We start from the raw sequence: 210,303 nt of genomic DNA on the forward strand, positions 1-210,303 counted from the left end.
CTTGAGTTTTGATGTGCTCTTAATAGCCACAAATACAGATGACGATGTGATAGCTCTTCCTGTATCCTTATTTAATATGAGAAAGTTTAATTTAAGTTCATCCTTTTGCACAGTCTTCAATAATACTGTACATACTTTCACAGCAACTGTTGCACACTATTGGAAGGCTTTCAGACTGTAGGTATATTAAAATGTATTTGCATATTGTATGAGCTCAGATTTTTCCTACATTGTTGGCACAGCGCAATTCTCCTCCCCAAAGGCACACGAGTGTGTGACTTGCTGTCAAGAAAACTAAGGACCAATCGCCCCATCACTAGATATCAGCTCACAGCCTGATGACTGATTGGCATGAGCTAATGCAAATTTACAAGGAGGCGGAGAAAGGAAAAAGGACTTGTCTGTATGAGTGACAAGTGGCCACTGATAGAGCAGCAGACAGGATGGGGTGAGATTTAGATTTAACTGTCCTCCTGGCTCTAGAAATCTCTTTCCCCCCTTTTTCCTTTTCTACCCCACTTTTTCTCTGTCTGTGTCTGACATGCAAACCCCTTCCCTCCTGCTACTGAAGACATCTGGCAGCACACTGCTGTCTCACTTGAGCCAGAGGAGCTGAAAGGGGGGGGCGGGAGAGTGGCCCTTATTTCCGGGCCGGTCTTAGATGAGTAACATTTGTCACTCAGGGTTGTGCTGTAGTAATTAGCTTGTCAGTGGGCACCAGGCTGAGCTGGCTCTTTCTGCTAAGAAAGATGGACAGACTGACACAGGAGCTGACAGCCAGTCGATAATGTGGCAATTAATGTCATAAATAATTCCACTGCCAATTATATCAAAATGGACCCCGTTCTTTCAAAGGGCTTGGTACTCCCTTATCATTCCCTCTGATAAGGGGAACAACCATCCCCCCATAATTATGGGGCTTTTTATATGGAAATATAACATGGCCTTGCTCTCTCACATGTTTATAGCACAGGGGTGAAAAGCAGAACAAGGTGGACAGAGCAATAAATGTAATATGCTAATAAATGTGTTTTGTGCCCTTTAGCTTAGGTAACAGGTCGTGTGGCAGGACTGGTGAGGCATTTCAAATGTCACTGGCATGTACAAAACGGGGCGTGGGGGGTGGGAGACTTGATTTGAAAATGTAGGCAATTATGTGAGAGAGATCGATTGGAGTTGATATTTTAAAGGTTGCAAAAGCTTAACCAACAGTGAGAATATTGATCCTGACGCCCCATAGCTTGGTGGGAAAAATCATATCTATTCTGTCTTCAAGATGCAGGTCAATCAATCGCAGTAAGCGTGAATACTTGATGAGCTGGAATCCACATGGGTTCAGTGAATAGTAAATGTGCTGTATATTGGAGGGAAGTAAAAGTGGGAAAGCGGGAATTTGCTTTGAAATGCTTATTATCCAACGCCTCGGCCTGTTTCCGCGGGCTCATTTGTCTCGACAAGTGACTCAGTCACTGTGAACGGTCCCCATCAGCCTGACACTAAACTCTTCCTGTGAAATGTATGAGCAAATAAAGTGAGCTCAGCACATGTAAAGCCCTCCTAATGCATTGTAAAACAGCCTTAAACACATCAGATGTATCTTCGGGATGGGAAGGTCGCTCTGATGGTAATATATGGTCTGCGCTCAGAAGTCTCAAGGTCGTGTCAAATTCGCCTACATAATGCATGATTTCCCGTTACTCTTACAGACTCCAATCATGCCTCTCAAGCCTTGAGATGAAAATTTTAATAAGTAAATCAGCCACCTTGCTGGCATTTCTATTACCCCTCAATGTGCACTGACAGAGAAAATGAATAATTCCAAATAATAACACATAGTAACAAATCAAATTTACTACTCTGAGAGAGAAAGTGCTGCCGTGGATGTAAAACTGTTAGCCGGCTTTAGTTATTCTTTCATCTCGCCTGTATGGATTTTACTTCTGTTTTGTGTTTGTTTTGCGCTGCTGTGTAAATGTCTTCTTTGTACTTTATGAAGATGAGCGTGTCGCTCCTCCACTTGTCACTGTCCTCTCGTTAGATTGTGTGTAATTATTGTGTCACTTATTGCACGAGAATTGCTTTGCTTTGAATAAAGCAGTTAAATGACCCTGTTAGCATAATTAATTTAACTATCCTGAGGGTCTGCAAAGTCGCAGCCTCATGAATATTAATCGCTGTCAGTGTCGTGCTAAATATTGTACGACAACAACGCAACGTGTTTCTGTTTCGTGTTTGTTTTGAAGTGATTCATCGTTTGATGCAATTTTTGGAGCAAAATTTGGAGTCTTTGTTCCTCGTTCTTAGGCGCTCTATTTGTTTGGTTTTTTTGATTAACAATAACACATTTAATACAATCGGCCACATGTAATCAGATAAATATTTGATCAGACACTTTCACTTTTTTTTCTGCATCATTAAAACAAAAACAAAAAAAACACATTGATTTGGCAGAAAACATACAGTAATTATACACACTAGTATGGCAGAGGGGCATGTAAAGTTTGCATTTTAATGTTCACACCCCAGGGCTCTACAGCTGTACATTGTATGACACAAAGCATCATTGCCATTGATTTTACATGCTTGCAGGCTTGGTTCAATGCATTACATCCTCACTTGAAATTTGAATAATAAATGGGAGTTCCAAATTATTTGGAAACCAGAGTGTAATAACCTTGTTTTATATGGTTATTACAACCTAGTTTCCACAAACTGGCAGCCCAAATAAAGACATAAACAGATACTGTCTAACATCAAGAAATAAGTAGTACTACATATAGTATCCCCTATAGTTACATTATTGTCATTGATAATTATACTTTAGAAGAAAGATGCTTTTTGGTTTATTATATGCAATTACAAATAATATTAAAATGTCACAAAGACACATCTTTGCTATTATAACAGATGGGAATAAAAGTATTTTCCCCTACATGTTATGGCTGTTTGATTGAGATAAAATGAGTATGATATGCACATGAACTGGCCAATAACAATCTTTTTGGCAGACAACAATCACTTCAATGTGTCTAGAGTTCTGCGCCTATGCTCATTTGAGATGCTAGACCTTACATGCTTGAATAGAACAATCAAACATTGCAAAGGAAATTCCTGGAAATATTGGCATTTACTTCTTCTATCAGGTCCCGAGGGTGGAAGTGCTGATTGTGTTGAATCGCGTCTGTGTTTATCTAACAAGTGGACGTGAAAAGGAACCAGGAAAAAAAAAGCCCCCAGGAGAAATGGCTGGTTTTCTCACATGGCCAATTCTGTATGACTCCATTGAGGCACAAGAGAATACTTAAACAAGCAGTGTACTGTACAATGAAGTGATGTGTACCTACAGTATCCGTGGCATCATGCTCTTTCACTCAAATGGCTGCTTCGGATGGATGCAGGAATTATTCTCTCAGATTTTGATTTTTTGGGGGGAGGGTTATTTCCCATGAACGTGTTTTGAACTGTAAACAATGCTCATACATTACATATGAATACACATATTATGGGACCCACGGTGGTGTGACCTGAGGGACAAGTGTGCCGTGCTGTATGTCAGACTCTGTGGTATTTCCTGCGGCACTCTTAGCCTATCTCTGGGGTCCTCTGGAGGGCAGCCTCTAAAATGGCTCGACTTGGCCTTGGCCGATGACAGTGACATACAGAGGCAGTCGAATTTTGACACACGGCTGTGAGTAATTGTGAGGAAAAGGTGAGGGAAATCCGTTTGTGGGTGAGTCTTAAAGACATGGAGATCCAGCCAGCCTCCTTGGGGTATGGCGTAGCACAAATGAAATCCTTGAATCATGAATACTCTGGAGGTGAGGCACTATTTACTGCAGCCAGTCTTGCTTTTATGGAAACAATAATGGTGGTCAGTAGCTGGGAGCTCAGGTTTTAAGTAGCCCATGTTTTTCTTTTTCTTCTTTTTGGATTGCCAATATGTAGATTTCTATTTATTTATTTTGTTTTTATTAATGTTTTATTTCAACTAACCATTTCTAATAAGTTAATTTAATGATTTTTTTAATTATTTTTTAAAGGAAGCACATTTAAAGAACAGTGATAAAAATGCTAAAACGGTTGAATATACCAAACTACAAACTAACCAAATCCTAATCATACTGAGAGATTTAGTCAAATCAAATAAATCATTTAAGGAGGGGTTAAAGTTAATTTTGGTAATCATTTTTCATAAACATTTTTAAAATAAATCAAAAAGAATGTACAAAAACATATCCACACAATAACAGGCTAGCACCATTACAGCAACCAGAGATCAATCCATTTAACAAATTTTACCAATTAGATTAGATTAGATTAGATAGAACTTTATTAATCCCTCAGGTGGGTTCCTCTGGGAAATTCGACTTCCAAAAAAAAGCACAGCAGCGACCGAAGTTACAGTTACAGAATTGTTATATATATATATATATATATATATATATATATATATATAAATACAGAGACAAATATAAATAAAATATACGAAGGGGATAAATAGAATAAATAGGAATAAAAAATAAAAATACAAGTGAATTGCACATTTCAAGTATTGAGTCTATTGCACTGTTGACTATTTACAAAAAGTATTGCACAAGGTATTGTACAGTGAGGTGAAGAGGCACTACAGCTTAGAAACTATACCTGTACTAATGTGATGATTTGTTTTTTGTTGAGACCAATGTCTGCATGAAAAGACAGAAAACATTATGTCAATAATTCATGTGTAGTAATTATATTCTAGAATGAAAGCACAATGCCACAGCTACTTCTGATGGCTAACTACTGATAGCTAACTACTGCCCTTAGCTAGCTAGCTAGGGATGTTAATTCGCAGATAAGCTTACAAAACACACATAATTTAAATCGGTGAGATAGACATGACTTAGCTGCTATGTTAAAATAATGTGTCCACTATCATATTGTTAGTAAACATTAAGCCTACATGTTAAATATACTATTTTTGTTGTCCTAGTTTTGCATGTTAGCATGCTGACTTTTCTCAGTTAGCATCAACCATGTAGTAGGTTGAAATTATAGTTTGCAGGTATTTGGTCATTAAGTTAGCAATGCGAGATTAAAAGTCAAGTAACTGTAAAATTATGTTGGCCACACCAAATATAGTTTCATGATACTGTGATGCATCACATATCTATAGCCTCACATTCAAGAAGACAAGAACCAAAAAGGAAAAAGGCAGGAGTTGTATATTTATTTACTGCAGTGTCATTCTGTCATTCAGCTGTTCGTTTTTTTTCCTCCTACAAGTGCAGGTTGTTTAATTTATTTCTAGTTTGCTCTCATTTGTTTGAGCACAACTCCAAGGAGTTATGAAGCACTTACTACAGTTGATCAACTTGTTGGAGCAAATTCTTTGCAGTTCTTACACGGGCTTTTGTAAAGCTCAAGTTCACCTCCATCACTGCATGATCATGGATACCTGTAAAAAATGTAATGCTCTCCTGTCCTGGTTGCTGAGATTCTTATTTCTGGATCGCACACATTTTTGCCATGAAGGTGAAGTAAGAGTCAGGCAAAGTTGAGGTGTTCTCACAACAAACAATACAAATCCTACACTATTTGAGATATGCATATGGTGATTAAATGCCAATAGCACAAAACATTGATCCATTTACAAGAGCTGGTTCAAGTATCCTTGAGCTAAAGGTTTATTAGTTGTGATTCTCTTCTATGTCTGGGTAAACTTCAGCTGTGAACCTGTGCATTTGGGTATCAGCAATGCTTTCTCTCTGTGTGTCAAACTGGCTGATAGGCCTAACCTTGTCTGTCTTTCCAAACATATTGATTAGTCTGTGAGAAAAGATATGCTGAGTGCAGAGGCTAAACTTGAAGTAATTCACTTCCTACTAATATAATCCTCTTTTATTACAATGAGGGAAAAGTTTGGAACTACGAGTACACAGCTGAAGACAACAGTGCTCAAGTTTTCCACTTTTGCCTAATAAGAAAATAATCAAATGTATGCCAGTCTATTATTAATAATATCAAAATGCAAGTCTTTAACACTGAAAAACAAGCTGACTTGACAACACAGTCTTGATTTCATTGGACGTCATGTAATGACAGCCAACCACATATCTGAGTCTGTTATTGTTTGTGTGTCAGATAGAAAAACCAACCATCCATGACAGGCTTAGAGAGGAAGATTCGCCAAGTTTTCCAGAAGAGGACATTCAACACAAATTACAAATGGCAGTGGCAGCCGGGGAAAAAAGAAGAGAAACGCCAACCCCTGTGCCTTTGTTGTTCTCCTTTAATTCTGTTAATCGCCCCCAGGTAAAGATTAGCTGCTCTTGCCAATTTAATTCAGCCTCAAATGATGCCGCTACAAGGTCACTTTTTCTATTCCTCCTCTCTCTTCTGCGTTCCCTTCATTCACCCTTCCTTGCCCCACCCCCCCTCACTTTCCATCCCAACAAACTCTCTCCTCCATTTCTCTTTCCGTGAACAGGATTGAGTTGTCATGTAGTTCTAATAGGCAGCACAGGGAATCATTAGTCCACCTCGCCTCCCTGACTGATGGGTATTTCACTCCAATCATCTGAGTACTGTGCGTGTATTTGTGTAGGTGTGTGTGTGGAAGGAGAAAGCTGGAATATCCCCCACCTCACCAACCCCCCTTCCGCACATACACACTCTCTCCGCCATAGACTATCACCAACACCCCCAACCCCCTAACCCCCCTCCGTCACAGCATTGTGCGCCTGCTGCTATTGACGGAGTGTCAGAGCTGAGGGGAGATGTCTTAATCAACTTGGACACACTGGGCATTGATTTGACAAGCTGCTGTAATGACCTTCTTGTTTTTGTAAAGGATCACTGTTTATCTGGGCCACAAGTGATGTGCTGAGCATGCCTCATCGTCATGGAAACTGTTATCACAGTAGAATTGGGACAGGGCTCGGTCTTTGGATCTTTTCCTTTTCTTTCTCTGTCACACAAACAAACACACACACACACACACACACACACACACACACACACATGCAGCCACACTTATCGATATCGATATGTTTGAGGTGCCCTACTATAACCAGATGTTTGGATACTGTAAAACATTGACCGTGATGTTAAACGGTTCAGGGGTCAAAAGGTAGAAGCTCTAAATGGTGTTGACAGCCTTTGTGTCAATGTTATGGAAATTGTTACACAGTGGTTGGATTGACTGAGATGGCTCAATAATCCCACGACAACTGTTTCATGCACTTGCCTTCCAGCTCTTTTTAGAAAATTATTTTAAACCTGCAGGTCACTGATTTGCTAAACGGCTCATTATGACAAGGGGATAATGATATATATATCTAAAGATATATGAATATATCTTCTATTAGTCAATGAATGTTTAAAAGAAGTAGCTAAAAGAAGCATAAACAGCATCGGTGTGGTGCTCCATCGTCTGGTTCACGTTTAAAGGCACACCCTGCTTCCTTAAAAAGAAGAAGAAGGTGAAAAAAACGACACTGCTGAGTTTATTTGCAGGGATCTCAGGTTCAGGGTGCTGTCAGCTTCTGTCAGGGCAATCAGCAACACTCAACCTCCCTTGAATAGCCCGCACACCAGACGGTAAATATTATTGGCATTCTGACACCCTCTCGCTGCGACGAAGTGTGTAAAATTGTTAATAAGGAACATGATGGGGCCACCACACGTCGTCCTGAGAATTGAAAAGCTTGCTCTTGTTGGCAATTATCCAAATAACAGGATGAGGCGTGCGAGGACAGGTGATTTAAGTCCTTAGCTGGCTGGTGGAGAGGTTTGTTTTGGCAAAGAGGAAGTAAAGAAAAGTCACAGAGGTCACATGGTAAACATTGTCCTTGTGATTTATCCATCAGTAAAACTCCTTATAAAATGTACACGGAGACCCTTGTATGTGCCGTTTGGAAAAATTGCCATATACGAGGCACTTTAACACTTGAGGGCTGTCCTACATTATGTATGACAGGCATGTGAGTGTAGGTAGGCTAAAGGTTGCTGGTGTGTCAGCTTTAAGTATGGCTGAGAATGTGCTGCTTGTTTACTGAAATCCACTGTTATTAGTTATTTCTATGCCTCCCTCTGAAAGTCTCAATGTGACACTGAGATAAGGCAAACAGTATTCCCTCCCTTTGCATAGAGCAGGTAAGTCATTATTTTTAAAGGCATAGTATCTCCAAGTCACAGAAGGACACGTTGATAGGAGAATAAAGTACACAATCGTAAACGTTTATGCCAGTATTTCTCACTGTATGATTACATTTTTATGGTTCATATTCTGATAGGGCTTGTATTTGCTGCCACCTCCAGAGAAATGAGACAGGCCCAGAGGTGGCATTTCTCCTCTGCTTTAAGGAGAGTTGGGTGGGGGTGGAGAGGGGGGAGCTGGGAGGAGAGTCCTGCTCGTTTTTGTTCAGTAAACACACTGCCAACCTAAATGGCTGATCAATCAATTTCAGCGGGATCGATCTGCATCAGTTCTGCCTGCATGCACACACCCGGAGCCACTTTATTGTAAATCAATCATTTTGAAAACATCTCACAGAGGGGCCCGTCCTCACTAACAAGCCATCAATTCCAGCTGCCTGTGTAGCACCCTTATCAGGCCACAAATCAGCAGCCGCACAAACATCTGCTCCATTTCCATCGCTTTCCCTCCTGCCTCACTCTGTCTTTTATCCCCGCTCTGTCCGTACCGCTCGTCGTGTTTTGATGTCTGGGTGTCTGGCATGGAGAAGAGAGGAGAGAGGCCGGGATTCTTCACCACACCACTTAAGATAACCCAAGGGTAATAGTGTTTGCACATTTGAGAGAGAAATGAGGACAAATGCCAGGGTGGGTCATACGTTCTCTTTCTGACCGCCTGTTTGACGTTGGAGTGTGAAATTGCACACTTCAGCTGAGGAGGAGGAGGAGGAGGGGAAGGAGGGCAGGGCTCGGAGACTTATGAGATGTCCACTGATTTCTAGCTATGAGATAAGAGTGGCTCGTTGTCTGAGAAGTCATCCTGACACATCATAACACCTCAGAATTGGTGCTGCTCATGATGTTTGAAGGATTCTCGGGAGATATCTCCGTACCCTTGACACGGGCAGCACAGTGTTCACTGCAGTGTATATCTAAACAGATTATTGGAGTTGGAAAATTACTGCATTACAGAAAGGTTAAAAATCCTCCAACGTTAGCGCTGTTTAATGACATGCTCGTCAAGGTGCGGGCTTCGCTTTGACATGTCGTAGCTCTAACAGCGAGAAAGAGGATTACTCCCTCAATAAATCAGTCGCTTCTATAATAACTGTATCTGCAAGCCAAATCCACATTAAGATGCTACACATCCTGATGTGGCGCACATCCACAGCGCTGACATGACAGCACAGCGAGATACCTGGTATAATGTCCTTTACTCATCCACTGTCACTGTCCTGGCGGAGATATACGAGCTACTGTGGACAGAATGCTATTCCCACCCATCACTGTGTGGATCCTCATTGATTGACAGTGTGACAGGTGAAAGTGATGGAGCAGCTAATAGCGTGTCAGTAAACGTAAATCAAGACTAATGCCAGACTCAGAGGATACGCGATTGGTGGTGGGACTTGGACGGCAGGGTCACCGACCCCTCGGCAGGGTGAGGATTGGTAAAATACAGTTTGTATTCATCTCAGGTGTCTCCTGTTCATGGTCAAGGTCAGGGGCTGGGTCTTTTTCAACTGTACTGTACATGTTTAGAGAGATAATTTGGCATGTGGGTAGACTGATGGTGGTCATATTTGATGTTGTGCACGAACATGAACGCTCCATGTTGTTGGCTGGAGTGATGTTGGTTTGGTCTGAGCATTTTTTTTCATTTGCAAACAGAGTTGTGCAAACACTGCACAGAATGGGCACCTATCAGACAAATACGAGATTTCGGTGTATCTAATAGAAAGCACTTTCAATCACCTCCAGAAGCTTTATAATGTAAGGTAAAGACTCTGCAGTAACAGACAGAAAGCCCCAACAATCAGATGCTGATGAGCAAATGCTTAGTGACGGTGGTAACAGGAAGAAACTTCCAGCAGAACCAGACTAAAGGAGGAGAAGCAAAAGACACATTGTGGAAAAGAGCCAAAGATTAATTAATATATGGTAAAAAATTTGAGGGATGTTTGCTTATGTTATCTGTCGATTATTGCTTAAATCAGATCAAAACACCCCAACACAGACCCGATGAAGCAGGCTAGCTGAGTTTCTGAGCCTGCTACTAAAATAAACTCAGCAGCTCCTTTGTTAGGTACACCTGACAAACTGGTTTAACTGCTTGTTAACACAGAATTTAATCAGACAATCAAATTGAACCTGTGTATCTACACATGGTCAAGATGACTTGTTGAAGTTCAAACCGGGCATCAGAATGGGGACAAACAGGTGATTTAAGTGACTTTGAACACAATACGGTTGTTAGTGCTGGACAGACTATTTTGAATATTTCAGAAACTCTTGATCTACTGGGAATTTCCCAAATAACTACCTCTGAGAATGGTCCAAGCAGCAGTTCTCTGGAAGAAAATGCCTTGTCAGAGAAGGTCAGAGAAAAATGTCCGGACTGCTTCAAACTGATAGGAAGGCAACAGTATCTCAAATACCCACACACAGCAACCAAGCTATGGAGAAGAGTGTCTCCAAATGCTCAACATGTTGAACCCTGAAGCAGATGGGCTCCACTAGCAGAAGACAACAATGGGTACCACTCTTGTTAACTAAGAACAGGAAATTGAGGCTACAGTTCACATAGGATCTAAATCTATGCTATGAAGAGTTAAAACAGTACTGAAGGCAAAAGGTGGCCGAGCACTACCAAGGTGTACCTAATAAAGTGTTCGCAAGTGTATAACATTATTTAACGTATGGACATTGTTTACAAGTATAAACTACATGTAATAGTTGTGTATGTACTGTATCACTTTCTATTTATGGTCATTCCAAATATATAATTGTATAGTTCATAACTGAGAACTGCTGTTTGTAGCTGGAATTTTTCTAAACAATTAGGAGAATGTCCAGGTTTAGAACACAAATACATCCATTTTAATTTGAGAAAAAATACAAAAAGAAACCATGTACAATCTATGTACATTTTTTTTGTACAAGACAGTATATTTATCAGCAGATTATATTTGACAGAGTCAGGTAGATCAACTCAGCACCATCAAATAATCCATTTATCCATCACATCTTGAACGCATCCAAACTAATTAGACTGCTGTGTCAAACTTCCGTTTGCTGCAATGATGATGTACTAAGAAATCCTATCTGTGATAAACAAGAGCAATATCTTGAATTCTTCCTGAACTGATAGGCAGCCAAAAAAAGCAAGTTTTCTTTAAAAGAAAATGCTGAATGCAGTTTTCATGTATTATTAAGACTTGATACCCACCTCCTATCCCCATAAGTATTTTATGTTCTATTATATATCTAGTACATTTCCCAGCAAATAAGTTTCTATTTCCATCCTTTACAGCAAAAAAATAGATTAACAAAATTAATGCAACATACTGTAACAGTAACATATGACGCGTCAGTCTTTTGATTTGTTCAGTGGATAACAACACATCTGTGCATCTTTCAGTCATCCATATCTCATTACACTGTATGACACAACCTGCTAACCTTTAACAAAGCATGTGGCAGATAGGACATGTGTGATTTATTGACTGAAGCTTGTATCCATCTGCCCCATCAGCCCCTCGGGCCTCCTGTATGCCACTTTTCGCTTTAGTGGGACTTAATATGGGCCCTCCTCTTGACCTCCTGCACTGCCTGGCACTATACTGGCATGGAGGCATTGATGGCTTGGATGTTCTCCATGTCAGTACAAGACTTTATTCTCACAGTGGAAAACACGTGGACTCCCTTAAAGGAAGCCTGTGTCCCTGAATGACTGAAGGATGCCTGCTCAACTGAACTCTTCATGGCACTTAAAAAAAAAAACACTCCAAAAACTTTAGAGGTATACAATGCAAAGAACATCTGAAAAGATGTAGGAAGGAGAGACATCTCAGTCCAGTGTTGTGAGTAATGCCAGCCTGAATGAGTTGTGCAATGAGGGTTCAGGTCTAAAAAAAAAAAAAAAGCACAGTAATCAAGTATAATGAAAGTAAATGGTGCATTACTTTCCGAGTTTATGCCGGTTTGCAGCATGTACCACTTTGCTATGTTTAAGTGCCTCAAAAATATTCTGTAAACAAATAAGAAGCAGTTGTGACAGTTTGTGATAGATAATGATGAGCTGACAAAATGGAATGTAAACCCTGATACAAAGCAAAGTAATAGAAACAGGAAAACGAAGGATGTCCTGTCTTTCGATAATTGCTGAATTGGTGCTACCTTTCATCTTCGTGATGGCTGATCAAATTCTGCCTAACCTATCCATGTGCCACATACAGTACTTGAATAGTCTCCGCATTCCTACAATAAACCAAGATCTTTTATTTTTTTGAGATACATATTCATCTTTTTTTTTTTTCTCAACAGAACAATCAGTTTGTCGATTTTTATGTAGAGTGAGCGACCGATGTTACCAAATATTAATTCCTTAAAGTTCAGGCTAGAAAGTATGGCGTTAACAACCCAATTATACGTACATTTTACTCACATATTTTTCCAAAAAGAAACCTATTTGCTACAATGTGTGACAACGATGTAATCACAGTTCAAAAGTTCACTTCAGGACAATGTGTATGAGGCTTCAGCATAGTTGTACCACACCCAAAAGACGGACACTGAGGCTCAGATCATTTTGATTGAGAAAGAAATGTCATCTATATCATGGGTTGAGTTTACACAAACATATTTAGCACAGTATCATCTTTTCCATTTTCCAAAATTGTTTTCTATTTTCAGAATGACGTTCTCTTTACAATCTATAGAGCAGGATCGCTGCAATAAACAAACAGCGTCTCCCGGTCATATTCTGTGGAAAATACCAGCACACTTTGTGGTAGTGTACATACTCCTACTCCATGCTAGGGACCTAATTTAGGTCACAGTCATCTAATAAAGGTCGTTCGGTTCTGGTCTGCACACAGTGGGAGAAACTTTCTATTCATCCCGTCATTATTAACCATTCTAATCCACTGCTTAGTTAAGTACATTTACCCTCTCCCCCAAAACACAACTCCTTTACGCCTTTCTTCCCTTTATGCATGTTCTCAGCAAGGGACGCTTAGTAGTAGACACATTATTTAGTAGACACTGCATCTGTGCAACCAAAGGAGGCTTCCGATTAGCCTAAATTTATTTCTACAAGCACTCAACAGAGCTGAGCTGCCAAGCTGAAGATGTTTTCACAATGCAAGCTAGTCTAAGCTATGTTAGCTCCAGAGTGATGCAGTCTGTCAGAGAGGGGCTAGGGTGATTAAAAAAATAATCATTTGTTTTAGTATACGTGACAAAGTGACAGTCCAACATAAAATCTTTTGATATGTAGTTGTAATTAAATATATCAATTCAGTCTTCTCCTAAAGTACTTTTAACTTTGCTCTTGACTAGAAAAATAAGTACAAATTGATTATGTTTATGGATATAAAATAATTATGCTGAAATGTATAAATCCCACTACTTTTTTTTTTCTTGGACAAGGTTGACCATTAGGAGTACGAGGCTACCGGGTCAATCCTCCATCCATGCAGCAGCCTCATTTGGATATATAGGCGCGTTAGCATACAGAAAATACACTCATGTTGCACCCGAGCACGTCCCACTTCCTTGTCCTTATGCCTGTGGCATTTGTTGCATTTCCACCAACTATGCTTGAGCATTTCCTCGTGTTCGAGGACTGAACACAGCAGCTTGGCGTGCGACATCTGGGCTGGCAACAGAGAACATCCAAGCTCTTTACTGCCTCTGTGCCAACCCCGTGCCAGGCAGTTGCTCCGATCAAAGGAGGACCCACTGATGCCCACTATTACGCAATATGTGGCATTTCTTTCCTCATATATTAACTTTATGTTACAGGCAATACACCACTTTGCTGAGTGATACCAGTGCTGTTACAGTTATAACGCCATGCAGCTGCTGTTCATGTTAGATACGTTCAATCATAGTTGGCTATTTTGGTTTGGTTTTGGATGCAACTCAATGCCTTTGTTAGAATATCCAAGTGATTTATGATCTACTACTGTTTGTGTCTATTATGACTCTTTTTTTTTCTTTTCAAACATGCTGTTCCCTCAAAGGTGCTTCATCACATACAAATCAGTGTTGGTGGGGAGTGACAGTGCAGCATCAGAAGGACAAGTGGCTGTAATACGACACACACATACACACAGTTTATACATAAACCTGAATGCATGAAGGACAGAACAGGTTTTTGTTGTTGTTGTTGTTTTTTTTTATCCTTTTCATGTATTCAGGCTGATTAACCGCGATATCTACTGGGCTCAAGCACAGGTATCTGACATATCAGCAGAAGACTCGGGCTCTCCTTCCAGCCAGCATGCACCAACACTGCACCATTGTCTTGAGTTTTTAGATTACCAATTTGCAATATTTGATATCCTTTTTTTTTTGTTTTTTGTTTTCAGGCCTGGATTGATCTCACTCTACATGGCGAGTCAAGGTGAAACAGCAAAACCTTAAAGCAATGACACGATGAGTAACAAACTGAGAACAAAATTAGTATGCCTCCAAAGCCGAGCAGCCCTTCCTCCATCATCTCCTCAATGACTCTTTACTCAGAGGTGGCGTGGGGAGGTGGGGGGTGTTGATGTTTCCAGTTGTTCTGTGGAAAGAAACTTGTTCAGTTTTAGTGCAAATAGAACAGAAGCAGACGGGAGATATGACGGCGATGAACCCAGCCGGTTTGACGCAACTGAGTTAATCTTTGGGAGATGATATGATCAGTTTATCGCTGCAACCCTCATCCTCCAATAACCAGTCACTTCAGCCATGGAGTCTAGTCACATGAAGAGGTGAACTATTGCAAAGAATTACAGGAAGTACTCTTCTTTCTTTTTTTCCCATCAACTCTCAAAATAATTCCAAAAAGTGCTAGAGGGAAGGAGCTGTACAATCCTTATTTGATTGTCATTATGTACATTTCTATGGACGCATAAATAAATAAAACAAATGTCCAAGAGCATGGAAGTAACATTAAACATATACACATAGGAGGTCCCTTCCCAGTCTGGGTTCCTGTCCAACCCTCAATTAGAAGAATGAGTGAGGAGAAATGTGTCAATCTTCACCACCTCTGTCATCATCATCATCATCATCATCCCTCCTTTGGTGATCTCTTCCAATCTCTTTCGTAAAGAGCGTACAGATGTCTGGTGAGTCAGCAAGAAAGCCTGGTGTTCAGCATTCATCTTCAACTTCTCTGATTGGTGGAATCAGACTACTAGTGGATTTGTATTGGTTGACTTGGTTGGCCATGTGAGTGCTCATGGGCTTGATCTGAATGTTCCTTGGGTAGGCATTTTCTGGTTCATCTGTAAACCATTTCTTTTCTAAAGGGGAAAACGTGAGAGAGGAAGAAAACAAGGGTTTAGTTAGAAAAAGTATGCAATGCTGGTTTAGTTACAACCATACTGCCTCAGTTTAAGTGAGATTAAGATTTGCATGGCATTCTTTGTCGTACGCAAGGTCCACTTTCAGTTTGGTTTCTGGTGACCTGAGACAATCTGAAGTTGATATGGTGGCATTGTCCATAACTGACTTTGTATTTATGTGGGTATGTTATATCAGATTTCTAATTAATTGTGGGAAGACTGATAAGACAAAAGAAAAAAGAAGAACAGACTAGTATGCTATACAGTACATACTAAAGCATATTTCAGGATCTGCTCACCCAAATTACAAAACAGAAAACAATGTTTGTTTGTTTTTAAACCATTTCTCCTGTTTTTGGAAAGTTTTGGTTTTATTTCCAGATTTTGAGACATCCATTCCAGAGATTTCTGCTGTCACCACAATACAGAGTCAATGTCAGTTGACTCTGTGTTGTCAATTCTTAAAAATTAGTCTAAATAAAGACTATTTTTTTTAAGAATCTCTTTATAGCAAAGAAATAGTCTGTATAAAACCTCCAATGAGTGTATTCCTCTGACCAGCCAGACTCAAGATGTGGAACGGGTGGATTCAAATTCAACATAAATACCCTCAAATTGCCAAGGGCAGTGTGAGTGGAAGCAAATGTGGGACTTTTTTTTTTTTTTCAATTAAAGGAAAAAAAATCTAGGTGAATTTAAATATCAAGCCTTTACAATATTAAAGTATAGCAATAGATTTAGAAATCTTGGTATTATCATTAAAACTATGTAGATGCATTGCCATTTACAAGAATACACATTTGACACATTTTTACAGGGGCTCATTTACCATTCTAAGAAATATGGTGTGTAAAATATATACACACACTATAAATAATATATACATAAATTTGCAAGTCATTTAAACATTATTTACATAAAAGTAATAAAGACAAAATATTAAGTGCTGGTGCTAAGAAAAAAGTTCGGAAGGGAACAAAAAAGCATCTCTCCATCTGTACTAAACTGGCCTTCCTGTCGGCCTGTCCCATCACCCATTGAAAATATTTGATAATTTCCCTTAACAACAATAGTGGATTATGATGAATTATTTAAAAGCTGAAATTCAATATAAGCAAAAATGAGGAAACATTTTGCCTTGAAAGCAGCAGAATCTCCTCAGTTCACACCCAGAAAAATGAAGGATTAGAGTATTAAAAGAAGAGGGAATGCAACATAGCTTTTAGTAAGTCTGTGTCCCGATTTTTTTTAAGCGTGAAATCAAGTTTAGAAAACAAAAAGAAACCAAAGAAAATTATTTTTAAAATATTTAACCGGTTATTTGTTTTTTGCTTTTTTTAATTTTTGCATTCTGTTTTTCTGCTACACAGCTTGCTCATCAAAGATTGGCCACACTCATGATAATAGTATAAAAGATGATATAAAAGGTACCAACCCTAACCCTACTGATCATAGTTTAAAAGACAGATTTTAGCACTGAGATTTAACACAATGATTAAATTAGTCCCCTTATGAAACCTGTTCTTCATGTAGTGAAACTGAATGCAATGTGCAAGGACCTGACTGAGAAATGGGCTAACTTGTGAATGACAAGTTGCTAGCTGATGAGCATGTCCCCTTGAACTGGTTCATTGCTTTTTCATGTAAAAAGTGGCATAAGCACATGTGTGCACAAATGTGCTGGTATATAAGATGGAACCATCAAACATCAGTGAAGCAAACATCAGTGAAGCAAAAGCATCTCACCGAATCATAGATACAGTTTGCAGATTTTTCTTATTAATTCAATTTTCAATTCAATTCAGTTTAATTTTCTTTATACAGCGCCAAATCACAACAACAGTCACCTCAAGGCGCTTTATATTGTAAGGTAGACCCTACAATGATACATACAGAGAAAAATCCAACAATAATATGACCTCCTATGAGCAAGCACTTTGGCAACAGTGGGAAGGAAAAACTCCCTTTTTAACAGGAAGAAACCTCAGACAGAACCAGGCTCAGGGAGGGGCAGCCATCTATTAAAGCTTTTTTCAAATGGCTGTTACCCAAGCGTTTGCTACTTGAAGCTATGCCATGTTCTACCATTAAGCCACTTAAAAATTGAGCAGGATTTCAAAAGGTAAAGGAGAGGACTGGTTCTGCACCAGCACTACATTGGTGGAAAAGAGGTAAAAGGTCCTAGCTGTGAGCAGGGATGTATCATTTCTTGTTTGGTAAAACTGGGGTTCTGTTATTAAACTGTTATTATCCAGAGAGGTCCCACTGTCTGTGCTTTTCAGATGCAGCATCTGAACATTTTCAGCACACACAATAAACCTGAATTACTCCAACTAAACGAAAACCAAATAAATAGCTCATCTCCTCTGGAAAAACAAACAAATAATAGTGGATTAGGATTGACAGAATAACAGGTAACCAGAGGATGATCCACAACTGAACCAGTACTTTGTACTTGTGAACACTGAATTTAATTAATCTTTTCAAATATCGACAGGAAAATGTGCCTTTTGTGGTAAACTCTAAATTGTTAGTGCTGTGAAATTCTATTCACTTGTGTTGTATTTGGATGGTCGCAGAAATCAAAGAAATAGATACCATGCAATAAAACCAGAACTTTTTGTAGGACCATTTACCGATAGTGGAATTATAGAAAATGTGTCTTTTGCGATTTGGGTGATCTGGTTGTTTAGCTAATAATTTTAAAAAGTGCACCATACCCTAAACAGTCGCATTTCGGAGTGAGCTCTTAAAATCACTGTCAGCATGAGAGCAGGAAGGAGATTTGAGAGGGTTGGATGTGTCATCTAGGAGAGAATCTCTTCATGTTTAAGTAGGCTATGAGAGCAGTGTTTCTGAGGAAAGGGAAGTGTGTATGCCAGCTGTCAGAAGTTTGTAAACTCACTCCCAGCACTTCACAGGCGACTGCAACGCCATTCAAGATGTCACTTCCTTTTGGGTGAAGTTGTAATATCAAATTTTAACTTTGCGATGTGGAGCACACCCTGTGCACGCATCCGTGCGTGTGTGTGTGCGTGTGTGAAAGTGCTCGTCTACATGCAGGACTGCATGTGCAGAGATTCATTTGTGTGGGCTTGAGTGTGTGTGTGTGTCAGCAAGCTTGAGGCTGCAGGGCTGTGTGTTACAGCAAAGACATTTGATGTGTAGAATTGTGCCTGAGGTGAAGCAAGATGTCTGCCATCTCTCTCCGGAGTCTACTGCTGATACGGTGAACTTAGTGATGTAGCCTCAAACCACCATATCAGGCGTGCAGGGTTACAAGGAGGAGACTTACAGACTCATATTCCCCCTTCAATTTAAACTCTAAATTGGTCACACCTCCCACTTTTGCAGTGTGACCGATGGCACAGGGCTGGACACACTTTCTTAAAGTTCTGTGAAGAAGTAAGCAATTTGGCTGCATCAGGGGGATTTGAATCAGTCTGACCTACATGTGAGCTATGGTACATGTATGTACAGTATTACAACACGTAGTTGCTCTGCGGTACATGCTGATGCTGTTATAATAACATAGTTGCTGTGCTAAATGAGAGGATAAATTTTACATCTGAAAGTCTGCTACAGTCGTCTCATAGCATTCAATAGGAGGGAAGATGCGCAAACACACAGACCTCTCACACAATGCAAACCATCTCAAGTTCAAATAAACCGTAAGAAGGCATGATAGATAATGAGAAAAAAATGTGGAAGATGATTTTGTCTGTAGGAGAGAGGAAAAAAAATCATATCATGAAATAAATAACTGAGGTAGAGGCACAAAGGAGGGGGAGGGCAGGGTGGGGTGGGGTGGGGTGGTAGGGTGTAGGGGTTGTCTCAACCTCATGCAGTGTGGAAATGGTCCTGATCATGGCAGGGAGGCAGGAGCAGCAGCAGACATTTTGCTTTCCAGATGAAAGCAAAACTTAAACTGAGGCATGGTTTACTTAACGTCTGAAGAACGTAAGAAATAAAACAAACTCCCCTCATCATAACAATATCCACAGAGGACATAGTTATGATCAGAACCCCAGGTAAAAAGGTTGCTAAGTCATGCAGAATCGTTAACTTGCATACCTTGGCCCATTCTATTCATCCTTGTTGCACTTCAGAAAGAGAGGTAAGTAATCTACTGTAAGTGAGGCGTATTTACAGTTAATACACAACTAACAAATGGCTACCAGTCTATCTTATGCGTACATGTTGTCATTACAGCATTCGGTTGATATAATACATCTACGTTTCAAGATGTATTCAGGACTTTTCCTTTACTCCTTAACAGCTCTGGAGTACGATTGTAACAAATCTGCATGCTTTTAGAATATGTCACGCTTCAAAAATGACTTTATTCTCCCAAGTCAAAAGAAAATTACGCTCATTTTTGGGAGAAAATATGGAATAAACACCAAGTATTGTCAAAAATATTTCACCAAATTTGAAAATAATCTTATAAGTGAATAATAAAGTACAGGAAATAATAGCCTGCTCAAAAGGGCTACCAACATGGACATGCAATAAAGCAGTACAGATGCACCATGATTAACAAAATATCAACACTGCTAATGAGGGATGATCTTATGAGTATCTGTAATGTCAACTTAATAATAAATATCAGCTACAGTAGCCAAATCACAGTACGTTACATCCATGATCCAGGTGTGCTGATCATGTGCACAAATATCCAACACATAACAGTTACTTACTCCACAAATACTACAAGATAAACACAAAACAACTAACTATTAAGACAAATACAACAGGTAGACCAAACAACATATTGAAAGTGAGTTGTGGTTGGGGCTTTTTACTGTAATCTTCTTTCCAACCACAATGGCCGTTTAATCCAAACAAATGGCCTTACTGTTTACAAAAGAGGCTCGAGTCTTTGAGGCAAATAAATGAACCCAGTTCTCCACAAAGTGAGTTTACCATTTTGCTTATGCCATGTAATGACTGCAGTGATGTCAGAGTGAAGACCACATGCAGATGATTATGAACAAAACACACAAACACAGGGCATGGACGCAAAGCACAAACACATAATACACAGTAATCATCAGTGCATGTGTCATCACCGTCTACACACACAAACACACACACACGCACGCACACACCTATAGCATACTGTACAGGTTGGGTATAAAACACTAATCAGGCAGATTGCAGGACATGTGCGTATGCGTACTTCTGTTTTTCGCGGGACTCCCGGGTCTTGCTGCTGCGGTTCTGCCGGTTCGATGGGGGGATGGAGTGCACGGATGAGCTCTTTTTGCTGGAGGAATGGGAGGAGTGGGAAGAGTGGGACAAACTTGTCCGGGACTGGCCGGCATTGTGGTCGAACTGCATTAGGCAGAAGATCAGGTCGGTGGGCACCAGTTCAAATTCGTATGGAGGGTTTGTGATCACATACCTAGCCGGAAAACACATGTTACAGACGATAAGACTCAGATACATCAATGAAAGAGCGGCAAAGCATTTACTGCAACATTTAAAAATTAAACATAAAAGTCATGTTAAAAATAAAGTTTCCACAGGCCTCTAAGTACACCCTTACCTTTTCTAGAGGGATTAAATTAATAAGTAGCAGCCAGGCGCTTCTAATCAAATGCAACTGAAAATCAGCAAGCGTGATCAACTCTGTAAAAGCATGGGTTTTGGCAGTTTGCAGTCTGGAGCATTCAGGTAAATGTTAACACAATAGCACAATCTTCCCAGGAGTGGAGCTCCCAGCAAATTCACCCCAAGATCAGAGAAAACGATCAGAGAAACTCTGACATAAAATTGCATAAAACCCAAGAGCTACATCTCAGACTCTACAGGCTCTAGCTAGTGTTTTAAATGTTAAAGTTCATGACTGCACAATTAGAAAAAGACTGAATAAAAATGGCTCATTTGGAAGGGATGCAGGATACCAGAATATGAGCACAAAGACATCGACGAACTGTCAAGCACGGTGGTGGAGTGGTGATGATTTGGGCTTGCTATGCAGTCACAAGACCTGAACACCTTGTAGTCACTGAGTTTAATACAAATGCCTCTGTATACAGCAGTACTCTGGAGTCTACAAGCGTAATCATTCATTCTATTACATCAAGATATTCATTTTGTCAATGAGCAAAAGCTTGTATCATACCGTTTTGTACATTGGCTTGGTGCACCGAGATGTGCATCTCTTAATCTGTAGATTCCGAAACACAGCATGTTGTATGTCTTCAGTGCTTTGCAGAATAAATCTCCGTAGCAGCCGCCATCCTGGTGAACAACAGAACAAAGAAACCATGATTGTGTGTTAGGTCAGTCAGGTTAGGACAATAAATGGAATTGTTAAGTTGTGAGATTCATGCGCTCTGTACCAGTCTTTTGCTTGCCAGTAAACACCAACTTTTGGCAGAGGAGACTGCAATAAAAACTGGCAGTGTTGTAAAATTATGCCAGAGTTCATCCAAGAAAAAAACAAAACAAAAAAAACTTCATTACTCATAGTTCACAAGATTAAGAAAACCTGTTAAAAACAAGGTTGGAACCAATTAGAACCAACACCATGTTGGTTCATTGTTCTCTTCAAAGCGATCTTCCCTTTCCACCCACTAAGGCTTGCTTTGCACAATCACTGTTCTTCACATCAGATTAAGGCCCGGGAGCAGCAGAGGTGGGCAGATGTGTGCTGCTGGGTAGTGGCAAAATGTGTCATCTGCACTTAAACATCCACTTACCCCTAAGTCAGCAAATGGCCCGTCGTAGAGGGCTAGCTGGGCGACGCGACACCTGTCTCTGTTGGCCAGAGTTTGCGGTGTGCTGTAGCCTCCTCTGAGAGCATTCTCTTCAGCCAGCAGACCCTCCAGCTCTGGCGTGGCTCCCCCTGTTACCAGCGTTCGAATCAGCGTGAGGATATTATCATTAAAGTATGTCTGGACAGAGAAAAAAAGGTATATGTATAAGCAGATGTCATTAGAGTCACCAGTAGAGCTGTAGCAGACATAAGTAAAAAGTGCTTAGACCTTACTACCTCTCACTACTCATTAGTTATTGAAAACATATTTTCTTCCTTACCTCTTGTGATATTTCACTGTAGGTAGTTTGGACTTTATTTACTGAAGTTATTAATCTTTAGGTTTCTGATAATAAATGAATTTATTTGAAAAGTCAACAGAAACACATCTTTGTAGAAACCACTTTGCTGTTATGGTCAATAACCCACAGATCTCAACACTGACATTTTTCACTGTGCCCGTTTCTTATAAAATATAAATTTTTTAAAATGCTGATCTTTTTATGCAATAGTGAATATTTGCTTTAAAAAAAATGATATTTTAAAATCTTTCTTTTCATGCGCCATTCACCAAGATGAATACATTAAAATATTTTTTTAAAAACTGACTTTGAAAACAGAACCATATACATGAATAAATACAACTAGATATAAGTGCAAACATGCTTTTTTGGCTTTTTTGGGGGGGTTAGTTGGTGAACCAGCCCTTTAAGTATTCAGTATGAGAAATGTTGCATTAGGTTGCACTAAAATATACATAAAATTCAAGATACATAAATCTATCAAATTTTAGAGCTACATGGTCAAGGACATTTTGCTAACCATAGTACATGTGGGATCATTGCATTAAATAAAACACTAGTACTTCCACAAAACATAATTCTTTCCTCTACGCACCCCACAAGGTCTGCTTTGACTTCCGAAACAACAATTTGACTGCGATCTGCAAGTGTCAGGTTCTCCTGTCCTTCAAGCCGATCAGAACCTGCTTTTGCTAAGAGTGAAGACAGCTGATGTCACCAGGCAGACGGGCCGTAGTGGCAGCGCCCCTCACTGGGACCCTGACAGGCCTGCAGAGCCTCATGATGGATGAGCAGTGTCCATTAGCTGGCTTCACCTCTGACCAGTGCCAGACTACAGCTGACGCCCGCTATACTCCCTGCACAGCTCAGCTTTGCACGCTACTCTAACCCCTTATTCGCAGAGAGAACTGCTGGAATTAAGCCATCACAGCACCAAAGGGAAACAACACACTTGGTCATCGGGAGAGGGAGAATTTTTCTGTAGCTTGTTTTCTGCCCATTTCATCTTTTTTCTTATCTCCGGCTCAGTGATCACAAATGACAAAACAGCATTTCTTTGGCCCCTTTCTAGCTGCACATATATCACCACTACTACACTAACTTTTAGTTTACTTTGTTAAAATAAAACTCCTGAAAGTTAAACAGTCAACACTTAGGGTGAGTGATGCCAACTATTTCTCTTCTGATGTCAGTGGAGTTGGCAGGCATATGTGATCAATGTACTGTGCCATTTCATTTACCAACTTCTGCCTACTTGAAATGCCAAAACTGCGCATCTACTTAAATTTATGTCAACACATCATCTCAGGATGTGTTTTTTTTATTATATACACCAGCTGAGTTTGTAACTTATAGGTAAGTACAGGTACATCTGAAAATTTATTGTTCTAAAGCAATTTAATTGTAAATAAGGAAAATAAGGAAATGATCTGGGTTTATTAACATAATGCAATGTCTTAACTCTACCTTAATCTACAGTCTCTACCTGAGCAACAGCATGCAGTTAAGTCTTTATGTACTTTATTTGAAACTCTTCTCTAATGAATATAGCTATTAAAGCATGCAGATGGAGAATTTCAAAAATAAAAATTGTAAAATTTAAAACAAGCACAGTGGGTTTTCAGTCTGTTTAGGAACTCACCGCACTCATCAGGGAGTCGAGTACACTGACAGCGAAGGCGGTGCCGCAGGCGAAGGGCTGAGTGAGGTACAGCTCTGTGTCTGGGTCGTCATCATCATCTTGGTCCAGGAACTGAACGTTTGAGTCGTTCACTGAGAGAGGGGACACAGCCGAGTTAGAGACGGGCAGAGTGAAGTGCACACCTGAGAGTTTAATAGCATACGATACACTTCTTCTTCTTCTTTTTTTTAAATGCTGAGTTACATTTTAAAAGATTAGGACACATCTTAGTAATGGAAGAAGAAGGTCTCAGGCATATAGGTATTGCGGTATGGTTGGAGCTTCCAATATAATGCAACATCAGATGCACATTATATCTCACTGCATATATACACCACTGCACTTACTTTAAAACACAAGAAAAAAAAATAAAATTCATTTCTTCTCCAAACAATTGACATGTTTTCCACTGATCATGAAATCAAAAATTATTGTAAAATTGATGCCCAAGTTTAAAAATACTCTTCTTTTGTCCTCATATGTTTAATTGTTTGGAATGTGACAAATATGTGTTGCTGAATAAAATACCTTTTTCATTTTTTAATATGTATATTGTAATATATGTAATTCTATGTACTGTATATAACATGCAGGGTGCGTTTCATACATTTAGGCAAACCACAACTTTAGATAACCATTGAAGAAGTCCCCAATCTTAGCATCTCTGTAGCTACTATATACTCATTTTGGTTTTCCTTTTATTATTTATTATATTGCTATCCAAGGTACATAACTGCACAGAATTTCAAAATACAGTGACAGTAGCATACATAAAAACAAAAACAGATATGTATTTAAAAAAAAAGCATATATCTATATATTTATAAGGGTTCATTAAAAAGTAAAATTTGAGACTTCAACAATGGCTACTATCTCACATGAGAAAACCATGCACTTAATGACATGCTATGTTTTTTTTTTGTTTTTTTTTGTTTTTTAGGAAATTCCTTCTTGATGGATGTGTTTGTCACATCATCACCATTGTGGAGATACATCTCACATATTTACCTGCGCCCCGAAAGTCAAATTAAAACCAGATAACAACACACTTTTTATATTATGATGAAGAAAAACATGATCTGCACAGTCTAAATGAAACTAGCCTGATAATAAATGGATTTTTTAAAAAACCTCTTAAGTGTAATAAAAGAATGAGTTCTTGCTGCAAATCTTTTTCCCTATAATGTATTTCTAGCAGCAGTGGACAGCGATGAATCTATGAGCCAACATTACTCTAAAAGAGAGCATCACACAAGTTTTCTGTTTGACTTGTGCAGTATCTGTGCCTCAGAGTTATGGCATGAGGGAAAGAAAAAAAAGAAAAATACATTTTAAAAATAAACAAACAGCTTAAAAGATTTTGTTCGTTGTTGTTATTTTTGAAATTTGATTTCTTCCCTTGTTTCCTGTGAGCTGTGGAACAAAAATGTCAGTCAAAGAGAGAAGGGGGCTGATGCAAACGGGCCTGGGCCAACGGAGTGAAGGGGGGGAAAGCGGGAGTTAGTGTGTGTGTGGAGGTGGCAAGGAGGGGAGGTAGGGGTGGTGAGAGGCCGAGGGGGTGTTGCTATGAAAACAGCCACAAGGACAGACTGAACATGATCAAAGGCCTAGCGAAGCTCTGCAAAAACCCAACTGGAAGAAAGAAAACAAAAAAAAATGCCCCAAAATAAATAAGAAAAATAAAAAAATCAGTAAAAAGAGGGCCAAAACAAGACAGTCAATTTCAGCCAGAACGAAGGATAAAAATGTGTTCAAAGTGAAGCCATGGGAGCGGCGAGAGCCTTGACTGCAGCCAGATAAATCAAGACAAGCTGATGAGGAGCGGAGCGACGGAGCGAGGGGGAACGAACGGCAGCAGAGGACAAAGGCTCAGCTTACCCAGCTCTGTTATCATTTGTATGCTGGTTCCACTTTTTTTTTCCTGACTGAGTGAAACCAATGGCAGTAGTTTGCCAGGTTTAGCTAATGGTGATGAGACAGTGCAGAGAGAGGGAGAAATTGTGTCGTTATTGAAACAGTTTCAAAGACTGCAGTAAAGGCATTCGGGTGTCTCGAGACTGCTCGCGTCAACTTCGGAATTACTCTGAAATATTCACGGCTGTCCGGTGTCTAAAAGTGAAGCACCCCGGATTAGAGTGCACAGTAGATACGAAGCCCGAGCTGTCACAGCACCTTGCCGCTTCAACAACAATAAATAATTTCATGGTAAAGCAGTGAGACGGATAAAGAAAAGGATCTTATCCATAAACACACCTACTTCACACGCCATGCAAACAAAATTGATCACGAAACTCAGATGAAGCGTGTTTTTTAGGTTTGAAAGTGACTTTAATATGCTTCTGGCACTGTAACCTGAACATATGACAATGTAAGTACAGCATATATTTGGCGTAAGACATGCAGCCACTCTTCCCTTTGTATTCTCTTACTTCTTCCTTTCCTAAAAGACAATGTTATCACATCTAGTGATGCTGCAGCTTGAAAATTTTCTAAGCAAAGACCATGCAGAGAGGCAACTCCAGAGCCATGAGCATTAAGGTCCAGGACAGAAGCCTTTGGCTCTAACGTGGACTATCTAGTTTTGATGATTACATATGCGGTTAGGAGCGTAATGGGAGAGGCTCAATTCAGGTAATGGCTGTGCTGGTTACAAGTAATATTAGGCAGCTTCTTTCTCTTTCTGGCCTTTTCTTAGCTGGCCTCATGCTCCATTGCTCCCTAATTGGGTCAGAGGAGACAGAGTAGCTAGTCTCTAGTGCTTTAGAAGGCCCCTCGGAGATCTGAAAGTTTCATGAGTCCCCATCACCATTGGGAATACAACCAGTGGTATTGTGATTAATAAATGGACCCATTTTGCAACCAAGGCACTTTTCCTCTTCTACCTTTTCTCTTCCCTTTTCTCCCTCTCTCACTCTCTCCATCAGGCTGAGTTTCTCTTGTCCATTAGTGGACAAATGGCAGGAGATGTGGCTTTTGTCCCGAAAGTGCGTGTTTGATACCTTTAAGTTGAGTCACCACTTGACCAAAAAAAAAAAAAAAAAAAAAAAAAAAAAAAACCTTGCAGGATCCAGTAACCCACATCCGAATATGAAGTTGAGTTGGGCAAAGCTATCAACAACATGAAAGTGGACAAAAATTCCACACCGTGCATTCTTTAGTCTGTTTGACCTCGAATGAGTTGGAACTTTTGATAGCAGAATGATGCCTGAGATTATTAGCTCTGTGTGTCTACATCTGGAAATGAATAATGAGTTGACTGGTAGTTACTGGATGTAACATGCAATGTTTGCAACTGAGGTGGGTGGAAACAGTTTTACCTAGTTCTGTGATGATGGGGATGTTGGATCCGGTGGTGACAGATGCCTGACGCACGAAGCCATGTACTGGACTGCTGTCTGGAGATGACCTGTCCATTCCAGGAGGCGTGAAACCTTTACACATTCGGAAACAAAGACATAGGCTGAATACATCAGCAGATAAAACAGCGTTATGGATCAAGTATTCAGGCTGGTCAGCAAACTTTATAGCTGATGTAAAGGGTTTAAATCTTAATATCTACTTAATACAAATAAAGTCATGTGAAAAAGAAAGTTTTCAGTTCAATGCCACCCTCACTGCTTCCACAGGCATTAAAGCCAGCCGGGTGCTGCTAATCAAATGTACCTGATTAACTGACCATCAGCAAGTGTGAGCACCTCTATAAAAACACAATTTTTGACAGTGTGCTGGTCTGGAACATTTGGGTGTGCGTTAACACAATGCCACAATATTCCCAATAGTGGACATCCCAGCATCACCCCAAGTTTAGACCAGGCAAAGCTAAAAAAAAAAAACTGCATAAAACCCAAGAGCTACAGGTTTGACCCTATAGGCATCAATTAGCATGTTAAAGGTTAATGTTCATGACAATGTAAGTAGAAACAGACAGAATAAGTATGGCTTGTTTGGAGGTGCTGCCAGCAGAAAACCTCTTTTTACTATATAACAGCATAACTTCAGTTTAAGAAAGTTAAATTAAAAAAAAAAAAACAAAACCAATGCTTCTGGAAACTGTCCTCTGGAAGGACAAGACCAAAGATGAGAGGTTTGGCCATAGTGTATAGCACAGAGGCAAATCTACAACAGAATGGCTGAGAATAAAATGAATCGAGGTGCAGCGATGGCCAGTTAAAGCCCAAACTGATAATAAGGAATCTATGGCAGGACCTTAAGAGACATGTGCATAAATGAATGCCTGCAAACTTCAGTGAACTGAAGCAACATTGTAAAGAAGCCTGGGTCAAACTTTTCCCACAAAGATGTAAGAGATGGATAAAGTCATGCAGAAAAAAATTACTTTAAGTTATTGGAGTTAAGATGGTTCAATAAGCTACTGAATTCACACGACTGGGCATTTAAAGAAAAAACTGTTGCTTCAGCTTCAATTTATACTAAAAAATAACTACATGATTTTGATAGGTTTCTATTATTACTATTTACATTTGAATAAATAAAATATAATAAAACAATAAAAAATTATTAAAGTTATAGCAATATGTTACTTTTAACTAATGTTTTCCTACTAATTTACTAATTATTTATTCTTTGAGCCCTAACTTACATTTTGTGGTGTTTTTTGAATTTAATTTAATTTTGTTTCACCTCAAACATATAATGCTATTACCAATGCGACTACTCTTTATGAGGCATAATAATTTAATAAACATAAAAAATCAGATTCCAACTTAAATGTCGTCACTGTGTATCGGCTTAATGTGGGTCTTACTCTTTATGACAAATAGCAAAACAAAAATGTGCAGTCTGTATGTTTTATTGTAGAAGTATCACCGGCATGAGGGCATGACCTAAAACTCTGCATCAGTACAATTACAGATGCATTCTATCTTACCCAGCATGAAGTTTTTGATGTGCACTTTATGTGCGATTCAAATGTGTGGATTGAAGAACACACACGGACACAAAGAAGGCAGCTAAGTGAAGCAGGCGCCTGCCTAAAAACTGCAATAGTGATACTGTGCTTTTAGGGGTCAGCCAAGACATATTTAGCATTCACATCCCTCCATCAACTGGCAGACATAAATTTTATATGTTGTTCATTTTGTTACAATAAAATTGGTGAAGTGGATCCTGAAAACCTTTTATCGAAAATGGTGTGGCACAGAACCATGAAATACAAGTGCAAGTGACAGGAGTATGAATTCACATGACTTCACATTTTTGCATTTCCTCAAAGTGACAAGTAAACACCTTAAATCTGTAATGCTATATGCATAATGCATCAACTGTGTTTTGACATCCATCATTTAATGCTGACTACAGCAAAATGTCAGCTTATAGTGCCACCACCAAGGAAACATAATGCAGGGAATATATTCAGGTCACAAAGTTTTAAAAGGCTTGCAAATTCTCTCTGTGTGCGAGTGTGTGCGTGCCTTTCTGTCAAGAAACTCAATGAGCTGCTTACATTACAAAAGAGATCTTTCAGCCCTTTGCAACGGAAAAGGCACCAAATAGTTTAGTACACAGCGGGAAGCACACACTGAACTGAAGCATGGATAATCATAACTTTTGTTACACCAATTATTGAACTAGGAGATAGCAGCGGTTTGACACTTCAACCAGGGAGCACAGCTCAGATAGTGCAAGCATCATTTTGTCGATGTCCATAAAGGATGATGTTTACTCCACTGGAGAGTGACAGCAAGTTTTTTGGATTCTGCCTCTAAAACACCGCGCTTATTGTATCATAGTGAACATGAAGACTGTGGGAAGACGTAGGAGAGCGCCTTCCACTCTGCGCAGCGCAACCCCAGAAAGTGGCGTTGGTGAGAACAGGGATACATGAGGCCTGCTGTAGAGCTGCTTTCAAAACCTGTTAGGTTACAAACAGCTCAAAAGTCGTTATGCAGTGTGAGCTGGCAAAATCCAAACAGAGAGCTGAGCCTCTACTGAGCACTGAAAAACAGAAGAGCTCAAATGTGTTTTTCATATGACCCATATGAAAAACACTGTTTATCTCTAAAGAAAGACACTGTTTATCTTTATAGACTAGTCTTGTGTCCTTGTGATTGAAATAACAGTATGCTTCTTGAATTGCCTAATTATACTTAAAACAGTCAATTTTCCTCTTTTATATGTTTTATATTAATGCTAACTTTTTTTTTTTTTAATGAAAAATGAAAATGATGCCCCAAAGCAAAGACGCTGGCTTTTGCTTTTGTTAGACTGTAACTTAGTTTATTCAGCTACAATCTACAATAGATGAGTGAGATCTGGGTTACATGCCCCCTTATCCCTGTAGCCCTGCGGGCACAGCTATGCTCTGTGGTTGACTACATGCTACAGCAGCCGGGAGAAGCTCTCCCCCAGGAAAGCGCATGTTTACTTATTCATTTGCACCTCTAAATTCCACAGACAGCGTCTGAATGAGAGCATCGCTAGGAGGAAGGAATCCTCACAGCAATACCCATGATACAATAGCAGCGCCTGGTTATATGAGTGTATTTTCTTATGTATGCATGATTGCATGTCACTGTGTTTTCTTAAATGGGCCGTTAAAGTAAGACCCGGTTATTGATAACGCCAGTCTCAAACCATTGGTTTGGGTTAGAAGACATAAACCTGCGAGCTTCTGGATGGATGTGGCTTTCTGCAAGTAGTGCCCCCCAGAGTGGACGCGCTCTCAGATTTACTCCTGCCGATTGTTGCTTGCTGGCACTATTATCGACAGCGTATCGCTCACACAGGCTGGAGAAGTAACTGCATCGGCATTCTAATAAAAATGTGGATATGCCCTCCATTACGAAAAGAAAAGAAAAAAAAAGGCCTCTTGAACCTTCACTTTGATTTGTATTTACAACAGTCGCTGTGGTGGCACTAACTGCTTACCTCAAGGCATGTAGAACCTTTCAAGCTAATCATAAACTGAGGATCACCTGTTTGTGAATGTTTGTGGATAGGATGCCTTGGCATGAGTAACCGCAAACGCGTGCGCACGCTATGAAGCACTGAGGTGTGTGCGTGCATGTGTTGCTGTTTTGTTGTGACTAATGAGGAGCAGCTGAATTGGCCTGCCTGGTGATTTGTACTAGCTGCTTAATGATGATGAGGCCTGATGGGATGCCTGGTTCGTATGTTTGTCTGCAAACATCAACAATCTGTTCCAGACGATCTGCCAGACTCCAGATCAGGGGGAACAACATCAAATGACACAGTCATGTTGATTACATCATTAAAAAGTATTATCAAAGGTTTAGCAGCATCTAATTGCCAGGGACAAGACTGAAACCATCAGAAAATTGCGCGGAGTAAACACTCTTCAAAGGCTTGATGAAGGTATAAACACAATGTTTCTGTGTGTGCACATCTTCAGTTAGAGTTACAGTAATGTCAGTTTACAGACGAGACTCAAAGCAGACTTTCAGAGAATTTCAGTTATGAGCGCTTATCAGACTCTGTGCTTGACAAACTACATCTACCCTTCCTGTGTGGCCTTCTCACTGCCCTCCAGTCTTTTCCTCTTTTCCTTTTCCATTTTTTGACTACTCTCCTTTCCTCCCTCCCATAACCTGTCCCCTTTGGCCAGGAGTGTACATGGAGTCTAATGGGACACTTCTTACCTTGGGAATTAGCCTGTAAGACCCCAATGCTGTCATCAAACTGCATAGATTTGATGTTGAGTGTTGCCAAGATGCATTCCTTATCCTGCAGAGACGCATCTTCGATATTGTTCTGATTGGCTGACAGTATTACACACATGTCGCAGAGGTTGATGTTGACAGCCCTTAAATCTGCCCGACTTAATGGTGTACCCTTCAGGGCGAGGGGAACACAGAGAAAGAGCAAGACAGCGAGAGAGAGAAAGCAAAACACAGAGAACAGACAGACATGGGGGAGAGAAAAATAAATTTAAGAAGTGAGCAGAGTGGGGCTGTGGGAAATTAGTTAACAAGTATTCTTGTTTTGAGGCGATGACATTCCACTGATCTAACCGGGCGTTGGAGATTCAGAGACATGGACTAATCTAAAGGCTAGCCTGCGCTGAGGGCTGTGTTTGTGATTCTCCTCTGATCATCAGTCAAACCAGGCCTAACAAGCTCTAAGGCAGCAAGCCACACCATCTGTGATGGGCACTGCAGCTGCAACGCTCATAAACTCCACTTTGGATATGCAGGATGTGTCACTGCTAGGGATGAGGGAGGCTCACTGAGCTCTCATGAAGTAATCATTCAACTGAGAAATGCGCGATCAAACTCAACATGACAATCGCTTGAAAGATTTCAGCATGAGTGCAACTTAAAATGTCAGCGCCTTCTAGTTGGACAGATATTCAACATGCAGGTGAAGTAGTACACTCACAGGTAAGATGGAGACCTTGGGGAAGTTGTGTAAAGTTTCCCACTCTCTCCGAAGGTAATCCAGCGAGCCCACAAAAACTATAGGCTTTAGCTCGTGGTAATGGAAGTTGCTGGCTCTTAAAGGCATCACCAAGTTTCGCAGCCCCACTAAAGCGGACGTGACATCCCCAAATATACAGACCACTACATGGCCGCTTAGCACTGTCATGGAGGCTTCACTCCGGGTCTGTAGGGAAGAGAGGGACACGGGGAAGGGGGGGAGAGAAAAGCAGAGAATGAGGAAAAAAAGCGAAGGCAGAAAAGAGATGAGGAGGCACATAGAGACAAACACAGGTTTACAGAATAAAAATGAGTGCCGATAACAGAAAACTGGGTCAGGTGCATGAAGTTAAAACCCCCCCAACATATCTAGAGTTTAAATGTACTTAAAGGCATCACATAAACTGTTATATATCCACATGTAATCATTTATTAACCATGTGTTTGGTTTTATTATTAGCTCTTCATTAGACAAATTAAACACGCACGAATGTAAGCTGTAAACTGTTACATTCATAAAAAAGTACAGCTGCAAATTGTATCATATTTTCAGCTGGCGGCAAATGATGTTTATCTGTGTATCTGAAACATTTTGGTGAAGCAGCCTTCATATTCCCTTGAGTTGAGTGAAAACAGCACCTGGGTCACTCGAGTCTTAGACAAAGCAAAGATATGTCGTATCTTTACTATGCACAGTAGGTGACTGCGCCTCCTACTTGATCCTACACAAACAATTTATGCACTAACATAAATGCTTTAAACCGTCTCGTTAAAGCATCTGAGCAAAGTCATGCACCGAGTGTTGAAATGCTGCTCACTCATTCCTTGGTGGATATACACATATACTGTATATATAAATATAAAAACAAACTCACCTTGAAACAACAGAGAGGCAGTGAGAGAAATTTCAATACACATTAGTATGTGATTGTGTTACTGCAGTACTGAGGGGAAACATTTGCTCCTGAGCATACTTACTAGTACCTTCTTTTTTTATATACACTATTTTTCCCCTCACTGGGTAGCAGTTACAGAACTTTTGCCCCACTTACCAGGATGACTTTTTCGATGTCTTTTGAAGGGCACCAGTGAAACATCCCTGTCGAGTCATACCTCTTCACGTTCATGTCCATATTCTCAATTTGTTCATTTCCAGGAATTAGAAGGGGATCGTGTCGACTGGAAAAGAGAAAATATTTACGTTAGGCTGTTTTGTGGCAGAAGCCAGGCAGGGTTTCTTGATATCTGTGCTGTCTGATCGTTAAAAGTCCATCTCATTCTCAGAGTATGAAACTTTCTACTGCACTGCATAACTAGAATATCTTTCCCTCCAATCTGTCTCATCCCCTATGTAGAGGCATCAGAAAAGTCAATGACCCTTGTGCTCACTGTGGTACAGAGGAGAACAGCAAGATGTGAGTACTACTGACTGAATGGCATGACAGCACAAGGCCAATTACCAGCTTTTACCCTCTCTTCCAGTTCCTGACGCCATGTGGCGCAAACAGTAAAAGCTCCAACAGGCTCGCACTTTAAATATTTCAGGAATTTGCCCAATCACATTTTGCTTTCCCAGCTGATGGTCATTAATGTTTCAGCAGCATGTCACAACCAAACAGGCTAATCCACAGCAGTGGGCTGCTGAGTTTTATCTGCTGTAACACTGACCATGAAAGGGTTCCTGTCAGTGTTGTTACGCTGCCTCTCCTGTTCTTGAACTTATTCTACAAGACATGTTCTCACAGCCCCTCTGAACACGGTCCAGAAAATGTCATCAAAAACACAGAGTCAAGATAAACGGCGGAAGTGCTGTTTTCCCACAAAGGCCCCTTGTTTTGCAGCAATGTAAATGTAGTTTATTGAGAATTTAAGAAAAATTATGAAAATTCAATACTGCTGATACTCCTAAAAAAAGGGGGGGGGGGGGGGGGGGGGAAACTGCAGAGATAGACATGTGAGTAATATGGGAGAAAATATCTCAAGAATTTGACATACATCTCTCTCAGTATCACTCTCTCTATCCTCTATCAACACTGTCATTCACTGACAAGGCTTTGATGTTGTTTCTTCCTTCAACCTGCATTTGGATTGCATGCCATCGCAGGCAAAAGTTAAAGTTAAAGAAAAAAAAAAAGCTGTCAATTAGCCACCCTCTCTCTCTCCACCTCTCTTTCCCCCCCTCTCCCCTCTATCAGTTAGAGCAGGTGATAATAACACTGACAGCATTTAGTGTTTTTACACTCAGCCTGAATCTTTCATCCAGAGCCGCGTGTTGCGCCAATCAACTCCACGGAGCCCCCCGTCACTTCAATCTGCTCAGCTCTGCTCGCCTCCACACAGGGGCTGACTGGCGCATGCAGACGGGCTGCCGCTCCACCTCTCACTGCCAAGACAGCTATCTTTCACAGAGCTGTCAGCGGTGTGACTGGCAGCCTGTCACAGGCTCCGCACACCTCCTTCCTCTTCCTTCTCCGCGCCTCGGGTTGAACCTACCACAAGGCTCAGGCAGAGCAGACATGACGTCTGTGCTACGGGGCCACGCCCAAGGGATATCAGCTGCAGATGATACTGTGACATCTTCTGCAAATGGATGCGTGTTGTCAGTCATGACCCATCGTGAAGGTTTGTGTGGGTGTGGGGTGGGATGGGATGGTATTAGCGCCACGGCAGGAATGCGGTTCATTAGGAAATTTACAAGCTGGATTGGCTACTAATAAATTATTTAACACAGGGCTCCTAAATGTCACCCAAATAGCAAGCGAAGTGACAGATAAATGCAGATATTCTCTGCTGAGAATTTTCAGTCCTGAACAAGTAGATGCAGAATTACGTGAACTTTGCTTAATTTCTAGCATTGTACCAGAATGCAAACTAAATGTTGTGCTCGGTGAAATACAATATTTTATCAGATGCACTTTTATGGAGGACAAACAGTATTTCCCTTACAGCATGTCTCACTCCGGTGCCTCCCTCCCTCCCTCTCTGTCTCTTTCTTTCTCTCGTACCCTCTCCCTCAGTATATTTCAAACAGAGTTGAATTATTCCAGTGTATCACTCTGCAGTCACAAAGCTGGGGATGGGCGTGCTCCCCCAATCCCTCTCTGCCAGACTACGAAGGCAGCTTCTTGCTTTGAAAATTTTTCCCATCATGCAAACTGACAAAGGCATGCTTTTCAAAAGCCCACAGCCAATCTGTTGATCATTATTTATTTACAAAGGCCTTCAGGCTGCGAGTCCTGTAAAAACCATACTTGATACGTATGTTCGCTCTCTTGCTAGCTCTCCACTGTGTTTTCCCCCTTCTTGCTTGTTGAATAAAGTATCCCTAAGGCTACCTCAAACAATCACTTTTCATTCTGCATAAAATCCACCTCGCAAAGCACAACGGTTTATATAATATATATGGTCTTATATGTTGACAGGGGCAGCTGTGAAGGGGTGGAGGGAGGGACTGTGGACTGCGATGGGTAATTTGATGTTCTGCTAAAGGCTAATACTTGGAGGGAAAAAAAAGAAAAAGCTACACCTATAACAGAGGACCTGTCATCCCAGCACCCAAGAGCCAGCAGAATACAGAAGCAACCCTAAAGCAGAGAAAACTTTGACACCGCTTTGAAGCGTTTTCAAAACTGAGTAAATAACTCGCAAGGATTATTATCACTGCGAGATCAAAGCGCAGATGCATATATTACATGGCAAACGGGGACCGTCTTCTAAGCAGAAAAGGAAGAGAAGAAAAGGTTTTGTGCTTTAAGTTAGGCAAACTAAAGAACCTTTTAAAACAAGCAGTTATCTGGAAATGTGCCAGTGTCTCGTTGTTTTTGTAGCAGTTTGCTCCCTCTGAGCAAGGGCATCTGAGCTGATGCTCTGCTGCGAACTAGACTGAAGGGTATGACTCTGTGTTGGGCTAATGGTTTGGCAAGTGTGAAGGCTTATTAAGTGCTTGTTTTGTTGTGAGGGGGAGGCCGACAACTATACTGGACAAAAATCACATAGGCATGCCAGTGCAGTAGGAGGATTGCTGCCTGAGGGAAACTAGCAGGGCTAACGTACACGGCACTCAACCAGAATGGTACAGTAATAAGTGAAAACATTATGCAGTGTATGAAAGAGAACAAAACAGAACTACTTTGTATAATAGCTCATATTTATATTGACTTTATTTGGAAATGTTAACTATTCCACCTTAGAGTTTGCTTATTTTTTAAAGGGTTTAAATTCCATAAATAAGATTAAGATTATATATATTACGAGGTCTCTCTTTAGAGTTCCTTAATGTAAACCCTCGCTCTCATTAGGAGACGAGCAGTGTAGCTATGAGTGTTTCTGTCCTGTTAGATCTTCGCCACCGTGCCTTCATCCCGCCGTCCCAACCCGCACAGCTCGGCCTCCCTGCATTTTCCTCTCAGTCGTGCGTCTAACCCCGCCTTGCAGTCAGAGGAGCACAAAAACCTACCCTTTTTATCTTTCAAAATCAATTAACAGCAGTTTAATTCCAAAGGACAGGATAAAAGGAAGGTAATATTTGAATTCATATTTGATTGTGACGATACATCTCGCATATGGCCTTAAGTACCAGATACACTACTCACAGGGGTTCCCACAATAGACGAGTAGCCCGAGGGCAAAGTAACCATGCAGGTCTCTCTGATTGGTTGGTGGTGTCATTAGTGCCAGCATTGTTTAAGGAGTACATGTGGACCAGAACGGAGGAGGTGACAGCTGGGTCTTTAAAGCCAGAGGAGTTTTCAAACGGCTCCTCACAGCCGCTTTTCATGACAGAAATATTATTTCAGCTCTGTCATTAACAGCTGACAGCATGCCATCCTAAACAGCCAGCACCTAACAGGGCATTTCTCTTCTCTTTTTCCACTCACAGAGTTTCTTACCTCCCTCTTCTGCCACCCCTAATTTGCCCCCTCCCATCCATCCAAACTCCCACCATCTCACCATCAGCAGCATACGCCTCTGAAGTATCTCTCAGACACATACCCCCCCCCCTCCCCATGCTCCCTCCCATCTTCCTTATATCTGTCTTCCTCTCACTCCCAGTTTGAAGGCTGGAAGAAGAATAAAATCAGCATCTCTTACCTCATCATTTTGGGCGAGCAGTTGGGTGAGTTTCGCATCCCTCCGTTGCGCTGCTTTTTTTTGGGCGAGAGCGTTGACGGATGCTCGTCTTCGACTGAAAACACATGCGCACAATGTCAGAGCAGAGACAGACGGTTCAGAAAGAGAGCTGGACCTGACATGAAAATAGGCAACAATCAATCAATCATTCAATGCAAACCACAAAAAAAGAAACTGAACGCAAGAAAAGGAAAATTAATAATTCAATGTGTCAAAATGGAAGGGAAATAAAAATAGAGAGAGAAAATATTAGTAATGGACAAATGATTAAATCTGAAAAAAGCCGGAGGAAACCACGGAGAGAAAACAATTCCTGACCTAAAAGGAAGGTTTATTTAAAAAAATAAGAATTTTTTTTTTAAATGTCCCCCATGTTGTGGCTATACTAAGGTGCAATATTGCACATCCTCCACTGACACTTCACTGCGTCTGTTCACCCACCGAACTCTGCAGGCGGTTGGACCTCTAGCAGTTTACATCCAAGTGACCATGCTTACCTAAAGCATTAATTGCAATGTGATGCTACAGACTGTTATTGTCACTGGGGCATGGGCAAAAGCAATGACAATGATATAAATACAGGTTATGGAGATGAATTTTGAGTGCGTAGTTGACTTCCTAATGAAACTACTTGAACCCCAACACTTGTGAAAACTTGTGTCGGATTAAATATACAGCGTCTTTGTTTCATGTTTTGCTGAACAATACTGTGTTATTTTATAGTCCTCTTTTGTTTGTTTTTTTAAAGATTATTTGATCACATTTGAACTCGGTTTTCTGTCAGCCATGCTTCGCTAGGTTGAAAAAAAAAAAATCATCTAAAAACAAAAACACTGTTTCTGAAACTTTACTTGAGTCCCAGCCAGACAGAGAGAATGAGAAAGAGCAGCCGGAGTGAGTCCAGGCCCAGCTGTCTGAAGATTTCAGTCAAGCTAACAGTAGTCTGATCTTCTTCACTGTCTGTGAGTTTCAAGAGCTTTCAGACAGGCACCCAGATACTCTTATCCAATCTACGCTCTCCCAGCGCAAATGTCAAGTGCACCGTCACTTCAAACCCGCATTAGTCCTTTGGTTAGAAATCAATAACACAGCATGATATTAGTGCAAATCAATGTGCGCGCTGCAAGCCGCGGTTATTCCAAGCATGTTGAATTTCATTATTCTCTGAGCACCCATTCTATGCTGTCACCTAATTCTGCTAATAAAAGATAAGAAATATGGCTTTGCCTTCTAATAAAATGTCATTCTCTGACATTTCCTTTATGCAATTGGGCAATCAGAATAGCTAATATCACAAGCATTTTACACTTTACAAATAATTCTCTCTCTGATGTACTTTGAAAATACCACACAGCAGAAAGTATGCTTTCCTTGCTATACCATTTGACAAACTCCTCTTGGTTTAAACTTAATTTTTTAACATTAAAACAATTGAACTTTTTGCTTTCACGGACACCACGCTGCATTTCCCCACTACATAATGATATTAGTGCAAAATCCCTGAGCTCACAACACCTAGAGCCACTTCTGAAATAGCACGTTGTCTACAGTAAATTCACCTGTTTTATCCCGGCGCTTAAAAGTTATCTCATATAGACAGTAGCAGCCACTGCACTAGCAGCCAGATCTGTGCAAAGCAGCAGAAGAAACAACAGCAGCAGCTCCAGCAGAGTGAGCCGTCATGCAGCAAACAAGACAAAATGAAGAGACGGGACAGCATTACTGACTGATGCATCCCGCTAAGGGGCCAACCTACAGTGCCTACTGTGACTGAGCAGCATGGCATTACTGGGGTGGCAGCGGTATTTCACTGGCAGACTGCGGGCCCGGTTCAGTCGACTTTCAGCCAGGGATCTGGTCGCCACGTCTCCTGGACCCGAGATACTGAAGCGCAATTGCGAGGGGTCGTCCCCGGGCCCCAGCCGCATGTGGAGCAGGCATCCTTTACGGTTATTAACGAGAGGGATGTTGACTGTGCCAGGGCTGACCAGGGGGTCCTGGCTGGGGTGCAGGGCATTGGGAAGGAATACATTTGAGGTGATGGAGGTGGAGATGCAGCCGGTGGTTTTAAGTGTTCTGTTTTGAAAAGGCGGTCTAACTTCATCCGTTACTGTCAAATAGTGGAGAACAAAGAGTGTGAAAACGCCTGCTTTAAATGCTCAGAAATGACTGAGAAAAGAAGTGTTATTGTATTTCAAATTAGATTTTGTTAAATAGATATTTCAGGGTAAATTCCATAAAACAATCATTATTTCACAGTATGTTAAAATGAATATCTGATCACTATTTAAGAAAAAATGCAATTTAAGTTTTGACTGAACCAGCTTAAAGCAAAAATATATTAATAATAATGTTAATAAATAAAGGCAGGAACCATGTAGAATTTCCTAAAAATAGTTGAAGCCTTCTTAATTTGCTTTTCATTTGTGTTAAATTCATTAGAAGCCTCTTAACTTTACTTCTCATTTGTGCTGCGCTCGGGTAGAACAAAGCAGAGTCATGGCTTGGCTAAAGCCAGTCAAAACCAATTAGATATTGTCACTTCAAGTGAGCGTGGCACACCACAATAATGTCAACAAATAGAACTAAATATTTATAATATTATAAATTCAAAACATCTAATCATTAAACATGTATTGGATTCCTTTTGGATTATGTACACAAGTGTGATTTAATTCCGCATGAAAAATGTTGAAAAACAGAGCATTTGGAATTTTCACTATTACACTAAATCGCTTGAGTATGAGAATAAATACTCGCATATGTACCAAATATGTTCAGCAAGTCGTTTCACCAAACTCACAGAAACACACACTCACACACAGTCCATCTGTGGCTGCAGAGTCAACCCGCATGTTTGTATGTACTGAAAGGGTCATGGCACACTGTAGGAAGACAGCAGTGGGAGATGAGTAAAATATCTGGTTGCAAAGTTGACTTGGAGAGGCGGAGCCCTTTTCCTCCCTTTGGTTGAAGGGTGGTTGGTTGGTTGTTTGGAGGAGAGAGCATGCTTGGGTGGCCCTGGGCGATAAACAGACGTTTATCCCAGCCGTCAGCTGCCTCCTTGATTTACAGGGCGCCACCGATAGCTCCTGGATTCATCTGGCCCTTGTCAAACACGTGCAGCGTTACAGAGTGTTCACCCGCCCTGGCAGGTCCACTGTGCATCCTGAACAACCCAGACGGCAACTGTCCCTTCTTGAAATGATAATCACATGACGGTACTGTCCTGCATGCAAGCCTTATCAGATCGCCGTGACCCAATGTAAACTGGATGATGAGGCGGAGGAATAACAAGTAAAAATGTTTACTTTACTATGTGAGCTAAGCTGGCTTTGCCTTTACAGTGTTTGCTGCATGAGCGAGCTTTGTTCTTCAGCTGCATTGCAACTGCATGAAAGAGCTTTTTAAAGCCATGCATTGTGGTCTTTACAGTTAAAAAAGGGAAGAAAAAAAAACTTATGATTACTGCGCTTCCTTTTAGTTTGCTTAACAGGTGAGGCAGCCATTATTTAATAAAGGAAACCAAAAAAAAGCCTTTATTGTCAGTATGCCTAATAATAACAAATACATTTAAAATGTAGACACAAAGTGTTAGAGGTGACAAATAACATTTCAAAAGTGAAATGTATTCTTAACCAGTAAAATAAAGGAGGGGGGGGGGAAAGTCATTTAACAATTATTTACCAAAGATTTACCTATATTGCAATCAGCTTTGAATCGAACGCCAGCCTCTTTATGGCTTCCACTGTTTCCTGGTGTTGTAGCGCCATCTGCTGCTACATGCAGCACAATACAAAAAGAATATTTCATGGATCTACATAGTGTTATCAAACACAAAATGATCTCAGTACTTTAGTTTGCTGTCAAAATATGTTAAAATGATTTTATCATATTTAAGTTAAATATAAATAAACTGGATATTTTAAAAGAAACACTGAAAGTTTTTCAAAAGTTGGTTTCCTTTTTTTTTTTTTTTTTTTTTACAGTAAAAATACAAAAATACTTAAGCAAAGCATCGCTACTAAGAATGTTATATGACATGCTGAGGGAGCTATACTCTATACACAAAGCTATGGCAGAAGGACAGGGAAACACACTTACGTGATCTGACAAATCCGTTATACTTATATTTGGCTGGGGAGGATGCAAAGACAAGTGGCAGGTCACACACAAGGAGAGAGGGTGTAATGAAAGAGACACATTAGGAAAGACATCAACATAAGAGCCGTAGATGGAAATTAAATCAAATGTAAATCTGATGTTGTCTCACCAAAAGGTATGAGGGCACAAACCAAAAAATGAAAGTATAAATAATTAAAAATCACTGTAAAACCCTAATGGTGGCACTGATTACAGTATGATGTGATGGCACATAAAAGGCAGACAGATGAATGAAAGAACTGTCCATTCACAGAGTGAGCCATGCTTTTAGGAAAGTGTACTACACCTGTAATGAGATGTAATGACGGTCTAATGGCTGGTTTTAATACATTTGAAAAAAAAAAAGGAAAGAACTACATTACATGTCACATCATTTCCGTGTAGATTTAGCAATTCCATTTTTTCCCCATTTTATAATAGAGTTTCGTGGGGGGGTTTTATATCTAAAAATGATGGGAAGTGTGAGGCGGAACAAATAAAGCCACAATGGGAAATAAAGAAAACGAATACATACTTCAGTGCATGTATAAATCCAAAACAGACAACAGCTGCTCAAAACAGCTGCGCTAACAGAGCACTAATGCATAGATACCTGATTTTCGCATGCAGTCCAGAAGTCTTATACAAATAGAGATTTTAAAAATTAGGGGTTTTTTTTTCATAACTTGAGCTCAGTGCACGATCTTTGGGGTTGTACTTTTAAAGGGTTCACAAAGGTCTCCACTTTTGCCAGTGCAGTTAATTCTCTGGTAATTACAGTTTTTGACCTTGACCAAGAAGATATTAAAGACCGGTACCACTAGAACTACTAATGTAGTAAGCACTTGAACTCAGAGCTGCTGACACTCCCCACTCTCTCCCAGAGTATCTTCCAGCAGTAAAGGTCACAGTGAGGGCCCAGGGCTGGCCTATGACACAGATCCTCAAAAAGAGACCCACAGTGGCCCTGGCATCTGTCTCTAGCAATCTGCCCGCACCGCAAAGGCGGCAGACTAACTGGCTAGCATCTGGGGCATTGCGAGGCGGCGTAGGACAGGGTGGGTGGGGGAGGGTGGTCGAGGGGGTGGAGGTCTGCCTGGTGGACAGGAGCTGTCAGGGCAAGTTTGGTGATGAACCAGCAGGGCTGGGAAAATGCAAACATAATTTCTGTGTCAGGATGGATAAGGTCCCCAGCAATGAGATGCAGATTCACACACATGCATAGACACCGAGATACAAGTGCATGTTGTTGCGCACACAAGATGTGCACATGCGCACATATACACAGCCCAGAAGGTTGTGGACAAGCCGAAACCATCTCCCTAACCCCAGGCCCACATCCCTTGTCCAGAGCTTAGCAAACCAAGTTGAAACCTCTTAACTGACTAAAGATTTTCTAAAATAGTGAAAGTCAAGTCACAAAAAAGACTTGTTTCATTTACAGACAAAAAAAACTCTTGATGTAGCCAAAGAATTTAGAATAAAGTAATATGTTAACTGCCTATAATAAAAAAGAACAATGGAGAACTACATTTTTCTAACCACTTCATCTGCATACATATCATTACTCATTTAATGAGTTTGTGTTAAAAGTTGCCATAATAAATATTGTATTAGTCGTTAAAGCAGTTTACAGTTGTATACTTCTGCCATCCTAACTTGCTGATAGCTGTCTGTGCTACACACAGACATGTGGCCCTAATTTGGCACGTGTAGGAAAACAGCAGCTTAAACGAAGCAGTGCTATCCAAGAGATCAATAATCAAAGTGCAAGAAAAAAATTAGTTCAGAAGCGTATGAAGTCATCGTGGATAAAGATGTCTTATCCTCTCAGCCTGGTGGGAAAAAAAAAAAAAGAGGAAATAGGGAAAGGAAATCCAACAATCCCTGACTGACAAAGCCCAATGCGCTCCTTCACTAAACTCACTTTGTTCAGATGAAGTCAGGGTTAAAAAGAGAAAGAAATCTAAGACAGAGGAGGCTTTCCTGAAATCCTACAGGGGGTTGAGGGAGAAGTGAGATCAGTAACCATGTAATGGCCAGTAATTGGTACCGAGGGATATCAGCGCAGGCCCAACTACAAGAGGCCAAGCCAAACTCATCATGGCATGTTTGACACTAATCTAGGCTGAGTCGGCAGACGGTGGGAGAATGTTGAGAAGGAAATCAGATCTGTATGTCTGAACCCAAGGCTTTGATAGCTAGGCCTACTGCTGCCATGTCTAATTGACAAACAATTTAGTATTTCCCATCCACTCAAAAGGAAAACAGATTTAAGGCGATCTTCTAGGAGCCTCGGGCCTCTTACCTTTCCTTTATCAAGCCAGAAGCACTTTTTATAGTTTCCTTTTTGATTTTAATTTCTCCTTCTCTTTGCTGTTCCTTTATCTATTTTCTTGTACTCTTCCCAGCTACATAAAGCATTCTTTTTCTCTCATTTGATTTTTTCCTCCTTCCTATTTCACTGCCACGTTCCTACCGTATAAATGTGACAAACTATCAATGGCTGCAGGACAGATGAAGTGCAGGAAATACAAGTCTGAACAATACAATTAATGTGGGGGGGAAATGCATGTATGTTTTCTTAACCGTTGCATAAGTAAAATTTGATTTCAGTTCCATTATTATCTGTGCCCTGCTCATCATTTTTAAGACCTGGCAAGATGATAGAGGCTTAAACGGTATTTCATTTATGATTCATTTAAAATCCACATGAAAGCAAAGCCAAAATCTTAGTATAGTTTCTCATCAAGGTTAAAAGAAAATGCAGAAAAAAGCAAAACCTACGTCAACTGAAAAGTGTACAAACTTAAAAAAGGATTAACTCAGAGGTTTGAAAGAGTCTTCAAAGTAAATGTACAAAAGGCACAATTAACAAATGTTATCATTAAAATGCAGAATAAAATCTTTCATTTTTGTGTATTCAGACATCTTACCTGAAACAGTTAAAAAGAGACATAAAACACCACGCTCCAACAGTGACATTATCACACGACTGCATGACTGGTGCCGCATGCGGGAGCCACATGTCTAACATCTACAGTACTTACAGCACCACCACTGAGCCACGTCACCACTTATCAACCACACATACTATAAATCAAAGAAAATCTAACCAGATATAGAGAAAGAGAGAGATAGATACAGAAAAAAAAATAAGATCAATATAGAAAAAAAAATGTAAAACAACACAGAAACACATAGACCACGGGTACACAAACAATGGGGTCACAATAAACAAATTACACCTCACGCACGCACGCACACACGTACGGTATGGTACACGGTACGATACACAGAGCACACACCACAGACACGTAACAGCATGTGTTGGGCGGTGTAACTTACAGGCACGTAAAGTGGTTGCGCAATCATGAACAGAGACAGAGGAAAGTGGGTAGGCCCTCTGAAGGGTGTCCATGTTACTATGTACACTGCCTGACATGCAAGAGCAGTCTTGCTCTGAACGGCCGCAATCAAAACAACATGCCAGTTTCATTCGTTTGTAGACGGACATCTTGGCTACAGTCATGTTTTGGGATGAGAGGAGAGGAAAAGCAGCAGGTTAATGGCAAAAGGAGAAATATACATCTAGGGGAAGTCGGAAGGTAACTTCATCAGAAAGTGCAAGCCTTAGTCACCTGCTCCCACAGGCTTGAGCCCCAAGTTATATTAACAAACTCCAAGAGTTACATTTACCTTAACAAGTCAGCCGGCACATTTCATTTTGCCATTTTAAAAGTGTCTCTAAATTGGACACATTATCTATTATTATAATATTATCAATTAAAAATACAACAGTCATAATGCTGGTGATTCTCTTAGGAGTTCAAGCTGTGCGCTAAGGCTGTAACAAGTCAAAAAGGCAAAATTATAACAGTGGGAAAGAGAGGTGGGGAGAAAGGGAAGAGGGTAGGGAGGCATTCGGGGAAGAAAGGCATGAGCAATGTCTTCAGCAGCAAACCTCATACAATGTTTCATACATTTGTACATCCTCTATCCATTTGGCTAAAGGAGTGGATCACGTACCTGTATCCCATCATGCAGCTGTAGCGGTTCTGTCCAAGGCATCACACTAGTCTACTGGCTAGACTGGCTAAATCATGCTATATTCAAAACCTGCAATTTCACTGCTCCACTCCCCAAAGGGACTTCACTCTGATGTGCATGTGCTTAAACGGTATTATTACACGCTAAAGTGTTAGTTACACAGTTGTTGTTTTGATGTAATTTGAAGTCATGTTTGAAGATACAAATGGGAAGTATAATTCACAAGAAAATGAAGAAATAACCATTAATTTGATCCTCTACTTAATATCCCCAAATTATCAATTGTTTGCAGTGTGCCTGATTTTAAACACTAGTTTGTACCTGGGAAATTCTGAATTTCCGTTTAAAGAATTTATCTAATGTTCTCCGTATACCATAAATTTATAACCATTCACGGGCCATTATAATACATGTAATTTTGTCTTTCAACCAACCAGCAAAACTGGTTCCCAACTAGCGTTTCCAACATACAATATAAAAGCATTTGAGCATTTACATACACCTACGTTTTTGTTTTTTTCAAGCTCGCTGTTGTGTGCATCAATTCAGCACATACAGCCCAGTGAATCTTTCAAATGGTTCCAGTCCACTTATGTTTCTTTTCAATCATCGCCCAAGTAGAAAACAGGCAAGATGACGATCTGGTGTGCTAATTAAGTAAAAAAGGATGTAAAAGTAGTATTACGCCAGACAAAAGTTTTAGCTACAAAAGTCAGCCTACAGCCAAGTGTATGTGTGAGTGGTGTGTGAAGCCCTTGAACCCTGAGGGAAGCGGGAGTGAAAGTCCCCAGAGTAGCATCTCTAGATTGCTGTGACTCTGGACAGAAACAGTCCCTGGTCCCCATTCTCTCATTGCCAAGGTGTAAACAGACAGCAGACTAATACTGTCTGGCACCTTTCAGCATCTTTGACTCTGACTCACATTGGAAAATAAGACATTGAATGAAGTAATATGTTTTCAGCTCCTGGCCAAGGAAAGAATGGGAAACACAGATCATATCCCATAAGATGAATGCATCAGGGACTGCTGTATCCTGTGACATGCATATGTGCCTTACTAGCATGTGGAAAGCATGCAGGAAATGTAGCTTAAGTCCTGGCAACAAGGAGAAGTACACAGATAACTGTTCACAGTAATGAAACAGTTTTGGGAACATGGCGGACAAGTGCAGTGAGGCCGTCAGGTCATGCTGAAGTTTCTTTGCTTCGGTGTTTTTGTTTGGGCGCTTGGAACATATTATGTGGGCTCACTGGCAACTTTATTAGGTACACATGTGAAATCTAACATAACCTAATACAACAGCTCTGCTGTAAACTCTGCTTTTACGAGGCTTCTTTATTTTTTAAGTAAACGTGAGTTGTCACGTTCTGGCCTGTAAACATGTTCAGTCTTTAACCCTCTTTGCATGTAATCAAGTGGACAAATGGAGTAAGATGAAGAATTGAAATAAAAGTAGACTCTATGGCAGAGCTGTTGTATTGGTCTGCATTTAGCGTCACAGGTGTACCTAATAACAGCAGCCCATGAGTGTGTATACCACAATGTAGACTTCTGACAAATGGAAGGGGAGCAATGGAAGACAGAAGACACATACACGCACACACGCACACACACAAAGACAATGTATTTTACTTCTGACTTCACAAATACCTAGATTCTGGTTTAGGATGACAAGGTGTCCATTTCAGGGCATTCCTAACTGAAGATTCAACATAACAGCGACCCTGATCAACTGTCTGTGTGGGCTTGATTGGCTACTACTGCCTACAAACCACTAATATTCTGTAAACAGAAGCTATCAGGGTGCTACGTTGAATATGAAGGATGTCCCACAGAAAGCAACATTCTGATATCCACCTAAAGCCTCCTTATTCAGCAACAGTGCAAGGAAAAAGATTACTGCTGGCTCAAGAGGTGAACCTTTGAGCAATAACTAACAGAGAGTGCAGTATCCTGTCAGAGTGGGGCACATAAAAGTGGACAAAACAAATACTTTTTTGCTTGAAAAAGCCAACTTTGTACACAAGTGCACACCCCTCCCCATACCCTGCTTTATATTGTAACATATAGATATAAAAGCAATGTGAAATAACATGTTAAGGATGATAAATCTGTAAAGCCGTACAAACTGATTTATTATCCTAAAACAAAAAGGCACCCATCTGATCCTTGCAATTTTGTTGAACAGGTCTCAGGGGATTAGAGTTTCCTCTACAGACATCACCATTTAACTATGGATATCTATTACCGCACAAGACTCTGGCACGGCACTACCATCTAGTGGGAACTGAAAATTATGACAATGCCGCGTATTAATCCTAGACTTGTCTCCCAGTAAAGCGAGTTAAACAAAATGGCCCAACGACAGTCTGTGTTTGAAAGGCACAAGGCTCGTGCAGTTCTGAAAAGAACCAGTGATCTCTGAAACATCAGCCCAGGCTGGGCCAGGGCCCGGAGTTTATAAAGGGGCTGAGATCACAGCAAAGGGGGGTAAAAGGGGAGACCAGATTGTTTTGATTGTGTTTTGGCAACGTAGCTTAACAGGATTTGAAGAACATCCCAGAAGGACGTTTTCTGCTCTCTGCCACACAAAACTACCTTTGACAGAAAGCAGATCATTTTAAATAGCAGTAGATCTTTCCCCGTGTGTTAGTTCCTCTAAATCTGTTTTTAATGTACGACATCTCAGATTTTTATTCTTCTGTTCTTTCTCTGAGCAAATACACTATAAAGAGGTTAATCACATGTAATGACACAAGACTCGCAGCAGATTGGCTTTTAAATGCCAAATACGTGTTTGGTTTGATGATCAAAGAGTGAGCAAAAACTGCACACCTCATCGGCCGCATCCAATCGTGTAGCGCTTTATTTAATTGTCATCTCCAACAAATCAGATCATCAGCCGGCTGAGCCTCTGAGGAGCAGAGGCCTGATGCTGGTGTGAGTTCAATATCTGCTGTTTTGGATTCAGTTTGTTCTGAGCACGGTGTAGAAATGGGAGGCGAGGAGAGGGATGCAGAAGCTACACCGGTAACATGCAACATAGATACAATATACTATTTGCTGAAAAGGAAGAGAAATAAAAAAAAACAAAAAAAAAAACACTTGCACTGCACTCTGGGTAATTAGACACCCATTTTCATTTTACTCACAATAAATCACTACCAGTGAGTAGTTAAAATAAAGTGGTGTTTTCCAATGGCAGCAGGGAAGGAAATACATCAAAAGTGTGTCACTGGTCATAAAAAAACATGGGAAAAAACAACAGAAGAGAACAAAACATGACAGAACAGAACATACAGTTGGACAGAATCCCATTACAGTAATGGAACTGTCATCTTTTTAATGCAACTCTCTTGTCAGCAACAAATGTAATAAGATAAAACATAACGCCATCAGCTGAGTCTCAGACATGAAGATAGTAGGAAAGCAAACAGAGGTAAATAGTTGTGGTAAATAAAACTAGAGTGTGAAAAACCTGTTGATTCTATTGAGTTGACAGAGCAGAAAGCATCTGAATAATTGAAATGGCACAGACAAAAGAAGGAACTGGAGGGTACCTATTTTAAAACCAGGCTATGTCTGTAACGGACTGCTCACCGTAACAGCCTGTGACCTTTTATGGAAACATAGAATATTAACCTGAATTATTTATCCATCAGCTAACACATTCTGACAAGTGTCGCCTGCACATAGGTCAGGATGTATTTGCGTGCATTTCCTGCCTTAATGGTAATGTTGTATCTGCATAAAACATTCACTGATTTGATGTGGGTGTTTGCATAGCTAAATTAGAAAATTAACAGCTAGCAACCCTATCCATAACATTTGTGACCTATAAAACAATTGAGAAGAATGAAACAGCCTTAAAATATTTCACTGAGAGCATTCATATGTAAGTAAGAGGATATGTTTCCTAATTCCTCCACCAAGCTGAGGCTGAGGCACAGCATGTGATCAGTACTCAGAAACTACCAGGCTGAATTTCATTAAACTAGGTGAAGCAGGTAAAGCACTGGCAGAACCTGAACCCATCCTTTATAATTGCAACATAGGGCACTTGGTGGATCTGCTCTACTTTCTAATGTTTCAAATGCGATACAGAAACAAGCCTGGTTTAGACTCTTACGCTTTCTACTTACATGTTAGCACTTTGCATTTCATTCACTGCAATACAGTCTCAGTTTGTGCAAATAAAGTGGTGATTCAGTGGTTAAAGCAAGATGAATAGACATTTAAAGATGGCAACAGCTACATTTTGACAAAGAAACAAAAGTGCTTTGATTTATGATCATACTATAATGGAGGTTATGGAAGCTCAAATGGGACCAATAACAAACACTTTCCCTAAGAGTATAATGGCAATATAATGTTTAAAACACAGATTCAGAGTACAAGAAGAACAACAACACAATGAAAGGCATAATAACCATGTGCACACCTATGAATAAAGAGAAAGACGAGACCCATAGGTTGGTCTTTGGAGTGAGAAGGAAGGGAAGGAAGGGTGCCAGTGGGACAAAATAAAGGCACAGCTACTCACGTCGCTTGCAGCCGCACTTCTTGATCCGTTTGGGGTCTGTGATGTCATCATGACAAGCTTTGCAGTAGAAAAATGCTCTAAAAGTGACACAGTAAACATGTTTAGCGCTCCTATTCATTTGTCAACTGACACGGTTAGTGACCCCGCCGTTTGGCAGGATGGCCCAATTACCTTTTTACTTCTTTGGCATCACTAGCGATAAAAAATCCCAGTGTTCCCTCCTGCAGCTTGACATGGTTGCCCGGGTTGATGAGAATGCTGGGTAATCAAAGACATACAGACAAATAATGCTCATTAACATCTGGACATACACAAAATTCATGCACACAACATGCTAATCAAGAGGAATGGTACACACACTTGTTGAAGCCCTAAAATTGAATCTGGACTTTGCCGGGCTTCCTTTTTTGCATCATTTTAAACACATTATCCTTCCCTTTGTTACGTGTGTCTTGTAAGTTACCACAAACACACTTGCTCCTTCTGATTTGAGGCAATTTACTGATGCGATACTCACACGGATGGACAAAAATGTACAACAGTAATGATCGCACATTGAATTTTAATTCTTTTCTCTACGAAGTGGCATTGGATTGCCCCGGGGGTGGAAGAGAAGGACAGAGAGATACAAGTAGAGGGACGAGGGCAGAAAGAATTAAAATTATGGCCATGGAGTGGTTTTAGTCTCAGCACTCAAATGCAGTCATCTAGTCAGAACAGATGTTATGATGTCCACTGAGACACGGCTGTCGTACAGAGAATGTCCAGTAGGTGTATCTCAGTTAGTACTTGACAGTGGAATGCAAGGGAATGAACAGCTCTTTCTGTTTATTATACTGAGCTAATTCTTACAATTGAGTCTGCTCTAGACTCTGCTAGGGGAAAATAAGACTGGTCCAAATGTGTTGCTCCATTACAAATACTTGTAATGCATGTCTAGTTAAGTACAAACTGCTTTAATCATTTTCATTATATTTTGATTTAAAAGAAATGTGTTACTGTAATAAATAATAATTACTCGCTTCTTTTGTGATAAAGTGGGATTTGGTTTAATAGTCAAGGGTACTTTAAGTGATTGGCTGTATCATTCCCCATTAATTAGACTAAGACAAAAAGTAGACGCCACACACAAATATGCACACACGCACACACACCCCGGTCATTAATGGTTACCTGTGGGCAACAATCATCAATGAAGTGAGTGTGAAGTAAGATATCAAAACACTGTACCCACAAACCTTTAAGGGTCACTCTTTCAAAATACAAGCCCAGATGAAAGATGATCTTGATTCTTTTTTTTGTCTCATTCGCTGCTCTGTTTACATTTTAAGCTTTTGTAAATTTGCAACATTGATAAACGAGAAAAGCTCGACTGATTGTGTGTTACCAACTTGATTCACACTTACGCGTGTAATAACTATTCACGGCATTTTAGTCATTCATTTTGAAAGAGTATGTGAGGTCTAGATTCGGGGGAGAAGGGAACAAGTATATTATCGCACAACATCTTTCCTCTGAGCTCTGGAAAAAGGTTACATTAGGGAGGAAATTAAAAAAAAACTATTAAGGGAGCAATTGAATCCATATACATATTGGGATGTGATCAAATTGCACCAGTCATGCAGATCAGAATTTTCTTTCCATACTGCAAGAAGTAAAATAGCACCTAACATACGCTCAGATTGAATGGCCCCCAGAGAAGTTAACAGGCATTATACCTGGCATGCTTTTTTAGTCAAAAATAAAACAAAGAAACCAATCAAATCAAGACAGTTCCACAAACATTGCTGCCCAAATCTGAGATTTTACAGGTGTAACTATCCAAGACATTTTTCTTGAGTCGTGTGCAAACTGGTGAATAAAAGCCAAGAAGACGCATCAAAACCTCATATTGTGAGCAACAAGGCAAGCATCAAACACTTTATGTGATAGTGTCGTAGCATGCAGTTACCAAACAGTATGAGGAGGACAATAATAAAACAGAAAGGCATAGCCACTGCAGTACAGGTATAGGGACAGGTACGTAGATGCAGACGGTTGCAGTAACTTCTGTGCAGTTGGATTGTTTCTCAAACACCAAACTGACAGGAAGTGACCTCACTTAAGAACATCTACTCGAGAGACGCACGAGCATGACTGTACACGGTGGCTGAGACGCACAAAACTCCACACTCGCACACACACTCAAAACACAAACTCTCCCTTCCGAGGTGATTGCACATACGCAGACGCGCATACATGCACAGATGGATACACATTTGGGAATGAGGACATGAGAGGGTGATGGGATGCAAGAGTGAAATGTGGGCCACATAAATAAAACTTCAGTTTGGATAAACCCAATGCTATCCAAAATCAACAGCTCCATGCCTTTTCTAGTGTCTTAAAAAAATCATGAAAAAACAAAGATTGGTGAGGTGCTGCTGGTATAATAAAACCATGAAAAACAACAACAAAAAACATACTGCTATATCAATCACCGCCTACAGCAGTGGCGTGTAATCAGTCATTTTATTTAAAGATTATATCCAAAGTTGTAGGATATCAGTGCCTATCAACACCATATCTGATGTCTGAGATATGCATACAGAAACTCCTCACTGTACTGTTCTGGTGAAGACTTTTAAACACCGATGAGTGGAAAACGTGGCTCGTCAAAGCTAAGAAACAGTAGGGTAACGACTGAGCGACACTGAAAAAGAACTGAAAGTGTGAGAGAAAGAAACTAAAGGAGCAAAGGAGTTTGCTTGAGGACAAAAATGAAAAGATCAAATAACACTTAAACCCCCGCGAGCCATCATTTTAGGGATTCCTACCTATAAAACCCGGAGAGCAGTCAAATGGTGGAAGTGGAAGCTAAATTGGCTAGTCATTCATATGTATACAACAACAACAATCTTTATTTATAGAGCACATTTAAAAGCCTTGGGCATACCAAAGTGCTTTACATAAAACAATAAAAGGTTCAAACATTGATAACGGATAAAAAAAAAAATAAAAAATAACGAGTTATGTTCATAGATAAAAGCTACCAATAAGAATGACTACAGCACATGGGTAATAGCAAGATAAAAGCTGTACCACCATAATAAAAGACACCAATAGAAAGATAGGAGGGAATTAATACAAGAGGTCAATAGGTCACAGCAACCAAACAAACAAACAAACAAACAAACCAGCAATTAAAAGGTGGAGAAGGCAAGTTTAAAAAGATATGTTTTAAGCTGTGATTTAAAAGAATGAATAGAATCAGATGCCCGGATGCCAATCGGGAGATTGTTCCACAGCACAGGTGCAACAAGAGCAAACGATCGATCACCTCTAGTCTTAAGTCGAGATCTGGGCTGAGCCAGCAGTAACTGTGATGATGACCTTAAAGCCCTAGCAGGAGCATAAGGGTTTAAAAGGTCCTTAAGGTAGCTGGGTGCAGTGTTGTTAGTAATTTTAAAAGTAAACAACAAAATTTTAAATTGAATACGATATTAGGCTGTTAAGTAGGAATTCTGGAGGGAGGGGAGTGGGGGTGGGGGAGTGGAGTGTTTCAGTTTGCCATCTTGGGGAGAAATCAACACACATGGGTGTATGTCCTTTGTTGCTGACATTTATTGATAAAAACAGTACAAAAAACCAACCATTTGTACACATATTTACAAATAATTCAACATTGTCAGCAATCACTCACAATCCTGGCACTGCCATGGTACCTGTAGTCTGCATTTACCACATGTGTATCTTTTGCAGTGAACACATCGCACAGTGGCCTGATTTTTCTTGCATTTGTGTTTGACCTGACACGTGGCTCTTTTTCCAGGGCTAGGTGTGGAGGGTTCTGCCCGAAGCAACTGATCTTTTCTTGCCTTCTTCGCAGCTACATGAGAGTGAGCCAACTCTGTTGCAAGCGCCACCAGGAAGTCCACCCGTCTTTCCTTCGTCCCGGTGCATGCTTGATACAGCACATGTGCATTCAGTGCTGCCATGTCAATCATGTTATAAAACACGGCGACTGGCCAGCGCCGTGTTCCTTTGCGGACAGTGTACTCCCGAACCATCTGGTCCATCACATCCACGCCACACTTTGTTTTGTTGTAAAGGGTGACAGTGTTTGGCTTCCTTTTGGTGGTGTTATCAGTCTGAACCACGCTGTGCATGCTGCTAAGAATATAGACTGTCTTCTTCCGTTTGGCCGCATACGCCGTCAGCGTGGCAGCAGAGGTTGAAAACACCTAAGAAATAAGATAAATTGTTATTTTCATAGCCCTAACCTAACCCTAACCCACCAATCTGATTGGTGGGTTAGGGTTAGGGGTGTGACCGGCTAGGTGTGGAGGGTTGTGTGCGAAGGGTATATATACACTGCACTTAGCCTAATCCTTCATTGAAGAATCTTCATTGAAGAATCCTCTCCAAGGAAAGAAAATTCATCGCCCTGAAGAATCCTCTGGTGTACGGACCTCCTCTCCAAGGAAAGAAAATTCATCGCCCTGAAGAATCCTCTGGTGTACGGACCTCCTCTCCAAGGAAAGAAAATTCATCGCCCTGAAGAATCCTCTGGTGTACGGACCTCCTCTCCAAGGAAAGAAAATGCAGAGAAGACTCCCCACTCAGCAGGCCTTGGAAATGATCCTGACGGAAGTCGACCCTTGTGACTCGGATGGAGAAGACCTAGCAGTTCAGCCGGATTCGGACTCAGAGCTGTCTGATCAGTCTTCCGGTTAGTTTCATTTCATGTTATTTCCTTTTTCATTTCAAACAAGTAAGTGGATGTAGTTAGTAAGTAAGATATTTCAGACATTATTCTGATACAGAGGAGGAGATACTGGAATTATAATTAGTATCTATGCATGCATTTGTGATTTTGTTTGACCTTCCCATTTTGCTCACAATTTGAATTTGTTCACACTGCAGATGAGGAGACTGCTTCTCCACCGAAAAAGAGACCTTGTTTGGGGACTGAGACAGCGAAAGATGGCACAGTGTGGCGTGAAGAACAGGTGGGGACCTGTCTCCCTTTCACCCCAATAGAAGCGTACGCTGCAGATGGAGAGCCAACGGCTAAGGCCAGGAGAAGTATCTCGAGTCGCCTTCAGAGCTTCCTGTGTTTCGTCACTCTTGACATGCTTCGTAGCATTCAAGAATGGACTATTCAACATGCACAGCAAACGGAGCATGTTCATTGGTTCATGGACCTCCCTGAACTAATGGCATTTATTGCAATTGTGATCTTGCGGGGGGTTTGCAGGCTTCCATCTGTAAATGACTGCTGGTCAGCAAACCTGGGAAACCCACAGATAATTGGAATTATGGCACGAAACCGCTTCCAAAACATCATGCAACACCTACGCTTTGATGACAAGTCCACCCGCTGTGATCGAGCAAAGACTGACAAGTTTGCTGCAATTTCCAGTGTGTGGGGATCATTTGTCACCAACTGCATCACGTGCTACAACCCTGGTCTACATATCACCATTGATGAACAGCTTTTCCCATCAAAGACTCGGTGCTGTTTCCTGCAGTATATTGCAAGTAAACCTGACAAGTTTGGGATCAAGTTTTGGGTGGCTTGCGACCTAAAATCCAAGTACATTTGCAATGTCTTCCCATATCTTGGCAAGGACCCCAGTCATCCCACTGGGGAGAGACTTTCTGAAAATGTAGTAATGAGGCTGATGGAACCATTCCTAGACAAGGGCAGAAATGTTACCACGGACAATTTTTTCACATCGCTTTCACTGGCACAAAAACTTCTTAGACGGAAAACCACCATCCTCGGCACAGTCAACAAGATTCGCAGGGAAATTCCTCAATCCACTAGACAGACAGATCGCAATGTATTCACCACTCAGGTATGTTGCAGGTCTTTTGTGGTTCTATGTTTATGTGTTTCATTGTGTGTAAAAGGGCTATGGAAATAACAATTTATCTTATTTCTTAGGTGTTTTCAACCTCTGCTGCCACGCTGACGGCGTATGCGGCCAAACGGAAGAAGACAGTCTATATTCTTAGCAGCATGCACAGCGTGGTTCAGACTGATAACACCACCAAAAGGAAGCCAAACACTGTCACCCTTTACAACAAAACAAAGTGTGGCGTGGATGTGATGGACCAGATGGTTCGGGAGTACACTGTCCGCAAAGGAACACGGCGCTGGCCAGTCGCCGTGTTTTATAACATGATTGACATGGCAGCACTGAATGCACATGTGCTGTATCAAGCATGCACCGGGACGAAGGAAAGACGGGTGGACTTCCTGGTGGCGCTTGCAACAGAGTTGGCTCACTCTCATGTAGCTGCGAAGAAGGCAAGAAAAGATCAGTTGCTTCGGGCAGAACCCTCCACACCTAGCCCTGGAAAAAGAGCCACGTGTCAGGTCAAACACAAATGCAAGAAAAATCAGGCCACTGTGCGATGTGTTCACTGCAAAAGATACACATGTGGTAAATGCAGACTACAGGTACCATGGCAGTGCCAGGATTGTGAGTGATTGCTGACAATGTTGAATTATTTGTAAATATGTGTACAAATGGTTGGTTTTTTGTACTGTTTTTATCAATAAATGTCAGCAACAAAGGACATACACCCATGTGTGTTGATTTCTCCCCAAGATGGCAAACTGAAACACTCCACTCCCCCACCCCCACTCCCCTCCCTCCAGAATTCCTACTTAACAGCCTAATATACATATGAATGACTAGCCAATTTAGCTTCCACTTCCACCATTTGACTGCTCTCCGGGTTTTATAGGTAGAAAGGTAGAAGCCTGGGGATGCTAGTAACTTCTGTGCAGTTGGATTGTTTCTCAAACACCAAACTGACAGGAAGTGACCTCACTTAAGAACATCTACTCGAGAGACGCACGAGCATGACTGTACACGGTGGCTGAGACGCACAAAACTCCACACTCGCACACGCACACACACTCAAAACACAAACTCTCCCTTCCGAGGTGATTGCACATACGCAGACGCGCATACATGCACAGATGGATACACATTTGGGAATGAGGACATGAGAGGGTGATGGGATGCAAGAGTGAAATGTGGGCCACATAAATAAAACTTCAGTTTGGATAAACCCAATGCTATCCAAAATCAACAGCTCCATGCCTTTTCTAGTGTCTTAAAAAAATCATGAAAAAACAAAGATTGGTGAGGTGCTGCTAGTATAATAAAACCATGAAAAACAACAACAAAAAACATACTGCTATATCAATCACCGCCTACAGCAGTGGCGTGTAATCAGTCATTTTATTTAAAGATTATATCCAAAGTTGTAGGATATCAGTGCCTATCAACACCATATCTGATGTCTGAGATATGCATACAGAAACTCCTCACTGTACTGTTCTGGTGAAGACTTTTAAACACCGATGAGTGGAAAACGTGGCTCGTCAAAGCTAAGAAACAGTAGGGTAACGACTGAGCGACACTGAAAAAGAACTGAAAGTGTGAGAGAAAGAAACTAAAGGAGCAAAGGAGTTTGCTTGAGGACAAAAATGAAAAGATCAAATAAGAGGTAGATATGGAGAGGGTGAGTGTTTGGCCTTGGTACAGCGACAACAGCAAAGACAAAAAGAAAAAAGAAAAGAAAACAGCACTTCTACAAACATGTCCAATTTATCTATCCTCTCTCTGCCTGCAAAGAAGTTAGTGCATTAAGCACAAGGGACACCATAAAAAGGAGTTAGAAAAAGAGGCCTGTGAGATAGTGTTTGGAAAAATATCCTTGGGGAAACTCCCAAAGTCAGAAGCTTTAAAGTGGTGACGATTGGGTGGAACTTTGGAAGTAAGATAAGGTAGAGGGCATACCGCTTTCGGCTTCTGCAAACAACAAGAAAAAATCTCAAATCAAACAGTTATCATGAATATAAAAGAAGAGGAGAATATAGCTGTTGCTAATGCTTCTCTGCCCATTTACAAGCTATGCTTTCATTATATGGCAGCATGTGATGCAACTTTGTCTTTGTCTGAGGGCCTTGCAACTCAGAGTCATAAAAATGAAGAAAAAACAGTGTTTGAAGTTATTCATCTTTTACAAAAAGTACATAGAGGGCAGAGAATATGTTTAATAAAAGGTTTGAAAGTATAAATAAAATATTCTAGGGTGTCACTATAAAATGTACAAAAAGAAAAAACGTAAAAGAAAAAGCTCAACTACCTTGAAAGTGATTGGACCATGGACACAATTTAGCCCACTGGGTTATATAAAGTGTATTCAATTAGTATCAACTAGAATTTACATCATCTTTAATTAATATTAAATTAACCATGCAACCTCGTTAGTACACAAACATTTGACACAGGTGAATGGGGAAGGGTGAGTGGGATTTGGCAAATTGAGACTACTGAAAAAATGCATTTTGTGTCGTTATTGGTGATAAAACCAGCACTCATGTAGAGTTAGTGATAATCATAAAGACAGAGCAGGAGCACAGTAAAAAGTGCAGGAGACACATTATGTGAAATTTAAACGTGAAGCAAATTTGTTATTTAGGTGTGAAGTTTGTCTCTGAAAAAGGACCGTGAACATGAAGTTAATCCAGTGCAGTACCTAGTACTTCTCTGAAACCAATCACAGTTTAACCACATTTCAAGTTTTTTTTGTCCTGCATACCTGCAAGGTTTACCTAAAAGCTTGTGACCCGAATCCTTGGCCAATATCAATCCCATTTATTTGCTTTTTAAAGAGGGTAATAGCTCAGAAAAAAATAAATACTGAATTATTTATTATAGGGAGTACCTCATGGTGACACAATAATGCTCAAGTGTTCACCAAATTGATCTGAAAAATGAATATCAACTGCATAGATAACAAGCTGCAAAGAGGACTTGAGAGGAAAAGAAAAATCGAGATATCTTATTAGAAGATCTACTTTTAGCAAAGTACAGTGCAGTTCACTGTTATCACAGCTGTATCAGATGCTCCGGAAAGATCCGCTATACCAACCTGCTCTCTCTCTGCTCAGACTTGAATTCAATGGCAATAAGCAACAGCTTCAGTTTCACGTAACACAGCCTGTAAAACAAGTGCACTCATTAGAGAAGAGCAGGATATAAGCAGATGACTGATGTGTTCAAAAATCCACAGCCTTACATCCCAACACTCCTCTTTTTTGTCATTCTTACTTTGCATTATATATATTTTTAAGCTACCTACCATTGAGAGTGGTCGTGTTGATCAAAGAGTGATACTTACTCGCAGACCATGGGGAAGGAGAGGCCTACAAAGGCACTGGACAAATACTCTGTGTACATCTCATTAGCCACTCCTTCAAGGTAATACTTCTGCCATGTGTCCTCCTCGATCTGATAAAAAAAAAAAATGAAACAGGGAAATGTCACATGTGTTGGTTAAGAAAAAAAAGTAAGAAAAAAAAAAGAACAGTTTTCCTTCCAAAAGCAGCCTAATCTGGTCAGCAGATGTCCCACTGCACAACATCAGCCTGGTCATTATAAGCTGATCTATCATCTTTATGACATGAGAAAAGTTTTTTGATAGAAGCAAGCACCTCTTCAATTCTAAGCCGCAGAGAACACTGAACAGATTCCACATGACATGTCACACAATAAAATATGATGTGCCAGAATGACTGAAAACACACTAATGGAAGCCCGTCTCTGGACAGAGATGTCAATTTTTTTTTAGGGAATGCACTGTTTGACAGACCTAGTCCATGTGTCAGCAGAGAACCTTCTTATTTAGCCTATAATCCCTTAATAAATCACCTCATGTGCAAAAAATGCAATGTGAGAAATCATTCGTCAATAGTCCACTCTGTTACCTCAATAAAGGACCTCATGGAGAAGAGGTTGGCTAGCATTGTCGACAGACCCTGGGCCAGACAACTCTGCGCAATGAAGCCTGCCTTCAGCTCTGCCAAGCAGATAGCATCATCACCCTCCTTCCAGTTCCAGCTTGGAATATTCAGTAGATGGGCCTTCATCACATGAAAGTTAGAGAGGTCAGAAACACAGAAAACTGTATATATGAGTCACATTTCTTTTGGAACAGATAACATTAATACAACCCTCATATCTGCTTGAACTGGGAACTGGGTTAGCATAAAAACTGGAAACTGGGGTAAGCTAGCTTGGCTTTATGCGGTGGTATTGAAATCCAACATTCAGGATAACAAAAGTCCACTAATTAACATGATCTACCTCAATTAGTTCAAAGCTGAAATGCAAACATGTGAATGCAAATTAAATTAAACAGTTACAATAAACAGCCAGTTAGCTTAGCATACAATAAAATAAATAAAAACTAACTAGCTTATCCTAGAAATGTAGAGCTGTTCCTTTCCTAAAGTCAGCTAACTACTAGAAAAGTTAGCATCCTGGGTAAATCCCTTACAATGTACAAGTCTCAGTTAGTGTACCAGTTTCCATACATAAAGGGCATCATTCACAGCAATTTAAAAAAAATATATACATATTTGCATATCTCCTTGCCATGTCATATGACAGATGCAGTGATTCAGACACACAATTATTAAATATAAAAGACACATTTTCAAAAGCTCACATTTTCTCCTGTAATACTATTTACCATGCTAAGTGCTGCTCTATTAATTCTTCATTTAAAAAAGTGAGGTCCATTCTTCAGGAGCATGCACAGCATGTAAGCAGCTGAGCGAGTGGATGCTTTAAAAAGTCACTTATATGTCAAAGTTACCATGAATCCTTAAAAGCACCACATAGCTCTCAAGCTGACAGGATTGCCATTTTACTGCAGCCATAATCTTTCTGTGAGGAAAGGTTGGAGAGCGGCCAAGATGAAGTGAAGCAAACATACACTACACAATGCAGGGCACCGAGACGTCTCACCTTATTGTGATACTGCAGCATCTGTGTGATTATTCTGATCTTGGGGTGATAGTTCTTGATGGAAATGACCCTTTGAAAAACAGGCAGATAAAGTGAGCAAGGAAACATAACACCTCCGCAAGCCAGTTGTTACTGATTGTCCAGAAGAGAGAATACCTCATTATGTTGGAGGCATCTTCAGCATCAGGATCTGCACAATACTTGTTGGCTAGGATTAAGCAGGCATCTGCTGACTCGATCTATGTGTAGAGTACCAAAGAAACAAATATGACAACATTAAAGTGCACGTCTGTATTTAATAAAAAAGTATCCAATATACCAGATGGTTTAAATCTGCTCAACAACAACAAAAAAAGTATTTTCTTTCTTTCTTCTGCCCTGATATATTTTGGCTAAAAAATTGAAATGGATATCATTATATTATCATTCTTCTGCATTTTTTCTTTACTCTCTTTGTCAGCTGAATTTATACAGTAATACGTTTATAGCCTGCTAATCAGTGACGCACACAACTGCAGCTAATCTGTGAAAAATGTTTCTACTCTTAAGTTCAACAACAGCTGTCAAAAATGTTAAGGATTTTCATTGCTCCAGGAGTCTCGCCACCAGCCGGTACCTTCACTCGGGCCAGATCATGAGGGTTGAGAACCGATCCCTGGTAGAACTCTACTTGGGTAAAATGGCGTTTGAACAAGGCTTCCAGCTCAAGATTAGGGGAAATACTAAAAAAAAGAAGATGGGTTAGCACATAAATATAGCTCCTATGCAATAGTTCGTTTGTTGCTAAGCTACAAAGGGTGAGAAAGACAAAATTAACTTACTTATGGAGAAAAACAATTTCTACATTGACATCATCCCTGTCCTTGTGTAGGAAGTCTTTGAGGAAGTTGGAGACACTTTCGAGGGTAATATGACCACAGACCACAATGTGCCTGAAAGAGGGAGGGGGGTGAAGAAATCATCTTGAGTGGGCAACATAAATCACTGCAGACACTGGCATGTCTCCCAGAGATAATCAGTCAAACCAAAGCACTCTAACATCTAACTCAAATAAAGACTGAAAAAAATATATATACATGTCAAGAAATGTCTTTTCGAAGCAAACAACTAACCGAATTATCATTTTTGCCATAAAAGTGAATATTTTCCTCGATGCAATGAAAGTGGTTAAATTCTGCACGACAAGTACAATCAAACACTCAACTCGCGACCACTTGAAAAAAAAAAAAATCTAAGATATAATCACACAGCCCACAGTGGTTGGACTGTCATCCGTTCTCAATAAAAAAAAATTGTCCCTTCAGCCAAACCGCCCCTTTGTGAGCTGAATAGATGTTGACAAAGACATGTACATCAATATGCTTGTGCTTTTACACAGAGCATTACTAAAACTCTCAAAATGATTTGGAGGCCTGTGGTTGACAAGAATTGTAAACAGGGCCTCGGAGTTTTTGACAGGTCTCTGGCAAGATTCGGTAGTGCATTACAGCAGAGGGATCTGTCAGAAGCTGTACGGGGCTGATTACAGCCGTAAGGGAGTGAGAAAGGTTTGGAACGGTTTGAGGTTTGAGGTTGTGTCCCTGTTTATCTTCTGACGACAATATAAAGTGATCAAGTTCAGGTCAACTTCATATTTATGCCAACTTTATGGACACTCGGGGCAGTTTGGATGGACATTGTTCCAGCAAATAAACTTGTGGTGCTTCTGTAACTCGAATATTTTAACATCCTAAATCTAAGAATTCAAATATTGGTGTTAATAAAAAAAACATTGCCTTTATTTTACATATTTCCATTGCATTTTATCCTGTTATATTAGGTTATCTTACTACTTTATCTAGTTTTTTCTTCCTAATAAAGTCATAGTCATGGCTGTTGGTATTAAAGGGACTTTAAGCACGAGCATTCAATAATTCTGATTTAATTCAATCACGCTAATGTGGATTTAAAACCCTTCATAAGATTAATTTGCACTATGGTAAGCTGAGCTACTCTGCTGGACTTACTGCTAAATGTCATTTGTGAAGTCTTATTGCCAAGCCTTGCACAGTAAAACCCAGACCTAATACTGACATAGATTAGTGTGGACACTCGGCAGACACCCTAATTACCCTATGGAGACCTGTAAGGCAATCTGTGTAATGACAATGGCCTTATCCACCACTTGATGTGCAAAGAGACAATTGAACCACTTTAGTTTTTGAGTGCCTGGGTACTGGACAGCTTTGCACTTAACACAAGGTGTATTGAGTTACTTTTTCCAAAAATAAAGAAAAAAAATTGGTGGTCATATTTGTTTGAAGTCCAAGTTCTTATCGTGTACATTTGTAGGAGAGATTTCTATTATCAAGTGCTTACACAGAAGAAGGGAGTCGTGGTGAACAGACTGGCCTTTAAAGTTGATGTCTAAAGCTGTATAAAGCATTATTGAAACCTGAATCAGTTTGGCAGGTTTAAAGGGAACAAAGATATTTATTGATGTTAGATGAGAACCATAGTCCAGATCATTGAGTGTTCTTCTGCCCTGTACCTGAACTGATGTGGACTTGGCAAAGTAATGCGACGGGCATATTGAGGGAATGACAGTTTGTGGATGTTACAGGATATAATGTTCTTCGCAGATGTTGCGTCTGTCCTTTAAGAGAATCTAATGAGCGGTCGTGATTGCATGGTTGGCCAGAGCTGAGCAAAGGGCCGTGTGGTCTTACAAGCTGATGAGCTGGGATGTCTGTGGGCAGCCAGCAGTATCTGGCACAAGAAGTCTCTCATTTTATGAAATGTTAAAAAAAAAATTTTTTTAAAAACCCACACACACACAATCAGTCATGTTTTCCTATTCAAGTATCCCGATGCTCGTCCGAGGGTAGAGGAAGTTTAAAGATTTATAAGGCAAATTATTTGATTCATGTGGGTTCAATGGAGGTTGTGGATCTTAAGCACAAACTTGGAAGTGTAAATGCATCTCTGTGACATGTGCATTTTTCTAAATAGGTTTTTAATCAGGGAAGCAAACTTTTCTTCCACATCTTGAACACGCCACTAATTTAGGTCCTTATATTTAAGATGGAAATATTCACTTGATATCCTTAAAGGTTTCCTACTTCTACTTAGTTTCCCTCTCTATCTCTGTGCCAAAAAAGGCATCAAGCTGAATACCAAGATCATAAGCTAGTTAAACAGGACATGGGGGGAAGATATTAAAGATAATTCAACCATTTATAATTACCCAAAAACTAAATATCTCCCTTTTTAGTCAACCTGATTGTGCAGTACAGTTTTAGCTAGACATATACAGAAAGAATCAAAGGAAAACAAATAAACATAGCATTTAGAGGGAACAGGTTTCTTTCTTTTAACAAGAAACCATAGACAACAACTCAGAAACTAAAAAAAGGTGTGGCACAGAGTCACATTAATCAAATCCAATGGGTTTTACAGAGCATGCACACAAGAACATGCAGCCAGGAAACATCTCAGGATGTCACTGGGGATACACTTAATACAGCGAACAAACACAGAGCTCAAACGTCAGCAACAGAGGTCACTCACTTGGTACTGCTCTAATCCTTAGGGTGACGAAACTTACTGCAAGAATCATCTTTATGAAAATGTTGCAGTTTCAAAATCTGTGTTCCCTGTTTTGGTGTATCACCTTTCAGGGAACTTAAAGGAAGGGAGGAATAAACACCATCTCCTGTGTTTAATGCCAAGAATCAGCTAGGTGAAATGTTACCAACACTAGCCAATCAAATTAAGCTCACAGACATAACGTACTTAGTGCATTTTGTCATTGTGTAATTACATGAAATTGTGTTGGAACCTCAACTAGGTGCATGTTTTGTGAATATGCAAATACGTGTTAATTCCTGACACTGAAAGTCTCCGAGTCTGCACGCTTCAAGTTTGTAGCCTCGATGGAGGACTTTCAAAGTTGTGTGTCAGAGTTCAGCCAGGGTTGAAGCCAGTTTTCATGCCAAGTCCTCTCTTGAAGTTGGGGCTAATGGAAACCATAGAGTCATAATGGAAACCACAGAGCCCCGAGTGCAGTGGGCGCCAACAGAACGCAACACTTGTCATTATTATATCAGCGCACACAGGCTGAGAGCTGTCATTACGCTCACGGGTGTATGCTACACTACACAGAGTACTATAAGCAACGCTAGCATGAAACAGAAATCCAGTTCAGATCCAATCCAACCTTTCACTTCCAAATAAGTTTTGAAGGCCTGGTTCAAATGACAGCAGCCAGGCCCAGAGATGAAATGAGGGCTACATTTAATAAACTTCACTATGTATCATGACTTCATTGTTTGTGAGCTCTGTAATCAGGCAGATACGTGTAATCCCCTAATCTTATTTCCAAGATTTGGAGGATTGTGGGCTGATAGCTGCGAAGAGATAATGCACTGAAGCCCAATGAAAATCCTAAATCCACATGGCAAACCACTTTTTCATTTGCATTACATCCTATAAGCACATATCCAAATGAGAATGTAAAAGAATGTAGCTACTCTTGAGTCTTTGATGAATATCTTCCGATTGTTACAATATGTTTGCACTCTAACCAGAAGGAGACATGGAAGGGGGGTGTGGATGGAGAAAATAAAGTGTGTTGGAGAAACTATCCACGATTTTGACAAGGGCTTCTCTCAGCACCCATCTGTGAGCCTGGGTTGAGGTCACTGGCCAAACATAACATTTCATCAATCTTATCTCAATGACAGGCAAATGTTACTGCACAAAGGCTTTTTTTTCCCCCTAACGTCTTGTTCTACTGCTGACTCCTCAGAATCTGCTCCGCTGAACAGAATGACTGAAACTGGTGGGGGTGAGATTGGAAAGAGAAACAGAGTGAGAAAGAGTAGACAGCAGATAGTAGCAGATGCTGGCTGCCGTACAAAATTAGAAGAAAAGAGACGGAGGACAATGAAAAGAGCACTTTCCCTGTTCTGTATACGCTCCTTTTGGATTAATTTAAATCTGTGTGCTGAATATTTCAAGGTTTGAGCCACAAGGAGGGAAGAGGAGAAGAGAACTTCACAATAAGTATTGTGGCACGTTTGTACAAACACTATAATAACCACAGTGTCACATATACTTCACAGTGTACTGGAGCCTCGGCTGCGAGAGGGCAGTCGCACATTTACGTAAATATGAGAGCCTCCAGAGATAAAGTCCACCATCACCACCACCACACACACATAAGAGCCAGGCGGGCATCAACGAACCAAGCAGGCAAAGCAAGCCAAAAGCAATTGAAAGCCTCCAATGGGAACGAGGCATCCAGCATTCAGGGTGTGGGAGCTGACTGAAGATCAGGGCCAGAGTAATGTCAGGCATTGATGATGCGATGCGCTAGCAATGACAGACAACAGAAGGATGACTTTATCATCCATTTAGCAATTAATGACAAAGCCACAAGACTGCAGGTCATAGAGAACATGCCAGATATGATGCAGTTAAGGAAAAAAGTAATTCCACAAAGCATGCAAAACGAATTCAAGCAGGGAAAAAAATGCATATAATAATTTAAAAAAAAGCAAAAGTAAAGAGAAAAACAAAAAAACAAGAAAAGAAATTGTATCCTGCAATGCTCATTGAGATTGATGATTCTTAAAAAAAAAAGACCACCAATAATAATGCACTTGCAGATGTTTAAATCTTTCTATTTTCTTGTGAGAAAATGCTTTAAAAGCGGATAGTAGGGATTTCATGACTGTTTTGTTGCTTTTTGATTTGGATTCTAATTAATCCCTGTAGGCTAGCCTGTATTGATGAGACACACTGGGCACACGTTACATTAAATAGAAGCACCACAGGTTAGTTTCCTGTTAGGCTAAAGTGTAATAGTCATGAAAGCTCTATTTTCCAAATTAAATTAAAGCGCAACACAGGATGTTTCAAGGAGGACACAGAAAGAAAATGAAAAGCACACAAATGACTTTAGGAAAGCTTTGAATGGAGGATAGATAAAGGCAGACAGAGGAAGAAGACAGAAAGAGAAAGACTGAAAGAGAGAATTAAAGGGCATGGACATGTGTGTCCTATTGGCCAAGGTCTCCAGTCACGCAGTGTGACTTGACATAATGTACCTTTACTTTAACTGCGTTTAAACTTTACCATTCTAAAAAAGTCAAGTTAACTAACCCCCAGTAACTACCAACTTCTGGAGGTGTACCTTAGTCACACAACCACACCTTGTCTGGATTTCAACTTACTTTCTGCCTCGTGTCGAGTTATAACTCCCTCCGAATTTCTTCCGATTAAGGATGAGAGCAGCAATTTCTGGCACGTAGCGAGCAAACATGGCCTACATGCATGGAATAGAAAAAAAAAAGAAAAAAGCATGCAGAGAGGGTTCTACCGCACACAGAAAAACAGCAGAACCATCTGGAATACTTACTTTCTCCCATTAACCGCACTATAGGAACCACCATATTTCTTGCGGTTTCCTATTAACTCTATGATTTCAGGGACGTAGCTGGCAAACATGGCCTAAGGAGAAGATAGAAGACAGAAGAAGAGACTAAAAAAGAGACTAGTATGGCGCAGAGTGGGTTGTGGAGCGATTGGTGCGTGAATCCAGATTTCTGAGGATATAAAAAAAATATTAGCCTGTAAATCCCATCGCTCTCATTACCTGGAGAGACTCCCTAAAGTTCACAAAAATCAGTGGAGGGAAAAAAGAAGTAGCCCCAGTGTTTAAAAGTTCAGAACGGGTTTGGTTAGTGGGCAATAATTTTGTTACAGCTGACAGCTAGTCAGTCTGCAATTAACACCCAAAACCTTTCTTTGGAAAAAAGCTGAGGAAGAATAAAAACCTATGTGCCATGTTTTGTCCAACAAACACAGATGACCTGGCAGGTTGATTTGAATAGGCACACCTGATGGTCCACAGCTGCAAAACACATTAAGACTCATTTGTTGGGCTAGAAAATGAGCTGGATGCATTTTGCAAAGGTTGACAGCCTGTCGTCCCAGCACAGAGTTATGTTTAAGCTCACTGCTTACCAGTGGCGTATACTCGCTGGCGTTACTCGCGTAGGCTTGCATCTACAGTTAGCAACACAGAGATGCCCTTGCTCGGTAAAAGCATACTTCACTCGTGCCTGGAAAAAATGTACTGTTACATTACCAGGAATAGTGTGACATTATGTGAGTTTGATTTTATCCTTGGCTTTAGCATACCTTCACCCTGGAGTCATTGCTAATCCACTGCTGCTGAGAGGAAGCAGGCGGAGGTATTCGCCTAAAGACTTCCAGAACTCGCAGCACTAAGAAAACCTTGCAATCTATCACCATGGTCACAATATGGTACACATCCACACAGCTGTAGGTCATCAGTGCATACTGATAGCTGTCTTTGTACAGAATTTGGCTAAATCCTCCAGTCTTTGCGAGCGAAGACGAAGGGCGTGCGCGCTCTTCTGTATGCGACCGTGTGTTCGAGTGCTTACAGGTGTTTGCGTTCATGCGTGTTTACATGTGAGTTACTGTACTAGTGTCAGCCCAACGGGACGTTAGATCAGAGGAAGGTAAGAGGGCAGGTTGTGGGAAGCTGCCGTTGCTATGGTAACATTCAGGCTGGCCTAAGCTTCATCTCCCTGCCCCTGTGTTTGTTGGAATTGTGGGAAGAGACACGGAAGGAGGGGTGTCCTGAAACCGCAACTGCTTTTAAGAGAATAACAACATCATCAGACAAAAGCTTATAATCTAATCAAACAAATATAGGGAGGACACATAGGGGGAAGAAGACAAAGGAGCACAATGATCTGTGACTCCAGGAGACAAGATACAGTAGGCTAAACAGGAGGATACAACTACACTGTGACAAAGATATAGCATGTACTGTCTAGGCAATATAGTTCTAACAATATAAAAACACTACACTAACATGTTATACAGTATAGATCATTCTAAATATTAACATCACATTTTATTTATTTTATTTTTAGACATTTTAAACAGTTCTAAACAGTTTATTGATGGGGGCAGGCAGGAATTTATAGGGAAAATGGGATATAGGGAGAATAAAAAGTCTGATTTTACCAAACCGCCAAGGATGAAGAAGACCATAAAGAGGCGCCCCAAGGTGGTTCTTGCATAGACATCCCCGTAGCCCACTGTAGACATAGTCACCATCAGCAAGTAGACACATTCCCAATATGATAGTGACTGGGAATTTTGGAAGTTTTCCCAAGGATCCCCTGAGTTTTCCACCTAAAATTGACAAGGGAGTGATGCAGAAGGATCATTAGATACAATTCGCACAACCAATTTGTAAACAGAGTTTTTCTAAAAAGAAACAGTTTCCTGAGATTTGATTAAATCCAGCTGCAAGTGTGCCAGCATTCATCTCACTTTGTGACATCGTCTTGATTTAGTGAGCCTTGACTACCATCTAGTGGTAAAATCATTTAATACCTCACGAGTACGGATTTTCACTTTAAAAGCATCTGGCTTAACTGAAACCAACACTTTGATCAGAATAAAGGGAAGGTGAAGGAGGAGGCAGTTTTATGCTCCATTTTATGTGTTTGTAATATTAAATACCACATCCCTAATTTTGGTTCACAGGAAAGTTCCAAGGGTTAAAAACCCTATTTACAATTTACACGCATCCTACATGTGATCAGTATTAAAATGACATATATGCAGAAATCTAATTTAGTAGAAATGATCTCAGGCAGGAATAAAAGCAAGTCATGCAGCGTGATCACATGAAAAAAATCTGCTTTGTTCAACACAACTACTTTTTCCCGCCACTGGAAGTAAGCCTGATAATAACTACACGAAGTGCAAAAAAGAAAAGAGGAACGCTTCACTTGTCCTGGAATGTGACACGTGTCACCAATTTCTCCATTCAGATGGGATTCATGTGAGAGTTTAGCCGAGATAACAAGAGTAGATTTCAATAACAGGTCTAAATAATAAATCTGAATACAGATCACATGGAAATTCCAGGCATAAATTTAATATAAAAATCTGAGCTGATCTTTCAGAAAATACTGATGATTCACACACATAACATGCTGGTTATTTGCTTTGTGACAGTTAGTTAAAATTTGCCCTACAGAATAAACACAAGATATTTACACAGATAGGGCTTGGCTTTAAAATCCCTGATATATTTTATGTACATTAAAGTTAAAGTCACTAAAATGTCTTTAATTATGCTGCCTCCTAAGTTTTAGTGGCACAGCAGATAGTGCCCTATCCACATATGACATCACAGCAATGTTTTAAACTTGGAGAAATGTAATTTTTTTACTAGCAAATACCATTAATTTAGGCTCTTTATTCATACTATCAGACTCACTGAAAGTGCTAGGTGTCACACTTGTGTCAGTGAGGTAGTTACAGTTAGTTCACTACAGTATCATTCTTTCTGGAACATTTAACTCTGGATGCCACTGGCCGTCACATCTGTCCACTTACCAAATGTATGAATCCAGCAGCTGTGAGCCATGTGCTTATGAAGATGGAACACAGGTTCACCAGCTTGATGGAATTGCTGCACAGAGTGAAAAAAAAATAAAACTCATTTAAGGCGGCGAGACCAGTGACAGAAAAAAAGAGATATGTTTTATTCATATATATAACAAAGTTTTTTGTTTTTTTTTACATCTTACAATAGTTGAAAGGAAATCAGGTTGAATAAAAATGTCAGAATTTTGTTCCCTATTATCTATTGTTTCCTTTTGTTTACTCCAAATCAACCACAGTGTTCATCACACACTCATGGTAAAAAGAAAGTCCCCAATCTTTCAGTTCAAGGTTTAACATAATAAAAACAATCATTTAATCCCCACCAGGTTTTAAAATTAGGTCAATGCAACCTCAGATGAAGAACACTTATATTACACTGTGTCGTCATTTATTTCACAAACATCACTGTGCAGAAATTTTGGCCCACTCTTCTTTAAATATTGCTTCAGTTCATTGAGGTTTGGGGAATTTGTTTCTTTTTCAGCCATTCTGTTGCATGTTTGCCTCTGTGCTCTGGGATCACCGGCCTGTTGCATAAGCCAGTTTGGGCCAAGTTTTATATGCTGGATAGGTGGCCTCACATTATACTCCAGAATACTTGAGTATACAGATTGCTTAATGTGCCACTCGATGATTGCGAGGTGCCCGGGTCCTGTCCCTGCAACACAAGCCCGAAGCATCAGCTCTCCTCCACTGTGCTGACAGCTGATGTTTGGTTTTCAAATGTGGCACTGTGCATTATGCCCAAACATGTCCATCTTGCTTTCTGCCCAAAACAAGCCACTCTTGTTCAGTCAGTTGCACTGACATGAACCTCAACATTTAGCAGGCTGTAGAGTCTGAGGTGTAGCTTTTTTATTTATTTTTTTAATTTTTTGCTGAGATGTTCACTCCTGGGATGATTGCCAACTGTCTTGAAAGTCTAGCTGTGAATGACCTTCATCCCCCGTAGAATACTGGATTACTTCTTTAAGATCATTGCTGATGTCTTGGCATCGAATGCTCCAGACCAGCAAACTGCCAAAATACGTGCCTTTATAGAGGTCCTCACACTTGCTGATGATTAAGTTAATGAGTTAATCAAGTACATTTGATTAGCGGCAACTGGTCACCACTTACCTTCTTAATATATATATATATCGAAGTATTTACCTAATTGTTTATACACCGCTTCTGTATTTTGGCCTAATTTGTGTGAACTATGGTATGGCTATGTTATTATGTTATACATAATATATGACTTGTTGTTTATCTGAGAAGATATTTACTAAATTTTAAGAACTGATAAGGACCAGATGATTTGTATTATGTCCTGATAACCAAAGCATATTTATTTAAGACTCTAGGTGATAGGTTGGTCTTAATACTAAAAATTCTGTTGTCAGGGTATGTGTGTGTTTTGTAAATGAAAAAAAGAAAACACTTTTCTTACCTTGTTTTCAAGATATTTAAGAATTGCAAAATCTCTGAGAACTGTATCAATCTTAGTGCTCTCAGGAATCTTAAACCTGCGTGAACAGAGAAGAACAGAGAAACGTATCAACATGTAACATGCACTGACAGGAGGGAAATGTAGAGACAACACCTGTGCAGACATTGTCCTGAGTTCAAACAACATGAGGTTCTGCATGTTGGCAGATCAGCTAGTGATGCAGCCCACATGTTACCACAGCATTTAGGCACAGTACAGAGCAACATCATCCAAATCATCAAATGTAGCTTATAACATACAAGAAAACAAAACAAAAATAATACATCAATAAATAAATAAATAAATAGCACATTTTCTGAATAATTATGGTGTCAACCAAGTTAGAAGGAACATTTTAAGCCGTGAGTGTCAGTGCAAAGAGCAGGTCCCTCATGGATTATAGAGCAAAGTGGCAACTGTCTCATTGTCTTTTTATATAACAGGTCCAATCCCATAGAACAAGCATACATGGATTTATGTCAGTGATAAAAATTCCTACTGAAATTATACAATCAGACCCCACAACATATAAGGTTGTCACAGGCACATCAATGATTCTGATGAAGCAATCTCACGTATTACACTTAACCTAAGGCTCTTACCCCAGTTGGAGAGAATGTGTAAACAGGACCAAACAGAATAGTAAAGTCCTGTCTGGCTTCCCTTTTTCTCCTGTCCATGATGGCCCTGCCTCACCCTGTATCCATTCTGAAAAAGATCGCCACAAGACTTCTTTCGCCTCCATGTCTCTTGGAGGGTTTGCAAATTTACATCACTGTGTGTACGACGGTACACAAGCAGTTTAGGAGGAATCATTGTTTCTGGACCAAATCCAGTACTTGGGACTTGACTTCAGGTCAAGAAGTCTGTAATCCTCAAATATTTAGGGTCTTTAAGTATTCCTAGTAAAATAACCAAAGAAAAGGCTTTAAAAAGAAAGGCTTCCTTGATAGGACAATGTTGCTTCTGTTGGTGTTAAATCATTGGTCTCCGTGCATTCAGCTGCAGTTGTATAGGTTTTCCATGTCAGTCGCATCAGAGAGTGTCTCTGTGAGCAAAATGTCAGCTCTAATATAATTGTTTTTTTTTCCTCATTTTTTGTTACAGTGCCTTTAATCCCCACAACCCAGACAGATTTACCTTTCTCCTGCCCCTTTTAGTGATTTACTACTAACCCCTATAAAGCCACGTCTCCATCAACACAGCTGTGTCAAACCTTTCAAAAAAGTCTGAACCATGCCAGGGATTAACAGAGATGAAAATAAAGCAGAACAAAAACAATAATCCGTACATAAAATGAGAGACCTGTTTTCACAATGAAATTTCAAACAACTCTGTCTGACAGTAAAAAAAAAAAAAAGTAAAAAAACAAAAACAAAACCCATCTCTGTCAGATTAGGACTACAGATAAGGAATCTACACTTCCATGTAAACATGTATTTAGGGCATAAATTCCTGAAACTTTTTTTTTTTTTTTTTTAAACAGACACAAATGAATCCTCCAGCTCCAGGTATTTTAGCAGAATCAAAGGAAAGACTCCCTCTGGAGCTGGAAGCAACAAGACGACATAAAATCCAGATTATATTGTCATGACCCTCAGTAATCACTTTGTATCTAGGGCAACTGAAGCTGTGTTTTTCTCATGTTTATGGCCCAGAATGGGACTGAAATCTGAAAGAGAAATCTGATATTGTACTTTTGCAAAAACCTGTTTGTTTGTTTTTTTAAACCCAAACAACAACAACAAATTATAAGTACACTCACCAGCTCCTTTGTAAAGTACTCTGTGCTAGTACTGAGTTGGACTCGCTTTTCTCTTCATAACTGCCTTAATGCCTCTTGGCACAAATTTAGCAAGGTGCTGGAAAATATTCCTTTTTGAGCCATACAAACATGATAGCATCACACAGTTGAATTTACAGTCATCTGCACAAGATACACATCTTTATTTCCACTAAATCCCAAAGGTGGTCTATTAGACTGAGATCTGGTGACTGCAGAGGCTATTTGAGTACAGTGAACTCACTGCTGTGTTCAAGAAACCTTTGTGACATGGTGCGTTATTCTGCTGGAAGCAGATAAGCAAAAGATGGGTACACCGTGGTCATAAAGGAATGGCCATGTTCACCAACAATACTCAGATAGACTGTGGTGTTTAAATGATGATCAGTTGCTACTAGCAGGTTTTCTTGACCATGTCTAAATGCACCGAGTTACTGTCATGTCGTGTGGCTGATTAGATGTTTGTGATAAGCAGCTGAACGATTATATCAAACAAAATTGCGTTTCTCCTGTCCATGATGGCTCCGCCTCACCCTGTCATGTCGTGCGGCAACACAGATACATGTATATATAAATAATGCTTTTTAGTTTATTTTTAGTTTTCTTTAGTTGTAACAACGACCATCTATAAATAATGTCAATGAATAATAAAACAGTTGAACAAATGTACAATATTAAACTTAATATTAATTAAGGAAAATAAATTAGCAACATAAGTTTAAATTTCATATTTTTTAATGACCACAAATCATGTTTTCATAGACGCTGATATCCTATTGAAAAAATGTAATACTCCCCTTGGTGTTATGCTGCTTCCTGTTTTTACTCCACTACATGATGGATGCAATTATTGTAGTTTATTTATTTTAAAGCTTTAGATGTGTATTATTTCGCTGATATATCAAGAAATCTAGCCATATATGGTGTAACAACAGGTCAACAACAGCTGCAACATTAAATGTATGAATCAATAAATTCATAAGTATTATACTATGATATCATTTATACAGATGATTCTTGAAAGTTTTACTTCAACTACTTTAAATATGTTTTGTTTATATCATTGCTAGCCTACTTAAGTAGTATTCTAATTTTACTTTAGTATATAAAAAAAAATCCAACTGATGGTGTGGATCGTAATTCATACTGCACACATGTAATCCTAACTGACCTCACTGTGTTTTGCCTTTTCGCATTGGCTTTGGATGCAGTGATTCACACCTGTTTAACAATAACAAACAAAATTGTACATAAAAACAAATGACTACGCTCCACAAACTGAAACTGTATATTTGTTCGACTGGCAAACACAGAAATGCTGTGTTGCACTTACAACACAAAACATAGCAGCCAGCTTTTTGACATAAAACTGATGTGACAACATCAACAAATACTTCGCAAATTTGGCGTTCAGATTGCAAATATCAGACATGCCACCAAACACACAGTGATGCTGCGATGCAGGTGGCTGCAGAACACATTTTTCTCAATTAGTGTGAAGCATCTGTGTTTGTGTTATGCTGTACATCTGTGCGTGTGGTATTTTGTCTTGCGTTTAACACTTTGTGAGACTTTGTGGAGAAATATCTGTTCACGCTATCACATCTGAGACTTCACCTACACTGAGTGAGAGCAAGAAAAACAGCCCCACAAAGGCCTACAACAATTATAACACACAATAATTTCTTTTCTATAAAAAAAAAATGTGTATTATGTAAAAATCATGTTAAAAACAAACCAAAAAAGAAACCTCAATGAAATTCTCTTGCTGTGTTCATGTATGAGAAAATCTCTTTCCCGCACATGCTAAAGCCTCTTGCACACATGTGTCAGCTTGCCAGATGCTCATTCAAAAAAAAAAGGTTTTCTGTTCTGTGCCCGCTCTTACTTAATTGAGGCTTTGCAAGCCCAAGCACTGACTCTGTGTCACATGTCCTGGACGGGCAGCTTTCTGGGGCTTTTTATCAATCGGCAGGCTGGAGCAGTTCATCTGGGATAACACTGACAGTAAACCAAGCCAGGATTAGATTATATGATGCTACGCTAATCTAAACACACAGATCCTCAGCAAGTGTACACAGCACTGACTCTTCCTGCTCATTCATGGAGGATAAACAGTCCATATTTATCAATACATACAAAAAAAATGTTCAAACTGCAACACGCGAGAAGCCTGGCTATACCAAAGAGGCTTAAACTTCCCTCGAAACAGTTTCCCTTCCCTACCATGGGCTGAAGGGCCATATAAAGCGATCATGCCCATAGCAGGAGCCTCTTTCAGCAGGAAACCAACAAACTAACCCACCACTAGGAGGCAGTAGCATGTCAGAATATAAGGCACGTCTGAAGGCTACAAACTACTGCACATTCTTCAGGCCAGTGAAGCTTCAATAACATTAGATTGACACCATTTCTTACTGGCTATCCAAAAACAGCACACTTTAATCAAATACAATGAAATAGAAATAAAATAGACTTTGCAGTTGTCTTTAGGTATTTTCATGATGCCATTTGTCTTTAAAAAATTGTTTTATTCCTTAAATATTTAAAACTGGGAAGGTAGTCCTCTGTAATGGCTGTGGTGGAAAGGCATGGAGTTAACTTACAGAGTGTGAAAGCTAAGGCTCAGTAGCCACAAGATCTATGAGCATCTTTCAAACGGCAAATCCCACACTGTCAGGACTCTTGGGAGAAATGTTAAGTTCAAGTAGTTAAAGGAGATTAATTCCTTTTTCCAAGGAAGAACTCTACATGCACTCTTACATTAGCCTCACATCATTCTCCTCCCCTTAATCAATGTCCAATTTGCAAAGCCAAAGAGAACATGACTTAAAATGTGCACAGCGTATACAGGCACTGCCTTGTGTGCAAAGTGGGTGAATACTCTACCACAGAGCACAGGGCAGAGCCCTTATTAGTGGGCTTTTTATTAACCGGGCACACCTCCACTGAATTTCCACTGGTCTTCTCCAGGACTGAAACGAGAGGTAGTATAATTGTGATATATTATGCTGGCTGGTGTGTGGTGTGTATTCCCTACCAGCTAATTGAAGTGAAGATGAACCAATCCAAGGGGATTGAAGAGCACAATACGCACTCTTAACAGCCACCATGGCTTCTAACAAAGCCTGCGTTAAGGACACTTAACTAAATGAAAGTAACAGCAGTTGTGCATTAGCTCGTTTTGGCCCTGTTAAGCTGTCTGATGGAAGTGAACAACCACATACACAGCTAAAGCAAAACGGGCAATTTCATTTATTTAACAGTGAATTGCAAAGGTCACCATCAGAAAGCAGATCAGGTTCTGACTGATACCGTTTAATTGTGCTTATTTTCCTCCCACCACAGAGTTCCATATTAACTCCCTTATTAATACAGGATATAAGCAGTTAATAATGACTGCTATTCTCAGGTTCTCGACCTGAATATGAAGACACTTTCAGCACATGATTGGTATTCTAAAATCGACCGTCACATCCTACTGCAGATCGACGCTCTGTTAATTTTATAACATGGGCTTCGCAGCACTTTATGTTGCTATTAAACATAACGCCTGGTAAAAATAAACCCATCCCAACGCATGACAGAGGGTTTTCTGTTCTTTTACTGTGCTGCTGTTAGACAAGTCCAGCACTAAAATAAAAAATGTCTTCGTTTTTATGAGGTGGAGATGCCACCTCTCGTGTCACCACTGTGAAACTGAAACGCACTGAGTCTCCCCATTTAAAAATAATGAAGAGCCCTGGAATCTAGGGCATCTCTAAATAAAAAAAACATTATAGGCACATTTTGTTTAAGGATAACAGCTCACAGTGAAGCTGGATTATATGTTAAGGTGTTGTTCTTTCCTGCATCAGGTCTACATGCAGGATATTTAATAATCATTACAGAACATCAGCCAGCAGCCAGACCACTATTTCACAATCTTTCATCATCCTCATCAAGGGCCTAACGCCAACAGTCTTCTGGGGAGGGGATGAGGACACCTTGCATCATGAAACCAGACTACTTGGCTTGGCCACGTCTAATTCATTACACAGCTTGTTCCGTGTGAAATTCTCGAACCACTCTGCGCTTCTTAAGAAACCTTCATCAACTCAGAGATCAAACATTCACAGCCTCACATTACTTCACAGAGTCAGTGATTCTGGCGGGCATGTAAAAAAAAAAACCTGAGGAAAACCAGCATTATCGAGTGATTCCTCGTGTTTCTTCTCAAATTTAACAAAAACCTTGCCAATGGCAATATCGATTGCTCTACTCTTTTAAAACTCAGTGAAATCCTTAAAAATGTAGCAGTGAACACCAAGAGCACCCTGAAACGGTCACATTTAATTAATTGTAATATTTGAGCACTCCTACTGTTACTGATAAAGAGTGTTGGAGACAAACTCGACAAAAATGGCAATTTGAAGGAAGGCTAAATGTCATTATTAGTGTGACTACTGCATTAACATTGTCGCTCAGCAATTTTTGTATTCCAGTGACACAATAAGACCAACGCTGGAATAGTGTCGGCACGAACGAGCTTCTTTTTTGAGGTTTTTAAAAGCAGAGAGGCAGAGCATCCAAAAAAGAACACACCTACAAAGAACTGCAATGTAATTTAGGTCACATCATCTAAACACGGTGGGGAAAAAATAGGTCGTTATGTAATGCAGGTTAGGGTATTTTCCAGTCTGCTCATGCGAGAGTGTGTATAAGTGTGTATGGGGATATCACATGCTTTTACATGTGCATTTTTTTGTTCGCATGGATGTGAATGAGTCTAATAGATGGTACAGCACTGTGAGGTACCCCAGGTGCAACGCCTCGACGGACCAAGTACTAATGAATGTGAAGCACAAACATGGAGAGTCACCGAGCCACAGCCCTACTCTGAGTCACTTTCACTCCCATTAGTTGATCCACTCTGCTGTGTCTGTGTTCCCTGAAACATCAGAGGAACCCAGCCCTGTCACTTTCAATGACGAGGGAACATTGACTGTAGCCGCAAGCAAGAGAGCCTCCGAGATTTGCTCCCAGTGATGGGGAGACGGTGGGAGTGATAGGAGGAGATAAAAAGGAAGGGTGGCATTCAATGACAGAGGGCAAAAAGGAATAGAAAGACACAAATGTGAGGATGAAAATTATTAAAAATAAGCGGAAAGGAAAAGCAATAGGGTCGATAGAGTGAGAGCTATAAGTTTAAGTTTATGGATATGGAAACTTACCAAGCCAGCTTCTGTTTAAGTAGACAGAGACGAACACAGGAGGAACAGTGAAGAAGTCAACCACTGAGTTGACCTCCAGCCAGAACCACAGCTTGTCATTGGCTGCTATAAACTGTCAAAAAGAAAAAAGGTGACAACTGAAGGTTAATTTTGCACAAAACATCCTGACTTTGCCACAGCCCGCTCTTCAAACTGCTGTGTCTTCTTTTGACAATGCTGACTTATTATACACAATGACAAAAGCTTCACCCTACTTGCTGAGTCATGCAGTAATGGTTGTTGGTGTAAGCAGCTTATGAGTTTGTTTGTTTTTTTCATTCATTCAGGATGTCAAGCATCCGGATAGCATTTGCACCATCGGAATTCTGCTCTTGCATGACAGCCATGCTGGGAACATCGTTACAGCAATGTCAGCTTAAACTAAAGGTACGCTGTTTGAGTAATGGGTGACTAAGGTAAAAGTCTGCACATGCATGTCCAAAAGATTACTGTGTCTCAAAGTAACTGTTTTTTATGCCATCATAAAAATAAAATCAATAAAAAGCAGTAAATGAATGAAGTCAGATGCATTAAAGAGCCTTTTTGAAGATAAAACAACAGCTATATGGCTGTATTTTGTAGTACATTCATTGCACAGCAGATGCATGTAAAAAATGGGTGTGTGCATGCACCAGCTTACCCGCAGGCCAAAGTAAAGAAGGAAGAATACGTTGAAGGCCATATCAATCTGTAACGTGAAATCTTTGTAGAAGTTCTGGCAGGATTCTATAGGACTAGAGACAGAGAGAATTATCAGTTAACAGCAATTATCAGTCAGTAAATGTGAAATAATTTGATCAAAATATGGAGTTTTAACCACTGTAATAAAACTGAAATCTCCCGTAATACTGAGCTCAATGCAATGATGGTGTTTTACGTCGACTGAGTCCGAGGAGTGAGTGGGAGGGGCGGGTCATAGAGCAAGATGAAAGACTTATGGCTCTAGCTTAGCTGTAGAGTCAATCGCATCTAGATGAAACGGCCAAAAATATACTGAAAGTGGAGTTTGCTTTGATGTGACAGTACTTTCAACACGCATAAATTATTCCTCGTCTGTCACACACAAATGTTCCAAAAGATAGTCCCTCATTTGAAGAGAATGTGTGGAGACTGCAATCACTGGGCTGGTGATACTCTTCAAAAAGGCAGATGATGAAAAATGAGTTATTAACTGTCTGGTCTGTCATATGATCCATTTTCTTATTTACCGCGTGATGATTAACCATTAGCGAGTTGGTGCTCGCAACAAAAGCAATAACAGGCTCTGTGCCCACCCCATTCTTCACTTGGTCATGGGCCTATAGTATTTTGCTCTTGAGTAATGAGGAAATCCCACTGTGGGGATAAGCATGAATATGCATTACGGTGTGGCTGACTATAGGCGACCTTTTGGGAATGTATAGAGCGGTGAGGGAAGACACACTGGGCTATTACCACAGCACACAGTTCAAAGTCAAGTTAAATGTTTAAGTCTACATGTGTATGTAGGGGGCCCATGGGGATGCAGTGTATGAATCAGAATGGAGTTTACCACATAATGAGACCCCCAAAGGAAATGATTAGTGAAACTTAATCATCTTCCAGTTAACATCAGACCCTTGATCACATGATGCTTTTTTTATAATGGCTGACTAAGTAGAGAAGGAAGATTGCTCGAAGAGGATGATCCAACTTCTAATACGTGGCCTTGTTGGGCATATCCTAAAGACTGATGCGATCTTTTAGACACTGATGCTGAGAGCTAGGATGATATGGATTAGTCTAATTTATGCAGCAACTGTTTAAAAATCTAATCCTTAGAGCTAAAGTAATGGACCACCAGAAGTATCTCTACGCGATATCAGATCAAATTGAAGCAGCTCACAGATAATAAGTAAATAATAAGTATTTGGCATCCAAAATATTCATCCGCAAATCTTCTAACATCTACACAGTGAAACTCACACAATGATTTAGAAGTTCAACCTTAGCTAATGTTTGCAGACCTAAGCGCAAGTCAGTGTCTTAACAAAGCACATATGATCATAAGCACACATTTATACACATGCAGATGGTGCATACTGAAGACACCATTTGGAGCGGTCACTGTGGAGTTTTCCCTTGGGCCCAGCTCTGGCCTAATTCTGAATAACCACTAAAGTCATGTGACTGACTCTTGACAATACAGAGAAAGCATGGCAGCAGCAGCAGGGCTCGTGTGGTTCACTGAATCTGCCGTCTATTCGCTTTAGAAAAACAACACAATGGTTACACAGAGAGCTCGTGTTTAGTCATTTTATAATCATCATTGGAAAGCAAAGCTCATCATTAACTAAAGTAGGGGGAAGACACAGTGAGATGATTTCATCAGTACAACATGGGTACAGTCCAATTATAGAGCGGCTGAATTTTAAACTGCATATTACGGCAATGTGAACTACAAAGGAAGAAAAACAAGAACAGACAGGTGACTTTTTTCAAGTCCACTGTTTTTTCCACCTTCTCCCTGCATTAGATTTGCCAACCTTGGCTGTTCTTTTGTGGACATTTTTAAAAGCACAAATAAAAATGAAGCCACACTCCTAATACAGGTGTGCTAATAAATGGATTCGATGTACTGCAGTCATAGAGTTGAGTGCCATCACACGCGTACAAATTGTTATGTTTTGTCTGCTAACATTAAAGCAACATTTTTTCAAATAATGTATTCCTTTAATTTAATCTAAAGCTGCACTAAATGCAGCAGAAAGCAGTTCCCAGCCAAAAAAAAAAAAAAAAAAAGCTGACTGTGCACTACAGTACCTGAGCCTCACAGAAAGATACACAAAGCAGGAACTACTTGACAAACTAAGTGGAACATTTAGAAGCTAAAAGGCCAGAGAGACTGTTTTATATTGTGAGGCCAGGTTTAATATTCAGACGATGTTAAGTAGAAATATTTGTTCCAGAATTCTGCTAGAAAAATGTTATTTATTGAAACGTGCAAATATACATGCAAATATCTCTTTTATGACTGTCTGCTGCCTTTTGTTCTGCTTTCTGTCAAGATGATCCCACACTGCCTCAATAATGTTGGGGTCCAGACTCTAGGGAGGCCAATCCATGACTGACAGTGTTCAATTTTGTGTTTTTCTCTCCAACTATGCTTTTACTGGATTGGCAGTGTGTTTGGGATCATTGTCATGCTGAAAAATGAATTGGATGCTGTCTGCATTCATAATTACATGCATTTTGTCAACACCACTGGATGAAATCTTAATGTTTTTTTAGTTTTTTTTTTTAGGCCCGATATTTTGTCTTCCACTTTTCCAGTTTCCTCAGTTTTGTTGTAACCGCACACTGAGCACAATAGTGAGATAGCTGAGCTAATAGCTCTTTAGAAATCATCTTACTTGTACCAAAATACTATTGTACGCCTTTCAAACTGTGTTTTCTTTATACATTCAAGTAAAGAGATGGGAATATATTATGTGTTTTTGCGACTGGCTACTAGTAACAAAGCATGGAGACCATGTTAAAAATTACAAGAAAGTATGAAAGGAAATGGAAAGAAATTACGGCTGACCCAAGAATTTAGCACAGTATGTATTATACATAAACAAGCAATTCATTTGTATTACAATTCTCTGTCTATCCGTCAACCATAGAAAACAAGAATTTACACAAGACAGATTTTGCGAGAAAAAGATGGCATTACTATTCAGTTTACTCCTGCTAAACTTGGATTTAAGGAACTCAGTAGGTCCTTGGCACAGAAACAGATGCCAGGTCATTATATTCCTACTGGGTGTAGCTCAGGAGGTATAGAGCAGGTCAACTACTGATTAAAAGTTTAGCGGTTCGATCTCTGGCTCCCCTAGTCTGTATGCCAAGTATCCTTGGGTAAGATACTAACCCCAAGTTGCTCTCAGATGCATCCATCGGAGGATGAATGCATGTGAATGTTAGCTAAAAAGCACTGAAAAGCATAGAAAAAAGTGCTGGTGTGAATGGGTGAATGTGGCATGTCGTATAAAGTGCTTTGAGTGCTCCATGAGGGCAGAAAAACGCTATATAAGAGTCCATTTACCATTTACTGATTCTGATGAGTGAACTCTGAGACACCCCTCCTCAAACTGACCCCTTGCAACTCAACAAAAATTTCTTCAGACATGGCATTTTTAAGTTAGGGGATTTATAAAGGATAACCTAAGGCAAAATTCATTCATAGCATATAATCCTAAGTAAGAGAGCAGTGGGCGACACCTGAGAACAAGCTCCAAGTTACTGTGCCTTGATCAAGGAAAATTAACCCAGCAAGTTTCTTCCTGTGACAGAAGGAAACCAATGAAAGCCTGGAAACAACATGTAAACTTTAAAAGTTGACATTACTGTCACGTTAACACTTTTAGTCACACATACAATCAGAACTGCTCCCAACAAACAGATGTTTACATCTGCGCTGTAACTGCAATAATTTAATCAACCGATTTGCACTACAACCTGGTTTGCCTCTTATCTGTAGTTAATTTTATTTAATTTTAATAACTGTACAGTACTCTGTTTATAGTAACCATTGTCCTTAATGTAAATATGTAAGAAAAATTGTGTATGTTTCTGTTCTGTGTCCTGTTTACCGTTTGTTGTATATGTGTCTTTCTGGCTGCTGTTACAACCAAATTTCCCCTTGTGAGACAATTAAAGGATTATTCTATTCTATCTATTCTTCTATTCTACATCTCCAAAAGTTGATTCTGTTCATCTGGACGTAGCGTTTTGTGGGAGAAACGTTTCGTCACTCATCCAAGTGACTTCTTGGATGAGTGTTTTAGTCACACAGCTCAAAAGTAGTCATGAAATAGTTAATGAAGCCTTAAAGTTAAATGTTAAGGACAAAAGCAAATAATTAGCAACAACTGTGGCCTGACAAAATTCAATTCAAAATCCCTTAAAAATGGGTTCATACTTGAGAATTCTGCAGCCATGTCCAGGTGCCACTGCATATGCCTTCGTCAACGTCACATGTTATCAATTTGTCATGGGATAAAAGTGGGTTGCCCATGAATTCACTCATTATTGACCTGAACAACTATTCAAAAAGATGATAAGCCTTTTAATTCTGTTATGCATTGCCCAGCAATAGGATGGGCGCTTCTGTTATTGAACCCCACTATCTGTGTCACCTTCCCACACAAAGAGTGTGTAAGACAAGACAAAATCCAGATTCCTGCTTTCAATGTCATTTCACACTCTGCAATCACAAGGGATTCCTGGCCACATGCTGCCAGTGTCCTGCAGAAAATAGATCTGCCCACCACAGGTCTTATTACTCCTTAAGCTCTGCCACAGCCTGGGGTTACACCATCGTGCCTGACAGGAAGAGGAGACGAGAGAGAGACGGAGCAAGAGGAGGGAGCAGGGGTGGTGGGAGAGAAAGAAAGACAGCAGCAAGACATGTAGAGATTAGACAAGGAGAGAAGAAAGGTTGTGACATAAGAGGGAGAAGAGCCGAAGATGTAAAAGTGACAGCGGAAAAACTCTTCATCTCCAACCCCACTGTGCTTATTACCTAAACTAGGACTAGATATGCACATGTATACACACGCAGACACACGCAGAATAACAATTAGGGGCAAAATCTCGCAGGATATTAAAGGTAGAAGCATCAAAATCCTCTGATCCCCACCTAACCCACCGCAACATGGGCCAGACAGGCAAAAAGTCATTTGCGTCTCAAGGGCAACAGAGTATGTTGATGATGATGATCTAAAAATAGTCCCGAACACCTTCAGTCCGTCAGCAGGACCCAGTCATTCGTTAGCCTGCACATGACCTTGGCTAGCTGCAGGAGCAACAGCAAGGTTTCTCCCTGAGGAAACAACAACAACACGCTACTGCTGACATGACTAATGCTTACAATCACCGTGCAACACACACCAAATCTGAGTCACTCTTCATAGACGAGAAATGTCGCACTCTTTGTTTTAGATTATTGCATTTTCTGAGTCTCATTTTTTAAAAGTCATCAGGTGTTAATAAATGTGCTCGGGCTGAAAAATACGGATGTGTCGGGGATAATACCCAAACGTCTAATAGCTTAGGTGCAGCATTTCTCCAGAGGACAGCACATGGAAGCGGCACAGCAGGGAGGGGTCTGTGAAGCTGAAAGAAGGCCAGGTTGGTACTCTGATTGATTTAGGTCAAGGCACCATTACTAAAATAAGAAATACTTTAGCAACGACAAGGGCAACGGACAAATAAAATCCCTCCAGGGAAGCTAAAAATAGACAACTCAATTTTATAATGTGAGTGCAAATGACTTGCCTCCTGCTGCAGGCGTATCCTGTATTAAGACTTTATTTTAGTCTCAAGCTGCCTATGAATGAAAATAGCTCACCTTTAAAAGAAAGCACAATTTCATATAATGCAAGCAGCAAAAAGAAAAAGAAAATCAACAGGTGAGTGCATTTTTAATATACTGCAAAGCCACAAAAGCTAAAATACATGAAACAAGCAACTCTGCTTTTGAACACAAACTAATTAAGAAATAATAAACTGTGGTTATTCAGAAAGTGTAAGTCTTTATCAGCTCACTGATGAAAGTCGTCAAGCAATTAAGTCGGCTGTGCTGAGTCCTACTCCTATTTGGTCTCATTTCAGGTCATTTAATCAGGGCATTATCACCTATTCATGTAAAATAACCTTCTTTAAGGACACAATATTAACTCCTTAATGCCTAGTCAATTTTAATGCACGAGATTTTGCACGTTTTTGAGGCTTCTACATCACCAGTGTGATTTTCTTTCCCCCTGAAAGGGCTATATAAATTGCACAAAACATTTTGGAGCAATAAATTGTATTAAGAAAAGTGCCAGATATAGCAAATATCACAAAAAAAAAGAAAATTAATATTTAAAAAATTAATTTGTCACATGGTTATCAAGAATTGTCAGGGAATTATTTCACTGAGTTTATTATATAACACATATATAATATTTATTGCAATATTCTTATCAAAAAGACATTTCTCCTAAAACTCAGAAGTAAGATTCCTTTAAAATAGTTTATCCATTAGAGAGAAAAACTATTATTTTAATTCTATCATAGTTTAATTCAGTTTCAGATCATTCACAGTAAGTGATAGAAAACTTACTTTGTGTGTTCAGAGAGTTTTAATGGTCTGAAAAGGTAAGATTACAATTTTTCCAATTTCTTGTCTCTCCATGTTAGCCCTGTAATAGACTATAGACTATAGAATACCTTGGGTGTCACCAAAGGTCAACTGGGAGAAGCTCACGATCAATAGTCATGGGAACTGTTGAGAGCAATTCATGGTATGTGTAATTTTGTACCAGTTTGTTTTAAGTTTTTTCTAGATGAGGACCAATCAAGAAAAATGAACATTTTTTTCCGATATAGAGTAATCATTTTTGTCTTCTGGGGTATCTCCCATGCTGTGTCTAAAATCGCGCCCACTTATAGAACATCAGGAGAAGAAAAAAGAACATCTTTGTTTATTAGCATCAACATGGCAAGATGTAACCATTTGTAACAGCAGGTTTCCATGGTAACTTTAAGCCTCTTAAGCTCAAATTAAGTTTTTTGTTGCTAATGCACAACCAAGTCCTGCAGTGGTACTTCTGAGTAAAAAAAACTCATAAAATATGTATGTGGGGTAATCAGGTTGTTAGTTTCTAACTGTTGCAAATCAGCAACGTCTGCCTGGAGAGGGTTAACAATCAAACTGACAAAGTTTCAAGTGACCTGGCTAATCATGTGTCCAGTCATTTCTTTCATTAGACCTTGACCATGATGCAGTGCATGCACGGGATTCACAAGGTAACTGTCATTATAATAATGCTTTAGGACTGTTATGCTATATTGTCACATCTATAGCTTAATCGAAAGTGAACCAGGAATATTTTTCAGACTCTTTCTTAGGCCACACGCAGATGACAAAGGCAATTAAATAGCCTAATTTTAGCAGTGTAGGAGAGAGGCTCCATTGTGACCAAACAGTGCTGTTAAGTTCCACAACATTCACAAAAATGTTGTTGACATTTAATCATTTCTCATAGTTTTTCCTTTTCATTCAAGTGTTGATAATCGCTCAGTTATCGGGCAAGAGAAAATCCCCCTAAGAGTTTGGATAAAAATATTGAAATGCTATTTTTGTCTCAAGTGGGAGAGATTTTGGTAAATTGATGAAAATTGCATCTTGATGGGAGTCATTTTTCTTTTTACCCTGCAAGTTGTGGATTAAGTCTGAATCCACTTGGGAATGGTGTTAACTATGACTTAATCATACTCATAGTTACACAGTCCTCGCTGATCCATACAGAAACAAAGCTATTCCACCCAGACACAACAATCAGGTGTTGCAAACACCCAACGTCCTTTAATAGGCTACCCTTCATTGTGACAGTCTCCTGTGCTTGCCTCAGTGCTCAGCCATATTTCTCACCTTACCCTATTAATGAATAATCAGGCACTGCTTCTTTGCGATCACACACCAATGATAGAGTTACGGGCACCAGATGCTGCTTTTCAAGCCTCTTTGAGGCAAAATTGAGTCTGTATGCTTATACAGACGGGCACCTCTTCACATTAACGTGCCTGTGCAAGCATGCGCATGCAGAAGCATGCATGTGTGACATGGAGGGATCGAGAGAGGAGAGAATAGAAACAGAAGTGGAGCAGGAACAAGGGCATCCCTTTAAGAGCAGCCTGCAGAGACTTTGTCCTACATTCCTCTTTGTTTCATGGGAGCACAGAGGAAGGGGAGGGAAAAAAAGGGATGAAGAACGAGGGATGGGCCAAGGTATTAAAACAGATTCAGATGTGGGCGGGAGAGGACGCAGTATTCTCCCATTGAAAACATCCCCAAAATAGCATCAGTTTGGCAAGTGAAGTCTGCCGCAGAGGAAGAGAAAAGGCATTGCCTTATCATCCATTATTATGTGCACTGTGGTAAACAAGCAGTTTGAGAAAATAAACAGATGGACAATCTTTTTCATTAAAGTTACATTACCATTCATTCGGGGGGAAAAAATCATAAGAAGCAATCTGCTTAACAACAACAACATGGTTTCCAATATATTTGTTCAACTGGAAGGGCATCCAATTACCAATTCCCAGCTTTGAACTCTGTCTACCTGCTTCCACAGAAGACTTTGCTGTTTTTTTTATCTGTGGAGAATACTGGCCAGCATAACTCCTGCTAGGAAAAGTCCCATTTGCCGAAAGGTAGAAGCAACACGGCTCCTAGGAGACTGACCTGGGCCTCCAGAACGCTACATTTTCTTCAGTGTTTTACCCTTATGTGGCCTCACGGGGTTTCCCTACATCACTGAAGTAGATATAAAAGCCCATCGTGCAGCTCCAGCCTCACGAGGTCCAACCCACATGCACTTACTCCACCGCATGTCTCTTTTTGCCATCACCACAGGGAATGAACCATAATCCTTCCCATTACTGTTGCCTTTTTCACAGACAATTTCAGAAGGATGTTCAGTTCATCCCATGGCCAAAATAGCAGATTGGGAAAGCAAGGCACTGAGCCTGAATAGTCCATGAGTCTGGAGTAATTGCTGCCATTAAAAGAGTGACCTATAAATCTGCGCTCATTGATTTCTCAGTCATTAACATTTAGTGGCAGGGATGCTGGTGGGAGAGAAGGTCATATCTGGGGAGCTTTTTTAAACGCAAGCATTTGGAGGAGAAGAATGCGAGTGTCACCATTGCAATGTATGAATTTATTTTTTTATATCCGACATACATGCGTGTGTAACATAAAACAAAGGGTGATAATGAGAGAAAGAATGTGTGTCCACAACTGTGCCCTTGTGTAGAAGCTTGTTGGACTGCGTGGGCTAATCATAGCCAAAAACGGGGAGTAAAATGTAAAGCTTGCGACAGGTGCAAGTGACAGGTAGCGTAGATGCAACGTGTAATTTGCACAATGGCCAGCACGATACACGCCTTGGATTATTTTGAGATCAGCAGCTGCAACTTTCAGATATTGTTTGCAATTAGATGTTAGAGCAGATTGGTGCCGAGACAAAGATGTCTTTCTTAGAAGACAGTTGACAAAGAATTAGGATGTGGTCAGCTGACATGTAACAAATGGCGCAGAGCACGCAAGAGGCTTCAGCTGCTGTAGTGAAAGTATGGCCATAACACAAGGCTGGTCCTATTTACGATGTGAAATGCTAAAGCGTCAAGTGGAGCTCCTTGGGGTTGATTAGTAGCCCCCCTCCCTGAGTGGAAGTACACACGTGATAAATGACAAGCTTGAGCTAATGACGACAGTAAGGGTGGAGAAAGCCTCAGGTTAGTGCGAGCATAGAGACATCAGGTCAGTGCCTCTCAGAAGTTGAGTCACAAAGAAATACACTTAAAGTTTGCATTATGACATTCAAAGGTGAAATAGTCTAAAGAAAGCTACAGCTATACATTCTTTTTTAACCCTATAAGTTTGGTGTTCAGACATTAAGCACACTGAGTATAACCTATACTTTATTACTATGTGATAAGTATAATTGAGTGTAGTATCCAAACCTTACACCTACCAGTCACTTTATTATTTATAATTTACTAATAGGGGATTGGACCCCCATTAGCCTTCAGAACTGCCCTAATTCTCTGTGGCACAGATTCAACATGATCCTGGAAACATTTCTTAGAGATTTTGGTTTGACATCATATCATCACACAGTTGCTGCAGATTTGTTGGCTGCACATTTCCTGTTCCGCTACATCCTAAAGGTGCTCTGTTGGTTTGAGATCTGGTGACGGTTTAGGCTATTTGAGTACAGTGAACTCACTGTGACGTTCATGAAACCAGTTTTAAGATTGGTTAAGCTTGGCATGTTATTCCGCTAGAACTTGGGTAACACTGTGGTCATAAAGAAATAAATATGGACAGCAACAATACTCAGGCAGGCTGTGGTTTCAAGCGTTACTCAATTGGTACTCAGGAGTTCAAAGTGTGCCAAGGAACTGATACAGGCAGGATGGACGGATGCTGTCATTTTGTTTTAAGATCCTACATGTGAATGTCACAGCAGAAATCGGACCAGACAACATTTTCACCCAGATAACTGGCACTCGGTGGATATTTTCCCCTTTTGGAAAATTCTCTGCAAACCCTAGAGATGGTTGTGCGGGAAAATCCCAGGAGATAAGCAGCCAACAACTTCTTGAATCCCCCTTTTTTTGTCCAAATAAATGAATCATAATAATAATTCCAAAAACGTTGATTAGAAAGAATCCTGGGGTTGGGGTGGGGGGAACACAGAATATATATGAAAAGATGTGGAGGAAGAAGTAAAGGTTTTTATCCTGAGGTGCAAATGACTGAGTGGATTCAGCCCATGAATAATTTTCATCTGATGCTAAGAGATAAGACTGAATAAGTTGGATTGCATTTCAGATTTACTTCTTTTGAGAAATTTGCATCTCTATTCCTGTTTCAGACTCGGTTCCCTCAAGACACAATTTCACAGTTAACACCAGTAATAAAGCAAAAATAAACTACAGAAGCAAGGCATTACTACAAGAAATAAATATGGTGAAATAGTTGCACCCGGTTTCTTCCCTGTATGATCAGTAAGTTAGGATAACACTACAGTCAACATTCCCTTACCCGCAGCCACTGCAGATTTATTTTGGTTAATCACTAATGCATAAAAGTAAGTGCTGTCAAAGTCACTGTGTGTTTTTTTAGGGCACTGTCATGCATTCCTGATCTTGATTTTCAGCATCAACCTCTAACAAACAATTACATGGTTACAAGGATGCATATGGAAACTAGGAAGATACAAAAATATGTTCCCCGCCCCTCAAAATAACACTTCTGATACAGCATATAAACATACAGCGTATTACAGGTTTTGTTGAGCAGTAATAATATACACACTGGAACCCTTTATCACACCTCCTGACAAAGAGAATTAGGTTGATTAAATGTTTTCTGGCTCTCCATTTGAGCTGCTATATTTTTTTAGCCAATAATTTTGTATCTCGAGTGTAGTCTGGCTATGGGATGTGCTGCCAGAGCTAATAACACAATATCTTTTACTAGAGAGAACCAGAAAACTATCCCTTCAAAAGGTACAGTTAGACTGAATGGTGTGAAAGTAGCTGCAATAGATGTCGGAGAGATGCCAGGCCTGCAATCTGTCTCTGGGTGACTGCCAGCCAGGGATACACATAAACTGACAATACCCACACACCCGTACTCGCACACAGAACAAGCTCCCCAACACATACAGTATCTGCCTATCTCTGTTACCATGGAAACTGACAGGCCTCCCATTGACAAATCTTCCGATGGAGATGTGTGTATGTGCGTGTGTGTCCATACAGTACGTGTGAGCATCGCTGCTTCTTGAGTGCTTGTGGGGGTGTTGATATGTGCGTTTGCATTTCAGAGATTGCACTCTGTGAAGATGAGTAAGCACACATGTGCGCCCATCATTCAGATACAGCGCGCAGGCCAAAATAAATGCATGTAACAAAAAACTGTACTCGTTTAATTTAATCTAAAGTTGTCATCGGTAACGCTGGTGGAGCATGAGTGAAATTACACCCTAATGAGACTGACACTTACTCTGAGGAGTCTATAAAGTATATTCCAAGGGCCCCGATGCTGAGTGCAAAGACTAACACCACCTAAGGAGAGAGAAAAAAGACAAGGGAAAGAGAAATTACTTTCATGCACTTCCACTATGCTCATTAATACAATTTACAGTAAACAAAACACTGCACTCATCTGGGTTGGACACAATTTGCAACACTAGTTACAGCATCTGTAATTAAATAGTGGCTTGCCTCCTGCAGGTTGCAGAATGGGTAGACATTTTCAAATAGCACACACTGAATAATGAATGCCAACTCTCATGTCAGCAAATACCGCGTATTGAACACAGGCAGTGTACAAAAGGAGGCGGCACAATTACAGGGAGCAAAGGAAGGGTGCACATAGGCAAGCTGATGAGAAGAGCAACAACAGTGTGTGTTTTAGGGGGTTAAGAGGAAGCACTTAGAGAGGACCACAACTATCAAGTGTTGACATGTGCTTCCAAGCTACTGCACTGAAACAATGTATTATGCTAGACTGGGGTCTGTAATGTTACTGCGACTATCTATCACTTCCATTAATAACATCAATACCAGAACCCTGCAGTTATTCATGTTTTTTTATATCTTGCAAAGATTTGAGTCCCAAAACATTGCTATAAATGAGTTAAGTGGATACGGATCTTATAAACACGAAAATAGTATCATTTTCTTCCCGTCTCTTCAAATGTAGTATAAAAGAAATTCAGAAGCTGCTTGAAAACACCTTATTGTAAGCACATGCATGTCTCTTCTTGTTCCAGACCAGCAGTTAAAAAGTGCCACAATAACCCCCTGCAGCAACATCAGGGCTCAAATCATCATCATCCTCACTGTGATCATCACAATCATCGTCGCAACAGCTGACCAATGTAGCGTCGTATAATAGTTCCTCTCTGATGATCCCTTCTCCCATTCAGCCATCTCACAATAGAAGCTCAATATCCCTGCTGATTGGCCCATTTATTATTGATGATGGGAGCTTGATAACTTTCATGTGATGGGTCCTTTGTATTGATCCAGCGCATTGTGGCTGAGGTAAACACCTCCCACCCACCCACTCCTCATTGCATTTTTAATAGCTCCCTGCTTGAACAGGGGATGATGGCAATTCCGAACCCAGAGAGGTCAAGGGAAGGAATAACTAAACAAGCCAAAGACATCAATGAGGTTCCGCATAAAAGACACAAAGAGAAAGCTCAAGCTGAAACGCTACCATAATGTCAGCAATTTTGGGTTTGTTTTTTTTAATGAAAGGCACTCCACTACTCTAAATAGAAGAGGTAGTAGTCCATTATGGTGCATTATCTCATTCTAATGCTGCCTTGTTGTGTGTTTTTCCCCAAAAGATGGCCATAGATAGTCTTTGGCAGATGCTTGTTGAGTATCAAAGCCAAACTGAGTAATCTTACACAAGTTTTGTATTTTCTTAAGAGAATCTAATCAATGTTATACTTTAACCTGTTTGTTGGAATACTATTGCTTATGTAAAAGAAAATGCATTAAAATGACATTGATTTCTGTAATGATGCTCTGTAATTTCTGTAACAATAAATAGTCAGGACATCTTTTCTCACTACTTGTGAGAACTGATTCTTAAGCAATGTTCAGACTTTCAGGAGGTGATAGTAGACAAGGTGTTTATGTTGCATTAGCAGACACCTAATCATCTGTGGTCTGGTATGCCAACACTTCATAATAGTAGCATGGCTACTGGTCTAATACCACATCCACCTGTAAGTTTTAGAGAATGACAGAAATACAATGAATACAGGAGAATCTAATCTACTGTACATTCTAAATCTGACAATACTACGAGAGTGCAATGTTAGTTCTCCACAAACCACGAATGGATCTGTAAGTCTCAGGAAATGTGACTAGAATGAAAGTTAGTGTCAGTCGCTTTGGAAGTTTGATGGCTGTGATGGTGGAAAATCAACATTTCAAACATAGCAGAGACTGCATGTAAAATACTGATGTGCCCATCGAGATGGACTACCATTATATGAAGCATCGATTCTGGCACTTTGGCTAGGCACCAAAGGCACCATAACCAACTTCTCAGTTACAGTAGCCATACCCTGTAACATATACACCTTGACAGATATTGGATTTTTAAGACCAATTCTGATGCCGATAATTGGTATTATATATCAGCCACAAAAAACATAATTAGATTCTCCTACCATTTGTTATGTGTAATTATTCATGAGTTCTCACTAAGATAATATACTATATAATATGATACTCTGCCCAACTCTGTGCGGATTAGCTGGTTGTGTTTGTGACATTTTAAACGCACATATGTTGTCAGCACTTACAGAGTTTGTGCGTTGTGCTGCTTAGAGAGGGCACTTTGGTGGAAAAACTATGTAACACAAGTACTCATAACATGGTCAAAGAGTGTTTCTCCATTCTGTTCATCACTTTTTAAAATTTTCATTTATCGGCCGTTATAACGCGGATATTGATATAATGGCAAATCACTAATAATTTCCAAAACATCATCATGCTTTAATAAAACACCCTATTTTGTCAACTATTTTGCTCTAGATATAACCAAAATTACAAAAACAAACAAATAAATTGGTGGGCACTGCTTGCTGGCTCTGCAAGAATGAAAATTGAGTTAAGTCATTAATCTTATAATATCTCAGTTTTTCAGTAAAATGCATTAAAGAATTAAAGCAATAAAGAAAACACAAGAAAATACACAGAAAATGAAAACAAAGCAGTTAACAGTGAATACCCAGCTCTGAGCTGAAGAGATGAGAAACGTCATCATCTTAAAATGACCCAGTTATTCAACTGTGTTTTGCAGCCCACCCCTCCCCACACCCCATACACTACACTTTTCCTCACTCTCAGTGTCTCTCATCTATAAGGGCTAACTGTTGACCTCAAAACCATAATCTACCAAGGGCAACCAACTGAGCATCCGCCACTTCAAATCAAGGAAAATGCAATGACAAACTACAGCAGCAGTAATAGCAGAAGGGGCATTTCCTCCACTTCCAAAAAGAAATTTAATCAGAAACCTCAGCAGCAGTACAAAGATTACTAAGTATAGCTCCTGCATTTGTAATACCTCAAAATTATTTCGGGGGGCCATTTATGTAAACATTCAGTGATTCACATGTGATTAAATGACATCGGTGAGTCACATTTCTTATCAACTGGAATATGCCAGCATCATGTCTGAGGAACAGCTTTCGGACATGATGTCTAGGTTTTCATTGGTGTACCCCTTTCTACATTTAAAGTGCTAAGCTAAATCTGTCAAATGCTTTCCGAGGTGCACTTCAGCAGGCACACTAGAAGACTCCAAGTGTAAACAGGGCAGCAACAAATTGTGGATGTGTGTGTCTGTGTGTGTGGGTGTATGTGTTTGTGTGTGAACTTGAAAGCGTTAGGGTTTCAGGTTCTCTTACTGCAAGCAGGCTAAAGGCGGCGGCTCTCAAATGACACGATCAGAATTGTAAACACATAATAACACTAACTTACACATATAAACACACATGCAAGTCTGACACACTGAGCTGATTTGTAAGTCTAAAGAATTTTAAGAGCCCATCACAGCTCGCCATCGGAAGCGCCCTAAAACTGAGCCAAAATTTCACACATGACTTCCTTCCCCAACAAGGATCCTATCTAATGACTTCCTCTGTCCTGTAACTGCACTTTGTGACAAGAAGACAGCGGACTCCCGAAGGCAGGTGATGTAGGGTGGCAATATACAGAGAAATCACTTCACATTAAGGCCAAGTATGAGGTCAAGAGGTCAGTGAATCAAAGCTCCTCTGTTTCTACCATATTTCTTTTAAGTGATCAAGACAGAGTACAGTTATGCATTTCTCCATGGTAAACTGAGAAAGGGTTAAAGACATGCCTACACACATTTAGATTTCACTAAAATTAATTTTAAAAAGACATTCTGCCTATAATAACCAGAATGTGGGAATGTCTTCTTTACAGTGGACAAACCAACTAAAATTTGACAGAAGTAGTTTTTACTCATGTTGATTAAGACACAATATTTTAAAAGCCAGTCTGACCTATGCCTGTTTACAGATGCAGTTTACTAAGGCCTCAGTCACACAGGCCAAGAGACTGGTTAACAACCATCTAGCAGCCACTTGTTGCAAAGAAAAAAATTAGTACTCCCCAACTGCTTGAAAGTGTTTGCTGGAAACCACTGTGAAATCAATTGCTAAAGTCCTCTTTACACAAGCCCAGAGACCAGATAGTGATCCCTTAGCTACTGCCAGTTGCTACGGAAAAGCACTACCAGTCTCAAGGCTTGGGTGACAAAGCTCTAACCAAGCTAGCTATCATTAGCTGCTAAATTAGAAATCCACTTTGTCATCCATTTAAGGGAAGTTTTTCTCACGGGTTAAAGATGACTTTCATAGCCGCTGAAATGCTAATTCATTTATTAAAACCTTTTGCTATAGACATAATAGCAGCATGTGACAAAAGAGGCAGTCCTACTATGTATCTTGCTGCTGCTGGTACATACAAATGTGTGCATGCATGTATTTATGTATGCTAGTAAGCTTCTAGAGATAATTGAAACAATAAAGGGTGTCATGAAGGGTTTCTAGGAATCCTGATTTGTTTCCGAAGATTACATGAGTGGGAAACATCTTTGGGAAGTCAAGAATGCCCATCAGTACTGTATGGCATCAGGATAAGCTTGTTCATTAATCCAGCCTGGCTCGCTGGGTTAGCCAGAAAGAAGAGCTCCAAAATGTGTGATTGATGCCTCAGCCAGAAAGGATTTCAGAGGTCCACAGCCAAGAAAATCTCTGGCCAATCCAGTGTAGCGTTTCTGCTTTTCTATGGTTTTAATCCCCAAACACATACAATATATGGTTTGTATTTTTTCAACAGACTTCAAAACAATAAAGAACATTATGTGTTAATTCATATTCTATACAGATTTTCTCTGAATAATTGACCTGTCAGTGAAACAGAAAAGAGATGCAACACTATAGCTTTCCCTTTCTCATCAACTTGTCACAATGTTTGCACTGCAGAGCAAACATTTGCATCAATCCCAAGTGTTTGCTTTCATAACATCCACTCCTACATTATCAGTCACGGGTCTATGGTGTCAATGCAGATTGAGATGCACTAGGAAACAGAATCGTATGTCACCGTGAGGCAGAAGTGTGAGCCTCTCTCTGAGGGAATGTCAGCAAAGGAAACCTCCATTAAACTTTGATGACATACACCCATACATCAGCACACATTGTGATATCCCCTGTCAGAACGCCGCACTCTATATTCCAGCCACAGACTGCATAACTCAACCTAGACTACTGATTCGCTCCGTGAGACTGAACAGAGGTGCCACAAGCATACCAATTCACGCCAGCGTGTTCCTATCGAATACACCAGCAGCTTCGGAAAGTACGTGATTATTAACAACAGGAGCCAAACAAATTCTAAGGCTCAGATTATGACCAGCGGACTGGAAAGAGACCTAAGAGCCTCAATGCAATTAGCAGCACATTGCTGAAATCCAAATATAAACCAAAAGTCCAATTTTTTTTGGTTTGCTTTTGAGGCAACCTTGAATTAAAGCAATTTACTTCTAGGCTTTCAAGGGACTGAAAGTCCACTTCACACTGTCTGATGATCAGTCTGCTGATAGCTAACCTCTGAACAGACTTTCCCTTGGCCTGATTGCTAATTGCCACCTTCACTACAAAAGCATTTTACTGATTAAATGCGGTTTCAAAACTGTTCTTATTTTTCTAAAGCTGGAGCTCTGTTTGTTTTTTTATAATACTCTCTTCTCCACTGTATAAGTTTAAATTAAGAGAGGCATAGAGGACAAAAAGCAGGCAGCAAACGAGCTGAAGCTCGAGTGAGTTGTGCATCAGTGTGTCTGGTTTTTTTTTTTTCTTCCATTATTTGAATCCACTGTAGACGGAGTTTATTTTAGTCAAGTCTATTGGGGAAGGAGATGGAGGAGTTGAGTACTGAACTACATCTAGTCCCCTGTAATGAAATGTCTACCACTACTGTTAGAATATCTCGGTAATGTTTTATACTTCTCATCTGTCTAGTGTACATCTGTTTCTTTTTAACAGTTGTTATACGTCTTAGCTCCTTTTTAAAGAAAAGAATCTGAGGTTTTATGAGGTTGAATTGTCTGGTTGGAATCGAGTAGTGAAAATACTGCTGGCTCTAAATGTTGCGCTAGGCAACACAATCCTGTCTCCTTTCTTTCCACTCATATCTCGTCCTCGCTCTCACAGCTAGCTCAATTTGTGTTACCATCCAAGGTCACACAGTAGCTGTTCTCTGGGGTCTCTGGGGAACAGTTGAATAGAGACTTGGTTGGAGGACATTAACATGTCCTTCAAGAATAATCATTATCATTCATCCACCAAAAAACTTTGCTTTTAAAGCCATGAAAAGTAAAAAAGTTGGATTTTCAGCATTTACATGTTTATTCTGTTACATACACTATCACAAGCAATGTTGGAAAACTGTCAGAATGGACGTGAGGGAATGTACGAATAAGCAGAAAAAGTAGAGGTTCAATTTTATTTATATAGCGCCAAATCACAACAAGCTGACCACAAAAAAAGAGCATGTAAACCACCAGGGCACTTTGCATGGTAATCAACACATAATGCACTACACAGAGACACAAAATGCTGGCAACAACGTCGCCCACTAACGCAGATAACATCGTAGGGTCTGTAAAAACTCCTTGCAGAAGTCTCAAATATTGTGATTTTAGAGAAAAGCATGAGAAATGGGGATGACTCAGCCCATTTCCAATAAATCACTGGAAAGTTTGAAAACAATGCAGTGCGTGGTGAAATTACAGATTAGAATCTACATCTCACTCTCCTCACATCCCTGAATTTAACGATACTTTCTTCCCACTTCCTACTTTTTCTTCCATTATTGCTTTTGCCTGCTGCCAAAGCCATAATGTCTTCAGCTATAAAAAAAAAAATAATTTTAACATTGCAAAAGCTGGCAATGTGACACTGCCTGATTTTGACACATGAAAATACAAACACGGTGTGAAATGTAACACTTTCAGAGCGCCGACTCTGTTTAAAATGAACTCTGGCGATGTCAACAGAACAGGTGCAAGCCCGCAACAAGCCACAACAAGAAGAGTTAGATTTCTGCATTCCAAATTCTGCATAGTCACGCTTAATTTGTTGCTGGCATGTTTTGCAATACCCGATCACACAGATTTAGAGCCATCTAGAGCTGCAAGGATTGCACAAATAACGGCAGGTCAACCATTTTGATAATAAATGCGCACAAATCAAAGTTTAAAATTAGTATTAGCTGTATCTAAATATTCCGGTATTTTTATATTTCTATTTGGCCCAATTGTTTCAGTGAGGCACATGTAGGGGTTTGGAACACACAGAAATGCTTATATAATAATGCTTATAGCTACTGACTGCTAATTCTGAGAATTAACTACTAATGCTCTAATATGAAATCCTACCTATTCCTCAGACAGCATATGGTGTATTATTTCATCTTACATAACACCAAGAAATGACTAAATAAACTTGCTCACCCCCACAATGTTTTTTTTGTTTTGTTTTCAAATCCCGAAAACAAATGCGCTCTCATAAATCAGTATACAACCCTAGGAATTGGTTTCATTCAACCTTTGTGGCCTTTAAGAGACAGATGTCCACAAACTGTCGTACCTAGGCAACAGAAACAGTGATTGACAGGGGGAGAGAGTAGGAAGGGGGTCGTTATGGAGGAAAGCCTTTCAGGTCTGACAGGGTGACAGATCCTAAAATGAGCATCTGTCAGTGGGAGATGAAGAGGAGGCCCGTGGGGATCCGTTACAGATTTCACAGGACAACCTTTCTGAAAAATCTCCCTAAAAGCTTTTACAGCATCATTAATTCATAAAAAGAGATTTTTTGGGGGAGGTGTTACTTGTGTACTATGAGAGACAGACAACTGCAAAATTAAACGCCGCTAACAAAGATTAGCTTATGTGAGTTGTACAGTATGTTCTAGGTACTGGAAGGGCACCCCACCCTTCTTATGTCTAATCGCAGCCTTTTCGGGAGTGACCATGACCTTGTATGTTCTCGGAGAATATCAAAAGGACAAAAGAGAAAAGGAGAGAAGGAGAGAAAATAGATGGAGGTGATTATGACAGGAGATGGAAGGATGAGAAAATATTAGAGAGAGCTCCTCACCCCTGTGGGACATAAGGAACATTAAGAGGTGGCAGAAAATGGCTTGTGGCAAAGACAGAATGAGAGCAAGCGAGAGCAGCTGAAGAGAGATGGAGAATAATAGAGCATGTCCTCTAAGGCACAGCAAGAGCTTAAATGCCACAGCGTGTACGTGTCATTGCACGTCTTCACCTGTGTGGATGTGTGCGTGTGAGAGGGTGCATGTGTATCATGCGTTCAACCTTACCAAGCATTCAACCTTTGAGTATGTCTACGAGACAGAAGGTAGGAGCCCTACTGGGATTATGCCAGCACAGAGAAGATGAGCGCATGTGACCGGACTGCAAAGAGGTGCTGACAGTGTTCTTGTGGGGTTGGGGGATATTTTTCAATCAGCCATCATATGAGACAAGACTTATCTTATCTTATCTTATCATATCCTTTCTTAGTCTACGACATTAACCTATAGGTGGTTCCATCTGAACGCTTCACAGTGTGAGCGTTACCATAATCGTAACCATACATACGTATGGCAGCTAGAGGGCAATATTATTTTCAGCAAAATGTGACTGTTCAGCTCTTACAGCGGCGCTAACTGAGTGGCAGGTCATAGTTCAGCTGACACTACAAAAAAAATAACAAAACATAACAAACTGATATATTTTAGGTTAAGTTTGGCTTTTTGCTGCTAGGTATCACAGGTCCACAGACTTCTCCCCGAGCCCCTGGGAAATGTCGAGTGTCCGTAAATGTGCAACAGCCCACGAGTAAGCCAGAGCCTCAGGCATGGAGGGTAACACTGCAAGGACACGATCCAGAAACAAACTCAGTTTGTACACCTGAAGCACAAGATATTGCAAGTACAAAAAAAGCAGCTTTCACAATGTCAGCACTCAACAAGAAACTGTAGTTATTCTGGGTATATTGTGACAGGTAAAGTGGAAGAAACTTATTAAATTTTTTTCCCTCACTGAATTTTCAATTTTTCGTCATCATACAGTACTTCAGCCTGCAAAAAATGTAAAAAATACATACGTGAACGTTTAAATAACATGATAAAAAGGTTATTGAATGATCTGCCTCATTCTGAAATCATTGCAAACATAAACAGGCTTGTTTTTCTGTTTCAGGAGTGAATTATGGTGATAGACAGAGAGAGCACATTCAATAGATGCACAGACACATAGATGGATAGGTGGATGCTGCGACACTTTCTATTCTAGTAACACCTCCGAGCCTTTGAAGTTGTTACTTTTCTGTCTAATCAGCCAAGTTTTTTCTGAGTCAACACAGTGACAACACTCCCCCACTGTTGCTAGACTTATAACCGTTTAGGCTACACACATTATGTAAACAGGGCACTTAAACGTTCAGACTAATTTAACACACAATTGCAAGGTTAACAAGAATAGTTGTCATGACTATGTCTAAGGTGGCAAGTCTGACTCATTGCAACACAAGCAGGGAGGCTGAGTGCGCTACAGAAGACCTGATACTAGTAACGCAGGGAGGTTTGATAAGGAAGTTCTTTGTTTGATTTAAATGAGCCCAAATTCAAGTATGATGCCGTCAGCTCATGCACCTCTGGACCATTTTAATCAACACTGCGGTTATTTTTAGGGCTTTCAGCAGAATGTCTTTGCGAAGGGGAGGACAAAGTTGCAGCTAGTCAAATCTGACAAGTGGTGCAGGTGATGAGTGAAGACTGTGCTCATATTTTAAAAAATTCCTGCGTTGTTGATGTGCTCTAAGATGGCTCAAGATGGCACACATCACAGTTCACGTTAAGTCTTCCCCTGTGGAGCAATTAACTGTGCCTAAGCTGATGAATGATCAGAATAATGACAAGTATTCTCCCTGCCTCACTCTTTGGGGCCCAGTCACACGGCCCTACAGTAGATACTGGTTGGTGACTACCTACAACCAACCAGACCAGTCTCTTATGTTTGATCATTGTTTGTAATGTGGAAAAAAAGTACAAGTATCCACTCGCTGGGGCGACCAAGCTAAAAGAAGCATTTACCTAAGTAAACATTTACCAACATACTCAAGTAGCTAAACAGTGCAAAGCTTGTATAGTTAAAATATATTTAAAGTACCTAAAGTAAATGTACTTATCATGTAGAATGGCTATTTTATGAATCATATATGCAGGATATTATTGGATCATAATTACTGATTTATCTCTCGCTAATGTTGGAGCTGCTGGTGATTTTAATGTATGTATTGCTCTGTAGCTTGAGATATAATATTGCAATTTGTCAGCAAAAGAATTTAAGTTCAAATAAATAGGATAAACTACTGTGTAGTGGAGTAAAAGAAAGCAGCACCGCATGGAAATACTTATATTAAGTACAAGTATATCAGTAATCCTCAGTAAAGTTCAACCCCTTATTGGACATGCCCCTGAGCTGGAGTCACTGCGGTCATTGCTTTTTTTGGCTTTTGACTCTTATGGTCCTGTTCTCAGGACTTTTTGCTCACACCTCATATTTAAGATGTGCTATGTGAGATTAATGGGGAGTTGGAGTACAGACTTATCAATCAACTAGTCCGCTTGTCTGGGCTTGATCCTGGACCACTTACAATCCTTCTGATTTAATGTGTAATAAATTAGTTTTTAAGGTCGTTGCATTCATGAAAATGAAGACAAGTAAAGTTTTATGAATCACCACTGAATAAGATTTCTACTTCTGGTGACTCGTGCACCCCTGCTGGCCTCAGACTGAATCCTGTCAAAGTCATCTTCTTCCCCACTCCCTGCAGCTTCAATCAAAAGGAAACACTTAATATCCCGCAAGACCTCACTTCAGACTTCTTCCATACTGGGAATCCTTTCAAAGTGACAACATGACACAGAGTGGGTCTCTTCTTTTTCGGTGTTTGTTTCCAAACAATAACCAGAAAATGAGACACAAATCTGAGGGGATTTTCCCTGGTTTTGTACGGAGCAGTCGAGAAGCGCGGTGACATGTCACTGCTATTAATTCATCCCTTCGCAGATGTTCTATTCAAAGCCAGATTTACTGTCTGCATGGAGGTAGTTTACCAGTAGATCTGTAGCTTGATAGACAGCAGAAAAAAGGAAAATAAAGTCTGACAGAAAAGAGCAGGTGGTGTGACAAATTAAAATGCATCAGTAGTGTAGTGTTACCAGAATCTTAATTGGTGAAAGTGAAATGACTGATTTTGTTGAGCATAATCTCTGAGCAGAAATGTATGGGTATCCCTTAATTATTAATTTCAGCATTGTTAAGAGTCTAACTGTGCCCCGTATCCACTCATAGCTAATGTGGCATTTACATAACTGGTATGATTTCCCATCGTACCACTGAATAGATCGCTCTCAAATCACAAGAAATAAAGTTCCCTGTGTGAATACTAAAAGTCTTTTCCCTGTGGTCTCATCAAAATATATGCAGGTCACTAGACACTTGTCCAGGCACCACTTACAGCCACACAGTTCCATTATGTACCTTAAATTACAGCATAAATTATCCCTGTCACAGTTAATATTATCAAAACTTTATCACACCAATCCAATTTCTGTTACAATGCGTGCAGAGCAATTACTGTGTCTGATGTGTAATGCAGAATCCAGCAGAACCTTTTTATCCCCCTCCAAAAATGTCATACCACATTTCGCTGCCAGAGGGACAGTCAACTCCTGCCAAATGTGGAATTAAAAGTTTATGTTCCTTTCCTATAAAGCAAATGGAATAACTACCAACCAAATTATAAAACCATATAGATATATGCATACTCAATAACCTTTTTTTTTTTTCTTCCTTTTCTTAAATTCACCTTTTTATGACACCAACAACCCCCCGTCAGGTACATAGGTTTCAACTCAGAAGAAACGCGACAGTGACATGATCTTTATCTAATTTAAAAAAGGTTTTATTTAATTTCCTGAAGGTTAATGAGAAGTTTATCATCCGCGACAAAATCCACTTTTTCTTGCTAACAACGTAGCGGGTTGTGATAAGGCAGAATGCTCACGCTCAGCAAAAAGAAGATGAGACTAGGATCCACAGAGAAGGGAAAGCTGCATTAGTATTCTGTGTTTGCTGGCAGGTATAAAGTGCAGAGCAGCAGTCTCTGAGTTTATCCCACCCATGTTTGCTTTCTGCCACATAAGATCAAGGGTTACATACACCTGTCCAGCTAAGTAAATGAGGTGGGTGGATGCCTGGAACCATCATGTATGACCTTAACACATTTCTGATACCTTCACCCACCAGCAGGAGGGATAAAGGTGGCAGCTGTTTTAACAAACAGAGGTGTCTGGAGAGCCAAAACATCCTAAAACGTCATATAATATTTCAAATAGATTTGTAACATTAGAAACTGTTGAATTTTTGTACTACTCACACTTTTATATACACACTTAAGATATGTGGAGGGATGAACAGAAGGCTAATTTGCTAATGGTTTCTATTTCTTTCCCTTTTGGGGTATTTTTATTAATTGCACTCTAGTTAAATTGTGCTTATTCCTAAGATAAGTATTACTCTCTACAGAAAAGAGCTAATCCAACTAAGAAAACGAAAATCAATTTCAGAAACTTCAATTTAAATACAGTTTTTCACAGGAACTATCTAAAAATACTGAGAGCTTTTTTCCCCCCATAATCATAAGTAAACAAAGAAATACCATTAATTATTTAATTTAGAAAGTATATAATGTTTTTAACTTTTTGCCGTTTCTCTTGCAGCCCCAACATTAAGAATACACTTCAAGTCAAACTATACCTTAATATTCACTTGGTACAACTTTCACCTTTCACCTCTGAACATAGGCCACTGGTTACATTAACTATTAATTTGCATCATGACAATACTCATTATCCAACATGCTTCTCAGGGAAACAGTCAGCCGTGTGCTACCTGGAGAGCTGTCAGCGTTACGTTCAAAATACACAAGCACCGATCTACAGGCCAGCGAACATTTTCTGTGTTCGGCCAGTCAACCTCATGTATACAGCAGCTCAGCTAAACAGTTGCATGCACACTTGTCCTTAGTGTCGAAGCTCCTCAACATAAATGAGGACACAAAGTTTGCCAAAATAACAGCACAAGCATATTAATCTCAACAAGCCTAATCACAGATATTTTAAAGAAGCTAACAAAGGCAAACTGGCTAAAGCTAAAACTCAAAGCCAGCAGGCTCAGTATGAGCCTGAGTACAAGCAGAAGATCAGAGCAGCTACAAGGAAAATTATGGAGATGAGGGAAAAGAGGAAAGAGTTGATGTCCTGTAATCTGAAAAAAAAAAGAAAAAGAAAAAAGAAATACAACCAAAATATATTTCCATAAACAGTAAGAGGGGAAGAAAGAAATGACAGAAAAGACACTCAAACTATATTATGTGCCATTTTCTTATAAGGTACCTTTCTTTAATATCCTTACACAAAAAAACAACAACAACAAATTAAGAATGTTATCACTGTAGAGGTCATACTTCAAATAAATATCATCACAAATTAGGGAAAAAATTAAAAAGGTTTTGTCTCCCTTAACAAATCACAGATTTAATGCACTGCCTGGCAATCGCACAAAGTGACGCTAAAAATAGCATCCCAAAGAAAGATGGGTTTTCAGAAAAAAAGTGGAGAGGTGTTCCCAGCTTTCACAGCTCCATGAAAGGCTGTGTGGGTAAACTGTTCAATAATTTAAGAATGAAAGAGTCAGAGAATCCAGAGAAATGTCTAGAACTGAGCCACAAGCCCAAAGAATCTAATATTGAATAGCTGTGATCTTCAAGCTCTCATTCAGCACAGCATTGAAAACAGACATGTGTCTGCAGTGGAAATCGCCACATTGGCAGAGGAAAACTTAAAACCTACTGTCAGTGAACACAGTTTGTCCACGCATCCTCAAATACCAGCTCAAAAGTACAATAAATAAATAAATGAACGCACACATAACCAATCATCACCTTGTTTCTTTGGCCCACGTGCATATAAGAGAGATTGATGGAAAACTCGAACCTGAGAGAAATGAATGACTTTAATATAAATTATGGACACAGAGTCTTCTGGGCTAAAGAGGACAGAGACAATCCTGCTTATTTTTAGCAAAAACCCCACATTCAGTGTTGCATATGGAATCTACCAACTGAGCATTTGCGCTCCTGTTAATTGTATCATCCTGAATATTTTTTGAGTTTCTAATGATAAACTCAAAGGATGTACCCATTTGCAAAAAGGCAGAAATCACTTTCAGCAATTACACATAATTATTAATTTGCTTGAAATGCCCCTTCCAGCCCATTGAAAAAAATGGATACATAGAACAGAGGCACCGAGGGATGGTAAGGAGTGAGAGAGAGACAGAGAGAGAAATAAAAACAGAGACAGACGGAGGGCACAAAGCTCATTCTTGTGAATAAGAGATGTGAGATGTTGCCACGGTGATATGCCACTTGTGGGAATAACTGTGAATGCAATGTGCCAGAGAAATGCATGCAGCTGCAGCAAAGTAATAAAAAGGGATCACAAAACAAAGGCATTATTCAGTCTTCAGAGGCTAGGACAGTCTGCCCTTTTGGCCCCTTTTTCAGAGGGAGTTTTATGCTTTCATTACTTCATCTCAGTATACCAGTGATAGATCTCTCCCTAGCCTCTGGTTTGCAGTCAATTTATCAACAAGAATATTTCCAAAGAAACTGACGTAACTGGAGGAAAAAGAGGATGTAATTTCTAATTAATTGATCTTTTTGAGGAGAAATTTTCATTCTTTTTAATACAGGTATGAACAGAATTACATCAATTTAATACATTTAATAGAGTTTTAAATTAACATACCTATATAATTAGATAGATGTAAGAAAATGGTACATAATATGGTTTGATAGCTTTCACTGATAACAGCTTAGACCTGCTGCGTAATTTTTTTCTTCCTCTGTGTCTGCTTATTAAATTTTTTTGTTTGTTTGTTTTATTCCCACCTGCTTTTTTCATATGATTTTTACTACATGAATTCACAGAGGGGCAATCCCAGTTTACTTCTCTGTGAATCACTACCTTATCGTGGTGGAGGGCTTTGTGTGTCCCAGGGATCCCAGGGGAGTCCGGCTTTGTCTCAGTCTGAAGTTGCCCTTGAGAGGCGGCAGGCTCGGGTGGGTATTTAAATGTATTTATTTATTTATATTTATTTTGATAATCTCTAGTCCTGTGTTCAGTGTGTTTGTATTGCTTCCTCCCAGTCTCATTATGTCTGATTAGTTTCAGCTGTGTTTCCCATCCCCTTATCATCCTCTGTGCATTTAAGCCCTCAGTCTTCCTCTGCTCGTTGTCACGTCATCCACATTGGCTGTGCGTTCTCATGTTTGTTGCAGGTTCCCTCATTATGCCAAGTTGTGAGCTCTTCATTTCCAAAAGTCCAAGTTTCTAGTTTATCTTTTGTTTGTTTGTTTTGGTGTGTTTTCTGTATCTTTTTGGTTGTTGAATCACAGGAATAAAGCTGCCTCTGAGTTCTGCGTTTGGGCCCTACCCTCACCTGCCACACAGCCTTCTGAGACATGGAGGGGCCTTATTGAGAGGAACAGCCTGACAGATCTGAACTTGAGTGGTGTGTGTTACCGGACTTCTGTGCAAGTTTGTCCATATTAAACACAATGTTCTAATATAAGGTTGTCCATAAGTGACTCTGGATAAGCACAAGAGGAAGGATGGACGGAGATTGATCTACCTGAAGGATACTTTGTCCCCACATTCACTATGACTGTGCACATATCAGACAATCATAATAATAATAATAATGATAACAGAAAATATCTCCCTACATTATTCATGCATGCAGTCAATTACAAGTGTGTCTTTGCCAGGTGAGGAGGCGACAAATTAAATTAACACCTTGGTTCCTAAAGACGAAAAAAATACTAAGGAAAACAGTGGTTGGAGACCATTTGACCGAAATGACTGTGACTGTGCAACCTTTGCCTTTGAAATGGATGCATCAAAGACATGGTCTTAGACCACTCTTCAGTCAGTTGCTGTCTTCAAGTCAGCTTTAGTGAGTGAAGATGGCGGTAAAACAGGAAGAAAACGACAATAAGACAGAGTTAGTTTGCTGTCACTTTTCAACTGAAGTGGTTCATATTCAACCCACACAGTCTGTTTGTGAGATTCTCATGGTTAAATGTGATAAATTGCAAATTTAAATCAGAAGTGTCGACATGTATCAGAGGAGAAGGGCAAAATCCTAGGGCTAAGGGCCGACCTCTTCTCAAATAAAATGCAAGAGACTGAAGAAAAATCATGTTAACAATATTAGTTTTAACTCTTCTGGGGACAAATTATTCTATTACATTGTACAAACTATTTCCCCATAAAAACCTGAAATCTGTGTTTAACAACTATATGATTACTGCTGTGAAAAGACATGCAGAGATGTTTTCTTTGTGTACTGATTTTTATGTAGAAATGTGACTAAAAGCTTTAAACACTGGAACCTCTCTGCTCTTGAATTAAGCAGGAATGCAGGGCTCTGCACTAAACACCCAGGACCAAGTAAAGAGCAACAGGACAGAGCAACCAACTGGTCACCACAAGCACTTGCAATCAGTACTAGACACCAAAAAAAAAAAAAGTGAATGCAGTCTCTCACCAACCACTGCTTTTTACTCTGTTGCAAAGAGGCTGTCCTATATTTTTTTTAAATATAAATTCTCTATAAAAAGCCTAAAATAACACCTAAAAAAACATATAAATCATCCAAATAAAGCTTATGTAATATATGTGAAAGAATATTTTCTCCCTCTAAAAACTTTAGAGGGAGTCCCTTTCCCTGTATGTCTCATTTTCACCTGCCCCTTAACACTCCTCTCCCTCCCTTCTTTCCTGTGTTTGTTACATCAACTATGATCATCCCCTAATGATCTCATGGAAACTCTGAGCAGTAAGTGGCGGGCTCTGGAGGTGATGTCTTTTAGGGACACTCTGTGGCCGTCCCGTCCCAGGAAACAGAATCCCAGTGGGGGTAAACGGATCTGAAACCTGGCTTAGCAGATGGTCCCCACTGAGCTGACTCCTCTAATAAGCAATTAGAAGCACTAACATGACACGAGTGACAACAGCATATTCAGGATGAACCTGAAACCATATATATGACCAGGCCTTTTATGAGAATCAAAGGAGGGTCAGAAAGTTGCTGTTGTTTTTTAAAATAAACAAGGAAGCATGTCATACAGAGGCTACACATGGAAATCTCACACTTAATCCTGCACCTTCTAAAGCTCTGCACAGCACAAGAGGTGTTTTTCCCGCCAAAATAAACCCATTATGTGACGGCCTCTTTTTATGTAGGTCAGTTTTAGGAGGAGTACAACCATCATCATCCATCTTCCACCATGGATGTTGCTGCAATAATAACCTGTCCACCCTTTAAAGCAGAGGTTGGGAATCAGTCAGCCCCATCTCTACTGATCCTTCCACTCCCACACCAACTTTCTGTGTGACTCAGACCTGCTGATGTATAGATGAGACAGGCTGAGAAGAGGAGGCAGTTCCAGCTCCACAGAGCAATTGACATGCGGCATATAAGCCTGCACCAAGAAAATGTTGAATGTTAATAATGTGACACTTTATCAGTGCCCACTGGGAAATTCTCATAATGCTTAACCCACTCCAGGGAGACTGGGGCATGAAGCATGAAGTGATTTAGATGGCAACACAATTGGATCCATCTCCAGGTCAATTCCAAGTCACTGAGTGTACTTCTCAATTAAGGGTGATCTATATTTGTCTCTGCAGATATGCTGTTAAGTTGTTGACAATGCATCCTTCTGCTCTTCTTTCAGCTGTTCGTCCAGTAACAAGATAGTTTCCCCTCCCAGTCTCAAACCTCCTGGTCTTTTGCATGTTTAGCAAATGCTAACCTTAACCTATAAACTATGGAGCCGCTTTACAATATAGAGAAAATCCAAATTGTTTGGTTGAGCCTTTCTTTCCACTACACAGCCAAGATGGTGTCCATGAGAGCATTCAGCTAGCTCCAACTTCACTTTGTAGTTATAACTTGACCTTTTTCACTATATTGCTTTTTTTCACAATATAGAGAAAATCCAGGTTAGCTCTGTCACCTCACTGCAAGAAGGTCCTACTGTAGGTCCTTCCTTGTTGTGTTTTAACTTAAATATCTACAACTTAAAGATAACTTATTTGTATAACTGAAGGACTCTTAATACTTCACCGAAATAAGCTATAAATGATTTATTAAAAAGAACATTAAAATAGAGATCATTCACTCTTGTTCAATTTGTTTTATCAGTAGTATTGCAAGCAAAGGAATTTTCTTTCTTTGGTCATTTTGGCAACATCGTCTGTCCCTAATCTTGTTTTCAGAAAAAATTAATAAATGTGTCTGGCAGCAAGAGGGTTGTTTAAATTGGTCGGATCACTGTGATGCTGCAAGTTCTGATCCATTAGATATGCGTCATCCTGGAGGCACTGAGTCACTCAGCACTCCTCCCTGAGACCACACCAGGCAGCCACGACAAAGATGAGATGGGGAAAGCGCAGTCTTAGATCTGACAAGGGTCTCCAAATAACAAACACGAGAATGTCTGCATCTTCTCTGACTGCCTGCTTAGGTCTCTGTCCATAGCCACGTAATTTTCTGCCTGTCTGTTTTCCTCCCGTGTTGATTCTTTGCTGTGTGACTGTGTACTCCTGTCTGTCTCTCGCCTGCAGTCTAATCTGCTTGTGACTCTAAATGTAATCTCATTTCTGACTACCCTGTCACTCTTCAGCCCGAGGCTTCAGCAGAGCATAAATAATCATATTGTAAAAAGTAAACAGTCATTTGCTTGTGGCTTTAATTTTCTAATAGCATGGGCCACTTGTTTAAGAGCTAGAGTGGGTTTGCTGTAATTATCTAAGTGATTTTGGATTTCCTTATGACACACTTCAAGGGCAATGTCACCAGAGTGTTTAAAAAACAAAGACTAAAAATAACCAGAGACAAAATGAATGTGTGCTGTCGCCACAGTGTCTCAGACACTGTGGTCTGTAAGTCACAGACAAATTTGATCTAATAGGGAAAAGGTTGGGCACCCAGATAAATGAGACATTTAGTGTCTGCTCTCTTGACCTTTTCCTCTGCAAAACAGTTTGAAGGAAGGTGGGACAGACAAAGGTCGCAGGGACTGCAGCACAAAACGATGGGTGTAGGTCACCGACTCTTTAGCAACACAGGCGCAGGTGGCAAATGGATGGGTTAATAGATGAGAGAGGAAGAGAAAAAAAAAAAAAAAAAAAAGAGGGACGAGCAAGGATGAGTCATCGCACAAAGCCTTATGATAGGCCTAAAGGGGGGGCTGCAGGGAAAACCATTCATGAGGACAAATTGACACAAGCTAATGCAAAGTTGTAAAATTCTCCCTAGTGCTCTAGAAATGTAAAAGCCAAGGGAGAAATTGAGCAATTATAACTACACTACATACTCCAATTTGAATGGTATAAAAGAAATTTTACCCCGGTGTACATTTTAAACAATTTAATAAATGTATCCTCTGTAAATTTGCCATTTTAAGAAGTTCAACACAGATGAACAGCACTGTGTACACTTCTTAAATAAACCAATGTGTCTACTATCAGAAAATATAGAGCATGATAGCAGGGATCCTTGTTCTTTTCTTTCCTCCTATGACACGTTGCTTTCCCTCTCATCCCCCGTCCACCTCCTCCTCCTACACTCCTCTACTACTCAATACAAGGCTTATGTTTTTTATGTGGCGGCAGCCCAAAAGGAAAAAATAAGCCAGGAGGACCTGACTTCACACTGCTGACCAGTGGCAATGGTATGAACACAAATTCTGAACCACAGCTAAATCTCACCATTGTAAATCTAAATCAAATACAATAGTGTCTCTTATCTACAAAGGTACCTACAAAATAATTAATTTGTAATTGTTTGCTGCCTTAAACACTGTATGCATGAGAGGTAAAATAATCAAATGGTTCTTTGTCACCACTGGACATAATACTCTTTCAGCATACAGCTTAATTTCCCTGAAAGGGACCGAGTCTGCCACACATCCTCTGGGCACTTTAAGGATTTAAGCTGACTTTTGACTGTGGATAATTACAGGTTATTTCAAATCAGATGAGGTCAGTAATATAGAGAGCAAACGCATCCATAGATCTGGTGTTGCAATGGACTCTCACCAGGGATAATGGACTTCAACTTATTTATAGCACATATCAAGCAGGTGAATTTGCCTGTGTTTGCCTGGTGGGAGGGGTTTAGAACAGACAGGGGAGCTACAGAAGGAGCGCTGTCTATTTTCAAAATCTAGCAGGCTAAAATTATAACAAAGTGAAAACAAAAATAGATCACCTTTCATAATGAGTTTGTGTGTGAACACATTCTATGTTGCTGTATTTAGTCTTTGAGCTAAAGCCAACATCAGGATGCCAACACTGCTAAAAATGCTCATGTAAAGCCCCAGTCACAAAAGCCTAGAGAACAGTCTGACCTCCTGGTAATTAGTGGTTGCTAAGGAAAAAAAATGTGCATTCCCGAAGCAGTTGCCAAAGAGTTTGAAGTCACTGCTAGTCTAGGTGTAAATGCTTGCCTAGCTTTGGTCATGAGCAGATTGCCATGGTCGGCCATAGTTACAGTGGAAAATGGGACAAGTGCTTGGAGACAATTTGGCATCTTTGATGCGAACTACAGGCGGCTATGGCAGTCCACTGGTGCCTGGAGCAATAACAAGGAGGTTGTTGGTGCCTCTTGGTGACCAGTTTCACCTAGCAACAGCCAGCCAACTTCCAGCAACCACTCGCCAGCTAGCAAGAGAAAGGTGGCTGTTAGTCAACTGGTTTCTACGCTTGTGTGGCAGATGCCTTAAGCAAATGTTTTGAAGAGATGTATTAAAGTTTTGGCTAAATTAAAACTTTGAAATGAGATAAAGATGAAAAAACTTGAGGGAAGTTTAAAATGTTGCAATTCTTAGAGCAGGAAAATGAAACTCATTTTATGTGGGCGAAATGTGAGTGAAACTCCCCTTTTTAAGAAGTGAAGAAGTTTAACTACACACATACAGTAAAAAGGCGCTTCTACTGTAGTAAAATTGAAAATAAATGAAAGAAAGCACATCTTTGGGCTTCAAATGTAAGAAATACATCTGTAAAATTACAGAAAACTTCTGGTAGCTGTCTGTCCAGACTGTCCTGTAATTACAAAACAAACTTTTTGTTAATTCATAGAAAATGTCCATTATTTACATATGGATCCATTGTAAATAACACATTTCTTTAGTAGATAAGGTAATTCATAGGTTTATCTGTTGGCTATGGAGAAGGTCTTCATCGGTAGGAAAAGATGTGAAACAGTTAAAAGTCTAAAACTTATGCCATCTTTAATATTCTCCAAAGTCGGCCAGTGGACTAGATTTGAGTCTTTGCTGGGCCAATTCTGGTCCTCAGGCCTTATGTTTAACACTCCTGTTTTAGAGGATGACTTAATGTTTCATTCCAGTCCATTCAATACTTGATTTAAACTAAAAAATATCAGTCTTGTGGTGACACTAGGAGAAAAGTCAAGGAATCAGCAGTCAATATTCTTAAGACCATAAATTCCAGTATCACAGTCATACCATTTTCAGTCATTTATTCACCATGTAGCCATCTTATACATGTTTCTCTATACAGAGAACGCATTCATTACTTCTCCAGTGGCATAGTTGAGGATTTTTGTTTTCCTATGTACAGACCTTGTCTTGCACTAGACACATCACACTCCTTCTGCTCCCTCCACACCAATCTCTCTGCCACCGTGTTTATCCCCCGAGGTCGCTTTTGCCAAAAACAGTCATTCATCACTTTTCAGAGGATTTACGTCAATGCCAATTTGATTGCCATCAAACTGATAAATTGCGGCAAAAGACAAATTAATACACTGTGCAGCCTGATTAATCCAACAGCTGAGAGAAATGGAAGCAAGGCAAGGTGATAGCCTGGAGGTTTCAGAGGTCATGGAGTTTGAGTTAGGGGAATAGGAGCAGACTGGCTCAGAAATTGAGTTTCATTATGGTGGAACACACTGCTGAGGCAAAGTGTCATATCACCAAACTGGGGGAGTTAGGTGAAAAATGTGTCTGAGCCCACTGTTATTAATTTAGAAACAAACTAATTTGTTAAATGTGTTTGATTTCTGCAGAGATGGCCTCTCTGGATCTTCCAACATTGATGTAACTGATGATGTCTGACGGCCCCTTTTGGCACCCACTGAGGAAATTTACAAGTTTGTGAGCATTGTTGTTTTAAAGGCAGAGTTGGGTAATAAGTTTCAGTCATGTGCATTTGATTTTTAGTTATATTTGATAATGATGAATTAAAAAATACATAAAAATATGATGATTATGATAATGATTTGCAAAATACTGACTAGTCTTTCTGCATGCTGAGTATCTGTGTCTATATGTGGGCGGTTGTGTTTCTTGTAAAGATTTCTCATTGAGCTTTTACAGCAATGAAGTAAACTGCTCCCCCTGAACGGAAATAAAACATAATTTTGTAAAAACCATATGCTTGCATTTATGCAGGGAAGTGTAATTAGCAAGCACAAACAGCAACACATGGGAAACTGTCGCCACGAACATAAACACGCACATATAGCACAGAGAAACATACTGTGTCTACTCAGGCAAACACGTCTCTCATGCACACACATACATTCAGAGGCAAACAGTCTCTGGCAGTGCCCAACGTCTTCTGTAAACGAAAAAAAAGAAGTGCTTGCACAAGCCCAAGGACCTCTAGCACAAAAATGTACTTATACATGGGTGTAAACACAAACAGCGCCAGCATCATAAACAATCCCAGTCTGAAAAGTACTTTGTAGAGCACGGTGAATGACAGACGTTCTCTGCACAGGAATCATGGGGAGTGTGAGCGAACACTTATTTTCTCCCCAACAGGATGTTTGAGGACACATGGAAACGTGGTGAAACACACTTGCAGCAACCTTACACACTACGCACAATCTCACCTTGGTCTCTGCCAAGAAACGCACACAAGCACACACAAAGACACACTCACACAGTAAGAAATTGTTTGAAAAGAATGAGATAATAGAGGGGCAATCACGGGAAAAGCTACGTAGCAGGAAAGCAAGCATGTCAAAGAAATTTGTGCTTCCTGTCCTGTTGACTTCTATCATTTTACTGAAGTGTTTAAATAAAAGGAGCTGGCTAAAAAAGAAAAAAAGGTGTGGATTTGTCACAGCACTAGTTAAAATGAAAGTGTTATCACTTAGCTGTAAAGAGAAACAGATGTGTTGTATTTTCAGATGATAGGGGTCGATATGCAGAGTGCCATGCAGTGTGTGGGTGGATGGTAGGCAGAGGGATGACCATAGGGTTTAGGGAGCGTGCCATGTGAACAGATGGTCTCTGGTTGCCACCCAAGATCCCATTAAGAAAGATGGCAGGACTGACCTATTTCTGGACCCACCGTGTCAGGCAAATCCACTGCACCGGGAGATAGGGGGAATATCTACATTCAGTGGTTATAATCCTTCGCTGTTTTTGTTGAACATTATGGGATTACACACATTGTCACTGTAACAATAATGCAGGAATCTATTACATGATACGCTGGGCTCATGTAGCACAAGAAGTTAGCCAACTCATATTTCCAGCTGTCCGAGTAGTTGCTTCCTCAGACGTTGTGCCCTTGAGCGCTTAATTAGGTCTTTCAGGAAAAACAACTGGGATGATACGGTTGTCGAAGTAACTGATGAGCTATCCACAGCCTGACGGGAGGTGCGCTCTTTTTCCACCTATGTTCCCGTATGCTGTCCCTTTGCGTGGACAGCTGTCTCATAAGGGCTCAGGGAGACACATTCTTCTGAGTGCACAGTACAGTCAATTAGTTGCTGCTCTGCATAAGCCTTTTTCCACCTGTCGATTAATCAAAAAAAACTTCATCACAAACTGGAACCTGCTAAAAATGCTGTGATTTTCTTCTCTTCTAATTTCAATCACTGTGTTAAAAAAATACATGTTTTCCCTTGGACGCAAACTTAGTGTTTGTATTTGATAAAGCGGTATTACAAAGGTGTGGAGAAAAAAAAAAGAGCTAAACAACAATAACTACTAACCCATACAGCAGAACAACACTGGCTCACGCAGGCAACATTTCATCTCACTGGCATCTTTTTTTGTTGGTGACATGTTGGATATACTACGTGAGGGGTTGTTGGGGGTGGGGGGGGGGGGTCTTTTGGGTAAGTCACAAAAGCTATGGTGAGGAAAAAATGTATTATCAGCACCTTTGCCTTACACACACACACACACACACACACACACACACACTTTTTTGTTCTTCTGCAATTTTCTACTTGTGCAGCCTGTGGCTCACCAATGGGATTATTTTTCAAGACATGATCGCCAACAACCAGAATGATCAATTCCCATGCAGCATGTCCGGTCCTGATGGCCATGCAGCGTAGGCGAATGTGTGCTCATTAACATTTCTTTCTGATCAGAGCAAATTAGCTCGGTAAAGTCACTGCACATCATTTAAAAAAAAAACAAAAAAAAAAACACAGGCATTGCCTTACTCGTGCTGGCATTTCATCACAGTATGGAGCAGCATAGTTTCCTAAGCTCCAAAATACATTTTACAATTGCTTTCCCACTGGTCAGGTGCTCAGAGGTAACTTTTTCTTCTGAATGAAGGTAGCACCGTAAGTTGGCAGGAATTTGTTGGGGTGAACTCTGTTGTAAAAAACACATGAATAGTACAAAGGAGACAACCAGGCTCCCATCTGTGGTTAGGTTTAGGCAACGAATCTGAACATGAAAGTCAGTTTCTAACCTTAACGGAGGATTTGACTGAGACTTCCAAAATAATATATGCGACTCATTATTGCACAGCACATATAAATTTTTCTAGTAATTCAGTAAGCCTGGGGGTATAGCTGATTGTTCACAAACAGGGAAGTCATCAAGGCAGACAAATGAATGGGGGATGGAGGGCTCCGCCTACCAAAGACCATCCTTCCCAGTGTGCTTTTGTCCCTTTTCCATCTGGATAGAACCGAATGGGGTCTACATCAAGATGTAATCCCACCTGTCTGTGTGTGTGTGTGTGTGTGTGTGTGTGTGTGTGTGTGTGTGTGTGTGTGTGTGTAAGTGTAAAACACAGAGAGAAAGACTGAATGTGCATGGTATTTCTACTCTGCTCTGCCCAGGCAGACGGCCCCCTAATGTCAAATGACCGAGCGCCACTACACAGCAGTTGCTATGGTTACCAGCCAGGTTCTGTGTACACAGATACTCATCGCAATCTCGATCTGCAGTGAAGCACCGATGGCAGAGCAAGAGCCCCGCAAAAGAAAAACTAAATAATATTAATAACATAAGAATTCACCTACCCACCCACATGCACATACATACACACAAATCATGTTTATACTGTATGCAGTACATGTTGAGAAATACTTGCATACATGCACCCACGAATGTTAATTCCACCCACATGAGAAGATACTGTACTCACTTCACCTTCACGTAGCACTCACTTGAGTAAATACTCAGTTGTGCTGCATATCATTAGAGTGAGCAAGTAAGCAAACACAGCCTGCTGGGCAGAATTATCAGCCCCAGCACAAGTAGCACAAATCGCAGTAGGCGATACACTGGGATATCACTATGGCTAGAAACCCCTCTAAAGCAGCCGGTGCTTTATTTCTCCCTGACTGTCACAACCACTCTGTTTTACTCTCAATCTGCCCGTCTTTCTCTCTGTTGGCGTGTCTCCCTATATGTTTCTTTGATTTATCTCTCACTCTCTCTCATATACACACACACACACCAATGTACATACAGGGCAGATTGGGAGCACTCAGTCAGAGCAGGAGATGAAAGGGAAGAGGGAGCTGTGTCCATGCCAATGGAGCTGTGTGAGTGGGGAAGTGATGAAAGAGAGGCTCATTTAGTAAATTGACAGTTCCCTTCGGGATTCTTCATCTTCTTCCCCATGAAAGGCCTGAATCTTTCTCAACTGCGAGCTATTCTCACCAGGCATGAGGAAGATGTCATATTCCAGCAAACATTAACAATGTCAGTATTTTAGTTTGGATCCATCTCTCTCCTCACTCCCACTGCTGCTCCATTCAATCCACAGATGCACAGCAGATGTCTGTGCAAAACACACCTACTTTTCATACGCTGATGTAAAATGAGATGTAAAATGAGCACTAGATGCTCCCTGACTAGCATACAAATGCAATGTGTTTCATCATTATTATTATTATTATTATTATTATTATTATAGTTCTGTCGTAAAATTCTTGAGCTACCCATCAGTATTTTTAAATGGTCTTTAGCAATAGTTCTCCAGGCTTTGTGAAGGTCATTGAAAGTTTTTCTTTGTACATCTAGTCTAGTCCGTGTCTGTCCTTTTAGAAAAATGTGTTCTTTTTGGTAGTTAAGAAACTTAACATTGATGAATCATCCAGGCATAGAAAAGATATCTAACTTCAGGGATAATCCATCCAGTCTACACATGAAAGACAACTTAGCAAAGAATCAATTTTAAATTATATCTTTAGACATTTTGCTAGCAGTCTGTGCAAAAAACACATAATTTGCTCCTATTTCTGTAGCTGAATTTAATATATATATATATATATAATTGAAATTGATTTTTGGTCATAACCAGTACTGTTAATTTAGGGCAGCTGTGGCATAAACCTTACACCAGATGGTGGACTAATAAATAGTCTAAGCACCGTGTATACACTATGTTGCCCAACACTTAAATGGGCCTCAATTTTAATCAAGTGCTGTGAAGTCTTTCCATAACTCAGCCAGTCTAAAAGGTAACAGAGGTAGCATGCTGCTCATAGTTAACTCTCTGTGCTCAGACATTAGACTGTGTGTGGAGGACATATGGGTATGCTTATAGGGAGAACACATCAGCAACTGTGCTGGTGGAAAGACTTTTTTTTTTTCTTTTTAAAAATTAAAAGCTGTTTCTCTAAAGCTTTGTCATAGTAAAAATCAAACAACAGGAGAAACAGAAAGAGAATTTGACATCCTTTAGGATATGTATCCAACTTAACAGATACCTCACTACACAGACCAGCTAATTCTGTGCCAAACTATGGAAACTTGTAATATCTAAACAATGAAATTCTGAGGGTGAAAAAGGCGACTAAAAGCAACACAGGACAAGGAGTTTGTTTACTTCATAGTTCATTGTTAACAAACATTAACAAATCTTCCTCATATGCATCTAAGTATGTACATGCACACCCACACACAAAAATAAATGCAAACTCATATAGCAGAGTGAGCTGCAGTGGGCCACAGAAAGGACACTGTAGCACAAAAAAGGCCGGACAGTGCCAGCCAAATAGCCAACTGATGTTCAACTAGCCTCTGCTAGGATAAAATGAATTGCCCTACAGTATGTCTCCAGTGGGACTTGTATAAATAAGGTGAGGAAACGTGTACACGACAGTGGATTGTGCAGTGGATTTATCCAAAAGCCAACTTGATTGTGAACACTATGTGCAGTCCTTTTGCCAGAGGAAAGACCAAACTGTTGCACTTAGTTAACGGTGGCTGGGCCAAACGATTAATGTCAAAAAAGACCTGATGTATGTGTGTCTGGGTTTGGTATCTGACATGTTCATCCCCATCAGAAAAGCGAAAACTTACAAGAACTCTGCCAGTGAGTGTCTGAGCGGAGATCATGACACCGGCCCAGTCTTTGACTGAAGTCATCCATCCCACTTCATTGGCTGGCGCCTCCTCCTTCTCATCAGGGCCCTTTGGTGCTCTGTCGGCTGCCTGATTGTTGGCGGGGTTGTTCACCTTCTGAGCCTCCTAGAAAAAAAACGGAAACGAAATCTGAGTAGGCAAATTAAGGAAACCGACAGGAACACATTGTTGATTATAAGCAGATAAGTCAGTTTGTTTAACAACAACAAATTATACGTTATCCCCCACAGTAAGGCAATTTGTCATAATCCATTATTTCCACACTTCCCATTTAATGCCTATGCATCCTGGCAGCATCATGTTCATGTTCCTTCTGAGTGGCAGAACTTCGGGTTACTCACCGTATACCTGCATGAGCCTAAAATACTTCTGGGGATACTGCAACTTAACAGTTCTAAAAAAATAAAAATAAAAAATAAAAAAACCTGATAAAAACTTTCAAACTGGTTGTTGTGGATCTAAAATGATGGCACACTTAACAGCCCGCATGGCTTCCCACTTTTCAAACACATCTTGGTGAACTATTTCTATAATATATATCAAGGAAAGTTTGCAAAAGAGCAGCCATGTTAAAAGACTGTAGGAGATGGAGAGCATGTACTGTACGTAGTATAAGTTTCTGAACTTATGTATACCCTTAAAAAACTACACATTTCTTTAGGACAAAAAAAAAGGGTGTCACTGCACCCATCACGCCATCATAGCATCCATCTGCTACTATTAATGGTGAATATGTGTGTTCAAGTCAAATAACAAGATGTGTATGAGGCCACTCTAATTTTATTGCGCATATGGCATAATTGTTCCTCGGGGTAAACTGTTGTTCTCATGCAGCCCTTTTAATGTGCCTTCTCGTGTCTGGCTGAGTGAGCAGAGTTGCATGGCACTTCATTGACATGCTTTGTTTGGCACAGTCGCTGCATGCAGCTGTTCCTCTCTAGAAATTCGCTCATTCCTGATTTGATACAAGTAAGCACTCTGCTACCTTGTCCTTCTGCCAGAAAATGAAGCAAGTGGATTTCCTCCACTTTTGTCTTCCTCAAAGAAAAAAAAACCTATATTCAAGCATAATAAATGGAGTCCATAGAGAATGCCTGGAATTGAAATAACTTTAAAGCCCCTGGATTATGTGGCATCGGTCCACTCTGTGGGAACAGCCTCATAGTGCACATGTAGCACTAGGAAAACATTTTACATGTCCCTTCTCACAGTGACATCTGACAAGTAGCCATCAGAGCAGATTATGTGCTATGTCAACAAAGTAAAATTAGTGTCCCTGTTGTGTAAGTGTGGGACGTTTGTTGTGATGACCCCATGAAATTCAAAAATGGTGACGAGTGAAAACTATAAGTGTTTACAGTGAGTTTATTCTTGTTTTTAAAATCCAACACATCATAATTCCTAGAACTTTATGAAGCAATAAAGACATGCAACCAAAAGCCAGCTGACCACTGGGGTGACCGATGCACACCCACATGTGATACGAAAACAAACCAGACTGCAACTTGAGTATTTCTGCAGGGCTAAAGAGCAGATGAGCCCAAGAGAGTGCTCTGTCCATTTCAAGAGGATTGTCTGGTTAAATTGGATTATATTTGATAATGATATGGCATGGACACAGCTGCCATTTTCCTAATTTCATTCTAACCCATAACAATGCCAATAAACTGACCCTAAAAAAGCCTGCCTTAGTCATAAGATTATTATCCAGCTCTGCCGTTGGGCCTCGCAGTACTCCAGTGGGTAATTCGGTTAGTTATGGTTTGTATGCTCATTAAATGACTCAGCGTTTGGAGACTCACAAACTTTTGAAGTACCTATCGTGAAAGTGACGTGAAGCATTCAGCTTTGCTTTTGAGCACCACAAGAATTCAGTATTTCCGACAGGCTGCTATCAAGCACATTTAACATTTAGAAACTTTAGCTTAATATCATTTAAATAAATAACAGCCGGTTCAGGCATTTTATTTGGCAGAAAAAGTGAATGAGGCATTGACCTGAGACAGATATAGCCTGGTTCAAAGTTAAGTGCTGTGTTTGTTCTAATAGATAATTATCGTCCACTTCACCAGCCTGCGTTCAATATTTTTGTTCAACACAAGAGGTGCTATTGCTGTTTTGTTGTTCACTTTCTTAAAAGTAATTAAAATAAATTAATATTACAATGCATTCTTAAACACAGTGGTTCAACAAAACCCATTGCAACGGTTTCTTATTCACCCATTTGTTAGCATACCAGTGGTATTTAAGGTTACTGTAGCATGTGCAGGGGCTACTACCCCGTCTCATCCCATTCTCTTTCCTCCTTAAGTCCTCCACTAATCACACCGTAACCAAGATATCTGAAAAAGTTATCAACGTTTTATAAAGTTCAAGCTCCCACCATGAAACTTTATTGTATAAGAGCTTACCGGATATGTCACACTGCAAACAGTTAAATACTTACATCTAACTGAATTTCTCCCACTCCCACTCATCCACTCACTTTATTGCATTGCCAGCATGCGGCAAAGACCCAGGAAAATTTGTATACATGCACATACACATGTCACCATCCACAGGGATGTCTACGATTTCACTCTGACTGACACTTGATAGCACTCCAGACAGGGTGTGTGTTAGTCTATGCCCACCAGTTACTTCTCACCCAGAAGAACCCCAAAACCTCACATGCTGCACAATTATACCACAGCAGGAGCACAGCACATCACACCAGGACTACAGTGTGTCGTGCAAATGTCACATCGCTTGTTTCTGGCTCTCTTTGCCATTTGCAGTGTTGCTGTTTTTTTTTGTTTTATTTATTTTAAGCATGTTAAAAATCCCTGCAGTCATCTGTTTGGTCACAGTTGTGGCTTTATCTTCATGAATTACATTTCATACAAAATACAAACTGCACATTACATTTACTTTACAATGATTTCATTTCAAATGAAACAAGGATTTCCATCTTGTTACAAAATAACTGCTACTATTTTGTTTTTTCAATAATATATTATGTGAAGACCTCCATGGATGCCAGTTTAATCACAGGACAGTAGTTCTCATTACAGGGAGTGCAGAATTATTAGGCAAGTTGTATTTTTGAGGAATAATTTTATTATTGAACAACAACCATGTTCTCAATGAACCCAAAAAACTCATTAATATCAAAGCTGAATGTTTTTGGAAGTAGTTTTTAGTTTTAGCTATTTTAGGGGGATATCTGTGTGTGCAGGTGACTATTACTGTGCATAATTATTAGGCAACTTAACAAAAAACAAATATATACCCATTTCAATTACTTATTTTTACCAGTGACACCAATATAACATCTCCACATTCACAAATATACATTTCTGACATTCAAAAACAAAACAAAAACAAATCAGCGACCAATATAGCCACCTTTCTTTGCAAGGACACTCAAAAGCCTGCCATCCATGGATTCTGTCAGTGTTTTGATCTGTTCACCATCAACATTGCGTGCAGCAGCAACCACAGCCTCCCAGACACTGTTCAGAGAGGTGTACTGTTTTCCCTCCTTGTAAATCTCACATTTGATGATGGACCACAGGTTCTCAATGGGGTTCAGATCAGGTGAACAAGGGGGCCATGTCATTAGTTTTTCTTCTTTTATACCCTTTCTTGCCAGCCACGCTGTGGAGTACTTGGACGCGTGTGATGGAGCATTGTCCTGCATGAAAATCATGTTTTTCTTGAAGGATGCAGACTTCTTCCTGTACCACTGCTTGAAGAAGGTGTCTTCCAGAAACTGGCAGTAGGACTGGGAGTTGAGCTTGACTCCATCCTCAACCCGAAAAGGCCCCACAAGCTCATCTTTGATGATACCAGCCCAAACCAGTACTCCACATCCACCTTGCTGGCGTCTGAGTCGGACTGGAGCTCTCTGCCCTTTACCAATCCAGCCACGGGCCCATCCACCTGGCCCATCAAGACTCACTCTCATTTCATCAGTCCATAAAACCTTAGAAAAACCAGTCTTGAGATATTTCTTGGCCCAGTCTTGACGTTTCAGCTTGTGTGTCTTGTTCAGTGGTGGTCGTCTTTCAGCCTTTCTTACCTTGGCCATGTCTCTGAGTATTGCACACCTTGTGCTTTTGGGCACTCCAGTGATGTTGCAGCTCTGAAATATGGCCAAACTGGTGGCAAGTGGCATCTTGGCAGCTGCACGCTTGACTTTTCTCAGTTCATGGGCAGTTATTTTGCGCCTTGGTTTTTCCACACGCTTCTTGCGACCCTGTTGACTATTTTGAATGAAACGCTTGATTGTTCGATGATCACGCTTCAGAAGCTTTGCAATTTTGAGACTGCTGCATCCCTCTGCAAGATATCTCACTATTTTTGACTTTTCTGAGCCTGTCAAGTCCTTCTTTTGACCCATTTTGCCAAAGGAAAGGAAGTTGCCTAATAATTATGCACACCTGATATAGGGTGTTGATGTCATTAGACCACACCCCTTCTCATTACGGAGATGCACATCACCTAATATGCTTAATTGGTAGTAGGCTTTCGAGCCTATACAGCTTGGAGTAAGACAACATGCATGAAGAGGATGATGTGGACAAAATAGTCATTTGCCTAATAATTCTGCACTCCCTGTATTGCACACTGAACAGCGATAGCATATTGAGCAGCACTGACGTTTAGCATTCTCTCTATGCATACGAGTGCGTTTACGGTGAATGAGAATACATGAATAATGGATGTAGTCACGAACTAAAGGCTAGGCAGATCAGGAGACATAATGTAAACAAAGAATTTCTTCTAGCTTATTTGAGCGGCCGGCGGTGGGCTAAGCTCACGCACAGAAAGCCAGTGAAGCAGACTGTTATGGGAGAATCCATCTGCTGGCTATATATAAACACATCTGTGATGTCAAACAGGGCGAGACAGGCAGACAGAGAGAGAGAGAGAGAGAGAGGGATTCAGAGAGGGAGCCGCAGGAGTCAGTAAATGTGTTTACAACCAAAGTCCACAAAGGACAAAAAAAGTAAATATTATAATAATAATGAAAAAAGCAAAGACTTAAACAAAAAATATATGGTTGGATGCTAATGCTCACCTGGTGGTCAGAAACATGATGTATATAATATATATAATATATATATATATCATATTACATTTTATTGTTTTCAGTTCATCTTATTAACAGGTGTTATTATTCAGTTCCCCACAGGCATATATGAAATGTAATAATTCCCTCCTGGTGCAAATTAAACAATTCAAGCTTCTACAGTGAGCTGTCACATGACACATAGGCAACACACTGTAAACATCTGCTTAAACAGAGGTTGCTGGAGCATTAACCCTGTCCTTGCCATTACCACCCCTGACCATCGCTGTAACAAAAAAAACAAAAACACTTCTGGAACCACAAGTGTTGTAACTTATTGTAACATTTTTGCAACCCTGTGCAGAGCCTATGTGAACTTTAGCCTCAGTTTCCTGTTCTTAACTGACAGGAATGGCACCTAGTATGGTTTTCTGCTACTGTAGCCCAATCTGCTTCAAGGTTCGGTGAAGATGCTCTTCTGCATACTATTGTTATAAAAAGTATTCATTTGAGTTGCTGTCGTCTTCTTATCACCTCAAAGCAGTCCGACGTTCTCCTCTGACATCAACAAGGCATTACTGCCCAGAGAACCACCGCTCCCAGGATTTATTTCTTTTTTTAGGCTATTCTCTTTAAATCGCGGAGATGGTTGTGCGGGAAGATCCCAGCAGATCACCAATTTCTGAAACATTCAGACCAGCCTGGTCAACCACGCCATGTTCAAAGTCAGCATTTTGATTCTTGGTTTGAACTTGCGCAGATTATCTTGAGCATATCTAAATGCCTGAATGAACTCGTGCTGTTGCCAGACGATTGGATGTTTTGGCATTTCTGTTAACAAGCAGTCAAACAGGGGCACCTAACAAACTGGTCGGCGACTGTATATTGGAATCCCGGCATTATTTCACTCATTTTGAGTGGGTATTTCAATTTGGTGCCTCAAATTGATGATGGTGTGTCAGTGGTTACGGCATGCAGAAATAAACATAATTGGTATCGAATATGCCAACCAATCACATTACAGTTTGCGTTACAGTCTTTTAGATAAATCAACATTATTAATTTTAGTATTGCATCAGTGCATAAAAGCATTTGCAAATGAACTTCAGAAGCATTAGTATGAGTCACGTTAAGGCCTAAAATATATGTAGTTCACCTACTTCAAGAATCTTCTTTCCAAAAATAGATGAACATTGTTAATATTAGGACTGTACCAATTAACAGAGTACACAGGGGAGGGCTGGTAATAATGAGCAAGAGAGTGGCAGAACACGAAAAAAAATATGACACAGGAAGGAAGGAAGACAAAGAGAGGAACTGACAGTGAGAAGTCTACAGGACGGGGACAAAAACACAGGGACTGTGGGGTAAAAGAGGACACTGAGTCAAACAAAGACTCGGAGGGAGGCAGAGAGATAGAATGCCAGAACAATAAAGCGAGAGGAGCAGAGATAATGACAGAGACAGAAATTAAAAGACATCAAGAGAGACAGGAAAACTGAGCAAACACACGACTGACAGAGAAGGAGAGGACAGCGACAGAGAGACAAAGATACTGAAAGACAAGGGGGGTAAACAAGTAGCTGAAAGACAGACAGCGGCACAGATTAGGAGCAAGAGAAATGGTAAGTGAGAGTGAGAGAACAAGAGACAGAGGAAAAGACAGAAAGAATAGACAACGGAGAGAGAAAGAGAGAGAGGACCATGCCCGTCTGACTCGGCTGATCTAACCGGACTTGGCTTTAACGCAGCTGTTCCTCTGGCTTTCATTCGCATTGCTGGGGAAAACTCTATTCCACTGTGAGAGGCTATTTATAGCCTCACCCTGGGAGATGAGAAACTAGTGAATCTCATAACATGCTTCGTTCCCCCTGTTTGCTATTTAAATGCCGGTACAGTTACCCAGTGTCCCTGGGTTACAGCCCTACACTGGGTCATAGCAGAAGGGAACACGGAGGAAGAACACACACTCTCCTTAGAAACCAGTTTAAAAGCCCACATAGACAGGTGCAAGGCTGGATATGATAACACCGTGAGGAGAAAAGCTATTCCTGTGTAAAAACCACGCCTACTGAATCATATAGAACTATGGAGGCCAAATGTTACAGACTGGCTATTACCGAGTGATATGCAAATCTCTGCAACAAAGAAATGAGCTCAGTTATTGTCCCAGTTGGTTTTTATGATCAAATAAATGTATTTATTTCATAGTTGCCCCTTGAGAACCCAGATCCGTTATTGCAAAGCGCAGAGAAAGAAGTTCACAAAGTTCTGATTTTAAATGATAGGCTGAGGGCTTGTTATGCTAACGTGTTTAATTCAGGTACGGACTGGAATAAAATCTGGATGGTGCCCATATTTGTAGATTATGCCCCCAAAAAATTACAAATATGTATATGTTCTGTACTAAATCTGCCTGGAGGAAAGTGACTTTATGGGGCCTAACACAAGATGTATCAAGAGTATTATGAAAGAGAGTGGCACAATGGGTTTCTCAAGATCTTGCTTTTACAATCCCCGGAAGCAAAGATTGAAATTGAAAATAATATCTGATTAATTTCCCAGCCATGGGCAGCACAAATATCCTATCTGTTGTTGTCAAAAAGAAATTCCCACTCAGATACTAATCGATACTAAAAGTCACTATTGGATTAGATACTCATTTGCGACAATATGAATACCAGCAGTGCCTCGCTTTTCAGCTGACACACAGTCCCTGCTCTCACTAAGAGGATGCAGTAATATTTCACATTCATAGCGCTGAATTTCAAGAGGTCAGAAAAGCTCCTGTCTTAAAACCATTAAAGTAATAAGGAATTATCATGAATGTAAATCTGGCCAGAGCCACATTAACTTTAGGTGCTTAATTATTAGTAGTTAGCCTTAGCTGATAGCCACATTAGCTATCTGTTATCTTAAGGCAGGGGTGTCAAATTCAAATACACAGTGGGCCAAAATTCAAAATGGAACAAAGTCGCGGGCTAACATTAATATTTATCGAAAAAAAATAATCTTCCTCCAGATATAAGAATGAATCTTTTCTTATGGACTCAAACAAGTTTAGCTGAAAAACTGAATATGGAACAAGCAAAGCTTAATACTAAACAATATATATATTAGCTGTATAATACCAGTAGGCCAGCTCTAATAGTAATTTGGTATGGCTTCGCGGGCCAAATGTAATTAGGCTGCGGGCCAAATTTGGCCCACGGGCCAGAGTTTGACACCTATGTCTTAAGGTAACGGCTAGCGGTTATAGCTAATAATAAAATGATAACATTGATGTGGGTTATTTCAATCAATTTCAATCATTTGTTAGATTTTGTACATTTATAATTTAGTTAGTTTACTCAGCTACTGTTTTTACTGTCTTGGAGCAACTGTGACACATAATTTTCCTTATTACAGTATTTTGATTCTGATTTATTTGCATCTAAAAAGTGTCAAGTTCCAGATTCCAGCTGAGAAAAGTCTACTAGCAACTAGACAGAAACAGCAGAAGTGTACTTTAAAAGTGCCTTAGCAATGAAAACATGGGGCAAAGTCAAGAGAACCAAAGCACTAAATATAGGATAAATATTTATTCAGAGCTTAATACATTTATTAAACCACCTGTCATAAAAACAAGAAAATACTTTAGAAACTTCTAAACAAAAACAAAAAAACTTTTTTAAAACTAAAGTAAGACAAATTATATTATAATTTATTAGGCAAATAATCAGAATTCTCTTTTTTATGTCCAAATTTGAATCAACAAACTGAACTCAAAACTCACAACTTAATGAAGCAGGATGTTCAGACACTAAAATTCATTTTTCTGTTCAGGAATGGAAGAAAACAACTGTAATTCATCTTAATCAAAAAACAATAATATACATTATAATTTTTTCTACATTGTGTAAAGCATTAAATGTGAAAATTTATAGAAAAGAGCAATGTTTTTGTTGAAATTTGAAGCTCAAGGGTTTAGGTTCATAAAGAAAAAGAAAAAAAATCATAAGCTTTTCATAAATCAGGACAATGCTGTGAGTCAAAACTCCAAACTATGCAGACACTTTCAAATACGTCATCACAGTGTGATCAATCAACAAAATACCATCAGTGCCGCTGAGAAGTTTGTCCATCTCCAGAAGCACATTAGCCCTGTGCTGCCCCTCTGTGCCTGAGCACTGCAGGCCAGAGAAGGATTAGACGATTTGTAGACACTGAACTATATAAATAACATCCACAATATCGGCAAAACAGGAAGACAAGCCAAACGGTTTACATCTCTCTGCATCTCTGATGGACAGCATGCCCATCTGCACAACAGGGCATGAACTCAGTCCTACTAATGGCTGCTGTTCAAGTGCACATTTTCTTTGTCCCGATTGTAACGTCTCTTCAGCTAGCTAGAGAAAAATGATAAGACATGAATATATGATCTGATGGCAGCTGATGCTGACTAAAATGTCCCTCTGTTCATACAGCAGAAGACAGAATAAAGACACATTCACATTAGCGCTGCCTTATAACTGGAGGGAGGCTGACAGAAAGAAATATCTTGAATGTACAGTCCGGTCGATTCATAATACTGTACTGCACCTCTCCCATTGATACAACATTTTAAGCCCCAGTGGTCCAGGATAAAAATAGATGATGCAGTAAATTGCAAGACTGAAAGGTCAGCACTTGTCATCCGTAACATCTTTGAGTTTTATCATCTTAATGTCAGCGGATAATAGAAGGCCAGTGGCTTAAATGAGGGCATACTAAAGTTGTAGGGTATATAATAAAATACCCTGAATGAAAGTTGGGGATTTTTCCCCATTTGATCTGCTACAGAGCAGAGAAAATTAACAAATGCCTGCTGTGTCTCCTTAAGGTGAAGTTGTTTGGCAGTAACAAAAAAAAAAAAAAAGAGCCTTTTTCAGTCAGGACAACAAAACAAATACCACTAACTGCTGGTTTCATTTAGTTTTCGGTGTGTCTGGGCAATAAATGGTATTACAGCAGTTTCAGACCCTAAAAATCAATACAATAATTTTCTTTGCACTTTCCATTACTCTAAACCAAGTAGAAGGCTGAGATTACATCACTGGAATTTGCACCCATCAGTCACCTCTGCTCTCGTCTGCGAACCTTAATTCAACCTAAACAAGGCGAGAAACTGTCAATCAAGCTGTCAGCCTCCCACAAAAAGCTTGTCGCCTCATCTGCAGAGCTTTGCCTCCACTCCATTACCCCGCGACTTCAGATCATGTCAGAATGTGAGAAAGCATAATAACTTAGATCTAGACGGAGGTGTGCAAATTTAACAAATTACTGTGCAGGGAGAAAACACACCACAAATGTAAAATCATTACAGACAACCACAAATTCTCCTCCACATGCTGTGGCCTTGCAATAATTGGTCATTTGATTCTCAGCAGGCTCAGGCTATCATCTATATTTTCTTTCTTTTAAATCATCAATCTGATGATGGCTTGTTACTATGGCGATCCACACATGCTCACATTCTCGTTTTCAGTGCAAATTAGATCTGAATGGAAACACTTTTTTATTTCCTGGTCAATTTAACAATCCATTCAGTGTGAATGCTGAAAATTAAAAGACAGTGGTTACTGCAGAGTTACGCATCTGGATTTTTATTTTTATTTTCTTACATTGTGGACATGTAAGAAACACCACAACCAAAACATGTTTGTGGGCCAGACAGTAACCCACAATAATTTCCCAGATTTGGTTACATAGCATTTTAAGCTTAACCTAAAAGTAGGTGGAATAAAAATAAATAAATAAGAAAACATGCTTGAGTGACATCAGCTTTTATCATACTACAGCCATCAGTGAAGAAATGACCTGAGGCTAAATTCTGACATTTTGTACTGCAGCCCACGAGTGTGCCTGAATGAATTTACAAGCAGTGAATAGAAGAAAAGCCCAACAAAACATGGCCAAAAACAGGTCCTAAAAGCACTTAGACTGAGGTTATTATAGTTAACCAAAAAGAAATGTTAAATCGACCTGCTGTGCTCTTGTTTGGGATGCGGACTTGATTTTTCCAGGCTGTTTCAGATTAGTTTTTCCAGTAAGTGAAACACAAGAGGAATGAAGTGCACGGAATAAACTGGATGTGGAAAACAACCCAAAACATTGTAACAAAATAAAAGTAAAAAATATAAATAATATAAACTTTAAAAAAATGATACTGTTCAGGGAAAAACACAATGCACCTATTTTTAGTAAAAGGAAAAAGAAAAACCAACAACAAAATATTAAAAAAATCAAAACAAAACTCAGTGAGAAAAGCTGCTCTGGAAACTAAATTTAAAAAATGGTAACGAAAAACATAATGACAACTATAATAACTACTCTCATTTAGACATCTACATGTTCCCATATAGTCCACATTTTTGAAATAGAAACTTTCTGTCCTATGTAGAGTGTCAACATTCCTTAAATAATTACTTCATTAAATAATTAACTGTGTCATTAATTAATTACACTTGGAAATAATTAAATTAAATTTAAATTTATTTCATGTATAACATTTAATACATTTTTTTATCAATTTCAAATCTTCATTAATTATTGACAGATTTAATTAAATATTTAACAAAGTATTCATTTTGGCACTCGTGGCCCGCCGTAGTCTTATACTATATTCTCTGCATTAAACGCTACTGTGACCCTTACTTGAAATGACACTGTCCTTGTGATGCTCTTGCCGCTTAAAACCTCCAACCTATATCTGTGCTGCCACTCTGTGAAGGTTCACTCTGTTTTCTATTATTGCTCTCAGAATCTGGACTTTCGCTCGTTCAAGGGCGATGGACATTTTTGCTTGCCTATGTGTGTGTGTGTATGTATGCTCAGGCCAACGACTGATTTCTGTTTCATCTGGACCACAGTCTGTGTCGACGTCGCTTACCACACCTATGAATCAAGAGGTAATAGTGTTTCTCCTAGTTTGTAACCTGTGTCAGAGCCTGAAGTGAGCTCACAGCAAACTAAGGCGCACACCACACAATAACTGTGTCACACAACCGAGGCCAGTTTTTAATTTTATCATCATTAATAAAGGTATAAACCTACTAGTTAACGATTCCTAAAGACTATAACATTTTTTTACTGGGTCTGAAAAGCATTACATGCTGTACAGGCAATGTTTACTAAAAAAATGCAAGGAAAATGAATTTTCCTTCCTCGTTAAAAACAAGCAAACAAAATCAAAGACTCAGTAAAAACACTCTCCTGTCTAAACCTGTATTCTAGTCATTCAGCTTTAATGCATTTTATTGGTAGATTACCTCAAACTAATCACTTACCAAAGCAATTTAATTACAGTGATGTTGGAGGGTTTTTTCTTTAGTTTTTAGGCACACATGAATTACAGTATCCACACTGTGTTGTGTCTTTAATAGACTCACTAATTAGCAAGTCAGGCATGGCGTTTACAGAATAGTAAAAGACAGTTAAATTATTTTTTTATTTTTTTAAAGGAGGCTGTTTACTATTATCTATTGTATGTTATATCCATGTATTAATTACATGTACTAAACAGATTCAGACCGGCATTTTTTGCAGTATTTGATCATTTGAGAGTTTAAATTTGTACTTCCTTGTGTAACTTCAGCTTCAAAGTACTACGTAAATGTTTTCTGAAACCTGTTAAACTGAAAGTAAGAGTTGTGTTTCTTCCACACCTGTCAGACCTGAACTCAACAGTGCAGAGAACAACAACAGACACAGCAGTACAACAGCAGCCTTATCAAACAGCCACCACCTGTCGTAGCCCTGATCTCTTATTGCCCTCGGAACACTTTAACGAGCTTTCTCCCTAAATACAGACAGACGGCTCGCTCTCTGTCAATAAGTGACTCAGCGTTCAACAGACAGATGAAATCGGGGCCCCATTATCCCGAGCAGAACAGGCCGCTTAGGTGTTTCCCAGGAGCGGAAAACAATCAAAATGGTAGCTGTTGCCCTAATTGGCTCCCTGCTGTCTAACCTGCACTGATCAATGGCTCGGCTCTATAAAGACCAACATCCAGATATGACTGGCAGATTAATCTTTTAGCAGCAGATTGGTATGTAGTGCTAAGCAGTGACGTTCAGTGTTGAAAGCAAACAAGGCAGGAAACAACAGGCCGCCAACCTCTCACTCTTTTCTCTTTTTAACAGTTTGTAGTTGTAGTTTGTGATAAAGTAATTAAATCAAAATAAAATGTGATTTGAAAATCATTTAAACCAAATACTTAACAGTAAATAGCAAAAAGTTCTGATATTTTCTTTGCTTATTGAATTTCAACAAGAAACTTGTTTCATGGTGAAAGGAAAAAAAGTTAAATGTTTCACAACTAATTAGGTTAATTAGAAGCATGATTGGGTTTAAAGAGCATCCCAGAGGGCCTCCCTTAAGCAAGTAAGATCAGGATTTCTGTGAAAGATCGCATGGGTACATTTTCCAAAGAAATGTTTCTCAGCTGAAAAATACAAAGAAGTTTGGCATTTCGTCACTTTTGAAACATAATCTGATTTAAAAATCCAGAGAATCTGTTGAAATCTCCGTACACAAGGGGAAAGACTGAAAATATTACGAGGATCTTTGCTACATCCAGAAATTCAAGTTGAACCTCCACCAGGCAGGAACATAAACAAATGCCGTTACTTTCTCGATCAAAAGGTTTAAGATAGAACTGAGAGGAAATGGGAAAGTGTTCTTTGGTCTAACCAATCCATATCTGAAATTCTTCCTTTGAAATATGGGTGCCTGGTCCTCGGTACGTAAGAGGCGGGGAAACATCTGCCTTCTTATATTTGCACAGTTTAAAAGTCAGCATCCCTGATGGTATAAAGGATGCATTATTAGTGGAAGGACACATGCAAAGGCTTAGTTAAGGCTGACTCTGAATTAAGGCTGATGCCTATATTCGTTTTGGAGCAATGCAAGTTTGTGTATGACTTTCACTGATTTGACAAGGCAATGCTAAACATATTGTTTGTTTGTACTGCTGCAGAAGAGGACGAGTGCTAAACGGACCTGCCTGCAGTCCAAATGTGTCAGTATTCAAAGCATCCTTAAATGGAAACACACAGCGATCCAACCTTTTTGGACACCAACCTTCACTCACACACACACACATACACATTTTTTTAAATCAGCAAACAGGAACAGTGTACTTTTTGAATCAGCTGGATCAATCAATCACTGTTGACAAAGCATTAAACAGCTTCGGTGTTTATCTTGTCGTTTGTTTTTGGCTTAAGCCGACAAGAGATTAAAAAAAAACTCTGATATTTAAAGAACTAGTCATTCCAGAAAATGTGTAACTACAGAACAACAAGTGAGCAGGAAAGGCTGCATGGTGGGAGTCCTGCAGTCTATGCATACGATATGAATGACTAAGTACGAACACGGTCTCTCAGCACACCCAGCAAGCAGATTTGCATATATGCAACAGCATGTCCTCGATAAGCTATGATTCACTCGATTACAAAATCAACTTCAAACGTTAAAACAGGTTTTTGGATAGCACCCGCTCAAGTTATCCCTAATAATATGTTCCTCTCTGATGCATTATCACATTTAACATGTCAAGCCACCGCTTTTACTGCTCCCGTCAACATTTTCACACTCGTTACCCCCTATTTGTGCATTTTTGTCCTCTCCACTCTAACAGCCACGTAAAAAGACCCTTTAAAAGGTATAATCACATGTACCCATTTCTTTCTATTCCCCCCATATCTATTCTCAGTGTCATCTCTCCTTGTCTATCCTGTCTATTCACATTTCCTTCCAATTCCTCCTAATTTCTTTTCACTTTCTCATCTTCTATACTCACTTTTCCCCTCCACCAGCTTAAGAAAAGTCAGAATAAACCAAGAAGATTAGGCTCTCTTTACTTGAGAGACAGATCTCCGTATCTTTATCTTATCCTGATGCAATAATACCTTAAAATCTTTCACTAATGCCAGTGAGTGCACGCGTCTATATGATTTTTTTTGTTTGTTTTTTTAAAGATGAGGTGTAGGTATGCATCGGATGTGGAACAGCAGCAAAAGAAGTAAAGGTTTGAAATTTAATCTGTTTATTTACTTGTTTGATTCCTTGTCTAATGCGAAGCACTAAACAAAGATGAGCTTGTTTGTCTTCTGATTTCTAAAAGAAAAGTGTTTGATCAGGTCCATAAACTGTATTGCATAATATAGAGGTCAACAATGTTATCTGGGAAGTGTTCTTGTTGAAGGCAGTAAAAAAGGCAGTCATCTGAGCCTAATGATTCAGAGCCGTGACCTTGATTTGAGAACAGCTCAGAGGCTAACAAATGGAAGTGCAAATGATTTTCTTACTCTAGGCTCATTTAATCATTTTAAATTTAGATCTCACGCCTCCCACTGGGGAAAAGAAATCAGCTTCTTTCATACAGAATTTGCATGTTTTACGCCTGAAGTTAGGAAAAGGAATTGGGGAGAGGACATGGCGCAGATTGGTATGGCTTGTGCGCTCTTATCAGCCAACACCAAGGCCCCCCGATGTGTTCCACGGGGAAGATTGCGTTTCTTTACTGTGACCTCACACAGAGAGGACTTTGACCTTAGCTAACAAGATCCATTAAGGAGAGACGAAGCCTGGATGAAACACTGCATCAAGTTTGTGTACACATTCTTAAGCCTACAGAGAATCAGTGTAATTACGCAAGATGGCAGCACGGCAAACCAATCTGTGCGTTTATAAGAAAGGTCAGTGCCTTTGGAGGAACGCTGGAATGCATTGCACAGCATTAAGCCTCCATGTGATGTCAAGTGTAAAGCATGCTGCCGGGGAGGACTGAGGCACTCTTGCTCGGTCTAGCTCCGACTGCGTGGTGACCAACTTTACCAAATCAAAGGATTTTCGCAATCAAATCAAACATCCACAGACAAGGCACACAGAGCTTAGAGGAACCACTATGTGCCCAAGCCCAACTACATTTGTTTGTGCTCAGTGTAAGACGGGCATTGGGGTTTGGTTTCCACTGTGATCTGTCCGTTCCTGTTAGCGCCATTGTTGTTAGAACAGGTTTGCGATTTGAGTAGCTGACAGAAAGTGTTGCGGGATTGCCTTTCGCCTGAGGTCGACAGAGGCATTCCCTGTGATGGTGCTGCGATGTGGGGGTGGTTGGTGCATGTAGGGGTGGAGAGAACCACCTCCCCAGACTCAGCAATTTGACCCTTGCAGGCTTGGTACAGGCTGCACTGTTAAGCTCGAATAAACAACACGGAAAATTCAGCACAAAAATGAAAATGTGTCAGGGTGCGTTAGAAGGAGAGTTGGCAACAGCTTTCACAGGGGATGATGTGAAGACTGAATCAGCTCTCCTTCACTGTCCACACAGTCTGCACTTGATCACTGCAGCACTTTTAAAACCAAGGACAAGTCACTGAGAGTGACATAAAATGTGTTGCGGTTACATTTGCATGACAGGGGGTTTTAATTTATAGTGAAGCAACAATACGCCCAATAAGGGGGAATGAGAGAGTCAGTGTTTAATAAAGGTGGTCACTTTTAAAATAGAATGTCCAATACACATAGCAATTAAAGCACCTATAGTCTCTTCTAGCAAGTAGAGAACTATGCAAACAGTTTATGTGAAGGACACATTGTGCATTATGTTATAGAGAAGACAGCTTCAGGTTTTGATAACTTAGAGTGCCCGTCAAAGTGAAGTGACCTCAAGCCTGTGAGCTTCTCTTCAAACGCAGTAGTGAGTAAATCCGCATCGCTAATCTTCAGCCTTAGCGCATTTATTTAACCCGCTCTGGATATCATCTTATGGTTTACTGTAAGAACGTCTTTGTTTCCCCTTCCACTGGCTAATAGCCAGTGTTAATCAATACTGTTGTAAGTACTTTTTAGTCCTCAGCACTGGGCTCATTTGTCAACATAAAAGCCGCAAGGCCCCAAAGGACTAATCAAAAGGAATGAAGTAACAGAGAAATTCACAGCCTGGAAACATGAAAAGCAGCAAGGACGTGTAAGGAGGGGTGTAGCAGTGGTTGAAGCATGTTCAAAGACAGCTTTAGATTACAACATACAGTGTGGTGGCAACTGATAACCCAGAACAGAAGACTGACCAAAACGAGATTCAAAAAAAGGTTTAATTCAAAGCCAATGACTCATTACAGCCAAACAAGTCCAACATGGGAGAGTGAAGGCAATTACCTGAAGGCAGACTCACTGGGAAACTTCATGCAGAAGTATCACATTTCTTTGAGACTTCTCCACTTACACATGCTATTTTGATTTCACTGGTTTGCCTAATTCTGCTACACGCAGATTACTGTGAGTACTGAGATGATGCTGTCTAAAGCTGAGTATGAAATGCGGTATGGTTTTTTTTTTCATCTGCAGTGGCAAGTAATGGAAAGGAAGAGGCCACCAAGTAATTTTTAACAACTTGGTCGATATTATCAGTGCTAGCTAGCAAACTGACTGATATCAGGCATTTGCTTTGCACATTAATGCATTGTTTGGGGCTGTTGTAGAACAGTGTTGTATCACATGTGTCGTTAGAGACTCAACACTTTGATGATCACATATCAAAAATTGTATATATGTGCGGAGATTAGCCCCAGAGGAGAGACAAGGAGAGTGTTTCTCCAAAAACCATCTTGCGAGTGCTTTATGAGCTTGCCACGGTTGCCCATAATTTACATGGAAGACTCCAACTTGTCTGCAAACACTTGTCAACTGCTAACAAAGCAGAAGTACACAGACACAAGTCTGAAATGGAGAGCATTCACCTTAGAATTAAAAGCTGTACCTCGCTCATGCAAACAAACGGTATCATTTTCACTACGAAGGCAAAAGTTCTCAGTTTCTGGTTTGCTCTTTTTGCATTTTTTGCTCAGAAAGTAGAGGGCAAGTGTTTGCAGAAGTTCATATTTTACATGCAAAATATGTATGACAGCTGCTAGTGACCAAAGCAACTGCAAGGAGGTTTTTGGTACAGCAGTAGATGTCAGTAATACACCAATAAATTCAGTTACAACTTCCACTGTGTTTGGGAAACACTTGATTCAAATTGTTAATATTATGAGGAAATTACATAATTCAGATTTGATCTAGAGTACCACATGCTACAGTGAAAGTCTACAAAACTTAATAGCTGATATGGGAATAAGTTTGATTGCTGAATAAATACACTTAGTGATTTAATTTGTAAGTCACAATTTATCCCAACATCAGCTCCAACTGCAGTATTTTTTCATTATTGCCTCAATAAGTATCTCAGCCTCTTCCAAGCCACTGCATTCATTTTCCAATAAACTACGCAAATTTAATCAATGACATTTTAAAAGTCATTTTATCAATTGCTTCAGTACAAGCACAAAAACCTCAAACGCATGCTTAGATTTAAATGCACTTCTGCCACAGTTTTCTTTTCACCGAAAACCGCTTCAACTCTTTAAAGAAGGTCCGGCGTACGTGCGGCCGGCACAGGGAAGGATGAGATCATGATGGACAAACGTCGCTCTCATAAGAGCAGTCCAGCGCTCGCTGCTTGTCGCTAAGCAACAGAGACCTGGCAGGCAGACAGTAGGTGTGTGAGACAGAGTGCGTGGGAAGGGGAGGTTTGGAGCGGGGGGTAGAGAGAGGGACAGAAGCAGAGAACAGGGAGAAAAAGACACAGAGCCAGGCTGAGAGCGAAAGACAGATAGGAGGTGTGATGCAAGACGCCAGTGGGAGAGATTTGACCAGTGTCAATAAAGGATTGTGTGGCGTAATCAGAGAAGTGATAATTCAACTGTCTGAGAAGTAGATATAAACACTGGTGTGCATCTTAATCATAAGACAGGCAGTGGTGTTTATAATAAGCAGCTGATTCTTTTTTGAGTTCATTCATATTTCTTGGTTTCACCGTTGTGAAACATGTCAGCATTGATTTGCTGATCTGCAGAATTAGTTTCGATGTTCAAGGCTCAGTTAGTCCACCGTTTACATTATTTCTTTATTCACATTCGCTTGACGGTCAGAACTATTGCGTGTCATGAACAGTGGGAAGCGAAGGAAAATAAGGCACCTGTGTTGTTTGTGCATTTGCAGGCCACCTTAAGGCAAGATGTTTAGTTTTGTTGTTACAGGAATATATTAATTATTTTTACACTGCTGACCACGTTTCTGTTTATAGCTATTCAGTTCACGCCGTGATTTAGTTTGCTTTATGTGCTCTCAGAATCAAAGCACTGACAGAAATTAGATCTAACACTGCAATGCCATAAATGGAAAGGCTTATAAGTAATGCACCGTAGGGCCTTTTGATAAGATTATCTTTGCTCCAATTTTAGCCTTAAAGTAATCTGGTCAAGGAATTGACATGCAATAGTCGGAGAACAGCATTAATCCTGTTATTATCAAATTATGGTTTGCACAAAAATGCATAGCTTCGGTTGTATGGTCAACGTGTTCACAGTGTTTATCCAACAGTCCCTGGGTAATCCAATCTACAGTTTTATGATTTGGGACTGAAATCGAGAAATTAGCAGGTATGAAAGATACATGCTCATTTTAACTATACAAAAAGCCACTTATCATGTTTGAAACTGGACATCACAATCCAATGGAGATCTAACTGAGATCCTGTCTACATGTAAACTGGCAGTTTGGTAAACTTAGCTTTTTCTGTGTGTTTTGGCCTTTTGTCTGCAATTTAAATCACTGAAAGTTGGCGCTTTAGAAAAAACTGCTTCCAGGTGAAAATTTATCAGAAACTCTGCTTCTGCATTTGATGGAGACCAAAATAAGTCAGACTGTGCGCTGTGTCACTGTTTGGTGACTTCTGATCAGCCAGCACTTCTATACATTTGGGGTTAGGTTGCTACGTTGTTAGTTTGGTATGCTCTTGACTATGCTTGAGATTTTTATGTGTGTTTTCACGTGTATGGAGAAAAAAACCCACTGCCCACTCTTTTCAGTTTTGTCAGGCTAAGTTTAAAGTGTACCCTGCTTAACTATAATACTACTTTTTATTTGACTGTAATTTACAATAAAAGCCTAAGTGTTAATGGAGGTCATATATAAAATGTGAAAAATAATGTAACTGAAATTTGTTTATATACATTTATATATTTATAACAGTCACCCCAAGAGGCTTTGTATTATAATTTAACAAAATTAGAAAGAAAACCCCAGCATTTAGACAACATGGCAACAGTGGGAAGGAAAAACTCCATTTTAACAGGAAGGAACCTTTAGCAGAACCAGGCTGGGGGAGGGGCAGCCATATGCCACCACACCACGTGGTGACTGCAGCCATCTCCAGACTTTTTTTGGAAGACCTCCTTCTGGCTGTTCAAATGTCCAGCAGGGGGTTGCATTGGCTTCAGAGCCATCTTTTATATACAGTCTAACAGTTTTGGCAGAAAATTTCATTTCACAGTAACACAAAACCTGAGCCAAAAGTGGGACCAATAGCTTGACACTAATATTAGCACAGGAATATCGAACGTCTTTTTACAATATTTGTTAAAAAAGTCAAGATTCCAGGTGAAAAAAGCAACATTTCTTTCATAACATTTCATACTTTTAACCATAACTGAAAGAGTAAAGCTTACACATTTTAAATTCTTATTTCCACATTAAAAGGTGCAATGCAAAGGAAGCATGCTCTCTTAGTGCAGGTGGCAAAATACTAAAATACCATCACTTTATTTTTAGCTTGGTGAACAGTAAAAAATAGCCCAAGTGCAACCTTGGTAAACACTCAGTCCTCGCTGCCTAGGCTTTACAAGACATATATTCTCCTGTGTGGCCTAATGTCACAAACAGCAGCCAAGTCTCAAGGAAATGTCAATGACAACGAGAGTGCTGTGCTGGGGTAACATAAGGTTGCCCTAATTCATACTAAGCTTTAATGTGGTCATACGTGGTCATCGCAGCCAATATTAACCTATCACAGGCTTTGCATGCTCTGTCATTCACTCTTTCAGTGTTTCAGCAGCAGCTTTCATCCTGTCAGTCAAGTTAACTTCGCTAGCTTTTCCCACAGCATGATCAAGCAAATAATATTTTGTGCACTATTATGCCATATTTGCAATTCAACAAACCCATTAGTGGTAACATTTCCACTGAGATTTGTGGCCGCAAACTAAATAAACGTTTAGCGGTAGCATCTTCCCGTCGATCATCACGGGGCACCATAAATGCTCCAGGAAAAGCACCGTAACAAGAGAGACTCTTAGCAAAGACGCTGCACATCCCAGGGACCTCAATAATGGACCCAACTGACAGCACTCTAATTCAATCACGTGTTGCAGTTGCAGCTAAGCTGCCTTCAAATACCCGTATCTATTTTAAACCCTGTTCAACGATGATAGACCAAGAAGAGCCCAATATGCCTGTAAAAACATTACGCAAAAGGAAAGAAACATACACCGCCGGCTTTTCTCAGTTTGTCAAGTGTTAATGTGCATTTCAGAGTATGTGCATGGATAAATGCCTCTGCATAACCTCAATGTCCCATTATATTAGTATATAAGTAAAAGGCACACTTGATAGACCTTTTTTTCCTCCCTTTTTCAAACACAATTCTCATATCAGAATTATCTCTGGATCATCTCTGAAGGCTTAATTTATAAAAGGAGGACCTATTTGAAAGGATTTCCAGCAAGATTGAAGTCATTTCTTTTGCCTCTTAATCGGAGCATACTTGAGCCTTACAGCTGTTGTTTACTATTAAAGCAGGATTAGGGCCAAGTTTTGCTGGGTAGTTCCAGGAGATGTCACTGATCACATGGTCATTATCAGAACGCCTGGGTCTTTCAGATCATTTCCTGCAGCGTGTCAACCTAATGGCCTCAAGGCCATTTCCTCATCTGCACTCTAGCCACGAAGCTAGAAAGAAAATTAGTCACGTGACAAAGGAGAACACATACAACCGCAGACATTACAGGCTAGGCCTATGCTTCCTTCTTTTTCCTCTGTACAGCAAATGTGTTTTTTTTCCTCGTCATTCACAAAAGGCCAATGCTTTATTGTGAAAAACACCCTGAGGCCTTTTGTTGCTATTGATTTATGAATATCAGGGTAAAGAACGCTACCTCCAGGTAAGTCTCAGCCCCATCAATAATGCAGCAACACTACCTGTGTCCACACAAAAAATGCACAACACATCGGCGTCTCCATTATTCATGAGTGTTTCCACCTGTAGCACCTCAGCTGTATTATATGCGTCCCATAGGAAGGCGTGCAGGAGCTCAGTGGAAACCACTCGATGCAGTATTTGTAGTGGCACTACATAAACGTTATGTTGTAGGAGCTTACACACCATAGTGCTTTAGTAGAGATAACACATATTCTTTATATAACCTCTAACCAATAGGAAATGCCCTAATAATTAAGATCCATGTGGTAACACACATTATCCCATATTTATGTCATTTCTATTAAAAAAATAAAATAGAATACTACAACAGTATATCAACAAAATCAAAAAAAGATGCCATTTGGATTACTTTTTCTCATATTTAATGATTTCTGCTACAATAAACGAGAGCTACCTTTAAAAGAGGGAGTTCCCAGTGCTTCTGTTTTGTTTTGCTTTCCTAACACAGAGGACAGAAAGCATCAATCCACAGCAGTAATTGGAAAGATGAAACAAACAACAACAACAAATGAAAATGCAATTTGGCTAAGAACATTGCTGACGCAGAAAGGAGAAACTTTAAAGGACCAAATGGCTGGAAGAATTTAATTGCCTTGATTTTTCTTCCACTTTCAATTCCCAAAGCCCATTTAGCTGCTTTTAAGTGCCTGTAAAACTAAATCTGAATCTAGACTTCTGTTACTTTTTGGCATATGGAAACAATTCTAATAACTTTTCAAACTGGAAGGTCATTAGGCAGCCCTGTGGTTCACGTGGTAGAGCCCTCACTGCAAGTGGCCCAGGCTTGATCCTGCCCTGGTCCTTCTAATTCATTTCCATAACTCTGTGACTTTCCCTTTCTTCAGCTTGTACAGGTCATTCCTCACCAAGAACAATGTCCTGTCCCAGAAGACTAAATGAGGCAATCAGATCCATGGAAAGATTGTCTCCCTTGTGCCATTGAGTATCATGAATTCTTGGATTCTGTGTGGCAGTTTTTACATAATCCTGCTGACAAACAGCAAATACATCTTGCAGTACATGTAGTTTTATATTTATATCTATGAATGCTGTTCTGCTGTAAGGCCTATAACATAGCAGGGTTCTCACTTTCACTGTGTCACAGCAAATGGCCCATGCTCCTTATTGAACTTACAACCAAGAGGTCACAGCCAGGAGGTTAAAACTAGGTCAGACAACTGTACTGCCATAATTCAAGCAGACAGTATTTATATAAGATCACTGCCATGATGCCTACAAGTAGCCTGCCTGTATTTTGAAGCTATTGTTATCATTAATATTAAGATTACATTAAAAAAAAATTACATTTTATGTTCGATTTTTGGAGTAACAGCTTCCACATCTGGTGGATGAGCAACTTTATAGCAATTCAAGTTAGATTTTATCCTATTTGTTTTCTTTTTTTTTCCCCCACTGTGCCCTAACTGCTCTGCTATGACACAGAGGCTGCACGGAAAAACAAAACCACCACCTGCACGGCATACAGTGCTTAAATGTCAGATTCTCGATACTGCTAATGGCGTGCAAGCGCGCACGCTTGTGTGTTTTATATGTGTGTTTACTTTATGTGTGAGTAAAAACAGCAGGGCCAAGGCAGGCCTTGAGAGAGCAGTAAATCATATTATCCAGCACAGTCTCTATATATCACAGCTGCTGCCATTCTGCCCACTGGCTTCCGACTGCTGTTCCAAGTCCCCTCTCTATATTTCATGCCTCTGAACAGACTGCTAAAACTCGAGCTATCTCGGAATTACATTGATGACTTCATAATGTTTTAATGAAATTTTTTTTGTCATCGTTTGAAAGTGCAGAATGTCCTCATCTCAAGTATAACAAAGAAGCTCTTTTTCTTTATTGGACCAGTGCGTGGAAATGGACGTAATGACTAGACTCTGGAAGGTTGAACAAGGCTAAGACAGATCCTCTTTATCTATTTATAACAAGGAGATGTATTTCCCAACTCGTGTGTCTTTGTTCTTATCGCCTAGCATGCATTTTTAAATCGCATAAACCCTGTATTTCTCACACCCACACGCACACCTCGCCAAGAATGGGGTGCTTTGATCGACGGGGAGCGTGGCAGCGATGGTCAGAGGCTGCGTGTCAGAGTAATTACAGAGCAGCCATGTTAGCAGGCCAGAACTGGTCCCACGGGAGGAGGAAACAACTCGCATAGGTAGGGTTTCACCTTAAAAGTCAGCTCGCCTCTGTACCGTTCACTGCCTGGACTGACATGTGAGAACACTTAGGCTAATTTCTCCAGCGACCCTTGTCAACTTTGACTCTGACCCCTTTTGGGACAGGTGAAAAGCTCGTTCTCTAGTCGCACACAAACTGGAAACTGGTTTCCATTTCTAATCCCGGGAGCAAAGGTTAAGTCCTTAAGTTTGAATGCAAAATCACAATGAAATAAAAAGAAGGCAGAGGAGTTATTCTCACAAATTGTTAAAAACGGACAGCAGACGTCTGTTTTCTCCCTTCCTGCTGACTGTTTCTCCACTTCAACCCTCTCCTGTCATACTCTTTAATTGCAAGTGACTGGTGAAGGAAAGTCTTTCCTAATATTTTAACACTGGTATGTTTTCACGTGTCATCTGTGATTTGAGTTACGATCTGTTTATACCCCCCCAGGGCAGGGAACCAATTGAGCAACAACGGCTTCCCAGAGACCAGTCTTGCCTGGCTACAAAATTCACAAACCGTGGCTCCTTTGGGGAAACATCAGGGAGACCCGAAGGACAATGACCGATGACGATGCTTTAGGACAGGAGAAAGGGAGATGGCGGCCGACGCAAGGGGAGCAGAGAACATGCAAACAGAGGGAAAGCCCAACGTATGGAAACTAATAAGGATAAGCAAGAACAAGGTCAACAGCAGATCAAACTAAAGAGGACAGATGAATAAAGGGAAAGAAGGTGAAAGCCTGTGGCATTCTGAACACTTGCCAGAGTACTTCTGTTGCTCATGTTCACTTGAGACAATGTGCAGCAGAGCAGCTGCTAAGCTCAGCTGTCTCCTATTGCATCGCTTTGAAAAGCACAGGAAGGCAAAACCATTCATGGGTACCTGGGCTGTTCATCAGGAATGACCATCGCAGTCACTTAATTATCAGGACACAAAGCACAGGATAAGCTGTAGCATGCGTAACGACACATGGAAGATTATTGAAGATGAAAAATGGAAGTTAATGAATATGACAACAAGATGTTTTTATTACAATTTATGGTGCACAGTTTTATCCATTATTATTCATTATACTGTTTAACTACCTCTCTATATAGCAATTTGCATTGTAGTAGCATGAAGTGCTATTCACAAGCTGGATTTAAATGCTTCCGATTGTTCAAGGGATTCACACAAAACTAGGAGTGCATTTCATTCATTTTTATCTCACTGACATGAGCCTCACTGCGTGCTGCTCACTTGCTTATTCTTTCCACTAGTGTGCCTAGGGTCTAAAACTGTGCTTTCCATTATTGCTCATATTGCAAAGGTAGCTTTTATTGTGAGGTAGTCACATCAATTACTGCGTTTTGGTCATTAGAGTTCGGAGGTTAAAACCATCATTTAGCAAATGAGTTTAATTATTTACAAGCAGCTCCAAGCCTCCAAGTCTTCAGCCAGGTAGTTGGCTCTTGTCGGGAAAAATGAAATTACTGTGTGACGGAAAATAAAGATGCAAACAGTCTACTGTGTTTCCAAAAAAAAAGGAGCTCCTCAGGAAGTGTTTACTGTGCCCAGAATCCCTGAAACATGGATGGAAATCTGAAAACCAGAAGTGGCTGATGTAACTGCCATTACACACGGCTGTCTTGTACAGAGCGAAATCTTATAATGCATTAAATTTGTCAATATTCAGTCCTTGAGGAAAACTGCATATATTTGATTTATTTAAGGCTACTTTCAGCTGCTCCCTTATTCACAAGGGTGTCGCCACAGCGGGTAGCGCCGCATGTTTGATTTGGCAGATATTTATGCCGGATGCTCATCCTGATGCAACCCCAAAGGGATTTGTGTCTCCACATAGGATCGGACTGCGGTTAGGTGTAAACCAAGAGAGGAATTCAACCATCTCACAAAACTGCCAAAATGTACAAAACAGCAAAATGGCTTTCAGAGAATCTATAAACATAACCGCTTCTTAAAATGATCAAAACAACAATGGATGATTCCACTCAGAAGTGTGTGTGTGAGTCTTATGTGAGTCTAATGTCTAATTTAAAGGTTTGCCTTGGACTGTTTTCCCCAATCCCACACCTGCCCCTTCCACAGATTTCAGACCATTAGTGTCTGCTCCTGCAAATGCACTAAGTCACTCCTCCTGGCACAAATAAAAGCTCTCAGCCCTGCCATGTTAGCCCTCAAATCTTTTGCTGAAAATCCACTGTTTACCTGGAATGCACATTTCAGTAATAACTGTATGTTATTTACAGATCAGAAACATTTTGCAGATTATAGATAATGAATAAAAGAACCAATAAACAATCGTTTACTGGTTTATTCAAGGAGCAAAAGATTCTAGTTAACTCGAAGCAATGCAGTGATGTTCCTTCTAGATGAAAAAACAAAACAATAAACAGTTATAATGATGAAATATTAACATTTCTGTAGACAAAGTGTCAAGCGCCAGAATGGTATTTGGTATAATCAAAATTATCAGCTGAAATAAGCTTATCGAGCATTGTTATACAAAATACATTGACTGATCATCAACAAGACGTGTCAGTAGAGATATTTCCAACAGAGACTAAGATCAGCCAAAATAATTCAGAAATGCTGTTAGCACCATCTGTGCTTCGTGTATTCACCACAGAGCACCTATGAATTAAGGTGCACCTTAATAAAAAATGACATTTGAGAACCTTCCATCCATTTTTTAAACAACTCTAAAACTAACTGCATCATATCAACCTTAATATTTCTGCTTCTTGATTTCTGCAGGCTAGACACTGCGGTTGCACAACCGTTTGGAGATCCTTGACATTCACTGAGTGCATTTTTGTTCCCCAAAGAATGAACCGTGTCGATTCTGAACATTTGTGAGCTTCCTCCCAGTGGCACCCTCAGGCTAAAATGTCAGCTTTGCACATAATGCAATCTAATATGCATAATCTAATAAGCAGATTGCCGTGAAATTTGCTGACGAAATGCTCCCAGGGGAATAACCCCTTTTCTTTAGCCCCACTTTCATGACTTTCATGAACTTTAAATTTTTTAGCTGGTAAGCGTCTAAGAATAGCATTATCCCTGCGGCTAACGACTTGCAGAAATTTGGACCTCTTCTCTTATCATTTTGCTCTTATACACCAAATTTTAGCTTTAAAAACATGTGAATGCTGTGATGTTTTAAGGCACAATAACAAACTAGTTGTGCAATGCATGAAGAACCGTACTTTAAATGTTAACCAGTTGCACACCAGTTGTTTAATTAACTAAATGTTTGAATACTGAGTACTGTGTGCATTACTGTGAGACACTGAGTACAACCCATGACTCGGTAGCTTGTAGAACCACCTTTAGCACAATCTTCTAAAACACTTCACATCAATTCATTAAAGTTTGCACACAATTGTTTATGCACAGCTCTGACCCGCCCACCACAGAATTTCATTGTAGTTCAGGTCTGGTCTTTGACTGGCCCATTGCGCTTTGATTCTTCTCTTGATGGCCTCACGTTTGACTCTGGAATACTTTGCTATGAAGAGGAGTTCATGGTCGATTGAATGACTGCAAAGTGCCCAGGTCCTGTGCCTGCAAACAAGCTCAAATCATCACCCCTCCCCCACCGTGTTCTTTAGAGAGAAGCGGCTGTAGCGTCTAGATGCAGCTGAGATGCAGCATTCCATGGTCTGACCTTGGGCTGAATTTCCTGGGACATCCACTCCTGAGAAGATTGTGTGCATTAACACACACCTAAATTCTTCAGACCGGCAAACTCACAACATCTACTTTTACAGAAACAGATGCTCACTTACGTATGATCAGTTATTCACGTGCACTGATATGCAGTGTGATGGAGAGGCCAACACTCCTATATTAACAACCTATTCACACCCCTTTTTAGTTTCTGTGGAACCAATTAAACCTGCTTTTGGGCCATGAGCTTTCCAACTTCATTCTTTAGTAAAGAGCAGTGAGCAACAGAGAGTTGCTCCATAGACAACCGAGAGCTCATAACAGGTTATCAGTCTAAATTAAGTTAAAATTTTCATTAGCAATTAGCTGTATGCAAAATTGTCGAAGAATTTTCTTTCCATGTGTTGAGTGTGAAAAGGGAAACTTGATCAAACTGAAAGATGAGAAAATTTACTTCTGCATCTTTTCTAGACATAAATTTTAAGGCTAAGTGATGATTTAACATCAGCTCATTCATCTTCCCCAGCTCTATTTTTATATTACAAAACAACAAGGTTCTTGATTATTTAAACAAAAGACACAAAAATGTCTAACAACTACTTTTTAAGTGCTCACCAGCACTGACACCGTCAGGAATGTATGAGCACGAGAAGCCTCGCTCATGCTCCCTTCCTGCGCTCTCCATGGTGCTGAAAGTCTCTACTTGTGTAAAATAACTGAGACCGGTAACGATCATGCTTAATAAGCCCTGTCAACACACAACAGAGATGGAGCACAATTGCAGTGTGTCACTGTGGCCAATGGATGTCATGTCTTAGATGAGCAACACTGATAGAATTACGTAGTCTGAATATTAAAACTAGTCCCCGCTGCTCCCGTGGACAACATCATAACTGAAATAGAAATTTCAGAACAGACCACAAACGGCCCCTAAAGATTCAGGATGTTCATTCTAAATGATGCTAATAACGAGAAAAATATTGTGGTAGCACTACTAATTTACAACTTTGGCAATGCCATAGCCAACTTGATAGTGCATGTACAACATGGCCTCTAATACTCTAAGAAAGTCCATGGTTCGAATCCCAGTGAAGCAGTTTTTGCATGTCATTATTCTATCTTGTGAAATAAATAGTTAAATAAAAATGAAAATCATAGATGTATTACTTATCATACCTACATATGATTAACGGGGAGGCCAGGAAATGGCTGGATCTGTCCCATGGTGGTGAATGTACAGCCTGCCTTTCAGAATCTGTTGTGAATGATCAACAGCACTTTCTGTACAAGGCATTTATCTAGTCATTTGCTTCTCCTCATCAACAAATAATATTTCAAGTTGCTGGTTTGCCCACTGAGAGCAACTTAGTACTCTGCATCTTCCCCAAGGACACTTCAAATTGTAGACAGAAGAATCGAACCGCCAGCCCCCGCCAGCAGCGAACAAGCGGAGTGTCAATAATTACAGCAGAGCCACATTTCTTTAACTGTAAGTACCATACTGTTTCCTAAAGAAAACTGGCCCTGCCAACACATAAAACACTTTGTACAGACTCATCCACAATGTCACACATATGCATAATGTATAATGTATACCCCCAAGCAGCTTTTCCAAGTCTGTGTAAAACGATGGGAGTAAAGAGTGAGGCATTACATCTGACGCTGACGCCCTAACCAGCAGCTTCAGAGGAGACACCTACTAGAGATATACAACTCTGTGTATGGGCGTCAGCGTTTAAGGCACCTTACAGCAGGAGATATAGTGTATGCATTTTGTGTCATTAAAGTTTAAACCGATCCATGTTTAAAATGGCTTTAATTGATAGAAAACACACTGCTTAATGCAGATTAAAAGCTAACAGATGACTAACAATCATCATATACAATGCTGCTTAATCTCAATAGCAGAGGCTGTCAGGGAGAAGTATGGCAACTCTGCATTATCATCCATCTTTAATGAGAGCAGCAGCGAAGCCATGCACTCTGCGCATCATCTGTACATCATGTCTACACATGCTGTCATATGGAGCTCAACACTACGGGGATCATCTTACAAAGCTCATGTCACTCTGAAATTGGTCTGCATCGCTTGGTTCATGTCTAGATACATTTCACAGCATTCAGAGCAACGCTGGGCAACAGACGGAACCTGAGTGAGACAAGACCTTCTGGGATTTCACTTCTGCAAGCATCAAGCAACACTGTAATTGACAGCTGGGCTATTCATTCTGCGCAGCCATTCTGGAAAATGTCAGAAGAAGTCAAGAGGTAAAATCATTGTGAAGCAGGCCTGCATACTTTGTCTGAACAAGGTTCAGCTACTAGGCTGCCCTTTGCTGTCATTCATGTTTGCATTCACCCTTCAATAATATTCCCTTTAATCCGCGTCTACGCTTCTGTTTACTAATAGAAACGGACTGGGTTGCTGCCATATGAGGGGCAAGCTAAGCAATGTAGCATGCTGGCTATGAAGGCAGAGAAACCTGATCCTGCTGTTAGCCTGCAAGGAGAAAAACAATTAGCATATTAGCCTGGCTACCTAGGAGGTTAATCGAGACTGGTTGCTGAGGGCAGCGGCTGTGGTGGTGGTGGTGGTGGAGACGAGTAATCCTAACACTTTACCAACCTTCTCAGAAAATGGAAGTTTTGCTTCTGTGCTCACCCACAGATTCGGCCTCACAGAGTCATTTCTGTTGCTAAGAGAGAGAGCAAGAGAGAGCGAGAGAGAAAGATTGGATCTCTAAAGCAGAATCACCGCCTGCTGGGATCTGTGAAGGTCACTGCCATGTCCTCTGCGCACTCCCTCTCTCTATCGCTCTCTGTGCATCACCGCTCACAGCTCAAAGCACCAATTATAACGTTAACCATGTTTTGATGTCCATGTGTCAGTGCACCACTGGCATTGTTGATATCCGAGGTGGGTGGTGGGCTAAGGGGAGTGGAACGAAGATGAGGGGGAGGCTAGGAAATGGCTGGCTCTGCCTGATAATCAGCACCAGAAAATGCGAGTCCCATGGCGGTGAATGTGCTGGTCTGTCTGGCTGCTGTGATTCCATGCAACGACATGCAAGGTTAGGCTGTTTCTAGTACTTTAATAGCTCTGTATGGCAAACATAGAACATCCGAGTATATTTCATAGTTTAAACAGTCAAAAACATTCTGAGACAGTTCCTTTTTTACCACTGCTAAGAAACATACAAACATGTAAGTGACTTTTTAAATTAAGCTATAAAAGAAAAACTAAATCCAATACATGCTGCACGAGGGATGATTATATGCCGCTATCCCTCTATGAACGTCCAAATATAAAAACCAGCTCAACCTTTCAGGTGAAAAATTGTCAGGCATAAAAAAAGCTTTAAACGTTGACTTCTACGACTTGACTATAGGTCGTGCAGACCCAACCAATGCAAACTCTGACATTGAGCCGTTTGACTACAGCTGAAAAAGAGAAGTCGTTAAACACTAGAAACCATAAGCTGTAAACCAGCAGGACAGCCAGGTACTAGCTAGCTATCTCCCTCCTGCAGGCCTCCCATGCCAGCTTAGGTCTCAACCAGCAGAGATATATGCAAATGCGTTTCCACTGCCAGTTTGACTGGAGGAGGATAAGGTGGCTTAAGACAGTATCGCACACACTTTGAAAATGTTAGAAATATCATCCCAATGCTCTTCGCCCTTGTGGAGCCAGGTACGCATTGCCCCTCTAACCTTTCAACCTTTGAATGCTTCCTGGGGCACGGATGTCCTTTTAATAGTTCAGAGACTGGCCAAAGAAGACATAACAGCCTGACAGCAGGGTAGCATAGTGGCGGCCCTGGGTGTAGGGGGGCGGGGGACCTCTGTCTATCCCATGATATACATAGTCCAGCCTGATATATGGCCACTTCTTGTCTGTGGATTAACATATATCCCTGTGGCAAACTACAGTTGTCCCTAGATGGCCATCATTTCAGGCCCAGGGAGGATCTTCACTAGATAATAACTCATGAGTCACATGTTCCACATTAGAGGAGTATGAGAAAAGAAGGTTAATCAGTGATACCGAACATAGCCAGTTTGTAAAAGCTTGTTAAATCTAGTGTGTGCTGCTCAAGTACAACATCTATTTCTCCATCTGCTCAGAATCTAAAAGCACATTAAAATTGTGAGACATTTTTACTAAACTCCACACAGCTTATGTCTTTTTCTTTTTGGCTGGATCTTAAAAATAGATTAATGGGTTTTAAGTGAGCTATGAAGGAAAATTTCTGCTTTCCTTCTTAACATAGCTGACTGGATATTTTTTTGAAGAGGTCATCCTTGCTCTGGAAAATATTGCCAATTTGAAGCATTTTTCTGACTTCTTATAGACTGAACAAAGAATTCAAATTAAATAAGTAGCCAGCTAATGATTATGAAAAGAAGGGCTGGGAATAGGCATGTGAGCTGGAGTGGAAACTGGTCACGCTCTGCCCTGGGACAGCTGTGAGGCATGCTCTCTCTCCCGCAAGTGTCAACAACACATGACAAGACGCGTGCAATTCAGCTACTTGCCACAAGAACATAGTCCACCTACACGCATGCTTTCAGTGCACTTGTGCATGTGTGCAGATATACAGCTCTTTAGGAAAGGGTTTGTTTTTTTCATGTATTTTTTCAATTAGTTCTGGATTTTCATAAGCTTTGGGTTGAAGGGGACCAAGTTGGGCCAAGTTAGGCCGGGGTTAGTGAGAGCGACAGCTGATGGCAGGGTGTGTGCACTATGCTGTTCTGGCAAAATGCAGCTGGTCTGTTGCCAAGAGCAAGGGATACACAGGCTCACAACAGTTCCTCTCTGCAGGCACCTCAACAATCTATTCTGCTTAAAGGCGCACCGAAGAGTGCACCAGCAGAAGAGTGCATTTCCTCTGCCGTGGAATATTTTTTTCCTTGTGATACGGGGAAATGTTGCCAAAGACACGGAAACACTGAGGTGGGGTTCGGACTCATCTTTCATCAATTCCTTAGAATGAAAGCTAAGCCTTAGTGCATAAAAATCAATAACAATCTTCAATTATGGAAAATGCATTGGGATGATTTAAAATCCACCAGGGTTGCCATATTTCATTAGAGAGGCTCATTGGATTGATTTCTCCTCGCAGTTTGAAAGCAGATTTAAACAATACAGATTTGCCGTTCCACCGTTAAACAACCAAGTGTTAGTTATTAAGACTCTGATCATGTTTTTACCACGAAAACTTAAACCACACACTGACACGGGTCAGAGAAGATGGAGCCTCAGGACCAAATACGTTCTCAACCTTAACTTTATTAGTGAAAATGCACAAGCACAGTCTGGCCAACACATCAAACTCCCATTGAGGAAAACAAACCTTTAATAGCCTTGTGATTGCCCTGTTGACACTTGTCTGTTGCAAACATCAGAAACAGCACATGCTTAATTCAAGGTTTCAACGATAAATGGGCTATTTTAAATTAAATGTAATTATTTTAATTTATTACTCCTGCTGAAGGTTAGGATTTTGATATCAAGGAATTTAAAAAAAGAAACTACAATAGGCTAAAATTTGAATCATTGTACAGTCCTGTACAAGAGTCTTGAGCCATTCATTACAATTTGCTAGGAAAGTGGTGCAGTTATTTATTGAAACATGTAAACATACATGGAAGTACAATGCGGTATATGAGGCATAAACTGTTTGGGCAATTCTTATGAGCTTGAAAATCAATATATGCTATGACCACCTTTTTACTACAATACAGTCTAAACCAGGGATGGGCAATCTCAGTCCACGAGGGCCGGTGTCCTTGCAGGTTTTAGATGTGTCCTCGAACCAACACAGCTGATTTAAATGGCTAAATTAGCTCCTCAACATGTCCTGAAGTTCTCCAGAGGCCTGGTAACGAACTAATCATGTGATTCAGGTGTGTTGACCCAAGGTGAGATCTAAAACCTGCAGGGACACCAGCCCTCGTGGACTGAGATTGCCCACCCCTGGTCTAAACTCTTAAAGAAATTACAAGAAAGCTTCCCTAAGTAGTTTTCAGGAATAGTTCTTCAGGCTTCTTCACAGCTCTTCTTTGGCTGTTGTTGGCTACCTTTTGCTCCTTTCTCTCTCAAAATGGTCCTACACTGCTTCTATAATGTTGAAGTCTGGACCCTGGGGAGGCCAATCCATGACTGATAGAAAAAACACACAGTGGAGCACTTTTATTGTGATTCTGAAAAATAAAGTCATTGCCAATCATTGTCATTGACAATACTTTTTTGTCCTCCACTTATCTAGTTTCCTCACTTTTTTCAAGGACACACTGCACACCATGCCAACATATGCCAAGTTTTGGGTAATAGCACATAGCATCTCTTTGGGAATCATCTTGTTGGTTTAAAAATAAGTGGAAAGAAAAATGCTATTTTATGCCTCGCAAACTGTTTTATCTTTGGCTTTTTTAAGGTTCAACTAAAGTGTTTGTGTTACAGTGTGCTAGTTACAAAATGCATGAAAAGATTTGCATTTGGTTTTTTACAAAGTCGTCTGTTATGTGTAGACAACACTGGTCCATCGGTGCGTTGTTTTATGTGTGAACGATTCAGAGGTCAGTATTAAGAGGCTTAACAAATGAAAAAATACATTCCTCTGAAGATGGCCAGGTACATCGAGTGGACTAAAGATGACTGAAAAAGCAGCCAATGTCCAAACTTTGAAAGCGCTTCAGAAAGTCTGAAGAACTGCTCCTTGAAAACAAAATATAAAAATATATATAAATTAGGGCTGAACCCAACACTTGCACAGTATTTAACTTCAACACGTAATTCATCAGTATTACAATTTCCTATAATTGGGACGACCTTTAAAATAGCAGCATTACATATGAAAGATTTTGCAAGAAAATTTGACAAAATTTAAAGAAATAGCAGGTGACTCAAGATTTTTGCAAATGCCGTATCACATAAAGCAGAATTTATATTTATAGAGAAAAATGTAACACTGGTGACGGAGAGGGTCAAACAAATTTTATGTGTCAGACCGCAAATGTAAAACAGCTATATTTGCTGTGTAATTTAATGAGTAAACAATAGTGTTAGTTAGTTAGCGTATTGTCTGTCTTGTCTTAATGTTGGTTTAAAATGGAGCACTGTAACAAAAAATAATTTCCCCCAGGGATCAATAAAGTATTCTGATTCTGATTCTGATAGTGTATAATATTTGTCATCATTACTACAAAGACAAATATAGAGTGTAGACCCAGGACAAAAAAAGCATGCAAATATATCAGATTTGGATACAGCAAAGCAAATACAGAGTCGAGTGTACATGCAGAGCGAGGAGCACTGCTCCATCGCTGTTCTCGTTGGGCTGTTTAGACAGAAACAATTGCACAGTCCTGATGGCTGTTGGCTCTAAAGTGAACATAAAACTCTGCATGTTGCACCTTAGGGGGATGAGGGGGAGGCTGAAGGTAGCTGCATCAGCTGTTGTACTGAGGTGAGGTGGGAGGTGTATTTTTTTAGCCTCATTTGGTGTATATGTCTCATCAAAACACAGAGATACAATGGGTGGTGTGGTGCTTGGACTGAAGTACGTGACAGTTCACTCTTTTGTTGCTCGTACAGCAGCTGTGTACTGTCAGTTCATACCGGTGTGTAGCTGATGTGAAACCGCATTGTAACAGAAGCCTGTTTCTACATCTCAAAGTCCATCGCCAGGTTTCTTCTGAACATCTGTGGAGTCTTGTGTAAATGAAGTAGCAGTTTAACAGTAAAGTTGACCTCATGGGAAAAGATTTTTAAAAATTTTAAATGTTCTGATTGTGTAAACAGACCAACAGTGACAGTATATGCTTTGTGTCTGCACTTGTATGGTTACGAGACTCCTGCAGAGGTCATGGAGACAATCTACAAAAAAGAGCTTTGAAGCATTTGGTATCTGGACTTTAAGGCAAACACAGTTATTTTCAAAGTGTGACCAGGTCGATTTAGAGCCTCACTGTGCACCCTTACACTTAAATCTATCCAAACAGCAAATAAAAACATAACCCGAGTGTTAAAATAATAGCAAACAAAGTGCAAAATGCATTAGTCACAGATGGGGTTTTAAACTGTACTCTGTAAAAGAATGGCGAATGACTTATACTGCCCCCATGTTCTGCCTCTTAAATGCAGACCTAGGTTGCTGGAGCTGGAAAGAGTACACTATGATCGTAAATAAAAAGAGACACATTTGGAACCTGCCCTCAGACTGAAGCAACAATTGTTCAAAGACAGGAAAATTTATGCCCATAACCACAAAATCAATCGATAAATATTTTGATTATTTCATAAACTTCATTCGAATAATTTTATTTGCTTCTCACCTGTAGAACAGACCTGATCGAGGATTTCTCAGAGTTTTCACTGAGCCACTTTCTACAGAGGACAATGGCGCCATTCATGCTTGAATAGAAAGTGGTGCCACAAATGCAAAGCCTCTATACGCCTCCTCCTCCTCACACATTCAAAATAACACAGGCGTCATATAAGAACTCCTGGAGGTGGCATGATGCAGAGTAGATAACTAGACCATTAGATAACCATACTGCATTGAAGCATCACACCACAAAAAACGGTCCAGGACTCTACATGAGGAAAATAAAGAGCAGGCTTATATATTAACAAGCCTGTCAGCGTGGCCTTAGTGTACTCCACTTCAGTACCTCTGAGTGGGTATGCTTACATTTCCCCTCAGTCATACATATTCATTATAATTTTCTTGAGTGAGACTTTCCCTTCTTAGGAAACCCCTTATTTAGACTGTGTGAAGTCTTTACTGTAAAAAGGGAATTGAATAATCAAGCTCACCCAGGCAGCGAGAGAACGGCTGTTTACAGGATAACTTGAAGCAAATCAAATTAGAAATGTAGTAAATATGTGGTTTAAAAATGGCATTTGGGCAATCTGAAATGCCTGGCAGATAAATGATTCCATAAATATAGCCATTACAGCACAATGCCAGAAACAATGCCAGAAACATCAATAGCTTTTTTTTATTATTATTATCTTATGTTGGGCTTTTTTTTTTTCAGTCCACATAGGAGGAAGAACCAGACCTATAAAGTATTGTTCTGTAGTGTGGAATACAAGCGTATTGCCTTGTTTTAGAGAGGCAGAGGTAATGCTGTAAACATCGCTTGTTTACGGAGTTTTGATCATTTTTCCAACAACTCTTAGGTGCATCTATCAGCTTTGCCGTTTTAAGAACAGCACAGCGCAGGTTTGCAGACTTGAAATGGCCCCAATTCCAAAAATCCAAAATACTGCACTTGACGTTTTACTTCGCTACATCTTCTCATCTTTTTCCTACTTCCAGTACGATCCTTTGATCTTTCACTTCTATCTTATAAGCCTGACAGAGAAGAGTTAGGATACAGCTGTGTATCAACAGCAGAGCACACAAGGACACTACACAAGGTATGTAACACAACACCCCCTCTAAAACCCTTCGTCACCCTCAAACCCCCCGTTTCCATTTCCTCCTGTGTCTCTCTCAGAGTTTCCACCTCTGTTTCCTTGCCCGTGATTCCAGGTTCCCAGTACCGCCACAGAAAGCTGACCACCGCCACCACGCCAGCTATGCATCCTGTTTCTGACATATGCCAACTTAGCCTGCTGCACTAGTCAGCTGAACACAGATCCAGTTTCCCCTTCTTAATACCCCTAACAAGCCTTTTCCCTCAGCAGCCAAGTGTCAAGCCTATCAAAGTCACCTAACGGGATGACTCTGCCTTCCACACACAGCAACACAAAAACAAAGGGAAAGTACGAGCACTAACTAAGATACACGCTCTCATTTTTTGCTATTTCTCCTCATTTGCAAGATATAAGATGCAAACAGATACCGACTAACAGTCACAAGATGGATACCTAATTATATTTGCATGGTTTGTTTTCATCACTTTCTCAGCGGGATGATGAGAAGTATGAGGGAAGACATATGGTTTGATGCCATTTCTTACACCAGGATCCATGAGCACAACTAAATGACAGAATCCTGACAGCTAATACTGGTGTAGAAAATGTATTTCTATTAACAGGATACGAACCACAGGCTTTCAAGGTGGCTGTAATTAAACCGTCTCAGCTAACTATAGAACATTCTACAATCTTCCTCTTATTTCTAAAATCCTTGAAAGAGTGGAAACAGTAAACAGATTATTTGCAGAGGAATGGTATATTTGAAGAGTTTTAGTCAAGATTTAAAGTACATGGTAGCATAGAAACAGCACTAGTGAAGGTTATAAATGATCTGATTGCCTTTGACAGTGAACTCATCTCTATGCTCGTGTTGTTAAACCTCAGTGTAGGATTCAATACAGCTGATCATATCATTTTAATACAGAGACTAGAATGCATTATAGGTATTAAAGGAACTACACTATAATGGTTTGAATCATATCTATCTGGTAGACTCCAATTTGTTTATGTAAAAAACAAAAAGTTAGTCATGGAGTTCCACAGGGTTCTGTACTGGGACCAATACTATTTAAATTATAAAACACTGCTTTATTTATTTCTCTATAAAGCCAGTTGTTTTAACACCTGTTAAACAACAGGTGTGTCTTAAAGACAAACATCTGGATGAGCTCCAATTGTCTTCTCAAGTCAGACATAACTGGTTATTATATTTGGAACTAAACATCTTAGAAACATGGTGTTTCACGTATCGTGGATGGCAGTAACCTCCAGTAACAGTGTGAGGAATCTGAGTCATTTTTGATCAGAATATGTTATTCAATGTTCACATTAAACAAATATTTAAAAATGCTTCCTTTCACCATCGCAATAGCTCTAAAATTAGAAATATCCTGTCTTGAGGTGATGCTGAAAACCTATTTCATGCATTTGTTACTTCTAAGGTAAACTACTGTTATTCACTATTATCAGATTATTCTAAAAGTTGCCTGAAAAGCCTTCAGTTAATCCAAAGCACTGTAGTTAGAGTACTGACAGCAACTACAAAGAGAGCATATTTTTTCCACATATTGACTTCTCTTCATTGGCTCCCTGTTAAATGCAGAATCAAATTTAAACTCCTTCTCTCCACATACAAAATTTTTAAGAATCAGAACCCATCATATTTTAAAGACCTCATAGCAGTATATTATCCTAATGGAGCACACCGCTCTCAGACTGCTGGCTTGCTTGTGATTCCTAAAGTAGAATGGGAGGTAGAGCCGTCAGCTTTCAGGTCCCTCTTCTGCGGAACCAGCTCCAAGTTTGGACTTGGGAGACAGACACCTTTTAAGATTAGGATTAAAACTTTCCTTTTTGATAAAGCACATATTTAAGGCTGGATCGGTTGTCTTTGAGACATCCTATAGATATGCTGTAATAGGTTCCAACTCCTGTGAGACACTGAGCATTGATTTATTTACCACTGACGCATATCATTACATTTTTGTCCTCTCTCTCCCTTGGAGCAGATAGGAGTAAAACACACTTTTCTCTTCCTGAGCCTGGTTCCACAAGTGAGATCTTCCTGTTAAAAGGGAGTTCTTCCTTTCCACCCCCGTAAAGCCCTTGCTCATCAGACATTTGATTATTGGAATTTGCTTCCAAATAAATAGAAACCCAACAGTATTGTGATTGTGATTTGGCTCTATATTTAAAAAAAATAAATAAACATTAATTGAATTTAAGGGTGCAGCTCTTTATGTCCCATTTTATACCAGTCCTTATAAGAAAGAGATACAGGCAGGAAAGGGTCAAGTCCACCAAAAACACATGATAGCAGAGCAGTGGGAGTGAGAAGGGTCATTCATTTGAATATCAAGGACAAAGGATATCACTCTCACTCTCTGTTCTATCTGTCCATCAACACAAAAACATCCTCTTTCCCCCCAAATTCTATAAAACCGCTGAAGACAGATCGGCAGCATGACTGCACTTGCTTTCTTGTATTTGTTCTTTGGATTAATATTAACATATCTCCCATGGCAAGTAAGCATCGTAAAATAAAATACTGTAAGCCGTGTTTTGCACACTCTGAGAATTACTTTTAAAACACCCCTCTGTTCAGGGGACCACTTGGACTATACACAAGTGTGTGAGTCACGTATGAAGCTGCCTTTAATACAAATGTGAATCAGCCATGATTCATCTACCCCCAGCAAAGTAATGGGCAGTCACCCTTATTATACCGTTTCTATATTAGTCCTGCAGACAGGTTACCTTCATCATGCCACGAAAATATTTGATGTGCAGCACAAACACCTAGTGTAAACATTTAGGAGGATAAATGCAGGGGGGAAAGGATCCAAAATTGAAGAGGGCACGCTATCTCAATCTTAATGTCCATGAGAAGTCCCAGTGGACTTCATTAGGAGTGCAGGATCATATGCGTGGTTACATAAAACTAGTGCATGCCATGTGAAATCCACACTTTCACCTGAGAACTTAGCAGCTGACATGGCATGAGGATACTTTTGTGTTTTGCTAAAGCTAAATAAAATGAAGGAACTGCTCTCCTCTCATCCCACCCATAGCTGTCATGCAACATCACCCCCTTCATTCAGGAGTGGGAGGTAGTAAACAGCCAAAGGACAATAACAATCATGCTGAATTCATTCTAAAGGCGCTTCAATCGGCACAGCACTCCGGGGTGTGCAGAAGATGTACATAAAAAGGAAACCATCAGATTCAGCCAAGGGAAATGCAGCTTGCGTTATGAAAGCCATTATAGAACAAGAAGTCAGGTCAGTGCCATAGAAATACACAAGGATGTGTATAGCATGTGCATCAGTGATTATGTACGAGCAAATTCAGAAAGAAAGACTGTTGATGGGCCAGCAGACATACCTTGTTTTTAATGTTGCAGTGACAGCAAACAGTCCACAGATATTTGAGGGTCCTCCATAGCAGAATGATGAAGAGACCCCCAAAAAACGTCACCATGGAGGAGGCGAGGAATGCCCACCACATGCGCTGGCCATTATTGTCGCAGGGCACCTCGGACGAGTACGGGATGACAACGTCTGCCATCCTCGATATTAAGATCGAAGAGTCCGGATTTATGTTATTATTGATATTGCTTGTCCTCATAGAGCTGTCGCTTCCATGGGGAACCGTGCCATCTGCCTCAGCTAGCATTTAGGAGCCTTGGAGAGCCTGTGCCAGCGTCCCCAGCCCCACTCACCAGCCATATTGCTTGGGAAAAATAAAAACAAATCTCCCTCTTTGCTGTAGATTATGTTAACCCACCCGATAAAGTCTCTTTCCGTTTTTCACAAGCCTGTGAATTGTTTGTTCGTGACAGAAGGAGACACGGCACACGCGAACCTATCCAAAACAGCGGGTCGGTGGCCTTTGGCGAGAGGCATTTAAATCCGCAATAATGACGAATCTTAGGCGCTTCTCCTTCCGAGGGGGTTCTCTGGCTCTTTCACGCAATATGCCATGGCAGAGACGGCATCGTTTGCAGCCGTCGAGGCTGCCACTGATATTTCGGTTAATGTAAACACAGCGCCGGGGAAAATTGTTGCAGCCCAATCTCAGCGAGTCGACCTCTAGCCGTCTTCCATTCAGGTATCCTGTCGATTCACAGGCGGAGAATCGATTTCATTTTCTTGAAGCGTTAATCGAATGTGAGCGGACTGGAAAAGAAAAAAAAGGTTGGAAAAGCTGGGGAGAAAGTGCACATGAATCGAATTTAATTCTAGAGGTGTGTAGCTGTCACTGCAGAGAACAAGACTGTTTTCTTGCGGGCGTTTTCGTTGTCAATTCTGCGTAAAAGGGCTGGCGCTCGGGTGGTTATCGCTGTCTCCATTCGGTCCCCTGCAGCCCTGGCACGGAGCGGCCAGCTGAGAGCGCCTGTCAGATCCGCTCCAGAGGAGAGCGGGGAGATTTACAGGTAGGAGGGCGGAGCGAAGCGCTAATAATAAAGACGGACAGAGGGCAGAAATACCGTTTATTCCAAGTACCGACCGGAGTCCGCTGCTCGGACGTATAAAGAAGAAGTGGGCTACAGTTGCGCCTTTGCGTCTTTATTGCACGCCAGTGACGCACGTCGCAAAACAAGCAGGGATTTTAACAAAGGGACTGTGTTGATCAGCCACAAACTTCAGTATCCTGATTAACATAAAAAAAAAACGATAACCACTCCCACCCCATCCCCACTGGGTTCTTATACAAGGCAGCATAAAACAGCCTGTATGGATATTATTGTAATGAGTGTTCATTAAGGATAGTGCTCCTTTTTCAATTACTGAGTCTGTGGATTTTCATCTATGCATGGTTCCCATTTAAAAAACTGAACTTGGGCCACAGGATAAATGCCCCTCCCAATTACTGTAATATGCTTAGGCTTTTAGCTCACATATTGGGTCAAAAACAGGTGTGGATTGGTGATGACGGCAAGCTATGACTAGCAGTAGTTTATGGCTGCCCTCAAGTAACCAGCCAGAGCAAAGGATATGTGGATACAGCTGGTTTAGGGCCCTGAATAACCACTGACCTCTCTAATGAGCAGCAGACAGGCAGGTGCACACAGCCACCTGTGTCACAAGGCTCCAGACTTCTTAGAGATCGTTTGCAATGAAGTCCCATCAAAATGTCTTTCTTAATACTTAACTTTAGCTGACAGCTCAGCCAAAGGTTTCTTCTGGACTGCGATGATTGCAATGCCCGGATTAGCAAAGATCAAGGAAAGGAATATTAACAAGTGTTGCTCTAAGCCAGTCATTTTAGGGAATGAGTTTCACCATACAAATCCCCCATGAAGCCTGGTGGTATGAGACCTAATGTCAAGCACAGATTGTTTGAAAAGGTAAACATGCCGATGCATATGAAGAAGACGTGTGGTAAACTGGAAATATCAGTGTTTCAAAAACAAAAGCACCTGTAAATGCTACAAATCTGTTAAACTGGTGTAAAACACTGAAGACAAAGCTGTCTGTAAATGACAGCACTGCAGAGTTATGACTGTCTGCAGAAGCGCCTTGCAGAACAACACTCTACCCACCTTTGGTTCACATATTTAATAAGAGTAAAAGAAAAAGAGTAGCAACCTCCAAGTTTTTTTGTTGTTGTTGTTTTTTCTTAATCTTGTGATTTCCTATTTCCTTCCTTTATTTACACCAAGTTTGGTGAGAATCAGACAGGACAAATGTTAAAGCACACCTTTATTCAAGCAAGATTTGATCAGCAAGTCCTCAGCCTGGGACATAACTGTTCAAGTACAGGCATTAATCCACAGCTCTGAAGTCGTCCTCCTGCTGGTAAAACAGTGAACTGTCCCATTAAAGGCAAATGATGCTGCCCCACATTAGGTCTGCCATCATGATGCACTGCCAGGAAGCAAAAATGTTGCTTGAACTCAGGGTAGACTGGTGAAATGATAATAACTTTTAATAAGATTTCAAATGCCTTCAGATGAAAATATGTATTAATGCTCATTTTATAATACCTGGTTGTCAAATCTCATGAAAAAAAAGAAAGCACCCATAGCACATGTCCCATAATAAATAGTGCTGAGGGTTATACTGTTAGAGGGAGCTTCAACTGGTCTTTCCTGATGAAAGGCCAGCTGTTGGGTGAGTGGTTCCTGTGGGCCAGCAGAACTTTCACTCAAGGATGACGAGGCGGACAGACGATGGGATTGGCATTAAAGCAGTCAGGTGGTAATCTGCAGGACATTTTGGAGATGCTGAAGTCAACATGCCGGAGAACCAAAAGACGGCCAATCGAACAAATCCATCCCACCGAGCGTAAAACATGCCATCTCACTTCAACAACGAGATGTGACGTGAGCCTGGAAAGGCCACGGCTCACCAGTGCGGACTACAAAGATCCTTCGCTGTCAGACTTCAGACTTATCGTGTTCAGTTGAGCTGTCAGCAGCTGTCTTGAAACAGACACCCCAGCAGGAAGGTTGGAGACCATACTCCTTTCTAAAACAGGCACGAGGAGACTTGGAGGACATAAAGATCTTGGGCACTGCATAGTAGAGCTGCACATAAAAGTCTATCAGATTTAGGGAGTAATTTGAGGCCAACATCTCGAACAACATTCTCCGGAGAGCATTTTCACTGCCATGTTTATTCTCACCATTGTACAACTACAGCACATGGCCTGATATCAGAATCAGAATACTTTATTAATCCCTAGGGAAATTATATTGCTGATTATGCAGAATCAGTGCTGGATGTTTTTTGAGACACTGGGCGCTCTCTTGCCTCAAGGAATCCAACAGGCAGCTGTAGGGTGGTCACTCGCTGTGATATTATTGGTTAGAGGGCCACATGAACCCGGATGAAGAGCTCAGAGGTATCAGACTACAGTAGCTGCAGAATTCCAGCTGCATGGAACATGATTCTCATATCTTATATAGATCTGGACTATTTGTTCATTTTTGTAAGGAACACCTTGTTTTCCAAGCAAAACTCTTGTTTGTGTTAAAGAAATTATAGTGAAGTCTTGGTACTTGTCTTTAATGGAAATCTGATTGATTTTTTTAAAAATCCAACATGAAAGAAAAGATGCTGGTAGAATGTAAGAATTCAGTGCCAGATTGGCCAGCATAAACATCAAGATTACACGGGTCAGTCACAATCAGATGGCAACACTGGGCTTAACAGTGTAACACAATGATAATTACAATAAATAATATCATTTTATACTAGCTGGTGTTCATAATATACCCAGTGATAAAGTTCAATTCTATACAAATATCAGCGCTCCAAATTATGATGTAACACACTTATGTCCAAAAGAAGGTGAGATCTTTGTAGTAATCTAAGAAAAATCACTTTTAGCAGTTTGATTCATCGTGTAGTGATTTACACATTCCCAAAAGATCCACAGTTTGATCCCAGGGAGACACAAATCCCATTGGATTGTGTCAAAAAAGTGGCCTAGAAGTTTGATGTAGCTCTAAAGGTCTCTGAACAGTTTTAATCAGGTAGTCGTATTAAGTGCCTCATGTTTCTGTATTTGATAAACAACCAGTTTCTCAAAATTTAGGAGAAAAAAAAAATATTGGTGGATATAATGGAGCTGCCTTTACAAATGACCTGGATCAAACCAATTTGCATGACTTGTCTCATGCTGCTCATACTGCTGCTTTTATGCCACTGAAATGACGCTGAATTGTATACTTTTCTTAAGTTCCAGGCAGATATTTTCCAATTGCCTTTTCTCATCTCTGAAACCATTTCATCTGCTAATTTCAGTAAAACAAGATCCCTTTTGTCCTTAAACATCTCTGTAGGACATGGCTGCATTTTTAGTGGCGCATTTGCTCTCGGCTCTCCTTTAAACCATGATCCAAAACATGAAGATGAGACTGAGAAGCATGCTGAAAATCGTACATGTTGTACCAACATATTTTCTTTGATACTTCCCAAACATAAATAGTCATTTAACCAAAAAAAAAAAAAAAAAAAAAGACTCAATGAGCCCATGTTGTGATACAGAAAATGAGCTTTATTCTCATGTTAATGTCTTAACATACAAATCACATTCTTTTTAATAAAAGAAAAATTCAATCAGTACCTGGCATCTACACTCTTTCTCTACAAGTACAACCACTTCACGTTGTGTCCTGCTCTCTAAACATACGCTACCTACTCATAAAAATAGTAACATTACAGTTTGCTTCTGTTTACTCCTTTAGCCCAATAGTCAAACACGTGGACCTTTTTGTTTTGTTCGAAAAACTGTGCAAGAGTAGATCCCTTTTTAATATTTCAAATAAGAAGTGATCCTTTCCCCCTAATTACGAATAAAAAGGCCATCAATGAAATGTAAGGAACTGATGTGATACATAAAAACATGAATTAGCCACAACAAAAATTAGAGTACCTATTCATAATCTGCTGGAAACCTAAGAACAGTGACATGTTTAAGGTTCACAGAAAAAACAAGTGCAAAACAGAAATAAAGGATAAAGTTGACTTAGTGGATTTTGGCACAACAAGATACAGGATATGGTTTGATGGAAGGGCAGAATATCTGTAGTCAATATTTTTTGCTTCTTGAATAACAAAAAAAAAATAAAAAATTAAATAACAATGAAAAGTCAGTAACATTTAAACGGATCAGAGGAAACTCCAATAAGACATTACCCTGCAAATTTTGCTTCATAGTGTCTCTGAATGAGTACGTAAGTGACTGGCAACGAACCACAGAGAGAGAGAAAAAGTCTTTAAAAAGAAACATTAAAAAAGAAAAACACATGCTAATACCTGCAAAGACGTGACTTGACTGCCAGACGTTCCTAGGCATATGACCTAGTGAAAATACATGAACTATATATTTATATATATATACTTATATATATATTTTTGCTTGTTTTTTTTTCTGTATCTGCATACTGTATAAGGTATACTCTATAGTGTTGTTAAATATATGTTAAAGAGAGAATGATAGTTACACAGTGGTCTGTCTAGCCCTGGAGTGCATTCTGAGGAGTTGACCCGTTGGTCGCCGCTTCGACCTACCCTCCAAACCTCGCCATTGTCATGCGCTCTACATAGTACTGGTCTCAAATCAGCCTCTGAATCATCTAGTCCACCACGGGTGAAATGATACATCGGATCCAGATTAGAAACTCAGAGAAAAAAAAGAAAGAAAGAAAAGAAGAAAAAAAAATCCTCAGTTTTCTGGCTAAGTGATCAAGGGCTGGTTTCAGATCAGGCCTTTTCTCCGAAGGCACTTCCGAAAGGCCCGTAAGCTGTCCACACACCCAGCTACTACAGAAACACAATGCATAGAGCAAACATCAATGTGTTTAGAGTTTTGATGGCCATCACTGCTGAGATGGGCTCAGTAAGACCACAGCTACATACTTCAAGAGGTTTGATACTTCTTTTCTTTTTTTTTCCTTCTTTTTTTCCTGTTTTGTGATGAAACACCACGCGAATGTGATGTCTGATCCTGGCATTACATTTCTATAGCATAGTATCAATGTGATTCAACTCATTTGAAATTGTCATTACAATTGTGTACAACAGTCTCAATGTTGCTTTTTTTCCCCCTCTCCACACTCAAACTCACACGCACACACATACACACACACACAATACAATTAGTTGTCAGTCATCATCAAATGGGTGCATAATTTCAGGGAAACCACAAATGTCATCTGGTACACGGGCGGGTCAGAGGTGGCTGAACTTCATTAGTAAGGAGGTTTGCGTACATGGGGGCGGGGCACACGCATTCAAGCAAATATTGAACACCAATAGTCAGACTCGTCTTTTGACTGTAAACGGACGCTTACATTGCAGCATCACAAATACACCACCACAAACCCTTAGGGAAGACTGAAAGAACTCTAATGTTGATATCCAGTGCTACTAACCTGCTCCCGAGTACATCACAAAATAAACGAGGTTCTGATTAGGAATCATAACAAAAGACAACATTAAAAAAAATATAGCAATAATTTACACAACTAGCTCTATGTAGTGTACCTAATGGTGTAGTGTGAAAGGGTTAATTAGTGTGCGGGGAATGGGGATGAAAGCCGAAGCTTGCTGTAATAGCTGCTCGTCTCCTCTAGGGGCAGCCGAGTGGAGTCCACAGGACTTTACTTTGTTCTTGATCAACTATAGTCATGATCTGAGTGCAAATGTACGGGAGGGTGCCGCCTTGGACAATACCTGAAAAGACAAAAATACTTTATTAAAGCCAAGCGTTTTTTTTTCTGTTTGTGCGTTGTTGTTTTTTTTAAAGATAACTTGACTGAATACATACCTGTGAAGAATTTGCTGTATTCTTGTTCTATCTTCTGTGCACTTTCAAATTGCTCCTTGGAATGTTTTTGAGACACTTTGTCTCGCAGATAAATCGGATCTTTCTGTTCCCTGTGAGGGAAGGAAAAAAAAAAAAAAGTCATTCAGATCACAGTCACACTTAAATGTTTCAGAACACATTTAAAAAAAAAAAGAAAAAAAGAAAAAAGAAATCAGGAAGGGGGCAAACACGTATTCGTGGAAAAGTGTACAAAACCATCTTTTCTACTCTTCCATTGTGTCCAATTAAGCTTTTGATAACTCAAAACATTTAATACAAACTGACACTTTCAGGTATTAAAGTCCCAATTTTAAAAATACAACAACAATGTCCAACAAACACCTACAGATATTAAGTGATAAAAGGCATACAGCACTTCAACTTGGGGGGGCGGGAGCCAGGATGTTTCACCAGCTGTTTCGGATTATGCAAGTGTGTGTTGGAGCGTGGTGCTTTTACAGATGCGCCAAAGGGTTCATGGTGGGATAGAGAGTGTGAAGGCTTATCCTGCTCCATTTATCCATCCATCCATCCATCCATCCATCCATCCATCCATCAGCCACACAGACACACACACAAAAATACCGGGACATCCCCAAGTCATGCTGTCCAAATTTGTTATAAAACAGGTTGATACTTACTTGATCTGCTTGGCGTTTTTGTAGCGGACAAAGACAACAATTGGATAAATGTGAACACTGTGGAGCCTCTCAATGGCGTGCGGGGCGATGTCGAGCAAACAGTGACAGCCCTGCATCAAAAAGACATAAAAATAACGGCAATCATCGACGACCGTTTTCACCATCAGCGATCTTGCCTTTTATTGTCCACTGTCAGAGATCAAAGAGCCACAGCTGTGATAGCTTATCTTGACCAAATGCAGACAGTCGTTTCATCTTGTCCGATAAAATCTGAAGAGAAAGAAAAGCACAGAATAATACCTTATCTGTTATTTCTTTTATAGAAGCAACCGTGGTCACATCAAAATGTCCACTCCTGCGCTTGTAGTCGATGAAGAGGCAATCTTTGACGCCCCGCTCGATGGCTTGCTGGGACGCCTTCATCACCTCTGCAAACGAGACAGAAAAAGTACGAGAGTGAAGATTCCTGCTATGAAAGAAAGTAAACACTGAAATGAGAAACTAAATGCTTGCTAAATTACACCCTAAAGCTTTCCTCCTAAAACGTTAGTTGCAGTTCACTGATGTACATGAGGTATTCATTCTCCAGATTTACAGGTCTGAAACATCTGCACGACATCACCTTACCCAGTACACATCTGCAGAACTTTCCGGGGGATTCTTTCACCAGCATCTCCTTGACAGGGTCTGTGAGAGGCCCGAGGATGAGTACTGGTCGGGGAGAGGTGCACTCCACCTTCTGGACTCGCTGGTATGCCAAGCTCACACAGTCTGAATAAAACAGGACAAGCAGGCCAATCAAAAATGCTGTTCAACTACCACTACTACAACAACACATCTAAGCCTTTGATCGCACCATCAAGGAAGGGGATGGAGTCTGTGCTGATGGTGTCCAAAGCCACCATCTCTTTGCTGTCTTTGGAGCTGCTGCGTTTGTGTTTCTGTTTCCTCCTGAAAAAGGATCTGCGGGCTGCTGCAGAGAGAGTCTTACTGGAGTCTTCCTTCATTTCCGTCACGCTGTGTCTGCGGTAAAACTCTTGGTCCATCCTACACAACAGACACAAAACAAAGTTTTAATGTAAGAGAATCCAAACCAAAGGTCAGTTTGGATTCCTATTGTAGATATTAGACTGCAGTTGAGGAGTTGGTTTCCAAAACAGGATCACCTTTAATCAGAATTTAAATGTTATTGACTAATGTTCCTAATGCCAAGACAAACTAGAAGCATATTGTTTAGCACCACACCTCTGCAGTACGACAAAAATAAGATCTTGCAGTGCAATTTAAAAACAAATGTAAGTGATTTTAAATGTGCTTCCTAAATTGCAGCAGCATGGCAGGGATAATGGTCACAGCTGCTACAAGCTTAAAAATATGTGTAAGAAATGGGAAAAAACAAGCTCAGATACATGGAGAATTCAAATGGAAGGTTATAATCTGATTTTTCAGAACAATAGAAGTGATGGCAAAAATTTGCCCACATACACGCTACATTGCCAAAACTATTCACTCCTCTGCTTTTACACACATATGAACTCGAGTGATATCCATTCTTAATCCATAGGACTTAATATGATGTTGGGCCACTCTCTGCAGCTGTAACACAAGGCTCAGAAGCTTTTATGGGAGTTTTTAACCGTTCTTCCAGGAGCACATTTGTGAGGTCAGACACTGATGTTGGACGAGAAGGCTGGTTTGCAGTCTCCACCTTAATTCATACTAAAGAAGTTCTGTTGGGTTCCAGTGGCAGCGTGCTGTAATCCACTGCATCCAACACTTTGCATTGCGCTTGGTGATGTAATGCTTAGATGCAGCTGCTCAGCCATAGAAACCTATTCTATGAAGCTCTCTACACATATTTGTTCTTGACCTAATTTGATGGCCACACAAAGTTCTCAAGATGGTATTTCACCAAAATCACGCAAAAGAGCCCAAGGTCCCGGGTTAATTCCTGAGTATAAATATCTGTTATAATTACCACTGACAGCAGCAACTAAATTAAATGCATTGCAATTAGATGCTTGAAGCTCGACCTTCCAACATATGTGGTTGGATAGAATTTGGGAAATCTGATGGAATGAACGACATCATTTTTCTGGAGATAAAGACCTATTTTTATTTTTTAAACAACAGCGAGACGTTAATACTAAAGTCTGTTAGATTTTAAATATGTGTGTGCATTTTTCCTTCCCTTCATTTATTTTTTCTTTAGATTTTTATTATTATTGAAGAAAAAAGGAAAACTGTCAATATTGTACTCACAACTGTAAATGTGACGACAGCAATGTAAATATGAATGGTGATGTACAAATTGTTTATGAATGGTGATGATAGAAATATATTGTGTATTTGCAGTTTCCACCCACATGTACTTGCTGGGGATCTGCCCCCTCTGGATCTGCTGCGCGTTCTCATCTAGCTGCCAGGCCATCCAGGTCCCAAAGATGCCCTTTGGTAAAGACTCATCCACGTACAGGATGTCATCCTTCTTAAAACTGAGGTCCCCCTCGGCCTCCCCCACCCTGTCGTAAAGTGCTCTGGTGGGAGGAAGAGACAAAGATAGATGGGGAGTTATGAAGAACGGAGCAGAACGAAAGGAGCAGAGGAGCATGAAGTTGATAAAGTGAGAAAGGAGGTGAGGAATCACACAAGATAAGTGTGAAGAGAACAAAACGAAGAATCAGTAACACATGAGCAAAAGAAAGAAAGTGTCTATTTCATTTTCAATATAAGCCTTGCTTTCCTCATACTGGAGGTTTGTAAGTCACTCCCGAGCAGCCCGTCTATGACAGCCACAGAAGCTGAGTATATTTACTGCAGATGACATCACAAGCCCACTTGCCTATATGACAAGTGACTGCAGCAGCTGCGGCAACAACGCCCAGACTGACACCCAACAATAAAAGTGACTATTATAGAACTTAATTTTCCATTCATACACCGTGAATCTCTAATGCCCTGGCAAACACTGAGAACTAAAATGGATGTGGTGTTGCATCTGGTGTGTACTGAGATCAGATAACCTAAATCTGTAGCGTGATTAGCTTCGCTGCAGTGATACAGTGGATCTGGGACATAACTGGTTAGATGAGAAAGAGTCCAGCTTGTCCAAAGGCTCTCTCGTGATGGTTCTATATTTAGCAGAAGAAAAAGAGATGAGGCTGCTGTGGGAAAATTAGCGGTCTCTTTTTAGAAACCTGGATCACAAAACTCTTACGTGACCGTATGTTTAAGGCAAGTACAAGCACATACCTAATGTAAAAGCCATCTCCTGAAATATCTTTGACCACGTTGAAGTCATCAGGCCGATGCTGCACCTTTAATGTGACTGTCTCCGCAGGCTTTAACATCTCAACATAAACCTCTTCGGCTGTCTTATTCTTCATATTCACCGAGTTGTACTGAAAGAAAGGAGAATGCGAAAAAAGGGAGGCTTATTTCTCGTTACATCACGAAAATAAAAAGGGCGAAATCTGATGAATGTTTACACTCCTGTAATCATTTCATCGGCATGTGAATGGTGCACAAGCAAACAAGATTTCCTCCGAGCTTTCAGCTGTATTAAAGCGTCGCAGTATTGATTTGTGCCATGTATGGGGGAAGAAAACAAACGGGATGCGAGTGTGACGGACAGACTGATGCTGTGCCGCCTGATGACAAAGCCGCATGGCAATTCACAACTGCAGGCTTTTTGTGGCAGAGAGCTAAAAAACAGGAGAATGGCAGGAATTGTCTTGTATGAGTTTGTGATGTTCTGGAGAAATTGCCAAGTGGGAGAGAACACAGATGAAGACGAGATCAATGAAATCAATGAAAAACAAAGACAGGCAGGGGGGGGGAAATGCCAGCACTTTCTGGCACTCAAGTTGTAAGAAACATCCATCCATCCATCTTCATCCGCTTTATCCGGGGCCGGGTCGCGGGGGCAGCAGCCTAAGCAAAGAGGCCCAGACCTCCCTCTCCCCAGCCACCTCCTCCAGCTTATCCGGGGGAATACCAAGGCGTTCCCAGGCCAGCCGAGAGATATAATCTCTCCAGCGTGTCCTGGGTCTGCCCCGGGGCCTCCTCCCGGTGGGACATGCCTGGAACACCTCACCCAGGAGGCATCCTTATCAGATGCCCGAACCACCTCAGCTGGCTCCTTTCGATGTGGAGCAGCAGCTGCTCTACTCTGAGCCCCTCCCGGATGGCCGAACTTCTCACCCTATCTCTAAGGGAGAGGCCAGCCACCCTTCGGAGGAAGCTCATTTCTGCCGCTTGTATCCGCGATCTCGTTCTTTCGGTCACTACCCACAGCTCGTGGCCATAGGTGAGGGTAGGGACGTAGATCGACCGGTAAATTGAGAGCTTCGCTTTTACACTCAGCTCCCTCTTCACCACGACGGACCGGTGCAGCGTCCGCATTACTGCAGCTGCAGCCCCAATCCGTCTGTCGATCTCCGGCTCCCTTCTCCCATCACTCGCGAACAAGACCCCGAGATACTTGAACTCCTCCACTTGGGGCAGGAACTCATCCCCGACCCGGAGTGGGCACTCCACCCTTTTCCGGCTGAGAACCATGGCCTCAGATTTGGAGGTGCTGATCCTCATTCCCGCTGCTTCACACTCGGCTGCGAACCGTTCCAGTGCGAGCTGGAGGCCCTCACCCGATGAAGCCAACAGAACCACATCATCCGCAAAAATCAGAGATGAGATTCTGAGGCCACCAAAGCGAAAGCCCTCCGCCACTTGGCTGCGCCTAGAAATCCTGTCCATAAAAATTATGAACAGAACCGGAGACAAAGGGCAGCCCTGGCGGAGCCCATCACCCACCGGGAACGAGTCCGACTTATTGCCGGCAATGCGAACCAAGCTCTTGCAACGGTTGTATAGGGATCGAATGGCCCGTAGCAATGGGCCAGACACCCCATACTCCCGCAACACCTCCCACAGGACACCCCGAGGGACACGGTCGAATGCCTTCTCCAAGTCCACAAAACACATGTAGACTGGTTGGGCAAACTCCCATGCACCCTCAAGTATCCTGGAGAGGATAAAGAGCTGGTCCAGTGTTCCGCGACCAGGACGAAAACCACATTGTTCCTCCTGTATCCGAGGTTCAACTTTCCTTTCCAGCACCCTGGCATAGACTTTCCCAGGGAGGCTGAGGAGTGTGATCCCCTGTAGTTGGAACACACTCTCCGGTCCCCCTTCTTAAAGATGGGGACCACCACCCCCTATTGTTTTAAGAAACAATAGCACAAAAAGTTACAAGACACAGCAAAACAACAAATTAGTATTGTGGCTGGTATTACACCTAAATATTTTTACCGTTTATCTATAGGAAACAAGGACACATCTTTATGTTTGAAAATGCTGTTTCAGGTATGATTTCATTTGGATGATCAGTTCTCTCATATCTTGAATGAAAGTTTTGCATGACACTTTCACAACCACAAACCACCTGAACGGCAGGCAATTACGGTAAATTGCAGCCATGCTGCTATGATCAGATTATCAAACTGTGGGAAATGTGCAGGAAAAAAAAAACAAACAAAACCACTACAAAAAGAGCATATAAACCCAATTCCCAAAAAAGTCCCTGTGTAAAATGTTAATAAAAACAGAATGCAACGGTTTGCAAATCTCATGCACCCATATTTTTTTTTCTCCACAATAGAATACAATGAATTTGATGGCATCAGCATGTCTAAAAGAGGTTGGGACATGGGCAACAATAGTAAGTGGAACTAAACAGAAACAGCTGGAGGACCATTTTGCAGACAATTACATTTAATTGCCAACATGACTGGGTTTGCACACCTATAGGCAGTTAGCAAACTTGTCCTGCTCAGACATGTAGTGTATAGCTGGTAGTTGGGTTTATCGAGGTCAGATCACATGTCTCCTCTCAAGACAGTAACATCACGTGTCTGTCTTAGTGAGGCGTTTAGGGAAACACTGCATCTACAGAACAAAACATGAATGAGGCTTTTACTAGTTACTAATACAATATTCATGCAAAAATGACAAATTTAAAATGACTGATCTTTCCAGTTACCCATCCGACTGAATATGAATATACTGTATGAAATCTATCCAGGTCCATTATAAAATTCCATGTGTCTGTTTGTGAATGTGGGGTAGGGTTACAGTATATGTCCCTACCTCCAGGATGAGGTCCCCAGGAAGCAGCCCATCGGGACCTCGAGCTGGACTGTCCTCATCCAGACTCTCTATGTAGACACCCCTCAGGTTTCCTCCACAGAGTGTGACCCCTACTTCCACCCCAGGCCTGCGTACTGTTACGAGCCGCGGCTCACCCGCTTTCCTGCCCCCCTCAGACGGCATCCTGGAGGGCAACAAGAGTCAGTTACAGAGATAATGAAGTGTAATTGTGTGTGTAATTGTCTTCCCATCTTTGCCTACATGTGTACCTGATAAAATTGTGAGGGCTGGTAGTGGGCGTAGTCTGCTTGGAGGAGGGAGTGAGTGTGCCCTCGTCCTGTTCACTGAGTGTATCGATGGTGGAGTGATTGTCAGGTGTAGCGGTCCCACTGCCCTGCGGAGTTGGCTGAGTACTGACCGGCTCCAGACGGGAGCTGCAGTGCAAAATAGGTTACACTGATTGCATTAAAAAGGGAGTTATGATTGATGCGCTTCATAAATGTCACAAATGTTTTATTTGACCTGAACGTATTCTGTAGCCAATCCAAGTATCAAAAAAGTCCAAATTTAGATTAACACCAGCTTTTATTGGACCCAGTGCAAACTGGCCAAGTGCATTAATTTTAATTAGAGTGACTCAGACTTTGTAACTTTGTTCCTTGCTTTATATTGTGCGTTTTCTCTCGTTAAGAACTGGTGAAAGATCACAAGAATTTAAATAATAGAAAAGCATCAGGCTAACAGATGAATCATTTTAGGTATTAGTATTTTTTTTGCTATATTCTGCATATGTGGAGATGCTTTAAAGCTGACCTATTACAATTTAAAAAAAAAAAAAAAAGAATAGAAGGGCAATATGAACCCCGAGCTTTTAGCTTGTACCTACACTGGCTTCATTATTTGAAACTTCATTATATACATGGCAGAATATAAGGAAAAGCATAATAGGTCCACTTTAATGTGTCAGGATCTTATTAAAAAAAAAAAAAAAAAGATACAGTCAATGCTGAAATGAGCCTAAAACCTTTTGTGTTGGTCTGACTCTGTGCACATTTCTAATATTTAAAGACAAACAGCTACAAAGTTAATCTTTTCACCTGGGTGATCAAGTGCTGTTTCAGATATTACTTTATGTATACTCAGCTAGAAAAGTGCAAGTCAATAAGATGTAACACCTGGCCTCACTGCCACAGTGTATTTAAAATGCAGCTGGAACCGATAAAACCGATAAAAACTAACCCTACACTAACGCCACATTACCTCGAGCGAGAGTGGTTGCCCAGCTGGTACATGTGTGGGTTGTACTGTGCCATAATGGTGATGGTGTCGCACTGCTGGCCAATGATGAGACGAGCTTGCTGCTCAGTAGCGTTCCGCAAGTTGATGCCATTGTACTGATAAAGTGAGAAAAGTGTGATTAGGACAGGGAATGAAGGAAGACACGGGAATATATTCTATTATCAGTCTATTAAATGCTTTAAGTCACGGATGTCAAACTCATTCTAAATTGTGGGCCACATATAGCTTTGATGTGAAGTGGGGAGGACAAGTGAAACGAAGAAAAAGAAGTACCTCTGTTTATCTACATGATAAAGAAATGTTGCTGTAGAATTATTTTTTACAATTTAAGAATCAATACGTAAAATTACAGACAAATTTCTAGAGTAGACAGAAAAGTTCACTAACATTAAAAAAAAATTATTTAATTTGTTTATATATTAGTTAATTACTTTGTGTTGTATAAATGAGAATGGGGGGGGGGGGGTGTCTTTATCACTAGGAACTGCTATAAAACCTATGAAAATACAGTTAAAAGTCCAAAATTTAGATGCAAGATGCCTTCCTTTACTTGTTCCAAAGCCATCCAGTGGGCCAGATTGGAATCTTTGCCTGGCCGATTCTGGCCTCCAAGCCTTATGTTTGACACCTATGCTTTCAGTTATTTGCAGCAATTGGTGAAGAAAGTAGTTATGAGTTATGAGAGCTGACTAGTCATTAAAAAGGAAGAGTGTACATATGCATGAATGTAGAGCTGAATGCATGCACCTCAGCCCTTAAAATACATTATAATAGTCAGAGCTCCAGATCAAGGAGGCATCTGCTTTCATTTTTACTGAGCTTCAACAACTAATAATAAATATATCGGTGACATATCTATTAATATCTTGCTTCGAAACAGATATGCTTAAAAAAAAAAGAAAAAAAAAAAGATATTTTTTGGACTCACTCATATGCTGTTGCATGCCTGTAAAAATGTGAAGAGGGCACGTTACACTGGAGCAGCCCAGACGCTGTGGCTCTTACTTAAAAGGGAAGCGACAAGCCGAAGCACTGTTAAAGGCTCCACTACTTTATGTGATGGTGAAATAAATCAAAATTATGGAACACGCAGCTAAATTTCTGCAAACGCAGTGGGGGTATATTTCTTCACTTCAAAAACATTCCTACTAAGTGTTTCTCTTTTTTACTACCTAAACTGTGCATCATCTACAGCTACAGTAAACTCACAATTGATGTGACAGCTTGTGCAGTTATTTTACTTGTGTAGAGGGAAAAAAGAAAAAGGCATTTCAGCAAGTATTAAAATACTGGGAACAGCTTCAGCACTAATGAATACAGTCCTCCAGGAAGTGAAGCCAAACAGAATAAATGTATGGTAGGCAGCAAAATGACTGTGCCTTTGAAGACTGAATATATTTGTGGCATCTGTATTACTGTGTTTCTATTTTGCAGGCATCTGCCAGTAAACTCTTATTTATGTTGCTTGAAGGTATGTAACCTTTTTGACCAACAGTAGGTTGTTCATACCTCCAGTAATTGGTCTCCATACTCCAGTCCTGCCTGGTGGGCGATGCTACCTCCAGTGACTTTAGACACAAAGATTCCTCCGTTCTCCCCACTGACAATGGAGATGCCCAGAGGCTCTGCACCTTTGTGCACAATGACATTGCGGGGTTCCTCCAGGTATGGCCTAATGGGGGAAAAGAGGAAAAAAATATATATACATGAATGAACAGAATCACATAAATGCAGTTATAAGTAGGTCACCACACAGGAGTACAAGGTAGTGAGGGTAATATGTTTCCTTACAGATCTGGGGAGTTACTTCCTGACTGGGCTTTTCCTTAAGTTACACAAAATTACATCTGGTTCAAATTCTAAATAAGTTATGAATAAAAAGCTTATCTTCAAATTTAAGAATATTTAACACCAAGCTTCAATACCACCCCCCACCCACAGGTATGTAGTGGATCATCTCTGCAGAGTGCCACATTGTGACCGTCTTATAGAAGAAACCGCAGCTTTACAGAGACAATGTGCACAAAAGTGAAATCACAGCCATGTGAAATCCTTTCACATGAAGAAGATTTGCATGAATTTTGTGGGTCTTCATAACAAGGTGGCTTTGGATATGGGTTACAGTTTCATGTAGGTAGATAAGAGGGAGTGGATTAGCAGCCAGAGACCAGGGTAAAGAGAGTGGTGCGGTACAAAAACAAACAAAAAGATCATGATCTAGAAGCTTGAGGCTGAATAATAATGATACCAGTGCATAACATACATACTGCAGACTAAAGGGTGACTTGGCTTAAAAACCAGCAGTGCACACATGCATAGTGACTATGGTGTTATCATAGAGCACGGATGCTACATGCACCCTGCTAGATTCAAATGGCTTTCTGACATGGAGAGAGATATGGGCGGGGCACATAAACAACACCAAACCTTTGAAGTTGAAAGTGTATCTAATCAAGAGTTCTGTGTCCTCAGGCACAAATCACACTGCTGCATGCAAACAACCATCTGTCTCAGAATTACACAACTCTTGGGGTGGGTTAAAAAAAAAGTATAAAAAAAATAAATAAATAAAAACCTCTTTTTGCATTCCATATAGTCCACATAAACCTCACAAGCCTTTCTGGTCCTCCTTTTTCTCTATCCAACTATTACATGTTGACAACATGGGCTGGGGAGAAGGCTGGGGGAAGGGGGGGGGGGGCATATCCTTGTTTGTATCACTGTGAGAAGGAACAAACCTGAGGCTCCTGAGAGAGGAGAACCTCGGCCTTGCAGCCAGAGGAATCCTTAGAAAAGAGCGATTACGGTAAAGAGATCTGGAAGTGGAGGGTTGCAGAGAGGCAAGAGGAAGATAAAGAGGAAAATGGAAGACAGATATCATACAGAGATAGTAACATGTAAAAGAGTGGTGTTGGTTATAAAATATGTGGCAGGAAAGTTAAAAGATAGAAGATTCCAACAAAACATTTAAAAAAAAACTGCTTTTTTGAAAAACAGCAAACCATATTACCATATGGAGTTTTAATAGGATTTCAATCTGAATTTCAATGGGGGGATTGCACAACTGACCATGATGGACCTGTTGCCTAGCAACACCTTTTGAAATAGCCTAGGAGGATCCTTGAGGGCAGACACAGGCTATATAGTACCAGCTTCTAATCATCATTCAGCCAACAACTACACCATTCGGAGGGAAATTTTTGCAGCATCTCAGTCCGATAGCAGACGCTGCAAAAAATCTCTCAACAAGATGGTCACACACAGTTAGCATCTTCTATGTTCCCTTTAATTTAATTTTCTTTTTAATGTGGGAATAGTTCTCTACATCATACCTGTCTTTCCTGCGCTCCCCTATTGGCACAGGGCTGACTGAGATCCGAGGCAAAGTAGAAATGGATCCTTGTGATTGGCTGCTGGCAAATGAGGAAGTCTCCAGATTGAGTGGTGATTGTGGAGGCGTGATGAGGCTGGGACTGCTACACTCGGAATGCGAGAGGGAGCCTGGGTTTAGGTAAAGAGGAGCAGAAAAGAATAAGGACATTCCTAAAATACACACTGAAATATGAAAACTTCAACTTCATAACATTTTCCCTCCCAGAAAAGATCATTAAAAACCTAAATTTTCTCCTCAAATCTTTATTTTTTTATTTTTTTATTTGCCTCATGCAAATGTTAGTTTGACATTTTGAATCAGAAGAAAAATTATTCTAGCAACCTGAGGAGTGTTTGGATTAATCACTTAGATCTAGATGTTATTCTTGTGTCTTAACACAATTTGACTACTGACCCACATGAACCCAGAGGTGATAAGCAAACCACTTACTGATGACACAAACTGGTAAAGATTTTTCTGCTTAGGCAGTTTAACCTTAGTTTAAACCTCTATAAAAAACACTGAACTAACCAAGCTCAACAATAGTAAAGCAGACATTGAAAAAAATACAAACAAACAAAATAAATAAAATAAAAAGTCTGGAATTCTGCCCCCTCAGAGTTTGATCTGAGAGACTTCAATAGTCATATTTTAACAATCATTTGATGTGTTGACTGTATTTTACCAGCAGGCACAGTACCTCTGTCTGAGCCCAGCATGGAGCGCGGGTAGCGGGGAGTAGAGGGGATTTTGATCCTCTCTGTGCGGTAGTGAACATTATTGGAAGAACCTGTCAGAAGCATGAGAAGGATAAGACACAAAAATGAATGCAAATAGAAAAAGTGGTGTTGAGCTTTGGGACTGCTGGTGTGTGCATGTGCGTGCGTGCGTGCGTGTCAGACTGACCGAGCCGTGCACTGGATGGCAGTGAGTTTGTACCGTGTGAAGCTCTGCTGCTGCGTGATGATGAGGATTCGGAGAAGTCATTTGAGCGTTTCTGCTGGCTCAGGTCCAGGCTCAGACGACCCTGGTGTTGTGGGCTGCACAGGGAAAGAAAACAAGCTTTGAGACCATCATAACTGAACACAGATTCTTTTTTAATTATTTAGGCTGATTTTTACAAATTTACTCAGACCTGTAGACTAAAGAACTCTGTTCCCCACTGCCTTTAAAGTTCTAACACTTGACAGGAGTTTATTACCTTTTGGACTACTTCAGTTTTGCAGACACACAAGTGCACACTCAATGTTATATCATATGTATAAATCTTATTATTTCTACTGTATTTCTAATGTTTTTAATAATAGAATAATTGATAAACTATTTATTTAGTTTATGTGTTTGTTTTTTTGTACAGAGAAGCATGTTTTTTTACTGTATATGACAAAACTTTGAAAACTGTGAGTGGCTGGGCTAAATTGCAACATCTCGATATTAAGGCAAAGCAACAGCAGGTATGTAAAATAACTGTCAGTTTGCCTTGGGGAACTGGATAATTTTAAATCATTAGTCATTACAAAACACTAAACTTCCAGTTAAAGTAGCCTGAAGATAAACCGTCAGTTTTAAAGCTGGGTTCAAGGAAACTGTGGGCATTTAAAGGCTATAACCTGGTGTGGGTGTGCTGGTGGCATATCTGGGATGCGACAGATGGACAATTGCTGGTATGAACACGGTGACTGCGCACAGTGTACACTGGATTCCTCATCACGGCCGTCACAGCGGGGCAAGGTGACAGTCCACGGTGGGTGGAATCTGCCAATTACACACATTCACACACACACGACCATTTTATAGACGCTGGAATCTGTGATTATCCTGAGAGCACATAGGGACCGACCTATGCTTCAGCAGTCTGCAAACTTACTCGGAGGTAGGGATCCACCGTAGACTGTGGGGACAAAGCCGACACTGTGTCTATGAGAGCGGCTGGGGGAGGAACGCAGCATGTCCCTGGGCTCTGGTGAATGCTCATCATTAGAGTAGCTCTGTGATTAATGACAGTTAAAAATTAAACAGTGGGGCAAGTACCATATGGCAAGAATGACAACCTGAACATCTCCTAACACTGAAAATAACATTTATCCATAATGCATTCTCCAGGTATGGTATTTGAGCACTCGATTCTGACTCAGCTTGTGCACGGGGTGCAAGGCATCAATCACTCCGACAGACTGGCAAGAGGCAAATCCCAGAGGCTTTACTCTGTCTGGGCTGTAAATTCTATTATAAAATGGAAGCTTTGGCCCACCGGGATGATTTGAAAGGTCCCATTTTGAATTTTCCCTCAAATACATCATATTCTCTGCATTACAGAGGCTTCTAATCAAAACTACCCCAGTTTGACTGAGGGTGAAAGCAAAATAATATTTTATGGGAAAAGCAAAAACAAATGTGACTCAAACTAAATGCACTTTTGCACCTCTGAGCCCCTCAACTCACTTGGAAGGTGGGAAGAGTAATGGTCTGAGGGGTCATCCTACGTCGAAGGGCAGGGGCAGATTTAGGGCGCGGCCTCTTCACCTCTGGCTCCTCCCCTCTGGTACGACCAATGTCCTCATCACAAGACTTCCGTGAGGTGAGGACCTTGCCTTCCACAAAATAGTGGTTTCCGTTCCTGTCCCTTTCTCGCTCACTCCTGTCTCTGCACTCGCCTGCTGCCATGGAGATGGCAGCCTCTCCCTTGCCGTCAGAGGTGATTGTGCAGTCAGAGGCAGAGCTGCTTTGATGTTTGTGTTTGAATTTGAAGGAGTCGCTGCGAGTGGGTGGGGTTGGGGGAGTTGGGGTAGGGGTTGATGAGGAGGAGAGGGACTCTGTCTTTGAAGGTTGTGGAGAGTGAGAAGCTGCTGCAGCAGCAGCAGCCACTGCTGCAGTCTGATTGGCTGCCATGTACTCCATCTTAGTGGAAGGTGTTTCAGGGCGTTTGAAAGTGTCTGGGTCAAAGATGGACTTCCTCTGCTTGGGTGATTTGTAGATGGAGAGTTGGGTGGCTGCAGAGACTGGACTAGTGTCTCTAGTATCTGGAGCGACCGACATACTTCCCACTATCATTTTTGGCCATGTGCCGCCACTGTGCTTCTTCTCCATGGCTGCATCCATGGTGATGCAGTCTGCAGGTGAAACTGGCTCAAAGGGCAAAGAGGAAGGCGCTTTCGTGTAGGGACAGCACTCTTGGAAAGCACTGGGCCCATACCGGCCATTTCCCAAGTCTGAAGATGGCCGAAGGCTGGTGGCATGGAGGGATCCTGTGGAGAAGGGCCTGCTGATGTCACCATACATGTCATCAGATTCACCTCTGACCTTTCTCCTCTCCCCAGAAATGCTGCCTGTGCTAGCGCTTCCAACATCTGGGCAGAAAATGTCCGTCTGTGTCGAGCTGTTATGTTTGAGATTCCGACTGTTCCGGGAGTGAATCTCCGACAGGTGAATGCGCCCGTTTGACTTCTCTGATGACTCGCGCAGACTCTCAAAAATGTTCTGGCCTGATGTGCTGTGAGGGAAAAACTGTAGAGAGAGCAATGGAAGCGATTAACCACACCTGATAAACATACTTTCGTTTTTTAAAAGAATACACTGACAAACAAAATGAGTCAGTTTTCTCAGTTCTCACAAACCACACTGTTGAATTTGTAAACCTGCTATGTAGGACGGACAGCAGTAGAAAGGAAATCTTTTAAAAACTTTCAGTCAGGCTCTCAGAGTTCACAGAGTGAGATGAATACTGGCCCACCTTCATAAGAGAGAGGCTGAGAGAGTCCCTGCAGCTACGCAGCAAAGCCTCACACTCTGTCACAGACTTGTTATCCAGAGCGATTCCGTTTATCTGCAGAATGGGGAAAAACACTGGAAATAAAAGCAGGTCCTTCAACACAAAAGCAATGCACACTTGTCTTTCCTGATATTCCCCCGATGCATTTGTACATCTTGGGTAGCAGTATCACTATAACAGATACACATCTACAAACACATACAGGTGACAAATCTCCTAAACATGAGATTCCCAGGCTCCGAGATGTGTCATATGCTACTGCGGTGGGAAAACCACAAGAAATCTAGGCCAATACATTTCAGTCTCAACAACCCCTCACACTGCAGTCTGCACATTCCTTTAGAACAGACGTGACCTGAGAGGATTCTCCAAAACACAAACAAGGTCAAAGATACTGAAGAGCAAACTACGTACTTTATTACAGCTGAGATTTAACATAAATTATGTCCTGAAAGAACATCATGCCTGAACCTAGAACAAGCAGGGGAAAGAAACCTTCACTTCTGATCTTTAGGGTTCAGTAGCGGGCATTCATTTGCATTTTGTACTTATTTCACCTCCAGTTCAGCACGCTGTTCTCTTTTTTTGCAAATGCAACTATGCATTTATTAAGTCATGCTAAAGAGATTATATAAAAAGGGAGACAAGGTAGTCAAATCTATATGGGAATTCTGTAACATCAAAGTTGCTCATGGCCACAAAGAGCCAAAGAATCACCAAGGTGAGAAACATGAGCCAATCGTGTTGTAACGGACCACTTTCATGCATATTTCTGGATGTCAGTGGGGCAATTTGAACTCTTGTTAGAAGAGTTGGGAACACATCTGAGGAGGCAGAGAAATAATTTCAGAGAGCCGATTGTCCCGGAGCGGTGACTTGCTCTGTGTCTGAAGTAAAATTGTGTTATTAAAGTGCTAGACTTGTTGCCAAATAGAGTGGTCTGATTGGTCAGATCTGTATATTCGGATTCAAAAATTTAAAAATCATACTGCAGATTTATCTAGTTATACGACATGGTCAAAGTGAAGAGGTGCATTAAGAAAATATTTTTAACCCACTAAATATTTGCGCAGATTTTACGTGCGTTAAGTCCTTTAAAGGTGATGCACATGTTTCATGATTCTAAACAAACCAGGGACCTAAGAATTCTGCTGCTGCTGGAAGATTAGCACTAAATACAAGGCCGCGTTTCCATCTCCTTTAAAAAGAAGGATTTCTGACACGTCTCTCTTCAGTTCCCCTCTGGGGTGAGTATACTGCAGCTATGTGCTTGGAGACAGCTCCACCTACCACTGCAGAGCTCCAAGATTTTGAGGATTTAATCAGAAGAGGAGACTTCCCTCCTTCCACTTCACACCCTCAGCCAAATCCCACCTTATCTACTTTTGGAGTGTGGATACTGAAATGGATCAAGGGCTGGATTAGAAACCCAAAGAAACCTCTGTGAACTGCAGTGTGCCAGACATACAGGAAGAGAGTATCAAAAAAAAATAGAGAGAGGGGATTTCATAGAAGCTGAAACTAACTCACAGCAATGAGTCTGTCTCCAACTGTGAGAGAGCCCTCCCTCGCTGCTGGACTTCCCTGGACAATGGCAGTGACAAACACTCCACTTTCCAGACCAATGCCACTGTCTAAGATACAAAAGACAAAAAGAGGTTGATGAACAAGGAAAATGCAGACATCTATATAAATATTTCAATCCATTTATAGAGACAGTAGTATACCTTTGTGTCCCATAAGGTTTATATGGACAGGAGTGACCAGCCTTCCTCCTAGAGACTTCCTCCTTCGTACCACCATATTGATCAGTCCTCCGCCATTAAGAACAGCCTTCACCACCTGCTTCCTGTCCTTATTGGTCAGGTCGATGTCATTAATCTTCAATAGCCAATCATTCACTCTAAAAAACATGAGAGAACAAAGGGTGAGGTATTTAATAAAGCATTAATAAAGCCACATAAACAGATCTTTTCTTGAGGCAGCTCATACCTTAACCTTCCATCTGCGATACTTCCTTTGTCCACCCGTGTAACAAAAATGCCACAATCTCCAGGTAAATATGGATCATTTACCCCCTCTGCAATATCAAACCCAAGCGCCTTCAAATCCATGTCATCCTGTGAAGCCAATAACATAAGTGTCACTTGGCTCATTCTGAAAAACCCATTTTAATGCCATCATGTTTTGACAGATCTTAGGGGTCTGCTGGCTCTCAGGAGATTAGCATGTGACCAATTCAATCTCAGCAATAAGACCTGACCACTACTCTTACCCTGTCCTTCTCAAACTCCACCACCTCCGTCTCCCACTCCAGGGAGTCTGTGTCAATGGCCGAGTCATGAGAGCTGTGGGCCATTAACTGACAGAACCGGGCCTCCTTGTCCAGCTGGCTTTCCATCTTCTCCCTTAACAAAGGCAGACATAACACACACAGAGTCAAAGGTTAGTCACTTGAGGAAGGATGGGCAGAGAGAAAAAGAAAGAGCAGGGAAAGAAAAAAAAAAATACGGCCTGGATCAAAAGGGAGCTGCATCTACAGATTGCGCAGAATTTTACATATTTTAATCTTCGTGTCAGTCTCGAGCTTTGTTTCAAAACATCTGACGTGCTCTCATTCTTACGAACACTTTCCATTTAGAGGTCCAACGAGTTCAATTTAAATTTATTCCCAGAAAAAAAAAAAAAAAATCTAAAAGTAGATTGCACACAATGCCACACTGTCAGCAAGATATATGGTGTCCTACTGAGGCATGCCTTAAGGGTTGCAGTGACATTAAAACCCCAATTGTACATCAGTCTCTGATGAGGATAGAGGAAGAAACTCAAAGTCACTGTATGGTGCATACTCTATATAGGGAAAATGTTAGATTACTAGTTAGATAATAATTGGATACAAGCACCATACATTACAAGTGGTTATAGTTAGATAATGTTAGGATTAAATTAGTAGATGGGGAAAGAGACTCGACTTTCCCCAGAATCTACCCTCCAGCCTGGAAATCGCAACCCTCGTGCAGGGACCTGACACATAATGGTTGTCATACACACTTTCGCCAGCAGAGGGAGCCTCTACATGCATTCTAAACACAGTCACATGAAGGGCCTTGAAGACAGCGAGACAAAATGTGTGTGTTCAAAACACTGACGCTTTGCGGGATTACACTTTAATCTGGGTGTGTGGAAATGTTGCCAGAAACACAACTGCACTACACCATGTCTCCAAAGGCTGAATGTCATAGCTTATGCCCAGCCAAGCCACACACTGACTACAACAGCTTACAGAGACAGCACAACACACACAGCTGAGTGAGTAGAGGCCATGTTGTTTGCACTTGCTGAAATGCAGAAGACCTTTCCACTTATTCCTTATGAGTCTTTATTGGGATTCAGCTTTTATGAAACAAATGGAGAATAAAGTTGGAAATGTGGAAATATCATGCAGTGAGGGAGTCAAACAAGAGACTTCAGAGCTGATAGCAGCTTTAAAACCACGGTGAAGACTCACTTTAGTTCTTTAAGTTCTCGCAATGTGTCATTCTTCTGTTTTCTCATATCATCCAAATTACGCAGGGCATCAGCCAGATCGCTGACTGCCCGGTCCCTTTCTCGCCGCAGGTTGTCACACAGAGTCCTACAGAAAGGAGAGAAGGGAGATTGTGAGTAATTAGTTTATTGGAGAGGGAGATCAACTACAGACCCTCTCAGCTTTGCTAAAAGTCTTTTAAAAACCCATAAACGCACTGACCTTATGCTTTCCCTCTCCGCCACTATTTTGTCTCTCTCCTGGAAGGCCCAATCCCTTCGACATTTGGCCACCTCAGCTTCCTGTGTGGCCTCCTTCAGCTCCTGGGACATCGCTTCATACTGTTTCCTTAGCATCTCGATCTCCTTATTGGCTCGTTCCATGTCCAAGGTGGCAGAGTCTTGTTTCTAAGAACATTAAGAGTACATGAAAAAGATTAATTTTATAACACACTACGTCTCGTTTTTCATCTTAAGCATTCTAAACAATAGTCCCATACAACAAACCAAGTACTTTTCATGTATATAACCCTGCACAAGGACTATTTAAATGGCTGCTTAGTGGGTAGAAAGAGATGCTTTTTAATCATACATTTTAGTTTATACTGAATTACATATCATGGATCTAGGAAGAAAGGGCTAGATATAAGTGCTTGGCTACCTTTTGAAGAAAAAAAACAAGTTGGGAAATTGGTTCACAGGCTACACCAGTGATAGTATATGCTATAAAGAGGACACCACAACAAAGACGTCAACAGACGCTTCCTGAGATTTTATGAAAGAGCAGTGACATTTACTTGTCTGGCTTGATAGTATTCTCTGAGCAGCTGATCCCTTTGAATGATGGCCTCTGTTCTCTCCTTGCGGGCCACATCCCTCTCCTCCCGGACCGTCTCGATGTCCTTGCAGGCCTGGCTCAACTCCTTCTGGGCCTCAGCTTTGTCCTTCACCTCATGGCAATACTTCTCCAGCAGCTCATTCCTCTCGCAGATGGCCCTGTCACGGTCCACCAGTGACGAGTTCAACTCCTATCCCAGAACAAAAGGCAAAATAGAATGAGGGCATCTCAGCACAGTGAGTCATTAATGTGATGTGAAAATATTGTTGGGGGTCTAATGCAGAGTGATCTGATACTAGCTTCAAATCCTTTTGCAGTGTTCAGAAATATCCTCCAAAAAGAAGCAGAACCATTCGTGTGTACAGTTTGAGAAGGTGTCTAGTGATCAACCGATGACGCAGATGTGCAGATTTATAGATTTTGAAGGTTATGGTGAAAGTAGAGTCAATTCGGTTTTATTTAGAAAAACAAAATGATCTCAAAAAAAAAAAAAAAAATCAAATAGTAAACCCAAGACCTTCAGTATTGCAATAAGAAACCAGTTGCATTTTGTTAGCCTTGGAAGCAGCTTGGCTAAATGTTTCCCCCACTCCAGGCTTTAAGCTACACTAGATGGTTGCTGGCTTCAGCTTTACCATGACAGCCAATGCTCCTTTCAGTTTTTTGGGTTGTTTTTTTTTTAAATGACTACTACAAGTCAAATTCTTTGATGGATTTGGCATGTTTCTTTAAGCAGGTCATATTCAGTGCCAATTTTCTTGTCCTGAAGTCTATCAGTTATAAAAGACATATACACCTGAAGATATGCTGTTGTTTTAACGTGTTTTAAAGCCCGATACCTGTCTGAGAGCCTCCAACTCTTCACTGGCCACCACCCTCTCTGATGAAGTGTTTTTCAGTCGAGCCTCAGCTGCCTCCAGTTCAGTTTGCAACTTGTCCACCTCCTTGATCACCTGGTCCCTTTCACTCATGATGAGGCGATATTCATTAAACACAGAGTCCCTCTCCTCCTTGTACTTCTCGCAGTCCTTGGCCGACTTCAGCTGCAAGTTCTTGTAGCGCGTCACCTCTGACTGCAGCCGCTCCATCTCTCTCTGCAGCTCCTTGTTCTGAGCTGAGGACTTGTTCAGCTCCTGCTGCACTGAATCAAACCTGGAAGAGGGGAGAAATGCATGTAGTCTGAGTACAGCACTAACCCTACTTTGACTCAAACAGACAATTTAATTTAACCCTTTTGTGTCTTTTTTGTGTCACGTAATGATGCTTTCACCTCCTCATTGAGGTAGAGTACTGCTGCTGGTAGTGCATAGCTGAGTCTCGCTGTTTGAGCAACGCATCCATCTGCTTCTGCAGCCTCCGGTTCTCCTCCTCCGCTTGCTCCAGGCGGCTCAGGTCTGTGTTGTGGTTAGCTACCTTCTCACTGTAACGCTTGCTCAGGGAATCATACTCCTTCTTTACAGCCTCCAACTTCTCTATAGCAGTGTCGTACAGCTTATTTAATACCTCTGATGAGCCCTTCTCGCTCATTACCTGGTAACAAAAATGCATACAAAGCAATTAGCGTTGGTCAAAATGTTAATACCACAAACCTGTATGTACTTGTTGTACCCCACCTTAGCAGCAGATGGCGTTAATGTGCGGACAGGAGTGTAAGTGCAAGATAATCTGTGCCCACTTAAAACAAACAAAAAAACCAAACAAAAACAAAACAGATTTTATAAGGGCAAGTTTATTTCTAGGACTGCAGTTACGTACTTAGTTAACTGTGCTGGTCAGTCATTTGTCTTTAACTGTTTTAAGCACAGAGTGCGCCCTTCAGACTGCACTACTTCTTCTCTTTCATTTCTGCAGGTCTTGCTGATATAGTCTTCCAGATTCCCAGAAGAGCTTCTGTGACCCGAAGGCTGTATTGACCTCTGCGAAAGCACACACTGCAAATGCACCAATGTGATCGTTACGTTGTTTGGGTCAGAGTGCCCTTTGCCCAAGCCAAGCCCTTTTCTTCTGTGTGTGCCCTTTTCAGAAATGCTCTGTGTGCATTTCCCTCTGCTTGGCTGCCCTGTGCTTGCAACTACTGCAGTGTCCCCATGGGTACTGTGTAAGACACTACTTCACAATATGGGTCACTGTCCCCTTGTGCTCTTAGAAGAAAGTATTCAGTACATAAAACACAAGAGGAAAGACTTTCTGACATCCCAAAATATATGAGGTGCGATCAAAAAGATAAAAAATAAAAAAATCTGTGGCTGCCCCTTAGAAATGCAAGAACTGAATCCTGTTTAAATCTGATCACTATCAACTTTGAGATAGTCTCCTCACTAAGCAAGAACTTCTGGGAAATCGTGCTTTCCCAGCACATCTAACACCATCTCCAACGTGCACATTCTCTTATACACTGGTTTTTTTTAGGGGGGAAAAAAAAAAAAGATACAGTCATGTGTGGTCAGTAGAGTTTAGGGAGAATGATTATAGTGTTGGTGCAGGAAAAAGACTTTGACTGTACATTAACACATTATGAGCACGGACAGCTCATGTAATTTAGCACAAACATTTGTCATTAAATGCCTCAGGATGTTAAGGTAGAACACTGTGTTAACTGACCCTTGGTGACTAATTCACTGCGTACAATCCTGTGCGTGCCAACAACAGCACCAAGCACGGGTTTGGTCACACTGTGGCCTTTACGTGTGTGCTCTTGCACTTGAGTTTCTGTTTATAGCAGTACACCCAAATCGCACAACCAATGACTGTCCTTTAGGAGAGCTGCCGCTCACACCTTGCAACACACGCATGAGCACGCCAGCCTCACATGCTTTCAGAAAGATTACAAATATGTGGTGCCTTAGTAAAGGAACAAATATTTACATGAAAAAGCAGTTCGGTTTTATATATGCAGGCCCACCATCTGTGCCATGTCACTCAATCTCTTATATAACATCTGGACAGCAACAGCGGTGCGTCTGTGACCGCGTTATACCTGCTGTTGCTGCAGCCGAAGGTCCGCCAACTCTTTCTGGTCTTGACTGTGCAGTCGTTTGAGCTCCTCACAGTTCTGTTTTAGGTGGTTGTGCTCCCGGACAAGTTGGGCATTGTCCCTCCTGAGTGTTTCCATCTCTTCCTTCAGCTGTGTCTGGTCGCCCAAGACACGGCTGTGCAGCATGCTAAAAAGAGGAAGAGTGAACATAGATGGACGTGCAAACATACAGAGCAGAAAGCAAACTTTGATTAGATTAGGTAAACACAGACAGAGGATACGCAAGTACATGCAAAATGTAAAACTAAAATATTATTTATTCTACATCATCTAAAATTTGCAACCAAAGTTCAAACTGATTGAGAATAAAATTGATAAAAAATATTTACTCAGAGTAGAAGTTGTGAATGAATTGTTAAATTGTATTAGGTAAAAGCACACAATCATTAATGATATTAATTTACTTGCTTAGTAATCTAGGTGTGTGGAAAATATAAAAATATTGAAACACATGTTCTGCCTCTGTGCTCCAGAAATTTTGGCTGGGCTCACAAGCTATGAGGCTGAATGATTCAATCATATAAATGGCTCCATTTTCCAAGCTTTTAAAACCATGCACGTTGTTATATTGTAGTGCCAGTTCCCTTTAAACGTGAAAGCCGACTGTAGCTCCGAGCGATGTTCTTTCAGTCGGGTTAACTACAACACCACGCAAGTGTTTGTTACAGCTGCAGCAAAACAACGCAATAAAACTTGATTATTTCAATGCTGAAAAGCAGCAGATTGCAGAATCCCACCCCAAGCTTGTTTATATTCTCATTTTAACAACGGTTCTGAACAACACTTACCACTGATACCAAATGGAAATCTAAGCAACTGATGAGCACAAACTGCATAACAGAGATACATATGACAACAGAGTCCTTCATCAACAACAAGAAAGACAAAACTCGTTGCAAGGAAGACTTACTGGTAGAAGTCAGCCTCCTTCACAGCCTCCTCGCACCTCTTGAGTGTTTTAGTATGCTGGTTCTTCAGAGACTGCAGATCTGCCATGGCCCCAATGCACTGACTTTTTAGACGCTCATAGTCATGACTGGCTTTGGAATTTGGCCTTAAGAAGAAAGGCACCAAACCAAAATTTTATTACACAAGCCTTGAATGATAGCGTGCCCAAGCACATCGCAGATAAAAGAGCTGACCTTCTCTTTGTACAAAAATGCATAGTACTGGCATGTTTAATCCTAATAACAATACTTTAAAACTATGCGTGCATATAGGCATTTTAGCCTTGGTATCATGTGTTGCAAAGGAAACATCTTGTTTCTAGAGCACATTAAACTTTATTAAGCTGTCAGTGTCAATGTGCTCTCTCTGCAAGGCAAGGTCAACATTTTCCCAGACAGGTGAGAATTATTAAACATGGCAGCCAGCACTGAAGACAGCCAAGAGAGAGTAAACAATACCAGTGGAGCTCTGCTGATTCAAAGAGCAATGAATCCCAGATTTGATGCCTTTCATTTAGGCAGAAAAGGGAGGCATGAATGTCAACACTTTTATAGTCATGAGGCAAATTTAAAAAAAAGTGTTACCAGGAGGTAACAAGAAACAGTGACAACAACAACAACAATTTGGCAAACAGGCCAAGATTTGCACCTGCAGTCGTCGAAGGTGGTCCCAGGCGATGCCAACGCCAGACGCTTACGAAGCTCATCCCGCTCCCTGGTCACCTGGCGGAGCTGCAGCAAGATGGTGTCCAGGTTGTCACCGGAATGCCGGTTGTCATTGATAGCTGGGGGTGGGGAGGATGCTTCACCATTAACAGGAGAACCTGGAACGGTAAACACATTACTGAGAAGCCCGTGACCATTTATCACACACTGGATTGTTTTATCTCATAAATTTGTTTTATCATTAAGAAGTTGCCTAGAGGATTTTATTTATTTTCGCCCCCCAAGAGTCTTTAGCGAGAGACAAAGCATGAAGGAGTAGGATTGTGAAAATGAGTTCTTCCTAGTTTTGTTCATTTCTTCAGGTATAATAGATTTTCTATGACCAAATTAAGAAAATGTACAGATTTCTGTCAAATAAAGACACACAGACATAATTTCCTGCAAGATCACAGATCGTGTTTACACACAGTGTCACCCTCAATGGTTAATTCCAACCCAGGAAAGAAACAGACATACAACTGTCCAGATGTCACTGAATGCATTCCCTTTTCTGTGCCTCAAAACAACATCAAATTTAAACATTATGACCCATCCAGAAAGGATACTTGGTCAGAGTGTGCTCCCAACTTTAGAATTAGGAAGCAAAAGTCCCATCCAGCTGTGAGGGCAGCACCTGGTTGTTTAGAAATTCCTTTATAATATGCCAGGGGTTTTTCCTGAGACGCTGTGCAATAAAAGTTGGTGGGAATTACATTCGATTTAAAAGACTACACCTTTGGTAATGTCAGATGTAAAAAAAAGGAAAGAAAAAAAATGAAAGGTTTGTGCTGTATCTCTGGTATTTTCTTAACAAGGTCCCCAGAGATTTATCTTTAATCAAATTAAATGTCTACATAAATGCCTGCAATACAAATCCACTGAAATCTTGTTTTATGGAAAATATGTTCTTATATTTCAGATTTTTTTTTTTTTTTTTTTTAAACCGAGTGTCACTGATGTGGTGCCACATAGATCGAGTCTCATAAATCATATATACACCATTACAAGTCACGTTCTGGGTTGTTTTCCTTGAAACATGAACCAGGGCAGGAAATCTGGGGATTATGTTCATCTTTGAGTCATTTTTTTGGACCTTTTGGAGGTTTATGTAACACAGCTGAGTCATTTGGACCTTTGTCAAGCCTAGGGAAAGGAAAACATGGCTTAAGGAACGGGAGATGTGTGGCGAGTGCCCCAATGGTGGGTTTAAAGGAGAAATAAAACCGCTAGATCCTTCACTGTAACGCTACAGGAATTACGCCAATATCAGTGTAAACAGCTTCCCAACAGTGCACTGTGGGCATCATACAGAACCAGTGTGACCTGACATGACAAATAACTTCTTAAAAAGGCTTCTTGGGTCGTTATACATACCAACACTGCTGAGGGAACTGCTGCTTTCTGAGTCGGAGGGCATTGTGGAGAGAACGCTGTACGTGGAACCTGCCAAGAAAAGCGATGCGGTCAGACTTACAGCACCGACAGAATGATGAACCACTTACACACGAGCCTGAATTAATTGCCGGTAAAATGCCAAATGAAATGAATATTACATAGCCAGCTTCATATTCCCTGCACAGCTGTATTATAAATGCGGTACTGGGTTTATACTTGGAATAATAACTTCAACTCTCCTCCTTAGCAGCTCTATATTATCACTCCAGACCCCTGTCGTCATTAAACCTCCGTTCCCTCACTGTGCACTCTGCCTTGCTTTGATGTATAGTCCCTGTATGTTTCTGCTACACAGGCAGAATGTCACGGCTGAAATGGGATTTTCTCTTTTTATGTCAAGCACATAGAGAGAGTAGGAGAGAGAGAGAAAGAGAGCAGCAGAGAGAAAATGATTCTCTATCTGAATAGCTATGCACAACGTTAAGCTAGGGGATATTTCACACAGGCTACCACAATCCATAGGAAAGACTCTACAGATCGCCATTATAATGCAGAGTCCCTGCTCCAAAGGGTAACATAAACATGGCTGGCAACACAAACTGCCCTTTTCTTAAAAAACACATCTTTGACTTATTGCAAAATGCATCATCCATCGTCCTCTACAGCTTTCTTAGATTCACCAACTAGCCACTTTTCTATTAAGTTTTTACTTTCCAAATGCTAGACTGTTATCTTCAGCAAAAACACTCAGACGATCATTGTGTGTAACAGTCATCTTGCAAATATCATACTGAGTAAACAGTTGCACTAGTATAAACATTCAGACTTGTGTAATTTTGTAATACTAGTATTTGTGATGAATTGCACAATCTCTAATCTGAAATGTAAAATAGATACTGATGCAGTTAGGGACTGAAGTGTTTTGTTTTTTTTAAATACAATATTGATATATAGCATACAAAATACTCGTATTAGAGAAACTGGAACCAATGATAATGTTTTGCATTTTCACATGTCTACAACACTAAATTTGTCCTGTCTGCACTGTTAAAGTGGGGGGGAAATGACGCCGAGGTAATTTATAAAAAAAAAAAAAAAAAAAAAAAAAAAGCACAATGAAACTGAGATAATACTAATCTGATGTGATAAATGAAAGCCAAACAGAGGGTTTAGGAGAACAAGGGATTGGTAGCTGTCAGCAGCAAGCAATTGACGCCAATAGTTCTAGACCTCCATCTCTGTCCTTGCTTCCCCACTGGGTTTAGCTACAGCTCTGGCTCCAGCCCTCAATGTGTGACAAGGCCAAGCCTAATTAACTATGAGCTCTGTGCGACTGAGCCACTCCATCTTAGGCCCCGCAGACAGAGGAGGGAGGGAGGGGTGCAAAAGGAGAAACATGAAGAAGGCATGGAACAGAGCAGAACAGATAAAAGGAGATAGCCTAACTAAAGTTGCACAGGCAATAAGGAGGGAGAGAAGTAAGGAGAGAGACTGTGAAAATAGAGAGAAGCAGGGCGGAAAGGCTTTTAATCTGTTCTGACGTTCCCCGATGCTCAACACTTTTACTCCATGAAGTGCTCGGAGCACACGGCTTTGATTTCATATTGTTCCATCAGACACAATGAGCACCACTGTGGGGTTGCACAGCATTAATTCTCTACAACCCAGCTATGCAAAAGGCTCATGTGCATTTCCGAAGAGGCAACTAAAAGCAACCAAAAGCAACTACTGACTTCTTGAACCCAGTACGTGACGGTTAGGGTTTTAGAATAAAACTCATGAGCCAATGGGAGGTAATGTCAGCTCTAAACCTTGAAGGAATAAAAATAAAATACTGAACGGAACAAAACCCTCAATTTGTGCTGTTTTTGGCACAAACAAAGATCTTACAAATCTAGCTACTTGGGGCAATCTAATAGAGTAGTTAGGATACATACAGAACAGGTAAAAATTCCCTTTTGCACTCGACTCCCTGGTTCCACTCCCAGCCTGTCAGACCATAGCTGCAGGTGATTTATCTACCCTTTTTCTAAATAACATCTAAATCAAGGAAAACAAAATGAATATCAACATAGAACGCTTGCTTGCTTGCTTTTTAATCAGTTAATTCCATAAGCACCCCAACAACTGTACACCTGATTGGCATGAACCAGCCGTTGATCTGAGGGTCAACAGCACTGGAGTTTTCCTGTAGCTTTTAGACACTGATACCAATTAGCACCAGCCACAACAAGTGAGGCTAATCATTTGTAAGCATGTTCACTGCATCAATAAAACAGACATCCATTAAGGCGGCATAGATCTGATGCTCTACAGAGGTAGAATCCGATTGAGTCTGCCAATAGGAGGCACACAGGACAGATGAGACCTGAAAGATTGCTTTCAGCCTCATAAATAGAAACATGACAGCTTTTATCAGGAGATATTATACACGGGGTGCACAGACTGAAATTCTTGACGATTACTAATACTGATATTTAATATAATATTTCAGGCAATGCCAGTACACATTGACTTCACACAAATTCAAAACTGAAGCAATATACCAATAAACCACCGATGGTCTACAGGGTAAACAAATGCCAACAAAAGAGATGCATTCTGAGGTGAGAATATAATCCAGTAGAAGACCTGATGCAATGGTAACAAAAGACTGTCACAGTCACCTAAATAGGTTAGGGGAGTACTTGCCATTCCTAAGGAGCTCCGCTTTCCCCACTTGCCCATCTGCTTCCCTTTAAAAAAATCAAAAAATGAAAAATAAATAAATAAATAAATATTGGGATCGCTACCAAAAGTTGCTTCAAACAACGAGATTATGTTCTCAAGGACATAAAAGGAGATGGCATAAGTTGCCATAGTGAAACTGGATGAGAGGAATAGTCAAAGAGGACGGCATGAGAGTTGGAGGAAAGCCTTAATCAAAGAAAGATACAAACTCTGCCTCCTGCAGTGGCTGAGACTAAATTATTCATCAATTCCAGAAAATTCTGACAATGAGATAGTTTAAGTAAAGACACATGATTATCAGTGAGATGGGCTCCTTGCTGCTGCCACTTCAAAACCCCTTATTTTTTTAGAGCACATTGACAAGCCTCATTGCTTCTGATTTAAAGCAAGCAAGGCAACTGTGATATTTCAAAGCCCTCTACAGACAAACATTTTGGGGCAACTTGGTAGAGCAGCAGCATTAGCATTCCAAAAATAATACAGTGCGCTTTTCTTTATTAGCCACTGTCAGCTCTTCTCACTGTCAGTGAGCAACAGTGATTAAAACAAAGTTGAGGCTAGCAGAGTCTGTGCCCTTTCTCCTTCACCATCCTTAGCTTTACAGCCATTTAACCACAGAAGCGCAAACAATAGCAACACTAATAACACGGTTGACAACAACCCACTCATTTTACAGTGTGCTTAACTGAGGCTGAAGGATGTGTCAGCGCTAAGCCAGAGAGCAGAAAGAATGATTTATGCTGGGTAAGCTAGACCTCCGAATGCTGGCCGTGTCTCTGCACACAATAAGGACAATGTTGTTTAAATTAGCAGTGTACAACACCCCCCAATCATTATATCATGATACTGGTACACAAATATACACACGCTTATGTCCAAACCTCAATATCTCTACTCGGGGAGCTTCAGAAAGTAGTGTGCCAAACTTCTGGTGAGGCACTGACACCACATGGAAAATTCTGGGAAATGAGCCAGCTCAGCCTTACTACTGGGGTAAAGGATCGATCGTCTGATTTAAAAAGTGTACAATTAGCGTAAACACGAATCTGTCAAACATGACGATGTCATGAGCAAGGATTACTCCACTGCACGCCCGCCCACCCACCTTTTTCCACTTAGACTTGAGTCTGTCCTCTAGCATGAGTCAAAACTAAATCTGTTTTACCACCAAGCAAATAGCAAGATCACCCAAATGTAACCTTATAGTAATCATGGATCCTTGCAAACAGTTTGAAACATTACCCTCCCCAAAGAAAAACAAAAACGCTACTGCCATCCATCCCAGCCTATTATGAGCAAACCATAATGTGGCTTCTTTATGCAAAGAACCCTTGCTCAGCATAAATGAGGCATGATTTGTTTTAGATCAGCTTACTCGTGCCAAGGGTTGGGTCAAAAAGAAAAAAGGTGCCAGAAAGAGCCCAATACAGGTTTTTGAGAGGAATGCTGCCACTGATCTATGGCAATAAATTTCTGTACATACACACATTGTTTTCAGAATCAGAATACTTTACTGATCCCTTGGGGAAATTATTTATTTATTTTTGTAATTAGCTCCATTTGCAAACCAGTAGGTAACTTATATTGGGAAGACATCAGTAATCTTGCTCCAACTACTGTTCTGCTATGAGGCATATTCTGCAAAGTCAGTTTGAATTTAGTGTGAGCTGTCCTCACAGCAACCGATAATGAATTTTCTATTCCTCATGGTTGTTAACATTTTGAATTGTAGGAAAATTAGCATAGCACTTGGTCCCAGAGGTACAATTATAAACGTCCTCGTTTCTGGTTGCTATGAAGCTGTGATTAATAAAAACACAACAGATGTGCTTGCCATTGAGTTGAAAAAGGCTACAGACACTGCTGTTGTCTAGATTTTACCCCCAAAATATGGAGAGCAGCATCAGTAAAAGTACTGTGAATATCAGTATCAGTCCAAACCATACCTCCCTCTACCAGTTACATGCCTCAGCAAGTGAAAAAGCCAAAACACTGCCAAAAAGCCAGTTTGCATGGAAAAACCCCACTGCTCTAATTTCAGCAACCTTTGTGATGTTCCCTTTGCGTTTAATCACAGGGCAGCATATGTTGATTCACAAACCATTTTCATTTTGCGTTGAGGTAACTCTGTGATTAAGCCAAACTACCATTTCTTAAAAGGTCAACAAGAGAAAGGAGAAGAAAAGAACATAATCATTTTTCAGACCTGCAGATGTGGTGGGTAGGACTTTAACAATTCTGGGCAGGAAAAGCAAAATATTCTACACTGCAGTTCTCTGTGTGAAGCAATTATGCTAAAGCTTGGTGAGGTATCTAAATAATAAAAGAAAACACCCCACTCCCCCCAAATAATCTATGTAGCTGCTATAAAGTCTTTGCTGATATAAGTGTTTTCTCAGGTTTCCTTACATGTGCAGAGCCCTAATGCAGTGGAATTATTAGCAAGCACTAACCAATTCTCGAACTTTCTGTCGCCTTCGTTCGTCTGATATTAAAAGCATATGCACTAATTGATCTAAAGTAAAATAACAAATCACCAACTAACCACGACTACGCATAATACTTTAGTCTTATCTAATCTTCAATAAGAGGCAGACCCACATGCAATAACGATTACTATCATGATTATTATAGTAGGGGTGCAACGATACTCATATCGATATTGAACCGTTCGATACAGTGCTTTCGGTTCAGTATGCATATGTATCGAACAATACAACATTTTTTATTTATTTTAATCAACTTTTCTTCTGACGATACAGTCTGTGTTGAGCGCTCAGTGGATCTGCGTTCGACTACTCCGCCTAGGCTGTACTGTCGAGTGCAGATCCACTGAGCGCAGCGCAAACTAGCAAGACAGAAGCTAAGCTCGTTGCAACATGGCAACTACCTCAGTGCTACCCAAAATTGAACCTCCCCCACCCTCATTCAGATCTGGCGTTTGGAACTATCTTGGTTTTCATGTGAAGCGTGACCCTGATGGTAAGTGTGCCATAGAAAAAAGTAAAACAGTATGTCGGATGTGCCACGCAATGCTCAATTTGTGGGAACTAGTGCGATAGCGCAGTTAGCTTGTTAACGTGTTGACGCCGTCCAGCCCCAAGCACGGGGAAATCCGCGGTAACTTGTTAACGGAGATTTGCCGCGTTATGACGTTAATGTGATTTTAACGAGATTAACCCTGACAGCACTAGTGGGAACACAACGAATATGACTCCACATTTATACCGACATCGTCCTAGTGCAAAGACAAGTGGAAGCAGACAAAAACAACAAGCACACATGCTACACACTTTACCCGAGTCATTTAGACAGCCGTTAGCACATGATTCTCCTTATGGGGACCTGATATGTTTAATATGCTGCTGAGAATATACCCCAGAAGAAGCGTATAGTATAGCTTTTATTTTGGAAAGAACCATTTCTCTGTAATAAATTCTCTTTTCCAAAGATGAGCTATTTCTCGAGCAGATAGATTAATTTTTTTTTATTTTGTTGTTTCAGCAACATTAAATTTAAAAACTGTACTTTTGAGTTAAAATATATATTTATAATTTTAATGAATGATGAATTAAAAAGGCATGAACATTTGTTTTTGTATCGAACCGAATCGTGAATTTTGTGTATCGTTGCACCCCTATATTATAGGTTAGGTTTGACCCAAGATCACATGACAAAAGAAAGAGACAATACAAGCTGACGGAGAGAAAGATAAGACGCCAAAATGGAAACAGAGTAGGTGGAAGAAAAATATAAACAGAGAGAAAATACAGCACAACAAAGACAGAATGGGGGTAAGGATGGTTAAACAAAGAGAGAAGCTATTCATTTCCATGACTTCACGATGCTGGTAAACATTTATATTCTGGCATTTCCTCCACTTTGTGGGGTAATTAGGAAGTGAAGAAACATGTGTAAAATGGTAATGTAGTTCTGTTCCACTATACTGCCTCCTGGCTGTTGATCTCGCATTCAGAGTGTCAATAAGCCCACCATCAGATATTAATCCTAGTAAAAGTGAAAAATAAAAAATAAAATAAAATACACATTTTACCCTGTTAGAAATCAATAGAATTAAATTGGAACAACACCACTGACCCAAAGGAAGTGGTGAGGTCAGACTCATTACTGTGCATCTCTGGCTTTGATTAGATGGATTTATTGAGTTAATACTGACAAGAAACCCTATACCATTAAAACTGGTAATTACAACTCAACTAAGGCCCTGAAACTAATGATTTCATTATTTTCTGTTGAATGATTAGAAGATTAATTGGCCAAATATTCCAACACTAATGTCAGTGACACACTATTAATGTCCTAAAAAGTACGAGGCATCCTGTCTTGATGGTTATACGGATATACAGCAATTTAAAGTCTTCATCTTATTTAAAAAAAAAAAAAAAGCTTCACGACAGCTGATTATCAAATCTAATTAACAGTTAAGCCTCTATTATACTGTGTAACATGTTCCAAAGTAACTTGTTACTGTACTCACATGACATTTTTCAGTTACACCGTAACAATTTACTGCATCAACTTCGGTAATAACAAAACAGTTACAATTATGTTGTTATTTTGTGACTTGCGTTACTGAGGCTCTTCACTTATTTGCATCACGAGCTGATTGCACATTTACAATCAGCTGACATTAGTTTGTGTGCACAGAGGAGAATAGACACTTATTTTTACTGCGTGAAAAGATAAGAGTATAACAATAAGATAAGAGTGTCCAGAACAGAAAGAGTAGGCTGCTAGCACAACATCGTCTATTTGCAAGCATCTGCACAGATCGCTAGCTTTGCGTTTGCATGCTAAGAACCTCGAGTGACGTTAAAGTTGTTAAAGTTAACTGTATGTCAACCCCAAACCAGCAGCCAGAGCCTGATCTTCAGCAGGTAAAAAAGGCAGCGATGAGCAGTCAGGCTTGTAGTAATATGGCCCCCATTTAAAGTCACAAAGCAATTATGTTTTTTGAGTATCAACCCAAGACCTGATGGCCAAGTAGCTGTTCCTGTTATGCTTCTTTGAAATCCACTTGAAGCCCACTGCCTGGGGGACATGCGTACTTGTTGCATTGTAATGGAGATTCTCTGCAGACAAGTCCACACAGTCACAAAAAACAGGCAGGCACACAGACTTTCGCATGGACTGATGCAAAAATTATGTCACTCAGACCCTAGCAGACTTAGACGAGCACGAATAATCTAGGCTTTAGGTATGTTAATGACATCCAAGGAAGTGCAGTGACAAGATGAAAGTCATCTACGTAAGCAGTTCTAATATTATGGATACACGTTAAATTCCCACTGACGTAGTCTGACACAGGGAACAGAGGACAGAACGCTGCAATTGGCCCATTCTGCACCACCACATTCTGAGTAAACGCTGCACTTATAAATATGCACGCCTGCACTCAAAATGCATGTGGAATCTGCTCAAATATCAATCACACTAAGCAGAAACTAAAAGGAGCTGAACTGATGGCCTTCTCTGCGCAACTAGAACACAACAGACTGAAGCACACCGGTTGGTGAAGGAAAGGAGAGTGCGTTGACAAGGTAAGTGGCAGTGTGCATCACAGAGTGACAGACACTGACAGACAATGACGGAGAAAGTGAGGTCTGGTCTGGACCATGGGAGATATTTAAGGCCAGTTGCCATGACACGAGAGTTGGGGTCATAACTCTGTCTGTCCACCGTGTTTTATGGAGTGGGACAGAAACTCCCCCTCCAATAACACTGGCCTATGTCCTAGGCTGCTGTACACAGAACAAGCTGCTGACTGGGCACTTTGAGCCTGCTCAACTTGTCAACAAAAGGTCTGTTGTCTCCCGCTCTCTTACTCCCTCTTTCAATCACCCTCCTCTATCTTTCTGACGCGTCCTTTTATTTAAGTGTGCAGAGAAATGAAACCACTCAGTGGGGGAAAGAAATATAATGGGTCATAGAAAGAGAAAGTTAAAGGAAATAGATTGTGACTCAGAAAAGGACAATAAAGGAACAAAAACCAAAACCACTGATAAAGCAAAGGCAAACAGACAGCAGAAGAAGATTGTGGATGTTGCATCCTGTCAGGAGATTTGTGTTACCCTCCTCTTGCAGTGTGTTTAAATCACTGTCAGACTCTGAAAAGAGTGGGGGGTGTGCAGGTGCATCTTTTCTACTACACTTTTCTTTCATCTTTTCTACTACACTTTTCTTTAGGTACGTCACTGTTGGTATAATGCAAAATAAGGCACAAAAAAACAAAACAAAACAGCATGATTGTTGCCATTGCATGAATTTATGAAATTCATTCAGTTTCATTTAAAAGCCAAAACAATATTCTAAGGGAATCTTTGCCGTTTAATGAGAGGTAAAAATGTTGTCAAAAATCAGGAAGCCAGACTTGGTCCCCCCAGCACACAGATGCGCAAAAACAGGCTAAATAATGAATGTGTTTGCGTGTTCTCTACAGCAAATGTGCTGCAGGTTGCCACTGAAACACTTATAATTTACAGAGCCCGAGCTTTAAAGAATACAGTACTTATGCGTGCATCTGTATGTTTTTCCTTTGCGCTGAGGATGCTTCTTTGGATGATTGTGTGTGTGTGTGTGTGTGTGTGTGTGTGTGTGTGTGTGTGTGTGTGTGTGTGTGTGTGTGTGTGTGTGTGTGTGTGTGTGTATATAGAGGCTCAGCTGGCACAGGAGGCACATCTGAGAACAAAAGCAGGCAGGCAGCCTGAGAGGAGAACAAGTTGAGAGCAGGTTGCTATCAGCAAGACTCATCACACTCATATTCTCTCTTTTTACACACCCTGCATTGTTCACAGATACACCGCAGCTTTGAGGATTTCATCCATATGTGCTTTTTCTACCAGAGTCTTTGCCTGAAGGTGCTCCGTGAGCAGCTTGTCTTCAGTCTCTTGCAAGTATGGCTAAAACATGGTAATCGCATCATCCGATTTACTATATTAAAAGATAATAAAGAGCACATTAAAGAGAAGCACAACACTTGAGTCAAAGCAGAGGGAGTCAAAAGCGTGACAGCTAATAAAGAGGACTGTAGAAGTACGATAAAGCGCGTCTCACAGAGAGAATTTATACCAGAGAGAGGAGAGCAGGCCCTAATCCTTTGTTGAATAACCACAGGCTGACAAGCCAGACTCACCATTTGTGCTTGCATTCTCCTAATACAAGGCAGGTCAGCTCTGAGGCCCGGTGTTATGATCTATAAAGGTGAGCAAGTGAAGAAAAACCCAAAACCAGACTGCCAAGTACTGCCAACAGCAAACAGACCAGACCAGACTCTCAGCTGCTCACAGAAACACAGTGAATGTGTTTCTTAGCATGTCAGCAGGGGTGTTATTCTGCAGCAGCAACAGTCAATACAAGGAAGTAATCAAGCTTAAGGAAGCATTAGTGATCCAGTCAGCAGAGCAGCAAGACCAAATCAGCATTACCTGCTAAGATCTACTTGCTGGTAGTAAAGTGAGGCGTGCTACAACTTGGCAGCCGTAAACTATGGACACAACTGTAGCCGTTTCACACAGGGTGGCTTCAAAATTATTCAACATTGCCTGCATTGCATTGCATTTAATGTGAAATGTATCAAAAGCCAAGCATGGTGCTGCATCTCTTCCCCAGATTTGGATCTCAAGGCTCATCCTGCATTCAGGCCCTCGGGGCATGACACTGTTTGTAAGCCACTGGCTTCAGTCATTCAGACAAAGTAAAACAGGCAAAACTAGATGAGGCTTTTACACTTGGTTGCCCTTTGTCTCCATGCAACAACAACCCACACCGCTGAAGAGGAGGGCACTTGCTGTGAGGACAGAGGCCAAATGAAATGAATGCAATGAATAAACTCTGATTAAAAATACAGCATTAATGCACAACTGGAGAAAAAAAAAATCAGTCCTTGTTAGAATAAAAGCATGGTTTGCTCCCCCAAAAGGGGAGTGTGGCCTGATGCAGACCAATCCATTTAGGCATGGGCAGGCTGCATGCACACATCACGCACAAGGTACAGACCAACATGTGAGTGGTACACCCGTTGTCATGGAAACAACTCGGATTAATCTAATGTACCATAGCCATCGCATGCCACTAACAACACATGAGAATTTGTGGTGGTTATTAGGTGGTCTGACTTTATTTAAACAGAACACTGATATCAACACTTAAAATATTCTGAAGCTATAGCAACTCAATCGAATTCTACACTATTGTAATGATTTTTATTGGACTGTAGAGTAGAGAGAGGGCATAATGGCGAGCAATGACAAAAGTCCTTAGTCCTTGCTTGTGCATTATTTCTCCAGCCTGCAGTTTAAAGATCAAGGCTAGTGCTTTATATTCTGCACATTTAACAGCACAAAAATTTGCACATTGCCATTAGTTCTTACAAATTTCACAGCATGCATAAAGGAGCACTGCTGCAACCCCCCTCTACAACCTCTTCCCGTTCACCTTTCTCATGGCAAAGCAAGCTTCCAGCTTGAGTATTGTGTAGCTATCCACACACACGGTTTCTTCTGAGAGACCACCCAGATTGTCGCTGCTTACAGTAAGTAGTACTCATTTATAGATTCAAGTGAAGACCCGTTCAGGAGAACTGAGAGTCTCAGCTCTTACCGGTGGAGTGGTCCACAGGTCCTCCCCCGTTGTTCCCGAACAGAGCAGCATACAGGTCAGGGTATGCCTTCTCCAGGGCCACACACAGGTCGAGGAAATGGTCGCTCTCCTTGTTCATCAGCATCTTCAAAAGGTGGTCGACTTTCTCGGCGCTCGACGAACAGTTCTGGTCCAGCTCGAACCTGTCGAGTTGACTCAAAGTACCGGAAACTATCAGCAGCTCGATCACACGGTCCGCATCTGTTATGGACTCCAATAAGTTCTGGTGACACTGGTCTAGCAACTCTTTGTGCTTTGGCTCCATTGCTATCCGCTGTAGTTCCGTAGCTTCCCAGCTAACCTCAGACGGCCAAGTGGATGTAATATCCTTCCCGATCAAAAGTACTGAGCGATTATTGAACTTAACTTGTAGCGGCTTGCAGAACTTCGCCGGAGCCACCACGGCATTAGGTTGCACGGGAGAACAATTTTTATAGCATACTGAAAAAGGCACAAGAAGCCATATTTGTTGCCCAAGGCTGTTGACTGCACTAAACAGCGATACATTTTTCCATCTTACCAACGTGTGGCGCTTCTCGTCGTTTTTCGTTCCCTTTCAGAGTACGCTTTAACCGAACACATTTTCCTCTTTTTATGTATCATTTCATGCGCCTTTTGCTGACTCAACTGCTGGGAAAACTCACGTAACTCCGCCGCTGCTGCCCAGTTACACTGTATCCTCCGCCATGTCTGAGCAACTCAGCAGCTGCTGCTCGCTGTCAATCAACGGTCCGCTCGGTGACCATATAAGGCAAAATGAGGCGGGGAAGACGCGACGACACGCCCATTTTTTTCAATGGGCGTACACATCATCCCCGTACTACGTCGAAAATCCCAGGTGGAAAAAAATCACAACGAACAGAATGAAAATATTAAATAATAATATTAAAAATATCGACATGGCGGTAAAGAACCACAAATGCTGCACTTCTACCCAAAGGGGGAACGTTCTAATTTGTATTCTTATTACAGTACTGTAATAAGAATACAAATTAGAACTACTAGTTAGTATATACATACTAGTTAGTTAGTATACATTTATATATTCCTATTTTGAGTATGTATATTATTAATATTCATATAGAGATTTATTTGTTATATCTACAGTAAATGCCATATATTCTATTTCTGTATCACGGATTTTTGCATCATGACAACAAGACAAATATGTGCAAAAACCTGTGGACAAACTTGCCAACAACAATAAATAAATTCTGATTCTGATTCTTTAATAAGATTTAATACGATTTTGCAGTTTGAAGCCATTGTTATACTTTTTACTGCAGTAAGTGTAAATTGAACTCTACTAAGTCAGATTTTACTGATGCAGTCTCTATCAACCGGCACAAAACGACAGTGTGTTGCTAATTACATGATAATTATTTACGTAATGCAAGGCTTTGTGATGGAGGATGTTCTTGCTAGTTTTACCTAAAGCATATATCTTTCCTCAGTGTGAATCATCTCCTATGTCACCACAGTGCATGAGATGAATTTGAGAGCTAAAAAAAAAAGAGATGTTGCCAAAAATAGGCTGGTTGATAAACCGGGTGATATTAATTCATTATTCTAATCTTTGGATTTAACACTGACACATCAAATCAGCAGAGCTTCATGCTAATCCTCACTGACTACATTAGGAATTTTATTTTGGAAGAAATGTTAAAGCAGTGATAAAAACATAGGGATTTTTATCTTGCCCTTGCATAATGCTGCTGCTGCTGCTGAAGCCACATTATGCGCCCTGCTTCGAAAACCAAGCCGCACTGCAACCAGTTTTACTCTGCGCGCTAAGTATGTGTGCAGGATTAGGCAGAAGAGGGCAAAACGCCATTTGTGAACGTATATGCGGTGACAAATGATATGTGTATTTGACTAGGCTTTGTGAAATGCAGTGTGATGATGATGGATGCACTCTGCCTCTAGTCTACAGATGAATAAAGACTGCTGGCACAGAGGCAAGCATCTGCGGGCATACCTCTCAAACCGTGACCTTATTCATGCATGCACTGAATCTCATTGTGACATCGCCTCCAAACCCACACCTCCTCCTTTCTGTCTATCTGCCATGCTGGCTCCATAGCTTGTGCAACCATGTGCTATCCCTTTAGATGAAAAATTAATTACAATTCATTCATATCAAAGGGAAGCAGGTCCCTAGTGCTGACACTGATTGGACAATTGTGTCTGTATCCTACTTCCGAGGACAACCCATTTAAATATAGAAGACAGCCTGATCCTTTTTATCTTGGGGGTATGAATGAGTTTATTATTTAGACTACAAGGGTGGTGCTTGTGGCTGTCTGATAATTTACTGAATTTTATTAAACAAATTATACGTCAGGCAGCTCAGATCACAGCAGATAATAGCTTTATCTTTTATTGAAAAGACTGTCAACAAGTATATCCATCACCGATCCCGGTCAAATTGTCTCAAATGGAGACAACAAATCATTTTCGCGTATTTTTTCTTTTCTTTTTTTATTATCAGCTTCGCTGTCTCAGCTGAGAGTAACAAAGCAATTGGTTTATTAGACACTTACTTCTCACACTAATTTCCTGCACGAATGCATGAGAGTGATAGCATTCCCAAAGCAGTGAATACACAATGCTCATTTAGTGAAATGTTAGACGGGCATGTGCTTGCTGCTGTCATTTATAGAGTTTTATGTTTCATAATGTTTCTCTCTCTCTCTCTCTCTCTGTCTGTAGTCCCAGCCTGCTTCAAAATGGCCACCATCGTCCCTGTACCCAAATCCTCCACCATCTCCTCATTGAACGACTGGCGACCTGTAGCCCTGACCCCCATCGTAAGCAAATGCTTTGAGAAGCTGGTCAGGGACTTCATCTGCTCTGCACTACCCGACTCACTGGACCCTCTACAGTTTGCATACCGCCACAACAGGTCCACTGATGATGCCATAGCCCTGACACTACACACTGCCCTGTCACACCTGGAGAAGAGAGACACGTATGTGAGGATGCTGTTTGTAGATTACAGCTCAGCATTCAATACCATCGTTCCCTCGAAGCTGGACAGGAAACTGCAGGATCTAGGACTGAGCAGCTCCCTCTGCAGCTGGATCCTTAGCTTCCTGTCTGACAGACGCCAGGTGGTCAGACTGGGCAGCATCACCTCATCCCCCATCACACTGAACACTGGTGCTCCACAGGGGTGTGTACTGAGCCCTCTCCTGTACTCACTCTACACCTACGACTGCACAGCCACTAACAGCTCCAACATCATTGTGAAGTTTGCGGACGACACTACAGTGGTGGGTCTTATCACCAACGATGATGAGACGGCTTACAGGGAGGAGGTCAGCGCCCTGACCCACTGGTGTCAAGACAACCATCTCACCCTCAACGTCGCAGAGACAAAGGAGTTGATAGTGGACTTCCGGAGGTGCAGAGAAGTACACACCCCCATCACCATCAACGGCGCTGCTGTGGAGAGAGTGAGCAGCTTCCGGTTCCTTGGCGTACACCTGGCTGAGGATCTTACGTGGTCAGTACACACAAACAAAACAGTGAAGAAGGCCCAGCAGCGCCTCTTCTTTCTCAGGAGACTGAAAAGATTCGGCATGAGCCCCCGCATCCTCAGGACCTTCTATCACTGTGCCATTGAGAGCATCCTCACTGGATGCATCACCACCTGGTATGGCAACAGCACCGCCTACAACTGCAAAGCTCTCCAGCGAGTAGTGCGGTGCTCTGAACGGATAATTGGAGGTGAGCTTCCCTCCCTCCAAGACATCTACAGGAAGCGGTGCCTGAGGAAAGCGGGGAGGATCATCAAGGACTCCAGTCACCCCAGCCATAAACTGTTCAGACTGCTTCCATCAGGAAGGAGGTTCTGCAGCATCCGGTCCCGTACCAGCAGACTGAGAGACAGCTTTTTCCATCAGGCCATCAGACTGCTGAACACGTCATAGACACCTCAGCTTCACTACTGGAACTTCAACATTATGCACTCCACACTGTATATAAATGCCACTTGTTTTGCACATATTCAACTCTGTATATTTTATATATTTTATTATTATTATTATTATTTTATTTTTTTTTTTTACTATTTAATTTGTAAAAATGTGTATACACACACACACACACACACACGTAGGAAAATATTTAGTATACACATCCAGAAATGCATACACTATTATATATTGTACATATATTTATTAGTTTCAGGTTGGCCATTCTTGTATTTTGCTCGTTTGTGTTGTTGTGTTTGCACATCTCTGTTGCTTGTGGGGCTCGCACACAAGAATTTCACTCGCATGTGCTGTGCCAGTGTGCCTGCACATGTGATGTGACAATAAAAAGTGATTTGATTTGATAATGTAATTTCATCTTTTCCCCCACAATACCTCAGACACTGTGAGAGGATTCCCAAGTGATTAGATCAGTCATAACAGACAGTAAATTAGGCAATTCGTGGTTTTTAATTAACGGTGAATTACACAGCCTTCAGCTAGACGCCTGCAACAGATGAGAGGCTGATGGTTGTAATGATATCAAAACTGCAATGTTGGCATAGACATGCCAGAGACACTTTATTTTAAAAAACTAATCTAATCACATCTAAATTATCTTTTCAAAACTGATGTAATCGCATTCAGGATTCATTACACTTTTAGCCATCGCAATCTAAACAGCCATCTAAAGCCCTCAAACCTTCTCTGCCATTTCTAGTCAGTTTTAACGTGAGGTGATCAAAAGCGATTCCTCCAGCATGGCTCTTCCCTAAGGGTCCCCCATGCATCTGACAGCACCACAGTCATGGTAGAGTCGTTTAATGTGGGCATGGCAGCTTTATGGATGCCATTAATTGGCCTCCCCCCTTCTCACTTCACAGAGTTATTGATTGTAGTGCACTTAACACACACACGTACACTACTATGGCCAGCCAAGCGCATAGCCATGTCTTTACAGTGTTGAACAGCATTTTAAGTGAAGCCAACAGGATTTAATAAGGCATACAGAGCTCCTTCTGCAGCCACACATGCTGGCCTTACGCCCCTTCAGGAAAGAAAAAACAGTTATCTGTATTGATTGAGCAAAATACAGTGTTTAAGTCTCACACTACTTTATGGCAGTGATTGTGAGACTTTTAGCTGATACAGTGTGAAAGAACTAGCAGCCTTGTTTGGTGGTTTGTACATGTGTAAACTGTGACCGTGATGATTAATTCAGTGCCATGATGTGACTGATTTTTGCTTGCTGCATTTTTTTTTTAGAAGTAAAGACATCACTGCCCTCTGCTGACAAACCAAGTCTACTACCAAACCCTTACAGCATCACAGTGGTACAGCCAAAGGTTTGGTTATTAAGCATCACTGCAAAGTTTGAATGGCTGGCAATACATTTTACTTTTTGACCTAAAATACAGTAACCAGTCAATCAGTATCCTTGACAATGGCAGTTTAGTGAAATTCTATTCTTTTAGTGAAACTGACCAATCATTTTAAAACAATCTGAGTAATTTCAGACTTCCAGAGTTGACTTAGGTGATCAAACGTGTGATTTAATTCAAAAAGGTAAGCTTAATTTTCTTTATCAGAAAAAACT

At 40.5% G+C, this 210,303-nt stretch overlaps 2 protein-coding genes across 20 annotated transcripts; both read right to left on the minus strand.

The window, feature by feature from the left end:
- Positions 1-11,038: 11,038 nt before the first annotated feature.
- On the minus strand, positions 11,039-161,959 carry kcnma1a (potassium large conductance calcium-activated channel, subfamily M, alpha member 1a). 16 transcript variants are annotated; one of them, XM_086259361.1, is made up of 34 exons: positions 160,733-161,951; positions 119,812-119,979; positions 91,926-91,987; positions 79,995-80,088; positions 79,316-79,427; positions 72,281-72,356; positions 70,798-70,873; positions 69,409-69,579; positions 67,763-67,854; positions 62,181-62,291; positions 61,976-62,081; positions 61,516-61,598; positions 61,360-61,429; positions 60,315-60,470; positions 59,729-59,838; positions 59,480-59,548; positions 58,342-58,353; positions 50,708-50,794; positions 50,537-50,613; positions 42,250-42,279; positions 41,904-41,936; positions 41,498-41,578; positions 37,761-37,854; positions 33,722-33,848; positions 32,632-32,856; positions 31,893-32,085; positions 27,591-27,704; positions 26,152-26,235; positions 24,235-24,365; positions 22,235-22,429; positions 21,655-21,773; positions 20,707-20,931; positions 19,599-19,627; positions 11,039-15,482 (listed from the first exon to the last, which is right to left on the minus strand). In XM_086259361.1, exons 1-34 carry the CDS (start codon positions 161,021-161,023, stop codon positions 15,331-15,333), a joined length of 3,855 nt encoding a protein of 1,284 aa, XP_086115487.1. In that variant the 5' UTR covers positions 161,024-161,951; the 3' UTR covers positions 11,039-15,330. The 16 variants fall into 16 exon arrangements, with proteins under 16 accessions (XP_086115487.1, XP_086115486.1, XP_086115472.1 ...); XM_086259360.1 differs by lacking the exons at positions 41,904-41,936; positions 42,250-42,279 and adding an exon at positions 45,291-45,464 and having other exon boundaries at positions 160,733-161,959; XM_086259346.1 differs by lacking the exons at positions 41,904-41,936; positions 42,250-42,279 and having other exon boundaries at positions 160,733-161,946.
- A 3,375-nt stretch (positions 161,960-165,334) lies between these two features.
- On the minus strand, positions 165,335-205,433 carry dlg5a (discs, large homolog 5a (Drosophila)). Of its 4 annotated transcripts, none has more exons than XM_086259364.1 (34): positions 204,691-205,433; positions 193,321-193,389; positions 191,891-192,065; positions 191,205-191,348; positions 190,238-190,421; positions 188,531-188,790; positions 188,100-188,412; positions 187,220-187,450; positions 186,646-186,830; positions 186,406-186,531; positions 185,173-185,305; positions 184,890-185,017; positions 184,625-184,800; positions 184,428-184,531; positions 182,859-182,951; positions 181,571-182,632; positions 180,996-181,116; positions 180,739-180,883; positions 180,068-180,168; positions 179,829-179,918; positions 179,088-179,256; positions 178,494-178,571; positions 177,265-177,427; positions 175,717-175,850; positions 174,726-174,890; positions 174,457-174,640; positions 171,562-171,710; positions 170,676-170,846; positions 169,166-169,356; positions 168,937-169,080; positions 168,610-168,737; positions 168,310-168,419; positions 167,630-167,739; positions 165,335-167,535 (listed from the first exon to the last, which is right to left on the minus strand). In XM_086259364.1, exons 1-34 carry the CDS (start codon positions 204,992-204,994, stop codon positions 167,432-167,434), a joined length of 6,144 nt encoding a protein of 2,047 aa, XP_086115490.1. In that variant the 5' UTR covers positions 204,995-205,433; the 3' UTR covers positions 165,335-167,431. The 4 variants fall into 4 exon arrangements, with proteins under 4 accessions (XP_086115490.1, XP_086115489.1, XP_086115491.1 ...); XM_086259363.1 differs by having other exon boundaries at positions 180,035-180,168; XM_086259365.1 differs by lacking the exon at positions 178,494-178,571 and having other exon boundaries at positions 180,035-180,168.
- Between the last annotated feature and the right edge of the window lie 4,870 nt (positions 205,434-210,303).

The sequence above is a fragment of the Aulonocara sp. 'chitande type north' Nkhata Bay genome, linkage group LG13, assembly GCF_057382095.1.
Source record: "Aulonocara sp. 'chitande type north' Nkhata Bay isolate Kocher_YH1m ecotype deep benthic linkage group LG13, A_spYH_male_GT1.1, whole genome shotgun sequence".
NCBI classification, from domain to species: domain Eukaryota; kingdom Metazoa; phylum Chordata; class Actinopteri; order Cichliformes; family Cichlidae; genus Aulonocara; species Aulonocara sp. 'chitande type north' Nkhata Bay.

Bases quoted from the DNA above. Each gene is read 5' to 3' on its own strand.
- kcnma1a (XM_086259360.1), bottom strand. From the start codon at position 161,023: ATGCTAGCTGAGGCAGATGGCACGGTTCCCCATGGAAGCGACAGCTCT. The intron at 24,366-26,151 runs GTAAGCTGAGCC...CCCCTCTCTCAG, and splicing joins ACAAATGATAACAGAGCTGG to TGAACGACTCAAACGTTCAG. The intron at 21,774-22,234 runs GTAAGTGGATGT...GTTGTTCACCAG, and splicing joins GGCCATTTGCTGACTTAGGG to GATGGCGGCTGCTACGGAGA.
- dlg5a (XM_086259363.1), bottom strand. From the start codon at position 204,994: ATGGAGCCAAAGCACAAAGAGTTGCTAGACCAGTGTCACCAGAACTTA. The intron at 184,532-184,624 runs GTATACTACTGT...TTTGTATCTTAG, and splicing joins AAACCTTATGGGACACAAAG to ACAGTGGCATTGGTCTGGAA. The intron at 182,952-184,427 runs GTGAGTTAGTTT...CCCATTCTGCAG, and splicing joins TTGGAGACAGACTCATTGCT to ATAAACGGAATCGCTCTGGA.